The sequence below is a fragment of the Neomonachus schauinslandi genome, chromosome 9, assembly GCF_002201575.2.
Source record: "Neomonachus schauinslandi chromosome 9, ASM220157v2, whole genome shotgun sequence".
Classification (NCBI taxonomy): domain Eukaryota; kingdom Metazoa; phylum Chordata; class Mammalia; order Carnivora; family Phocidae; genus Neomonachus; species Neomonachus schauinslandi.
Window position 1 is genome coordinate 38,466,708 of NC_058411.1, and position 288,358 is coordinate 38,755,065.

A 288,358-nucleotide genomic window follows, 5' to 3' on the forward strand; every position below is an offset into this window, starting at 1 on the left:
TTTGCTTAGCAATTGTGAAGTTTGATTGCAATTTTTTGAGCTCAGGGTCAAGACTGAAATTTTTCTTAACAAGAGGAACTACTCTTAAACATTATTCTAGAACACTGAAAGGCTCTGGAAATTAGCTTTTGCTAATGACTTGATAGTAATTCTTAAAGATTTTAACCTATAATTATTAGGCAAACATAACTTCATTGTGAAACTGTGGTCATCATTTCAACAACTGACAATTGAATCGCAGTATCTTGTGTTACACATTTCTCATGCTATCGAAAATTAAGAAACAAGATTTCCCTCAAATTAGCAGTGGATACATTTTCTGTGTTCAACATTTTTGGGACCTTGGTGAAAATGCAAATAAAAGGAAATTTACATATTTCAAAATCCATTTACCTATAATTGAGCTTCTACCTGCAATTGGAAGTGATTAATGTACTATGTAATGACATGCTATAAGGCAAATACCAAGGGAAGAATCTAATAGGGTTTTACAAATGCCTTCCAAGTGATGAATATGCCCAGTTAAAATCTTACACTTCTAGACTGATGCCAGTATTCTGGCAGTATCTATCTGTGTGAAAAGACATTTTTAGAGATGAAATTTGTAAAATCTCATTATAGATAACCATTAACAGGTAATCATTTACAACTAATTTTGATGATAGGAAACACTTAGAACCCCAATTAAAGGACCAGTGTTATTCCCCAAAAAAGGAGTTACAAACAATGCAATTATATATAACCAATTATATTTTGAATTTTGTTCATTAAAAATATTGTACCAACTTATTTTACCACAAAGCCTAAAATATTTACTGTCTGGCCCTACAGAAAAAGTTTGAGGACCACTTATCTAATTCATTACAAACTCAAATGCCTTCAGAAGCAAGGCAGGTAATATAAATAGATGAAGGCAATAAATGGCAAGAAGTGTAGGGAAGTAATGAATTGGAGCCCTCATTACTTATCTAAAGGCACTTAAAAATGATTTTTGAAACTCAACCAAACTTCCTCTCTGCAAGACCTTGGGGGTTAATTCAGCCAGGGATTGCCAGTTTGGGACTTCTAATTTTCTTCTCCTCCCTCCTCCCTTCCAAGTGAGGAGTATGTAGGTGAAGGGTCGGAAAGCTTTCGGTAAAGGACCAGACAGTATTTTAGGCTTTGCAAGTCATAAGGTCTCTTTTTGCTGCTCAACTCTGTTGTAGTAGTCCCCCAGAGCAGCCATAAACAATACAGAAACACTGTATGCCAAAACAACTTTATGGGCACTGAAATTTGAATGTCTCATGCTTTTCACTTGTTAAAAAGTATATGATTTGGCTTTTTTCAACCTTAAAAAAATGTAGACATCAATCTTAGCTCATGAAGCATACAGAAACAGGCAGCAGTTGGATTTGGCCGGGGGTCTACAGTTGGCCTGATCTAGGTGAAGAGAATTTTAATTTGCAGGTAGGAGTAAGAATTTTTTCCTAGTACTGTACATTGATATGCTAGGTTATAAATATGAAATATGGGTACAAATAATGTTTTTATTCATGGAAAGTGGTAAGATTCTTGCCTCTATTTAGTCAAATATGCAGCCTCTATTAACATTTTAACTCCTCCCCCTTTTCCCTCAGAGTGGATAAGTGAATGTATGGAGTTATTTCATTATTTAAATCTAGGCCCACCCTAAAGTTTTAAACGTGATACATGGTAACTGAACTCTTGATGTCCACTATTAAATGACAGCTATAAAGCTCACTGGATACGATTTTTTAATTTTCTTAGCTTTTTGACAAGTTTTCTGTCACCTTCATTGGATTTTGAAATAATTACCACCAGTTGACAGCCTAAAGATAAGAAGCTTAGGTCAAATATTTATTGAATGAAATTAAGGAATACTAATAGTGCATTCCAACTATGATGTAAATGTATTCGATACCATTAATATCTGTTTAAAAGGAAGGTAGTTAATAGTTAAATGATGTTCTACATAATGAATTTCTCAGAACTTCTCTCAAGGATATAAATAAGGTTATTAAGTTGATGTCATTTATATGCCATAAAATAACTAGACACTTGATCTGTAAAACTTCCTGGAAATCTTAAGAAGTTTGATTACTCAGACTTGGTTCTACACAGCCTGTTGTTTATTAGCTTGACAGTTTGATATTCAACTCTGGAGCATGGATTCTGACCACTTGGGTTCAAATCCACTCTGCTACTTTTTTTTTTTTTTAAAGATTTTATTTATTTATTTTAGAGAGAGAGAATGAGAGACAGAGAGCATGAGAGGGAGAAGGGTCAGAGGGAGAAGCAGACTCCCTGCTGAGCAGGGAGCCCGATGTGGGACTCGATCCCGGGACTCCAGGATCATGACCTGAGCCGAAGGCAGTCGCTTAACCAACTGAGCCACCCAGGTGCCACCACTCTGCTACTTTTAAGTTGTATTGACCTTCTGCAAGTTAGTTAACCTCCCTATGCCTCAGCTTCTCCATCTGCTAAAATAGGGAAAATAATACTAGCATTGTAAAGATTAGGTAATAATACACAATACATGAAGCACAGTGCTTGGTGCTTAGGTAATGCTCAGTAGTTGTTAGCTATTGTTTCTGGGCTAGTATTGTACGATGTTAAAACACTTAATTGATGTATATGAAAGGCTTGTACAGCCTTTTGTCTCTGATAGAGGAAATCACTAGGGGGATGGGGATAACCTCATCAATTTAGAGTATTTCTGTTATTTAGTGAATTGTCATTAAGTTACCTTTCACCATTCCCTTCGCTCTAATAAGGTCAGTTAACAACTTCTTATTTGGCCTATTGAACAAAGTACAGCAATAGTAAGAACAAAATATTTACAAATGTATAAAGGTTTTGGAATTCAATTTATTTGCCAAATCAGATGCAGGCAATTTCTACAATAATGAGGTAGGCTCGAAAAACGTTTTGAAAGACTTTAAAGTGTTCTATTAATTTAATTAGTTCATTCATTTAAATACATTATACAAGGTACTGAGAACAAGTAATAGTATTTCTTTTGTAAAGGCTGGATACTGTACTTCAGCTGAGTACAGCAAAGTCCTAACTTTAAGTCAACGTTCTCACTATTCTTTGAACAGATTTATAGACTGTACTTAAAATCCCACTCCTCAATTGGGGAATGCTAATAGATATGAAAAATAGAAGGCAGCCTGTGAAGTACAGACAGAACTAGACTTAAATTAAAAACAAAAAGCAAACAATTTTAATTCTGACTTTTTACTAACTTGTGTATATGATCTGAGCCTACTCAATTATTTGATGCCTTGGTTTTCTTAGTTATGAAAGACTGTTCAGGGGTCAACTATACTTCTAACTAACACAGGGGTTAGGGACACTGACCACCCACCCCCAAACACACACTGGAAAATCCACATACAACTTTTGACTCCCCCAAAACATAACTACTAATAGCCTACTGTTGACCAGAAGAAGCCTTAACACAAACATAATAATCAATTATACATATTTTGTATGTCATATGATACACTGTATCCTTACAATAAAGTAAGCTAGGAAAAAGAAAATGTTAAAATAATAAAGAAGAGAAAATACATTTACGGTACTGTACAAAAAAAATCCACAGGGATGCCTGGGTGGCTCAGTCTGTTAAACGGCTGCCTTCGGCTCAGGTCATGATCCCAGGGTCCTGGGATCGAGTCCCGCATTGAGCTCCTTGCTCAGCGAGGAGCCTGCTTCTCCCTCTGCCTGCCACTCCCACTGCTTGTGCTTTCTCTCTCTCTAATAGATAAAATCTTTAAAAAAAAACAAAAACAAGGTAAATTAAAAAAAAAATCCACATACAAGTGGATTCATACAGTTTAAACTTGTGCTGTTCAAGGGTCATCTATATTGTAAAGATGAAGATGTACCTGAAATTAATACCTGCTTAAGCAAATAAGCTGGAGCTGTTACCTGTGGATATTCCACCCTAATGTAACCACAAACTTTGTTTCACATAACTTCCCTCCCATAAAATTAACATCTGTTATAATGGACATTTGATAGGAAATCCTTTAATTTCCTTGAGAAACTATGTCTCATACATGGTGGTCTATGTAACAGACTCATATAAGGTTGAGATGCTACAAATATCCATCCTCTCCACATCAACTCTAAGCAAAATCCTGGGTATACTAAAAGTCTTTGAAGTTTCAACAGAAACTATATCAGAGTCTGCAATTTACTCAGAAAAATTTTGTTTAAAATGTATCCATTCCAGTCTCCAAGGTTTCATCATAAAATGAGCTCACATTTGAAGTGAAAGGTGCCATTTAAGTATTAAATTTTATTAACTTACTTCTTTGAATTTGTCATTAAAGCAGGTTAATACTCTCGTCTGGTTTATCCTAAGTGTGGCTCACAGCTGGGAACTATAATACCTTGATCAAGGTTTGTCTCACTTTCCACTGCTCAAAACAGGCACTGAGTCCTTCATATTGAGAGAGTGGCATTATCATAGGTCAAGTTTTACTTGCCACAACCTGCTGGTAGAAGGAAATATATCCACTTGTCTGGACTAGTATTAAGAACATAGGGGAAAAAAAGGAACATTTTATGAGACGAAATAATAGACTTGGATATTAACACTAAATGTCGTGTTCAAAATGGCATTTTAAAATGTGTTCAAGTAAAACACTGTAATAAGAGAAAAACCACAAAACTTAATATAAAGTCTAGCTTTATTTTTAAAAAGATTTTACAAGTCTGTCAACCTCAAGCATACACAGGTGAATTATTCATATCTTCCATCAGATGAAGTTTACAGCTTCAATCCCTCTCAGAAAAATACAAGTAAAAAATAAATCTTTTTCACATATATTTATCCACTATATTACTCAGCTTAGTTCTGAAATTTTCTCATAAATACTTTCACACCGCTGCTAGCGGTAGTACTGTTGCCGGGCAGCTGCACAGGGCTCTACTTTTACACGTCTGCTTTACTTTTGCTAGCTCTCTGGTTCGGCTCCTAGGTCCAAATCTTATAAAGGAGAAATAAAGGTTAACTGGGCTGCCAGAAAAGCCCACTGAATGCATCCTGTAGTGCTCTGTGACAAGCAAGAGAAGAAGTATAGCCTCCAGCAAGGTCCTGTGGAGAGGCAGCTCTGACATGGTTTAAATACCTAAAACAAAACAAAAAGTGTAGCATTGATATAGAAAGCATATATAAATTGGTAACATTTTTAAAAGCAATAATAAAACTGATTCACGTTTTAAAGGGGAATTCTGAGATTGAAATGTTCAGACTTTATAAATGCATTATTACCCTTTAAAAAGAAACATACCAACTATATATAGAGTGCCTAAACCAGTTCAATTGTTAAACTAAATTATAAAGCAAATTACATTAAGATCTAAAAAGAGCTCTCAAGGAGGTTTCAAAAATAATACTTGCTATTAAAATGTTCACTGTTCCCAATTTTCAGAACTTGTTTTGTTGGCTGTTGTTTGGGTACCTAACTGCTATTGTCCTCCTGGCATACTCTTTTTTTTTTTTTAGAGATTTTCTTTTTTTATTTGACAGAGAGAGAGAGAGATAGGGAGAGCAGGAACACAAGCAGGGGGAGTGGAAGAGGGAGAAGCAGGCTTCCCACCAAGCAGGGAGCCCGATGTGGGGCTCGATCCCAGGACTCTGGGATCATGACCTGAGCTGAAGGCAGACGCTTAATGACTGAGCCACCCAGGCGCCCTGTCCTGGCATACTCTTAAATAAATAAATATACGGTATCATAATACTATTGTATTATTAATATTTTTACATAAATATTGACTATTTTACATAAATATATTCTGAAATAAATATTAAATGGAGGAGGGGAGAGGAGAGACTATACTAGTTACTTCAAATTTACTTCAGCATTACAAAAATATATTGTCTCCTTCCATGCAGGAAGTGAAACCTTAGACAATTACATGCCCAAGAAATCTCCGACAGCCTGAGTTCAACAGAATGTCCCAATTAGTAAATACAGAAGTCTTTTGAACTGATCTCAAAAGACAGTGTGACAGACACCATTTTTCTTCAATCACACATATATTATTTAGCAATTAAAACTTTCTACCTTGATAAAGGTAAACAAACAGACCTAAAATATGGGATAATCCTAGCCAAAGAATGTCAACTTGTTAGCATGACTAACAGCACTATTGGAAAACAAGTATTTCCAGCCTTGCTTTAATGTCTAGTTTAAGAAACCACATTGTTTCTTCAGGCCTCAGGAAGTAAAGGAGCTTCATCCGCCTTAGAATTACGGTTAAAGCAAATGAATAAATCAGGTACCAGAACATTTTAATAACTTGGAAACTTTTCTACTCATTCATTCAAACTTCCTGTGTGTCAAAGTCTTGATGCATGAGCAACTTATTATTTCTAACATAATAACAAGTCTGTTTTTCATTTGTATCCATGTTTAATAAGGTTGTGTGATTAAAAAATATATGGCAATATAAGAGGCCAATAGAAAAAGTGGTCAAAGTAAGACACAGGATAAGCTCCTGGAATTGGCTATAATTTATTCACACTACCACAAATCAAGGTGTTAACTCAATTCTTTGCTTCTCTGCCAACGGTGAAAGGGGAAAGTGGAAGGAGAAAGGAAATTAATATTTATTGAGCAATGATCTAAAACTTTTTTTTAAAAAGTAGGCTCTATGCCCAGCGTGAAGCCCAGTGCAGGGCTCAAACTCATGACCCTGAGATCAAGACCTGAGCTGAGGTCAAGAGTCAGACGCTTAACTAGGCCACCCAGGCACCCCTACAGACTTTTGGTACTATACTTATAGCAGTAAAAATACTTGAGCATGTATCTCTAAAATTTGTGTACTTATTTATAAATCATATACCTATTGTATTAATACATAGCTAATATAGTATATCATTATACATAATATACTAATATAGAAGCATATTATAAAATATATATAAATATTTAAAGGAGGAGATAAAGCTATTTCAACAAAAGTTCTAATATTTTCTCCCTATATCCCATCTTATAAATCTTGACGGGATGCATCCCACTTTCATTGTCAAACTCTTGATAGAACCTTAGGTCCCATGGGACTTAAACAGGGATTCACCAAATCTACCACATAGCCAGAAAAAGTATCTGCTTATTACATCCCAGGACACAATAAAATGTCCACTGTTAAGATTATGATGCATGAGAAATGATGTAAATTAAGTCATCTCACAAGTCTAAAAATCAATCTGGAACAAGATAAAATCAATTTCTCTTCCCTGAGAACTCACTATCACACAAATAAGTAATATTTAGTAATATTTTTACAAGTATCTTACAAATGAAACATTCCATTCCTAATATAAGTTTCCAAGTAAATTTTATCCATACACCAGATACCGCTATATTTTTCCTTTCCTCAGACCCTCAAAAGAAAAGCACAGTCTTAGCTCCAATGGCTGTTCATTCATGGCAAAAATCAGGTACCACAGTAGAATGTCTGTCAACCTTAAGAAGCCAACTATCATAAACAGAATTGGTTTTCATAGCTGTAATGCAAACCACTATGCAACTAGTTGTTTTGATTCATCACATTTTGGTACAACTTGCTTCTGGGAAAGTTGAGTCATACCATCTCTGGCTTGGCAATTCAAGCATAAAGTTGCAGTGTACATACAGCTTTTTATATGTTATCCTGAGAAACCTGAAACAGCTGCATGGCTGGCAGGAAAACACAGGACCACCAGTAAAATATCCAAAACAGTTGCATCTTTTAATTTATGACTGTGCACTGTTTCCATAAAGAGTATATAAAACAGTTCAACTTTTTATAGGTAAAATGTAATAAACAGTCATACTCATTGATGCCATAAATGTGTAAAAAGAGTTTATTTAAAATGATTAATTAGTGTTTGAAAATAGTAATTCTTGAACAGTCATAATCCAGAGCAATGAGCAAATACTTTAAAATTTTAGTTATTAATGCTAAGTTGGAGATTCTTACTGCCAAAATCAAGTCAATTAAAACTTCTTTGCATAGCACTGAAGAAAATACATTTCCCTTCTAGCAATCATTAAACATGTCTGTGAGTATATTCTTTAAAGACCTGCTTATTTACATTACTGTTTTTGATCTCTAGTGCTGCACAAAACAGTTACTGTTAAATATTTCATTCTATTTTCACCATGGCAACCTACATTAATTCCAATTTAAAAAAATAAAACATAGTTTATTCTTGTTACTCAACTGTAGGCTTTTATTTTCTAGGTATTTTAACGTAATGTTCTTAAACCCTTTAATTATTGTGGTACACCGAAGTATTTTAAAGGATCTGCCACATTGAAACCACACAATGAGAATTTAGCGTTTTGCCTACTTTTTCACATTAATTCACATCTGTGTTGTTTTAATTCTTTCATGACCATTACAAGTACATCACTGAATAGGATTCCTGGGGTTTCTGGCAAAGGTCAGTATCATTCATGTACACCTTTATAGAACAGAATGAGGAAGAAGTCTTAGCCAAATTTATTTCCAAAAGTCAAGCTCAGTTGGATTTTGGAGCCCGGAGGTAATTGCTCTACTTAGCCAATCCCAGGACAGTATTTCGGTTTTTCATAGGTTTATTTTAAATACCTGTAAATCTTATAAGCAGAAACCAGGAAAGAAAAAAAAAAAAGCTTTGCTTATTTTGGTATCTATACCTTATTTTTACTGAAAGCAGACTAAACTCAAAGCTTTAAGAATCATACCTTTGATTATTTTCTTAATAAGACTAAAAAAAAGTATGTTTTCAAAAGCAAGTCTAAGATAATTCCTGTACAAAGGGCATCTTGTGCCCTAATTTATACTCTGTCTAAAGTTGCCTTCCTTTGCCATTACCCATCAAAATCCCTTTCAAACAGACTGTGGAGGAGGGGGAGGAAAAGGAGGCAATGGATCCTGAGAGAGGAGTAAGAGAGGATTAAGCATTTGAAAACCACACTTGAAAGTTTGTTCCTGAACTTTGATTTCCTGCACTGTCATTTTCTTCTGTTACATTTAGCAGCTTTTGCTCCCAAAGAAGGTGGTATAATTTACACTTAGCTTCAGACAGACTTCATTTTCTCAGTTCTTTAACATAAGAGAGTTCCTCTGAGATTACTCTTTTACTATTTCCCTTCCTTTAAAAGCCCTATATCGACCATCTGGCTAAAGTCTTGGACTCAGCTCATTTTAGTGCTATTCAACAATGCTTTGAGTTCTCAGCTGGGGCAGAGGGCAGGGGTTGTCACTCAAGACCAACAGGCAGCACTCTTCCCCTCCAGTCATAACCTCCGCATGAAAACCCGTGAAACACTTTGGCTCTAGAGAATCAAAGAATCTTGGAATTCAAATTGAAATGAAAATGTGAAGTTCATATTAGTTTCCTTCACCTCAAATTACCAGGACCAATGGATGGTTAAAAAAAAAAAAGTCCAAGTTCTTAACTCCATAGTGTTTCTCTAGAGTCAACTCTAGAGATTAAGACTTTCTTTTTATAAATGGGCCCATTTTTAAGCCTGAATTTAAAGCCACCATGCATTAAACAGACCAGTTCCAAGTAGTTCTTTCTGCCTCCAGCCTACAAAATTCAAATCTAAGTGCCATTAAGAGACATGAGCCAGCTGATCTCAGCTGTCAAGACCAAGAGCTGTTGTAAGAAATTCAGCTAAGGCTATAAAATATTTACATTAACAATGTGAAGTGTATCTCAACAGATTTAAAAACAGAGCAACAGGGTGCTCAATTATCACTAAAAAGCAGAAACATTATGAAAATGGAGGTTAGTGCTCAGGTGTCCTAAACCAATCATAATGTCAGAATAACGGACAAACTGTCTACAGAGGGAAACTGATAATCATATATTCCAACATAAATGGGGAAAGCACTTCAAGTCAGAACTACTGTCCATAATTCTATGGGCAGTTTGGTTATAAAATACCAACCAAGGCTTCATGAACTCAAACCAAAATATCACAAACTTCTACAGTCATTGTATTACTCTTCACTTCATTATCTAACCAGCAAATGAAAAACTTGAATAAACTATTAAAGCTATTTTCAGATCTATACTAATATACTTGGGAATCTAGTAACCAATTTATTCCAGACATTTAGACCAACTGAACAGCAAAGCTCAGATTTGGAAATTAAAAGCCACATGCGGTGCCCAAGTGTACAGCTGAATACAGATTGCTCAGATAAGCCTTCCTGAATTACAACTGAAGTAAAGTGTGCAATTTATTGCTATCAAATAACACAGTGGGCATTTTTAGGACAGGGTAGCTGTTACTGAAAGTTAATGTAACTACATAGTGAAAGGAAAAATGATTGAACACATAAAAGAGATACTTAAGTTTAACATATTCTATGAACAATATTGTTGGTAGTTCTGGATATCTCAAATGATAGACCTCTAAGGATACACTCCATCTGTATAACACAGATAAGTACAAGAATATCTCAGGAATCAGGTGCTATCAGATAAACTTGAATACAGCCATGAAAATAGATAATACACAGTAGCAATAAATCTTAAATATATTCCTCAAAGTCAGAAGTTTATCTCAGTTATAATATGTTTGGCTAATTTCAGTATCGTTCTTATATGCTTAAATGAGATTAAGCAGAAAACTGCTATAAATAATGTTTTTACTTATTGATTCTTAAAACATTATGATACTCATGAATTTATTCAAGATAACCTGAGAGAGAAGGCAAAGTTTCATGAAAATCTAAAAATAACAAATCATATCAGAATCATAAAAATAACAAATCACATATAGATTTTGTATATCCCAGAGAGGGACAAGAGCCACCACTTCTGTGGTGGAAATATAATAGAGATCATAGAAATAAATATCCTAGTTTCTGATTTTAAGTTCCTAAAAATTCTAGTGCCTCATTCTGGCTTGTCTAATGTAATTTTTTTACTGTGAATTCCATGTTAGTAACACATGTATGCCAGAAATTCCATCATATCTATAAAGACAGGGTGGTAATTTTTCCCCAAGGGTGGGAGAGGCAAAATGCAGAAATTCATATGTATGCAGTGTATTCCTTCTTAAAAAAAAAAAAAAATACTGAGTATCTACTGGGTGTCAGGTATTGAAGCAACTCTAAGAGTAAAACAGAGAGCAGCCTCCATTTTCTAATGGACCTTGTAATTCAGCAGAGGAAAAAAGATGTTAAACAACGAATATTATGAATGAGAAAGTCAGGGCTCTATCAGTGTAGTTTAAAAGGAAGCCAACATGAACAAGTTCAGAAAAGGTCTCGCTAAGGAAATTACAGTCCCAAAGGATGGCTTAGACACAAAGGATGAGGAAGAGTTAGTTAGCAACCCAGTGGAGGGAAGAATGTAGCAGCAAGGAGTCATAGCACATATTGAGAATATGGAGGAAAGGTGGCTCAGGATGAGGCTAGAGATGTTGGAAAGTATTCAAAAGAAATGTTAAGAACTATGAATTTTATTGAAAGAGCAACGGGGGGCGGGGGCGCCTGGGTGGCTCAGTTGTTTAAGCAACTGCCTTCGGCTCAGGTCATGATCTTGGAGTCCTGGGATCGGGTCCCACATCGGTCTCCCTGCTCAGCGGGGAGTCTGCTTCTCCCTCTGACTCTCTCCCATCTCATGCTCTCTCTATCATTATCTCTCTCTCAATAAATAAATAAAAATCTTTATTAAAAAAAAAAGAAAGAAAGAAAGAAAGGGCAACGGAAAGCCACTGAAAAGTTCCTATTAGGAACCTGATAATGTAAGCTACTTTGGCTACACAATGGATGGAAGAACAGGAGTCAATTACTGAGAGACCCCTTATAGTTTCTCTATTCCAGGCTTAAGATCATGGTGCCTGGATTAGGGTGGCAGCAGAGGGAATAAAGAAAAGTACTGTTCAAAAGACATTTAAAAACCTGGGGAGAGGCACCTGGGTGGCTCAGTCAGTTAAGCATCTGCCTTCGGCTCAGGTCATGATCTCGGGGTCCTGGGATCGAGCCCCATGTCGGGCTCTCTGCTCAGTGGGGAGCCTGCTTCTCCCTCTCCCTGTCACTCTCCCTGCTTGTACTCTCTCTGTCAAATAAATAAATCTAAAAAAAACCCAAAAAACCCAACTGAGTAGATATGGGAGCAAGAGAAGGGGAGAAGACAGTAATGGCAAAGGCAACTTCCAGCTATCTAGTCATATGGAACAGGGAAAATGCCCTCACAGAGACGGTGGGAAACTGGAGGAGAAACAAATTGGGGTGGGAGAGAAGAGAACAGAAAGATCATGAGTTTAATTTTGGACTTAAGTCTGAAGTGATTATAGAAGAGAGATACAGAGTGGCAGCAGGATATATGGGCCAAGTGCTAAGAAAATTATGGAATGAAGGTAACAGTTTGGGAGTTATCAGTATTTAGATGGTATTTGAAGCCATCAGGTAGATGCTAATATTTAGGGAGAGAGGACAGAATGAGAAGAGAAAGAAGGCAAAGACCTAGAGAACAACAACATACAATGATATGACAAAAGAAACCATGGTGATTAATTTTATGTATAAACATAAAATTATGTTGAGTGAGCCACAGAATGCCCAGATTTTCTGGTAAATCATTTCTGTGTGTGTCAGTGAGGATATTTCTGGAAGAGATTAGCATTGGTGAATTGAGGAAAGCAGATGGCCCTCCCCAATGTGAGTGCGTATTATCCAATCTATTGAGGACCTGAGAGTAACAAGAAGGTGAAGAAAGGTTGAATTCACTTTGCCTGACTGAGCTGGAACATCGATCTTCTCCTGCCCTTTGGTGCTCCAGACTGACATCTACACTATTCATTCTCTCTCAGGCCTTTGCACTACACCACTGGCTCTCCTGGGTCTCCAGCCTGCAGACAGCAGATCATGGGCCTTCTCAGCCTCCATAATCACACGAGCCAATACCTAATAATAAATCTCTTTCTCTTTCTTTCTATCTATCTATCTATCTATCTTTCATCTATCATCCATCTATCTCTCTTATTGGTTCTGTTTCTCTAGACAACCCTAACTAAGGTCATGATCTTGGGGTCCTGGGATCGAGCCCCATGTCGGGCTCTCTGCTCAGTGGGGACAACCTAGACAACCCTAACTAATACAGAAGCTAAGATATTTTGAAGCGAAGGGTATGTGTTCAGGTGTGGTAAATGCAAATGCTGCCATCCCCTACCAATACCTCATGCACTCTCTTCCTGTAGACTTGCAAAGGAGGTAGAAGGAAGGTGTAAGCTGCTTGGAAAGGACTCAGAACCTGCTACTTGTGCCTGACTCCTTGAAATTTTGAAGAGATGATAACAGCAGAGACAGAGATGGGAAACCCATTGGATTTCTCCATCTAGGGGCTCCAAAGGCTCTCTTCATGATATTTATAGCAGTAATGTTTTTTATAGCAAAAGAACAAAAGAAACAATCCAAATGTCCATTGACAGGAATATGGGCAAATAAATACTGTACAGCAGTGAAAACAAAGGACATATAGCTTCATGCATGTATCAACACTGCTGACTCTCACAAACAATGCTGAGTAAAAGCAACAACAAAAAATAAGTTACAGAAAATATCTACAGCATGGTCCATTTACATAAAATTCGGAAATGCAAACTACACATGGAATATATAGATATGACCGAACTATAAAAAAAAAAAAGCAAGCATATGATAATCAGCCTGTTCAGGGTGACTGAATCTCTGATGTGAAGTGGGACCACAATGAAGAGAAGAAAAATACACACAGAGAGGGCTTCTACAGCATTGGTTATGCTCCATCTCCTAAGTTAATGAGTGGAATTCAAAATACAGGACTTGAAGGAGTAAAGGAGGGAGAAACAGTGAGAATGGAAACAATTCAACAATTGTTTTATTATTACTCTTTGTAAAATATATATCATATATTTTTTCTATGTATGAAATACTAAAAAAAAAAAGTAGTGCAAAGAGCATAGTCACAGCTTTAACTGCCATTAATCCAGTAAATAACCTGCATGTAAACACCAAACCATTCTTAGTTGGCCTTGGTTTCATAAAATATTACTACTTTGATTCCATTTATAATAATTCATGTTAATTATAATTATTCATCTTAAAATATGTTTAATACTGCAATATGTTGTGGGGCCCCAGGGTGGCTCAGTCAGTTAAGCATTAGACTCTTGATTTCAGCTCAGGTCATGAACTGAGGGTCACGAGATCAAGCCTCACCACGGGCGTGGAGCCTACTTAAGATTCTCTCTCTCTCCCCACCACAACCCCCATGAGTACAAGCTCTCTCTCTTAAAAAGAAGAAAAAAGGGGGGGCACCTGGGTGGCTCAGTCGTTAAGTGTCTGCTTCGGCTCAGGTCATGACCCCAGGGTCCTGGGATCGAGCCCCACATCGGGCTCAGCGGGAAGCCTGCTTCTCCCTCTCCCACTCCCCCTGCTTGTGTTCCCTCTCTCACTGTGTCTCTCTCTTTCTGTGTCAAATCAATAAATAAAATCTTTAAAAAAAAAAAAAAAGAAAAAGAAGAAAAACCTGCAACATGTAACATTCATACTGTTCTCTGTACTGGTTTACAAGCAAGGTCAATATATTAATTTAAGATGGGAGAAGTTAGTAAAATCAGATTTATTTGCAAAGAAACCTTTGAGGAATATACATCTAATAGCAAACCTAAGTACTGATGAGTGGTTAAAAAGCTGATCTACTAAAGCAGCAAAAATAAAGTGGCAGATGAAATCAGTTAAGTGGTCAAAGAGACTTCAGCCAAAGCCCTGATAATCAGGAATTTTCCCCCACGATAATGCTTCAGATGTCTATTTCTTTACCAGAATGAAACATAATGTGCTTTCTGTGGCTAATATTAAGGTAACAGCCTAGATGTATAAACCAAATCCAATTCCTCTCCCTGTCCAATGGTAGTTAAACACCCTCCCAAGTTTGCAGAAGAACTCTCCCCATTGGTGGTGTTTTTTTGCTGAGTGCTAACTCTCAAAATATAAACAACCTCAGTCTTCTCCCCTCTACCATTCCGTTTTCTTCCCTGTACCCAACATAAATACATAAGGACATCATGGTTTAGTAGAAAGGACAAAGATTTTGGAAACAGATACATTTGGGTTTGAATCTCTCCTTGGACAATTCCTAACATTATGATTTGGAAAGTGCTTTAATTTTTCGATCCTCATTTCCTCATCTGCAAAAGGGAGAAAATAAAACCTCATAGTAATTTTCGGAAGATTAAGAAAATGTATCTAATACATCTGGTGAAGAACAGATATTCAATAAAGTATATATCCCTGACCACCCTACTTAAATTTTCTTTGATACTCTTAATACAAAGTATACTCTCACAAGGAACAGGCCTTTCACAGCCCAAATTTTCTAAGTGTTTTACCTTCTGCTAATTAATATGTACCTCTCCTTTGCCAACTCTGTGACCTTACTGTCCATTCCCACATCTATTTCAACAATAACAGTGTTGCCTTCTCTCTTCCCCCTTTCGCTGTACCCTAAGTATAAAGATTTAAGTGGAGGTTTTTTATTTTTTAAATTAAACAAAAGGTAGGGAGTAGTCCTGCTTGTTAATCTTTTATCCCAGAGTAATAGAATAATAACCCAAGGATGCTAATACCTTCATATTAAAAGGCAAATGGGAAAAATTTACATACATACATATACATAATACCTTTATATATACATAAACATATTTGTACAGATCTGTATTTCACAAATACTATCCACACCCTAGTTTTATTTCAAAAGTGAAACTGCTACATTATTTCCACTCTCACATCCTGTATTTTGACTCTAATCACCATTAAGTGACCATTGCTCCGTCCTCAATCCTCAACATCTTCCTCTACCTCTCTAAATCTGGAGACAGCTTCCAGCTGTAAAATGGCCTTAGCCTATGACTTCTGTAACATATAAACCTATAATTTGGGTCACACTCCTACCACTTTCACACAGGATTCCTCAAATTTCTCTTTATCCACTTGCTTCCTAATTACTAGTTTTCTTCTTGGCTTTTCTCATCTTCTTGACTATCTCTGAAATGTATGGCTTCATTTATTACCTCTGTTCTACTAAACCTGCAAATCTTATCTTTTGGTCTTTTGGCCTTCTTTGTTAGTTACAGCCTAGCATTTTTATTTGCTTGGGTGGCCTTTCATACTTGGCTGTCCCACTGGCACTATAAATTTAATATTTTCATAACTGAACTCATCTTCCTTCACAAACCTAGCCCTCTGTCTGTGTTTCTTAATTTCTCTTAATAGTTTCAACATACTCCTAGGGTCATCTTGGAATCCTCTTCTCCCTGCATACAAATGAGAAATCTGCATCACAGTATCTCTCTACAAACATCTATTTACTTCTCACATCATCTTCATGGCTGCTACCTAATTTTAGCTCTTTTTTACATGGAAGAGGTAAATACTCTCTTAACTGGTCTCCCTATTTCCAGGATGTTCTCTCCATTCCAATCTATTCATGGTTATCAAACTAATCTTCCTAGGGCAAAGCTCTGCATCTCTCTCATACAAATAAACATTCATTGGCTCCCTGTTGTTATGTAGAATAAAGTCTAAGTTCCTTAGCCTACCATTCAAGGCCTACTGTACTTGATTCCAACCCACCTTTCTAAACGTATTTCCCATTAATCATCTCCATGTACCCTGAATGTAAGCCAAAACCAACCATGAGGTTTTCAGTTTTTCTCTACGAAAACCTCATAACTACTCACTTCATACCTTTGCTCAAGCTATTTCATTATCTTGGAATGCCCTCACCATTGCCTGTCTCTCAAAACCATGGTTCAAATGTCAACCCCTCAATTCTGAACAAAGACATTAAAAGCTTAACTATGCCACACAGATGTGTTATATGTGGAATAACAAAACAAAAATAATAAAATAAACTAAGCTTAAAAGCAAGAAAAGAAACTCCAGGTGCCAGAAATTATACAGGAACTCAAAATCAGAGCATAAGCAGAGCTTGAAGTTCAGGAAGATGCTGGGTACCAGTGATTCAATACCCATACAGTGACAGGAGACAGGCCTCAATCCTGTCAGATGTAGGAAGCTAGAACTGGGCTTGGCTCACTGCATATAACCTGGATCTACAAAATGTTGTCCCATCTATAAAACAACTTGTAGGAATATTCTGCTCACTGGCCTGGGATAGTCACAACAAAGTCTAGGGGCATGGACAGAAAAGAATCAAACATAAAAAATCACAATACCCGAGTCTGTTCCATTCCCAAGAAATTAAGAATAATAATATGTCACTATCCAGTGAAGCCAACAGCAGTTTGGCCAAAGCAAATAATCTCAATCCAAGGCTCATGGGAATACAACACCCACTAAAAAGAGATACACAGTTGTTTAAAAAAAAAAAAAAAAGGAAATAAGCCTCATTTATTAAGAGTCAGAAGACACAATCGATGGCAGCACAACCACACCCAGATAAGAGAAACTGAAACTTATTTCATGTTAGAAGAGATGAGTAAAGAAATAAATGCCATAAGACAAGAAATCAACAACATGAAAAGAACAAGCATTTTCTTAAAAAAAAAAAATCAAACAGCAATTGTTAGTATAAAAGTCTCAATGGACAGGTGAAGCAGTTGGTTATAGATAGATGGAGAAAAAAATTAGTGAGTGAAAGACTATGTGAGGAAAACATGAAGAATTTAGAGCTCAAAAGAAGAAAAAGGGAAATTTCAACAAGAACATTAAATCCCAAGGAGAAGAGCAGGATCTAAGGAACAAAGATGACGAGACAAACATACCACCACTACCGCTACTACTGCCACAAACTGCTACCAAGCGGGAAAGCAGAAGGGGAGGTCTCAGGTGAGGCATTCCAAGGCCTTTGTTTTGTTCAAAACAAGGGCGAGATTTAACCTTTAGAACTTGAAAGTAACAGCTGTTAAGTCTGGGTGACATAATATTTAATATATATTACATAAATAATAATATTACTCTCTGTACGTCTCTATGTTTGAAATATTTAACAGTTTCCTTAGATTCTACCTCCTCTGGATTGCCCAGGTGGAATTACTTCTTTGCTCCTCCTAATCTGCACTGCATCTTATTTTTAAGTAAGTACTGTGGCAATTTATAGTTACAAGTTTCCTGTCAGGTAAGTTTCTTGATAGCAAGATAAATACCTACTCACTAAACAGCCATTACTTTTTTAAAAATCATCCTAACTTGTAAGCAGAGAGTATATAATTTTTTTAATTAAATAAAAATTCTGGTTAGTTAAGATACAGACCTAAAGAATGGCCATGATAACAGAGGGCAAACTAAAATACAGAGGATATAAAAAGAGTTATCACCACAAATTACGAAGATGTGGAGGAAAGACAGCATAGGATTGAATGGAAGACAGACTGCACATCAGTCCCTAAGGAAGATGAGATTTCCTGGAAATCAGAAGATGCCTATAATAATAACAGAGAGATGGGATACAATGTATAGTGTAAAGTGACTTTATTTAAAACATAAATATGAGCATTTTCTTAAACAGGTATATCTGAAAATTGTTTGAGATTAAGATCCTCTGTCTCATAACCTAACATCTGTGTGTTAACCAATTTTATACTTAAAGATACATAACATGATGGAATATAGCTATGAATGCAAAGAAAAACAAGAAAATCAAACAGAACTAAACACACCCAAAGCAAGATCTTTTGTAATATATTTATTTTTCCATTCAAAGCACCTTCTCAAAAGCTCTATTTCATACACTGGAATCTGAATCATGTCAATAACTTAGATAAATCTCTAAAGCAAACAATAACAAGCAAAGACAAAGTCAAGTGGATAAAAATAACTGACGTTTTCTCTTAATTATGGAAAATTCTACTTTCTAGCAAGTAAAAACAGGTTCATAAAATATCTACTCAAGGGACAAGTGACTATGAGTAGTAAAATCTAAAAAAGCTCCATGAATCCTGGTTTAATGCATAACAATTTGAAGTTTTTAAGAAGCATTTTTAATACTTAAGCCCACAGAAAACCTGCACTTTCTTCCAAAAGCTAAATCACAGCATCGCTTTGGGAAAAAATAATTCATGCCCATTATCGTAAGTAATATGCTAATGCAATCAGTTTTACCAAAAATGAAGCTTTTCTAGAATAGAATGCTTTAAAAGACTAGTCAGTTAGTTGGTTAAATACCATTTGGCCCAAAACCTTCATGTGTATAGAAAATATTTTCCTCTTACTTAAAAAATTATAGCATTATTTTCAGTTTTCTGTTTTGCTTCCAGACTACATTTTTTGGCAATGTGTTAATAACTCTGCACATGCTGGTATAATATTTTAAGTAAAAACACATCCTAATCAGTTACATATGACTTATTTTGAAAATCAGAAGTTTTAACAGTTTAAGTGTATAGAACCTGCTTCAATATTATAAAAATTGTTACAGTAAACCTGGATTTCTTATTTTATCCCCTTAAAAGGTTAAAATAAAGAAAAGAACCCTACTGTTTCCTTGAATTCTACCTTTTGGGGGAAAAAAATGTATTTCCACCTGTCATTCCAAAGTTAATAAAATAAGGCACAGTTTTCTCATCCCTAGATTATACTTTGGGTATGTGTCAACAAAAAGTAAAAAAGAAGCAAAATCCAAACTAAGATTATTCCTGATATATTTTGTCCCTAAGCCTCCATTTGCAAAAACTAAGGTATTATGGAACTAAAGATACGAAAAATTTTAACTGAAATTATATAAATACCAAGGGGATAAAATCCCATCATTTTAAGATGGATTTAAGATTAATCAATCCTACATGTGGTTCCTGAAAATAAATTTTAAATGTTTTATAAAATAAATGAGAATAGTGAGTAAAGACAGTACAGATAGTACAGTAAGGGAAATAATGCAGAATCCTAAAACTGGAAGAGAACATTTAAAACCATCTTATCCCACTGCCTCATTAACAGATAAAGCAGCTGATACTAGATCATGGTTAAACATTTTTATCTTCTTGGAAAGAATTCACTTATTCAATGAATATGAATAAATCTTGAAAACTTACAATGTGTTAGTATTATGCTAGGTGTTAAATGAGAGAACAGTCTTTGTTCCTAAGAAGCTCAAAGTCTAGTGTGAAGAAAGACATGAAAATAAGCAATTTTTAAATGTAAACAAACCAGAAGTCTCAAGAAAGGAGTGTTTGCAGAAGATATAAGTTAATATATGAAGGGAGAATGATAATTTGCCATGTAGATCAAGCGGCAAAGAGGGTATTCTAGAAAGGAGAAGGGTATACGATGCCTAGAGGCCTGAGAGAACATGGTATATTCTGAGTGTCAAATCTGAAGGGACTTTACATGTCTTGAATATTTCTTAAAATAGATAATGGGCACCCATGAAAATGTTAGTAGCTGAGTAATGCAAACTGACCTGAATTTTAGAAATCTTCGTACAAGAGATGCCTGCGTGGCTCAGTCAGTTAAGCGTCTGCCTTCAGCTCAGGTCAGGATCCTGGGGGGAATCCTTGCTCAGCAGGGAGCCTGCTTCTCCCTCTGCCTGCCATTCCCCCTGTTTGTGCCTGCTCTCTCTCTCTGACAAATAAAATCTTTAAAAAAAAAAAGAAATCTTCGTATGGAAAGACAGATTAGAAGAGAGGGTGAAAAGGAAGCACAGTAAATGACTATGAGCACCTCTAGGGGCTATGACCCTAAGGACCTTAATTGTCTAAATATATGTGAGACTGAAGCAAGAGGATATCTTTAACAACTCCCAAGTTGGGCTGGGCTAGGAAGTTTCACCACAGCAGGATATACAACAGTTAGAAGACGTTTCACAAAGAAGCTAAGTTCCACTGGGGATATAAAAAAAAAAAAGGTACTTGTCAGACACACAAGTAGAAAGATATGTCCAGGGTCAAGTTGGAAATCTGAGTTTAAAACAAGGAAAATTAGTACAGGCTTGGAACTTAATATAAATCACTGTACTTTTTTTTTTTTTTTTAAGATTTTATTTATTTATTTGAGACAGAGAGAACGAGAGACAGAGAGCATGAGAGGGAGAAGGGTCAGAGGGAGAAGAAGACTCCCTGCTGAGCAGGGAGCCCGATGCGGGACTCGATCCCGGGACTCCAGGATCATGACCTGAGCCGAAGGCCGTCGCTTAACCAACTGAGCCACCCAGGCGCCCAATCACTGTACTTTTTTAAGAGAACTTCCCAGAGTCCTTGGGTTCTGAGTAAGTGCCTTCAGGGCGTCATCGAGGGCAGAATGGGGAGGAGAGCCAAGCTAGATCTGTCACCTCCACTGTAACAGAGTAGTTATGCTTTCATCTATTTTATATTTTGAGGTCCTAAGTAAGATTTTTTAAAAACTATTCTGTTTCTTTAAAAAGTTTGAAAACTGAGGGCTGCTGGAGGGGAGGGGGAATGGGGTGGCTGGGTGATGGACACTGGGGAGGGTATGTGTTGTGGTGAGCACTGGGTGTTCTATAAGACTGATGAATCACAGATATGTACCCCTGAAACAAATAACATATTATATGTTAATTTAAAAAAAAGTCTGAGGGCCCCTGGGTGGCTCAGTTGGTTAAGCGTCTGCCTTCGGCTCAGGTCATGATCCCAGGGTCCTGGGATCGAGCCCCGCATTGGGCTCCCTGCTCTGCGGGAAGCCTGCTTCTCCCTCTTCCACTCCCCCTGCTTGTGTTCCCTCTCTCACTGTGTCTCTCTCTGTCAAATAAATAAATAAAATCTTTAAAAATAAATAAATAAATAAAAATTAAAAAAAGTTTGAAAACTATTATAATATAGCTTTAGAATCAAACAGATTTGGTATTAAATCATGACTACCCCTTAGCAGTAGACTCTGGAAAGTTACGAGTTGTTATAAATTATCAGGAACAACGTGAAAGAAGTGCCTACAACAGAGTCTAGCACACAGTAGGTACTCAATACTGAATGAGACTAAAAGATCAATGAAGAACCTTGCACAATAACAACTTTATTAAGAAAGAAGAAGAGTTAGCCAAAAAAGATTTAAAAGAATTCAAAGAGGATGAAAGAAAACCAAAAGCCAGTCATGTCACAAAGCAAAGGAAAGACACAGTTTGAGAAATATTACAGGTAAAATAAGATAAAGAATGCAAGAACCCCACCAAATTTTGTAATTGGGAAGTCAATGGTGAATGAGCAAAATCAGATTCTAAATAAAAGTCAAGTTGTTTAAGTTTAGGGAATTAACCAGAAATAAGGAAGTGGAGATAGAGATAGCAAGCATAAAACTTCTTCCAACAGTTTGTTGTTGAATATGGTACAAAGGGCAGTAGTTAGGGGAAGATTCAGGATTGACAAAGCGATGAATATCTTTCAAGACGGAAATTTGAATATGTTCACGTGGTAAATTAAAGTTTCAGTGCAGAAGAGAGGATCTGAAAGAGCGATGGAGACCAACTTGATGGTGTGATATCCCAGAGTTGAAGGGCAAAGTAGCCACATAACATAGACAGCCGGATTAGCCTCAGATGCAGGATAGGCCCCCTTGCCTCTAAGGAGGGACAGGAGTTAACAGTGGCTGCAAACAAAGATAAGCTTATAGTTAGGGTGTGGCTTTTGAGAGAGAGACTTTCTCTGTGTACTAGGTTGAAAGATTAGCTGCTAAATGTGAAAGAGGGCAAGTGGGAGTGAGATTTGAAAGAGTGGTGATCTGGGAAAGGCACTGCAAGAAAAGAGAGAAGCCAGCAACGGATATGTAAAAATGACTGCTGAGTGGCTCCAATCTGCTCAGCTCAGTTGTATGATTTTCTTCAGCTGTACTCAGAACAAATTTAACAATTCATATATATATTTTAAATTTCCAATTACTCTGTGTATTAAATGTCATATACTGTCACAATATAATTAAAACACTAAAAATACTCATGTGATCTTGACTTATTAAGGATAATGTACATGCTTATAAAGGAATATTAGAAAGTGCCTCAATGGCCTATGCCATTCTTGTCTTATGGTTACAGAGAAGAATGACCAAAGATTCATTTAACCTTGGGTCTGGGCTCATATTGTAAAGTGTTCCTTAGAAGAAATCCATTTCGTATTCAAATGTATTCCAAATAAAAATAAGGAATATATGTATTGATAGAATTCCTTCATACAAAGATCCACTATCTTTTTCTTGGCAAAGAGCTCTAAACAGAGGTCAAAGTACCTGACTACTATCTTACATATTAAGTTTTCTGTAACACATTATAGACTCAAAAGATGGATTTTTAAAAATGAAAGTGCTATCTGTGTTTCAAAAAAAAGTTTCTGAACACAGTAGGAGGCCATAGTTTTGGGAATATCCTTACTCCTAATGAAGTTTACCTTGAAAAAGAAAAGTACACTGCTGAGACTTGATGAGTGAAAGCACTTGAGCCTACATGATGATAGTAAGTGGTACTTAGTAGCTTTGAAACTCTGATTCATGTCTTCACATTAGCTGCTTAATTACAGACTGAATTTTTCATTAGCTGACCAAATACTTATTTTATTGGCTTTGGGAAACTGTTATAATCATATTTACAGTAAGAATTTTCTAAACATTTATTCCCTCACAGTCAACAAAGACTTAATACTCTTTAATAGCTACGTATTACGTGAATATTCGGAAGTCTTATTTATTTATTTTTCTATGAATAGTTAAGACAATAAAATGGTTCTCAGTACCAGAAAACCAGAGATAATTTCTCACAGAAAATTATTAGATCTAGAAACCAAAACTGAAGTGCCTGGCTTACCAGAACTTGGACAATTTGTAGCTTTGTAATTCTTACAAAATTTTGTAATTCTTAAGGAACCAGGAGGAAATCAGCTTTTATGCTGGTATAAATGAATATATCCTGTGAACTTAAAAAATGGTTACATGTTGGCTAATTTGGGCAAACACTTCAGATACTACCTAAACAAGAAACTTTAGTTTAGCTTTAGCATTCACATTTAGTATTTTTAAAATAGCACAATATGCTCAAATCAATATAATGGACTCCCATATATATATAAGAGAGTCTACTGAAATATCTGTCAATGCATTACAGTGGATATATATAAAACTCAAACATTTAATTAGCTGTAATACATGAATGCATGAGGGGAATTCTTTAAGAGGATGGCAAATTACTTAACATACATTAGAAATATTCAGGGACTGAATACAGTAAAATATGTCTATGGAAGAGTTCTGTATTTCTACATAAAAGAACATTATATAAAACAATCAAGACCATGAAGTGTCAAACATTAAAGTACTATTATAATTATGTAATAAAGATCTTTAACACTGCTGCATTTTAAGAGACAGTACGCTAAGTAGAAAAGTAATGTAAGGACATCTTTTTTCTAAAAGGTACATCATTTTCTTAATTTGCATATAAGGAGTCTTTTAAATAACAAAAAGCAGCAATAACACTATAATCAGACAGTTCAAATATGTCTACAGTCCATCTCCTCAATCCTATTGTGTTTTCCTCTAAGAGGATAATACTTTCAAGTGATTGACAGAGTGTCTTTGGGTCTTGTGTCAAGAAAATGGAAATTTATACAAGTATAAAGACAACAGAAGATTAAGAATGATGTCTAAGATGCAGAAAACCACCCAGCATTTTAATCAATTTATGCTTTAATATTCCAGATAACTGGCAATGTTTAAACTCAGATTTGATTACAGAAGACTGAAAGAAATTTAGTGATGTGAGTTTTCCCTTAGTTTGCTTCCTGTTCTTTCTCTGCTCAAGGGCAGCATTTTGGTCTGCAGTGATCCAAAAAATATGCATGTTCTGCAGTAACCATAATTTGCTGACAAAATATGTTGAACAGAGAACAGATTCACAGAGCTCCCAGTTTAACTTATTTCTACTTGATGGTTTTTGATGATTCATATTTCAATGACAAAAGAAAATAAGCCATTGATATAGTTCCACATCAACAGATTATACAATTTAGATTAACTTTACAAAGATACTTTCATGTTCAATTTCTTCTTTGCTCTTCGTAAGAACCCAATGAGGGAGGAAAGAGGGGAGGAAAGGAGAGTATCCTCAATTCATAAAAAGCAAGTTAAGGTTCAGAGAAGTTTCAATTTGCCTAAGATAACAGATACTGCCCTACCCAGAGGGGGTAACAGAAACATGATTAAGGCTATCTAGAAAGTGATTAATAATGACAGTCAAAGACATATAAATGAATTATAAAAGTGAATCAGAAGCCAGAACATGAGGAAAATGGTGGAGAAGGCAGTTCCAAGCTTCCATCCCTCCACAGAAACACAGATCCAACTTTGTCAGAACTCTGGAAAATAGCTAAAGGTTTACAGCAACCAAGGGAATGTTGAATCAAGAAAAAGGCAACTTAAAAACAGTTGGAAAGCTTTGTGACCTGTTTACTTGCCCTGCCCCACACCCTCCCCAACTCAGCAGCCTACCTTCCCTGTGTGGAGCCATGGTTCCTGGGTCCAGAGGAAGCAGAGCAGACATTATAAGCAAATTACTGTGTTTGTCTGCTCTATCCTGAGGGCTCCTGAAGGACTAAGACAAGGCACTCATCTCTACCTGAGGGAAAAAATTACAGTTGAGACATACAATAGACCACCTAAAGCCTGGGAGGAAAAGTTAAGGAGAGACTATACATATTTTTTTAATGCACATGGAACACTCTCAAGGATAGTGCATATGCTAGGCCACAGCATATATTAGTCTCAGTAAATTTTACAAAGACTGAAATCATACAAAACATCCTGACCACAATGGAATGAAGCTAGAAATCAATAAAAGAAGGAAAGTGGAAATTAAACAATATAAACTTAAGCAATGGGTCAAAGAAGATATCCAAAGGGAAATTAGAAAATACTTAGTGATGAATGAAAATGAAAATACAACACACAAAACTTATGTGATACAGAGAATGTAGAGGCTGCTTTTAGACAACAGGCTTGAGCAATGGAAACTTCAGCAAGGCAAAAAAGGGCCCACGGTGACCACCACGGAACTAAATGCAAACACGTTCATTAAGCAACCCAATCCGAAATAGCCATAGGCCCTAACTGACCCATTACAACCAGGCACAGTTCCTAAGATTACCAAAAAAAAGGTACAATTCCATCCATCCCTATACACCCTCACTCCGCACTATTAACTGTGGCCCCTCACCACCACCTCCTCACAAAGTCTCTCCCTTGCTGTCCTGCCTGTTGGTCCCTTGCAAGGTAGTCAATAAATTTATCTCTCGTTTGGTCTGCCTTGGTGAATTCTTTCACCAACCCCCCATCTCCACCAGCCCACCAATCAACCAGAGACTACAGTGAACATAAATAAAAGAGAGAACATCAAAAAGAGAATCAATAAAAACAAACAGTACTTTGAAAAACAGCAACACTGACAAACCTTTAGCCAGACGGACAAAAAAAGAAGATGCAATTAACTAAAAACTATGAACAATTATATGCCAACAAACTGGATAACCTAGATGATATGGACAGTTCCTAGAAACACAAAAACTGTGAATGTAATGCATTTATCTGCTTTGGATAATTTTAGGTCTCTGACAGAAATATTTAGGAGTAAAAAAATAAAGTAAATGAAAACTCCTTTCCCTCCTCCCCGCCCCCAACAACCCACAGGCCGGACATATAAGTGATCCTAATGAGAGGATAGGAAAAACAAAAACAAATAGATGAAAGATCCGCCAGAAGGTGACATCCTAATTCTGCTGCCTGTAGGCCATATGGCCTAGAGCAAATGGCTTTGCAGCAGCTTCACCACCTGTAAAATGGATGTGACGGTAATTAAACTTGCCCTGATTATCTCCCAGGATTGCAGTTATGAATCAAATGAGATGATGTGCTTTGAAATTGTGAAGTGCTCTGAAATTATATCACAGTGTTAGTATTAATGAAGGCACATTTACTCAGTTAATTTTCTTTTTTTTTTTTTTTAAAGATTTTATTTATTTATTTGAGAGAGAGAATGAGAAACAGAGAGCGCGAGAGGGGGGAAGGTCAGAGGGAGAAACAGACTCCCCGCTGAGCAGGGAGCCCAATGTGGGACTCGATCCCGGGACTCCAGGATCATGACCTGAGCCGAAGGCAGTCGCTTAACCAACTGAGCCACCCAGGCGCCCTACTCAGTTAATTTTCAATTATTTTCAGTAACAATTTATAAAGTGGCTCACAGATTTATAGCAGTTAAACTCGAAAGGTTAATTATATGTTCAACATTCATCAGAAGAATCACACATATTGATTTGCAAACACACAGGGTTCTCTTCAATTAACATAAATCTATGCTAAGTCAAAAAGGGGCGCCTGACTGGCTCAGTCAGTAGAGCATGCAATGCTTTACCTCGGGTTTGTGAGTTCAGGCTCTGCACTGCGTGTGAAATCACTTTAAAATCTTAAAATAGAAAAAAAATAAAAATAATAAATAAATAAATAATAAATAAATAAAATCTTAAAATAGGGTGCCTGGGTGGCTCAGTTGGTTAAGTGTCTGCCTTCGGCTCAGGTCATGATCCCAGGGCGCTGGGATCAAGCCTGCATCAGGCTCCCTGCTCAGTGAGGAGCCTGCTTCTCATTCCCCCTCTCCCTCTGCCCCCTCTTGCGCTCTCTCTCTCTCTTTCTCGTGTGTGCGTATGCGTGTGCTCAAAAAAATAAAAAAATCTTTTTAAAAAATATAAAAATTAAAAAAAATAAAATCTTAAAATATTCATGTAAAGTCAAATGACAAAATAAGATATTCAGCAGATTAAAAACACATCTGTGAATAAATAAATCATTTAATATTATGTAACATTCACTGTAATAAAGTGTCTTACAACTTAGTTCTATTGAAAACAGCACTGTATCAATCAGGATAGGCTCAGTTCTGCAATAGTAATGAATAATACCTAAATTTCAGTGGCTTGGGGGACGGAGCAAGATGGCGGAGGTGTAGGAGACCTGGATTTCCTCTGGTCCCAGGAATTCAGCTGGATAGGGATCAAACCATTCTGAACACCTATGAACTCAACAGGAGACCGAAGAAAAGAAGAGCCACAACTCTCTCAACAGAAAAGCGACCACTTTCTGGAAGGTAGGGTGTGCGGAGAAGTGAATCCGAGGCGATATTGGGGAGGATAGACGGCGGGGGAGGGGGCCTCCGACGGCCACTTCTGGCAAGTGATAGAGCCCTGGAGCACAAAATCAGAACTTTTAGAAGTCTGCTCCACTGAGTGACGTTGCTCCAGTGGTTAAGCGGGGGATGGATCCCTCGCTGGGACAGTGTGGTCTCAGGACCCTCAGGGTCACAGAAAGACCTGGGGTGCCTGAGTGCAACAGAGCTCCCAGGTATCAGAACGGGGAAGGCGGCTGCAGAGACAGAGCCGAGGAGTGGGCTCTCAGCTCGGGGTTGCCATAAACCGTGATCCGCGGCAGTCGGGCCACTGCTCTTCTAGCAGGGACCCAACAAGCAGCAGATCCGGGGAGACTCACCTTCCTCCCCCGGGAGGAGCAGCGGGGAGGCGCACTGCAGGGATCTGCTGGGTTTGGAGACTCCACACGGGGTCATGTGCCAGAGAAAGAAACACTCCGTCACAGGCCTGGTGAGCATGGAGTGCAGCTGGAGACCAGGGAGATGGGAGTGATTGACTGCTTTTCTCTGGGGTTCACTGAGGAGTGGGGCCCCAAGTTCTCAGCTCCTCTGGGGCAGAGAGTCGGAGGACACCATTTTCACTCTCATCCTCCAAAGCTGTACAGAAAGCTTGCAGGGAACAAAAGCTCCCAAGAGCAAACCCAAACAGATTACTTAGCCCAGACGGCAAGGGCAGGGCAATTCCGCCTCCAGCAAAGACATTTGGGAACCACGGCAACAGGCCCCTCCCCCAGAAGATCAGCAAGACAGCCAGCCAAGACCAAGTTTACGGATCAATGAGAACAGCAGAACGCCAGCACTAGGGGAATACTGCACATAGAATTCATGGCTTTTTTACCATGATTCTTTAGTCTTTCAAAGTTAATTTTTTTTAACTGTCGTTTTTTTTTAATTTTTCTTTTTCCCTTTTTCAAACATCTTATCAATCCCTTTTTTAAAAAATATTTTTTATTTTTCATTTTTAGAGTCATATTCTATCCCTTCATAGGAGTTACCCTTATTTTTGGTATATACATATATGTTGTTCTCTCTTTAAAATTTTGAGATACACTTTCTTCTAACAGATCAAAATATACCCTAAATCTCTAGTGTATGGCTTTGTTCTAGTCTCCTGCCTGATAACATTCTCTCCCTTTTTCTTTTTTTTTTTTTTTTTTTTTTTTTTTTTTTTTTTAAAGACTTCACCCATTTGAGAGAGAGAGAGTGAGAGACAGAGAGCATGAGAGGGGGGAGGGTCAGAGGGAGAAGCAGACTCCCTACCGAGCAGGGAGCCAGATGCGGGACTCGATCCCGGGACTCCAGGATCACGGCCTGAGCCGAAGGCAGTCGCCCAACCAACTGAGCCACCCAGGCGCCCTCTCCCTTTTTCTTTTAAATCCTCTTCTTTCTTTTTTTCAACCAACTTCTTATCTTATCAATTCCTTTTATAAAATCTTTTATAATTTTCATCTTTACACTCATATTCCATCCCTTCATCACATTAACCCTTATTTTTGTACATATATGTTTTTCTTTAAAATTTTGGGAGGCACTTTCTTCTAACAGACCAAAATACGCCCAAAATCTAGTGTGTGGCACTGATCTATGCACTAGCCTGATCATATTTGATCATATTCTGTTTTTTTTGTTTTGTTTGTTTTTATCTTTTTCTTTTTTTTTTTCTTTTCCTTTTTTCTTTCTTTCCCTTTCTTTTCCCCCGGTTTAAGGTCTTTTCTGATTTGTTTAGTGTATATTTTCAGGGGACGTTGTTACCCTGTTAGCATTTTGTTCTCTCATTCATCTATTCTCCTCTGGACAAAGTGAAAAGATGGAAAAAATCACCTCAACAAAAAGAACAAGAGGCAGTACCGACTGCCAGGAACCTACTCAGTAAGGACATTAGTATGATGTCGGAACTAGAGTTCACAACGATGATTCTAAAGATACTAGCTGGCCTTGAAAAAAGCATGGAAGTTATTAGAGAAACCCTTTCTGGAGAAGTAAAAGAACTAAAATCTAACCAAGTCAAAATCAAAAAGGCTATTAATGAGGAGCAATCAAAAATGGGGGCTCTAACTGCTAGGATAAATGAGGCAGAAGAGAGAATTAGTGATATAGAAGACCAAATGATGGAAAATAAAGAAGCTGAGAAAAACAGAAATAAACAACTACTGGATCACGAGGGCAGAATTCAAGAGATAAGTAATACCATACGACGAAACAACATTAGAATAATTGGGATCCCAGAAGAAGAAGAAAGAGAGAGAGGGGCAGAAGGTATATTGGAGCAAATTATAGCAGAGAACTTCCCTAATTTGGGGAAGGAAACAGACATTAAAATCCAGGAGGCACAGAGAACCCCTCTCAAAAATCAATAAAAATAGGTCAACAACCCGACATCTAATAGTAAAACTTACGAGTCTCAGAGACAAAGAGAAAATCCTGAAAGCACCTAGGAGAAGAGATATGTAACCTACAATGGTAGAAACATTAGATTGGCAACAGACCTATCCACAGAGACCTGGCAGGCCAGAAAGGACTGGCATAATATATTCAGAGCACTAAATGAGAAAAATATGCAACCAAGAATACTATATCCAGCTAGGCTGTTATTGAAAATAGAAGGAGAGATAAAAAGCTTCCAGGACAAACAAAAACTAAAAGAATTTGCAAACACGAAACCAACCCTACAAGAAATCTTGAAAGGGGTCCTCTAAGCAAAGAGAGACCCTAAAAGCGACATAGACCAGAAAGGAACACAGACAATATACAGTAACGGTCACCTTACAGGCAACACAATGGCACTGAATTCATATCTTTCAATAGTTACCCTGAATGTAAATGGGCTAAATGCCCCAATCAAAAGACACAGGCTATCAGATTGGATTAAAAAACAAGACCCATTGATATGCTGTCTGCAAGAGACTCATTTCAGACCCAAAGACACACCCAGATTGAAAGTAAGGGGGTGGAAAACCATTTACCATGCTAATGGACACCAAAAGAAAGCTGGGTTGGCAATCCTTATATCAGACAAATTAGATTTTAAACCAAAGACTGTAATAAGAGATGAGGAAGGACACTATATCCTACTTAAAGGGTCTATCCAACAAGAAGATCTAACACTTGTAAATATCTATGCCCCTAACATGGGAGCAATCAATTATATAAGGCAATTAATAACAAAAGCAAAGAAACACATCGACAACAATACAATAATAGTGGGAGACTTTAACACCCCCCTCACTGAAATAGACAGATCCTTTAAGCAAGAGATCAACAAGGAAATAAAGACTTTAAATGACACACTGGACCAAATGGACTTCACAGATATATTCAGAACATTCCATTCCAAAGCAACGGAATACACATTCTTCTCTAGTGCTCATGGAACATTCTCCAGAATAGATCACATCCTACGTCACAAATCAGGTCTCAACCAGTACCAAAAGACTGGGATCATTCCCTGCCTATTTTCAGACCACAATGCTTTGAAACTAGAACTCAATCACAAGAGGAAAGTCAGAAAACTCAAACACATGGAGACTAAAGAGCAACCTACTAAAGAATGAATGGGTCAACCAGGAAATTAAAGAAGAATTAAAAAAATTCATGGAAACCAATGAAAATGAAAACACAACTGTTCAAAATCTTTGGGATGCAGCAAAGGCAGTCCTAAGAGAAAAGTATATAGCAATACAAGCCTTTCTCAAGAAACAAGAAAGGTCTCAAGTACACAACCTAAGCCTACACCTAAAGGAGCTGGAGAAAGAACAGCAAATAAAGCCTAAACCCAGCAGGAGAAGAGAAATAATAAAGATCAGAGCAGAAATCAATGAAATAGAAACCAAAAGAACAGTAGAACAGATTAACGAAACTAGGAGCTGGTTCTTTGAAGGAATTAACAAGATTGATAAACCCCTGGCCAGACTTATCAAAAAGAAAAATGACCCAAGTCAACAAAATCATGAATGAAAGAGGAGAGCTCACAACCAACACCAAAAAAATACAATGATAAGAACATATTATGAGCAACTATATGCCAGCAAATTAGATAACCTGGAAGAAATGGATGCATTCCTAGAGATGTATCAACTACCAAAACTGAACCGGGAAGAAATAGAAAACCTGAACAGACCTATAACCACTAAGGAAATTGAAGCAGTCATCAAAAATCTCCCAATAAACAAGAGTCCAGGGCCAGATGGCTTCCCAGGGGAATTCTACCAAACATTTAAAGAAGAATTAATACCCATTCTTCTGAAACTGTTCCAAAAAATAGAAATGGAAGGAAAACTTCCAAACTCGTTTTATGAGGCCACCATTACCTTGATCCCAAAACCAGACAAAGACCCCATCAAAAAGGAGAATTACAGACCAATATCCCTGATGAACATAGATGCAAAAATTCTCACCAAAATACTAGCCAGTAGGATCCAACAGTACATTAAAAGGATTATTCACCACGACCAAGTGGGGTTTATCCCTGGGCTGCAAGGCTGGTTCAACATCCGCAAATCAATCAATGTGATACAATACATTAATAAAAGAAAGAACAAGAACCATATGATCCTCTAACTAGATGCAGAAAAACCATATGACAAAGTACAGCATCCTTTCTTGATCAAAACTCTTCAGAATATAGGGATAGAGGGTACATACCTCATATCATAAAAGCCATCTATGAAAAACCCACAGTGAATATCATTCTCAATGGGGAAAAACTGAGAGCTTTCCCCCTAAGGTCAGGAACGCAGCAGGGATGTCCACTATCACCACTGCTATACAACATAGTATTAGAAGTCCTAGCCACAGCAATCAGACAACAAAAAGAAATAAAAGGCATCCACATCAGCAAAGAAGAAGTCAAACTCTCACTCTTTGCAGATGATATGATACTTTATGTGGAAAACCCAAAAGATTCCACCCCAAACTGCTAGAACTCATACAGGAATTCAGTAAAGTGGCAGGATATAAAATCAATGCACAGAAATCAGTGGCATTCCTGTACACCAACAACAAGACAGAAGAAAGAGAAATTAAAGAGTCGATCCCATTTACAATTGCACCCAAAACTATAAAATACCTAGGAATAAATCTAACCAAACAGGCAAAGGATCTGTACTCAAAAAACTATAAAATACCCGTGAAAGAAATTGAGGAAGACACAAAGAAATGGAAAAATGTTCCATATTCATGGATTGGAAGAACAAATACTGTGAAGATGTCAATGCTACCTAGAGCAATCTACACATTCAATGCAATCCCTATCAAAATACCATCCACTTTTTCCAAAGAAATGGAAAAAATAATCCTAAAATTTATATGGAACCAGAAAAGACCCCGAATAGCCAGAGGAATGTTGAAAAAGAAAAGCAAAGCTGGAGGCATCACAATTCCGGACTTCCAGCTCTATTACAAAGCTGTCATCATCAAGACAGTATGGTACTGGCACAAAAACAGACACATAGATCAATGGAACAGAATGGAGAGCCCAGAAATGGACCCTCAACTCTATGGTCAACTCATCTTTGACAAAGCAGGAAAGAATGTCCAATGGAAAAAAGACAGTCTCTTCAACAAATGGTGTTGGGAAAATTGGACAGCCACATGCAGAAGAATGAACTGGACCATTTCCTTACACCACACACAAAAATAGACTCACAATGGTTGAAAGACCTAAATGTGAGACAGGAGTCCATCAAAATCCTAAAGGAGAACACAGGCAGCAACCTCTTCAACCTTAGCCACAGCAACTTCTTCCTGGAAACATCGCTAAAGGCAAGGGAAGCAGGGCAAAAAATGAACCAGTGGGACCTCATCAAGATAAAAAGCTTTTGCACAGCAAAAGAAATAGTCAACAAAACCAAAAGACAACTGACAGAATGGGAGAAGATATTTGCAAATGACATATCAGATAAAGGGCTAGTATCCAAAATCTATAAAGAACTTCTTAAACTCAACACCCAAAGAACAAATCATCCAATCAAGAAATGGGCAGAAGACATGAATAGATATTTCTCCAAAGAAGACATACAAATGGCCAACAGACACATGAAAAAGTGCTCAACATCACGTGGCATCAGGGAAATCCAAATCAAAACCTCAATGAGATATCACCTCACACCAGTCAGAATGGCTAAAATTAACAAGTCAGGAAATGACAGATGTTGGCGGGGATGCGGAGAAAGGGAAACCCTCCTACACTGTTGGTGGGAATGCAAGCTGGTGCAGCCACTCTGGAAAACAGTATGAAGGTTCTTCAAAAAGTTGAAAATAGAGCTACCATATGATCCAGCAATTACACTACTGGGTATTTACCCCAGACACAAATGTAGGGATCCGAAGGGGTATGTGCCCCCCAATGTTTATAGCAGCAATGTCCATAATAGCCAAACTGTGGAAAGAGCGAAGATGTCCATCGACAGATGAATGGATAAAGATGTGGTATATATATATACAATGGAATATTATGCAGCCATCAAAAGGAATGAAATCTTGCCATTTGCAAAGACGTGGATAGAACTGGAGAGTGTTATGCTGAGCGAAATAAGTCAATCAGAGAAAGACATGTATCATATGACCTCAGATATGAGGAATTCTTAATCTCAGGAAACAAACTGAGGGTTGCTGGAGTGGTGGGGGGTGGGAGGGATGGGGCGGCTGGGTGATAGACATTGAGGAGGGTATGTGCTATGGTGAGCGCTGTGATTTGTGCAATACTGCTGAATCACAGATCTGTATCTCTGAAATAAATAATACATTACATGTTAAAAAAAAAAAAGAAGATAGCAGAAGGGGAAGAATGAAGGGGGGGTAATCGGAGGGGGAGATGAACCATGAGAGATGATGGACTCTGAAAAACAAACTGAGGGTTCTAGAGGGGAGGGGGATGGGAGGATGGGTTAGCCTGGTGATGGGTATTAAAGAGGGCACGTTCTGCATGGAGCACTGGGTGTTATATGCAAATAATGAATCATGGAACACTACATCAAAAACCAATGATGTAATGTATGGAGATTAATGTAACATAATAAATAAATAAATAAATAAATAAATAAATAAATAAATAAATAAATAAAAAATTTCAGTGGCTTAATCTAACAGAGGCTTATTGCTTGCTAACACTATCTGTCTAATGTAGGTCAGGAAGGGAAGTATCACTTATCATAGTCATTTAGGGACCCAGTCTGATGGAGACCCCACCTCAATTGCTTCCATGATTACTGAGCCAGGAGTAAAAGAATATAGAGAATCTTACACACAGCCATGAAAGCTTTTGCTCTGAAAAGCTCGTATTTTATTGGCAGAAGCAACCCATGTGGCCCTCTTCAAAGGGGACAGGGGAAAGAAATTCCTACGTGTCCAAAGAGAGTGTTTATAAGTTGACCTTTAGCTAGCAGATATCAAATAGTAATTCATTAAAATATATATATATAGTTCTGATATATTTTTGTATAGTAAAAGATTAAAAGAATTATATACCCTTCTAAATTATAATTTCAATTTAAAACATACACTATTTACTTGCCATTTAGTGTTTTTGTTGCCATTTTTTATCTTTTCAAAAAATGAATTATTAGTATCTCTACAAAAGGCTTAAAACATATTATTAAAATAAAATCTTTGACTTTTTTACAGATAGTACTTCAAGAGTACATTTGGTTTACTAAAATCAACAACACAAGATACAACAGGTGTTGATGAAGATGTGGAGAAAGGGGAACCCTCTTGCATTGTTGGTGGGCATGCAAACTGGTGCAGCCACTATGCAAAATAGTATGGAGTTCCCTCAAAAAGTTAAAAATAGAACTGCCCTATAATCCAGCAATTGCACTACTAGGTATTTACCCAAAGAATACAAAAATACTACTTTGATGGAATACATGCACCCCTATGTTTATAGCAGCATTATCAACAATAGCCAAATTATGGAAAGGAGCCCAAATGTCCATCAACTCATTAATGGATAAAGAAGATGTGGTATATATTACAATGGACTATTACTCAGCCATCAAAAAATGAAATCTTGACATTTGCAATGATGTAGATGGAGCTAGAGAGTATTATGCAAAGCAAAGTAAGTTAGAGAAAGACAAATAGATATGATTTCACTCATATGTGGAATTTAAGAAACAAAACCAATGAACAAAGGGGGAAAAAAAGAGTGAGGGAAGCAAACCAAGAAACAGACTCTTAACTATAGAGAACAAACTGATGGCTACCAGAAGAGAGGTGGGTAGAGGGTTGGGTTAAATAGGTGATGGGGATTGAAGAGTCCACTTGTCAGTGATGTGCACTGGGTGATGTATGGAATCACTACATTATATACCTGAAACTAACCTTACCCTGTGTGTTAACTAACTGGAATCTAAATAAAAACTTTTTTAAAAAGTACATTTGGAGAAAGCATCTCCCAATCTTAGGAAATTCTTATTTTGAGCCTTTACAATATTCAACATAGGGTGGGGAAAGAGTATATTTAAATGAAGTTCATTGTTTTTAAAAGTGTCAAACTTACCATTTGGAATAGTAGGAATCAAGAGACAACAAGCACAGTCCTTGGAATTTATGATTTTTTGAAATCATAGGCTTATCACCTAATGCATTTTGGAGTAATCAGGCTACTACATTTGCAGTTAAAAATTACTAACAAAAACTCATTCCAGGTATCTCATAACCACGTTCTATGCCTGGTATTAAAACCTTGAAAATTTAATTATCTTTAATATAAATAAAGTAGAAAGATAAATGTTGAATACTGATAATCAGGATTATAAATTTCAGGAACAAGTGAAAACTGGACTATTTGGGATTATGAAAAACTAATGAATATTCAGAGCTCTGAAAGACCAATGACAGAGTTTTAGTTGGAATTATTTTGTGGGTAAAAGCACCAATATTTACCCATGTCCCTGACTCCTATATGTACAGAAGATTTGCTAGCAAAGAAGGTAAAGAGATGCCTTGCTGCCACCATGGTCCCTGTCAACAGAAAACCTCCCCCCTCGTGCCCTGATCACAGGCTTTATGAAAAGAACTGAGTTCTTTCCTAAGTTCTCCTTTAATAATATGACAAAAACTTTCCAATATTAACATAGAAGAATAAACAGATGATAATTATTTGGTTTACTTTTCTATTTAAGGATAATGAAGGATAGCATGTACTTATTTATGTTTTATGATGTTTCGAACAGTGAAATTTTATCTGCCTCAAAACACTCATTTCAATTATGACTTTGATATATTTTCCCCTTGATTTTACATATATGTTTTTTAAAGTATGTTTTAATTTCTTTTTTGTAAGTTTTATTTATTGAAGTAATCTCTACTCCTAATGTGGGGCTCAAACTCATGACCTCAAGATTAAGAGTCACATGCTCTTCCGACTGGGCTAGCCAGGCACCCCTTAATTTCTAAAATAAATTGTAATGGGCATAAAATGGTCATTTCTGATATGCAAATTTCTGCCTACCATTTTGTTCATAAAAATGAGCTGATTTTTTAAAAATTCCATTTGATATAAATATCAATACAACAAAATAGAGAGACTCTTAAGCATCCAAAGTCAAGCAAAAAAAAAAAAATTTACTATTTTGATAGTTGTCAGATTGTCTTATGCTGTGCTGGTAGAAATGTCAGTACTGCAGGACTACTATATGAATAGCACTATTTTAAATAAGACTAAAAAGTCCAGGTTGAAAAAAAAGGCAGGGGTGAGGAGTAACACCAGGGCCCTGCTTCCCAAGACTCTGCAAATGATGAGGACAACATCTGATTTTGGTATTGATGAACAAGCTTAAACATCCTCAACAAGTTATAGCATTTTGCTTCTGGACACTGCTTGAGAACAAGACAGAAAATGTCCAGAATAACAGGTTTCCCTATACTATTACTAGTGGATTAAGAATAAGAAGCAATGGTTGAATGAAAACAGATGTACCATTTTGGCCGAACTCTTTAAGAAAGACAACTTAATAAAAATCATTTCAATCACAGAAACCACTCCACTTCTGAGTCTGTTCCCGTAAAAGCATTTTCATCAGCTTAAGAACTTTTTAGTGGCGTGTGGAAAGAAGATATGAACAACCACTCCCTACCTTTGAATATAGAAGCAGCTTTCATTTTATTGACTTTTAATAATACTATGCTTTTCTTCAAACTCAACTAAGTGAGAAATTAAATAATATACATGTTTCTATATCTTATCATAATCTATGTTTTAACAATGGAAATCTTTATAAGAAACAAAGTTTTGTTTCATCATTCTAGCTATAAAAAAGTAACTTTACATTTTAAACTATTTTATTGAGAGTATAGTCAGTTTTGTTTTGTTTTTTTTAAGATTTTAGTTATTTATTTGACAGAGAGAGAGTACAAGCAGGCAGAGAGGCAGCCAGAGGGAGAGGCAGAAGCAGGCTCTCTGCTGAGCAGGGAGGCCGATGTGGGGGCTCCATCCCAGGGCCCTGGGATCATGACCTGAGCCAAAGGCAGCCGCTCAACCGACTGAGCCACCCAGGTGCCCCGAGAGTATCCTAGTCAATTGTATTGTCAATTCATTAATACAGTTTCCCAAATCATAGGGACTAACAGATCAAGGGAAGAGGGACCAGAAGAAGTATTTTTAGATAAGATATAAAGCAGTTATACAACTGAACAAAGTTTTGACTTGCTAAATTTATCATTTATTATTTAAAAATCACATAAAATAGTCACACCAAGAACTACATACTATAAAAACTAGAAATAAAACAAAATTTCTATATACTATGAAACTAACTGGAATTCTGTAAAATTGCCAGTACTTAACAAAGCCATTTAAAGAAATAATTCAAATATTAGCACTAGGTGGCAGAAGGTTATAATATGTTCTTAATAATACACAGAGTTTAAATTATTCAATAGAAGCAATAAATTACAAGTCCAAAATTCACATTAAAATTTTTTTGGAAACTTGAGCTTCTCAATCTATTCTAATTTTGATCCTATTTCACATTTTGTAATGTTGAAGAGACGTAAGAAAGAATAAGGAAGAATTAAAGGGCTTCCTTTTAGATAACTCATCATAAGGCTATCTAGTCACCGAATTCAGATAAATAACGAAGAAAGCTTGATGGTAAAAACTTCCTCCTTTGCAGTGACTTTCAAATCTAATATTGCATCCTCTACAGTTTGAAAACAGCAGCATCTGTGAGGGCCAAAAACCTATTATATAGAAATTACTGCTTATTCATTTCTCTTCCTACTCTGATCTGTACTCTTATTCCTGGCATTTTGTCAACCTTTGTCATTTTCTCTTTTCATCCTATTCTGTTTTGATACCTATATTTTTTTTAAAGAATTTTTATTTATTTATTTGACACACAGAGAGAGAGAGCACAAGCAGGGGGAGCTGCAGGCAGAGGGAGAGGGAGAAGCAGGCTCCCTGCTGAGCAGGGAGTCCAATGTGGGGCTCAATCCCAGGACCCCGGGATCATGACCTGAGTTGAAGGCAGAGGCTTAATGACTGAGCCACCCAGGCGCCCCTTGATACTACTAATACATTTGTTGAGTTAAAAAGAGAAAATAAAAAGTAATCAAAATGGACAGAGTTGTAAACAACATAAAGAATAGCATTTAGGGTTGTTTTTTTTTTTTTTTTTTTTTTTTTTTTTTTTTCTTTTTTTCCCTTCCTTCGTGCTATAACATATGTATACAGAAGGAACTTGTGAATTGCAGGAGTGGTGATAATGGAAGACTGAAGTAAACAAATTTATGTCTTCTTCCTAGATTCCTTCCTGAAAATAATCAACGAATGAAACCTCGTATCAAAGCATATATTACTTTACAGATTAGCAAGTAAAGCAGATGATGGCATGCCCACTTTGATTAACCGCTTTCTTGAAATGATACCATTTTCTTGATCTCTCTCAGTTGTTTTTAAGACTCTCTTACCTTAATCAAAGAATTTTACCTTATTCTTCATATTTTTGTTCCTACCATGGGATACAACTCTAATTCACTGCACTATATGACTTCAACACATCATAATCCCTTGAGACTTCAATTTCTTTGTCTCTAAAATAATAATCTTGAGAGAAATTATGTCTAAAGTCCCTTTTCTCTATAAAATTCTATGATTCATTCTTTGCCTCGCCCTAGTCTCTAAACCTTCTACTAAGCAGTATGATATACAAGGATGACTCACCTCCAAATTACAACAGTACTAATCATAAGATTATAGTGAAGAATGAGAGTGAAGAAAGTTCAAATTCCTCAACCTGACACAATCTAATTCCAACCTTTTTCTACCCTCACCTTCCACTATTCCCTTTTCTTTTTTTTTTTTTTAAGATTTATTTATTTGAGAGAGAGAGAATGAAAGAGAGAGAGAGCATGAGAAGGGGGAGTGTCAGAGGGAGAAGCAGACTCCCCGCCGAGCAAGGAGCAGATGTGGGACTCGATCCCGGGACTCCAGGATCATGACCTGAGCTGAAGGCAGTCGCTTAACAAACTGAGCCACCCAGGCGCCCCACTATTCCCTTTTCTGCAACCAATTCTGCACTCAAGGTTCAATACTATTTGCCATTTATGCTGTCTTGCTTTCCCTTAACTTCATCAGTTTTACATATCAAAATCACTATTTCCAGTTGAAATTCCTGAAAAAACTTTTAAGTTTGCCTGGATTTCTTCCAAAGAATAGGAAGAATATATATACTTTGGAGTTAGTTCTATGTTTAAATCTTACTTCCAAAGCTCTATGACTTTGACAAGTTATTTAGCCTCTTTAAGCCCTGTCTCCTTATCTATAAAACAGTGACGATTGTTCATTATAGGTTGCTGCGAAATTAATGTAATATAAATGCTTAATATAGTATCTAGCAAAGAGCAGGTGTATTCAGTATTCCATGTTAGGAATTAGGGCTGTATATGCTCAAAATTAGTTCCTCTTTTTCATTCCCTCCTCTGGACCCCAAGAGTACTCTTTATTTAGTTTCTAATGGCTCACCTCACTTTTTACTTTTTCTTATAGTTACTTACTTATATGACTAGTCCGTAAGCTCTGAGAGCAGAAACCAGTTCTAATATATCTTGGAATTATTCATGATGTCAAACACATCATGTACCCACAAATGTACTCACAGTATTTATTAAATAATTAAAAATAAAGGAACACAGAAGATACTACTTTATGATTAAAGGGAATAACAGTAACACATCTGGAGGTTAATACAAAATAGTTTTCATTTCCTTCAACTAATGCAAAACAATTATCAGTAAGAACCAAAATGCCAACTTTTCATCAATGCCACATGTAAATACATTTTGTACCTTACATAAAGATTTCAATATTAATTGCAATATTAAAAAAAAAAAAGGCACCTGCCTAGAAAGTGGCTGTGGAACTGTGGAACACAAATGATCCTTCCTTTACAGGAGAATATTTCTTACTAGATATAGTGGTCCTAATTGGCTAAAAAAAGGGGGGTGGGGGTGGAGGAAAACATTTACCTAGATGATTTCTGAGATTCATTTAAAATTCACTTAAATTTACTGCAATATATATGATAAACTATAAGCCTTTAATAAACATCCAAGTGAAAACCCAGAAATACAGGGATGCCTGGGTGACTCAGTTAAGCATCCCACTCTTGATTTCAGCTCAGGTCATGATCTCAGGGTTGTGAGATCGAATCCTGCATTAGGCTGTCTAAGTGTGGAGCCTGCTTAAGATTCTCTCTCTCCCTCCTTTCTGCCCTCCACCCCTGCTTGCTCAGCACACTCTCTCTTAAAATAATTTAAAAAAAAAGATTAAAAAAAAGTACACAATTTGGTTTTTCCAAATCAGAACGACATACTCCCATTATATCATAACCTAAGATAACTTGGCACACATATTTTTTTGCTGGTATCAACAAGTAGATGCTTAAAGCACTTAGCCAGACACTTTATCTTTTAAAGAAGATGACTAATTGCAGTGGGTACAGCAGTAGCACTGCACAGCGGTGGTCGTGGTAGCGACAAACAGCAAGAGCAGTTATCATTTATTAAGATATGCCCAGAATTTTCTAAGCCCTTAACACTCTTATCTCATTTGTTCCACACAACAGCCCTACAAAGAAGATATTGTAGTTCTCATTTTAAATGTGAGGAAATTGAGACTTAGGTTAAGCCACTTGTAAAATGTTATATAACTAATACGTGATGTAGTAAGGTTTAGAGCCTACTAAGCATGGCAACTCCACTGCTTCCCCCAAACCTATGCCTTAATTTTCTTACCATCTAAAATACAAAAAAGAAAAAAATAACTAATAAACACAAATAAAAATGTATTAAGGTACAGAAAACTCTACCAGAATTCCTTTCATGGAAAACACTATCTGTATTTGTTTGTACTCTTTATTTGCTTAAAAAGAAACCCTTGATAAACTGGAGAAAAAGGTGAAACACTGCTCCTCCCAAGAGCACTTAAATGTGGAAAAAAGAGCCTTCCAAAGGTAAGGGAAGGAATTTCTGTAGGTAACAGAAAAAGAAAGCAAAAGAGAGAAGAAGCGAATCCAACAAAATGACACAAGATTCTAGTTGCAGGTAGGTGATACTATCCCTCCTTTTGTAACCCTCAAATCTCCTCAAGAAAACGTGAGGAGATTTTTTGGGGAATCCATAGAAGCAACAAACTTCTATATCCAAGGTACCACAGGCTGGGACAGAGCTTCTTAAAGGATTATTTCAGCATAGAACTAGAGCAGGGAGGTAAACAAGGGAAAGACATATTTACGAGGATGGCTATAGACTGACCATCAACAGCTACTGAATTGTTGAGATCCATGTTTTAGATGTGATTACGCTTTTTATTTAAATGACAAAGGAAGGGTGTATCATTTCCTCCTTTGACAACAAAAACTGTCATTAAATAAATAAGTGGGGAATTATCAATCATGCTCCCTACCTTTTTTTCTTCACATCGTTCCTTAAATTCTTTATTGTTTCAGGATTATCATGATTACTTTTTTCATTTGAATTCTTTTCTTAAAATTGAAGTATTATTAACATAAGGTGTTATATTATATCACAATATCACAATATAGTGATTCAACAATTCTATTCATTGCTCAGTGCTATTCAAGGTAAGTATACTCTTGATCCTCTTTTAGCTATTTCAGCCCTCCAACCTACCCTCTGGCAACTACATTTATTGTCTGTATTTAAGAGTCTGTTCTTTTGTTTATCTCTTTTTTAATTTGTTAATTCGTTTTGTTTCTTAAATTCCACATAAGAGTGAAATCGTATGGTATTTGTCTTTCTCTAAGCAACTTATTTCACTAGCATTATACTCTCTAGGTCCATTGATGTTTCAAATGGCAAGATTTCATTCTTTTTTTTATGGCTGAATAATATTCCAGTGCCTATATATATGTGTGTGTGTGTATACATATATCACATCTTCTCTGTCCATTTATCTATGGATAGGCACTTGGGTTGCTTCCATATCTTGGCTATTGTAATGCTGAAATACACACAAGGGTGCATGTGTCTTTTCAAATTAATGTTTTTGTTTTCTTTGGGTAAATACCCACTGGTGGAATTAGTGGATCAAATGGTAATTCTATGTTCCTTAAATTCTTACCTATGATTTCCCCCATTGTTTTGTTAAGAGCACAAATGAAATCATTGGGATAAAACTTCTTACCTGCTACTTTGTCTGTTTTAAAACATTAAAAACCCATAGCAGTTTTCCTCAAAAATAAACTACATATTTCAATAATTAGAAAACAAATGCTAACAATTAAACCCCAAAACTGTAAGGAAGAATGGCAATACAACCATTTATCATTGAGTTGATACCTTTAATTGATCAAATTAGGGGGAAAAAAAGAAAGGAAAAGTAGGAAAACTCAATAGATCTAAAAACAGCATACCTAATACAAACAGATTCCAAGGGACTAGACTTTTCCATATTGTATTTTCATATTCTACCAGTCAGTATTCTAGGGTCTTAGATATATTGTCTCATTTGGTCAAAACAACCTGTAAGATAGGTGCTATTATTATATCCCTCTTATAAAGGAGGAAACAAAGACACTGAATGATTAAGTAACTTGTCCAGAGTAATAAATCAGCAAAAACACAGTCAAGATTTAAACCCAGGCAATATAACTCCAAAAACCCTTCTCACAATTTCTATACTACACTGCATCTTATTATTATTTACAAAGTGATTTATGTATCTTCAAATATTTATTTTTAAGATTACTATATTTATTATATCCAATTTTCAGAAAATAGAAAACATAGTGTCTGAAATTGTGATACAAAATTACGAATATTTAGCTACTCAGAAATGAGCACAACCTTTGAACATGGCTTTAAAAATGGTAAGTGCTAGAGCACAGGATAAGAAATAGTTAAACAACTGTGGAGTGTGCTTAATTGTCTTCAGAATTAATGTCAATAGTGTAGACTAAGATTCCTAAGTAAGTGACATTAAATATAAGCATTATGTATGCATATAATTGTAAACCCCTTAAAATTAATGTTCTAAAGGGGTAAATTAAATGTAGCTAGCATTTAAAGAATGAAAAGGAAAAAAACAAATAGCTGAAATACCTGCACACTCTTCCTGTGACATTTTGAACCATATTAATCATTATTCAACCATATCTCTAAGGGCAAAAAAAAACCTTCAAATTTTCTAAAAATGGTAACTTCTTCCTAAAAATGAAATGAAATGTTATACTAAGTGGAATTACATTTCTGAGATGCAAACCAATTTACGATGAACCAACACTGAACACTTACGGCATAATTTAAGGTTGTTGTAGCTTTGCAAGGAAAAAGAAAAACTAAATATTATTCTCTTAAAAAGTGTTTTATACAAAAAAATGAAACACATTTTAAGAAATATGAATGAATAAGAAATTAATTTGTCAGTCTAATTTTAGACTGCGCTTAACATAAAAAAAGTAATAGGGCTTTAATAACACTTGTTTGAGAGAAGTCATTTCCTGTTAAGTAATAATACTTTCCTGATGTCACTGGGTGGCAAAATATGAGTACTAAAACAAAGTGTCTGCATGCTTTTCGTAAGAAAGCCTCATTTTTTCCATGTGCAACTGGAACCAATATCATGCCAATTTGAAAGTATCTGTCTTTCATAAGGCTAAAAAAGCAGGAAGCAAAATGAGTAATACAGTTGAGTCCATAAAATGAAAAGGATTCTCTATCATTTTTTTCTGTTTGGTATCATCTATCAGTTAAGTTATGGAAAATAAAACTAGAATTAAAAATGAATGGCAATTCCATTTACAACAACATGGATGGACCTAGAGGTTATCAGCTAAGTGAAATAAGTCAGAAGGAGAAAGACTAATATGATTTCACTTACATGTAGATTCTATAAAACAAACACACACAAAAAAAATCAAAGGCAGAAACAGACCCATAAATACAGAGAACAAACTGATGGTTGCCAGAGAGGAAGTAGGGGGGATGGGCCACATGGACGAAGGGAGTAGAGGTACAGGCTTCCAGTTATGGAATGAATAAGTCACAGGGATGAAAGGCATGGCATAGGTAATATAGTCAATGATACTTTAACAGCATTGTATAATGACAGATGGTAGCTACACCTGTGGTGAGCATAGCATAGCCTATAGAACTGTCCAACCACTATGTTGTACACCTGAAACTAATGTAACAGTGTGTGTCAACTATACTTTAATTACAAAAAAAAAAGTTTAAAAAATGAATGTCAAATAATCAATCCACTGATCATCAGAAAAGTAACATTAACATAATGGTAACTATACTGAGAGGGGCAACTTGTTTTAAATGAAGCTGTGATTTTTAAACATTAACTTAAACTTATACAGGTAGAAATCCATCAAATGGGGGCACTTGGGTGGCGCAGTCAGTTAAGCGGCTGCCTTCAGCTCAGGTCATGATCCCAGGATCCTGGGATGGAGTCCAGCATCGGGCTCTTTGCTCAGTGGGGAGTCTGCTTCTCCCTCTGCCTGCCACTCCCCCTGCTTGTACCCTCTCTCTCTCTCTGTCAAATAAATAAATAAAACCTTAAAAAAAAAAAAACATCAAATGATTGAAAGAGATCACTTAGCATATAAACATGATGGGGACTGGCTCTCGTCACCCAATGAAGATGGTATTATTCTCCACATATTAAGAAAACAGAAGTATAAGGGGAGAGGGCAGGTTAAGAACATTACCCTGATACGATAAAATATTTTGTGCCACTGACTGTATATTTTACAAAAATGACATAATTGTATCTTAGATTACAAACAAACATAACCAAATAGAATATTAAACCCAAAGACAGTCTTTGAAAGAGCTTTTGCTCCCCTGAGACAGATCACCAACTGCAGAATAAAGATTAGATGAACAGAAAAAGAAAAAGAAAAAATAAATAAAAAAAGATTTAGCTTTCTAGACAGGAAAGCCCAAGGGGCTTATACAAAGCAAAATTAAAGACATATACTACAAGGGGGGAAAACTTGATAATTAAATATAAAGTGGATTAAAAGTAATATCCCTGTAGTATGAAGTTTGGACTTGAGAAAAATTAGTAATAGGAAGAAGTCTGAACATTGCAAAAGAGGCAAACATTTAAGTACAAGCTATCCTATGGACAAATAGCATGCTTATTCCCAAAATCAGTGAACCAAAGATTTTTTTTTTTTTAAAGACTTTATTTATTCATCTGAGACACAGAGATACAGAGAGAGAGAGTGTATGAGCAGGGGGAGAAAGGGAGAAGCAGGCCTCCCGCCAAGCCAGGAGTCCGATGTGGGGCTCAATCCCAGGACCCCTGGATCATGACCTGAGCTGAAGGCAGACACTAAACCATCTGAGCACCCCTGAACCAAAGTTTTAAATAGCTGTGTAAATTTTAAGTTAGCTGTATATCTAAAGGAGTACATAACTAATTCATAATAAATATATGTATTTATATATGTATACATATATATGGATTTTAATGTAGGTAGCAGTATTCACCCACACTGACTAAATCATAAATATTAAGGGTTTCAGCATTATTAAATAAAAAAATTAGGTCTAAGGTTATCTACAGAAATAATTTTAAAATAAAGGACATTAAGACAAAAATTGGAGAAGTATCTTGAATACAAAATTTGAAGTTACACCCAATGCTACAACAGTCTTCGTTATGACAGAAGTTTTTACAGTCTACCTACTTTTACCCAGCCCAGCAGCTGTGGCAAGTGGTGATGGTGAATCACAAGGAAATGGCAGCTGCACATATTCTCTGGCAACAGAATAATGCAGTCCCTGTCCCTCTCTGACTTCTCTCCTTGGGCCTCCCTTGACACAGTAGGCAACAAGAGCAAGCTGTGAGAAATAAAGCCCGAAACAGCTGCCTTAACATTCTGATGCTTGTTGTAGCTCTCACACATAGAGACTTGTGTCCAAGTGTCATATTCTGTAGGCCATGCAAAACTCTGAAGGAGTCCTTCTCTCTATGAAAGTCATCACAGAGTTGGGCAGGCATCCAAGCCAAAAACTTTGGCATTTTCCTAGACTATTCCTTACTCTCCACATGAAATCAGTTGCAAAATCCTATTAACTCTATCCCTGAAGCTCTCTTGGATTCATTCTCTTAACTCTATCCTCACTATTTAGACCCCTCTATTTTGGGCTCTTTTTTTATTTCAGCCTATTCAAATACATCATTCACACTGTTGCCTTGAGAAGTACTTTTCTAAATATAAATCTGAATATGTCACCTATTAAATGTTCTTCAACAGCTCCCAATTACTAAAAGTATTTGGTCCAGGGGTGCCTGGCTGGCTCAGTTAGTAGAACTTATGTAACTCTTGATCTTGGGGGTATAAGTTCAGGCCCCACACTGAGTGTAGAGATTGCTTAAAAATAAAATCTTAAAAAAAAAAATAAAAGGAATATGGTCCAAAACCCATATAGAGAGGACAGAAAAAACACTGGTCTTTCAACCTTGATTTAAGACAGTAATTTAAGAAGCAAATGGGAAATAAATAGGGAAGTAAATAGGGAAAATGTGAATTATCTAAAATACTTAATATGCTAAATAAGACTCTTCATGCTCTGGAATCCTAACCAGTTTCTTGTCACTCTTTGTTACAAACCCGGTGCTCTAGTCAAACTGAACTACTTCTATCAAAGGCACCATGTTCTTTCAAATCTCTCTCCTTCTCCTCCAACAGAATGGTGTATGCATGCTACTGGCAGACTCAAATTTATCCTTTAAAATGGAGCTGAAATTCCACCATCTCTTGAAGCCTTCCTTGACCCTCTCCCAAATAATGATATACTTGTTTACGTGATAGTCTCCATCTCCACATGTCAGCTCTTGAGGGGGGAACCATGGATGATTGGTATTCATATAAGCACCCAGCACAATTAGACTTAATACACTTCCAAAAGAATAATAATCTTGGCACTTGGCACGATCATGCCTCTCTGTTATAGCTCTCAAATTCTCTTCAGTCTAAAAAGTCATTTCAGGGAAAGATGATTCAGATGATTTTATAGGACAGTTATGTCAAGAACATTCTTATGCTATTGAGACAGTTTCAGAACACAGAAAACAGTTTATGAAGTAGACAAAAGATTAACGTAAAAACCTTCAAAATACCATACTGCAATTGTGTTTAGGATTAAAGATTTGAAGGTCTTCAAGAAAACACTACCAATTTGAGTCTAGTGTTACACTAAAGAAGCAATAAAAAATAAATAAAAATTTAAAAATAAAGTCATTTCAGAAACAGTTGTGCCTTCAAGGCACTGTGGGAAGAGGTGAAGTGGGGTGCAAGGAGGTGAAAAAACAAAAATGAATAAGAGATATTCCCAGACTTAGAAGAACTTACAATCTAGAAGGAAAAAACTGACAAAAAGATAAAAAAGGAAGATGAATCTTTAGTAATAAGGATTTTGAAGGAAGATGTCTCAAGTAAATACTCTGGAATTAACTGATGATAGTATCTGCAACACAGCCAAAACTAAACACTGCCTCAATGACCTCTAATTTTCAACCTGGAAAAGCAATTAAGGGAGCCAGTTTTGCTTTACCAAGGCATATTATATTTTTCTGACCTCTGAATGCAAATATTTTGAGTTTGAAGACTGAAACAAAATTTAAACCTTTTGGCATTAGAAGGTTAGGTGTTTGAGGTTGAAAGAAGCTGGTTCCTGTCAAAATGTTTTCTGGCTTAGGAATCAGAGACCCTCTTGGATCTAAAACAGTAATAATAAATATTTACTTCAGGACTTAATTATAAATTGACAGCAAAGATGTGAAATGTTTCCTTACAGTTTTCACATTTAAAATTAAACATTCCTCATACTGAAAAAAAAAAAGGTGGGGGGGACGCCTGGGTGGCTCAGACATTTAAGTGGCTGCCTTCGGCTCAGATCATGATCTTAGGGTCCTGAGATCGGGTCCCACATCTGGCACCTTGCTCAGCGGGGAGCCTGCTTCTCCCTCTGCCTGCCACTCCCCCTGCTTGTGCTCACTCTCTCTCTCTCTCTGATTTAAAAATAAATAAATAAAATATTTAAAAAATAAATTAAACATGCCTCAAGCTTAATATACACCTCTGTCTAACACTCACTATTACTATTCCAGAGAGGCCCAAAGCTAAAAATGTAATTAAAAGAAAAGACAAGACAATATTCCTTAGGTCAAGAAAAAGTTCAGGACTCAACAGTCACATAGCTTTGCTTACAGTAAGAATTACTGAGGATGGTATGCAAAACACGTGGCTTTAAAGGAATTCAATGGGGAAAGGATAATTTTTCCAACAAATGGTATTGGGACAATTGGGTATCTGTGCAAAAAAATGAACTTGGACCCGTATCTCACACCATTACAAAAACACTAACTTGGCATAGATCAAAGACCTAAATGTAAAGACTAAAACTATAAAAACTTTTAGAGGAAACCATCGGAGGAAATCTTCATGGCCTTCAGGTAGGCAAAGTCGTCTTAGATATGACACCAAAAGAATGATCCGTGAAAGAAAAAAACTGATAAGCTGGACTTGATAAAAATTCAACTACATTTATGCTTCAAAAGACATCATCAACACATGAAAAAATAAACCACACTCTGGGAATGGCCAGATTTTAAAATAGGCAATAGATCTGAATAGATATCTCAACAAAAAAGATATTTGAATAGTTAATGAGCATATAAAAAGATGTTCAACATCGTTAGTCAACAGGAAAATGCATATTAAATATGCACTGGGATACTACCTTTCACCCACTAAAATGGTTAAAATCAAGTTGACAGGTAATACTAGGCGCCTGAGTGGCTTAGTCAGTTAAGCACTGGACTCTTGACGTTGGCTCAGATCATGATCTCAGGGTCATGAGATCCAGCCCTGAATCAGGCTCTGTGATCAGAAGGGAGTCTGCTTGAGATTCACTCTCTCCCTCTCCCTCTCCCTCTGCTCCCCACCCCTGCTTGTGAGCACAGATGCATGCACTCTCTCAAATAAATAAATAAAATCTTGGAGCGCTTCGGTGGCTCAGTCGTTAAGCATCTGCCTTCGGCTCAGGTCATGGTCCCAGGGTCCTGGGATCGAGCCCCGCATCGGGCTCCCTGCTCCGCGGGGAGCCTGCTTCTCTGTCTCCCTCTCCCTCCGTTCCTCCCGCTTGTGCTCTCTGTCAGATAGATAGATAGATAGATAGATATCTTTTTAAAAATGACAAGTAAGGGCGCCTGGGTGGCTCAGTTGGTTAAGCAACTGCCTTCGGCTCAGGTCATGATCCTGGAGTCCCGGGATCGAGTCCCACATCGGGCTCCCTGCTCGGCGGGGAGTCTGCTTCTCCCTCCGACCCTCCTCCCTCTCGTGCTCTCTGTCTCTCATTCTCTCTGTCTCAAATAAATAAATAAAATCTTAAAAAAAAAAAAAAAGAAAAAAAAAAGAAAAATGACAAGTAATACTACCTTTGGAGCACGCTCACACCAGGGCAAAAGGGTAACAGTTTCTCAGAAATTTATTCTGTTTTGGGGATTGGAAACATTCTGCATTTTTCAAAAGCTAAACAGAAGCCCGCTCACCTCTTCCTGACTCCTACCCTCACCCTGCGCGCGCACACACACACATTGCTGAGGATATGGAAAAACAGGAACCCTCACGCTAGGGGTAATGTTAAAACATGTTACAGCCACCTTGGACAACAGTTCCTATACATACTCCTAAGTATATACCCAAGAGAAATGAAAACATATGTCCATACAAGGACTTACATACGAATATTCATAGCAGCACTATTCATAATGCCCAAAATGCAGAAACAACCCAAAAGTCCATCAACTTATGAATGGGTAAGACAGATAATAGTTAGATAAAATGAGGTATATCCATACAATGGATTATTATTCAGCAACAAAGAAAAATGAAATATGCTACAATATGAACCCTAAACCATGAAAGAAGCCAGACACAAAGGGCCACATATTGTATGATTACATTTACATGAAATGTCTAGATAGGCAAATCTATAGAGACAAAAAGGAGGTGAAAATGGTTGCCCATGTCTATGGATGGGAAATGGAGAATAATTGTAAACTGACATCTTTTTGGGGTGATGGAAAAGTTCTAACACTGGATTGTGGTCAGGCTAAGTACAAACTAAAAATGCTCAAAAAGAATTCTCTCTTTCTTCTGTGATCTCTCTAGACCTGTCATTGTACATTTTTTTTATTTTTTATTTTTTTGCTATTTAACACTGGGCTCCTTCAGGCATGAGGATATTCACTGAGTGCAGACCCTCCCAGGCATGCAGGGCACATACATCCAGTCCTGACCTTCCCTGTGTCCACAGCCCTGCTGGTGGTGGCAGCAGCAGCAGGAACTGAGCAGGGGCAGGGAGTAAATGGCCTACAACATGTTGCAGAGAGGCAGGTAGATGCATGTGGCTCCAAGCCCACTAAGGTATGTTCCACTGTTCCATCAGACTTTACTTACAAAACACAAAATCAAAGATAAAATTATTAAGAATTTCGGGCGCCTGGGTGGCTCAGTTGGTTAAGCCACTGCCTTCAGCTCAGGTCATGATCCTGGAGTCCCGGGATCAAGTCCCGCATCAGACTCCCTGCTCAGCAGGGAGTCTGCTTCTCCCTCTGACCCTCCCCCTTCTCATGCTCTCTCTCTCTTTCTCTCTCTCAAATAAATAAATAAAATCTTTAAAAAAAAAATTATTAAGAATTTCAAGATGATGACCACAGAGCACTGAACTCCAAGTACAGGGGCCCTTTCTGAGCATGGGACTGCACTGGTCATACATACACGAATCAGGACTTATTTGTGGTGATGGCTGCATAACTTGGTAAATTTACCAAAACTCACTGAATCATACACTTAAAATGGGTGATCTCTACAGTATGTAAGTTATACGTCAACAAAGCGTTGTAGGGTTTTTTTTAGTGACTTTAAGTCTTTGGTGGCAGCATGCTAAAATTTACCAAATGGGTGAAGCATCATAAGAGAGTACATGATGTCTAGAACTTTATGTCTGGGCCTAAGTGAGTAAACCAGCCTGAGGGTCTTTCCCACAGCCAGGCAAAAAATACCCTCTGATAAAGAAACTGTATCTCAGAAAGCTCCATGTGAGGTCAGAAGATAAGGTTCTCTTTTTGAATATGTAAACTGACTACCCTGTAGAGAGAACAAGGGTGATTTCTGAGGTAGTGAGTTTATCTCATAACTGGAGAAGATCTCTTGAATGTTAGAGGTTTCTAAAGAGAGAGTAAAGCCAAAATGAACAGCACTGTGTTTAAAGTCTACAATTAAGATTGAATCTCCATCGGGGAGCCTGCGTGGCTCAGTTGGTTGAGCATCCAACTCTTGGTTTCATCAGACTCTTGGTTTTGGCTCAGGTCATGATCTCAGGGTCTTGGGATTGAGCCCCGCAACAGGCTGGGTGTTCAGCGTGGAGTCTGCTTGCCCCTCCCCCCCGCCCCTCCCCTCACTCACTTGCTCAGGCACACTCTCTAAAATAAACAAAATCTTTAAAAAAGACTCCATTAAAAGATCTCTTACACTGAGCAATTCCAAGTGCTGAATTATTTCTGACTGAGCCTACTCTGACTCAATGAACCAGAGGCCTATATCTCTATGCTGGAGTTTCTGTGATAACGTAAGTGCTCATGAAAGACCTCACGTTCTGCCAAAATGCATCCCTAAAATTACGGGTAAAACAGGACTGAGGCAGTTCACACAAAACCTATGCAAAATTCATAATCACAGCACTAACAAAAACATTAATAACGCTCCCAAAAGTATTAGCATAGTTTATTTTAAAAGGTGGGTTAAGTTCCAAATAAATGGGTAATACAGTAAATATACCTTTTAGGATAAAGAAAAAGTAAATGTAATTTGATGGGAAAGAGTTGTAAGAAAGGGGTAAGGTAAGGTAAGGTCGCCAAGTCATGAAAACAAGGGCAAAATGCACAAAAATTGGGAAGAACTCCAAAAATAGCACTTCCAAGAGAGAGTGCATGGCAAAACTAAGCCAAAAGGAAAAACATGGTTAGAATGGGCATCATGTACAGTACTCTATTCATTCTTCTGTGGCTTGCTGCATGCATTCATCTATGTTAATGTATCTGTATATCTGAGTTCAGCTGCTATTACTAGGTAACGTAACACATTATCTACTGGAGAAAATCATGTGTGAACCAAAATGACTCTCATATTTTATAGACATCATTCCCCTATTAACATTCATATACGAGTTAATTTGTGTTACAGTGTGTGTGTTCTAGAAACAGGTGATTTAACAGAACAGACTGTATTTGATCTACTACCTGCTTCAACTTTTCTCCTACTTGTTAACTCTTTCCCTTACCCATTTCCTGGTTTGCTTTACCCAATATCCACAATGTTGGACACCTTTCAGTGATCACATCTGTGGAACATCTTTCAGATAATTTTTCTCTCTATGCACTTAGCATTTTGTTTTGAGAGCTGGGGGTGGGGATGGTGTCTACCAGGATGGCTTTAAAATACAGCAAAGAGATTTAATATATATCCTTATTTCTTCATTTTAAAATTAGATGAATGAATACAGTAGTCCCCCCCAGTCCCCCAGTAGATGCCTGGAACCACAGATAATACCAAATCCTATATGTACTATGTTTTTCCTATATATACACACACATATGATAAAGTTTGTGTTTAGGCACAAACTAAGTTAGGCACACTAAGAGATTAACAACAATAACTAATAATAAAATAGAACAATTGTAATATACTATAATAAAAGTTATGCCAATGTGGTCTCTCTCTCAAAATATCTTACTGTACCATACTCACTCTTCTTCTTCTGATTACATGAGATAAAATGCCTATATGATGAGATGAAGTGAGGTAGATGACAGGAATTGTACCACAGCATTAACCTACTATTGACCCTCTGATAATAAGTCAGAAGGAAGATCAGCTACATGCAGACTTTGGATGATCTCAGGTAACTGAAACCAAAGAAAGCAAGACTGTGGATTGGGGTGAGGAGGGGTGTGGCTACTGTACTTCATTTAATTCTCATATTGAAAAACAATCTGTTAATTTTTCTTACTATAACACTAAATAGAAAAAAAGTACTTTCCCACCATAATCTATACCACAGTTTTGCTATTTTCAAGGCATGAAATATATTTTTTTTAAAAAACAGGCACCGAATTTGAACAGCTCTTTAGCGCTGGCAGAAGCTTCATAATATAATTTTTTGTGTAAATTGTAAGTTCTATGTATATGTGACATACTAATAAAGTAAAATGCTAATATCTCCCTAAATTTAAAAAAAAAAACTATTATTATTCTTAGAAATTATGGTTACAAATATTGACATAAATGTTTTTAACTTAGAAAAATCTACTGGTCAAACAAGTTTTCATCATTAAAAAGATGCAAACTATTGGGACGCCTGGGTGGCTCAGTCGGTTAAGTGTCTGCCTTCGGCTCAGGTCATGATCCCCGGATCCTGGGATCGAGTCCCGCATAGGGCTACTTGCTCAGCGGGGTGCCTGCTTCTCCCTGTGCCTGCTGCTCCCCTTCCTTGCTCTCTCTCTCTCTGAAAAATAAATAAAATCTTTAAAAAAAAAAAAAGGATGCAAACTATTGAGCCAAGGAAATGTAAAATACTTGTTTCCTGAAATAAGCTTTATTGTTTTACTTTTAATATTTCTTCTGTCTCTTTTAAAGTGGTGGTCATTATATTTATTAATCCTCACGTGCCAGATGTTAAAAGTTATTTACCCTCAGATGGGCCTTAGAAACATTTCTATCCTTCAATCCAGGGATTTTTACTAATGAAATAATAGGAATGTGACACAAAAATTGAGCAACAATCTATTTATAAAAACAACAAATGAAAAATGACCTAAATCTCCACAGTGAGATTTATCTCTATCTCCATCTAATATACAACTGCTCAAGTTATGATATGGAATACTTTAAATGATGCTATGGATAAATATGGAAAGATAGTCAAAACATAGTAACTTAAAAGAGGTAACAAAATAACATAGCAAGCCTACGTGTTTTTGTAAAATATATACTATACATGAATATAGGAAAAGGTCTACAAGACTATTTACCAACACTAAACCAGTGTGTTCTCAAAGTGTGGTTCCCCAATCAACAGCATCAGCATCACTTGGAACTTGTTAGATATGAAAATTCTGGGGGCACATGGGTGGCTCAGTTGGTTAAGCATCTGACTCTTAATTTCAGCTCAGGTCATGATCTCAGGGGCTCAGGTCAGGATCTCCAGGTCATGAGATCCAGCCCCACATCTGGCTCCATGCTCAGAGGGGTGTATGCTAGAGATTCTCTCCCTCTGACCCTCCCCCTGCTCCTGCGTGTGTGTGTGCGCGTGTGCATGCACTCGCACTCTCTTTCTCTCTAAAATAAATAATTAAAAGAAAAAAAAAAAGGTATCACAATTCTGGGGCCCCACTCCAGTCCTATTAAATCAGAAACCCTGGAGGTAGGACCCAGCAAACTGTGTTTCGGTAAACGTTCCTATTGATTCTGATGAATACCAAAGTTTGAGAACCATTATTCCAGATTCCTTATTGGGATCAGGATCCCTTTGAGACTCTGATGACAATTATGAACTTTCTCCCAGAAAAATGCACATATGGAATGTTCAATTTTACATATATCTACTGAGCATATCTACTGAGCCCTAGGGCTCTACCTACAACGAAAAACCATACATATAAGTTGCCAAAATTAAACTAAGAAAAATGAAGGAACCAGAAAACTGTAAACCAAACCCTCAAGTCTGGCACACCAGTATTTCTTCTGGTTTGTCTTCACTTACTCAAATTCCAAGGCTGACACAAAATCTCCTGGGTTTAACTTTCCAAACTTCTGAACTTTATTGAGTTTATAGGTTGAACTTGTGCCCTTTGCAATGGAGAATTCTCACATGATCACTATTCCATTTGACTATCAATCTGTAATTCCTGGCCTTAAGAGAAAAACTTTCAAAGTTTAAATATTTTTTTTCTGATTTCTGAACAATGTGAATGTTTTAAAAACAAAGAAGCATAGAACTCACATGTCCTATGATTTAAGCAGATCCCTGATTTCCTTTAACTTATAATAAGAAGTAATATCAACCTACACAGACTTCAAGTTATAGCCTCATTAGAAAACAAAGGCTACAAATTAAAAGATTTAATTAGGCAATCCATAATTATCTCCTAATTGTATTCTTCAAAATCAATTGCAGGCTTCTGTGGAAACATATGCATCTCCTATGATAATGAAGTTTAACCATAAAAAAAAATTATGTTATTCTAAGAAAAATATTCCAACTCATTTTTTTAAAACAGTATATGCACACCTGCTATTCTCCTATCAATCCAAGCAGGAAACTATTTCTCCTCTACATCATGAGCAATAGAAAAGTACTTATTAAAACATTAATCACAGTCCATTATATTCTGACCCACTGCCAAAAGTTCCCATTACATCACTGAAAATATCTATTAACCCAAACTTGCTTCTGACAAGTTACAGGAGTGCAGTGTTTAGAATTTAGTAATGTAAGTCAGTTTAAAAAGAACAGTTACACAATTGATTTTGCAGGGGCAGCAAAAATAATTTTTTCCCGACATTTATTACCAAAAGGTTGATTTAACTGGTGTTTCTACTGTAAAATTATTTTAAAATTATTTCAAATTTCACCTAGCATTATTAAACACATTTACTATGAAAGTATTAAATACAGGTGACTGGTTAAAGAATTTCAAAATGTGCTGAATACACCACTGTATGTAAAACTATATTGTCTTGTGTAAATATGGGCCTTGTTTAGAGCCATGTCTCACAGGAAATTGTAGCAAATGAAAACCATCCCTGCTTTTCCACTCCCACTCTTTAGGATTTATGTTTTTACATTTAAAACCAGTTATACAGAGAAACAACAACAACAACAACAAAAAACATGGCAACATTACCTTCGAATCGGAATAATGACTACTTTGGGCATTCTTATCATGTTAAAATAACTGAATTTTAATAGAAGCAAAGCTTAAATATATTTTGAGTCTATACCAGCAAAACCAACTATCTAGTTTTCATTTGTTGACTATTTGTCTGAAAAGTGGTGATATGGGCTTCTTCCAGACCAGGAGGAAGGAAATCAACATTTAGATGATACAATGCTAAGAAAACAGCATAGGAGATTTGAGTAATTATTTCCCAAGGATAGACACCACTGATGGATTATGATTTGCATATTGAAAAAAAAAAAAAACTCAATCACAGAAACACTGGCAATTTTTCTTCTATTTACTTACATTTTTTAAGTTTTTCTATAAAGAACATACATTGACTGTATAATGGAGAAAACTTAATGGACTTATTTATTTTAATGGAAGCTCTCAAGAAAGCTACATACGACTCCAAGATGACTGGAGAAGATTCTTAGAATACAAAAAGCTTACCTGTCTTAGCAGATCATATTGTATACATTTTCTTTCAAATTTAAATTTTTATAATCTCTATTTTTTCTGAAAACAGAATGAATGACAATTTCTAAAGCTTATATAAAATCTAATGTTTCTTATGCTTGATACTTAATTTAGTTAGAAAATTCATGGCAGAAGGATTTAGAAAAATGAAAAGCATGAATTATATCTTAGTTAATAAAAAGACAGAAAAAGAAAACAGACCTAGGTTACAATCATGGAACATGTTAACTATAAATTAGAGGGTTCTGTAACCCAAGAATCAACATGTTTTACATTGAAAAGGTTAAAAGAGTCACCAAGGTACACATGTCTAATAATTTCCTAACAACTCAATCTCCAGATTATTTTTCCTTTTCTTAAGGAAATACAATTTCTACATATCTAAAGAAAATTAAGTTATCTCTACTTGAAACTGGTTTTTAAGAAAATATGAAATCTTTCAGGGCACACCTCAAAATAGTTAAACTGAATCCTAAGCCTGTGATCCTGAGTTCCCACCCAAAAAATGAAGAATCAGTAAGTGATCACACACTTTACAGTACCTTCAATTAATGGACTAGACAACATATAATTAAAAGAGAGACTCTTTTCTTGCTGATGTTTTTAAAGACCCACACTTCATAAAGGCACAGATATATTATCCCCAATGTGAATATAAATATTTAAGTGATTAATTTTAGCTCTACATTTTATTACTGAAGTCCTTATTTTAAAAACTCAAAGCTGCCTCTAAAAACATCTAACATTTTTCATTAAGTCTTCTTTAGAACAAATACAAGCAAAAAATAAATGACAAAAACCTCCTAGCACAGTCATCTCATTTACTTCTTCCTTATCTGTTTAAGTCTTTAACAAGCATTCCCTGATTACTACCTCTGTTATACAACATTGACTAGAAAATAATTCTCACTGGTATGATATGTGTAAATTATATATTTTAATATTTACCTATAAACTTGGATAAAAACAAACTCTAAGGTATGATTATCCTTAATGGGTCTTTAAAAATCATTATACTTAATAAAGTGTAGAGATTGTAGAAATTCATACAGTACTAAGATTCAAAATAAAACTTTACTTTGAAAAAAAAATTGATACAGATCATGCAGAACAATTAAATGACCTACGCTACATAATTTGACAAGTGTTTTTATATTAAAGTATCTTTAGCCTGAAAATGCAATTAATCATAATGAGAAAGAAAAACAAAATCCATCAACAAAGTTAAGCTGAACTTAAACTTTAAAAATGAGTTTAAGTTCAATATTTACAGAGTTCACTACATACTAGCAATATGCCCAGCAACAAATGTTAACTCCAATGATAGCATTTATCATTCAAATAGCTAACATTTATATAGTACTTACCATGTGTCAGATATTATTGTAAGGATTTATCATTTACTAATTCATTTAATCCTCCCAACTCTATGACATGGGCAGTAATATTATCTTCATTTTGAAAATGAGGAAACAAAGCACAGAGAGATTAATAAACTGCCCAGGAAACTAATTAATGAAAAACCCAGTATTGAATAAACTTAGGCAGTGTAGGTCCAGAGAATGTTCTCTTAATCTCTACACTAAAAGGTTAATGTGATAATAAACCTTAAATAGTTTGGTATTACTACATCTATATTTGATAAATTACTACATCTATATTTGATAAATTAACAGAGGAACAGAAGACATTATTCCTACTAGTAATACATCATCCCAACTACTACAGGGCATTCCTTTTGCCTACGTTAACTAGCCCACAATCTTGGTAAACCAAAATTAGACTCATTTCAACAAGTGTCCACCTCCATGAACCCTCTATACCTCTCCCTTGCTCCATAAAACCTTTACTACCAAAACAACAATAACAGTTAACTTTCTTTTAATTTTTTTTTTTCTTTTTTTTTTTTTTTTTTTTAATGTAAAATATTTTTAATTGTGTTCTGTATTTGGATTGAATGAAACATGGAAATAGTGGTCTTCACTTCTGGTCACCTGTGGAACCTATTTTAATTTGCTTTAGTTGGTGAAGTCCCATTTTCTGAATAGATACAATATTGTTACAACAATGCAAACACCTTTTTTTTTTTTTTTGTACTAAAGATTGTTTTCTTGGCCTCTAAGCAGACATTTGCAATGATTTCCTCCTCATGAGCTAGGTTTCAAGAGGACTCCAATTCTGTAGTGTGGTCTAGTCATTGCCAAGTCTTGAAGACCTTTCTCATTCACAAAAAGGCATATGCAGAGTGCCTTTTACATGCCTTAAAAGCATGCCTTAAATCTTTGGATTTAAAAGTACTTGTATATATGCATGGAAATCAGTAATACTGCAGCAGCTTCCCTGCACACTATCTGTCAATGCCGACAGTTTCACTTAAAAAAAAAAAAAAAACCCCAACTTAATACTATGTAATTAGAAGAAAGGGAAATACAGTTAAATCCTAGAGGAACAGTGTTTTTTTATGTTCTCGTTATGTTTAGTCACCCTAACACCGGCTTTTATTTCCCAGATTTAGAATAAAAGGATAATGCCTGCATCTCTCATGGGATAGATACACAGCATTTAAAATGGCTGAAGTTTGAAATTCTATAGGTATGTACATGTTTTTTAAAGAGAAGTTTTAAAGAATTAATTTTATGCCCCATTATAAGCAATTGTCCTTTTTTTTTTTTTGTCCTCCCCCACCCTTAGACAGTATTGGTGATACTTAGTTTTAGTGAAGTCAGTCCAGTTCTTATAAAAACTTAGAATACCTGCTAGGGAAGGCTGTACTCTCTGAAACAAACTGCAGATCAGTTTGATGACATGGACCTGATTATCTTTTCCTGCATTCAGTACCAAGAAATAAGGATGAAATTAAGTATTTATCAGACTCCCCTCAAGGATATCAGTGCTATGTTCATAAACAATGCATTCCAAAAGATCTGAGAAAGCATTCAAAGTCATAGGATCTCAGAATCTAGTTCTTGAATTGCTGTGGGGGTAAACAGGTTTTTAAATTCCGGATGGCTTTTTTATTTTTCTTTCAAGTCGAAGTTTTTGTATTTGGTAAACCCAACTTCCCTGAAGCCAGACGGGATACAGTGCACGGACTAACAAACAGGGCAATGGCTCTAAGCGAGTGATCGGCTGTTCTGGTTACACGTATCAGAAATGGAAAGCATAGCTTAACACAGTAACCCAAGTGCGTTCAAGACCTGTGCATATTTTAAGGATTAGATTTCACTATTCTTGGAACTTGTTATGTGGTGACACAGAATGCATTCTGCTCTTCTGACTTGATTCAAGTCTCAGTATCTTTTGTGCTGGCTCTAAGGTGCAGAAGTCCTAACCCCTGGCAAAAAAGAGTCCTGGGTGCAGCGTGTCCTGGTCTGTCCAGGCTATCAATTTATTAGCAGCCCAAGAGGAGATAATGTGCCCAATGTACAATATTTTAGGTTTGACTTATAAACATTAACCCAAAGAAATCTCAAGTACAGTTCCAAAGCCCAAGAGGAAATGGATCATGAGAAATGAGGACATTCAACATGTTCAAAGCATTGTTTTCCAAATGCTAACCACAACAAAAGAATTAAGTGCTAACTGAAAATACGAATGAGATTTACAGGCACTGTGTGTAGAATGTGCAAACGTTTGCAAAGGTTTTTTCTTTTTTCATGTGTTGCTTTAAGAAACTATCAAATATATCTCATAGAAATATAAAGTTCCTGTCTCTCCCAACTGAAGGCATTTTTTAAAAATTCAAAGTTTATCAACACTCAGTACAATAACACAGATGAACCACACAAATTCATTTTCTTTCTGGGGAAAGAATAACCAATGTTTAGGATGTCAAGATTCGACAAGTAACACTGTCTAGAAGCCACCCAGAAAAATTTACTGTTGTTCAAAGTCACTCAAAAGTCCTTCAAAAGTCACCATCCACCTGCTGAAGATTTTATAGGCAGTTACCAAATAGTGTGAACTTTAACTTGTATTTTTTCCATCAGCTTTTAGCTTGGAAATTTCCTCTTTTGCCTTGGCGGACACCTTTGCTTTACCTCCATTCTTGGCTGCTTTGGTGCTGGGAGCAGTTCTCTTGACTTTGTCCTCTGCTGTGTTCTCTGAGGATCCTGTGGGTGCAGGACAGCTGTCAAAATCGCCTGACAGGGCATCGATGGGGTCTTTGTCATCTTCAGGTTTCTTTGAGTCCTTGGGTTTCTTTGCAGGTGGCTTTGCTGGTTTGCCCTCCTCATCATTATCCAAGAGGTGTCTATATTCAGGGGGGATGGTGTCATCTCTTTCTCCCAGCTTGTCTCTGTGTTCGGCTTTAGCTCTTTCCTTGACCTTATCCTCTATTGGTTTGTTGTCATCTGGATCAGGCTGCCTTTGTCCTAGACTGTCAGAAAGTTGATCCAACGCATCGTCCAGTTCTTTGTTGTCACTCTGCACAGTGTCAGGGGGTGGGCCGGCGGCGTGCGTGGTGGGAGCTGGGGTTTGGGAGACCACTTCAGAGATGACAGCAGGAAGGTTAGCGTCTTCAAATTTAAGAGATGCAGAGTTTGGGGAACCAGCGAAGTCCTTAGACAAAGCATCAAGAAGGAAGTCTTCACTCATGGGTGGAAGCGATTCCTTGGACACTTTTGTCAGGAGTGGTTTTCCATCTTTATCCTTGACCTCTTCTAGTCTATAATCAGGAGGAATGGTTTCTTCTTTTTCACCAAGTTTTTCACGATCCTCTTCTTTGGCTTTCTCCTTCACTTTATCTGCCACGGGCTTTACATCTTCTTGGTCTGCTTCTTTCTTCCCCAGGCTGCCAGCCAAGTCTTCTACCGCATCATCTGGCACCATGCCTTTTGAGGTGGGTGGCTTGGGTGGCGCCGACTGTATACTACACATGGAAGTCCGAGGCACGGCCTCACTCACGGGAGTTAGGGCAGCAGCCTGAGACTCTTCTGTTTTTTCAGATGGCTTAGATTGTTTTCCTTTACTTTTAGGCTGGTTAAAATCTTCTGAAAGTTCATCAATGAGTTCTGATTCACTCAGGGGCTTGGATTTTTCTTCATGCTCTGGCAATAGTGGTTTTCCATCTTTATCCGTGGCTGCTTTTAATCTGTACTCTGACGGGATGGTTTCCTCATCTTCACCACACTTCTTTAGTTTCTCTTCTTTGGCTTTTGCCTCGTCGACTTCCTTAACAGAGCTGAGGTCGAGCTCAGGTTCTGGCTTCCGGCTGCCCAGCGAAGCTGAAAGAGCCTCCAGTGCTTGATCGCTCATTGTGTCCTGCTCCTCCACCTTTCTTTTCTTCTCTTGGGGTGAAGCAGCACTTTTGATTACCGTGGCTGGCTGAGCTTTTAAAACCTTTTCTGTGGATTTCTCTTCCTTAGTTTTCTTTCCACCAGGGGTAGGAGAAGTGCAGGTGAAGTCAGACGACAAAGCATCTATGGCATCACTGGGCCCCATGGGTTTCGAAGAGTCTGGAGGAGGCTCTGTGATACCTTCTTGTTTTGCCAAAAGTTCCCTGTATTTTGGAGGAAGCGTGACTTCTCTTTTACCTAATTCCTCTATGTAGGTAGAAGTCATTGGATCTGAAATTTCAGGTCCAGTATACACTGTGTTATCTTCTTCAGTTTCTTCAGATCCTCCTAGGGTGTCTACTAAGTCATCCAAAGCAGAGTCCATGTCTGACTTTCCAGATGGTTTACCCGGTTTGGATTCAACTGGTACAGCCGATGTTAATGATTTCTTTTCTTTTTTCTGTTTAGCAGGGGTGGCAGATGCTGCAGCTCCCCCAGCAACGACACCCTCCCCGCCAGCAGAAACTGCATCCTGTGATTTAGTCTTTGGTTTTGTTGATTTCTCTGACGTCAGCTGCTCACTTGATCTGGACACCGCTTTTTCCTTATGAACATGCTTGCTTTCTGTATCTGATGCATGCTTGGGTAGGCTCTTCGGCTCTTTGTGTTCCTTTGGCTTTACTTCTCGGGTTTTTTTCTCATGAACCACAGATGGCTTAGTTGACTGTGACTTCTTCTCAGGTTCTGTTTTTGCAGCCTTCGCTTCCGTGGGATTCATACTGGCAGACTTGCTGGTGGAAGCAGAAGAAGCTGATGCCTTGGTGGCCGGGGCTGTTCCACCAGCAAGGGTTCTGGAAGGCTGACTGCTCTCGAGGCTTGTTGCTTTTTTCTCATCTGATCCTTTCTTTTCTCCTGACTTGGAAGGTGATCCACTGGTTTTTCCACTGACATGCGTCTTGTACCACCAGCTTGCGAATGCCATGGCGACAACTGGTGTGCTCTGAGATGCGCCGCCGAGGGCCCGGCGAGGACGCGGGGTGCGGAGCGGCAGGAACGGGGCTCCCACTTCGCCTGCCTTGGAGCTGGCGAGCTCTGAGCTCGCAAGCCCTGAAGCCGTCAGGAGGCAGGATTGAATGTTTTCTAAGTACTAAAATTACTAAGCCTTAAGTACCATAAATTAAGCTTCATAATCAAAACAATCCTGAGAGGTAGATTCTACCATCATCTCCATTTTACAATTAAGAAAAGTAAGGTTCAGAGAGGTTAAGTTCTCATAGCTAAGATACAGAGCTTGGATTCGAAGTCAGGTATATTTAACACTAAATCTACGCTGCTTAACCCTGTGTCAGGCACAGTGACACTATGAGAGCACGTATCTCACATAATGCATTGTATCCTATTCATTCACATACCATCATATCCCTCGATTCTGTATCAAGAGTTCTTTGATGACCAAAACCATGTCTTATATGCTTTTATTTCCTAAAAATAAATTGGGCTTAATGAACATCTGATGAACAAATGAATGAACAAGCAGATGATTACAACAAAAGTTGCTTATCTGATGAAAAAAATGTAACAGATCAGCAATTCTCAAACTTTTTCACCTTAGGACCTCTAAATTACTGAGGACCCCTAAAGAGGTTCTGTTTAGGCAGGTTATACATACCTATATTCTCTACATTAAAAGTTAAAATGGAGCACCTGGGTGGTGCAGTTGGTCAAACATCTGACTCTGGGTTTCAGCTCAGGTCACGATCTCAAGTTTGTGAGACGGAGCCCCGTGTCAGGCTCTGCACTCAGTGCACAGCATGGTTGGGAATCTCTCCCCCTCCCTTTCTGCCTCCTCCACTCCTATCTCAAATAAATAAATCTTTTTAAAAAGTTAAAACTAAAAAATTAGAAAATATTTATTCATTTTAAAATAACAATTAAAGCCTATTACATGTTAACACACCATGTAACACTAGTCAAAAGGAAGCTGTAATGGCTATTTTAATATCAAATTAATTAGATTTCACAGCAAAGAATATTACCAGAAATAAAGAGAATAATTTCATAATGATAAAGAGGCAATAAATGAAGAGGTTATAACAATCCTAAATGTTATATTCCTAATGAAAGCGAATTTTCAGAGGACATGATTATTTACACACAAAAAAATCCAGTGGATTCCACAAGAAACTACTAGAACTAAGTGAGTTCTGCAAGGTTGCAAGCTTTAAGATCAACACAGAAAATTTAATTATACCTTCATTCCAGAAGAAAGCAATTATAAATTGAAAAAAAAAAATTTACATACCATTTACAATAACATTAAAATAATATATGCCACATCTTCTTTATCCATTCATCAGTTGATGGGGATTAAGTAGTTCACTTAATGTGATGAGCACTGGGTGTTCTTTGTAAGTGTTGAATCACTATACTGTACACCTGAAACTAGTATTACACTATATGTTAACTAACTGGAATTTAAACAAAAACTTAAAAAAATATATAAAATAGAGACAAATCTTACAAAATATATGCAAGACATGTACACTAAAACTGATGGGAGAAATTAAAGAAGACCAAAATAAATGGGAAAATAAGCCTTGTGCCTGAATCAGAAGTCTCTATTATTAAAATAGAGCCAACTCACTCCAGATTGATCTATTGATTGAATAGACCAGTCAATAAATCCCAGTCAAACTTCTAGTAGAATTTAGAAGCAATGATACCCCAGTAACACAAGCATACTTACAGCACAGACAATTAGTTTCTAATACTACTCTCCAATGAAAGAGACCAGGGCTTCTTGGAGAATGTTTGATTCTAGAACTGAGTCAGGAAATACACGTGATGAGCCTGAGGCATCTTGTAGTACCAGAAAGTAAAGAAGTACTTAAAAAAAGGGGGGGGAGGGGGCAACACAATGATGTGGGAATGACAAATGGGCACTCGAGCCAACTAAAACACCTCAAGTTGGGGCGCCTGGGTGGCTCAGTCGTTACGTGTCTGCCTTCGGCTCAGGTCATGATCCCAGGGTCCTGGGATCGAGCCCCACATCGGGCTCCCAGCTCAGTGGGAAGCCTGCTTCTCCCTCTCCCACTCCCACTCCCCCTGCTTGTGTTCCTGCTCTCGCTCTCTCTCTGTCAAATAAATAAATAAAATCTTTAAAATTAAAAAAAAAAAAACACCTCAAGTGGCCAAAACTGGATTATAATCCAAAGTATAAAATAAACATTCATAAGTACTTAGTGATAGAAAAAAAGAAAAGATTGAATAAAAAAGATGGGAGAAAAGAGTCAAATCTCCCATGCAGAAGAATTCCAAAAAATTTATGTAGATACAATACCCTCAAGAAAGTTAAGCATAACTCCCCACATTTTAAGTATGGTCAGTGCATAGTAACTTTCTTCCAAGGAGTACAAGAAAGGGGGAATAAGAGTAACTTTACAGAGGAGAAACCTGACAACACTACCTCAGCCATGTTATCATGGTTAACACCAACACTAATAAGACATATTGATAGCATGTACCCTTCACTTGAAGTCATGAAAATGGCATTTTACCTCTATAGTCTTCCTCGAAAGAACATATAACACTAGTCTAATCATGAGAAAAACATTAAACATATTACAATAGAAGGACATTCTACAAAATACCTGACCACTACTCAAAACTGTTAAGGTCCTCAGAAACAGGAAGGTCTGAGAAACTGTCACAGCTAAGAGGAGCCTAAAGAGACATGACTACTAAGTGTAATGTGGTATCCAAATGAGATCCTAGAACACAGAAACGACAGTAGGTAAAAACTAAGGAAATCACAATGAAGTACAGACATTAATTAATAAAAATTATCAATATTGGTTCATTAATTATAACAAATATATCATGCTAATGTTAAGTGTATTTAATAGTAGGAAAATCATATGGGGTATAAACTCTCTATATTATCTTTGCAATATTTCTATAAATCCAAAGCTGTTCTAAAACAAAAAGTTTATTTAAAAAAAACACAAAAACCCAGCAGTCTTTTTTTGTAGAAATGGGACAAACTAAAGCCTAAAATTTACATGGAAAATGCAAAGAACCTAGAACAGTCAAAACAACTTTGTAAAAAAAAATAATAAACTGGAGGACTGATGTTCAGACTTATTATAAAGCTATAGCAATCAAGACAATATAGTTTTGGCATCAGGATCAACAAACCACTGGAATAGAATGGAGTTAAGAAATAAATCTACACATATATGGACAACTGATTTTTGACAAAGGTGAAAAGTCAATTCAATGGAGAAGTAACAGTCTTTTCAACAGTGTGGAAACAATTCAATATTCATATGCAAAAAAAAATCCTTCAAATCATATATACCATATACAAAAATGAACTATAAATAGGTCACACATCTAAATAATGTTAACCCCTTGGGGCGCCTGGGTGGCTCAGTCGTTAAGCGTCTGCCTTCGGCTCAGGCCATGATCCCAGGGTACTGGGATCGAGCCCCGCATCGGGCTCCCTGCTCTGCGGGGAGCCTGCCTCTCCCTCTCCCCTTTCCCCTGCTTGTGTTCCCTCTCTCGCTGGTCTCTGTCAAATAAATAAAAATAAATAAATAAATAATGTTAACCCCTCAAAATACAAAACTTATAGAAAAAAAGGCAGGAAAATTTATTTTGAACTTGGATTAGGCAAAAATTTCTTAGATATAACACCAAAAGCATAATCCATACAAGAAAAAAAATTGGTAAACTAGACTTCATCAAAACTAAAGCTTCTGTTTTAAAGACACTTAAGAGATTAAAAAAAAAAACAAGCCACAGACTAGGAAAATTTGCAAATCATATATCTGATAGGTAGAATATATAAAAATTTGAATACAGCATATATACAAAACTCTCAAAACTCAGTAAGAAAACAAATCCAATAAAGAAATGGGCAAAATCAAAAGCCAAATGCAAAAGAATGAAAACTGAACCATTACCTTACGCCATACCCAAAAATTAACTCGAAATAGATTAAAGACTTGACTGTAAGACCAGAAACCATAAAATTCCTACAAGAGGACATAAGGTGGTAGGTAAGCTCTGTGACGCTGGTCTTAGCAATATCTTTTTGGACCTGACTCCAGAAGCAATGGCAACAAAAGCAAAAATAACAAATGGGACTATGTCAACTAGAAAGCGTCTCCACAGTAAAGGAAATCATCAACAAAACAAAAAGGCCACCTACTAAACAGAAGATATTTGTAAATCATATATCCAATAAGGGGTAGATATCCAAAATATAGAAGGAACTCATACAGCTCAGTAAAGTGTATGACTACTTCCTTGGTGGTTGCCTGAGAGGTGTGAAGGAGAAATTACAAACTGACACCAGCAATCTTTTGAGAATGACAGGTATCTTGATTGTACACATATGTCAAAGCTTGTCAAACTGTTTATTTTAAATACCTTATTTTTACTATATATAGAAGTATGTTATTGTTTTATCATCCTAGGGATTATTTCAATTATTCCCACAACTCTAAAAAAAAAAGGAAAAAAAAACCCTAAAATAATGAATGAAAGAATGATGGAATCAACTGGAGAATGACAGTTAAATAAATCACAACTATAAGATCAATCTTCAGTTTTGTACTGCATTGTTCAAATTATTACATCTTTTTTTTTTTGCATCATGTCTTAAGAGGATTATGAAAATATTCTAGGTAATTTTCTCAAACCCAAAAATCAGTGAGTTACCAATACAGTCTTAACTGTACAATTCAATCATTTTTAGCAAATTACAGAGTTGTAAAGTCATCAACACAATCCAGTTTTAGAGCACTTTCATCATCCCAAAACAGATTCCTAATGCTCATCTGCAGTCACCCAAGGGTATGTTTTTAAGGACAAAAAGGAAATATTATATTCTCTCTCTTTATAAAAAAAGATTCATTTATTTATTTTAGAGAGAGAGAGTATGAGCAGGAGGGGCAGAGGGAAAGGGAGAATCTCAAGCAGACTGCACTGAGTGCAGAGCCCAATACGGGGCTGGATCTCACAACCCTGAGATCACAACCTGAGCCAAAACCAAGAGTCAGACGCTTAACCGACTGTGCCACCCAGGTGCCCCAGGAAATATTATATCCCCATCCATTCAGTCATTAAACGGGATGGATTTCATTCCATAATAAGTAACACAGGACAAAAACTCTGTCATTTTGCTGAAAGAATGTGTGTCAACATTTCTTTATTTTTGATATTCGTGTACCATAATTTACTTGCTACAGTTTTTAAGTGTATAAATGTTATAGGCTGGTGCATATCCTAAGGTATTTGGAAGGAAGGATATGATATAAAAATGAACAATTAATTGAATTGAACCTAAAGGTTGACCGAATTTTCTCTAAATCTAAAGACAGCTCATCACTCCTTGGCAGAATCTTTTTTAAAGACTTAGAAAGCAGCAATCCCACAAACCCAGATGTTACTCATCATGAATTAGCAAAGCAGATAGATTGCATGCCTGTACCACAGGCAAACGAGGGCAGGAAAGACTAAGTTGTTAACAAAAACAGCACTGAAGAGCCATCTACACTGAGTAAGGAGGTTAAAAGAAAGTGATGAATGGTTATTCTATTGTTTCCATATTTATTAGCCACAGAAAGGGTAAGATGGTTTTAGGGCTTGCTGAGGTAGGAAAGATGCTGACAAATGGTGATATTCTATTTTGTTCTCATATCCATTGGCCCCAGAAAAGTTAAGATGATTTTAGGGTTTGATGAGGCAAGATGCTGATTAAGTCCAAAGAAAAAAACTAAAGACAAAAAACTGAGGACAGGCAACATCATGAGAAATCTAAAGAAACAAAATCATTGTATTATATGTGGCTCAACTGAAAATAGTATTTACATACTCACCATGGAAATAGTGAATACTGATTCAATTTAAAAAGCATGATATAACTCTATTGAGACAAAACGGGGGAATTGAAATAAGGATAGGGAAGGAGTTTTAGAGGGCTAAATCTTTCTCACATTAGGATGTTAAGAGACTGCAGCAAAATTGTGTTATTTAGAAATATACAGATAAATATAACAACCAAAAGCTAAGATTTAGAAGCTGGGCAGAGTCAAAATAGTTATATTGAGGTATACAGAATCTAAGAATGACAATTCATTGGCTTTGAAAAATTACCTAAAATAGCATCTTGTTCTCAGTAAGTAAACAGCAAAGCTACAGAAAACCAATCAGCATTTTTCCCCACACTGAAATATTTCAGCATGAAGAGCCCAATCCTGCCTGGTCATCTGATCCACATTTTACCATCTTATTGTCAATTTTCCTTTCAAAAACAGTATTCCTTAAAAAATTCTTTCATAAGCTAAAAAATGATTAATCAGCCATGTTCATTCTGCTCCCCAAAAGCATAGCCATTTGTTTTCCAGATTCAACAATCACAAGTTTTTAACCTAAATAAGATCTAATTCCTGACCATTACTTTTTTTTTTTTCCAAATCTGTTGTACATTGGTTTGTTATGATTTCAAATCCACTTGTTTATGACTTAAGTTGTTTTGATCTAAGGGTGAATTTGTTTACACTGAAGAAGCTGTGTTGGGATGTTGTCATTGACACCTGTTGTGGTTGGTTAAGTACTCAATAGTTCAACTGTTGACAGGCACTGCTGGAGACTTACTGATAGTAACATATGGAAGAGCAGCTATGATGTAATGAACGTTTAAATACCAAGAGTTTGTGAGGTCTTACTGAGGAATGATCAGTCTGGACAAGGCTACTCATTGTTGATCTAAATAACTCTTCAAAGATCTTGAGGCACTTGCTCCTGCCATGACCAGGCTTCTCTTGGTTGGCAATGGCGTTAAACCATGCAGCACTCCCAGGAAGGGAAGGGACATCTGTTCCTGCCTTGGCAAGGCTACTCCTTGTAGGCAGTGGTGCAAACTGTGTAAATGGTCCCTAGAGTAATAACCTTCACAGCAGCCCACCTTGCCTGCCAACACCAGTGCCGTTGCCCATTCGCTACATGTCCCAGCAGCAAGGGACCTAAGCCAGCAGCTGATACCCAGATTTTATTTATCTATTTTTTTTAAGATTTTTATTTATTTGACAGAGAGAGACACAGTGAGAGAGGGAACACAAGCAGGGGGAGTGGGAGAGGGAGAGAAGCAGGCTTCCTGTTGAGCAGGGAGCCCAATGACATGGGGCTCGATTCCAGGACCCTGGGATCATGACCTGAGCCGAAGGCAGACCCTTAACTGACTGAGCCACCCAGGCGCCCTTGATACCCAGATTTTAGTTGGAAAGACTGACTCTTCTGTGAACCAACTCACAGAAAGGTACACCTCAACTAAATTTGGACCTTATTTCTTTCACTGCTCCTTTGCCTGAAACAATAGTGTAATTAATCTATCATTGATTTGGAATATTTCTTTATTGGCTTATTAAGAGACTTGTGAAATACTATCAATTATAATTTCCACAATAAACCTGTTTTAAATAAATTATTGGCAAAGACAATCTCAGTCTGAGTAATATTTGCCTCAAATAAAGCAAAATCTAAGTCATCACATTCTCCTCAAAGCAATAAGACCAAATATGGACAATACATTTTTACGACTAAACTGACAAAATGCTTTGGTTCTAGAAACCTGTGACACAGGATCCTGTTCTCAGGGCCTACTCTTAACAGTCAGTTACACACCTAGAATATTGAATAACCAGAGCAGATCATTTTTTACCACACCTACTCCTCTATACAACAAAATTATTTTCTGTGATAATCATGAAAGGAGAATAACAACAGGCCATATAGTCAATAATATTGTAATAACTTTGTAGGGAAAGAGATGGTAACTAGACTTATCATGGGGATCATTTTGTAATGTATAAAAATACTGAATCACTATGATGTACACCTGAAACTAATAAGATACTGTATGTTAATTATACTTCAATTAAAAAGTTTCTTTGCTCATAATCAATGAAGAATATGTTTAGTTAATTTTAATTTCCAGTTTCTTTCCTGAAGCAACACATATCCAAATAGCTAGGAAATACCTTAATGATAGGGATGACTTCAACAGAGTTTCATAAAGGATTTCACAATAAATTCCAGAAACTGTAATGTCTTTGTTTCTTTAGGATTGATTCTAGTAACACCTTTCAGATGTACCCCAATTGAAAGCTTTTAAACACAAATAAATGCTCCAAGAACTTAAGTTTTATTTCTTCATATTTACAATCACTGAGCTATATATCTATCTATTTGACGTTTACTCCAAATCTGATACTTAAATTTTGGAACTTATAGTACAACAGGAGAGTTGGAAATAAAAATTTTGCCAGAAAGAAGGATTCTAAAACCTTACAAACTCACTCTTGAATGAGGCTAAATATAGCTGAGTGCATAGGTACTGGAGATAGTGGGAGGTGGAGTGTAGGGCTAACTATAAAACTGGGAGTTCTCTGAATTAACTCCTGTGTGCAATACAGCATTATTAAAAAAACAAAAAATAAAGATGTACTAATTGAAAGTTTACATATATACTGTGAAGTTCAAAAGTAACAACAATACTGTGAAGTTCAAAAGTAACAACATTAATTGTTTAGAACTTGGACCAACAAAAGATGTTTTTAAGGAAGGAGTATTTGAAAACGGACATTGTTTAGAACTGCTAGTACATGGCTATAAAAAACAGACTGACTTTCAACTGGTTTTATTATATTTTTAAGTTCTCTACAGACAATTCAATTCCTTATTGTTCGCACCTGGGACAGACTATTCCTGATGCCCCACCTCCACTATCAGGTCACCTTTACCTATGCTCCAACCCAAAAGCTTGTGAGTCACTTTGCCCAACCCAATCCTATTTTCCTCACACACACATGCACAAAAAACACTGAATGAAAACTGAGAACTTGGCTTATACTTAGAATAATTTTTTTAGAATATAAATAAAATTGCTATGTAACTTGAACTCACTGCCCTTAAAATACTATCTAAAATTATAATAATCTAAAAGCAAAATAAGACTAAAGCTCATTCAGATTTTGAAAGCTCTGTATATGGCAAAGGCATGTGGTACAACAGAGAAAAAGTAGCCTAAGAGACTAAAAATCTAGTCCTAGCTTTGCATGAACCAGAGATGTGACTATAAGCAAAGAGTTTTCTTCTCTGGATGCTTATCTGTAATGGACTCAAGACAGTTCATTTTCCTACAAAAGAGGAGAGTTGCACAGAGCATCTCTAAGGTTTTTCTCCAACTCCAGCACTCTCTTTAGAAACATTTTTTAGAAATGGTTTTTAATAATGATATTTGATAAATAACTTAAGGCAATTGGCACGATTATGCTGCCTCAAAGAACACCTCCCCCTGATCTCCCTTATCACAGTAAATGGCAGCTCTGTTGCTCAGATAAAAAACTTTGGGAAAAACTTTTTTATATCTCCCTACATCTAATCCATCAAAAATTCTCTGGTCTCTATATCAAAATTATATCCATACTCTGACCATTCTCTCAGCAACTACACTGCTACCGTCTTAGTGTAAGTCACTACCATCTTAACCAGGACAGCTGCAAGTTTTCTTGTTTTCACTCTAACAATTCTCCTATAATTGACCTTTCTAAATGTAAGTCATACGACACACTGTTCAAAATTCTCTTATGACTTCCCATCTCCTTCAAAGTAAAAGCCCAAGTCTTGGCCATTACCTAAAAAATCTTACATGACCTAACTGGGGAGAGCCTGTCTCCTTACCTAAAAACCTGCTACCACTCTGATCTCATCGCCTACCATTCCCCAATTCACTCTGCTCTAGACACTGGCCTACTTTCTCCTCCTCATATACACTCCTACCTCAGGATCTTTGCACTTACACTTCATGCTGACTCTCCCCATGATATCACATGATTGGCTTCTTTGCTTAATTCATGTCTGTTCAAATATCTTCCTATAAAAGATCCTATCAGTACCTATGTAAAAATAGCACTCTCCTCCAATCACTACATATCCCTTTATCCTTCTGTATTTGTCTTCAAAGTACTAATTACCACCTAACAGATTCATTAGTGTATTTTAATTGTTGGCTTCACCCCAGTGGAATGCCAGTAGATGTTCTCTCTGTTTTGCTCACTGATGTTTCCTCAGTACCTAGAAAAGTTAAGTGGTGTACAGAAGGTGCTCCATAATTGAATAACAAAAGTAAAGGAATTGTTAAATAACCATTTTCTCTATTAGCATGAGCTAAATACTGTAAGATTTCATTTCCCAATGGAGAATACACACACACACACACACACACACATACACACACACAGTCTACTGTATTTTATAATGATTTGGGAAAAATTGACCAAATTCCAATAGTAAACTGAACTTACTTTTTTTAGGGTCCTGCAAAAATCTGAATTAAAACTATATTTCATTGGAATAATTTAGTTATAATTTTATTATTTAAACTAAATAATTTGGCTTATTTAGTACTGCTTTTCTAAGATTAATTTTTGAATATATATATTTTTAATTAATATTATGATTTAATAGTCTTAAAGTTCTTACTACAAAAAACCATTCTGGAATCAACTGCATAATTACATTTCCTCAGTGACCTTGTAATCTCGTGAGCATTTACTCTAGACTAAACAGCTTCATTCAGCTGCCCTGTGTCTGACTGCCGATGAAAGAAGCTTGTTTGACAACTGCTTCAAGCAGAAACATATTTTTTCCATGATTGCATAAAAAAGATTTAAAACTTACCAGACTAGAGCCAGACTAGAACTTTAAGCACAAAGGTTCATGTTAGATGTGTGAGCTGATTTCTAATTCAAATGCCAAGAAAAACAGATACTAAAGACATTTTGCTGTCACGGCCAGTGAAAAAAAGTTAATTTAGTAATATGTTCATAATTACAACAAAATATAACATATGTCATATATTATATACACATACATATTGCAGTCTTTTTTGTGACTTTTCAATTTTTCCATATTCTTTTATTTTCTAGTATCCCTAAGACTTTTCATAAAACTAACATATAAACTTAGATGGAGAGCATCAAAAACAAAGATAAAACAAACACCTTTTCTCCATTCTTAGACAATCCATGTATAAGTCAACAGGTAAAGACCCTGATCAAAAACCAGAAATTTCTTCAATGTGACTTAAAAAAAATGCTTCTCCAAAATGGTAAGAAAAATCACTGATGAAACACTTGAAGCATCAGAAACAAGAAACTGCAGTTATCAGAATTAGATAACACCAGGTCAAGAAGTTCTAGCCAAATTCAACAAAATATAAAACTGAAGTCAGACATAGAATATTTAAAAGAAGAACTTCATTTTTTTTCAGATGATTCACTTCCAAATAAAACCCAGATATTCACCTAATAGAAGAAAATTATTAGAGTTCAGTAAAGCAGCTAGATGCAAAATAAAAATAAATTTAAGAATCAGAAAGCATAATGAAAATAATTTTATAACAGTATCACAACTATAACAAAAAATTAATTTCTAAGTGAGATATATGAAAACTCAGTAAATTTTAAATACCCATTCTTCTCACTCCTTAGATAATAACCAAGCACGACTCCTTTTGGAATTTTATTTGGAATTGCTTTAAACTTATAAACTGATTGGAAAAGAATGGGTATATCTTAGGTAAGTAGTTGGTGGGCTTTGGTTTTTTTTTATTACCTGTTTCACAACACTTTTATTATGAAATTTTTCAAATGGACAGAAAGCTTGAAAGAACTGTACAGTGATTTGCTGCTTTGGCCAACAAAGTTTACTTGGAAGAATAAATGTATAAAAATGCTAAAACTACTTTGAAAAAGATAAATAGTAAAGGAAGACTTGTCCCACCTGTGGTAGGCAGAATTCTGAGGTGGCCCCCAAGATTCCCTTATGTGCATCCTTGCAAAATCCCTTCCCCATGGGGCAATATGATAGATTTCACTCCTGAGATTATATGGCAAAGGGGATTTTGCAGATGTAATTAAGATCTCAAATTGGTTGACTGTGAGTTAATAAAAAGGGAAATTATCTAGGTGGGCGAAACTTAATCAGGTAAGTAACCTTTAAAAGTAAGAGATTCAAAGTGGTTTTCTCTTGCTGGCATTGAAGATGGAAGCTACCATAAGTTCTACATCTGCAAAAAATCTAATTCTGCCAGGGGCGCCTGGGTGGCTCAGTTGGTTAAGCGACTGCCTTCGGCTCAGGTCATGATCCCAGGGTCCTGGGATCGAGTCCCACATCGGGCTCCCAGCTCAGCGGGGAGCCTGCTTCTCCCTCTGACCCTCTCCTCTCTCATGCTGTTTCTCTCTCGCTCGCTCTCCAATAAATAAATAAATAAAACCTTTAAAAAAAAATTAAAAAAAAAAAACCTAATTCTGCCAATAATATAAAAGCTTGGAAGACAACTCCCCCCACCCCACCACCAAGCCTCATTTACATGGAACCATAGCACCTGCTGACATTTTGATTACGACCACGTGACACCTGAGTTACAAGGATCTGGGTAACCCATGCCCTGACTGCTGACTCACAAACACTGAAAATGAATGAGATAAAAATGGATGTTGTTTTAAGCCACTTAAATTTGTGGTAATTTGATACACAACAATAGAAAATAAATGCAGATTAATATTAAAACATATAAATTTAAATTAATAATTATGTGATACTGTTAAAAAATTGAAACATAGATTAATGGAAAAGAAAGGGCAGTCGAGAAAAAGTCTTATATTAATAAAACACATGAGTAGAAAAAATAAGTATTACTGGATATACTGGTCTGGGCCAATTGATTCACCATCTTGAAAAAATAGATTCTTTCATAGCTCCTTATAAAAAAAATAAATTCCAGGTGGATTAAGTGCCATATTAGATATAAAAATTGAAGCTACACAAAATTTAGAATATAAATGTATATAAAGTTCTGTGTTGGTTTAGGACTTCCCTAGTAGAAGAACAATGGAAAATTAAAACGACATCATCAATACATCCACTGCTCAGAATTAAAACTACTGCATATCATAAACAATGTAAGAATAAAAAACTAAGGGGCGCCTGGGTGGGCACAATCAGTTAAGCACCCAACTCTTGGTTTCAGCTTAAGTCATGGTTTTGGGGTCATGAGATGGAGTCCTGCTCGTCTGGCTCTGTGCTCAGTGCGGAGTCGGCTTGAGATTCTCTCTCCCTCTCCCTCTGCCCCTCCCACTCATGCACTCCCTCTCTCCTTCTCATAATTAAGTAAATCTTTTTTAAAAAGAATAAAAAAAAATAAGGAGCACCTGGGTGGCACAGTCGGTTAGCATCTGACTCTTGGTTTTGGCTCAGGTCATGATCTCAGGGTTATAGAATAGAGCCCTGCGTTGGGCTCCGTGCTCAGTACAGAGTCGGCTTGGGATTCTCTCTCTCCCTCTCCTTCTGCCTCTCCCCAATCCCCACTCTCTAAAATAAATAAATAAATCTTTAAAAAAAAAAAGAATAAAATAAAATTTAAAATCTTAAGGATTAATAGACTTACTACACAGCTGACTCATTTAAATAAATAAGGAAAACAATACTATCCCAATAAAAAAGGAGACAAGGGGAATAAACAGACAACTCATGCATAGGGAGGAAAAGAAATTACCAGGTGGACTGTGCCACAAATATAAGACAACAGGAAAATGCTAAGGAAAGGAAACAGCATAAGCAACAACACAAAAATATGTGAGACACTATAAGGTTCTTAAGAAACACCAAGTATAAGGGGGTAGGCTATATGACTATAAAGATAGGGGTCAGATTGTGCAGGTGATGATGAGCCATTGAAAGATATTAATAAGAAAGAGACACGACCAGAATGATATATTAGTCTTCTATGGCAACAATGAGGAAGTCCTTAAGAAGGGAGACAGAGTGTTATAACAAAAAATTTGATAGACTAGGTTCAGTGTCTTATCTCAAATTCTTGATATATAAAATTCTAATTTATCAATTGAAAAAAGAAAAACAGTTCTTAAGAGCAAAAGAAAGGTCATGAAAGCATCTCCAAGGTTACTGTGAAGGTGGATCTTCTATTTTGGGGACTATAACCTGTACGATTCCCTCAAGAATGAACACTTCTAATTGCTTTGCTAACAGTAATGGATTTGTTCACAGGTTGGTTAACTTTTGGTTGGTTGGTTTTATCAAGGTAGTCTATGGCTACACAAGAAAACAAAACTGATAGGTGCTGACAGAGATCAAACAAAAAACTATCTTCTAATTATTCTTAGAGTTAACTAAGTCAATTCAATACTATTACTGTCACAAATTTTTTCACTATTGATTATGTAATAATAGCTAACTAATCTTAGCATCTGGTAAGGAAGGAACTCAAGATATTAAACCATCAAACTTTACATCTGTTTTTGAAAGCTCTCATAACTTGGGGCACCTGGTTCGCTCAGTCAGTAGAGCATGCAACCCTTGATCTCGGGATTGTAAATTCAAGCCCCACACTGGGTGTAGAGATTACTTTAAAAATCTTTAGGGGTGCCTGGGTGGTTCAGTCAGTTAAGCATCCAGCTCTTGATTTCAGCTCAGGTCATGATCTCATGGGTAGTGAGATCAAGCCCCACATGGGACTCCACATTCAGCATGGAGTCTGCTTGGGATTCTCTCTCTCCCTCTCCCTCTATCCCTCTCAAATAAATAAAATCTTTTAATAAAATAAAATAAAAATAAAATCTTTAAAAAGTAAAAAATAAAGCTATCATAACTGATAGCATACACTCCTATCAGTTACGTTAACAGAAGAGATCTTAAAGATCATATTTTATCTTATAAAACAACAGGCTTTCCTTATTTTTGTAATAAGCTCACAAATGAAAAGCTCATATTAAATAAATCACTTCCATCTACCTAAAACAGTAGAGATATCTGATTAAATAATTTGAAATTGATGAACAAAATTGATAAGCACTCATAATTTATATCATTTAAGGGAATAACTCGTCTTTGGGTGGAAGGTAGTAAAACATTAACTAGAAATCCAGTTGATTACTAAAAAGATAGTCTCAGAGTGCCAATCAATGAGACTACTAGACTAACCACGAAAGCCATTGTTTACGGAATTTCAATTAGCAGTTAAGTTTTCCCAATGCTTTCTCCCACTGGCACAGAATTAATAAACATGTTTACATATTGCCTTGAGCAAACCAGAAGAGTACTACCAGTGCAATGTGAACTATAATTATCCATTCATAATACCCTCCTGAATGAAAAATTTTCATTTATTCTTCTTCTGCTTCTCAAGTTTAAGTAACTTTAGAAAATATCTTAGTAAAAAACACCAAAAATTTCATGACAATGTACTTTTGATTTCATCCTTTTTCAAAGTTATATATAAGGACAAAAACGTAGTTCTTTGGAGACACAATGCCACCTAAGACCTTATATCACCTACTCCCCAAAATATATAATTAATATTATTCTGAAAGTGCTTGCACATACTTTTGCACTAGCTAAAGTGAAAGTGCAAAGTGTACCATTCTTAACTTCACCAAGTCACACAGATTACAAAGAAGATATAAGAAAACAGAAACAAGGTAGTTAATTTATTCTCTGTTTGCCTCTAGAAAAATTGAATTTGTTCCCTCTGTAGGATAACATAATATAAAACAGAAATTTTGTTGTAATAGGAAAAGAGAGAGGAATAGAAGCTAGAGGACTGGGGAAAGGGGGAGATCCCACCATAAAGAGATAAATGGAGCTTATTTAGATGCAAGACATGGACAAATTTTAGGACAGATGTGTAATTATTATACCTTTAGTCAACTTAAATTTATATTCCTTTTACCCTAAGAGCAGCACCTTTGAGGATATAAATCATTCTTTGAAAAGTCACTTCAGAGAACAAATTCTTCAGTTTCTCTCTAAATGTTTCTGAAAGTTAGATTAGGTAAAAATATATCCTTAGATTTATAAAGTTTTCTTTAATAAGAAAAAAATAAGATAGCATATAGCTATCTTCAAATAATAATTCCAGAAGAGAAAATGAACTAATAGTATAAGAAATCAATTTAGAATTTATTTTAGCAAATGTTTCAGTATGAGGCTATAACTCACCAAAAAGACTGCTTGAGCTGATCCCAGCTACAAATACTAAAGCTGTCTGTATAGAATTCAATCCCTTTCTCAAGGTAGAAGACTGAAGAGATGTGGGATGAATTCTATGTTTGTAGATAAATAGTTCTTTATCAGGAAAAAGTCACTGTTCCTTTAGCAGTTCTGATATCACTGTTGATGATCTAGAAATTCCTATACTACTTAGCCACAGATGGCTAAAAGAAACTGTTACAGTCAAGGTCTATTGACTTAAACATACATATTTATTTGAAATCAGAACAATTTGCCCTTGTAACTATTGTGGATATAAAATATATGTATAGTCTTTGTTAAGAGAAGCAAAAGTCTACTTCAAAAAATTCTGGGGGCACCTAGGTGGCTCAGTCAGTTATGTGTCTGCCTTTGGCTCAGGTCATGATCTCCAGGTCCTGGGATGGAGCCCTGCCACTCAGCGGGGAGTCTGCTTCGCCCTCCCTCTGCCGGGGAGTCCCCACCCCCACCCCGGCCAGGTGTGTGTGCACACACGTGTGTTCTCTCAAATAAATAAATAAAATCTTAGAAAAAGAAAAAAGAAATTCTGGAACTAACTGTATTCTAAATACTCAATGGTTAATGAAAGTCCCCCACCCAACAACACCGGAAAAAAAAAAAAAAGTAATCCAGCCTCCTTTACTTAGCTTCAAGTAAGATTTCAGGTATGAAAAACTTGGGAAAAGTACAAATGCTATGGTTATATCTTATCTAAAGGACACTTACCCTACATTTCAAAATCTAAATCATAATGGTAAAGGCAAAAGGAAACCAAAAAGGGGTCCAACATTCAGAAGAGGTGCCAAAGTTTATTAAATTTAACAATTTACTCAAAATTGTTGGGCAAAAAAGCAGTCAATCAAGCTACATCTATTTTATACAGATTTCTAATAGAGTTAGTTAAATATACACACACATATATATAGCAGCAGCACAATCATAGCAGATTAAAAGAGGAAGATAAGGGGGATATTCCATTGAAAAGACCCAATAAAAATTGGCAATATAGAACACTAAATACAAGAGGAAATGAACTTAAAAAAAAAAAAAAACCAGCCAGGATTCAGCTGCTGGGAAAGGCAAAGGTTGGCTGCCACTGGGCGAGAAGTAGAAAACCTACTGCCACCCTCCTCAACTCTATACTGACAAGAGCCTTCAACCACTGAGGAAAGGCATGAAACCAATTCTTACCTGTGCTAACATAATGATGCAAAGCAGTGATGGGGGGCAGGAAGAACAGAAAACTGTCTTATAGCCAACACTTCCCGTGCTATCAACATAAGACAGTTCAGTTGTAGGGCTGGGAGAGGACTAGCAAACCCACCTGCACTCTGAAATAAGAGACAAAAATTGTTTGCCTCCAAGAAAGAGATAGATACACCAAGAAAACACTACCCTGAGGTTCTAGCACACAAGATCTCATAAGGCTAAAGTTGAGAACTAAGGAGAATTTAGAAATCCCCTTGTTCCCACCACAAAACTTATTCCAAGTAAAGAGGAAAAAGCACTCTATTGCTGGGGAGGAGCACCAAGAGAGAACCCTACTGTGGCTCAGGCGGCCAGAGCCTGCTGCTGAAAGCTGAGAGTGGAGCAAGACTGAAAAGATCCCTCCAGCACTCCAAGCCTCATACTAGGCACAAAGCAGCAATAGACTATCTGGAAGAAGTTGAAGCCTTTGAGCAACAACTGGAGCAACAACAAAACCCAAACTAAAATCAAACTATAGACTTAATACTCAATTCCCTATCTAATGCCCTGACAGAAGAAAAGGACATAAATATTTTGGGGCATAAATCTCAGTCTCTGCTTTCTGTGACACAGAATATCCCATACTCAAACAATAATTATAATGAACACAAGAAAGCAGGAAAAATAAATCTATCATCATGACATAAAATAATCAACAGAACCAGACCCAGAGATGTTGGATATCAAAAAGGCACTTTAAAATAACATGATTAATAAGTTAAAAGATCTAGGGAAAAAGGTAGAGAACATATCTAAACAGGGAATTTCAGAAAAGAGATGAAAATTATAAAAAGAAGTGATATGGAAATGCTAGATATAAAAATAGCAAATCAGAAACACTTTGATGAAAAAGAAATCTGTGAAGAAATAATGGTTGAGATATTTACAAAATAAAAACAACAAATTATAGATCCAAGAAGTACAGAGAAACTTGGAAAGCTCAGAGAAACTATATTTTTTTTATACAATGCCAGTTCCTTATAGAAAACATATAGTAAATCTTGTTTTTAATTCAATCTGGCAATCTCTGCTTATTATTTAGAATATTTAGACCTGTGCTACCCAGTATGGGAGCCACTCACCATACATGGTTATTTAAACTAAACTGAATAAAATTTAAAACTGAGTTTTTCAATTGCATTAGACACATTCAAGTGCTCAGCAGAAACATGAAACTGAGGGCTACTGTACCAGACAGCATAGACGTAAAATATTTCTATCATTTCAGAAAGTTGTATTGGATAGTGCTGGTTTAGAACATTTATATGCAATGAAATTACAGACAGAGTTAAGACTAAATCTACTACCATTTTGTTTCTTAATTGTTTCATTTCTTTATTTTTGTAACCCTCTCTTCCTGTTCTCCTTTTCATTAAGGAAGTATTTTTTTATGATTTCATTATTTTTCTCTGCTATTGACTGTCCCTTTTTTCACATTTTTAGTAGTTGCTAGAGGGCTTATATTAAATATCTTTAACTTACCACAATCTATTTCCAGACACTACTATACCACTTCATGCATACTGTAAGAACATTACAACAACAGTTATTTCCTCTTCCTATCCTTTGCACTGTTTGTCACACATTTCACTTGTGCATTGTTATTATGCATGCCCACTTCTATAATCTTTCAAATGTAATTTTGATGAAAAAACTATTAGAAAATGCAAAACCCTGTAACAAAGGAATACTATTTTAAATACTTTGTCTTCACTAACACTAAAAGTAAAGATTTTAAGAAAACTTATTTTACAGATCTAGAATTCTGGCTCTTGCTAACCCAATAAGAGATAAGAAACCAACATCTTTATCACTAATAACTTTTTACATCATGAAACCCTATATTGTCTATCTCAAGCTTCAATTTTAGCACTTAGGCAAATTATTTGATAAATTTGTTATCTCAAACTCAAAAGGAGTTTTAGGTTTTGTTTCACATCTCCTTAGCTTCATGTTTGGAAGATGCAGGACCTTAAGAGAATACAGAACTAAAGAAAATAATAAGATCTACTAAACAGCAGCTTAGTAAATTATCTATCACTTTAATAGTCATTTGAACTTAGAGCCTCCAGTTTCATATGTATAATACTATGAGTCATGTTCAAGATTTTGGTTTTGAAGATGCATATAGGTTTTTTGTTGTTTTTTGTTTTGTTATTTTTGTATGTAGGTTTATTATCTATTTTATCTATCTTATTTTTGCTGTTGGGGTCTTTTTCTAAATTACTTTTTAATCACTTGTTTCATTGTACCCATTATTTTCTTTTCACATTATATTCTTTACACTATTTTATTTTGTTAACAAGCAATGGTTTCTAGATCTTTTCATTCAAAACTTTAGCTTGAGACACCAGACCAAGAAATGACTTGTCTCATTCAACAAAGTCTGTGCCTGAACTTCTCAAGGACACTATAGATACCCACCTGCTTCCTTGAGACAGACTGTGATCATCTCCATCACCCACAAGAGTCACCATCCCAAGGTTCATTTCCAAAACAGATGCACAGAATATGGCTTTTGAGCCACTGGGCCAGCCCTACATTATACCTTAAATCTAAATAAGCCTTTGTGGCTTATTTCTCATAAATATAGTTACACTGTTATCAGCAGACAATGAGTAAATCTACTCCTTTTCATGGCAAGGTCACAACTCTCATATCTTTACTGGCTTACTAATGACTAAATTAAGCTCCTATTTCTAAAAAATTACACAGTAAGCTGAAAATGAACAGCTACTTCAGTATGGCTGCCAACAACATCATTAAAAAGAACTAATATAATCCAATCTTAATCTCAAAAGACCTAACAAAAACATTCAAAAAAATGTGTACACTTAGTATTAAGCATTCATTTTTCACAAAAGAGTAAAGTTCTAAAATTCAAAATCTAAGAATTTTTTAAAGTGTAAGTTAAAAATAGTACTAACCGATAAGGCCTAAACATCAGTTACTCAATGAGAAGTTCTTAGAGACTTACCCAAGTCTTCCCAGCATCTCAAGCTCAGGAACTTGTGGTCCACATGTCTCTATCTGCAGTGGTTGGTATTCATACAGAGCTTCTTCAAGCTTTTGAATAGGTGCTAATGAAATATGCTGACCCTGTTAGAAAAATGAAGGAAAGCAATACCTTTTAATAATATTTTCATATTACTACTATTTGTAAACTAAATTCCTTCCTCACTTTAAAAATATTACCCTGGGGCACCTGGGTGGCACAGTCGGTTAAGCATTAGACTCTTGGTTTCGGCTCAGGTTGTGATCTCAAGGTCATGGGATTGAGCCCTAAGTCAGGCTCCATGCTCAGTGCGGAGTCTGCTTAGAACTCTTTCCCTCTCCCTCTGCCCTCCCCCCTACTCTAAAATAAATAAATCTTTTTAAAAAATAAATTAAAAATAAAAATATCCATTGGGGAAGTCTTGCTGGCTTAGCCGGTGGAGCATACAATTATTGATCTCAGGGTACTGAGTTCGAGCCCCACATTGGGTGTAAAGATTACTTAAATGAATAATTTTAAAAGGAAATAAAATTTAAAAATATTATCCATGAAGCCTGCTAATTCATGGGTACAATTCATTATATTACTGAAACCCACATTTTATAATTTATAGTAATTGACACATGATTTAAAAGAAGAAAACTGGGGGGCCTGGGGGACTCAGTTGGTTAAGCGGCTGCCTTCAGCTCAGGTCATGATCTCAGGGTCCTGGGATGGTGCCCCGCATCAGGCTCCCTGCTCAGTGGGGAGTCTGCTTCTCTCTCTCCACCTGCCTCTCCCCAGGCTTGTGTGCTCTCTCCCTCTCACTCACTCTCTCTCTCAAATAAATAAAATCTTAAAAATAAATAAAAATAGAAGAAGAAAACCAAATCCATCATTAAATTCAAATTTAGCCTTAAAGAGTAAAGTTATTCAACATCAATGGTAGAATTCAGCAAATATAAAAGCGTAGTCCATCCTCACATTTTCCTATTTATTATCCAGCTCTGAGAGTTTTGGTAAAATCAGTGTTTTATTGAAAGCTCTAATTAGGGAAGAATACTAATGAAATTATTCTCCACAAAATTTTGCCATATAAACATCTACTCTCTTAAGTCTTTACAATGAAATCAAACTTACTTACCAAATGTGTGTATATGATGTCTACTTACATACACACACAGGGAATTTTGTGCTAAAAACTAAGTTGAATGAAACATCTAGGATTTTTCTGAAAACAAATAATTACTGAATAACCAAAATAAAAGGACTGTATTTGATTACAAGCATACAAAATAAAATACCATTCAGCCATATAACATCATTACACTGAGATTTATGATACATTTGAGCATAGATTCTAATTTTTAAAAATCCCTATTTTTTATATAGTCCCTGTTTTCAGATTCTAACTCTAGTTCTGTTATTTTTCTTTGTATAGTGCTCATCAAGTTCTTTATTTCCTAACTTTTTAATAAAAACCAGCTCTTATAGTTACTAATTCTACCATTTTCTAGTTTATAGTTTATTTCTGTTGTTACCTCCCTTAGTTTCCTTTACTTTTCCCCTAAATTACTAAGTTGAATATACAGTACATTTTTCTATTTTATTTAAAAAAATAAATAAAAACCATGACTTATAAGTGATAAAGTGCAACTGAGGCAGTGAGGAACAACCACTGACAATGTCTGCATCTGACTTGTGGTTTTTCTCTTCAACAAGTTTTAATCCCATGTAGCATCACCCTAGCTAGTTCACTGTCATGTATTAATAGCTTCTCTGACAATGTCACCTCAAAAGTCCTTCATCAAACACTGACAAAGGACACGAATAGACATTTCTCCAAGTAAGAGATGCATCAGTAAGAAAATGCAAATCACCATAAGAGACTCTTAATCTCAGGAAACAAACTGAGGGTTGCTGGAGTGGAGGGGGGTGGGAGGGATAGGGTGGCTGGGTGATGGACATTGGGGAGGGTACGGGCTATGGTAAGCACTGTGAATTGTGTTAAGACTGATGAATCACAGACCTGTACCCCTGAAACAAATAATACATTATATGTTAATTTAAAAAAAAAGAAAATGCAAATCAAAACCACAATGATATACCACTTAACACTCATGACTATTTAGGATGGCTATTATCCAAAACAAACAAACAAAACCACAGAAAATAAGTTTTGGCAAGAATGTATAGAAATTGGAACTCTTGGGGCGCCTGCGTGGCTCAGTCGTTAAGCATCTGCCTTCAGCTCAGGTCATGATCCCAGGGTCCTGGGATCAAGCCCCGCACCAGGCTCCCTGCTCTGCGGGAAGCCTGCTTCTCCCTCTCCCACTCCCCCTGCTTGTGTTCCCTCTCTTGCTGTGTCTCTCTCTATCAAATTTATAAATTGGAACTCTTGTGCATTGCTGGTGGGAATGTAAAATGGCACAGCCACTATGGAACACAGGAGGGTGATTCCTCAAAATATTAAATATAGAATTACCATATGAACCAATAATTCCATTCCTGGGTATATACATAAAAGTAGTAAAAGCAGGAACTTGGAACATATATTTGTACACCCATGTTCATAGCATCATTACTCACAGTAGCCACAGGAGCAACCCATGTGTCCATGGATGGATGAATGAATAAACCAAATGTGGCATATACACACAATGGAATATTATTTAGCCTTAAAAAGGAAGAAATTTTGACACATGTCAAAATTCACATGGGTGAATCTTAAAAACATGCTAAGTGAAAGAAGCCAGTTATAAAAGGAAAAACATATGATTCCAATTACCTGAGATTGCTAGAGTAGTCAAACTCATAGAAACAGAAAGTAGAATGGTGGTTATTAGAAGCTAGGGTGAGGCAAGAAGGAGATGGGGTGTTAGTATTTAATAGGTACAGAGTTGTAGCTGGAGAAGATTGAAAAAGTCTGGAAATGGATGTGATACAATGTGAATGTACTTGATATCGAGAACCATATACTTGGGGCACCAGGATGGTGGAGTTGGTTAAGTGTCCGACTCTTGGTTTCAGCTCAGGTCATGATCTCATGGTCCTGAGATGGAGCCCTACGTCGGGCTCCAGCTAAGCATGGAGTCTGCTTAAGATTCTCTCTCCCTCTTCCCCTCCTGCTCATGCTGTCTCTTTCTCTCTCTTTCTCAAATAAATCTTAAAAAAAAAAAAAAAAAAGAATTAATAATGGTAAAGCTTACGTTATTCATATTTTACCACAATTTTAAAAAATGGGTTTTAGATATTCTTATTTACTCATTTACCTGGCTAGAGTAATACACAGGAAAAAAAAGAAGTAAAATACCTAGAAAACTTTGTTAACATTATTTTAAGCCTTAACCTCCATATGTTTCACAACTTTTCTAAATAAACATCAAACTGTCAAGCTAAATCTTATACTATCTCAGAGAAATCCAATCTCTGAACAATGGATCTGAGTACAGGGAGTTACAGAGGTTAAGAAGAGGACTGCCTAAGTGGGATATTTTGAGTGACATTTTGATATTCCTGTTTCGAAGTGTCTTCTTCATAAGCTGCCAAGTACTAAATTCTCCTGCCATGATACAAAAAGTACAGTATTAATGTCACATTGTTAGGTTGGGGGGGGGGCAAGAAAAATGAAAAAGAAAAATTGTAAGAATTAAAGAAGGAAACTTTATAGTCCTACTAACATAGTAATGCAGATTATTACTCCATTTTCATTTTATAAATCATGCAAGGTCCAGAAAAGATGATACAGAATGGCTATTTTCAAGAGCTAGAATACTTTCCAGGGAAAATAATGTTCAAAAAAGACAGGCTCTCTTAAGTCATTACAGTGGGAAACATACTAAAAGTGATCATTCACTAAACACCAACTATAAAGCCGAAGTTACTAAAGTTATGAAATCATATAATCCAAAATCTTTTCTGCAAGTTTGTGGGCACATAAAACATCACCTAGTATAATCACAGTTAACATTATTTACTCAGTGCCAGGCACTGGTCTAAGGACTTTTTTTTTTTTTTTAAAGATTTTATTTATTTATTTGACAGAGACAGAGACAGCGAGAGCAGGAACACAAGCAGGGGGAGTGGGAGAGGGAGAAGCAGGCTTCCTGCTGAGCCGGGAGCCCGATGTGGGACTCGATCCCAGGACCCCGGGATCATGACCTGAGCCGAAGGCAGTCGCTTAACCAACTGAGCCACCCAGGCGCCCCGGTCTAAGGACTTTTTATGCATTATTTCATTAGTATTCACAATAGTTTTATGAGATAAATACTGTTATTCCTACTTTACAGATAGGGAACAGGGGTTTAGATATGTGACTTGGCAAGGTCACTCTGTATTAATGGCAGGTTGAAGATTAGAAGCCAATTCTTTTAGATTCTAAAACCTGCTTTCTTTTCCCCTAACTTCTTTATTTTATGAATAAAGAAGCATTTAAAATACAAATTTTCCAAAAGTCATGTAGTAGTAAGAGTCAAATCTCCTAATTCCTGTCCAGTATGGGTTCTACCATATACCACTACCTTTTAATATCTTATTTTTAGATAATATAATCATGGTCACTCAATTTAAAAGTTTGATCTTAATAAGTAAATCCTAGATAGTTTAAGATAAATTTTTATACAAATTCTAATAAAGATTGAAAATTATATTTATATTTGGTCAAAACAACACAGGCTCAAAAAGGATTTTTTTTAATTATGGCATTTAGAGAACAGTAAACATCACTCAGTGGTAATTCTGTTTACCATGAGGATGATAAAACAAAGTTCATAAATGATGCACAACTTAGCCTTGTAATGTTCAACTGATCTTTCCCCAAATAAACTTGGTGTGAGATAGATGCCAAATTTCTCAGATCTAAAGCTGGGGAAGAACTTACAGGACAATCATTGACATAATTAAAATTAAATCGCCAATATACAAAAATGTCTTAGCAAGTCCTATGAGGAAAGTGATGGGGTTTTTTTTTTAAGATTTATTTATTTGAGAGAGAGAGAGCATATATGCAGGGGGAGGGGCAGAGGGAGAAGCAAACTCCCCACTGAGCAGGGAGCCCTACATGGGGCTCAATCCCAGGACCCTGGGATCACGACCTGAGCTGAAGGCAGACTCCCAATCAACTGAGCCACCCAGGCGCCCCAGTGTTGGTAGTTTTAAGTGACTGGAGGCAAAAGGGTATCTAAAAAGTTTCTGGATGCCATATGGTAACTGAATGTGATATTTCCACCAAGAGAATAAGTATTATATTATCCAAATTATCAGATTAAGGAAATCAAACAACATAATGCACTAGAGATCTATCACATCTGAATTAATGAACATTTCATCAAAGAAGATACACGAATGGCTAATAAGTACATGAAAAGATGCTCAACATCTTTAAGAAAAATGCAAATTACAACCACAATGAAATACTACTTCACACCCACAAGATTGGATATAATCAAAAGGACAGACGATAAAAAGTTTTACTGAGGATGTGGAGAAACTCTAACCTTTATACATTCTGATGAGAGTGTACAATGGTGCCACCACTTTGGAAATCAGTTCAGCAGTTTTTCTTAAGTGTACAAATAATGTACTATGACTTAGTACTTCATAAGTGTCTAACCAAGAGAAATGAAAACCTATGACCACACAAAGACTTGTATGAGATATTCCTAGTAGCATTATCCATAGTAGCCAAGTATCCATAGTAGCCAACCTGCCATTAATACAAGAGTGACAGGAAACAGTCTACATGTCCATCAACTGGCGGATGAATTAGAAAATGAGGTATATGCAACACAGTATGAATATTAACTCATTATTTAATATTAATAAAATATGCTGAATACTATTCAGCAACAAAAAGGAATAAAATATTTATATGTGCGGCAACACAGATGAACTTCAAAAACATTATGCTAAGTGAAAGAAACCAGGCAAAGGACTACCTATTGTAAGATTCCATTTACATGAAATGTCAACCAAGGTTGGTAAAATTACATGGCTGTAATTTTAAGTATAATTTGAAATATATTCTTTAACTTTTCTTACTTAGCAAATTTCAAGTCTACTATAAAAAATAGTTTACTATTTACTAAAACTTAACTGTTAGAGCATCTTATACATCATTATTGTTTCTCCTCAAATAAAGGAAAAGCACAGACTACCTTTTGTGCTGACTCTACACTCAGGATTTAATTCCAAATGAAAAATTATATGATCTAGATTTCTGGAATCCACTCAATAAGAAATGAAATTAACTCTGAAATTTGCTTTAAAAAACCTCTGGTCATTATGTTAAAAGACACACACACACACACACTTTTGGAATGCAGAAACCATTTAGAATAACATTACTAAAGAAAATATATTATTTTCTAATAAAAATAACAGCAACAGAAATAGTTCATTAGTAATCATTAGTGCATAGGTTGTTGAAATAAGCAATAATAAAAATACTAAAAATGAAGGAGTGAACTTGTCGTGATGAGCACCAGGTGATACAAGGAATTGTTGAATCACTATATTGTACACCTAAAAGAAATATATTACTGGATGTTAACTAACTGAAATTAAAATAGAAACTTGAAAAAAATATTAAAATGAAAATATCCTTTCATATAAATCAGTATACAATTTTTTGCTAAGTACCATGTAAGTTCTGAGGCTGTAATTTATGAAGTATTAGCAATTTAGGGTGATAGGCTGAATGATTCTGAAAATCCTTTAACACAATTTTAAGGACTCTCTTAATTTTTCTGTCTTACTTAAATGACTTACTTGCCAGGCTAGTCTCATCTTTAGTATATTTGCTAATAAGCCCTGTAAGTTTGTTAAACTGTGTAGAGTTATCTGTTTAACATCTGTCTCTCCCATTAGACTAAAAGGCCTTATGTTCACTGCCATGTCTACAGCACAGTGCCTGGCAACAAAGAGCTACTCGATGTTTTGTTAAATGAATGAATAATATAAAAGGGCATGTGAATGGTCATATGGTATAGCAATATGAACACTAGGAAAACTCTAAGAGTCAGGTTTCCATATTCAATAAATTTAAGAACACTCTTACTAAGCATAAACAATTGAAATTTTGTTAATCACATGTACTATAAGGGCACATAAGGAATACAACTCCACCTTCTCCACACTTAACTATTGTTTTCTTTCACTTATTCATTACAGAAAGTCTGTGGATGCTTTTTTCCCCTAGGCTGGAAATGTGTCTTTTAGCCACTTAAGAACTCATTTTAACAAAATTTCAGATGATACTGTGGTATTCTGTGGCTATCATCACCTATTCACATAACAAATACTGAATACTGGGGCGCCTGGGTGGCTCAGTCGCTGAGCGTCTGCCTTTGGCTCAAGTCATGATCCCAGGGTCCTGGAATCGAGCCCCGCATCAGGCTCCCTGCTCTGTGGGAAGCCTGCTTCTCCCTCTCCCACTCCCCCTGCTTGTGTTCCCTCTCTTGCTGTGTTTCTCTCTGTCAAATAAATAAAATCTTAAAAAAAAAAATACTGAATACTAACTATATGTCCAAAACTAAAAACTCCAGCAGTGATCAAAACAGATACAAGCCTTGCACTCAGGGAGCTTACATTCTAATAACTTTTTTTTTTTTTTAGATTTTATTTATTTATTTGATAGAGAGAGATAGCGAGAGCAGGAACACAAGCAGGGGGAGTGGGAGAGGGAGAAGCAGGCTTCCTGCCAAGCAGGGAACCCGATGTGGGGCTCGATCCCAGGACCCTGGGATCATGACCCGAGCCAAAGACAGACGCTTAACGACTGAGCCACCCAGGCGCCCAGCATTCTAATAACTTTTCAATGAGACCGTGCCTTCTACTTTTAAGTCTCTGAATCATCTAAATGCAAAATAAAAACAAAAAACAAAAAATTAAAAAAAAAGAAAACAATGATAGTGGTAGTTGTTTTCATAAACTGAGTCCTCTCACATCTTAAATTTATCAAATCCTACAGAATGTGTCACACTGCCAAAGGGAATTAAAAAACTGAATATTTCAGTGTTCTCGAAACATTAAACCACTATAACCCTGGTTACTATTTCCAGAGAAAGTATCTATAGGAGACCTTTTAGAAAATCAACTCTTTTTTTCTGAAATACTGTTTCTATGTTGGTTAGTGTCCTATGTGCACATATGTACATATGATTCTATGTGCACATATGTACATATGATTTTCATTTGTGCATATATATGTATGCATCCGTATATGGATATAGATATATTTTTTAATTGTGTGGTATGTGTGTGTGTTCTCACACAATTTTGTAACAGCATAGAGAATACTTATATATCTGGCACTGCCTTCAACCTGCTCATTCTAAATAATATTTTTTTGGTAACTCAGTTGTTTTTAATTTTTTGGGTAGCAAGCACAGCAATTTTTATACTATGCGGTTCTGTATATTCTGAGTGATATCAGCTTGTCATCACTGCAACAGCTGCATGGTAATAACTTTCTGGTAGCACAGAATTTTATGGTAAGTACAATTCATTTTCCCTCATAGAAATGGCTTTCTCTAATTTCTTTCAAAATTTATAGTAAACAACTTTAAGGTCAATGAGGGATAAGACCCTGCATGTTAAGAGGTAACTCTGTATTTATGCTGGCACTGCCTCTAAACTAAAATGAACTGAGGGAGGGACGCCTGGCTGGCTCAGTTGGTGGAGCGTGTGATTACTGGTCTCAGGGTTATAAGTTTGAGCCCCACATTGGGTGAAGAGATTACTTAAAAATAAAATCTTATTTTTAAAAAATAAAATAAAATGAACTGAGGTGATAAAACTCTCAGCTTCGTTTTCATAATCTAAAATGGGGAGGTGGAGAGTGAATTGGGGGTTGGACTAGATGTTCTTCCAGGTCTAACCTGCTATGATTTCATGACCACTAAGCAAAAATAAGCCACTACCTCATAATGTATCATAAAAATAAAAAGAATTTTCCCCAATTTAAATGATAGAAGAATGAGAATTGAGGAAGCAGAAACACTGAGCAAACGTGATTATTATTTTCATCAAATTAGAAGATAAATAGAGAGATATGGCAGTAGCTTAAAGAAAAAGTAGGGTCCAAGGAAGAGATTTTATTTTGTTTCATTTTTGTGGTCCTAGGTTTTATTTTTCCTTAAGCACTGATAAATTAGGCAGTGTTGAAAAGCATTATTTTTACATTCTTTCTCTGATGCTTGTCTTGCTACTGAACTACGATTTGTTGCCAAGAGGACAGAGCGTCCAGCAAATCATATGTTTCTATAAAAAGATCAGAAAAGAAAAACATCAAGGAGACTATTCGGTGAGACAAAACCTGCCTTCTTAAAAGAGTCTACATTAATTTTAAGAAAAACAGCATTTGCCAGAAATTTTTAAAACTTTAGACATATAGCATTTTAGTTAATTTACTTATAGTAATTACAAAAACAGTTTCCAGAAAGAAGTCTTATCTTGGCACTTTAGGTGAACTTTTAGTTACCCAACGACAACTTATCTACATTTCTGAATGTAATAAAATAAGAAAACTGCTTTATATAGTTCTCTACAAATACTGTATTAGCAAAACAAAAAATATCATATGGTAAGATTATTAGTCTTCTGAAGCAGAAATATTTTTTAGTGAAAAGGTAGCAGAAAGCTTCTTTATACCATAATAAAGACGAGTAATTCAAGGGATGATATTTTATTTAGAACTAAACTTTCTGCGCCTAGTACAGTGCTTGGTACATATCAGGAATGTTTGCTTCATGAATGAACAAATGTTTTGTAATGACCCACAGTATCCCACTTACTCCAATCCCCTACTCCAAAGTTTTCTCCCCAGAAACTATATAACAAATCTGATTCTATTTGAGATCACTGAACTACGGAATGAGCGGTTAGTGTGCCATTCGCATTGCAGAAAATAAGTAAAAACCTAAGCCAAGCTGGAACTGACTTTATCCTTCTTCTGTCCTAAAAGGAAACACCAAATAGTATGAATACCCTAACCATCCCAAACTGCTTTCTTCAAACACACATAACCACTACCACCATCACCACCACCACCACCACATTCACAAAAACCACTATGCAATTAGATCTACATTCTTTTTTTCCCAAGATTTTTTTTATGCAATTGCCACACCCAACGTGGGACTTGAACCCACAACCCCCAGATCAAAAGTCACATGCTCCACAAACTGAGCCAGCCAGGTGTCCCTAGCTCTACATTCTAAATGCATAATAGAATAGAATGTTTAGGATTCTGATTCCCTTTTCACTTGCAGTTTTGCCTAAACTGTCTTTTACTTTAGTAAAAGTCATGCATATATAGAATGTGATTATTAAAGTGGGGTTCCATGCAAAGGACACAAAATATTTATTGAACATCTACTATGCCATGCACTGTACTAGGCACTACACGTACATTTGAAATAATAATTATTTTGCCTATTTTACAGGAAAAGAAACTGATGTTTCCCAAGGCCAAGTAACCTACCCATATTTTAAAGCCTATACTGCCAGAATCCACCAAGCACTCTTCTATTACAGGACTAGAGTATGAAAATTCAGTTATTTGTCCAAACACTTAGTGGATGTTAGGCACTGTGAAGGTATGACAGAAAGGATACACCACCAGAACTGATTCTACTGTCAAGTATTTAACAACGTATCTTTATATTTATGAAACATAAAAAACTCACTCTGTCTCAAATAAATGAATAAAATATTTAAAAAATATATATTAGTATATAGGTAGTTTTTAAATGAAAGTTACCCTAGTTCAATAAAACATATAACTTTACTTTCAGAAAATATTCACATTCAACTTTTCCATAATACATTGAGAATGATGCAAATTTCACCTGTACTGAGATATGTGCTTCATCCTTTTTATTTTTTTCTTAATCCTTTTTAAATACTCTCTTAGTAGTACAGTCTCCTTTTCATAACAAGCAAAAATACTACCTTCCTCAAACAATAATACAAATTGGTGCCTTGTTTATAAATCCATGTAATTAGAATGTAATTTGAAATATGAACCAGAAAGACTATTTCAACTAGAAAGAAGACTTCCTAACAATGCAGAAATAAACTACCTTCCTAGAAAGTTGACTATAATATCCCATCCTTTAAATCATATTTTACTATACTTTAACAGATCATTTTTCATAATTTACAGATATATTTTATATTTATGATATGAATTACAAAAGCAATGCACAGGAATCACAATACTGGTAAATTTTTCATCTGGGAACATTATGTGTTCACTAAACATAAATGATGGTTCCACAAATACAACAGTACACAGACTATCACATAATTTTAGTTTTTAAAATTAAAAAAATTAACTTTATTTTTATAATCTTCATAAATAAATACATAAATACCTACATAAATAAATAAAAATAGAGAGGTACGTTTAGCAAAACAGTGCCCCAGAGGACAAAGAAAGTAATTAGTATGGGAGGCTTTAATGAACACAGCTTTGAAGCCCTTCTGGAAATTACAGGCTTGATGAAAGCACTAACATTCTACCAGTTGCTGAGACAGGTGCTACTGCCAATCAGCTGCATTTGCTGAAGCATATTCTAACAGATTACTAATTAATCTCTATACTGAAAACAATGGCTGCCTGCCATTTTCATCACCATTAAAAAGAAAAAGGAAAAAAGTAAAAGAAACAGTCACTCTACGACCAGATACAACTCCAGGTAAAACATAACTCTAGGTAAGCTTTGCATCTACTTAATTACTTAGTTCTATCATTTTCTGGTGTTCATTATACTAAACTCAAAACTTGCATTGGCTGGAGTCATGGGTCTTATAGTCTCCACCTGCTATTTCTGAGTTATTTCTACTTAACACAAAGGTATGAAAGTACATATCTGAAGGAAAAGATTCATGTAAGATAGCATTTTCTTTGTTGTTAAAGTCTTTCAATAATAACCTCAGGAGAAATATGACCCCTGGAGGCCTTCTCCTTTAGATCACATCTGCGTTTTCATTAGAATTTACCCACACTCCTTTGGGCCCACCCCCCAACACACACACACACACACACACATTTTACCATGGTCATATACCCACACTCCTTTGGGCCCACCCCCCCAACACACACACACACACACACACACTTCATTTTACCATGGTCATATCCTACCTTTATTATACGAACTCTGTTCAGAACACTCCTCAGAATTTTACAAACATTAAAGTAGTCAGTGTTTCCAAGTCTGGGCAATTATTATGAAAGTGATTATGGGGGCACCTGGGTGGCTCAGTCAGTTGAGCATCCAACTCCTGGTTTCAGCTTAGGTCATGAACTCAGGGCCGTGGGATCAAGAGGCCCGTCCACCAGGCTCCACATTCAGCAGAGTCTGCTTCTCTCCCTCTCTCTCTGACCCTCCCCCAGCTCTCTCTAAAATAAACGAATCTTAAAAAAAAAAGTGATTATGAAGTTATTTTAAAATATGCTGAGTAAGTTGACAAAGAAATTGTTTTAAATCCATTTGAAAACATAAAGTGAAAAATGTATGTGAGGGTTCTTTTTATGATTTTCTATCCTTTTAATGTTTTACGTTAACATCTATTCTTGAATCTTAAATAACACTATCTGTTTTACCATGTTTTTAAAGTTGCTTTCATTCAACTGTACATGCCTGTGACCTCTACAATGACCTCTACAAAAGCAGTTGTGCACTTTACTGTGGTGCAAATCCTCACAGACAAGTTGAACCTGTTCTTTTTGGCACGGAGCCCTTGTGCTGAACACACAGCTGAGATTTATTATAAAAGGGGAACTAAGGGGCATTATTGCACAACATTTATCCTTCACATATAGCCAAGTATAATCTTTTACAACCTTTGAGAACTCTTAAATAAACAGATCTTCTCTTAATTGCACAAAGACTTTCTTATTTGTCACCAGTCATATGGCATATTGAGATTCATTTTACATTAGGAAAAAGCTAACACCACACAAAGCATATGTACTAAGATGTTAAATTTAATCTCTTAATATTTATTCAAAAATAATAATACTTCTAATACTCAGACCTAGATAATTACCTGCCTTGCTGTTTTTAGCAAGGTCAATGTAATTAAGTAATAAATATGTCCTCAAGGATCTATACTTTAACAAGTTAAAAACAGTACGGTACTCTTATATAGATCTTTAAAAACATTTGAGAGAAAACACTAACCTTTGCTTCTACACTGTTTTGCGTTTTCTTTTTTTCAAAGTTCAATTTTAATTAGCTTTCCCATAGTGTTTTTTTAAAAACACTTCCCATTCTAAACAATTCCAAACTCAGCTCAGATACACAAGACTGCTGCCAGGCTACTTCCTCGATTCAACAGCAGATCTGATACCCTGGGGGAAGGAGTTCATGAGTTCTAAGAAGTATCTCTTATAACAGGAATTACCCACACCATTTACATCAATTCTTCAGGATTTGCTAATTGATATATCATCAAGATTTGCCTTATTGAAGACAAACTAATATAACTTCAAAAGTATTCTATCCTGGAAGTCAGGTTCAAACTAGCTTATCGGCTAATTGCTCAACATAAAGGAAACTAAAATATGTTGATTCAGGTGAATATTTCCTTGTTCTAAATTCTTTTCATTTTTTCATTACTAGTAAGTATATAAACAATTGAAAAAAAAGGTCTGTAGACCTATGGAGGGGGTGGGAGTACTGTTTAATGGGCATAAAGTTTCAGTTTTACAAGAGGAAGAGTTATGGAGATTGATGGTGGTGATTGTTGCACAATATTAATGTATTTAATACCACTGAACTGTACACTTAAAAATGGTTAAAATGGAAAACTTTGTTATGTGTACTTGATTGGAATAAAAAATTTTATTTTATTTTTATTTTTTTTAAAGATTTTTATTTATTTATTTTACAGAGAGAGACACAGCAAGAGAGGGAACACAAGTAGGGGAAGTAGAAGAGGGAGAAGCAGGCTTCCCGCCGAGCAGGGAGCCCTATGCGGGGCTCGATCCCAGGACACTGGGATCATGACCTGAGCCGAAGGCAGACACTTAATGACTGAGCCACCCAGGCACCCCTGGAATAAAAAATTTTAATTAAAAAAAATATTTTTTAAAAATTGACCACTGAACTGATTTTTTAATGGTGAAAAAAATCTGACACATTTTAGGAATCAGGTTCCACAGTGAGAGAAACAGACATGTTCAGCGATGGCACCAAATATATTTCATAAAGACAAAATAACTGAAGAGTTAAATAAGAAATTTCTTTCATTAATGTTTAACATTTTAAGCAACATATTCATGTTGTTTCACTTCTAAGAAAGGATGTTTTAAACAGTTTATATCCCTAATACTTTCTCTATCTAGAGCATACAAGTAGAAGTTTATGAATTTGGACATATTTTTTATTCATTGCTGAAACACTTTTTCTCAAAATATATGATCTTTCAGAAAAAACTGAATTATATTAAATTTTAAGTGTTTCTGCAGGCATTACATCTTTAGATATAATTAACATGCAAGAAAATTACTAACCAGTTTTACTCATTGTATTAATCTATACCACATGAGACAATATAAAAATCGATGAGAATAACTATAAAATATGAATCAAATATGTAAAAAATGTCTCAAGACCTGATTTTACACTATGCTCTAATACTATGTCAACACGGGTGGTATTTTTTAAATGCCTAAGCTCTCTAACTCATTTTGAAATGCATGTGCTTCATGATTTCCAAAATATCCAAAACTACTCTTAAGTGTAACTGTAATTAAAAATAACATCCAAAGAACCCATAGTGACAGTGTCAAGCAGGTTAACCCAGGTTAACCTCCAAATAACTTAAAGCAGCTGTAAGAACAATCCCAGTCTCCACTTATTGTGGTTCATCACACTACAACAGCTTTCCCATCTATAGCTCATCTGGCCAGCAAGAATGCAAGCATACACATTACATGCCTATAATACCCTATTCTTTTAAATTCCCCATATTGTGTGTCCCCTTATAAGAAACAATGCTAAATACACAGGCTTTGGAGTCTAAAGAGTCAAATCCTAGCTCTACCTTAAGCAACTTTTTTTTTAGCAAGCCTCAGTTTCACTTGTAAAATTATTTTACAAGGATCAAATAAAATGTATTTAAAGGACATAGCAGAGTCAAGTGTCTACAAAAATGCTAGCAATTATTACTACTACTACTACTGTATCATCACCTTCATGAAGATGAGGAATATCTCACACCATCTTCATAGACCATCTCTTAGTCACTTTCACCAGACAGTCACCACAGGCAATCAATATATGAATGGTAACCTATCAAAAGTCTGCTTATAAGTTAGAACTCACTCAAAGCATCTTTCTACAGAAACAAAGTTGTAAATGATGGTACAATCCTAGGCCAACAATATATAAAACAAATTAATTATCTTAAATTTAGTCTTGAGCCTTGGGAGCAATACACGAGAGAAAACTTCCTTGTTTACTTCACCTTTCCTGGGTGCAACCCTGGCCTTAGGCAAAAATTCTGAATTTCCAAAATTTTAGCTTCTCTCGTTTTGCCTTTTGCATTCCTATCCAGCACCCAGCGCCTTTCCCAGGCATTATTATGTGCCCACAACACTGTTAATACTAAGATCCTAATTGGAAACACTCCACTCAAACTTACTGACTTGACTCCTAATGTGTTACCCCTGATCTGAAGTCACCAACCTGTATCTCACTGCAATCAAAACTTCCTGATATCACTAAGGTGTTAGGAAGAAAGAAATTGTATTGCATGATTTTGCTTGGTGGACATCTGGTTTTTATTAGATTATTATTGCTTTTAAAAAGAACATTTGTAAAACTTTTTTCTCCAGAACAAAATACAAACCAGCAGTTGCTTTTTAAAGTCATGGGCTAAGAAATATTCACTGATCATTTTGTATCTTGCTTAATGTTTTTGTATTTTTAGTAAGTGTCAACAAATTATCTGGGCCAATTTTTTTCATCTTCATATTTTCTTATATAAAAAAAGACTCTCAAAAAGCATTAACATTTTTCACAAAGACTCAACTGAAGTACCATGATAAAGACTGGGAAGGTAGAAGTCCTGGCTAAAATCTAAGTGTCTAAAAATGAAATTCAGACAATCTCAGAGGTAGGTAGACAGGATGTTAAAGATCACCTCCAGTCTTAGCAGACACTGGATTTTTTAACCCCTTCTTCAATATCCCTGTCTATGGCTAAATACCTCACACTTACCAAGATAGGCCAAAGCACCAAAATAGTCTTTAAATATGCCTCTGTACCCAAACAAATGCATAAACATACACACCTAACTAAATGGAGATGAAATGCAGAGGACAGAGATAAAACTCTACATATCTGTTAATACACACAAACCACAATATCTCTTATAAAAGTTGAATTAGAACTTCTCTTCAGTTTCTTTGTTTCATAAGACTTCCTAGGATATATGATTCTTATTGAAGAAAGGTATGTTCTGACTGAGAAAAATGGATTGACATATATCACCATAGTAATACAAAATATAAATTCATACTTAGGAAGCTTCTTAATCTACAGTTATTTTAGTAAAGAAAGCACCAGATTGTTTCTTAACTATGAGCTGATTTAAGGCTTTGACTTGCTCTGAATTCTTGATTTCTGCTTCCAATAATTCGAATTGATGGCCAGATCAAAGGGTTTTTTGTATATATATTCACCAGACAATATCTGCTCAATAGAAATTCTTATAAAATGTGAACCCGGGGCACCTGGGTGGCTCAGTCATTAAGCGTCTGCCTTCGGCTCAGGTCATGATCCCAGGGTCCTGGGATTGAGCCCCACAAAGGGCTCCCTGCTCCGCGGGAAGCCTGCTTCTCCCTCTCCCACTCCCCCTGCTTGTGTTCCCTCTCTCGCTGTGTCTCTCTCTGTCAAATAAATAAATAAATAAAAATCTTAAAAAAAAAAAATGTGAACCCAATAAAGAATGGAGTTACTTTTGGGGTTCCTACTATCTGCAAAATGAAATTATCCTTAAGTCATCCTTCAACAACTTAAAGAGTCATTAATACCTTTTAATGAAATATACCACTATTTCCTATTGCATATTTATAACTTAGAATAGATGATTCTCCCTTTGTCTTTAGACCACTTAAAATTTGGGCAATTCTATATCTAATTCTAAGATCTATCTTATATTTGGAATTAGTCACTTAATCACTCTCCCCCTTTTACTTTGTTGTTGTCAGTTTCTTTAAAACAATTATTCATCTACTGTGCTATCAATGGAAGAACTACTATGTTACATCTGGAAAAGAGTTTGTTTTTATAATTGATAATATCTAAGAAAATCATTCAAAATATCTTCTCTGAGGGACGCTTGGGTGGCTCAGTCAGTCAAGGGTCTGCCTTTGGCTCAGGTCATGGTCCCAGGATCCAGGGATCGAGTCCCACGTTCAGGATCCTTGCCTAGCTGGGAGTCTGCTTCTCCCTTTACCTCTGCCCTTCCCCCCTGCTCTTTTTCTCTCTCTCGCAAATAAATAAATAAAACCTTAAAAAAAAAACAAACCTGCCACACTGCAAGGTACATTCCAATGAATAAGGTTTATATTATTCCAAATGAATAAAGTTATTTACCTATGTCCCATAAGCATTAACTCACAGAGCCAGAATTTTAACCCACTCAGTCTGACATTAAAATCCTTATCTATTCCTAATCACACTGCTATCCTACCTACCTTCTGTAAAAAGGCAAAAAAATAAACATAAAAATAAGAGGCACATTCTATAATATTGAACAGAGTGACAGGAGCCTACAATTACTTCCCATTACTTTCTCAAGTCAAATGCTCCTACTGGAAAAGTGCAAGTTGCCACTATAGAGAACAGAGGGGAAAGTTTGATAGCCTTTGATAAAACATAATGGAACTTTGCTAGAACTGGTGACAGCAGTGAAAAAGTATGCAACATTCTTTCACCATTTCAAAGATAAGAGGCCTTGCACCAGAAATACGCAATTACACGTATGGCTCTAACTTCTAAAACTAAAATCAGTAATACAGAAATAAAAAGACTATTTCACAGAGCCATATCATTATCAATAATCCTCATTCAAGAGCCTAAGCATACACAAGGGCAATGTACCACTGATAATATGGTTGGTTCAGGTCTAACGTTACTTTTTTTTTTTTTTTTAACATTACTTCTTATAACAAATTCTTTTTCTTCTTTCATTTCTGCCTTTACCCATCTCTCTCCTACTTTTCATTCTAACTCAAGAGACACTATGAAAATGAAAAAAGAATTGAGCTATGAATCTAAAAGCTCTCTGCAAGAATCTAAATACTCTCACTCTGACTCCTAGTTTCCTACTGGGCTGAGAGAACCTATCAGCTAAAAAAGGAGAAGTTAGGACTAGTAATATTTATGCTTCACATTTACATGCAAGTATATTAAATGATATACTCTTCAATCACAAGATCTTTTAATATGATTACAAATATAGAAATCTAAAACCAAAGACATTTCAAAATTCACTATAATGACTTAAAATGTACCCTAAAAAGTCCATTCCCACTAATAACATTCATTTGTAGAGCAGAATATAACTCAAGAAGGCTATACCCAGAAAGTTATGAATGAATGCCTAGCATATACTTGCATTAGCACCATCCAATTTAAATTTATGTTTATGATCCTCCAAATATATTGTCATAATAGGATTTGAAAGAAATCACTGTTACTTATCTTTTGAAAAAGTAAACCCCAGAGGGGCGCCTGGGTGGCTCAGTTGGTTAAGCGACTGCCTTCGGCTCAGGTCATGATCCTGGAGTCCCTGGATCGAGTCCCGCATCGGGCTCCCTGCTCGGCAGGGAGCCTGCTTCTCCCTCTGACCCTCCCCCCTCTCATGTGCTCTCTCTCTCTCTCTCATTCTCTCTGTCTCAAATAAATAAATAAATAAAATCTTTAAAAAAAAAAGTAAACCCCAGAAATGAAAAATTCCAGCAAAATAATCATAACTGTGTTTATATTACATGAATGATTTGCTGTTTCTCAAAAATAGCATATAGGAAGTCAGTAATTCTCAAATGTGCAAAGTATTTCCATGTGCTTAACAAGAAAACTATCCAAAACAAACAATATTAAGAAATTTTTAAATTATTTTTATTTCCCTGCCATCTGTTTTAGTCTTTCTTTTTTTTTCTTTGTCCCACTCACCTTCTTTCCTTTTGTTGCCTGCCTATAGCTCATAGTAACACTTCTAAAAGAATAAGGCAGCAAATTAAGGTACCCAGCTGGGAACCCTAGTCCTAGATGTTCCTTGACAATGACACAATCCAGACTAAATATTTATGGACATAAATTCCTAAAGAGACTAATACATGCCTCAATACAAATACTAAATATGCTATGGTATCTTCTATGTAGTCTTAAAGATTATCATTCAATATTCATCAAAAGGAAAACATATTAAGATCATATATGCCTTAAGAAAAATGAATACATTTTATTCCTATAAGCTTTATTTTTTTATATGGATTTTCAGCTGTCAAATATATGGAAAATAGGTGTACATGGATCTATGTGTATAAAATCTCATGAGGCAGGAGAAAAATCTGAAAGCAACAATATATAATGCCACAACATGAAATAAAACAAAAAAACTAAAACAGTACTACCATTTCTTGCTAGCAAAGATGCTTAAGTAGCCCCTCCACAAACAAGTATTACTGAATTACAAAGCTGTGAAAACTTGAGGAAAAAGCAAACATACAAAAAATAAGTTTAGGCTATAAGTATTTTTTTTTTAATTTTATTTTATTTATTTGACAGAGAGAGAGAGAGACAGCTAGAGAGGGAACACAAGCAGGGGGAGTGGGAGAGGGAGAAGCAGGCTCCCGGTCGAGCAGAGAGCCCGATGCGGGGCTCAATCCCAGGACCCTGGGATCATGACCTGAGCCGAAGGCAGACACTTAACGACTGAGCCACCCAGGTGCCCCTAGGCTATAAGTATTTTTTTTTTTAATATTTTATTTATTTGACACAGAGAGAGAGACAGCGAGAGAGGGGATACAAGCAGGGCGAGTGGGAGAGAGAGAAGCAGGCTTCCCGCCGAGCAGGGAGCCCGATGTGGGGCTTGATCCCAGAACCCTGGGATCATGACCCGAGCCGAAGGCAGACGCTTAACGGACTGAGCCACCCAGGTGCCCCAGGCTATAAGTATTTTTAAAACACAATGAAAATCTATGGAATTTTTCTTTTAAAGCTTAATTCTAAAGTCAATAAAAGCTGATAAAGTTAGGGAAGTTGAAGCCCTAGTGGGGCCTACAAATGCAGAAAGACAAAGAGAAAATCTTGAAAGTAGCAAAAGAAAAATGGCTCCTCACAAAAAAGGAAACCCCAAAAAGATTACCAACTGACTTCTCATTAGAAACCCTGAAATCAGAATATAGTGGAATGAATATATTCAAAGCGCTGAAAGAAAAATTCTGTCAACCAAGACTTGTTTTCTCCAATTAAACTATCCAACAAAACAGAGGCAAAATCAAAGATATTTCCAAATAAACAAAAACTGTTGCTAGTAGCCATGCATTTAGAAAAAAGAAAAAGAAGCCCCAAAACCTAAAGAAGACCTTCCGGCTACAAAGAAATGACAGCAGGCAGTAACTTAAATTCTCACAAAGAAATAAGGAACACTTCTAAGGAACTACATAGGTAAATATAAAAGATTCAATGAAAATATTTCTTCCTCTTTTCTTCTCTTAACTGATTTTAAAAATAACTGCAAAAAAAAATGTAAGACTATATGTATGGTTGGGCTTATAACAAAACACACCACATATGACAGTAACAGTATACAAGATGAAAAAGAAATAGAGCTGGGCGCCTGGGTGGCTCAGTCATTAAGCGTCTGCCTTCGGCTCAGGTCATGATCCCAGGGTCCTGGGATCGAGTCCCACATCGGGCTCCCTGCTCGGCGGGAAGCCTGCTTCTCCCTCTCCCATTCCCCCTGCTTGTGTTAACTGCTCTCGCTATCTCTCTCTCTGTCAAATAAATAAATAAAATCTTTAAAAAAAAAAAAGAAAGAAAAAGAAATAGAGCTAATTTGGATCAAAGATTCTATATTACTGGTACTGAATCAGTATAATATGAAGTAGTAAGATACATATTGTAACTACGAAAACATAACAAAAAATATACATAGTAAAAAAAATTACAATGTGCAACAGAAAAATGTCTACTTAACACAAAAGGAAGCAATAAACAAGGAAGAGGGGACCAAAAAGGACTATGAGATATACAGAAAACAAACACCAAAATCGTGATGTAAATCAAACCATATTGATAATTATATTAAGTGTAAACTGATTAAGCACACCAATCAGAATGCAAAGATTGTCAAACTGGAAAAGTAAGATCCAACTATATGCTGCCTACAGGAAATACACCTTAGAATCAAAGACATAAAATAGACTGAAAGAAAAAGTGTGGAACAAGATAAGCTATAGAAACAATAACCATGAGAGAGCTGAAGGGGATACCCTAATGACAAAATAGTCCTTTTTTTTTTTTTTAAGATTTTATTTATTTAAACGACTGAGCCACCCAGGCACCCCACGACAAAATAGTCTTAAAGGCAAAAACTTACAAGAGACAAAAATATTCTCAACTGTATAAAAATGAAAACACAACATATTAGTGCAGCTAAAGCAATGTATAACAGAGAGATTTATATCTTTAAATGCCCATATTAGAAAAGAAAGATCTCAAATAAATAACCCAAGTTCCCACCTTAAGAAACTAGGAAAAAAAGAGCAAAGTAAATCCAAAGTAGAAGGAAGGATATAATATTAAAATAGAAATCAATAAAATAGACATCAGAAAAAACAATGAGAAAGAACTCAATAAAACCAAGGTTTGTTCTTTGAAAAAAATCAACAAAATTGCCACACTGTTAGCTTGACTGACCAAAGGAAAAAAAAAAGAGACAAACTACCACAAGAAGAAATGAAAAGGGGAGATCCCTCCTGACCATATAAAAATTCTACTTAGATGAAATTGATCAATTCCTAGGAAGACTGAAATTACTAAAAGAAGGGAGGGAGGGAGAGGAAGGGAGGGAGAGAGAGAGAAAGAAAAAAGAAAAGAAAATGTCTGAATAGACCTATACCAAGTAAAGAAATTAAAATAGTACTTAGAATCCTCCCATTAAGAAAAGCCAAAGTCAGACGGCTTCACTGGTGAAATCCATCAAACATTTAATGAAGAAATAACACCAATCCTTTTCAAATTCTTCCAGAAAACAGAGAATATTTTCCAACTCATTCTATGAGGTCAATATTGCCATGATACTAAAGCCAGACAAAGCCATGCTGTAACGTGGATTAAGCATAAAAACATTATGCTAAGTTAAGGAAGCTAGACTCAAAGAACCACATACTGTATAATTTCCATTTACAGAAAATGTACAAAAAGGACAACTTTAAGGAGACAGAAAGCAGATGAGTGGTTTCCTGGGGCTGGGAGTGGGAATAAAAATTAAGTGCAAACAGGGAAATACTTCTGGGCGATGAAATACTCTAAAACTAGATTGTGGCTGCACATCTCTTTAATATACCTAAAAGTCATTAAAATTTACATTTAATACATGTGAATTTTATGGTATATAAATTGTACTTCAATAATCCTGTTTAATGGCTTACTGACTAAATCAACAACCTCTAGCTAGACTGATCAAAATAAAAGTGAGAGTACTAGGAATTTTTATTTTTTTTTAGATTTTATTCATTTATTTGTCAGAGAGAGAGAGAGCACAAGCAGGGGGAGCAGCAGGCAGAAAGAGAAGCAGGCTCCACACTGAGCAAGGAGCCAGATGCAGGACTCGATCCGAGGACCCTGGGATCATAACCTGAGCTGAAGGCAGACACTTAACCAACTAAGCCACCCAGGCGAGAATACTAGGAATTTTTAAAGGATCATCACTATAACTTACAGGCATTAAAAGAATTTTGAGGAAATATTATAAACAACTTTATGTCAATACATATAACTCATGCTCAAATTCCTTGAAAAATGCAATTTACAAAAAAATACAGAAAATCCAAATAGCTTATATCTATTTTAAAAATTAAATTTATGGGACACCTGGGTGGCTCAGTCAGTTAGGTATCTGCCTTCAGATCAGGTCGTGATCCCAGGGACCTGGGATTGAGTCCCGCATCGGGCTCCTCGTTCAGTGGGGAGGCTACTTCTCCCTCTGCCTGCAACTCACCCTGCTTGTGCGCTCACTCTCGCTCTCTCTGAAAAATATTTTTTAAAAATCTTAAAAATTAAATTTACCATTATACTCCGGTTTCTCTTCACATTAAATTTACCAAAAATCTATATATTAACAAAATTAAGAGTTCCAGATGATTTCAATAGTGAACTCTAAACATTTCAGAAGAGGGACACCTGGGTGGCTCAGTCAGATAAGCATCTGCCTTTGGCTCAGGTCATGATCCCAGGGTCCTGGGATCGAGCCCCACATCGGACTCTCTGCTCAGCAGGAGGCCTGCTTCTCCCTCTCCCTGCCGCTCCACCTGCTTGCGCTCTCTGTCAAATAAATAAACTCTTTTTTTTTTTTTAAAGATTTTATTTATTTATTTATTAGAGAGCGAGCGAGAGAGAAACAGCATGAGAGGGGGGAGGGTCAGAGGGAGAAGCAGGCTCCCCGCCGAGCCGGGAGCCCGATGTGGGGCTCGATCCCAGGACTCCGGGATCATGACCTGAGCCGAAGGCAGTCGCTCAACCGACTGAGCCACCCAGGTGCCCTAAATAAATAAACTCTTAAAAAAAAAAAAGTTTAAACATTTCAGGAAGAAATAATGCCAATTTCATATAAACTCTTCTCAAAATGAGGCCAAATATCCTGACAAAAACCACTGTGGACATTACTGGTAAAAACATTATCAGTATTACCCTGATACCAAAGACAAAGACATCTAAAGGCAAAGAAAATGGTCAGCCAATACCCTCCTGAATACAGACACAAAAATCCTTACTAAAAATAAGAGCAAACTGCATACACACTCTTCATGACCATACAGAATTTATCACAAATATGCAGTTAATTTAACTTTGAAAAGGAATCAATTTAACTCACATTAACAATGCAAAGAAGAAAAATCATCTTTAATAGATGTAGTAAAAAGCATTTTACAAAATTCAGCACCTACTCATAATTTTTTAAATTTCAGTACACTACAAATAGAAGGAATTTTCCTCAGTCCAACTGAAGGCATCCATGAAAATTCTCAGCTAATACAATATATAACATTAAAAGACTAAATATTTTCCCTTGTAGGTGTGGAATAAGGCACTGCAATATGGCAAGAAAAGAAAGTAAAAGACAGAAAGGAAGAAGTAAAACAGTCTCTACATGCAGATGACATGACTGCCTAAAAAAAAAAAACTAAAAGCACATACTAAAAATAATAAATAAAATGTTTAAGTACACAAGATACAAGGCCAGTATAGAAAATACATATTAGGAGTAAGCAATAGGAAAATGAAATCTGAAATAATTATTTCCTTGAAAACAGTATCCAAAAACATAAAATGCTTAGGAGCAAATTTGACAGTTCAACGTCAACCACTAAAAACCAAAAAACACTGCTGAGAAAAATTAATGAGGCCCTAAATATATAAAGAGATATACCAAGTTCACAGACTGCATGGCTCAATATTATTAAGATCTCAATTCTCCCCAAATTGATCTACAGATCCAACAGAATCCCAATCATAATTTCACCAAGACTTTTTGTAATAATTAACAAATTGATTCTCAAATTTTGAATCTACAGAAAAAATAAAATAAAATAAAATTTTGAGTCTATGGAAAGCAATCTTGAAAAAAAACAAAGTTGGGAGATTTTTTTTTTTTTAAAGATTTTATTTATTTATTTGAGAGCGAGAGAGAGAGAGAATGAGAGAGAGAACACGAGAGGGGGTAAGGTCAGAGGGAGAAGCAGACTCCCCGCCGAGCAGGGAGCCCAATGCGGGACTCGATCCCGGGACTCCAGGATCATGACCTGAGCCGAAGGCAGTCGCCTAACCAACTGAGCCACCCAGGCGCCCCAAAGTTGGGAGATTTAACACTACCTGACTTCAAGAACTGTAGGGGCACCTGGGTGGCTCAGTTGGTTAGGCGACTGCCTTTGGCTCAGGTCATGATGCTGGAGTCCAGGGATCAAGTCCCGCATCGGGCTCCCTGCTCAGTGGGGAGTCTGCTTCTCCCTCTGACCCTCCCCCCTCTCATGTACTCTCTCTCTCATTCTCGCTCTCTCAAATAAATAAATCTTAAAAAAAAAAATTGCTATTAAGCTACAGTAACCAAGATGGAGTTATAAGAACTGAATAGAGAGAACAGAAATAGACCCACATTTACATACAGACAATTGATTATAAACAAAGGCACCAAACATATGTAAGCAATCCAATGGAGAAAAGAAAGTCTTTTAAGCAAATAGTGTTAGAATAAATGGATATCCATGTGCAAAAAAAATGAACCTCAACGAGTACCTTACACCGTACACAAAAATTAATCCAAGATGGACCAGGGACCTATCTGTAAAAGCAAAATTTCTAAAGCTTTTAAACAAAAGAATATCTTTGTGACTTTAAGGCAGTAAAGGTTCCTTATAGAAGATACAAAAAGAAGTAACCTTAAAAGAAAAAAATATCATAAATTAGACTTCATTAAAAATAAAAACTTCAGGGGCCCCTGGGTGGCTCATTCGTTAAGCGTCTGCCTTCGGCTCAGGTCATGGTCCCAGGGTCCTGGAATTGAGCCCCGCATAGGACTCCCTGCTCTGCGGGAAGCCTGCTTCTCCCTCTCCCACTCCCCCTGCTTGTGTTCCCCCTCTCTCTCTGTGTCTCTCTCTGTCAAATAAATAAATAAAATCTTTAAAAAGAAAAACTTCAGCTCATCAAAAGATAATGATTAAGAAAACGAAAAAGTGAGCTATATACAGACTAGGAGAAATCTGTTAAACAGGTATCTGACAAAAAACTTGTATACCATGTATTTTAAAACCTTTTATAAATCAATAATAAAAGGACACCAATCCAATTACTTAAATGGACAAAAGATATGAAGAGACATCATAAAGGGAGATATAAAAAAGCCAAACAAATGAAAAAATCCTCAAAATCATTAGTTCAAAAGGAAATGCAAATTAAAATTACAACAAGATGCCATTAAACACCCACCAAAATAGCTAAAATTAAAAACGCTCTTAGCACTAATTGATGACAAAAAGTGGAACAATCAAAACTCTCATATTATTGGTGGCAGTATAAAACTAGGTAACGACTACTGGGAAAAAGATTGAGATTTTCTTCTAAAATAAACAAGTAACTACCCTACAAATAGCAATTTCACTTGTATATTGACCCAAGAGAAATTAATAAAAGATGGATTCACAAAATCTTGGGTAAGTTTACCCAAGAAAGTTCATAGCAGCTTTGTTAAGAAGAAAAAAAAAAAAAAAAAGAACAGCTCAGATATTCATCAGTAAGAGAATCGCTAAACTGCATATTCAAACAAATAAAATACTACAAAGCAATGAAAAGTAACTAATTCCTGATACACAAAACAATATGAATGAATCTCAAAATATTATTCTGTTTTTCTTGCATATGACCATTTTACAATAACCAGGACTGGATGGCCCATTCCCCAACTTAAGCAACTAGAAAAAAAAAAAAAAAACACAAGAATCAATGGTTTTACAAATTGACTATCAGCCAGTACAGGACTATGATGTCCAAAGGAAGGGAAGCAAATGAAGTAAGTCCTATATTGTCTCAACTTACTACATGGAGGCAATTTCCAGGCCAGGATATGTGGAAAGGAACCCAAAAAAAGCTAGGGAGTCAAAAAGACTGGGATCAGACATCATGGCTGTCAAGGTGGCAATAATTTCCAGGGCAGATTACTAGAGAGGAAAATGCTGCACAGAGAGAAAACTCTAAAGCAGGAGTCAGCAAATGTTTTCTGTAAAGGGCACATAAATATTTTAGGTTTTGCATGCCATACAATCTCTGTCATAGCTACTCAACTCATTAAAACATGAAAGCAAACAAAGACAATATGTAAATGAATGAGTATGGCTATATTCCAATAATACTTGAGTTAGAATAACAGGTGGTAGGTGGGATTGGCCTGGGTGCTATAATTTGTCCACTTCTGCTCTATAAATCTACAAAGCGATGTCCTTAATTTATGCCTAGGTATTGATATGAATGTGACAAAGAGTAAACTTCTCAAGGCCAAGAAAATAACCTGGGACCCAATAGGTAAAACAATTTCCAAAGCTCACACAGTTATCAGAATAGTTCATATTCTCAATAAACAAGGTAAAAAGGTCTCAATACATGGGGCATCAGGTACGGTCCTCTAAATGTATCACCTTGAAAGTGGAGCTAAGGGCGCCTGGGTGGCTCAGTTGGTTAAGCGACTGCCTTCGGCTCAGGTCATGATCCTGGAGTCCCTGGATCGAGTCCCGCATCGGGCTTCCTGCTCGGCAGGGAGTCTGCTTCGTCCTCTGACCCTATCCCCTCTCAGGTGTTCTCTCTCTCTCATTCTCTCTCTCTCAAAAAAAAAAAAAAAAACTTTAAAAAAAAAAAAAAAAAAAAAAAAAGAAAGTGGAGCTAAATTAGCCTAACATTAAAGTCTTCTCCTATATACCCTAATGATGCTTATAAACAATCCTTGCAAGGATCTAACAGATTATAAGTAACTTAACTACAACCCCAAACAAAGTCTGAAAATATTTACTGGAATACCATAAACTACCAGGGTATTCAAAACCAAGGCAAAAACAGATGACCCATACAAGGAGAAAAAAATCAGTCAAAAGAAGACACAGAAATAACAAATGATTAAATTAGCAGACAAGGACATTAAAAGAGCTGTTATAAATATGCTCTACATGCTTAAGAAGGTAGAGAAAAAACATGAACATGATGAGAGAAATGGAGATTAAAAAAAAGACTCTCGGGGCGCCTGGGTGGCTCAGTTGGTTAAGCGACTGCCTTCGGCTCAGGTCATGATCCTGGAGTCCCGGATGGAGTCCCACATCAGGCTCCCTGCTCAGCGGGGGGTCTGCTTCTCCCTCTGATCCTCCCCCTCTCATGCTGTCTCCCATTCTCTCTCTCAGATAAATAAATAAAATCTTTAAAAAAAAAAAAAAGACTCTCAGGGGCACCTGAGTGGCCCAGTCAGTTAAGTGTCCAACTCTTGGTTTTGGCTCAGTTCGTGATCTCAGGGTCGTGAGATCGAGTCCCACGTGGGGCTTACACTCAGTAGGGAGTTGGCTTAGGACTCTCACTCCCTCTCCCCCTACCCCTCCCCCTCCACTCCTCAAGCATACTCTTTCTTTCTCTCTAAAATAAATAAATAAATCTTTTATTTAAAAAAAAAGTTTCAGGGGAGCCTGGGCAGCTCAGTCAGTTAAGTGTCTGCCTTCAGCTCAGGTCATGATCTCAGGGTCCTGGGATCAAGCCCCACATCGGGCTCCCCGCTCAGCAGGGAGTCGTCTTGTCCCTCTCCCTCTGCCCCTCCCCCTTACTCATGCACACACGTTCTCTCTCTTTCCTCTCTCTCAAATAAATAAAATCTTTAAAAAAAAAAAGGTTCAAATGGAATATATAGAAATTTAAAATGCATACTACCCGCAATGAAAAATATAACAAGAAGGATAAACAGCAGATGAGGCACTAAGCAAAGTAAAAATCAGTGACCTTGAAAGCATAGCAACAGTAGTTAACTAAAGCACAAAGAAATAAGACTAGAAAAATAATCAGCAAAGCACTGATGAACTATGTAACAATATCAATTATATGTAATTGAATTCAGGGTGGGAGGAGAATAGAAAAATATGTGAAGAAATAATCACCAAAATTTTTCCAAATTTGATGAAGGTAAATTTAAACCAAACCATATCAATAATTACCTTAAAACAATAAGCAAAGGGAGATTGTCAGATTTAATTAAAAACCAAGATCCAACTGTACACATTAAGAAAGCAACTCATACCATGAAAACACCAATCAAAAAGCTAGAGTGGCTATATTAACATCAAAAAAAGTAGTAGTTAGGGGCACCTAGGTGGCTCAGGTCATGATCTCAGGGTCCTGGGATCAAGCCCCACCTCGGGCTCCCTGCTCAGCGGGGAGTCTGCTTTTCCCTCTGCCACTCCCCCTGCTTGTGCTCGCTGTCTCTCCCTCTCTCTCTCAAATAAATAAAATCTTAAAAAAGAAAAAAAAAGAAATAGTAGTTAGAACAAAGAATACTATCAGGAATAAAGAGGAATATTTCATAATAAAGATGTGAAAGTATGAAAAGGATGTAACTATCCTACATGTCTATGCAACTAAAAACAGAGCTTGAAAATATATAATGCAAAATTGATTTTTTTTAAATCCACAATCATACTAGAATATTTCAACACTGCTCCCTCAGTTAGAAAAGAAAAAAAATCAATGAGGAAACAAGACTTAAATCAGTTTACTTCACCTAATTCACATTTAAAGAATACTCTGCCCAAGATCATAATACAAATCATTCCAAATTCACAAAAAACTTCACCAAGATAGACCATACTCTGGGCTACAGAGCAAGTCTCAATATGTCAAAGATGTCTAAAATCATACAAAGCACATTCTCTCACTACAAGCAAATTAAACTACAAATCAAGCAAAAAAGTATTTAGAAAATCTGGAAACATTTGGAAATTAAACAACACATTTCTAAATAACCCATGGGTCAAGCATGAAATCGAAACCAAAATTACACAATTATTTTAACTAAATGAAAATGAAAACACAACTATGATGGCTACATGAATGCACCTCTCATCTCCCAAGTGCAGGAGCATAATGGAGTAAGAGTCCCAGCAGCTACACTATGAAATCCAGTTCCACATTTGCACTAAGGCCATCTTCTAGCCAGTGACTGAGTGAGGGAGGAATACGAAGGCAGTTCTGTAGTTAGGACAACTTGTGACAGAAATGTCTGTCACAAGAACTCCCCAGTCGCCTTGCCAAACTTTCCTTAGAAATACACTATAGTGTAACAAAAAAAACAAAAAAAGAGAGAGAGAAAAGGGAAAAATACACTGCAGTCTGAGACATTTCTACCCAACCTTTTTTTTTAAAATGTTTCCTTTTTTTAAGATTTTTTTTTTTAAGATTTTATTTATTTATTTGAGAGAGACAGACATAGTGAGAGAGAGCACAAGTGGGGAGGAGAGGGAGAAGCAGACTCCCCGCTGAGCAGGGAGCCCGACATGGGGCTCCATCCCAGGACCCCGGGATCACGACCTAAGCCAAAGGCAGATGCTTAACTGACTGAGCCATCCAGGTGCCCCTACCCAACCTTGTTTCTTTCTCCACTTGGGATCAAACCCCCTTCACCATCCAATGATTTTCTCCATCTCCTACAGCTGCCTCCTCATTTTCTCTCACAGGTATTTTCCCTAACACATTTCTTGCACATTTAAACCCATCTTGGTAACTGCCTCTCAGAGGACTCAAACCGTCAAAATAGCATGTCAAATGTGTGAGATGCAACTAAATAAATGGCTAAAAGAACATTTATAATAACATTAAGTGTCAGTAATAAAAAAAAAATCAGAAAGTCCCAAATCAATCATCTAAGCTTATATCTTTAGAAATTAGAAAGGTAGAATTAAGGAGAATGAAAGAAATAATAAAGAGTAAATATCACTGGTATGGAAAATAAATAACAACGTAAGAAACTGGTTCTTTGACGGGATCAAGAAAATCGATAAACCTCTAGTCAGAATGACTAGAGAAAAGAAGTAAGAAGATATAAATTACCAGTATCAGGAATGAAAGAGGAACAGTACTAGAAATCCTACAGGAATTTCCCAACTTAGAAAGAGTCCAAATAGTAATGTTGCTACAAATATTATTAGACGAATAGTAACAAGAACACTACAATTAGTTCAAGACAATACTGTTCGTGCGCTGATAAAATTACAGAGAAAAAATAAATTTGCTTAACTAAAAAATTAAAGTACCACATTGACAAGCACTTCAGAAATTATTTGGTCATGCACATGTGCAGATGCAGCCTTGTAAGACTGCCAAATATTTGTGGCAACCAGACTTCTCAGAAAAATACTGTATGTATCATAGTCCTAAGCAAACACCAAAAAATGGATTTATTTCAGCATTTCCAAATATCAATTTTAGTAACCTTTAACTTATTCAACTGATTACTACTAAAAAGCTCTTACTGACATGTGAAAATAATTCTAGGTATTTGAATTTCATAGCATGACCTCAGGAGCCAAAGAAAGGATGAGCATTTTGAAATTACTGTGCAAGTTCATCAGAAGAAAACTCCTGGCTGGGAACCATAGAATGAACTTTGCTAAATTCACTCCTTCCATTCTTTTGCTCAGAATGCTCCTACATATCCATTTTAAATATGAAATGGCTTCTTTCTTCCCTTCCATCTTTCTTAAAGTTTACATTTCTCGAGGCTTAATTCTAGTTCACCATATTCCACAAGGATTTATTGAATTTGGGTCCCTTGGTAGAAAGCCTCACTGTATTTAGAAACAATACTATTCAGTTCATTTTTACATGTTAGTTTTCACTTCCCACTTAGACAACTTTTGGAAGACAAAGACCATTCAGGTAAAGTAGCAGAAAACACTTGAAATCTGTCAGACTTGCCTGAGCCTAAATCCTAGCTCTCCCACTTAGCAGAATTATGAGTTTGAGAGACTTATTTTATCTGAGTCATCATGTTTCCTCATAAACAGTAATATCACTATCAACCTTGTAGGATATGTGTGAGGATTAAATGAAATAATATTAAGGGACTGCTTTAATCACATCTTCCTTCTTTTCCCCCACTTAATAAAATTATCATATCTTCAAACACCAGCAGCTAACACCGCCCTGCAAATATAATAGGTACTTGATAAAACCCTATTGTGAGGGGGTGCCTAGGTGGCTCAGTCATTAAGCGTCTGTCTTCGGCTCAGGTCATGATCCCAGGGTCTTGGGATCGAGTCCCACATCGGGCTCCCTGCTCAGCGGGAAGCCTGTTTCTCCCTCTCCCACTCCCCCTGCTTGTGTTCCTACTCTCGCTATCTCTGTCTCTGTCAAATAAATAAATAAAATCTTAAAAAAAAAAAAAAAAACCCTATTGTGATAGGCTGATTGGTACCTAATAAAAATATCTGTAAGACTGAAAAATCTGTCTCATTACATTAAGCAATACAAAATGAAGTGTATAAAACACTGTAGAAAATGCTTGTTGAATATATTAATTCAATCAGGAAACCATTATTTCTGCATTCCAGACTGAGTATTTCCACATTTTCACATATCTAGAAAGTCCTCCAGACTGCGACTAAAGGATCAAGGCTTCCCACTATTCATATCTTACTGATTTTAACTTGTTCCTATTACAATTAAAATAACTGATATAATTCACAACTCCCTGATTCATTATTTCTGCTTATGCTCATGTCCAGATCATCAGACAAGTTTCCTGGAATAAATTCAACCACTGCAATAACTCCTATAGCCAATAGTTTGATCAGTAACTGCTTTTTTCCCTTCACCATAGTAAGGTATGGGAAAGAATATAAAGCTCACAGTATATAATTAGTTATTTCTAAGTTTCCCCAACTATGGACACTAAATATTTCAGTTTCTTATATGTCCATAGTATAACTGAAATGTTATCTAGAAATATGGAATATAAAAAAAGGTTTCTTTTTTTTTTAAGAGTTTATTTATTTATTTGACACAGAGAGAGAGAGAGCACAAGCAGGCAGAGCAGCATAGGCAGAGGGAGAAGCAGGCTCCCCAACAAGCAAGGAGCCCGACTTGGGACCTGAACCCAGGACCCCGGGATCATGACCCGAGCCAAAGGCAGACATTTAACCAACTGAGCCACCCAGGCGTCCCTTAAAAAAAGGTTTCTAAAGGCATTTGGGGGCCTATAAGGAATATCTAGTCAAAAAGGTATGGTATAAATTTAAAAAGTCACAAACTCTACCTGCAATCAAAATTCACTGGTCTATTATACTTTTTACCTATATCTATACCCATTTATACTTACAATGGGCCAGGCACTTTGAGTTTTATGTAATTATTTCAAAAAATAGTCAACAACCCTATACTAATTCAAAGGGATACATGTACCCCAATGTTTATAGCGGCATTATTTATAATAGCCAAATTATGGAAACAGCCCAAGTGTCCATCAACTGATACATGGATAGAAAAGATGTGGGATATATATACACACACACACATATACATATATATAATAGACTATTACTCAGCCATAAAAAAAGATTCTTACCATTTGCAATGACATGGAGGGAACTAAAGATTTTATGCTAAGCCAAATAAGTGAGTGAGAGAAAGACAAATACTATATGACTCCACTCATATGTGGAATTTAAGAAACAAAACAAATAAACAAAGGGAGGAAAAAAGAGAGAGGAAAATCAAGAAACACACTCTTAACTATGGAGAACAAACTGATAGTTACCAGAGGGGAGGTAGATGGGGGTGGGTAAAATAGGTGATGGGGATTAAGGACACTTAAGTACACTGGCTGAGATGAGCCCCGGGTGTTGTAGGGAAGTGCTGAATCACTATATTGTATAAATGAAACTATTATTGCACTGTATGTTAACTGGAATTTGATTTAAAACTTTTTAAAAATTTTTTAATTAAAAAAAAAAAGAACTTAGTAACTTAAGGCTTTATCGGGTTAAGTGATTTGTCCAAGGTCATACAGCTAGTCTGTATGTAGCAGAGGAGCCACAATTTGAACCCCTTACAATAATATTATATGACAACCCATTTTAAATAACTCTAAAAATAATAAAATTCAAATTTACAATTTTAATCATGAGCAACTATTCATTTTATAAAAGGTTTACGTATTAAAGTACTCAAGATTATCCTAATTTATAAGAACCTCCATTTCCTTCCAAATATGACTGAACTAACAAAACTTCTATATACTTACATATAAACTCTTCAAAGATATCTATGGTGAAAATTAGAATAAACTACAATTTTATCGAAATAACAAAATAGCTAGAGACATTTATTTATTTATTTTAGCTAGAGACATTTGTTAAGAGAAATAAATAGCTCAATCATTTATGTATTAATGGATTTCATAATGCATAACAACTGATAAGGCTATTTTTAATGTTAATTTTACTAATTGAAAACACATTTAAAGATAGAAACACACAAACAGAATTCAAATACTACTTGCATCTTCACAAGACTTGATAAAGGACACATGACTTCTTTGGTTGCTACACTCTGATTTGCTACGTAAATGCAAACTGTCTATTAAAAACAGAATTAGGGGCGCCTGGGTGGCTCAGTCTGGTAAGCGTCTGCCTTCGGCTCAGGTCATGATCCCAGGGTCCTGGGATCAGGCCCACATCGGGCTCCCTGCTCAGCTGGGAGTCTGCTTCTCCCTCTCCCTCTGCCCCTCTGCCTGCTCATGTTCTCTCTCTCTCTGAAATAAATAAAATTCTTAAAAAACAAAACAAAACAAAAAACAGAATTAATGGAGCACCTGGGTGGCTCAGTGGGTTAGGCGTCTGACTCTTAATCTTGGCTCAGGTCATGATCTCAAGGTCATGCAATGGAGCCCTGCATTGGGCTCCGTGCTCAGCAGGGAGTCTGCTTGAGGATTTCTCTCCCTCTCCCTCTGTCCCTCCCTCTACTCATGCTCTCTCTCTCTCTCTGACTGGTTCTGTCTCTAAAATAAATAAATCTTAAAAAAAAAAACAGGATTAATAATATTTGGTCAAGTTTTATTTTCAATTTTTAGACAAAATGGTCTTAAAGCACTTAAACTGTTTGGCTCAAATTTATGGTTTTATAGGACAAAACTGACTATTCAATATAATTTTTATTTTATTTCAGATACAACTGGACATTAATTTTCTGTAACATTTTAACAAAGAGTTTAATCTTCAAATGAGATCAGAAGAATAAACAATGCTTGATATAAATAGCTAAATACTATTTGTTGCAGTCACAAAAGCCAATGTATATCATAAATGAGCTCTGTTCTGGCTTACCCATAGATAATATAAAATTTTTTAAACATTAGGGTTAAAATACTCAAACAGCTTTCCCCTTTGGCAATGAATGGCACATTCCCCTAAACTACTCCCCAGTAATCACCCACAAAGGACCAAAAGTTATACTTAAAAATAATTCTTAGGGAACCTCTGTTGACTCTGTTTCCAGTTTGCATACAAAAGCACAGTGAAGTTTAGAACACCATCTTATCTGAAAAAGCACCAGATTCCCAGCCTTAGATTCTGGCTCCTAATTTTATGACCTGACCAATGTGGCTTTTCTCCCTCCCAAAAGACTAAGACCTATGGGGCGCTTGGGTGGCTCAGCCAGTTAAGTGTCCAACTCTTGATTTCAGCTCAGGGCATGATCTCAGGGTTGTGAAATAGAGCCCTGTGACCGGCTCCATGCTGGACGTGGAGCCTGCTTAAGATTCTCTCTCTACCTCTAAGCCTGCCCCCCAATAAAGACAAGACTAAGACTTAGTTACTTAAATCTGTAGATTTGCTGTATGGAAAATTTAATAATTTAACTACACAAATTATCAACAAATGGGGGTAAAAACCTGGTTTACTGAAGTCTATTCATAGGCTCACCTGAGAATGATGTAATCAGGAATGGTAGCCATATCTATTCTTTTGGGAAAAAGATTAGAATTACTTATGATATGAAGAAGAAACAGAAGACCCTAAAATTATATTGCTGGGACTTGAAACAATGAAATTAAAATAACAAATGCCTGACTGAGAAACAACATTGGAACTCTTATTTTAAAAGTTCAGGAGCACCTGCTGGCTCAGTTGGTAAAGCATGCAACTCGGTCTCAGGGTTGTAAGTTTGAGCCCCACACTGGGTATAGACATTAGTTAAAAAAATAAAATCTTAAGGAAAAAAAAAAGGCTCAAAACTATCACTACAGTAAAGACAATATATATATATAATGAAGTTTCTTCTGGGGCACCTAGTTGGGTGGCTTAGATGGTTAAGCGTCTGCCTTCAGCTCAGGTCATGATCCCCAGGTCCTGGAATCAAGCCCCACGTTGGGCTCCCAGCTCAGCAGGGAGTCTGCTTCTCCCTCTTCCTCTGCCTTCCCTTGCTGTGCTCTCTCTGTCTCTCAAATGAATAAATAAAATCTTTAAAAAAAAAAATGAAGTTTCTCCTATTCATGCATAATACAGTGATTAAATGGAAATCTCTAAAGAAGTCAAGTCACAAATTATACAAATAATTTTTCTAAGATCCTACCCCTAACATGTCCCCACCCACTGAGAGTTTAATTCCTAGGAAATATAATTCAAAGAATTCATCAGGCACAATATATGTGAACATCCCTAACCAAAATCTGTTCACTGATGACTGTCTCAACTCTACATATCTCAATACATAATAATTAAATCCTCATTTCTTACTCATTATATCATGCCAATTTTTAACCCTTTATCTTTCTCTGGGTTTAGTAAATAAATTTTGTCTTCTCAGTCACATCTCAAAGGATCTATTTCTAAAACCCTTTATCTGGGCGCCTGGGTGGCTCAGTTGGTTAAGCGACTGCCTTCGGCTCAGGTCATGATCCTGGAGTCCCGGGATCGAGTCCCGCATCGGGCTCCCTGCTCGGCAGGGAGTCTGCTTCTCCCTCTGACCCTCCTCCCTCTCATGCTCTCTGTATCTCATTCTCTCTGTCTCAAATAAATAAATAAAATCTTTAAAAAAATAAATAAATAAATAAATAAATAAATAATAAAACCCTTTATCACATTTGTATGTCTTCCTTGAACCTTCTCCAAGTTCAGTATATCTGACTTAATTTGTTGTGTTGGACTTTCTTTAAGTAGAGCAGATCAGGAAAAGAAAAGGTCATTGTGCTGGCTCCTGTCCCTTACATTACCCAGTCCATACAATCAGCCCACTATTAGAAGCAATAACTCAAATCCTAGCTCTCTTCAAATCAGAAAGATACCTGAAGGAGAATTTATAAATTCTGTTTTTTAATATTCTCATTAATTAAATAATGAGGTATAATAGAAAGAGAATGAGTCTCGGTGTCACCTTTTATATGTGATCTAACTTCTCTGAGACTCAGTTTTCACATCTGCAAAAATAAGAATACCATTTCATGGAGTTATAAAAACAAAAGATAAGAACTTTTATTAAAAAGAATTGTCAAAGGTCACAAAGTCCTAAGCAATGTTGGCATCCTTACCAACATTTGCTCAATGAAATCAACCCCTGGGATATAGATGCTCAATAAATGTTACTTTTTATTCTGCATTTTAGGATTGATTTTTCCAAAGAGTATAAAAACATTCAACTACATAAACATTGGATTTTCACCTACATTACGTTCGGCCTCCCCATTCAGTGGTATTAATAAATTCACATAAAAACTGTCATTTAAAAATTTCACCTTGCCGTTGAACCAAAAGCTGAATTGTTATAGGACACAATAATAATAGGTATTCTATCATACACTTAAGTTACATGAATCTCAACAAGCATTAAAGTAATTAGATCACCTACCTTACATCATATCAAAAAAAAATCAATTCTAGGTGGATAATAAAAAAGTAAAACAATAGGGCGCCTGGGTGGCTCAGATGGTTAAGCGTCTGCCTTTGGCTCAGGTCATGATCTCAGGGTCCTGGGATCGAGTCCCGCATCGGGTTCCCTGCTCAGTGCAGAGCCTGCTTCTCCCTCTCCCTCTGCCACTCCCTCTGCTTGTGCCTTCTGTCTATCTCTCTGTCAAATAAATAAATAAAATCTTTAAAAAAAAAAAAAAGTAAAACAATAAAGGTATCAAAAGATACCCTCAAGAAACTGAAAAGAAACAAGCCAGGAGTGAATTGCTTGTGGGTTTTTTGTGGGGGGAAGGGGTAGGTAAAAGAAAACACTTTTATTTCTCAGAGCAAGTTGGAACAGAAGTATGAAGGTGTGCAACAGATCACAAATGCCACTACTGAAATCACACAGCCAAAAATCCCTATATCCCTTGAGAGACAGCAAATGATTTTTTTTAAGATTTTATTTTGAGGTAATCTCTACACCAAACATGGGGCTTGAACTCACAACCCCAAGATCAAGAGTCATATGTTCCACTGACTGAGCCAACCAGGTGACCCAGCAAATAATTTAAATTCCTACAACACATATGATTAATAAAAGACTTAGATCCAGAACATATAAAAAACGCCTACACATTAGCAAGTCTTGAGCAGGCATTTCAGAAAATAGGATAGCCAATGCTCAATGTCATTAGTGATCAGCAAAATAAAATGCAGATTAGAATCACAAAACACTACTAAATGCCCACCAGAATGGTAAAACTGGAAAAGACAGAAAATCACAAGTGTTGACAAAAATGTGGAATAACAAGAACACTGCTGGTAGAAGTACAATTGGCAAAAACCACTTTGGGAAATGATTTGGCAATACTGCCTAAAAATCACTATGACCTGATAACTCTATTCTTAGGTAAACAGCCACCAAAACAATATGTGTACATGTGCACCAAGAAACATATATTAACACGTTAGCATAATTCATAATACCCAAAACTCAAAGGGATCCAATCATCCACCAACAGTAGAATGGATAAATAGTAGTATGTTCCTCCAATGGAACATTATCCAACAATGAAAAAGAAAAAAAAAGCGCTATATGCAAAAAACATGAATGAATCTCACAAATATAATATGAACAGGCCCAACATTAATCAGGTTAAGACATATATGCTTAGATGTTAAAGTTATTTATAAGAGCAAGAAAGGGACTGCCATAAAAGAAGAATGACAACTTTGGGATGCGTGGGTGACTCAGTCAGTTAGGCGTCTGCCTTCAGCTCAGGTCATGGTCCTGGGGTCCTGGGATCAAGTCTGGCATCAGTGAGGAGTCTGCTCAGTGAGGAGTCTGCTCAGTGAGGAGTCTACTTCTCCCTTTCTCTGTCCTTCCCCCGATTTGTGCTCTCTCTCTCAAAATAAATAAATAAATAAATAAATAAATAAAATTTTAAAAAGAAGAAGAAGAAGAAGAAAAGTGACTACTTTGAGGAAAAAGAATGGGGAACTGACCAAGTCTAAGGGGTCATAAGGCAGGCTTCTAAAGCATTGACAATACTTATTTTTCTTTTACCTCTGTGATGATTACACAGATGTTCACTCTGTGATAATTGGTTCTGTGTACTTTTGTGTATATACACTACATTTCACAAAACAAAAAGTTGTAAGAGAGGAAAGAATAAAGAAAATAAATAATAAGGTCACAACCTTTTCTAAAAAGATACCTAAGTATTAAAGTAAATGCTAAGAGCAAATGAAAAACTGATAGCAAATAAGCACATGAAAAAATGCTCAACGTCACTAGTCATCAGGGACATGCAAATTAGAACCATAATGAAATAACATTACACACCTATTTTGAATGCCTAAAATATTTTTAAAACTCAAAATACCAAGCACTGGCAAAGATACAGAGCAATTGGAACACTCATAAAAGGTTGGTGGGAATGCAAACTGGTACAGCCACTTTGAAAAACAATTTAGCAGTTTATTACAAAACTAAACATAGCCTTACCATATAATTCACCAATTTCATTCTTAGTATTTAGCCAACAGAAATGAAAACTCACGGACACACAAAACTGTATACAAATGTTCATAGCAGCTTCACTCATAATCATTAAAAAACAAAACACAAATCCAAATGTCCTTCAACTGTTGAATGGATAAAAAAACTGGTATATCCATAAAACGGTAATATTACTCAATAAAAAGGAACAACAACAACATGCATGATCTCAAATACATCTTGCTAAGTTAACAAACCTTGACTTAGAAGGCCTGTATGCATGATTCCTTTTATATGACATTCTACAAAACCCAAAACAATAGAGACACAGAACAAACCACTAGTTGCTTAGGGGGGTTGGAGGTACAGGCTATGAAATGGTAGAACAAAGGAATTTTGAGGAGGGATGGAACTGTTCTATATTATGACTAGGTGGTAGATATACAACTATGCATTTGTCAAGACCCTGTATACCACAAAGAATGACCTTTACTATATATGAATTAAAAAATAAATTTTAAAAAATTTTAAAACACTATGGTCACAGCACTACCATAGATTTATAGAAGTATCAAAATGACAGATTTATCATAAAATTCCCTCAAATTCAAGAACCTTGGAAATATTTTATTACCTAATTACACAATGTAAAAAAATCATTATGTAATTCACTTAGATATTTAACTATAATAATAACAATAAACATTACTGATGGGGCACCTGGGTGGTGAAGTTGGTTAAGCAGCTGACTCTTGGTTTTGGCTCGTCATGATCTCAGAGTCATGAGATCAAGCTCGGCATCAGACTCTGCACTGGGCATGGAGCCTGCTTAAGATTCTTTATCTCCCTCTGCCCCACCCCCTCCCTCTCTTAAAAAATTACTGATAACATTAAAGATGCACGTCGTTAACATTTTATATATATATTTTTAATCCTCCAAACAATCATATAAAGTGAAAATTATCTCAACTTTACCAATGAGGAAACAAACCCAGCAAGAATAAAGAAGTATCTTACGCATGCATAGACATCTGGTAAGTGGTGAAGCTGAAGTTTAATCCCCTTGTACCTGAGTCTTTCCATGACTATTTTCTTTTCTCTATACTGTCTCTTAATTCAAAAGCTTTTGTAATTCCTTAATAATTTTTTTCTTTACATTATATGAAAATGTGTTAATACTTCCTAAATTTGTAAATTTAAAATTGATCGGGAATATTTTATATTATTCAGGTACCCACATACTCATAATTATATAAAACAAAAAAATATGCAGCCTCTGCCCTCAAGATGTTATAATCTAATAGGCGGCACACGTATGACTAACAAGGTAGGCAATTTTAAAAATCAAAAAACAGTAGCTGGGCGCGTGGGTGGCTCAGTCGGTTAAGCGTCTGCTTTCGGCTCAGGTCACGATCCCAGGGTCCTGGGATTGAGTCTGCTTCTCCCTCTGCCCCTCCCCCCTGCTCGTGTGCCTGCGTGCACTTTCTCTCTCTCTCTCTCCCTCTCTCTCCTGCAAAAATAAATAAAATCTTTAAAAAAAAAAAACAGTAGCTGAATGGGCAGTTGGGGAGAAAAACATTGGTAGTGTGAGTACCTCATAATAATAAGACAGTTCTGCTTCCTCCTGTATCTTACATCATCACTGTCATTCACTTTACTTATATAAGTGAGTGTGTGTGTATACACATACACATAAGCAAACATATTCAAATACAGTATTCTTATTAAACTGTTATCTGTTAGATTAAGAATAAAAAAGTAAGTTTTTATTTTACCTTCATTCTTTTCTTCTCTGATGCTCTTCCTTTTTTTAGATTTGAGTTTCTGCCTATATCATTTCCTTAGCTCTAAAAGAACTTCTTTTAACATTTCTTGCAAAGAAGGTCTACTGGCAAAAAACTCGTTTGTCTGATAGTCTTTATTTCTCCTTCACTTTTTAATTTTAGAAAGAGAAAGAGACAGCGTGCATGCACAAGGTGAGGGAGGGGCAGGAGACAGAGAATCCTTGAGCAGAGGAGACTCCCCCATGAGCTTGGAGCCCAACATGGGGCTCAATCCCAGGACCCTGAGATCATGACCCAAGCCAAATCAACATTAGGCCACTTTACCAACTGAGCCACCCAGGCATCCCAATTTCTCCTTCACTTTTAAAAGATAATTCTGCATGGGACATTATTCTAGGTTGGTGATTTTTTTCTCTCATCACCTTAAATATTTCACTCCACTCTCTTCTTGTGGTTTCTGAGGAGAAGCCAGATATAATTCGTACCTTTGCTCTTCTATAGGCAAGGTATTTTTCCCCCTCTGGCTGCTTCAGGAATTTTTATCTTCAATTTTCTGATATTTGAAAATGATGTACCTAAGTGTAGTTCTTTTGGCACTTATCCTACTTAATGTTCTCTGAGCTTTCTGGATCTTTGGTTTGGTATCCGACGTTAATTTGGGGGAAATTCTCACTTGTTATTGTTTCAAATATTCTGTGACTTTCTCTCATTCTCCTTCTGGCATTCCCATTACACATGTGTTATACCTTTTATAGTCACCCCACAGTCCTTGCATATTCTGTTCTGGTTTTTTTTTATCCCCTCCGGGCTTTTTCTCTTTGGTTTTCAGTTTTCAAGGAGTGTACTGATGTATCCTCAAAGATTTTTTTGTCAGGGTGTCTAGTCTACTAATGAGCCCATCAAAGCTATTCCTCATTTCTGTTAGTGTTCTTTTCTCTAGCATCTCTTTTTGGTTAAATTTCCATCCTTCTCCTTACCATTGCCCACTTTTCTTACATGTCATCTACATTATCCATTAGCACCCTTAGCATATTAATCACAATTGTTTTATATTCCCAGTCTGATCATTCCAACACCGCTGCCATATCTAAGCCTGGTTCTGATGCTTGGTCTGTCTCTTCCAACTTTGTTTTCTGCCTTTTAATATGTTTTATTATTTTTTTCTTGACAACCAAGGCATAATGGACTGGGGAAAAGGCACTGCTATAAATAGGCCTTTAGCAATGTGGTGGTGAGGTGTGGGGGATGGCAGAGCATTTTATAGTTCTATGATCAGGTCCCAGTCCTTTAGAGCGCCTGTGCTTCTAGACTGTGAACTTCACAAGAGCTTCTCAATCCATCCCACTGCCCCTTAGGCAGGGCAGAATGGTTAGAGTACGCTGAAGCTATTTGTTTCCCTTCTCCCATACAGAAGGCTTGAACAGCTGGAATTGGGTATTTCCCTTCCCCTACATCAGATAGGTTCTCATAAACTCCAGTAGGTTAGACTCTGACGAAATAGTTTATCCTGATGGTAGGCCTTATTAAGAAGAACGAAATGCTCTTGTATATTTCAAAATTGTTCCTTTTCCTTTTTCTCTGCTAAAAGCAAGAGGGGATTTTTCTCTAATATTCACTGAGAGAACGTGATAGAGATGCAAGAGGTAAAACTCACAAAAGTGCAAGGGCCCTCAATAACTGGTTCCCCCCCCAGAGTTCTGAACTCTCAGAGTTGTCACACTGAGCCTCCAGCAATTTGTCAATTACAATCAGATTTACCTATACGAGCACTAGTTCCTGGCGAGGTTGCTACTCTAGTTAAGTTGTGATTCCCTGTATTCTCTACTGATCTCTCCAATTTTGAGGGCAGTGGTTTGCCTTATGACCTCTTTTCATTCATGGATCTAAGAAAAGTTGTTGGATTTTTCAGTATGCTCAGCTTTTTACTTGTTGTTAGAATGGGATGACAATATCCAAGCTTCTTACATGCCATACAAGAAATCAGGAAGTCTGCATTTTCTTTAAGAATGTTTTTCTACACTACAAGCTTCAAAATTTATGTAAAATAAGAAAAAAAACATACAAACCCAATTTCACGTACAACAAAATTGTTACATACTTTGAAAATTATTTATTACTTTTCACTTTCCCCTTTCACTGTGTGTATTTATGTTTCTATAGGTCTAGCCTAGATCAGATACTGTTCTAAAAGCATCTGAACCTTCCAATTTAACTGTAGAAATCAATATAAAGTTATAAAGTGCAATCCTTGAAATACATTCTTCAAACAAGCCATTAAAATACAGCTTACCATTTTGATGCCTGTGGAGAATGTCACTGGTTTTATAGGTTTAGGTTTCTCAAGTTGCATTTCCAACTGGGTAGATCGATCTTTATGCTGAGCCAACAGGAGAGCAACAGGGAGATCAGAACTCTCCTGTAAGAAAAGTAAAAGTGCAATATGAAAGTTAAAAAGGAAAAACTAATGAGCAACAAGTCTTTTATTTTAAATTATGCCTTTTCATAAGCATTTGATGTCAACCTAAATATTCACTTTATGGAGAACACTTCGCAAAAAAATTTAACATTCCATAATAAGAAAAGGCTGTTTGAGATTCATAAATCAAAATAACCTGCAAAAAAAGTACTTTTATAAAATCCACATTAAAGACAATATAATAGAGTCTTATTTCATCTAGCAAAGCCAACCATATTTATTAAACTAAAAAAATTTAAAAGCTGATCACAAAAAGAGTAATACAAAGTACTATAACTTAGATCAGATGTTTATCTAAGACACATTCTTCTACCAGTGAATTCAGACCAGTCTGCAATTGTTTCCCATTAGATTTCACCTGAGGCCGTTTGGAAATGATCCTTGTTCTGTTTTGCACAATGGAACAATTGTTAAGTACAACCAAAAATATATTTATTCTCCTTTATGGACTTATTTTCAGAAATTAAGTCTAGATTTTCTTAATTAACACAATGATAGTAAATATTTCTAGTATCTTATACTGATACTAAACCAGGGCTACTATTTACACAAATCTGCACACATACATATTAATAACAAGCAAATTACTAATTCTTATACATAGGCTTATTTATCCTGTTTAACATGAAGTTCTCTTATATTTTTAAAGTGCTGTGGAACTAAGGTCTAAACTAAATGTATCCAGACCTCTTCCTTTCTGAGTTTTCAGTTAAATAAGAACACAGAAACACATGCAGAAGGAAGCCAAGAAGGAAGGAGATCATATATACAAACACAGTACTTTATATGTGCAAACAAAAATGAAGTTACAAACAAATTTCTATCTCCTATACCAAGGCTACCTACAAAAACACACATATTCTTCAAATGGCCTACAGATTTTTAAAATAATAACTACCTAGAATTTAATCCTTAAAAAAACTATATTGTTAAACATTTCATAGTATGAAAGTAAAAGTATAGCAGAATCTAATTTTCTTTCCAAATCAACAACTTAAGAATATTTTTAAGGCACAAATGTAGTTAATTAACATACTTAAAGGAATTGTTTTAAGGCTACAGTACAGAAGTAATTCAAATAACAACCAATTTATTTCAACAGAATTGCCCTAGAATAAATTTGTACCTAAAGAGTTGGTAACAGAAGTGCTTTGCAACAGCAATTTACAAAGATTAAATTTTTTTTAATGAAAGAACACAAGTTTTATTTATAAAATAGAGCCTTGGGACCTTTAGCAATAATAAAGGAGAATGAATGAAATATACTATGAGAATATACTTGAATACCTTTCATATTCTACAATAAAGCATTAGTTCTGCATTAGTAACAGTATTATTGTGAATTTCTGCAGCTATTCTAGATTTCCATTAAGAATTTTATAAAAAAGGGGTGCCTGGGTGGCTCAGTTGGTCAGGTGTCCAACTCCTGATTTCAGCCCTGGTCAAAATCTCGGGATCATGAGACTGAGCCCCACATCAGGCTCCATGCTCAGTGAGGAGTCTGCTTGTCCCTTTACCTCTGCTCCTCCCCCCCACCCCTACTCCCCACCCCTGCTCGTTCACTTTCTCAAATATTTTTTTTAAAAAAGAACTTTAAATAAAATGTAAAAAAATTTATAATAAAATGTAAAATTAAGAGAGATTTTAAATGGGCTGTGGCCCAAAATAACTTTTGAAACCCATTACTATCTTTTCATATGTAAAAACTAACAGAAGAAAAATAAATTTCTTTGGCATTCCTTCTCAACTTATACTCTAAGTGAATTCAAATGCTCTTCCATACCTGGTATTTACTCTAATAAGTGAACGTCCTTGTGTAAAAGCAAGACAATGTGTTCACTTCAAAAAGTTGCTAATCAATACTTCGGCCCATTTTAATCCTGGTTTTGCTTTCACATAAAAGGACCTGAATATTAAAATGTCTTGGTAATACAGCTGAAATTTAATAAAAAATAAACGTTCTAGGAGTCTAAAACTAATTTTGACATTAAGGCATACAATTTACTTCAATCTGCTTTATTCCATTTTAGCATTCAAAACTCTGAAAGCTGAAAATCTTTGTGAATGTTAAATTAGAATGAAGCAGGAGCTCTAACAACAACAAAAATCTACAGAGTAAAATAAACTATGGGAACATACATGCTCTCAGGAATACATAAAATGCAGATTCAGCCTTGCAAGTTATTTAATTTTTCTTAGCTTTCCAGTCTATCTTGAAAGGTTCTCTAAACTACATTAATTGCCTGAAGGTATACTGTTTAATATTTAAAGAAATTTTAATAAGACTGCCTGTAATACTCATTAAAAGCTTTATAATGACCATTTTTTAAAGATTATTTTAACTGACTTTAAGCAAGCCATCTGGCAAACAATATTTCTAATAAAAATCAGTTACTACATTTGACAACAATATTAGCCCTTAACAAAATTTAAGACATAACTGAAGAGAATTTTCAAATAGGAATATAAAAAGATTTAATAAGTCAGGACCTGTTTAAAAATCTTTTCCCAAACTGTTAAAAAAAATTGAATTTACAGTTAGGATTAAATAAATGGACTTTTTAGGCAACATTATGGTAAATGCTAAGCCATAAACATTAAGACCATAACATTAAAATCCTGTCACATACAGTATAACGTAATGCGTTTTAAAGGTTAAAAAGTGACCATTAGCACAAAAACCAAACCCAAACACAGGAAAAAAAAATTCTAATAAGTAGTACTTGTTGCCTAAATTAGATCCAGAGAATAATTCTAAGATTTAAGCTTCTAGACATATTTACAAATGCCAAATTATCTATTTTATAGAATCTAATACATGAACAAACATAGAGAAAGAAATAGAATGTGTTTTTTTACTTACTAGGGATCCAGGAAGATAAAAAGAAATTTAATAAATACTTTCAATTAGTCAATAAGAACTAAAACATATGGTTACATTTTAACAAAAAATTTAATGATTATTAAAAAATTAAAGTAACAGAATTTTTAAAAATAAAATTACGAAACCAGAAATTCAAAACGTACTGATATTCTAAAACAATCTATTGTAATTCATTGTTCTAATGAATTGCTAAGGATTATTTAACTACCATGTTACATGATCTAAATGGTGAAGAAAGTATGTGCAGTAATGACTTGCAGGTGAAGAAAACAGGAAGTTGCGGGGGGGGGCGGGTCTCACAAAAACCAATATTAACTCCAGATTATACACAATGTACAACATTGGCAGTTTCACATCTTGCTTCATGCCCCACTGATTTAAAGGGGAGCTTCATGCCAATAGCAGCTCAATGAGGCAGCAAAACTTATTACTTTGAGGGCTAAAAAAATATGCAAGAGTAATTGCTATGCAAAGCTAGCTAACCTCAAAATTAAATCTAAAAACTATTTAGATGCAGTATTTTTAAATGTTAAACTGTACCTTCATTTCATATCTAAGTACTATATTTTGAATTAATTCAATTAATTGAACAAAGGAGAAGGGTTACCAAGGAAAGTGTGTTGTTCTTTGTATAAAATGATGGGGGAAAGAAACTTTAAATAAAATAATTTTAACACTACACCAAAAACTAATGATGTAATGTATGGTGATTAACATAACCTAATAAAATAAAATTTAAAAAAAATAATTTTACTAATTACAATACAATATTTACAATATTTACTAATTCATTCTTTAAAGTTTTCAATTTCTCACAAGATAATATCAACAAAAAATGTGAAATACATGTGTCATTTCAACTGTTAAAAGCCACAACTGGGCGCCTGGGTGGCTCAGTCGGTTAAGCGGCTGCCTTCGGCTCAAGTCATGATCCTGGAGTCCCAGGATCGAGTCCCGCATCGGGCTCCCTGCTCGGCGGGGAGTCTGCTTCTCCCTCTGACCCTCCCCCCTCTCACGTGCTCTCTCTCTCTCAAATAAATAAATAAATAAAATCTTTAAAAAAAAAAAAAAAGCCACAACTGACACTTAATAGTTTCAAGAAAAATTAATGGAAATTGCTAAGGAAAATACCATATTCTATTTTATATGCTACTGTCTTCATTTTTAGAAACCAATTCATATTCCACTTATACAAAGTAGATAGGGTTTATGATAAGCATTTTCTATCTAAGCCTCATTAATGCCCTTACTCTTTCCTTTACTTTCTCACCTACTTCTAATTTAATTATCTTGCTTTCTCTTTTTATTCCTGGTTAGCTAACTTTTGGCCAAAAGAACAGTAGAAAAATATATACATACACATTTACCCAATCATACAGTAACAAACACCATATCAACTAGACCAAAGAATTAAAGTATGTTAACACCACACAGAAATTAATTAGAGGGGAGGGAGATGGGGGGATGGGTTAGCCTGGTGATGGGTATTAAAGAGGGCACGTTCTGCATGGAGCACTGGGTGTTATACGCAAACAATGAATCATGGAACACTACATCAAAAACTAATGATGTAATATATGGTGATTAGCATAATTTAAAAAAGGTTCAAAAAAAAAAGAAATTAATTATGTGGACAGAAAAGGAAAGAGAAGAATGCAAATAGATTTTCTGGAGAGGATCATTTCTACTGTGATTTTATCAGTATGACTCCAGCTTATAAGCATCAAATAATATATTGTCAAATCTATGAAACACTTCATAAACCTTAGTTATTATTACTGCTGTTATCTAACAATGGTGAATACTTGGGGAGCTAACTATTCGGAAACACAAATAACTCACAAAACACTGCCATTTCTTTGGAAATGGCATTTGCATTTTCTCATGCAAAAATATGAAACACAGTTCTCACAGAGTAACTAGAATCACTATAAATTTCACCATGAAGCCCAAACACTTAAAAAGGAGCTAGTTAAGCAATGTCCACAACAGCCAAACTGTGGAAAGAGCCAAGATGTCCATCGACAGATGAATGGATAAAGAAGATGTGGTATATATATACAATGGAATATGCAGCCATCAAAAGGAATGAGATCTTGCCATTTGCAACGGCATGGATGGAACTGGAGGGTATTATGCTGAGCGAAATAAAAGTCAAACAGAGAAAGACATGTATCATATGACCTCACTGATATGAGGAATTCTTAATCTCAGGAAACAAACTGAGGGTTGCTGGAGTGGGGGCTGGGGTGACTGGGTGATAGACACTGGGGAGAGTATGTGCTCTGGTAAGCGCTGTGAATTGTGCAAGACTGTTGAATCTCAGATCTGTACCTCTGAAACAAATAATGCAATATATGTTAAGAAAAAAAAGAAGAAGAAGATAGCAGGAGGGGAAGAATGAAGGGGAAATCGGAGGAGGAGACGAACCATGAGAGATGATGGACTCTGAAAAACAAACTGAGGGTTCTAGAGGGGAGGGGGTATTAAAGAGGGCACGTTCTGCATGGAGCACTGGGTGTTGTGTACAAACAATGAATCACAGAACACTACATCTAAAACTAATGATGTAATGTATGGTGATTAACATAACAATAAAAATTTAAAGAAAAAAAGGAGCTAGTTATAAGAGAGCCAGTACTATTCAGGAGAAAATTGCTCTGAAAACAATGAGTTTTAGTCAGTAAGTTTAAAAACACATAAATAACCTATAAATAGTACACTGTCTAACATCAGTTATATTCCTCTCTCATCTGAAAATAAAACGGACATTGACAAACTGTTTTTTTTATGAAGGAACAGAAGTTGAATACACCAGCATTGAATATACCAGTAGAAATGCCATTTAAATGCCATTATCCAGCATAATAAATAGGAATGCACTATTTATTAATACATACCAGTTCATCTAAAAAAGCCTGCTTATTCTTCCTTTTTAGAATCTGCTGCAGTTGTTCTTCTTTTTGTATAAACAGTCTTCTTTGTTCATTTTCCTGTCTTTCTACCTCTAACGCCTCTTCCAATTCCTCCTGTTCCCGAGTCTAAAACAGAAATATTTATATACAGCATGGAATAAATTTAGTAACCAAAATCAATCCTAACTACACTCTGACAACACTTTCTTTTTTGGAAAAAGCATGAAACACACTAGTCACAGTTTAATAGAGCAGCATTTCTACTCTGAGGGAACTAGAGTTCATTTAATTTCATGTGGACATGGTACTATCAAAGAGAATGACACCTACCATTAAACAAACAAACAAGTACACTGCGCCCATCTGCAGGAAATGTGTTTAGTAGTGGATTTATTTATAATTATTACAGATAGTTTCAAGTCATTCAAAACCAAAAACCCAACAAAAACAACAAAGAGACAGTCCATATACAGAATACTAACTGAAAGACTCCATTGAAAAGACTGGCTTATTTAACAGAAACAATTTCCAGAACATTCCAGATAATGAAAAGTTATCACTGTACTGAACTGCTTTTTCCCAAGCTGAAATAAGTCTTCATGATGCTAGAGTTCCAAATAGCATTCACTTAAGGGAAGTTGTAAAAAACTGAAGTTATTTTTTAACATAAGCACATAAATTTGTGCACTGAAAAATTCAAAATTCAAAGTTAATATGTAAACAGAATGAACCATAGTTCTACTCATTCTCCTTTAATGGAATTCCTCAGAAATAATTCCAGGCTCTGAAATTTATTACAATTCTAAGTCACACTTCAAAGCAATCATATACCTAGTCTTTGCTCTTTAATTCTTATGAATGAAAAATACAGTAAAATCTAAATGGCTTTATTTTAAAGCTCTTTTTTTTTTAATTTGACAAAACACTGAGAAATTATGGCACTTCAAGTAAATACAGAATAGAGGAAGAGAGCATAATAGGTTTGAGCATCATGAATATAATATATGAATAACAAAGACCTCAGAGAAAAATATATATTTTACATAAATATTTAAAACCCTCTATTAGATTTTTTTTCAATTCACACATTAGATAAAGTTCTCAAACAAAAAGATGTTTCACCTACAATTCAAACTCACTACTAGACCCAAAATTAAGTTTAGCATCTGATCTCCCAAAGCTGATCATACTCCTATATTCCTTATGTCCACTAAGTGCACACCTACATCTCAGTCAACTCCATTTGAAACCATAAATTCATCCCTGTTTACTCCCTCTCTGCCCCCCCACCCCCGTTCCCCTTAAATCAGTTGCTACATCCTACTAGCATCTCTCCCTATAATTTTACAAACTCTTCCTTCTCTGTTGGCAAGGTTGCTACTCTAACTCAGGCCCCCAGTGGAGAAGAGAATTCAAACGTGAGCTAGAAGAATTAGTAGGAATAAATGTAGAAAGTTAGGGGCTGAGATATGAAAGCTGGAAAAGTAAACTACTTGATTAGAGGCATATAAGCAGAAAAAGATGAGCCTTACAGTAAAATAGTGACATGTAATCAATTAAGTGTAACAAATGTTAAAGAGGGTACAGTGAAAACAGAATCGATAGACTGGTAAACTCTCCTTGCAGTGATAAAGGACACACAGAGAAAGAAAAGATTTCATATAGAGTGTTGTGGGTTAAATGTATCCCCCAAAATATATGTTGAAAGTCTTAATTAACCCCTGGTACCTGTAAATGTGACCTTATTTGAAAACAGGGTCTTTGCAGATGTAATCAAGTTAAGATGGAGTCATACTAGAAATGCAGACACAGAGGAGAAAGCCATGTGAAGACAAAGGTACAGATCAGAGTAACACTGAAGGTTGCTGACAACCACCAGACGCTAGAAGAGGCAAGGAAGGATTCTTCCCTAGAGCATTTAGAGAAAGCATGACCTTGATAACACCTTAATTTCAGAATTCTAGACTCTAGAACGATAATAAATTCCTGTTATAAGTCACCCAGTTTTTAATAATTTGTTACAGCAACCCTAGGAAACCTAAGAGGTTGAGCTAAGACCTCAAACAGTAGGTATTTGCCCCCATTAGAGAGTAGAACAGCTATTCAGGCAGACAAAACAAAGATGCAAAGACATGAATAAAGCTGGAATGAGTGGTATGGCCAAGTCATGAAGTATGGGGGTGGGGAAAAGTTCTAGATAAAACTGAAAAGGCAAGCAGAGGGCAGATCATGGAGGGTCCTCATACCACACTACGGCAATGTGAGCCATACTAAGACAATCAGAAAAAAATTAGGGAAATTTGAGGGATAACTTTAGAAAGACAACTAGAAGCAGTAAAGTATACAGATCAATCGGGCCATCACTGAAAACAGGAAAACCAGATAAGAAATGATGAGAGTCCTAAATAAGGTAATAATAATAATAGAAATGGAGGGGGAACCAGAGTTGAAAAATGATGAGCAGAGACTATCAACAGTATAGTAAGACAGCCAGATACGGCTTGAACACTTGGATAAAGAACATAATAGTAGAAACAAGTGGTAAAGATTTAAAAACTCAGCTCTGGAATGCTGAATTAAAAGTGCCTATAATACATCAAGAAATAAATATCTATTAACTATTTATAGATATATGTATATATTACATAGTATAATTCTAGGAGCTCAGGAGAAAAAACAATGTGCTACAGAAACATTTGAAAGTAATTAGTATAAAGGGGTAACTCATAAAGAGAAGCACTGAAAGGAACCATGTTTTAGGAGTCAGGAAGGAAAGCTAAGCCTCTTAAGAAGATGAAAGGGGAAGGTGAGAGCAGCAGGATGAGGAATGGAGTGGCCCCACAGAAGTTAAAGAATAGGGTTTCAGTATCAAGGGAGGAGGCTACACCAAACACTGCCAACAGGCCAAATGAGATTCAGACCTAATAGTCTATCGTTTTTAACAATAAGAAACTGGTAGCCTCAATTTTCTCACTGAAATAGAATATGCGAGTATCTTGGACATAGTAGGCCTCAGTAAATATTGATTAGCTAGCTAGCTGACTGAATAAATGGAAAAACAGCCATCATTAAAAATCAAACACTGGGGACAATGAAGAAGGTATTGGACTGAGAGAAGGGAAGCAGGTTGAAAACTAAAGGTCTCTGTGTTCTTCCTGATACTACCTTACCCAATCAACCTCCCTTGCCTTCACCTCCCACTCCTAATCCATCAGTAGGACCTGCTATTTTAAACTCAAACTATCTCTCCAATTCATCCCCACCTTTCCATTTCTTGTTTAAGTCACCTCTAAATTCACCAACATAACTGCAATAACTTCCCATTGGCTTCCCAAACTTCAAGCTTGATTCTCTCAAATTCAACCTCCACCAAACCACTACATTTATTCTAACACAGACAATACCTTATTACCACTTGGTTTAAAACCCTTCAATGAAAATCATCCACAGCCACGTTTTTATAACATTACTCCAAGGAATCTTGGAACTCTCTAATAAGATGCCTAAGGTACACTACAGAAGAGATTAAATAAATGGAAATTCAGCCTATCCCTCCTCCCACTATCACTTTAACAACAAAAGTATTCCAAGCAAGCTTTCATTTGAAGAAAAGGTTCACCTATTAAAACATAAAAACAACTGGGACACCTAGGTGACTCAGTCAGTTAAGCGTCCAACTCTTGATTTCAGTCATGATCTCGGGCTTGCGGGATCAAATCCCAGTCAGGCTGTGCACTGCGCGTGGAGCCTGCTTAGGATTCTCTCTCTCCCTCTGCTCCTCCTGCCACTTTCTCTCTCTCCCTCTAAACACACACACACACACACACACACACACACAGCTGGTCTATTTAAGCCCAAATTACTTTTCATAATAAATTTCCTTATGTGACCTACGCCCTTTCTACTTCTCCAACTTCAGCTCTCTCTCTCTCTCTCTGTTGAACTTTGGCAATATAAAACTACTAAAACCTCTCAGAACTTCTTGCCTTTGCTTATGATTTCTTTCTGCCTGGAATGTCCTTGTTCAGTGTCCCTATTTCCACCCTTGTCCCATCTTCTTCACCTTAAGTTCTGCTTGTCCTTTAAGGCTCCCATTCAGGCATCATCTCACCTGGAATGCCTTTCCCAATATTATCAGAATGGATTAGTTACCCCTCCTCTATACTCCTATAAAAACAAGCACACAGCACTTTCCACATGCTTATGACATTGTATTGAAATTACCTGGCTTCTTATTCATCTTTCTGTACAATATGCTTAGCAGATGTTCAACAAATGTTATGAACTGATTTTTTTTATTTTGCTAAACTGACATTCTACACAGCAATCTCTGCTGCTCATGAGAATCTAGAAAATTGAAAATAAAAATTAAGCTAATTTTAAATAACAAGTGTTGGCCAGATGTGGAGAAAAGGAACTCTTGTGCACTACTGGTGGAAATGTAATGGGTATAGTCACTGTGGAAAACAATATGGAAGTTCCTCAAAAAATTAAAAATAGAAATACCATATGGTCCAGTAATTCCACTGCTCGATATTTACCCAAATAAAATGAAACAATGATTCAAAAAGATATGTGCACCCCTATATTTATTGCAGCATTATTTAGAACAGCCAAGATATGGGAGGAACCCAAGTGTCCAATGACAACTGAATGGATAAAAAAGATGTAATGTACATACACACCCTGCCCACCCACACACACACACAAACACACACACAGGGATATTACTCAGCCATAAAGATAGGATGAGATCTTGCCATTTGCAACAACACAGATGGACCTAGAGGGTATTATGCTAAATGAAATAAGTCAGAAGTCAAAGAAAGACAAATACCATATGATTTCACTTATATGTGAAATCTAAAAAAAATAAAACAAATGAATAAACAAACAAACAAAAAGCAGAAACAGACGAATAAATGCAGAGAACAAACTGGTGGTTGCCCGTGGGGAAAGGGGTCGGGGGAAGGCAAAATGGGTGAAGGGGAGAAGGAGATACAAGCTTCCAGTTATGGAATGAATAAACTAAGAGATAAAAGGTACAGCATAGAGAATATAGTCAGTGGTATTATAATAATGCTGTATGGTGACAGAAGATAGCTACACTTGCGATGAGAATAGCATATTGTATATGCTTGTTGAATCACTATATTACACACCTGAAACTACTGTTAACAATGTAGTTACAACTGTAGTTCAATGAAATAATAAATAAGTAGAATAGAATAGAATAAATATTTAAAGCTAATCTTCACTAAGACTCTACTTCAAGATTAGATCACAAAACTAATGATGTAATGTATGGTGATTAACATAACATAATAAAAAAAAAAAGTCAGAAGATTAGATCACATTCAGTTTCTCCATGTTCACACTGATTGATGATAGGTACCAGCTCCATGAAACAAATAAGATCTCCTTAGCAGACAGCTCAATAATAGTTTCTCTATGTCAGAAGTGGGTTGCTTTAGATGACTAATCATGCAGAAGACTTTTTTTCTTTTCTTCTTTGATACAACTTTGATGTTTTTGGAACAGTGAGACTTCAACATTCACAGAAACATGAAAAGCAAGTTGCTGTCTTAGGTTAGTAAAAAGACATCAGCCATGTAAGTTAGTCCATACTTCACTAGCCACAAGAGAGCTGGGCTCTACTCAATGATACCAAGTTACTGGTAAAGGTCAACTAGCATCGTCTTAAAAAATGTGGTCCTATCTCTGTATGTTTATGCAATACCAAATACCCAGGTCAGTATCACTAGTAGTTATAACATTCTGCACAGAATGATTAGTTAATAAATGTTAATGAATTACTGACCAAATCACTTAGTTAAAACATAGCTAGGTATTAAACATTAATAGAATAAAAAGAATAAAAGCAATTCAAATATTCCCATTGAAAGAATTTGTTTTATTCAATAACCTATCATTATAAAGTTTTCAGATAATTAGAAATTTCTGCCTTAAAATAAATAACCAGCTTGAAATTAGATTATTCTTTTACAGCAACTGTCAATATTTCCTAGCTTAAAATGCTGAATGAAAAAAAGTATTCACTTGAAAGGAACATCCTTCTATTAATGAGTTAAATGGGGCTAATGCAACAAGTTACCTAGGCATACCTATTTTGCATGTATTTTCTAATGTACCCAGAGAAGGCTACTGGGCAAAGAGAGTCATTTTTATGGCACACTGATCCTCTTAGAAATGAAACACCTTTCTAAGGAAGTCAGGCTGGGTATGAATGGAATGAGAATGTAGTGTCAATTCCTTGAGAGCTTTATGGCAAGAAAGAAGTACCTAAATGAAACAGTCCTAAGACTATAAGGAGAAAGTCCTTCTAAACACAAAATGAAAACACAAGCTATGTGATCCAGATATGACTAGTATCATTTTGACCAACAATCACAAATTCCTGATAAATTACCTCAAAAATAAGTACTTCTGCTTTCCTCCAAAACTAGAAAGGCAAGGGTTAAAGAAATAACAGCTAAATTGTGTAAGTTTGTATAAGTACAAATCTCTGCATGCCCACAATTCTTCCTTTACAGAATATATTTTAATAATGCTATCAAAGTTGTTATAGCTACAGTGTGCCTCCTATCTACGTGCCTATATACATATACAGTATTTCTGCTCTGGACTTCAGCTAAATTCTTTGTAAATTTAATTCGTTTTAGAGGAAGATAGCTTTTCAGGGATCATATGTAAGCATTCATTTCTAATACAAAAGAAGAAAATACTCAGCAACCAACCAGCTTTAACTTATTTTTCTGAATGACATCTTTGTTTTCCTTTTGATACATCTCCATTTTCTTTTTGGTGTTATCCAAATCCACATTGTTGGTCAAGTTGAAAACTGCATCAGAAAGGAAACAATGACAGGAAATATAGCTTTAATATAAATCTTGAGTAGATAATAAATAAATTCATCACAGTGACTTAATTCATCAGGTTATTACTTACAGCTCCTTTTATGTCCTTTTACCTACTGGCTATTTTAGAGGCTAATCCTAGTTCAGCAACTATGCTTTCAAAGCCAACTATACAACTATCTGACTATCACAAAGAATATCTAAATCTCTGAATCACCCCAGAAAACCTAAGATATATGTTTGCCATAATATTAGATTTGATTTTTATAGGCCCCAGTCTAACTTTAAAAGCATATAAAAGATTACTTAAATTTTTTAAGTAAAAAGAGTAAGTCTGGGATCTACTACACTGGTCAGAATCAATACTGAAAAGAATCTGTTAGGGCGCCTGGGTAGCTCAGTCGTTAAGCATCTGCCTTCAGCTCAAGTCATGATCCCAGGGTCTTGGGACTGAGCCCCGCATCGGACTCCCTGCTCAGCAGGAAGCCTGCTTCTCCCCACTCCCCCTGCTTGTGTTCCCTCTCTCGCTATACCTCTCTCTGTCAAATAAATAAATAAAATCTTAAAAAAAAAAAAAAAAACTGTGCTACACAAACAGAAAAATTATCCAAAAGAATAAAAAATATTATATATTTGTATAATTTACAGCAAACAAAAACAAGGTTTTTTTTAAAGATTTTATTTATTTATTTGAGAGAGAGAAAGAGAGAGCACAAGCAGGGGGGAGGGGCAGAGGGAGAAGCAGACTCCCCACTGAGCAGGGAGCCTGACACAGGGCTCAATCCCAGGACCCTGGGATCATGACCTGACCCGAAGGCAGACACTTAACCAACTGAGCCACCCAGGCGTCTCCACAAAAACAAGTTTTATTCACATTCCAATGGTCTCCAACATGGCTGGACACAAGCCTGAATTATTTCCATATAGTCTAGATTTAAAAGAGTATGAAATAGAGCATAGATTAACTAGGACGGTAAAGGATAAACTGGCATCCAGACCGAAGACTGAAATAATTTCATAAGAGAAGCCACTGAGGTATGTTCAAAAAAGTGATAAATTTTCAATGAGTTAGAATATTTTATAATTTTTAATTTTTTATTAATTTTATAATTTTTATATAATTCCAACTCAAAAGAATGCCTTACTCCCTTCTAAGTTTACATATATAAATCAGTCACTATGGTACTCTGAATACCAACCAAAAGCACCTCTTTTGGTATATACAAATTCATATTATAAAGTACCAACCCACTATCCTACCCCTTACAGCGTTTGCACCAACCTGTCTAGAGAAAAATCCGTATCATTAAGATTCTCCTAATCCATAATTCAATTCAGACCTCGCTTGGCTTCTCTGTAATCTTTCTCCATCCATTATTAGCCGTTCTATCCCTTCTCCAATTACTTATCCTTACTTCCTGCTTGTCCTATAAACAGGTTTGATCTACCCTAAATAACTATGCTCTAAGCCATGTTTTTACAGATTTCTTCCTCATCTCACTCCTTCCTTTAACAAACATCTCAAATAGTTCCTAGATTTTTTCTTTTACTTTTCTCCTTTCTTTTTTTTCTTATTTGAGCATAGTTGCCACACACTGTTACATTAGTTTCAGGTGTACAACACAGTGAGTCAACAACTATAGGTTATGCTGTGCTCACAAGTGTAGTTACCATCTGTTAAATACAACCCTATTACACACTATTGACTATATTCCCTATGCTGTACCTTATATCCCTGTGACTTATTCATTCCATAACTCAAAGCCTGTATCCCCTACTCCCCTTCACCCATGTCGTGCATCCCCTCACCCCCTCCCCACTGGCAATATCAGTTTGTTCTCTATATTAATAGGTCTGATTCTACTTTGTTTGTTTTATTCATTTGTTTGTTTTTTAGATTTCACATATAAGTGAAATCATATGGTGTGTCTCCTAAGGCAAGGGAAACAAAAGCCAAAATATACCACTGGGACTATATAAAAATAAAAAGTTTTTTGCACAGGGAACAAAACCATTAACAAAACAAAATGGCAACCTGCTGAATGAGAGAAGATATTTGCAAATGATATATATGATAAGGGGTTAATATATATAATTTATAAAGAACTGATACAACTCAACACCAAAAACACAAATAATCCGATTAAAAAGCAGAGGACCTGATTAAACACTTTTCCAAAGAAGACATACAAATGGCCAACAGATACATGAAAAGATGCTCAAAATCACTGGGCGCCTGGGTGGCTCAGTTGGTTGGGCGACTGCCTTCGGCTCAGGTCATGATCCTGGAGTCCTGGGATCGGGTCCCGCATCGGGCTCCCTGCTCAGCAGGGAGTCTGCTTCTCCCTCTCCCGCTCCCCCCTCTTGTGCTCTTTCTCTCTCTCACTCTCTCTCTCAAATAAATAAATAAAATCTTTAAAAAAAAAAAAAAAAGATGCTCAAAATCACTAATCATCAGGAAAATGCAAATCAAAACCACAATAAGATATCATCTTACACTTGTAAGAATGGCTAAAATCAAAAAAGAAAGAGATAACAAGTGTTGGCAAAGATGCAGAGAAAAAGGAACCCTCGTCCACTCTTGGTGGGAATGTAAATTAATATAGTATCTGTGGAAGACAATATGGAGGTTCTTCAAAAAAGTAAAGGTGGAAATACCATATGATCCAGTAATTCCACTACTGGGTATTTACCAAAGAAAACAAAAACACTAATTCAAAATATATATGCACCCCTATGTTTACTGCAGCATCATTTACAATAGCCAAGATACGGAAGCAACTCACATGCCCGTCAATAAAGGAATGAATAGAGAAGATGTGGTGTATACACACACACACACACACACACACACAATGGAATATTAGACAGAAAAAAAGGTGAGATCTTGGCATTTACAACAACATGGACGGACCTGGAAGGTATTACACTAAGTAAAATAAGCCAGAGAGAAAAAGTCAAATAGCTCCTAGACTTTTGGATTATAGAAGCTTATAAGAATTGAAAAGTAATATTGGGAGACCAACATAGGGTTACCTATTTTGTTGAGTAAGGCATCAAACATACTCTAAAGACCAATCTGATCCATTATTTCATTTTTATCTCCTCAAAAGGCCAAAGGATTTCAGAACATCAACTTATCATAATCACTGTTAAAAACCCAGGCTCACCTACATATGTAGAAAAAACAAAAGCAATCATCAATGCTATTATATGCAATTTTAAAACTCTAGGAGAAATGAGAGAAACTGAGAAACAATAGTCCTCTAGCTACTTCTCCAGCTTTTTTACCACAAAGTAGAAAAGAAAATAGTAATGGTGGTAAACCAGGGAATCTGGCTAACATGCAATGGAAGGCATTCCCCATAAATCCCACTCTGGCCCCAACACAAAACAAAGAAGGAGGCTCAAAACTAGCAACTGCCCTTAGAAAGTCAACTGTGATCCATTTGTTAATGGAGTGTGATTCTGCTATCTTTGCCAATCACTCACAATTTACTCCTTATATTTAACAGGTCATCTACTGAGCCACCAAACCCAGTAATCTTTTACAACCTCTACCATCCTCAGTATCTATGCCCACTTAACAATACTGATCACTTATTTTTCCTTAGGCACTTTCTTCTCTTGACTAATTTAATACATTCTCCTGATCTGTCTCCTACTACTCCAACTACTCCTTCCTGTTTCCATCTCTGGCTCTTCTTAGTCTCTAAGTAATCTGTATGATTCTGGCTTTTGCCCTCTTTCCTTCCCTCTCTATTCCTTGGGCAATTTCATCACTTCCCATAGTTTCAACCAAATAAATGCCAGGAAAAGCTGACACTATCTCAAAGTACATTTCAGAAAGCCAAACACATAATTATCTCCAAACCTGTTCCTCCTTGTAAAACCTTTATCTGTTACGATTCTCATGCTAAGACACCAAGATTTAACACCTGATTCATCTGACCCACTCTCCTTTGCATTCTACAAGCAGCAGTAACCAAATCCTACAGGTTGTACCATCAAAATCTCTTTAAAGCTGTCCTTATTCTCTAAGTGCCCTGACAATATACCATGCCAGATCGTATTTCTCCCCAGATCATTTATAATAATCTCTGATTTAACTTCCTATCTCCAGAATCTTTGCATCTGACCCTACACTCTAACGCAATCCATAATACACAATGCTGTCACACTAATATTTCTGAAGCACACCTCTAATGACCTTGCACCTCTACCATCCTATAGTCCTCTCATCCCTTCTGCCTTTCCTCTTTTTACTAGAAAAAAAAAAATCAAACACTTTTAGAATTCAGAACCCTTCACAATCCGGCTATAACTATTTTTCTCTCTCCTTTTTCTCTCTTGGAAGTAGACGGTCTGCATTTCCCAACTGTCCCGTACATTTCCTGTTCCAGTTCCTTTGATCACACCATTCTGCCTAGAATGCCTGATCCCCATTCTTACTACTGAAATTATACCCAATCTTTAAATGTCTACCCAAAAACTACCTTTTCTATGAAGTTCTCCCTGACTTCCCTAACTGGAAAGAATTTCCTTCTCTTATGTTGAAAACATTATTTACAGCTCATATAAAAATCTCTTTCTACTTCATATAATATGTATACACATACACAGTGTTCTTTACTTACACTTTATCTTGTACTCAAAGACCATATTTTATATAATCTCTGTATCATCCAGACATAAGGAAAGGAAAAAAGAAATTCAATGATTATCTATTCGGTTCCCAACACTATGGGGCTATAAGCATACAAAGAATTTCCTATTTTCAAAGACTAAAGATCTCTCATTAAGGAGATCACCCCTAAACACATAAACTCAAGTAATAATACAGGACACTATAAGATCAAGTGACAACAAGGAAGAACTAAAAGTATCCTTGCTTCATGCATTAAATAATATCTAGCACTGTGCTAGCTGTTGAAGAAGTATTTATTAAAGGAATAAACTGTCCTTTTAATGGAATCAGCTACCAATTAACCCTACTAAAACAAAGTTCTGATTATGTCATTCAGTCCCTCAGTTCACTCATTGCTCCTGCATCCACAATGCCTTGAAAAGGGAAAATCCAATCTTATCTCTTACAATGCTTTTCCCCTCTCTACTCTGTGAGTTCTGCAGATTCCTCAGAGCCTCTTCAAGAACCAATGGAAAGACTAAGCAATTCCAACCAGAGAGGCTTTGCTTCATTTGCTTGCTTGAAGTGATCCCTTCAAAATTTTGCTTGAAGAATACACTCTACATACACTGTGTGTGTATCAAGTATCTACGAAGTACATATGACAGGCACTATGTCCAGCATCTGGTCTAATGATATCACTTAATCCTCCCAATAACCTTCTGAGATAGGTACTTCTATTACTCACTTTAAAGATAAGGATTAAAGACATTAAATAACTACATCCAAGTTATACAACCAGTAAATGTTGTAACTAGCATTTTAACATAGGCTATCTGATTCCAAAGCCTGAACTTTTATCTACAACACTAGTTGTATTGTTTCTCTCAATGCCTGAAAAACACTGATAGCACAGTTCAGCTCTTCCTCTGCACCTGTACAGGCTCCGCACTTTCCTACCATACTTGTGATCATACTGCTCCCAGAGAACCCATATCTTAGTACCAACCTCATCCCAGAACTGTGGATGTCCATATCTGGCCCACCTTTCTATATGCAGCTTAATCACCAGCTCTTCTTTATAACTCACTTTGCAGGTACAATCTCTCCATCCCTGAATGCCCACAATACATTGCTAATAACATACTGGTGGCACTTATCCACTTTCTGCCCTATAAAATTATTTTCAATGTACATATCTATTTGACCTAATAGAGTGTTCACTGAGGACAGATTGTAGGTCTGATTCATCTTTATCACTTCCAACACTTCAATAAAATATTTCCAGTACATACCCATTAAAATGACCAAAATCCAATACACTGACAACACCAAATGCTGACATGGATGTGGAGGAACAAGAACTCTCGTTCATTGCAGCAGCAATGCAAAATGACACAATACTTTGGGAGACAGTTTATTTCTTACAAAATTAAACATACTCTCACCATTTTATCCAACAGTCACACTGCTTCGTATTAATCCAAAGGAACTGAAAACTATGTCCACACAAAAACCTGTACACAAATGTTTACAGCAGCTTTGTTCATAATTGCCAAAGCATGGAAGCAACCAAGATGTCCTTCAATAGGTTAATGGATAAATTGTGGTACATCCAGACAGTGAAATATTATTCAGCACTAAAACAAAATGAGCTATCAAATCATGAAAAGACAAGGAGGAACCATAAATGCATATTATTGCTAAGTCAAAGAAGCCAATTTGAGAAGGCTAATACTATATGATTCCAACTACATTACAATCTTAAAAAGGTAAATCTACAAAGACAGAAAAAGATCAATGGTTGCCAGAAGTTAGGGGAGGAAGAAGGGACAAATAGGCAGAACACAGATGAATTTTAGGGCAGTGAAACTATTCTGTAAAATATCATAATGGTGGATACATGTCATTATATATTTGTCCAAACCCATAAAATGCACAACATGAAGAGTGAGCTCTCATATAAACTATGGTCTTTGAGCAATAATGATATGTCAATGTAGGCTCATCGATTATAACAAATTTACCACTCTGGTGGGGGGATGTTGATAGCAGGGAAGTCTGTGCATGAGTGGGGCAGGTGGTATATGGGAACTCTGTACTTTCCACTTAATTTTGCTATGACTCTAAAACTGCTATAAAAAATAGTCTATTAAAAAAAAAAAGGAATTTCCCATCTGGTAAGAGCTCAAGAAATACTTGGGAATTACCATAAGAGAGGAAAAAATAAATAAACCAATGCTAATGTTTATTATTACCTTTATAATTACAGATTTAATTAAAATGATCTTTATAATTACAGAACTGAATTCTACAGAATGGCAAAGCAAGCAGATATAAAGTACATGAAAAAAATTATCTTGGTTTCTTTTGGTTATAAATCTGAGAAGTAAAGGTAATCAAATTGATATCCTATATTGAACTCTAACAGAATATTTAGAGCAGTTAAGGAAAACAAAAAGTTTATCAGCAAGCTAGACAGGGTACTACTGATTCAAATTTTCTATTAAGTAGAACCCAGAAATAGGTAAAGTTGAATCCTAAGTGAAATTTATCTGTATACAACTTTCTTTTATGCTTATTAAAAACTTTGTAATCAATTCCAATAAACCTAAAATAACCAATTTATTTCATTTTTTCATTTAGAAAGCCAAGGTAATAGCAATATAATAGATACAAATTTATAATCATAAATAATACAAATTGCTTCCTTTAAAAAGAAAAAAAATAGTTTTTTTAAAAAGTAAAGTACTATTTTAAAAACTTTTCAGATGAAGCAAGTCTCATTCATGCCATATGATCAGGTTGGTATAATAGTCTTGAAGAAAAAAGAATACAAGATAATTTTCTATAACAATCATTTGCCCCTTTATCTGGCTGCCGGTTTAGCTCAGATGTTGACCTGCCTTTAGTCAAGTATTAAAAGGCAACAAAAAACCTATTGTATTTTCTGAAAGATTTAATGTTACTTAAGTACAATTTTGAAGTCTTTTTGACATCCAGAATTTATAATTAAAGCCCTTAGGACTTTCTCACCCTTTCAAAATAAGCATACCCTGAACCAAAAGAATAATCTATTTATTATGAAACTAAGAACAAACCTTTGAGATAATCCCTGTGGCCAAAAGGAACAAGAATTTTTATGTTTAGATTGTCATAACCACAGAAAGGAGCCTATTGTTTATGCTATAAGAAAGTTCATCTTCATGTGTGCCCCTTCTATTGTAATTTTATGCCATTATTATGCCAGTATCTTAAAATTTTTATATTTGTGATGTTGAAAGGATTCAAAATGAAATTTATTTAACCAAATGACCAATCCCCAATTTATAAATCCTCAAACATTGACTCCTTAGCCACCCTACCAACTCTATTCCTCTCACTCTAAGCCTAAACATCTTCAATAGCACCCTTCGACCTTTATTACTGAGTTCAATCTTCTTTTTCTTTTTTTTTAAAGATTTTATTTATTTATTTGACAGAGAGAGACACAGTGAGAGAGGGAACACAAGCAGGGGGAGCAGGAGAGGGAGAAGCAGGCTTCCCGCCAAATAGGGAGCCTGATGCAGGGCTCCATCCCAGGACCCCAGGATCATGACCCAAGCAAGCTGAAGGCAGAAGCCCAATGACTGAGCCACCCAGGCGCCCCAAGTTTGATCTTCTTTAAGGTCCTTCAAAATATGGCCCCAGTCTACTTCTTCTTTCATCTCCTATTTCCCTAATTAGCACCCCATGTTCTAGACTCAGACTAGTAACTACTCTGAGACTTGCTAGCAAGCACTTTCATGGATCTAAGAGTCAGAAAAACCTATGTTCAAAATTTGGCTCCATTATTTACCAGCAATGTAATCCTGAGTACAATACTTAAGCTCCCTTTACCTCTTCTCAATATGCAAAATAAGGAATAAAAGTGCCTCTCTCAGAGCTGTGAAAATTATTCGAGATAATGTGAATACAGCATAGTCTGGCACTTAACATGTGCCCATTAAATTAACATTTTATACTTTTGATTAACACAGAGATCCAATACAGATATCATATTGAATTAATCATCTTTGAAAGCATGAATAAAACACAAAGTAGATAGCTACTGAAACAAGATTTTAAAAGAAAGTTTTATTTATACCATAACAATTAAAACAATGACACACAACTAAGAGGTGGAGCCACACCCTAACAAAACTTCAAAGAGCTAAAACTAGTCGTTCTCTCATTGCTTCACTCTCCACCCAACAAAACAATAAAAAATACTGCCTGTCCTCCAGCTTTTATTTTCTTGATGAATACTATCCTACTGCTTAAGGTCATCAATTTTAACTCATCCCTGCCTGCTCCTTCTACCTCACCACCTATATCAAATTAGTCCTTGAATATGTGTCTAAAACATCCCCTTTATCTATTCCACTCCCCTACTACCTGCTCGAAACTCTCATTATTTCTCATCCAAATTGCTTTAACAACCCCTTAAAAATGTGCCCAGACTCAAGGATCTCCTGTCAATATTCCACATCGCTACCACACTATCCTGCTGGCTCACTATTGACCATAGAATAAAATCTTACCCTGAAAGCCTAGCTTGCAAAGTTCTCATTAACCCAGGTCTAGTCTGTTTCTCAAGCCTCATTTCTAGTAATTCCCCATGTTCTACTTACCTATAACATTACTTGCTCATTCTCCAACATATTCAATACCCTTATATCTCTGTTAATTTTGTCTTTTGCTAGAAATGTTCTTCCATCCTCTTCCCACCTGGTAAACTCCTATTCCATCTTTTAAGGTCAAATTCAAATATGACCTCTTCTCTGATCAAACTATACTTCTATTTCCCAATGTTGAATTAATTGTTTGTTACCTGTATTCCCATAACACTTTACAAGTAAATGCCTATACTACTTTGGCATTATATTATAGTTATTAGTTTTTATAATTATTTCCCCCTTTAGAGTCTGAACTTACTGAAGGCAAAGATCACATATGCCCCGCAAGTAAAGTAGTTCACATAGAACAATTAATATCTGCTAAACTGAAGTTCAGAAAATAAACTCTAAGTCGAAGAGGCTAGACCCCAAATTTCATCAATATTTTCAAATACAATCAGAACTGCTCTTTATGCAGCATGATCAAGATTAGTAGCTGATTACTTACAAAAGTCTGTTAAGGGAGGGAAACACACATACACACTCCTTAAATATTTTAACTTAAAACATATATAGTGGGCGCCTGGGTGGCTCAGTTGGTTAAGCGACTGCCTTCAGCTCAGGTCATGATCCCAGGGTCCTGGGATCGAGTCCCACATCGGGCTCCCGGCTCAGCGGGGAGCCTGCTTCTCCCTCTGACCCTCTCCCCTCTCATGCTATTTCTCTCCTGCTCACTCTCTAATAAATAAATAAATAATCTTAAAAAAAAAAAAAAAAACATATATAGTAAGTACACAGTCATTCTCTAACTTAATGACCTATAGCCAATATCTAGTCTTTAATTAGTTTCTTTCATTGCTTCTTTCTTATATAAACCATACTTGTCATCTATATTGTTCAGTTTCCATTTTCTAAAGTGGAGTAAGAACTTGAGAAGCAGAATCCTTCAGAAGGTGTGCACTTTTTTTCCCAACCATATAAACTACTTAATTAAATTACATAATTACAAGTATAAATAAATAAGAAGGCCTGGTTACCAATGCAAACAACTCTCAGTATATAAATGAACTGGTGAGAGAAGTACAGAGATGTACTTGTCATCTTCTAATGAACAAGGTTCATCATGTATTCATTATGCTTTGGGCTTCAATCAGTATATTTTATGGAAGGACTGAGAAATGTCAGTTACCCCAATGGATCAATTAAGTGGAGGTAAGTTAAGAAATCTTCGACATAACTGCAACTGAAGACAGTCCTTCATGAATATACATGATAGCAGAATCACTTTCAAATTAAATGCTCCAAGCCACCATTTTCTTATCTGTTAAGTAAAGGACTACATATGGTATAGCTGTAATAGCCAGACTTGCTCTTACCTGTCAATCCTGGCTCCTCCTTCTGGACATAAACATGGTCTTACCTATGGGCCCCCAGTTGTTTATATCTTCCAACTAATTCATCCCATAGAAAAAATATGTATGTTTAAAAATAATGGCTCAACCAGAATCTTATTCTAGAATCAAGATCCCCGCCTTCCTTCCCCACCTTCTCCGTCCATCGGTTTCTTTAGATTATCTATCCTACCTGCCTGCTTGGACTTGTAACCATGTATTACACCTTGCTCTCCGACATCTATAATCTCCTTTCTCTTTATTACCTGACCAGACTCTTACCTAATCACATTGCCTTTAGAATAAACATGAGCTGGATTTATTCCTGCTACTATCCAACTGTCTGTCCTATACTTAATATGTATATTCTATAGATCTAATCAGAGTTCTACACTTGCCCAGTTCTTACAGATTTCTTTCAGTTTATCTTCTCAGTCAATATCATAACTTTTCTACTTTGACTTGGCACTCCCAATTCTACCACTTTTTCAACTAAAATCCAAGCCACTGATGGTTGCTAAGATTACACATAAAGTGCAATGAATACCATCAGAATGAAAAAACTATGGCCCCAAGGCACTAAATGATCCCAGAAAAAGCTTAAGTTATATTCTGTACACGCTATTTGCTATGACATAATAAATGAACTTAGATATTTTGGAAAAGTTTCCATAACAGTTGAAATAAAAAGATTCTCTGGGTTTTTCTCGGTTAATAAAGAAGTTAAAGGCATTAGAATACTCCATTCCTCAAGAGTTTAAATTTTCTAAAAATTTTCCATATATAAACCTTCCTCTAAAGAATGATCAGTCTGTGGGCGCCTGTGTGGCTCAGTCGGTTAAGCAACTGCCTTCGGCTCAGGTCATGATCCTGGAGTCCCTGGATCGAGTCCCGCATCGGGCTCCCTGCTCGGCGAGGAGCCTGCTTCTCCCTCTAACCCTCCCCCCTCTCATGTACTCTCTCTCTCTCTCTCATTCTCGCTCTCTCAAATAAATAAATAAATCTTTAAAAAAAAAAAAAAAGAATGATCAGTCTGTTATATTCATACTTTAAATATGAAATAACATAAGCACAGCTTGGCTATCAAGTTTGAGAGAAGAATAAAAAAGATGATTTAATTCTCTAAGTCTCATTCTTATTTCAGTCTGTAATTTTTGTCTCATTTCCAAACCTGTATTGAGGAATAATAATTATGGCAGCTATAAAAAAACATTAATTTTTTTAATTGATGTGTAACAACTTCCAGGCTTTTTAACATCTCTGAAATCTTATTTAAGAAAGCAAAAATAATTCTTTCTAGGCTCCTGGGTGGCTCAGTTGGTTAAGTGACTGCCTTCAGCTCAGGTCATGATCCCAGGGTCCTGGGATCGAGTCCCACATCGGTCTCCCTGCTTGGCGGGGAGCCTGCTTCTCTCTCTGCCTCTGCCTGCCACTCCCCCTGTTTGTGCTCTTTCTCTCTGTCAAATAAAGAAATAAAAAAATCTTAAAAAAAAAATTAATAATTCTTTCTTTTGATGAACATTTCCTTTTGACTAATCACAAAAGAAAGAAAAGGAGCTAAGATTACCCTAACCTCTGAGTCTAGAATAATACTAAATAAAAGAATGCCACTTCAATAGTCAACTGCTTCAAACTATTTTCAAACTACTATATGCACAGAGACATAAATGATAAACAACATATGGCTTTAGTCACCATAGGCAGATAATAGAAATCCTATTTTTAAAAAATCTGTGTACCTTTTCCTTGTGTTGACTCTAATACCTCCTCAACATATAGATGATATATACAGATACAGCCTTTCTTCCCAGCTATAAACTGATACTACTGCGGCGGCTGGGTGGCTCAGTTGGTTAAGTGTCTGCCTTTGGTTCCAGTCATGATCTCGGGGTCCTGGGATCAAGCTCTGTGTCAGGCTCTCTGCTCAGCAGGGAGCCTGCTTCTCCTCTGTCTCTGCCACTCCCCTGCTTGTGTGCTCTCTCTCTCTCTCTCTCTCTCAAATAAATAAATAAAATCTTGGGGGAAAAAAAACAGTGATACCATTTTCCCTGAGACAAAATGTTTATTAGCTAAGTATGTCCTTTACTTAAGTATGGCTTCAATTTAACAAACATGATTCCAGTACAACAGAAAGTAAATAGATAAAACATCAGCTATCACAATAAAACTTGTTAGAGATTTTATATGAGATGTTTATCTTTTAGGCATCTAAAAGATAAAAGCATACAGGGTAGCACACCAAAAGTACAAGCATCAAAAAACATACCAATTTCTTCCACTTCTTCCAGGAAATCATTATATTCTCTTAGACTAGGAAAGTCTTCTTCTCTTTTATTGTATCTTTAATAGAAGAAAAAATTCAACATATTACATATCTGTTGCTTCCAATATTATCTAAGTGGTTTGTTTCTTCTTATATATTTTATTCATGATACATAGAAAAGCACTGCTTATTACTTACTGTGTAAAACACTGTTTTCTTGACACCATGTTTATAACTAGACCAAGAATGTTGTTCTTAAATTCTTATGATTACAGAGAAGGAATAGAATTAAGAGAGAATGATAAAATATGTTAAATCCTTCTAAAACTTAAGGAAAAGAAAGAAATTAGGAGCCTGATTTACTTCTTATAAATAGATTTGCTAATTTTCAGAAAGCTAAAAATTAATTCAAAAAACACCTTCCAATTTTTCATGACAATTATAGTCTAAAGAATACCAGATCAGGAAATTCTATAAATATTGTAATGTCCCTGTGAAGAATTAGAAAACTACAAGGGATCAATTTAAAAAAAATTAATATAAAAGAGACTATCTAGGGCGCCTGGGTGGCTCAGTCGGTTAAGTGCCTGACTTTGGCTCAAGTCATGATCCCAGGACCCTGAGATTGAGCCCCACATCAAGCTCCCTGCTGGGTGGGGAGTCTGCTTCTCCCTCTACCTCACCGCCTGCTTGTGCTCTCTTTCTCTCTCTCAGCTCTCTCTCATGCTCTTGCTCTCTCTCAAATAAATAAATAAAATCTTTTAAAAAAAATAAAAGAGACTATCTCCCAGAAGCAATACAAGTAATAAAAGAGCAGCCTGGGACATTGATAAAGTAACACAGGTTAAGTACCTAGAAAGATGCTGCTAAAACACTGGTGACCTAGGGGGCACCTGGGTGCATAGTCAGTTGAGGGTCCAACTCTTGCTTTCAGCGCAGGTCATAATCTCAGGGTTATGAGATCAAGCCCCACATCAGGCTCTGTGCTGAGCATGCAGTCTGCTTCAGAGTCTTTCTTCCTCTCCCTGCCCCTCCCACTTCTGCATTCACTCTTTCTCTCTCTCTCTCTCTCTAAAATAAATAAACAAATCTTTAAAACACTAGTGACCTAGGTTGAAACATGTACCACCAAAAAATATAATAATAATACATTAAGTTTTATATTAATTTGTTAAACTTAAAAACAATAAGGTCACTTTTAATAAAAGGACAGATAAAATAAAACCCAAAACTATTCACAAACAGTAAAAACTAGGGGCACCTAGGTGGCTCAGTCAGTTAAGCATCTGCCTTTGGCTCAGGTCATGATCCTGGGATCCTGGGATCCTGAGATAAAGCCCGCATCGGGCTCCCTGCTCAGCGAGGAGTCTGCTTCTCCCTTTCCCTCTGCCCCTCTCCCTGCTTGTGTGCTCTCTCTCTCATTCTCTCAAATAAATAATCTTAAAAAAAAAGAGAGAGTAAAAATGAAATTATAAATGAAAAAGATAATATTAAAAATATATTATGTACACACACAGATATATATGAAAATAAATTATAGCTAACACATTATTTTCTCTAGCACACTTCAAATCTCAACTTAAATGATACCTTTACAGGCCCCACCTGATATCAGTGATCCACACCAACACTCAGTCACTAACTTCGTAATATTCTTCTCAATTTATAACCATACAGTTGTTTAGTTTGCCTGTTTTATTATCTATCTCCATGCTATTCTATACTACTATACTGTAAGCCTTATAAGGGCAAGGTTCATAGCTATTTCACTCATTTCATACCTAATGCCTAATATGAATAACACAGCATTCACACACAGTAGGTACTCAATATGTATTTAACTAAATTATAAAATAAATAGTAAATAAATTGTAAAGCTATCAAACAAAATGATCTACTCTTCTCTAACAAAGGCTAGATAACTGTTCTTCAAGTACTTAATTTCTGTTGAACAAATGCATAGACGAATTTGTGCATTTATTCACTTGCCAAACTATCCATATTTCCATCAGTAAATAATTATAGCAATTATTGAAATAATACTTAAAGTCCTCTTTGTATACTGAATCATTCAAACAATAATAGTTACATTTTTAAGACTTTTTTCCGAATCTCAACCTCCTTGTCCACAGTAGGATCTTCAAAGAGTTGTACCCTGAAGTTGCTCTTTCTAAGTGGAGTGCCACACTCAGGACAGTTTCCAGCTCCTCTCATAAACAGTAAATCCACACAACTTTCACACCTGTAAGGAGAAAATACAAGGTAAACTTAAGCCAATACTCAAATCCACAACAATTTGTATATAGTTTACCCTTTTTTTGTTGTTTTGGTGGTTTTTTGTTTGGGTGCGTTTTTCTGGCAGGGGAGCAGAGATAGGAAAATTAATCACTGCTACTTGAAAATCTCACACACACCATAAAACTTTTAGATATTTATTTTCATTTGGAGCTTACATTTTAGACATAGGTACCCCAAGGGATACCAGTTTCATTTTACAAACTAAACAAATTTACAAATTAAAAGAAATTGTGTTGGGGGCTAGGCAGATTCAGAGGTAGCAGGATAGGGAAAAGTCAAAGAGGCATGTAAAAGATGATCTATGGTCACCTCCATTCTCAGTCTAGTAACACTCTTAGATCTAGGCAAGAGAAGCCTCCTCCAAAGGCCTACACTTTAAAGCACTCTGCAAGAAGATGTGGTTCATATATACAATGAATATTACTCAGCCATCAGAAAAGATGAATACCCAACTTTTACATCAACATGGATGGGACTGGAGGAGATTATGCTAAGTGAAATAAGTCAAGCAGAGAAAGTCAATTATCATATGGTTTCACTTATTTGTGGAACATAAGGAATAACATGGAGGACATTAGGAGAAGGAAGGGAAAAATGGGGGGGCAATTGGAGGGAGAGATGAACCATGAGAGACTCTGGACTCTGAGAAACAAACAGGGTTTTAGAGGGGAGGGGGGAGGGGCGATTGGTTAGCCCGGTGATGGGTATTAAGGAGGGCACGTACTGCATGGAGCACAGGGTGTTATACGAGAACAATGGATCGTGGATCACCACATCAAAAACCAATGATATATTGTATGGTGACAAACATAATAAAATTAAAATAATAATAATAATAAAGCACTCTGCAAATCACAATCACTAAAACAAAGACTTTTTTTCTCTTTCAGCCTTATAAGATAGAAGTTGTTTTTTTTTTTGTTGTTGTTTTTGGGGGTTTTTTTTTGAAAGTTCAGTAAGCAATTGAACAAATAGAAATTACAAGTGATAGTTGAAAGAGGTCTTCTCCACCCCTGCCCCACCCCAGGCCAAAGGAGAAGGAACTGATGGTACCCCAGTATCTATGGAGAAAGCAGAAAAATCACCACAGCTTCTGCCCTGAGAAATCACAGAAGGAATGGTTCCTCATAAAAGCTTTAATCAGTTAAAGTTGGCTGCCCCAAATCCACCAGGACTGCCTAGGAAAGCCATATTTCCCAGATACCTGCATTCCCTCCTTTCTTCTTGGGAAGTACAATTTGGGGAAGAGTCTAGAATCTCCTGGAAGTCTGGAGTTGGAAAAACAAGGACCTAAAGAGGTCAACCTCTCTATACTGGATTCCTAGGAACCTGAGAGGATCAGTTCACACTGTTTTTGATGGGTCCAGGCACCACTCAACCATCCTTGCCCTGTCCCAAGATATCCATGCTACTAATCACACTAATAAGTAGAAAGGCTGGCTATAAGAAAACAACAGTTCCTTTAGCCTCTGGGTCTTGAGGATGCAGCCCTGGGAAGTAAGTGGACAGCATGGGAACTCAAGACTGTGCCAAGGGTGTAGCTTGGTTCTTAACCAATATTTAAACATTTTGATACACAGTCCTCTAGTTGCAATCTTGCCCAACTCCACATACATTAGGGCTATACCAGCCCTAATCACTTCTTTCTTAGCATTATCTGAAACTATTTTTTTAAAGATTTTATTTATTTATTTATTCATGAGAAACAGAGAGAGGCAGAGGGAGAAGCAGGCTTCCCGCAGAGCAGGGAGTCCAACAGGGGACTTGATCCCAGGACCCCAAGATCATGACCTGAGCCAAAGGCAGATGCTTACCCAACTGAGACACCCAGGTGCCCTGAAATTATTTACACGTTGATTTTCTGTAACCTCTATGAGGATGGAGGATGTATTTACACTTCATGAGAGCAGGAATCTGGCCTACCTGTTCTCTATCCCCAGTGCCTCACAGATAATAAGTACTCAAAAAAACTATACATAATAAAAAAAAAAATGAATATAAAAGGGGAAAAGAGAAAATTTAATGAGTAAGGGGAACATTTATTTCTTCCAGGTATGTAGCTGACATGGTGCCCTGAAATTATTTACGCGTTGATTTTCTGTAACCTCTATGAGGATGGAGGATGTATTTACACTTCATGAGAGCAGGAATCTGGCCTACCTGTTCTCTATCCCCAGTGCCTCAGAGATAATAAGTACTCAAAAAACTATACATAATAAGAAAATGAATATAAAAGGGGAAAAGAGAAAATTTAATGAGTAAGGGGAACATTTATTTCTTCCATGTATGTAGCTGACATGTGGAATAAGCTAAATGAGAAGAATGACATAGGGAAATAAGAATTTTTAAGGTTGGTTATTAATAAAATAATAACATTGACCTTTGCAATTTCTATCTTAACAGTGCCATCAAATATTAGAGGGGAAAAAAAGTTCCTAAGAGAACACAGATCACAGCTGTCATTATCATGATCAACAAAACCCCAGAAAATTCACTTTAGGATTCGCAAGATTGGGAGTGGTACATTTCCCCTAATCTTTGTGGTTAGAGAAAATGAAATCTAACTACAGAAGTTGAAAATGAGCACACTTTAAAACTATACTAACTAGGGGTGCCTGGGTGGCTCAGTCAGTTGAGCCTCTGACTCTTGGTTTCGGGTCAGGTCACGATATCAGGGTCGTGGGATTGAGCCCCGGGCTGGGCTCTGCGCTGAGCCAGAGTCAGCTTAGGATTCACTCTCTCCTCTCCCTCTGTCACTCCCGCTTGTGCTCTCTCTCTAAAATAAATAAATAAATCTTTTAAAAAATAAATAAATAAAACTACACTGACTAAAGATATTTATAAGCAAGGAGCCATCTAAAATACTCAAAAAAAAATCAAACCACAAATAATATTCTATATTTCAAGGCCCTGGAGAGTAGACTCAGTTGATAATTCATTTAACAAGGTAATACAGGGGCGCCTGGGTGGCTCAGTCAGTTAAGCTGAGGTCATGACCTCCAGGTCCTGGGATGGAGCCCCGCATAGGGCTTCCTGCTCAGCAGGGAATCTGCTTCTCTCTCTCTCTCTCTGTCTCTCTCTCCCTGCCCTCCCCACCACTCATTCTCTCTCTCTAATAAAATCTTTTAAAAAAATGTTAAAAAACTGGGGCACCTGGGTGGCTCAGTCGGTTAAGCATCTGCCTTCGGCTCAGGTCATGATCCCAGAGTCTTGGGATCGAGCCCCGCGTCGGGCTCCTTGGTCAGTGGGAGCCTGCTTCTCCCTCTCCCTTGCCTGCCACTCGCCTTGCTCGTGCTCTCTCTCTGTCAAATAAATAAATAAAATCTTAAAAAAAAAAATGTTAAAAAACAAGGTAATACAGAACACTTAAATATTTCTAAAAGTTATATACTAGATATATTATTTGTTTCCACAATCAGTTCTGTATCTCTACTTTTTTTTTTTTTTTTTAAGATTTTATTTATTTATTTGAGAGAGAGAGAATGAGATAGAGAGCATGAGAGGGGGGAGGGTCAGAGAGAGAGGCAGACTCCCTGCTGAGCAGGGAGCCCGACGTGGGACTCGATCCCGGGACTCCAGGATCACGACCTGAGCCGAAGGCAGTCGTTTAACCAACTGAGCCACCCAGGCGCCCTGTATCTCTACTTTTTAAAAATCTGCTTTAAATCATAAGGATTAACAGTATTTAAGAATTTTTAGAATAATTTATTTTCCTATACAACTTTTTCCCTTTCTGATTTTAACTGCTATAAGAACAAATAACTCTTTCCTTAGAGCTCAAATATATAAACACACAGAGAAAAAAACTTAAAGCTCCGCTTCATTCTATTCTCTCTCACTTCCCACAAGTAACATACTACTTTTAGAGTTTATGTGACCAATCTTTTTCTACATATTTATGAAATACATATTTACAAAGTATTTACATGAAAATTAGTTATATAAAAAAGAACAAAAGAAAAAGTTAATTGCTAGTTCACTGCATCTGGCAACAGAGCAACCGAAACAGCAGTATATGGATAATCTTTGGCCTCCAAGAGTGCAAGAAAGTTTTTCATACAAAATCTTGTATTTTCCAGAGCACAGGAAAATTTGTGGAAAAGCCCAAATCCTTAGTCATTACCCACTCCCAAAGATATCACTATGGTTTTCTCTTGTTTTTAAAAACCAGAATGGTGCCTACCTTCTTCTCACTCTAAACAAGTTATTTTTAGATTTTGTTTTCTTATATCAATATTTAACTGCTTATATTCCTTTGTCAAGATTTTTTTTTTTTTTAAGATTTTATTTATTTGCGAGAGAGAGAATGGGAGACAGAGAGCATGAGAGGGAGGAGGGTCAGAGGGAGAAGCAGACTCCCTGCCGAGCAGGGAGCCCGATGCGGGACTCGATCCCGGGACTCCAGGATCATGACCTGAGCCGAAGGCAGTCGCCTAACCAACTGAGCCACCCAGGCGCCCTGTCAAGATTTTTTAATTGACTTAGTTGCTTTACTTTTTCAAAAGGAATTATATTTCATGCAGAATTTCAATACCTATTAAAATAGATTAACTGACTTAGAAAAGGTAAATAATCACAAATTTTGTGTTTAAAGACTTTCTTTGAAGTAATCTAGTTTTATCAGGACTTTCTATTCTTCTTCAGCTCACCAGCTCTCTAACAGAATCTGTGGTCTTGGGGTGCTCAGTTTAGAGTCTGCCTTCAGCTCAGGTCATGATCCCAGGGTCCTGGGATAGAGCCCCGCAGGGGGCTCCCTGCTCAGCAGGGAGTCTGCTTCTCCCTCTCCTTCTGCCAGCCACATTACTCCCGCCCCCTCATGTACACACACACTCTCTCAAATAAATAAATTAAATTAAATTAAGAGAAGTCTATGGTCTTGAAAGATAAGCAAGTAATAACTTTTATTAAAGAAAAAATTTTCCCTATAATAAATTATTCCTTAAACCCATGTGCACTGAACTCTATAGGGTAGGAGCTAGGTATTATTAAGGCAATTTTTTCTCTCAAAATATGCTGCCTAACTTTTCTAAGACCTGCAAATAACTTTTCTGTAACCTAAGGTTACATTGGTATGTATCACTTTATACCTAAAAGGGAATTCATTATCTACGCCAAAGCTTGAGGAAAAAAACTACTGCAACACAGTGTTTTGAGATATCAAGCAAAGAATAAAATTTACTCTCAAAATTAAAAAGAAAGAAATTATGTAAACCCATTTTTTCCAGTCTTAGAACTCAAAATTAATAACTATTCAATTTTCTGTTGGCTATTACCATTTAGCATGGCAACTTACAACTAACAAGCAAGTAATATAACGCACAAATTCAAATATTATGTTTAAGCCCATTTTGAGCCAGAAAAATAGAGCTAAATATGGGGGGAAAGGAAAGAGCTAGTAATTTAGTATAGCTGTGCCAAGAAAACATGAGCCCGAGCCCCCGCCCCCTGCAGCAAAAAGTGGATTTGTACCCTCCTTACAAACAGCAAGGACCATGGAATATATCTAATTTCCCTTTTTGCCCTCTTGCCAGTAAACTCCTAAGCCAAATTTAAATGCTCTGTTAAATAACACTGTATATATTTTCTAGAAAAAGGCTGGAAAAGTATGAAGGAAGTTAGAAGGATAACATGTATTAGGGATCTTATGACATAGATAGGACTTTATGATTTTCCTTACTATACAGATGAGGTCACTGAGCACTAGGGAGTCAAATAACTGGCTTAAACTCATTTAACTAGTAAGAATTGACCATGGTCTGCTTCACATTCCACATTTTCTCTTTCAATCTTATTCTTACTCAAAACTTTTACAATAACCTAAGTAACAATCCCTAGTGTCTACCTCTAGCCCAAATATCTCTCCTGAGTTCCTATTAGACACTGCCTATTGCACAATTCCTCTTTGATAACCCACGGGTACATTTTTTTATTTAGAAAAAAGTTACCTCAAACTCGATATATCCAAATCCAATATCCTTCACTCTATTAAGGATACAAGGAGAATAACACAAACTTTGTGCATAAGGGCTCATAATATAGTGGTCAAAATAGAAAAAAAAAATAAAACTCTATGATAAAGGTATATTCTGAATACTATCATAAGCTCTCAGCCAATAAGCAATAGCTCAGCAAATTATACTGCACGCTCTTGGCCAGTAAGCATTAACACATCACACTCCAAATGCTCCAAGCCAATGACAGTTCCAAATGCACTATCCTGAGTGAAGTATTTCCTAAAATACATGGACTCTACTCTTCTGAACCCATTCTTGTTGTCACTGATGAATAGTTTTGACCTAGAATAGCCAAAAAGTGTGTGGAGGTTATAGTATTAGATGCTGAGATCCAAGTTTTACAGAGGCTCAATGCCGCTTCAAATATATGGTTGAAGAAACAGAGTGAGAGTCAATTAGAAATTGAAAGTCCTCTAGCTAACTTTACGAAGAGCTTCAGAAATAATACTACACACTGGGAGACCTGATAAACAATTATATGAATGGTAAAGGAACACAACATGACCACCAGGAACATTCAGAGCTTTGGAGAATTTAAAGAAATCAAGTTGCCAGTATACCAAGCCAGGAACGTATCTTTATAGGGACCATTACTGTAAGTCTACCTTGGGAAAGCTAAGGGCAAATTCAATTAGTACTACAATATCCAGAAATGCAGGTCATACACTAAATAAGACATCCCCTTTACTTTCACAATGATTCAAATATATATTTACCTAAGCAGGACAAAGAATATTTACATTATCTGAAAAAGCTATCAACACGTTCCTCCATTTTCCAACTACATATCTATGGAGGCCATATCATCTTCATACATTTCAATGGAAATAACATGTAACAATATAGATTCACTACAGAAGCAAATATCACAATCTAGCTGTCTTCTCTTAACCCTTACATCAAAAGAATTTGCAAAAATGTAAAACAATACTACCCCCAAATTTTTGTTTTGGAAAATATATTTTATAAAATATTTATATTAATAGGTAAAATGTTTATGATTTTTAATGAATCAATATTTTCAAATTTTCTCAATTTTAATGTTCAATATGGTAAATATTAACAGATACGATCTTTATAAATAAAAGCTCTTGGGGAGTCCTTAGTAATTAAGGTACTGAGACCAAAATGACTGAGAACAAAGTTATATGTGATCAATAAAGATTTATTTATCAAGAAATACAATCATAACTTGAATGTGAAAGGGGAGGTGTAGAAAGGAACCACTTTGAAATACACCAGTGCACTCTAGCCTTCTCAATAAGGCCTGCTCTCAGGTGAAACTACTTAACCAAAGCCTAATCAGCTGGGGTATTATCAGAGCCTAACTAAACTGGGAGAGGTAAATAACGAACTGCAGCCAAGTCTAGCCATCCAGTCCATCTAACTAGGAGGGAGAAAAAACAACTTTGAAACACTTGTGAACTTCACAGTCCAGAAGCATAGGCTCACTAAAATCCTGAGACCTAATCACAAGAATAGAGACCACTTCCCTTCCCCCCAATACCTCTTCACAACACCACTAAAGGCCTACTTAGAACAATTCCTTTTATACAATACATCACATCTAGCTATCAAGAAAAACTTACAAGCCACACCAAAACACAAAAGTACATAACTGGAAGACACAGAGCAAGTTCAGAACCAGACATGACAGGGATGTTAGAATTACCAAACTAGGAATATAAAAAAACTATAATTAATATGTTAAGCGTTCTAACAAATGAAGTAGACAAGATGCAAGAACAGGTGAGCAATGTAAACAGAGATGAAGAATGCCTTTGATGGTCTTATTAGTAGACTGGACACAGCTGAGGAAACAATCTTTGAGCAAAAAAATATACCAACAGAATCCTCGAAAACTAAAAACGAAAAAGACTAAACAAAGAGAATATGCAAGGACTGTAGAACTACAAAAAGTGTAAGATATGTGCAACTGGAACACCAGAAAGAGAAGAATGAAAGGCAGAGAAGAAATGTTTGAAACAACAACTGAAAATTTCCCCTGTATTAACATCAGAGACCAAACTGAGGATCCAAAAAGTTCAGAGAACACCAAGGAAGACAAATGCCAAAAAAAACCCAAACCCAAACCAAACCAAAACAAACAAACAAACAAAAACCCTAGGCAGATCATTACCAAATTACAGAAAATTAGAGACAAAGAAAAAAATGATGAAAGAAGCCAGAGGGTGTAAAACACCTCACTTATACAGGAACAATGATAAGAATTACATTCAACTTCTCCCCAAAACATGCAAGAGAAATAAGTGAAATATTTAAGGTGTTTACAGAAAACCACCTCCAACCTAGAATTCACTACACTGCAAAATTACCCTTTAAAAGTGAAGAAAAAAATGAATACTTTATCAAACACTGAAAAAATTTATTGCCAAGAGACCTGTCTAGTAGGAAGTGTTAAAAAATATTCTTTAGAGAAAGAAAAATAATGGGCCAGAAACTCTGATCTCTACATAAGTAAAAGAAGAGCACTCGAGAAGAAATAGATGAAGGTAAAATAATAATTTTGTTATTCTTAATTGATCGCTTCTCAGCCTTTTGGCTAAGATCAAGTGTATTATTCTAAACAGCAATAACATCTGATTATGTAAACTTATGTATATATATTATGTGCATATATATGTGCCTATGTATGATTATATATAAGTGTAATGAACAATAGCAATAATACAAGAAATAGGAGGAAGGAACTGGAATTATTTTGTTATTATAAGACTCACACTACTGCTCAGTTGTATAGTGTTATGTGACAGTGGATTTGGATTAGTTGTAAATGTATTATTGTAAACTCTAGGGCAGCTACTATCAAAAGTAAAAAAAAGAAGTATAAGACTGATATGCTAAGGAAGAGAAAATGGAATCACATAAAATGCTCATTTAAAACCACAACAGACAGAGGCTGGGAAGATGGTGGAGTAAGAGGACCCTAAGCTCACCTCGTCCCATGAATACAACTAAAAAACACTCACATCAGCATAAATAACACAGAAAACAACCCTAAGACTGGCAGGAAAAACTCCACAACTAAAGGTAGAGGCCACATCAAAGAGGATAGGAAGGGCAGAGACATGAAGGGGAGCCAAAAGGACTGCTACATCTGGGGGTTGGAGGGAGCTGCCCACAGAAAGAGAAGTGAGAAAGAGACTATCACACCAGGGAGCCTGGACCAGGAAGACAAAGTCCCATAATATTTGACTTTATAAACAAGAGGAACCAACTTTCATATGTTCTTCTTTATTTTTAAGTTTTATTTATTTTTTTAGTAGTCTGTACATCCAACATGGGACTTGAACTTAAGACCCCCAGATCAGGAGTCTCATGTTCTTCCAACTGAGGCAGCCAGGGACCCCTCCTGAGTTCTTATAACCACAGGGACCTAAAACCTGAAATTTCAAAAATCAGCAAGCTTGGTTCAGGGAGAGACCAAAGGGCATAGCAAGTGAGTCCTCACACTGAAAGAGATAGCACAACAAACAGCTCATGGAGATACAGTGTACAATCAGCAGTTTGAAAAATGCCTGTGGCATATAGGACAGAGAGCTATTTACTCATCTCAGAGGGTATTCTGAAGGGGCAGGGATCACAGGAAGACCCCGCCAGGAACAAAGGAGCTATCAGGCACCTTCTCCCTCCCCTGCCCCTAAGCATAAACACACAGCCACCTACAGGAACAAGTGTGCCAACACTCACTACCTAACTTGCTTACACCAAGACCCACCCTCTCATGCTTCAGCAGATGGCCCTTTCCAGTCATGCTTCCATCAGTCCAGGCGCTCTGGGTTCCTCCCCAGAAGACCTGGGCAAACCTTGACACCACAACATCACCCAACCACCTTGATGGGTCCTCAGTTCTGGCAGCCATAGTGGCGCACCAGTCCCTATGGAAACCTGAGTTGTAGCTTGTTCAAATTGCACACCCCGCCCACACAGCCCCTAGTGCCTATGACAGCATCTGCAGGTCTCATTTCACAGGCACATCTGCATACATCTTGTTAAAACTATTGCCCCAGGATATAAAATCAATGCACAGAAATCAGCTGCATTTCTATACACTAACAATGAGACAGAAGAAAGAGAAATTAAGGAGTCGATCCCATTTACAATTACACACAAAACCATAAGATACCTAGGAACAAACCTAACCAAAGAGGCAAAGGATCTGTACTCAGAAAACTATAGAATACTCATGAATGAAACTGAGGAAGACACAAAGAAATGGAAAAACGTTCCATGTTCATGGATTGGAAGAACAAATACTGTTAAAATGTCTATGCTACCTAGAGCAATCTACACATTCAGTGCAATCCCTATCAAAATACCATCAACTTTTTTCACAGAGCTGGAACAAATAATCTTAAAATGTGTACGGAAGACCCTGAATAGCCAAAGGAATGTTAAAAAAGAAAACCAAAACTGGTGGCACCACAATTCCGGACTTCAAGCTCTATTACAAAGCTGTGATCATCACAACAGTGTGGTAATGGCACAAAAACAGACACATAAATCAATGGAACAGAATAGAGAACCCAGAAAGGGACTCTCGACTCTATGGTCAACTAGACTTAGACAAAGCAGGAAAGAATACCCAATGGAAAAAAGACAGTCTCTTCAACAAATGGTGTTGGGAAAACTGGACAGCCACATGCAGAAGAATGAAACTGGACCATTTCCTTACACCACACATAAAAATAGACTCAAAATGGAAGAAGGACCTAAATGTGAGACAGGAATCTGTCAAAATCCTAGAGAACACAACAGCAACCTCTGTGACCTCAACCACAGCAACTTCTTGCTAGACACATCACCAAAGACAAGGGAAACAAAGGCAAAAATGAACTACTGGGACTTCATCAAGATAAAAAGCTTTCGCACACCAAAGGAAACAGTCGACAAAACCAAAAGACAACTGACAGAATGGGAGAAGATATTTGCAAATGATATATCAGATAAAGGGCTAGTATCCAAGATCTATAAAGAACTTCTCAAACTCAAAACCCAAAAAACAAAGAATCCAGTCAAGAAATGGGCAGAAGACATGAACAGACATTTCTCCAAAGAAGACATACAAATGGCCATCAGATACATGAAAAGATGCTCAACATCACACGGCATCAGGGAAATACAAATCAAAACCATAATGAGATACCACCTCACACCGGTCAGAACGGCTAAAATTAACAAGTCAGGAAATGACAGATGTTGGTGAGGATACAGAGAAAGGGGAACCCTCTGACACTGTTGGTGGGAATGCAAGCTGGTGCAGCCACTCTGGAAAACAGTATGGAGGTTCCTCAAAAAGTTGAAAATAGAGCTACCCTACGGCCCAGCAATTGCTCTACTGGGTATTTACCCCAAAGATACAAATGTAGTGATCCAAAGGTGCACCTGCACCCAATGTTTATAGTAGCAATGTCCACAATAGCCAAACTATGGAAATAGCCCAGATGTCCATCGACAGATGGATAAAGAACTGTATATATACAAAGGAATACTACTCAGCCATCAAAAAAATGAAATCTTGCCATTTGCAGCGACATGGATGGAACTAAAGGGTATTATGCTAAGCAAAATAAGTCAATCAGAGAAAGACTATCATATATCACCCATATGTGAATTTTAAGAAACAAAACAGAGGATCATAGGGGAAGAAAGGAAAAAATAAAACAAGACGAAATCAGAGAGGGAAACAAACCATAAGAGACTCTTAATCATAGGAAACAAACCCAAGGTGGCTGGAGGGGAGGGGGTAGGGGGATGCGGTAACTGGGTAATGGACATTAAGAAGGGCACGTGATGTAATGGGCACTGGGTATTTATATAAGCTTAATGAATCACTGAACTCTACCTCTGAAACCAAGAATACGTTATTTGTTAATTAATTGAATTTAAATTAAAAGAAATACCATGACCTATAAAAAAAATTTTTTTAATTAAAAAAGAGATTGTCAGAGTATATCAAAACACAAGGCCCAACTATATGCTATCTACAAGAAACTCACTTTAAATACAAAGACACTTTAAAAGTAAATAAATGGTGAAAAATATACTGTGCTAACACTAATCAAAAGAAAGCAGGAGTAATTTCAAAACTTGGAAGCAACCCAGATATCCTTCAGTAGGTGAATGGATGCATAAACTGTGGTATATCCAGATGATAAAATATTATTCAGTACTAAAAAGAAAAGAGCTATCAAGCCATGAAAAGACTTAAATGCATGTTACTAACTGAAAAAAAGTCAATCTGAAAAGCCTACCCAGTATGATTAAAACTATATGACATTCTAAAATAAGCAAAATTCAAGACAATAAGAACAGAGGTTGTGGTTGGCAGAGGGAAGAAGATTTTTATAGCAGTGAAAAAACTCTATATGGTATTATAATGATGGATATATGTCATTACAGTTTTGTCCAAACCCACAGAATGTACAACATCAAGAGTATACCCTAAAGAAAACTATGGACTCTGGATGATAATGATGTATCAATGTACGTTCATCCTTGGTAAAAAAAAAAAAAAATGTACCATTTCTGATGAACGATGCTGATAACAGGTATGAGAAATCTCTGCACCTTCTTCCCAATTCTTGTTATAAATATAAAACTGCTCTAAAAAAATTAAGTCTATAAAGCAATAATAATGTTAACATTTTTGTTTCTAGAAAGCAAAGTATACCAATGTTTGCTCAACATTTATTAACATTTTCAATTAATCATTTTAAATATCCAATAAATACTAGAGAAACTCAATAAAATAACAGACAAGCTCGAGACCTATTCCTCAGATTGTTTTAAAACCCATGTCATACTTTAAATTTGTAAGTAATTTTTACTTTTTGAATAGTAGAGACTATTTTTTTTTAATTTCAGTAATAAAAAGAAAACTCAAGCCTTTTAAAAACCAAATGGCCATCCAATAATCAACTTAATGAAATGAGTTATTATATATAAAAGAACTTAAACCAGTCTCTGGCACATAGTAAATGCTCAACAATTGTTAGTTGTATCTCTACATTTATCAAGTCCTTTCCATCTGACCAAACAATTCCTAAACTGTCCAGACACAATATTTTCCACTTACCTTTTTTTTTTGAGAGAGAGAGAAAGTGCATGCACATGCGCATGTGAGCAGTAAAGGGGCGGGTACAGAGGGAGAGGGAGAGAGAATCTTAGCAGGCTCCATGCCCAGGGCAGAGCCCAAAATGGGTCTCAATCTCACAACCCTGAGATCATGACCTGAGCTGAAATCAAGAGTCAGACAGTTAACCAACTGAACCACCCAGGTACCCCTCCACTTATTTAAATTTTCAGCAACTTTCAACATCCTGAATTCTGGTATTTCTATAAAATTGGTGCATGTTTCTTCCATTTTCAGTGACACCACGAGCATATTCTATGACAGGTATTTATGGGAAAAGTATTTCTCAAAAACCATTTAAAGTTAAATTAAAACAATTACCTCTAGAAAAAAAATTTTTAATATTGAATACAAATAAGCATTACTTTTGATAAGTATTCTTGAGTTTTTAGAATATGAGAGGGTAAGTTTACTAACTCCATTAGTAAAAGCTAGCTTAGTGATTTGCCCAATTATTCAAATATATGTAGCCAACAGAATTTAAGACTTTTTTTTCATAAAAGGCCTAGACTAAGGATGGAAATATCTAAGTATTTAGAACTCAGCATGAAGAAGGAAACCTCAGTAAGGTTACAGCTGATGCCTGCGTTTACATTATCAAAACTTTGAAGATTTGTTTCTTTCAAAGATACAATAGCTAGGCAAAAAAAAAAACAAAAAAAACCAACAACTTTATTTTCAAGAATTTAAGATAAAATCACCTATTTCTTTTTTTTTTTTTTTTTTAAGATTTTATTTATTTGACAGAGAGTGACACAGCGAGAGAGGGAACACAAGCAGGGGGAGTGGGAGAGGGAGAAGCAGGCTTCCCGCCAAGCAGGGAGCCCGATGCGGGGCTCGATCCCAGGACCCTGAGACCACACGACCTGAGAAGAAGGCAAACGCCCAACCGACTGAGCCACCCAGGTGCCCCAAAATCACCTATTTCTTCACACTTGCTCATTGCTGTTTTGAAATTAATTCTAAAGATAATCTATATTAACATTGGCCCTTTTATCTTCAAATATGAAGTATTATTTTTTTTTTAAAGATTTTTTATTTATTTATTTGAGACAGAGAGAATGAGAGACAGAGAGCAGGAGAGGGAGGAGGGTCAGAGGGAGAAGCAGACTCCCCGCCAAGCAGGGAGCCCGATGCGGGACTCGATCCCGGGACTCCAGGATCATGACCTGAGCCGAAGGCAGTCGCTTAACCAACTGAGCCACCCAGGCGCCCTGAAGTATTATTTTTTTAAGATTTTATTTATTTATTAGAGAGAGAGAAACAGCGAGAGAAGGAACACAAGCAGGGGGAGTGGGAGAGGGAGAAGCAGGCTTCCCGCCGAGCAGGGAGCCCGATGTGGGGCTCGATCCCAGGATCCTGGGATCATGACCTAAGCCAAAGGCAGACGCTTAATGACTGAGCCACCCAGGTGCCCCTGAAGTATTATTTTTATGACAAAATACAAAATAGCTTTCTGAAACGTTCTTAAAGTGAAGAAACTTTACTACTCATTCTACATAAAACACCAGTGAATAATAAGCTATCTTATGCAATATTCTTACCTATTACATCTAATTATACAGATAAAAAATTATAAATTTTATAAATTGTAATTGTACACTTACAAATAATATAGCAGAAATGTTTGTAAAAAATTTACCTTAAAAATATTAATTTATTATTTTAAAAATCAAAGTTATATCCACATGCAAAAGAATGAAATTGGACTCCTACTTCACACTATATACAAAAATTAACTCAAAGTGGACCAATGACCGGGCGCCTGGGTGGCTCAGTTGGTTAAGTGACTGCCTTCGGCTCAGGTCATGATCCCAGGGTCCTGGAATCGAGTCCCACATCGGGCTCCCAGCTCGGCGGGGAGCCTGCTTCTCCCTCTGACCCTCTCCTCTCTCATGCTGTTTCTCTCTCGCTCGCTCTCCAATAAATAAATAAATAAAATCTTTAAAAAAAAAAAAGTGGACCAATGACCTAAATATAACAGATAAACTCCTGGAAGAAAGACTCTTAGAAGAAAACCTAAGAGAAAATCTTCATGACTTCGGATTTGGCAACGGATTCTTAGATAACGACACCAAAAGCACGAACAACAAAAGAAAAAAAAATAAGCTATACTGGACTTCATTAAAATTTAAAAATTTAGTGCATCAAAGGACATTATCAAAAAAGTGAAAAGACAACCTACAGAATGGGAAAAATATCTGCATATCATATATCTGGTATGTGTGTAGTATCCAGAACATATAAAGAACTATTACAGCTCAACAACCAAAAGGCAAACCACCTAATTAAAAAATGGACAAAGATGTGAACAGAAATTTCTCCAAAACAGATATACAAATGCCCAACAAAAACATGAAAACATTTTAGGCATCATTAGACATTAGGGAAATGCAATGTCACTTCACATCCACTAGGATGGCTATTTAAAAAAAAGAAAGAAAAAGAAAAGAACAATAACAAGTGTTGCTGAGGATATGGAAAAACTGGAACCCTCATACATTGCTGGTAGGAATGAAAAATAGTTCAGATGCTGTGGAAAACTTTTTGATCGTTCCTCAAAAAGTTAAATATAGAATTACCATATTCCCTAGCAATTCCACTCCTAGGTGTATACTCAGAAGGACTGAAAATAGGTACTCAAACAAATGCATATACAAACATGTTTATGGCAGTTCTACTGACAATAACCAAAAGGAGGACAGAACCCAGATGTCCACCAACATATGAACAGAGAAACAAACTGTGGTGTATATACATATACATACACACACACACACAATGGAATTATTCAACCATAAAAAAGTGAAGTATTGATACATGCTACAATTTGGATGAACCTTGAAAACATTATGCTACATGAAGAGGCAGACACATAAAATATCTAGAATAGGTTAAGTCCATAGAGACAGAAAACAGATTAGTGGTTACCAGGTACTGGAGGATGCAGAAACAGGGAGTAACTGCTTAATGGGTATAGGGTTTTCTTTTATAGTGATGAAAATGTTTCAGAAGTAGATAGAGGTAGTGGTTGCACAACATTTTAAATGTACAAAATGCTGCTGAACTGCTCACTTTAGAATGGTTAATGTTACATAATATGAATTTCACATCGATAAAAAAACTTAGAAACTGAAGTTATATATTCTTACTATAAGATCAAGTTTATGTATTCATTTACCATTTTCAACAAAGAATGAAAAACCTGGATTCTTACTCTAATATTAGCTTGCTGCGGGAATGGGGGGGGGGCATCTTTTGTTTGCCTCTCCAGATATCAAGGCAAACCTTCTCCTTTTATAAACTACTAAGACTATGAATTTCCCAATCACACAATTTGGATGAGTTTGATCTCACTCCTAAATCAAGAGGTGATCACTGACTGGCTTAATCCAATCAGTGAATGCCATCCTCTTTAACAGTATGGTTGGTTGAAGATAAGCAAGCAACCCAATATGCCCCAGTGAAATATTAGGAGAGAAAATAGCAGGGAAAAAAGCTTCCCATCATACCTTTTATTTTTCTTTTTAATTTTAATTCCAATATAGTTAATACACAGTGTTATATTAGTTTCAGGTGTACAATATAGTGATTCAACAATTCTATATATTACCCAGTGCTCATCAAGATAAGTGTACTCTTAATCCCCTTCACCAAACCATCTGTTTGTTCTCTATAATTAAGAGTCTGTTTTTTGGTTTCTCTCTCTCTCTTTCCTTTGTTCATTTGGTTCTTAAATTCCACATATGAGTGAAATCATACAGTATTTGTCTTTCTCTGACTGACTTTGCTTAGCATTATGCTCTCCAGCTCCACCCGCGTTGTTGCAAATGCCAAGATTCATTTTTTTATCTGAGTAACATTCGTGTGTGTGTGTGCACGCACATGCTCGCAACATCTTCTTTATCCATTCAGCTATCAACGGGCACTTGGGCTGCTTCCACAATTTGGCTATTATAAATAATGCTGCAATAAACATAGGGGTGCATGTATCTTTTCAAATTAGTGTTTTCTTATTCTTTGGGTTCCTGTCATTCCCTCTAAGCCTGTAAGAGAAAGCAACTATTTTGTTTATCTAGATGCAAACTTAGAAAGATGGCACTGTGGGGGCGCCTGGGTGGTTCAGTCGTTAAGCATCTGCCTTTGGCTCAGGTCATGATCCCGGGGTCCTGGGATCGAGCCCCACATCGGGCTCCCTGCTCAGCGGGAAGCCTGCTTCTCACTCTCCCACTCCCCCTGCTTGTGTTCCCTCTCTCGCTGTGTCTCTCTCTGTCAAATAAATAAAATCTTTAAAGAAAAAAAAAAAAAGAAGAGAAATAGAAGCCAAGATATAGAATGAACAAAATAATGGTTACATTATTTAGCTACTGGATTAAGCCTTATCTACGGCTGTACTTTTCAGTAACAGGTCAATAAATTCTTTAAGATAGTTTGAGTTGAGTTTCCTATTATTTACAAACAAAAGCATCTAAAATTATATACTACCTAAATGACCTTTCAAAAACAGTCTTCAATTACCTTACCCATAAAAGCAATAATCCCTAAATTAACTCTCTCCCAGAAATGTTATTCAAATGAAAGACATATGTGAAAGCACTGAGAACTACCTACATGCCCTAAGATCAAGCCACTGATGTTTTTTTATTCTAGAATGCATTTCCTTAAATAATAAATCCAGCATTTACCACATGAAAGTTAGTTTTCTTACAAAGATAATTCTTTTACTCTAGAATCCATTTCTTTAAAAAGATAAAGCTATGACTGACCACATAAAAGTCACTTATTAAAGACACGATGATATAATTAGATCTGCACTGGCAATCAGAAAACCTAGGCTGCCGTTCCAGCTGTCTCTTATCATACGGGGAACTTTGAGGAAGTCAAATACTCATTTATAAAATATTTAAGGTTTCTTCCAAGTTTGATAATTTTAGATACCTTGAGTTGTTACAAAGGTTGTTAATTTTTCTTTTTCTAAATAGGAATAAATACATTTTCTTTTTCTAAATAGGAATAAATACATTTTTTCAATATAACTGATGATTATCAGTTTAACTTTTCCATATCACCTATAATTACAAACTTTATATACTATACAGACTTTTCCTTAACACTTAAATTCCATCAAGTGTAACATATGGTATTGTATTATAGGGAAGTGATATTGAAGATGCTATGACAGATGGAGTTAGCAATACAAATAATAATAAGACACAGTCCCCCAGAATCTCTTCAAAAGTTTATATAATAATTTTTGCCCAGTAAAAATATATTATATTCAGCATTTTTAAAAATTGTTTTTAAAAACATTTAAAAACATATATTTCAGCATATATACATAGCAACACACATATGTACACACACACATATATATGGGCATATAGAGAAGAGGTTCCTTCAGAAGAAAAAGTTATTTTACTAAAAACTTTTTTTTTAAGAACTTCGTTTCTTAATCTTAAATTTCTCATACTAAAAATAAAAGTAAAGCTATGCTAATAATACATTCTTTTGAATTTGTACCAACATAACATCATATAAGTTATTATAACAAAGTATAAGAATATGATACTACTTTGAATGCATACAACTTTTCTTCCAGAAAGCTTAAAAGTCTATACAAAATAAAGGCTAAGCTAGATTTTCCCATTTCTACAGGTGGTAAAACAAAATGACTTGTCGAAGGTCATAAGCTGGGGCACCTGGGTGGCTCAGTTGGTTAAGCACTGACTCTTGATTTCGGCTCAGGTCATGATCTCAGGGTCTTGGGACCCAGCCCTGTGTCAGGCTCCTCGGTCAGTGCAGTCTGCTTGAGGATTCTCTCCCTCTGCCTCTCACCCTCTCACTCGCTCACGCAGCTCTCTCGCTCTCTCTCAAATAAATAAATAAATATTTTTTTAAAAGATCGTAATTTAAGTGCAGGCCAGAAATACGTCTCACCTAATTTCTAAGCATATCTTTCTACCAATGAAATGTTCCAAATCTAGCCAAGCCCCACCACCCCCGAACCAGGGTATCTCACAGTGCTATCTTTGGTGATAGAACAGCCAAACCATCAGGTAACTACTTAACATGAAAAGACTTAGATCCACTTGACAATGAATTATAAGGTTTATTTTACTCTATGGCAAGTCTAAGGGTCAAACTGAATTCACTACCAGACCCTTATCTACAAACACCTACTGGGCACTTATTATATGCAGTGGTTCTACCTAAAGTTTAAAGTAAAATTATAAAGAAGTATAAGATTTGATCACTATCTTCAGGTATATACTACGTAGTTAAGCAAGAGGACACACCCATAAAACAATAGGATAAGTTTGTGTCTAAGTGTAAAAATAGTAGATTCACTCCTTGAACAATTGATTAATTATTGCACAACTGAGAAGGAAGGAAAGCATGGTTAAGTACACAGATTGTGGGAGCCATTTTGCCTCCTTTAGTCATTTGCTAGGCCTGCAACCCTAGACAAATTATTAACCCTCACTGTGCCTCAATTTCCTTGTGAAAAAGAAAAATAATACCTTCCAGGGATTGGGATTGATGGGGAAGGGGATGTATGATCTGGATTCACAGACTTGGTAACATTTATACCCATTAATGCAGATAAAAATGTTAGAAATATATCAGGCATAGTACACTCTCAATAAATATCAGCTATTAAAACTAGTATTTACTGCAAGGAATGACCAATAAGGACCAAAAACCAGTATCAAGGATTACCAATGGGAAAGGACTCAGGAAACAGGCTGAAAAGAGATGGAACTTGAAAAATCTGATGGCTGTGAAGTACAAAAGAAGGATGATATTCCAGGCAGAAATCACAGCAAGAACAAAGGTATCAGTACTCACAATTTATACACAGATCAATAAATATAACACTCTTAAGGGGAAAAAACAAGAATTCATGTAAGCGTGCAAGGCAGTCTCTTACCCTTTGCCACCAAAGTACTCTCAAATGGCAGAGAAAAATATATCTCCTGGAAGACTGCGGACACAGGCTCAAATGGTCTCCCACAAAGTCAACATTTCTTCGAATTATATATTTTATCTTAAAAATTTATAAATGTTCAATTTGTCTCCACAATATAATCCTATTTATTTTCACTGAAGAAACACCTTAGGTAATTATTAATAATTCAATTACTCAAAATTTTTTTCATATTCTTTAGGTAAATTTGACATCCCAGAAAGATGTCCATAGATTCATGTACCACTAATGGACCAGCACACTTCAAGAATCAAATATACTTTAGTTAAAGAAACAAGATAAAAAAAAGAAATTCCATGTATACCTGGGAATCTAGCATATGAAAGAAATAGTATTACAAATCAATGATCTGTAAAGGAATGACGACTCAATAAATGGTCGGGACACCACTGACTTGCTAGATGAAAGGGGTGGGAGACTAGATCCCTATCTCTTAGACTGTACACAAAAAGAAATTCTGTTTGAATAAATGATCTAAACATGAAAGTGAAAGCTTTAAATTTAAGAAATTATAAGAGAATATAATTAGGACATCAGAGCAGAATTTCCTAAAAGTGACTAAAAAACTTTAACAAATATAGGAGACCAATAAATTTCATTTTATCAAAATTAAAAACTTCTATATGGGGAGAGGGACACAATACTACTAAAAAACTCACCACAGCTGAGGAAGTTACTTTTTCATCACACATAAAAGATAATATTCAAACTATATTTAGAGGTTCTATAAATGAGTAACACAAACAAGGCTACAGAAAAATGGGTGGACTATATGAACAGGTAAATTATACCATGCAAATCTACTTGCTTCTTAAATAAGTTCCCTAGCTGGGAACAGCTCTTAAGGATTCTACTTACTTTATTTCCATGGGAAACTTCCTAGAGAAAGGGACAAACTACAGCCCCAATGCTGCCATTGATTTCCTGGCCAAAACTTATCCTCATCATTCCACTCTAAATTCTCCTCACCCTCCACTAGCACCTCTGCTGATCTAGGCAGCCTGCTACCAAGCTGACCCAGACCCTTACTCTTAAGGGATCTGAACCCCTGTTTACCATTCTCTGTTTATGCTGTGCCTGCTGTACTTACACATTTGCTATAATAACAGAATTGGGAGCACCAAGAGACACTCCAATGAATCCCTTGAATGCCAGACAAATTCTACCCTGTCCTCATTGTGATGATGATCAGAATCAATTACTCTTGCCAGAAAGATGACTCCTTTTCTTCCCTGGTGTCCTCTGAACCCAAGGATCCAAAATAACCAGACAATAGGTATGGTATAAAGACTAATGGAGGGGAGCCTGGGTGGCTCAGCTGGTTAAGTGTCTGCCTTCGGCTCAGGTCATGATCTCAGGGTCGTGAGACTGAGCACCCACATCAGGCTCTGTGCTCAGCAAGGAGTCTACTTGAGATTTTCTCTCTCTCCCTCCTCCTCTGCCCCTCCCCCTCTACGTGCTGGCTCATGCATGCTCTCTCTCTCTCTCTCTCAAATAAATAAATCTTAAAAAAAAAAAAAAAAAAGATTTGCAGCCAAAACTAAATCACTGAAAGTGTCTGGGCAGAATGAGCATAACGCAGAAACTGGGCTGAAAAATTAATAAGGATCTTATAAAGAATCAAAACAAACCCAGTATCATCAGTTTAGGTTCAGCAAAGACCTTGAGACCTGTGTGCAATCCTTGGGCTACTGCCAAAAAATGAACTCAGATTTCTTTAGTGTAGTCCTAAACCCAGCCCATTAAACTCAGCAGACTAGGCACAACTATCTAACCATTTGTATGGACATTAAACTTACTAAGTCTACTTTCTCAGCCTAATCTTTCCACTAGAATATGCTTCCATAGATAATATGCATTCTTAATGCAACTTTTTATTTTCAGTTGGGCACTTTGATGGCATAATAACAGACCATAAAATCAACTAGCTATAAACATAAAAGCTATTGGCATAGAAATAACCATAAACTTCCCAATATTTACTATGGAATGAGAAGGGGGGGGGAAAAAAGAGGACTTTACCAGATGAACCGCACGAATATTAAAAAAGTCCTTCATAAAAGGTAAAGAATAACAGTGGTAAGTAAGTTTTAAAAGTATGCAGAAGGGGCGCCTGAGTGGCTCAGTCTGTTAAGTGTCTGCCTTCGGCTCAGGTCATGATCCCAGGGTCCTGGGATCGAGCCCCACATCGGGCTCCCTGCTCAGTGGGGAGCCTGCTTCTCCCCCTCCCTCTGCTACTCCCCTTACTTGTGCTCTCTCTCTCAAATAAATAAAATCTTTTAAAAATAAATAAATAATAAAAGTATGCAGAAAATACATTATTAAATCAAATACTTTCATTTGGATCATTTGGACTCCACCCAAAAACTATATAAACAAAAAGTATCTCCAACCAATTGGCATACCTACCACCAAAAACATAATTTTACGTGCATTAGTGTCAAAATGGGATTATATAGAGAATGAACACATATCTTAGAGAGCTAATTCCCTAAAGCTAAATAAGCACACTCCCACTTCCTCAATTACCCAAATTAATTTTTTAAACACTATGCAATCCCTTAAACTATCTCAAATGCAGTATACCTTTTTTTCCTGTCATGATCACACTCAATTCTCATGTCCTCCACAGAATGATGAATATGATCCACAGTAGTCCCAATATCTATTCACATGGTCCACATGCTTCAACCAGTGCCATACTGTTGTGAATCTCACCATCTTTACCCGCACTTATGGACTCCCTTAACAGTATCCACTCTTCTTTTTCCCTAATACAGTTTTCTATATCTGGCTTACAATCTTCCTGTTAACCACTATTCCTATCATCATTTTTGGCAACTTGAATATCCTCATAAATGAGCCAGCCATTATTCCAGGCACCTAATTCCTTGACTTCCTTAACCCCAATGATCTCTTGTCCCATCCCACTTAAGTCACCCACCCTCATACCTTTAACCCTATTATCAATAGACACATCTCTGATTTCTTTATTTCTAGCATCCTATTCTCACAACACTTCTTCTTTCAGATGACTTGTATTAAGTACCACCACTCTATCCTTTGACCCCAAGGGTCCCATCCACTGACCCTACTACTCTTCCCCATTCATCGCCCCCTTCAAGGTCCGATCCTACACAAGCTTACATTCCAGCATCTAGTATTATAACCTATCCCTTGCAAATACACTAAACTCACATGTCACTCTCTCTACTCTCTGTGATTGAACCCAACCATCCACTAGTCCATGCCTGTATCTGAGCTTCTAAATTTTGCTGAAGAAAACATCTCATAACCCTATGGACTGAATTCACTCTAAAATTATCACCACAGATCTCAAATGAGCATTCAATATCGCCAGACATTCCTTCTATAATTTCCAAGTATATTCATTTTCCCAATCTCTGAGAAAACGATTTCATACTTTCTCTTCTCTCCTCAGACTTCCAACATTTCCTATTCTCACCTTAATCATAGCTAGTGACCTAGCCTCATACTATATTAATATGGGATGTAATCAGACAAAACTCACCTCATTTCTGAACACCAATTCTATCAGTCTGCTTCTTTAACCATATTAACTGTATTATTTTATGTTAAAATGAAAAAAAGCATCCCTGCTCTTATCTAGAGCCAACCTCTCCTCTCCACTTGCACTCCGCATCTCATTTTTTAATCTCTACTCAAATACTTTAGTTCTGCCACTTTCTCCTCTTTCTCCCTCATTACGACTTTCTTCCTCTCCTGAATCAACCCAACCCTCACTTGCCTCCTTCCCCAAAATTTATTCTCTATAGAACAGCCACATTAATCTCTTTAAATTGGAAATTGGCTCATTTCATTCCCTGTTCATGATCCAATGGCATCTCATGTTAAATAGCACAAAATTCAATTCCAAGAACCTTGAAGACCCTACGTGACCTGACCCCTACCTAACTTTCCAGCTTCATGTCCTATCAATCTACTTTTGTCTTCTTTCTGCCCTTCCAACATGCCAAGGTCATTCAAGTTTTAGGACAACTGCACTTGTCTTCTCTACCAAAAACTCTCTTCTTCCCAATCTTCCTATGGCTGTCTCTTCTCATTACTCAACTCTCAAACCAAAAGTATCTGTTCAGAACGGCTCTTATTGAGGGGCACATGGGTGGCTCAGTCATTAAACGTCTGCCTTCAGCTCGGGTCATGATCCCAGAGTCCTGGGATCGAGCCCCGTGCCGGGTTCCCTGCTCAGCAAGAAGCCTGCTTCTCCCTCTCCCACTCCCCATGCTTGTGTTCTCTCTCTCACTGTCTCTCTCTCTCTGTCAAATAAATAAATAAAATCTTAAAAAAAAAAGGGCTCTTATTGAAAAACTGTCCCTGTTCCTATCTAAGGCTAAGTCCTCTACTTGTGCCATAAAATAGCCACAATTCTTGTTAGAAACTGATCTCTCCATATTTTAAAAGATCTTATCTACCAGATATGTCTCCTCTTTACAGACACATTCTTTACCTCCCAATCTAACGTTGGTACCCTGTTATTTTCTCTCATAGTTAACTATGGTAGATTATCTTATGGCAACTCAACACCATTTTCATCATTCAGTGCTCTTTCCGGAGACTAAAAATCTGGGAACTACATTTTCTAAAATCTCTGGCAGCAAGTCTACTTTTGACGCTAACTCTTGAGAAGCATATGCAAAAGATTTGGAAGGCAAAAGGACAGTGGAAGCACTATTGCTCCTTCAGCAGCAATAATGGACAGGGATATGGCTGTCCGCAGATTACACGTGAAGTTTCACTAACAGCTTTCAGGTGTTCTCCTATGAATCACACATTTCACTGATACAAAACTAGGACAAGCAGCAGCAGTTTTTCTACAACTCCAGCTCTTCCTGACATCTGAATGTAGCAGTTTCCCTTCTCTTATTGTTCCAGTCCTTTTAGTGGGTTTCTAAGCTTGTAATTGCCTGTATTAAATTCCTAATGGCTTAAAATATCTAAGGTGGTTTTTGTTTTCCTAACTAAACCCCAAATGATATACATCCTGCTCTCTAGAGCCCACTTATCAAAATCAGTAATTTTATATTTGTTAATTTTTGTGTTTAATATCTTTCCCTCCTACTAGATTATTCCACAAGCACAGAGATCACATTTGTTATGCTAATTATTAATACCCCAAGCCTTGTATTTCAGGACAAATATTGGTTGAATGAATATAATACCTTGGTAAAATATAGTTCCACTCACTGTAACAAACATAACAACTCCAGCTTTCAAAGTTTCTCTATCATCTACCACAATTTCAACTCGTTAAAAACAATAGCTCCTGGACTTTGCCTTCCTCTCTTCATTTGTTTATTCAGCCACCCAGAGCCTTGGAATTACTCTTCATTTCTCCCCAGCACTCTGGCACTCCACATCCTGCACTAGAATACAACCAAGAACTCCCAAGTTGGCTTTTTACTTTTAGACCCATTAGATTGTCTCATTTGTGATTAACATGAAATGAGCTTATCTCTGTGATGAAACCAATAATGCCATCAGAGTTTCTGATCTAAATACCTAGCTCTGATCTTAAAAGTACCTATTGATCTACCTTTTATAAAATACATATAAACAAAAGTTATATTATATCCCTTAAAACTGTGCTCTCTAATTCATCTAAACAAGTGTTCAACAAGGAAAAATGAAACCTTTCAGTATATAACTAAAACCAAGTATAAAATTACTCCCCATTATTACAGTTTTATAGAAAATTCCTATTCAGAGAACTAAAATATTTCTGAGGAAAATCTACACACCACAGAAAGTGGGCATTTATTTAGTTGTCTGATTCAACTTTATTCAATAAATATTCATTAATGTGACAGGCACTGTTGGAGGCACTGGGTATGCCTCAGGGAGCAAAACAAAGATCCCTGCCCTCAGGAAGCCTATCAGAGAGGCTGGAGAAATATCATGTAAGACAGAAGAGACACTGTGAGGACTCTGGCTTTTACTGTATGTGAAATGAGAAGTTACTGCAGTTTAGAGCAGAGAAATGATGTGATATAAATTACTTATTTAAAGGATCACTCTAGGGGTGCCTGGGTGGCTCAGTTAGTTAAGTGTCGACTCTTGATTTCAGCTCAGGTCATGATCTCAGAGTCCTGAGATCAAACCCTGCAGCAGGCTCCATGCTGAATGTGGAGCCTGCTTAAGATTCTCTCTCTCGGGGCTCCTGGGTGGCTCAGTCATTAAGTGTCTGCCTTCAGCTCAGGTCATGGTCCCAAGGTCCTGGGATCAAGCCCCACATCGGGCTCCCTGCTCAGCAGGAAGCCTGCTTCTCCCTCCCCTGCTCCCTCTGCTTGTGTTCCCGCTCTTGCTGTGTCTATCTCTGTCAAATAAATAAATAAAATCTTAAAAAAAAAAAAAAAAGATTCTTTCTTGGCGAGCTGGGTGGCTCAGTCAGTTAAGCATCTGTCTTCAACTCAGGTCATGATCTCGGTCCTGGGATTGAGCCCCACGTCAGGCTCCCTGCTCAACGGGGAGCCTGCTTCTCTCCCTCTGTTCCTCGCCCTGCTTGTGCTCTCTCTAATATAAATAAAAAAAAAATCTTTAAAAAAAAATATATTCTCTCTCTCTCTCTCTGCACTTGCCCCCCACCCTCCCACCTCCGGTCCCTGCTTGCATGTGCTTGTGCTCGCTCGCTTGCTCTCTCTCAAAAATAAAAAAAAAAAAAGATCACTCTGGCCGGTATGGACAAAAGCAGATAAAGTCATAGGCTATTACTGTAACCTAAGAAAAAGATGAAGTACTCCAAACAAGGCAACAGCAATGAAGATGGACTGAGAAGTGCTCAAATTCTCACATTATACATTAACAGAAAAGGAACCAGAAACTACCAAAAGCATGAGAAGATGATTAGGGAAATACATTTTATAACTGTAGTGAAAAACCGTTTCACATCTGAAAATTTTTAAAAATTTTAAAGTCTGACAATACCAAACGTTGGCAAATATATAATAAAAACCAGATTTTCAAACTACTGATAAAAGGGAAGACTGTATAACTTCTTTGGATAACTGATAGGCATTTCCTAGTAAAATTAAACATGCACCTGCCTTATGACCTAACAATTCTAATCTAGGTATATCCTAGAGAAATCCTAACCATGTGCACACGGGAGACAGGTACAGAAATGTTATGCAAGTATTTCCTATAGCAAAAATAAATTTAGAAACAACCCATATGTCCATTAACAGAATGGGATAAATAAAATGCAATATAGCATAGTCATGCAGTGGAATGCTACACAGCAGTGAAAAGGAACAAATTACAACAATATATATCAACACGGATGACTCTCAAAAGTACAACTCAAAAACAATGCTAAACAAACAAACTTGAAAAAGAACAATATATAAACTATAACCCTTGTACACTGCTAGTAGGGATGTAAAATGGTACAGTCACTATGGAAAATAGTATGGAGGTTCCTCAAAAAATTAAAAATTAACATATAATCCAGCAATCCCACTTCTGGGTATATATATCCAAAGGAACTAAAATCAGAATCTCAAAGAGATATCCACACTACCATGTTATTTGTAGTATGATTCACAATAACCAAAATATGGAAATAACCTAAATGTCCACCAATGGTTGAATGAATAAACAAAATATGGTATATACATACAATGGAACTGAGCCTTAAAAACAGGTGACCTTGAGGACATTATGCTAAGTGAAATAAGCTAGTCATAAAAGGACAAATACTGTTGGATTCCACTTATATAAAGTATCAAAAGTAGTCGAAATCAGAGAAACAGAAAATAGAAAGGTGTCTGTAAAGGCTGGGGGGTGGGAAAAGTGAGAATGAGTGTCAATAAGAGTTCCAGTTTTGCAAGATGAAAAAATTATGGAAATCTCAGGTACACCAATGTAAACATACTTACCACTACTAAACTAGACACTTAACAATGATAAAGATGGCAAATTTAATGTTATTTTTTGCCACAAAAAAAATCTTTAAAAAAAAGAACCCATATATATATAATACATACACTTACATAAAATTCAAAACTAAATAATATACTGCTTAGAGATCCAGCAATATGCAGCAAATCTATAAAGAAAAGAAAAAAAAGGAAGAATGATTAACACAAAATTCAGGGTAGCAATCATCTCTATGGGAGAAGAAGGAAATATGACAAAGAAAGGACATGGTTAACAGAGGGCAGACAGTGGGAGGGATGGGTCAAATAGGTGATGGTGATTAAAGAGTACACTCATCATGATGAGCACTGAGTAATGTACAGAACTGCTGATCACAATACTGTACACTGGAAACTAATATAACACTGTATGTTAATTATAACCAGAATTAAAATTAAAAACTTGGCACTCCTGGCTGGCTCAGTCCATACAGCAAGTAACTCTTGACCTCAGAGTCTTGGGTTCAGCCCCACCTGAGGCATAAAAATTAATTTTTAATTATTATTTTATTTTTATTTTTAAAAAATAATAAAATAAAAATTAAATACTTAATTAAAAATTAATTTAAAATTTTTAAAATTAAAAATTAATTTAAAATTTTTTAAATTAAAAATTAATTTAAAAATTTTTTAAATAAAATAACAATAAAAAAAGGACAAAGTCTTCAATGTGATCAACAATATCCTACTTCTCGGGGCACCTGGGTGGCTCAGTCGTTAAGCGTCTGCCTTTGGCTCAGGTCATGATCCCAGAGTCCTGGGATTGAGCCCCGCATCGGGCTCCCTGCTCAGCAGGAAGCCTGCTTCTCCCTCTCCCACTCCCCCCTGCTTGTGTTCCCTCTCTTGCTGTGTCTCTCTCTGTCAAATAAATAAAATCTTCAAAAAAAAAAAAATCCTACTTCTCTTTTTTTATAATATCCTATTTCTTACTCTAGGTGGTAAGTACACAGGCGTTTATTATTTATTAAGCTAAACATGTTATACACATACTTTTGTATGCAAAAAAAAAATTTTTTAATGTAAACTCAACATTATAGCCTTGGGGACTGGGGTAACTTTTTGAAAATGTATGGCCTTGCCGTTGACCCCCATTCTGATATAGAAGAGAAAGACAAAAGGGGTTTGTGGGAAGTAAATTTCAGCATGGTGATTTAGAAGCAGATTTGTCACCAATTAGACCTAGATGAATCCACGCTGAGCCATTTACTAGTTTTGTTACCTCAGGCAAGTAACTTAAAGTCTCTAAGCCTCAATTCCCACATCCATAAAAAGAAGATATTAACAGTACCTACCAATTAGACTTATTATAAAGATTAAATGAGATAATGAATAAAGAGCATTCAGTACTATGCCTAGGACACAGTAAGCATTTCTGTAGGAGTGATAGTACTCTTTAAAAACTTCCTAGGTTATTCTAATCCTTCTCTTGCCCCACCTTCATTTGAAAGACTTTGTTGTTATCCTGAAAGAAAGATTAGAAAAATCCTGTTAAAAGATATAACTCTAAAACCCATTAGAATTTTTCCTTGTGTTTCTATGGATCACATCACTTACAAAGATCATAACAAATTTTTTTTAAAGGTCAACAAAGACTTTTAAAAGTCAACCAAGAAGAAAATTATTAAAATGCAACTCTTCAAAATTACAAATACCATTAAGGACAACCATTCTATTTTTAAGTGGATATATTTTAGAGCTCTTAATAAACAGGTAATAATACTATATACTCAACCTCAAGCAGGATAAAGTTTGTCATAATTCAAAAACTTAACTGTTCTTGCCTCCAAGATCATTAGAAGTCCCAGAAGGGTCTGACAGATGAATTAACCCTTGGATTTTTGTTTTGTTTTGTTTTGTTTTGCTTCCCCTAACCATCCTCATTGTTTTATGTATCTTATGTCCCTGAGATCAGGCCCCAAAACTGGCATCAATTCTCTCAAAAGTTAAGTGTATCCAAGAAAGATTCCAAAGGGATGAACCGTAGTAAAAGAAAATACTGGGCCAGACTAAGGCTGTAAGTTGGCCAGACAGAGTAAGGTGTATTAGACTCCAGTTTTGTGGGGGAGTAATTTCTGTGTACCAGAAACTCACAAAACCCTAAGTCACAAATCCACAAAGCACGAGGGTTTCTTGTACGTATTACCATCGAAATGCTCCTCCACTCACCTTCCAGAATGTAGTTTAGGTTTATATTGCATTCCCAATCCAAAAGTGCATTGTTAACACCTCAAGAAGCATATGGAAACCATTTCCCTGATCTGCTCCTATATTAAAAATGTTTACTATAAGAGAAACAGATCTCTGAAACTGAACCTTAACAACTTATTAAAACAGAAACTCTCAAACTTGATTTACCTACAAACATTAGTTTTTATTATTGAACTGTAATTCCCTACACTCTCTCCATATTATCTGAAAACATTTCCTATTTCTTAAAAAACGTTTATTCTTTTTTGTTTCAAGTATCAACTGTAATATATTTTAAGTTCTAACAAGAATCTACACAATACATTTGTTTTTAATAATTAATTTCTTAAACTATGTTAATAAACCTCCCAAAAATGAAATCCAAATAGTCATATAATGAATGGTATTAACTGTCCAGTAAATTTATTGTTTGTCCTATATCTGAAAGTTTCTCAAAAAAATTTTGAAAAACAAGATGGGTGCCCAGAAAGGGCGGGAGGAGTAGTTTGTATTATTTAACACATGGAATTCCTTTACATTAACTGAATCATCATCTTAGAACATCACTAAAAATATGGAAAGTTAAGAGACTCATTTAAAAATATTTTTTTCAAATTATATTTCTACTTTTGTATGTCAAGATTTTATATATAATATGTATGTATCATAAAATATATATACTTCTAAGATTGCAGGTTTAAATTGTATAGATGCAGAAAAGTATTTACACTTAAAAGAAAGTTACATCCAACCTCTGCTAAAACCAGTCATATGATTAAGTTCAAAAATTTTTAACACAGCACAGTATGTGTTAGGTGGGCTAGAGGGCAAGATTTTTATGTTCAGTTTAACTGTAAATATAAGCCATCAGTAATAAACCACTCTGGCTATGCCTCCGATTTCCAAAGTCACCTTAATTTTAAGAAGCTCTGTTTTTTTTACTCTCTTAAACTTTTTTTGTCCGGTGTTTAGCTTTCTTGTCACTAGTTCTCCAGCAATATCCGCCTGTTTAGTTATATTCTAAACTCTGGTGGCTCAGTCAGTTAAGTGTCTGCCTTCAGTTCAGGTCATGATCCCGGGGTCCTGAGACAGAGCCAGGAGTAGGGCTCCCTATTCAGCGGGAAGCCTGCTTCTTCCTCTCCTTCTGCCTACGCTCCCCCCTGCTTGTGTGAGTGCACACTCTGTCAGATAAATAAATAAAATCATAAATAAATAAGTAAATAAAATAAAATAAAAATATTCTAAACTCTGGCCACAAGCTGAATTATCAGCTTTCAATCCCTCATTACCTACACTGCTCTCCTTGATCTCACCCAGACCTCCAATACTTCGATACTTCCTTTTTCTCCTAATTTCAGGTAACTCCTAGTTACACTACCTTTCATAACCAACCTAGATTCCAAAACCCACTATTTCAGCTATTACCATTTGTTAATTTATTTGCCTATTTATTTACTGATATATTCCCTGCCTTGTTCCAGAAAGAAAGGCACTGAATCTTCAAAATCCCATTCTTCACCTAATCATCAATATCCCAAATGTGAGAATTATCCCAGATTACTTTTTTTTTTTTAAGATTTTATTTATTTATTTGAGACAGGGAGTGAGAGAGCACAAGCAGGGGGAGTGGCAGAGGGAGAGGGAGAGACACACGGGCTCGGCTCCGCTCGATTCCAGGACCCCAGGATCATGACCTGAGCCAAAGGCAGATGCTTAGCCAACTGAGCCACCCAGGCACCCCTAGACTACTCCTTCTTAGCCTCATAGCCAACAGATCACCAAATCCTTTCAATCTACCTCCTAAATCTGTCTCAAATCTTCCCTACTTTGAATTCAACTCTAATGCCTTAGTTAAGGTACTCTTCACATTCATTAATTCAACATAAAACAAGTGGCTAAAATATAGGTTCTAAAACCAAATAACCAATTAACTTGTAACTGTTTATGGTAAGTTTTATCTATTTATGAGACTTTGACAGTAAGCAGTATAATATCAAAAGACAATCAGCTTCACTATCTAATAGAGAGGAGAGGCTTCCTTAGCAATTGGTCACTGTTATTGCAGACATAAAATCATAAACAAGGAAAAAGGAAGAATGTACTGACACAAACAGACCTTCCAGAAAAAGAGGGTTATAACAGTATTGTACAATTTAAGTGTATAAATGTATAAATCTGATGTTTATTTTCTATTTCTGAACTTTATAACTTTATACTGCAATAAATACCATGTACATATAAACTTTTCATTTTACATATATACAGTAGTTGAACAGGTAGATCACAACACTACCATAACACTTTCATAACACTATAAAGAGAGAATAATTAAGTCAGATTTAACTGCATTAAAAAGTGAACATTAAAAGACAGTACTGTGTATAGCCAACAAAACCAATCATTTTCCATGCTGGGCAATGAGTCAAGAATCTCAAACTGTCACCAGCACCTGCATTAAACATAAACCCAGACAGTAAACAACTGTCATTGAAAGATAAATCCATGTGACTACATCTCTGAAGCTTAAGCAAAACTAGTTTACATGAAGCAAAACAGCTTATTAAATGACCATATCTAAAGCAGTTCTTTGTTTTGACAATAAGCAATTTAATCATTTTTTTCCATCACTGTGGATCTAAAAGGTATGTTAAAATGTTATATTCTGCCAGGTGGATTAATACGGATGTATTAAACTATGCTTATACTAACACTGCTTCCTGGTCATTGTAATTCTAAATTACAGATAATGATAGGTTTACAGAAATGATTTTGCTCAATTACTACTCACCATGCATTCTGAATTTTCACTGCTTGATAACTGACACTAAATAGGAAAGCAGATGATATAACACATTCATAAACTGGAATTTAACCAAATGAAAGTTGGAGTCAGTTAGCATTAAGGTCTCTAACTTTACTAAAACACAGTAGAGGAAAGCATACAAAATACTTTATGGTCATGGAAGATTAGACAAATAATTCCACCACTTTGTACCTTAGTTTATTAATCTATAAGATAGGAACATGGACTAGATACTCTCTAAGATCTCTTCCAACATAAACAGTCTATGATTCTAAGAAATTAACATATATGCACATTTTAGAAAAGTATAAGCCATTCCTCTTTATTCATTTAAAATGACACAGGCTGTAGCTGTTGCGTTCGTAGTAACCAGCAATGCAGCAATAGCCATTTCATTCATAAATTAACAATTAAAGATGAGTGATAAAGATAATAGTAAGAACTTCATTTGAACCTCAGTAAGAAACTTCATTAGCACTAATGAGAACTGTATAAATCAACTCTTTAGATATTATTTTTTTCAACTTCACTAACTTATTAGTTTAACTGAGAAAGAGGCCAATCTGAATTTGCAAAGTTTCGGTGCCAGAAAAGCTTTAAAAGAAAAATCTATTCTCTCATCCATTAAAAGGAAGAAATTGTACTAGATGATTTATAGGTTATTTTGGGCTTTAAAAAGTGTATACATGAGAATAAGCTATCTCTATGCAGCAGTTGATAAACCAAACTGCAAACTGGGCTAGAGGAAACATGTTTCATTTTCTTTTTTTATTTTGCTTATATACAATACCAGTGCTCAGTATAAATTTCTAGCCAAATGATAGTCACATTTTTTGGTGAAACATACATAAAACTCATAGAAAAACCACTTAAAGAACCCATAACATAGAACTATTTTACCAGAGAATGTACTAAAATATCTTCCACATTCACTTTCTTGATAACCTATTTGAAACCAACTATAATCCATTACCAAGTATTGGAGTAAAGAACTAAAAATTTTCTCATCAAGATGAGACTTACCCAGAAAGTATAGTAATTATATCAAAGAATTCTATAGGATTTTTTCTCCTGAGAATTAAGCATGAGATTTCCAAAAGAAAGAGGAGATTATGGTCTTCAGTTGATGCACTACAAACTTAAAGCCACTGACTCAAACTGAAGCAGCAATTTGCTATGTGAGAAGCAAGAAGATGATTTACATAAAGGGAAAAACTGAAGAAAAATAGAATCAATAAAACATAGGAAAAAAGGAAAATATGAATATCTGATTTGAAAAAAAATGCTACAAAATATAAAGTACCAGAATTAGAATTTATCAACTCACAGATCTAGATGGTTTGATCCCACAATTAGCCACTAGGCCATTTATTTATATATACTAAAAATAGTCAACCCACACAAGTAAAGGTTAAATAACACATTTAAACTAAGCTATTATTTACAAAGCAAGATGTAAGAAAGGAAAAGCAACCCATAAAACCTTTAGTTATATTCAATAACTGAAGAAACCTAATAACCAGGACAAAAGATAGTATCATTCTGTAACTATGAGTATGCTTGCCACATAGTAGTACTCAGTATTTTTTTAACGAAAGCAATGAAACTTTAAAAGGAAAATATAACCCTAAAAAGAAATGTACTCCCCACAAAGAAATATAACCTAAATAACATTTCATTACAACTCTTTGAAATATTTACTAAACATGGACATAAAATAAGCTCTTTGGGGTATGACAGTTTAAGTTCATACCTTAGTGCTAACAATTGAAAAATAAACAACTTGCAAACCTGAAAAAATGATGACCCCAAACTTTAAAGTAGCAAGTACTTTCTTTTCCTCAAGTATTAAGGACTCTCAGGTAGATTATAGTTTTCACTCAGAAATCTGTTCAAAGAGTTCCTACATTAAGATTACTCTGAAATGTTTTCCTTAGCTAAAATCCAAAATGTATTTTAGTACTGTGATTTGAGAGCCAAGTGAATATCAAATGATGGGTAACCTCAGACGACTATCTAAACTTGCCTATTCCTAGAATCTGGGACATGGATTACCTTCTGTAACAGGGGATCCTTTCCACTCTAACTTAACCCAGTTTATGGGCAAGAAAAGAACTTCTAAGTCAACATACTTTGCTTCATGTTCTAAATTAAATAAATAGATCATAACACAGAGTCCATGCAGAAAGAAAGAAAGAAAAAAAGAAAGAAAGAACTACATATATTACATACATTTTTCAAAGGAGTCACAGTTCATAAACATCTAGCAAGAAAAAGTATAATAGCCAAAAGTTTAGGAAATTCATTTCTTGTACTCAAAATGAGAATCTGTTTTTTTCTTTGTGCTCTTTTGCAGAATTTGCTAAAACCGTTGCTGAATGAGAACACCTAGACTGCCATCATGAAAACCAATAATGCACCTGGTAAGAACATAAAAGACTGACTCACCTGTGTGGAATCTATTATCCTCTGAAAAAAAAACCAAGTCTGGTACCAGAGGGCACAATGTACTTTCTACCGGACAAGAGGAGAATGATTTTTCCTTGTCCTGCTTTCCAGCTGCCCAAAGAATAGATCCCATACTAATTGTAATATGACTCTTTTACAAAAATAAGAGGTGGATAAATTGCTTACAAACAATAGCCATTTCATGCAACTGTATTTCTAAATGTTCTTTCAGACTTATATTACTCATCAAGTCAAATGATTTTAAACTATAACTTGACCCTGTGCATTTGCTTAAAGCACAAACATCAAGGAAAAAATACTTTATTTCTGTATTCATACAATCATATTGGAGGCCTGCTGCTCAATACAAATATGAAATGCAAAAGGTGTTAAGTGTGACTGCAGTAGATTAAAACCAATTTAGCCTTTACAAAATTCTCAGTGTTGCAAAAGTGTATGGGGAAACAGGCACCTTTATATACTGTTGTAGGGAATTAACTGGTACACTTTATTAAAAAAAAATTTAGAAAGCTATCAAAATTTCATATTTCTAAATACTCATCAATAGGAGAAACATCCATACAATGAAATATTAAGTGCTAAAAAGGAGGTAAAGTAGTACCTGCTAATACTCAAGATCTACCACTAATTGAAAAAAGCAAGGTTAAAGTGTACTATGATGCCAATTGTGCAAATTTCAAATTAATATGACCATATGATTTCATTAAGGTATAAATCTGTATTACCTACTTGGAATACACATATTACCTAACCGCACAAAAGTTGTGTGCAACTTTAATTTTTCACATTTCAGTTTCATTTATCTTCTCCCTATCCCAACTGGTTGCAATTTTCTATTATTTAAACAAAATCTAATTAGAGGACTTACATCCCCATGAGAGTATATTCCCCTAACAGAACAAAATATCTACGTAAGTAGAAATTGCTCTTTTTAAGTAAACAAAAAAAATCTTTTAAAATCATAGAATGATTATAAAGCCTGTGATCTGAAAGTTATTTAGGGACAGTATGGGCAAGACTTGGGGACACTAGGATATAAACCATGAACATAAATTGAGAATGACTTCCACATTTCTGACTTGGACCCTCTGGTATACTTGTTGGTGCCACTATACTCCTTATACCCCACCATCTGAATTATGCTCCTCAGATGACTCCAACAATTTATCATAACAATTACTACACTGTATTGTAAGATTTTATTTGTCTACCTTCCATACATAGCTGTAAGACCTCTGGGCAAAGATTACCTCATATTCAACTTAGTATCATCAACTATACTAGGAGTAAGTGCTAAAAGAAAGTTTGAAATAAGAACCAAACTTAGAGCACTGCCTGGAAGAGGGAGAAAAAAAAAAAATCTAAAACCCAGGGAATGCATGAACAGCTTCTCCTATTTCATATTCTCTGTTCCTAACTTTTTGCTCAATATATTCTAGGATTAAGGATAGAAAGAGAAGCTCTATGACTAATAACCAAATTTTCTAAGATAACTAGGGTGTAAATACTTTACAAGTATGAAATGAAATCAAACTGCAGTTTGTCTCCTATATTTTTCTGACATAATTTAAGAATAACACGAGTGATATTCTAGGAAATAAAACCTTGCCCTAAAACCCCAAACTCATCCAATGATTGAAAAGTGAATTTTTTTAAAAACAACATATATAGAACCAAGGAATAAAAATTACCTAGGAATAAATACAATAAAAGTTGTCTAAAACCTCTACTTTAAAACTATAAAACACTGCTGAGTGAAATTAAAGTCTTATATAAATGAAAAGATACATCAAATTCATTGATTTGAATACTCAATATTGTCAAGACGGCAATTCTCTCCCAATTTAAAGCAATCCCAATCAATATTCTAGCAGGCATTTTTACCAAAAGTTGACAAACTGATACTAAAATTTATATAGAAATGCAAATGACCTAAAATAACCATGCAATTTTTAAAATAAAAAACAAAGTGGGAGAACTTACACTTCCTAGTTTCAAGACTTACCATGAAGTTGCAGTAATTAAAACAGTTTGGTTGTACTAGCAAAGATAGGTATAAATCAATGGAACAGAACAGAGGGTTCAGAAACAGACCCATAGTTAGTCAACTGTTGACAAAAATGCTAAAGCAATCCAATGAAAAAGGAGAGGCATTTCAACAAATAGTGCTAGATACCCTAGATATCCCTGTAGGAAAAAAAAAAAAAGAACACTCTTACCTCACACCATGTACAAAAGTTAACTTCAAATGGATCACAGATCTAAATGTAAAATCTAGGGGCGCCTGGGTGGCTCAGTCATTAAGCATCTGCCTTCGGCTCAGGTGATGATCCCAGAGTCCTGGGATCAAACCCCGCTTTGGGCTCCCTGCTCCCGCAGGAAGCCTGCTTCTCCCTCTCCTACTCCCCCTGCTTGTGTTCCATCTCTCACTGTCTCTCTCTGTCAAATAAATAAATAAAATCTTTAAATAAATAATTAAATAAAATAAATAAATAAATGTAAAATCTAAAACTAGAAAACTTAAAAAGTTAAACATACACCTACCATGCAAGCCAGATATGCCACTCCTAGGTATTTACCCAAGAGAAACAAAAGCACATGTCCATATAAAAACTTTTACATGAAAGTTCATAGCAGCTCTTTTGTAATACTAGTAACCAGAAACAAGCCAACTGTCCATTAACTAGTAAATGGATGAACAAACTAGTATATCTATACAAGAATGCTATTCAGTAATAAAGAGGAATGAACCACTGATACACACAATAAAAGAGATGAATCTCAGAATAATGGTGTTAAAGAAGCCAAGCCAAAGAAACAGAAAATAAAACAAACTATATAATTTTATGTAAAATAATAGCAAACGCAAACTACTCTATGATAAGAAAAAGCAAATCAGTTGCTGCTTGGGGGTGGGAGTAGAGAGAAGTAAGATTACAAAAAAACATAAGCAAATCTGGGGGATGACAGAAATAGTTGTTATCTTAAGTGACCACTTCATGGGTCTATTAATATGTCAAAACTGATTAAATTATACACTTCAAATATGTGCAGTTTAATGAACATCAATTCCACCTCAGGAAAGTTGAAATAAGTAAAACAAATAAAAAGAAAAAAAATTAGTAATGTCTAACAAAATTTTAAATACACATTTTGCTGTTAGAAATTTACCCTATTGCTGTCCTTCACAACAAGCCTGTAAAACAGGTAGCATTATTTTTAGCACCATTTTAAAGATTTAGGAATCGAGGGGTCAGTCAAAAAAGCCTTCGCTGCAGGTCACTAGTAAGTGGTAGCACAAGGATTTAACTCAAGTTTCTTTGATTTCAAAGTCGATGCTTTTAACCACTGCACCAAAATGTCTTTCTATAAGCAAAATCTAGAAACCAAAAACCCATAAATGAACACAATAATTGGGAACAGTGCTAGTAAAAAGAATATAGTCAAAAAGCATAAGTTTATTTCTGGCTCTTCCTTTTGAAAGGAAACAAAACAAAACACCTGGTAGTATTTACATTAAATAATTGTCTTCTGTGAGGTATTCTATTAATCCATTTGGCCTATATGATTTCAGTAATTTCTAGCTTGTTACATTCTAACTCCTACATATAACATGTTCATTTCTATTCTAATTCCAAATAACATAAACCCAAAATACATAAAGCAAATAGGAGGCACAAAAAATATATTCCCCAAGGGGGAATTACAAGCACTAAACTTATACTAGCTGTAGCAATTTATTATTACTGACACCATTCCTACTTTAAATCGTATGTTTTTGCATTTAGCTGCAACACATTATAGATTGCTTTTTGCAATTAACCTCCATAAGGAATTAATTATTAATGAATATGCCAAATACAATTAGGAGAAATAAGACATTCATAATCCAAATAATGCAGAGACATCTACTGTAACGTATTACAGTTTAGATCTTAGAAATATAAACTACCTTAAAAGTAAGAATTTTTTGTCTTTAAAATTTTGCTTATTAACCTCAACTTTCTAGAGAAACTCACTCCTTTTACTATGATCTGATTAGGCATAGACAAAATATAGATAAAGAATCTTCATCTGCTAACACAATATTTTATTAAATTATCAGATATCAATTATGTATTCATTTGACTGGCAATATGAGCACTTCTAAAAAATAAAGTAATATGTAGCTCAGCAAATTCCAGCTCCATAAAAACCACACATTATATAAAACTGATTTCTAAGTAGAATCACTCACAAGAATCAGAAGGTAAAAATTAAAATAAATGCTCTGTAAAAATATTATATGCTATTTTTCTGTTGTCAGAAATGTTTTATTTTTTTAGAAATGTTTTTAATAGTATCTTTTCAATAAACTAACACAATACACATTTTAAAATAAAAACATTTTAAAATAAGACCTTTGAAAATAAATACAAATATTGAAAGTTATATTCCTAATGTCAAAGAACATAGAAATAGATGCTTAAAATGTTCCTCATGTATCCTCCAATAGATCTCAAAACTATAACATCTGCCATGTCACACCACAATCCTATAACTTTTTAAAAATTTTTCCCCCATGTTTTCTATTCCAAGTCCACAGATCAGTAACAAGAAATAAGATCAAATGACATGTTTTGGTAACATTATCTAAAACAGTCCTAAAAAATGATGCTCTCTTTAGAAACAACTTAGTTATATCCTGGAAGTAAACACTGTAGAATTATTTATGAAGAAATTATACTTAATATTGGTAGATTTCAAGGCATTTATATTTTAATGGAATGAATTGTTTGTAAGTAAATCAGAGTTAGTGCTAGATGCAGTTTGCTTCAGTTACCTGAAATTAGAATAGCAAACTCATTAAATATATATAAATCAGTGATGCAGAGGCACTGCACCATATTGATGGAGCCTTCATTAATTTTCAATGATATAGCCACTATCATATTTGTGTTCTAAAGAAAACTGAATGAGGTATACAACCATTTTTCTTCATCTCAAAATTCTGGTTTTTTTATATATTCTAACAGTGAATGAAAGAAAACCTAATACTTCAAAACAGTTCTAACAAAGTCCATAAATATTACATTTTCTTGTCTTTTTGTGGGGAATACACTTATTTGTTTGTGTGTATATATCCTTGATACAAATCAAAAATGAAATATGCATATAATTAGTTACCCTCTAAATCATTTCATCGTATAAACAATACACTTAGGCTTCCCAATTTGCATGTTTATACCTCAAAAGCCAAATACTATGACACTGTTTATATATTATCAATCAAATAAAATGATATGGCAAAATACAGGATTGGTGGAGAAGTCATTATTGAACATTTAAAGTTTTTTTTTTAATGCTAGCATCCTGGAAACTAAAATATAAAAAGAAAATTATTCTAAGTGTATCAAAGTGATTTTGATAATATTGTAGTATTTTCATTTTTTAAAAAGGTTTGAGGAGCGCCTGGGTGGCTCAGTCGGTTAAGCATCTGCCTTCAGCTAAGGTGATGATCCCAGGGTTCTGGGATGGAGCCCCACGTCGGGCTCCCTGCTCAGGGGGGAGTCTGCTTCTCCCTCTCCCTCTGCCCCTCTCCTTGCTTGGGTGCTTGCGTGCTCTCTCTCTCTCAAATAAATAATGCTTTAAAAATAAATAAATAAATAAATGTTTGAGTTGCAATCTAGTTGCGTTATATCAATAAGAGTTTTATTTAGCAAACATGGTTAAAATTTAATTGAATAATTCTTAACTGGGATTTACATAGAAAGAAAAAAGTACAGCTGACCATGTGGGCAATGCAACCATTTAACCTTAAATAGGCTTTGGTTTTCCCATCTGTTAAAAAAAAAAAAAAGGCGGGGGGAGGACAGGTGTAAAATAGAACTAAAAAGATGACTGCTAGACTCCTTCCAATCTTAAATTAACTGAGTTTGCCAACTTCCTATCAATCCTTTTGACAAAACAAATAACACTTTGAGGGATGTACTTTTACACAGGCTTCCATGTTCAGCATGACAGCCAAATTAGACATCACATTCCACCTTCCTAATGGGGCTAATATTTAGATCTTTCCTCTTCAGTGTTTACTTCACAAAAACATTTATGCATTTTTAACCACCTAAACTTTTTGTTCCCTTGATGCTAATCTTACAAAAATTCATAACTTTAGGATATACCCACAAAAAATATGTGCTTCCCCTAAATCAGCAGAATGGTGACAATTAAGTTTCAGGATTTCAGGTTTCTGTTTCTTTTTTTTTTTTAAGATTTTATTTATTTATTTGAGAGATAGAGAAAGCACAAGCAGGTGGGGTTGAAGAAGGAGAGAGAATCTCAAGCAGACTCCACGCAGAGCAGAACACAGGGCTCCATCTCACAACCCTGAGATCACAACCTGAGCTAAAACCAGGAGTACCACGCTCAAAAGACTGCACCATCCAGCGCCCCTGGTTTCTGTTTCTTTAATAGCACTTTTTCAACAACTTTCACACCTTAATTACAAAGAATATTTTTATAACTCTAAACTTCCTTTTCTTCCTTGTAAAGAGAGAAAAACTAATTCCCTTTTAATGACTCAAAAGAGCTCAAACACTATAAAACTAATGCAGGCAGTAACCATGTCTGCCACACTCACTGTTGTATACTCACACCTTGTCTTCCAACACTGCTTGAACACAAGACTCTCCTAGATTGATAGTATAAAATAGAAGGTCTCTCCCCCAGAGATCTATGTTGGAGCCCAGAAATTTGTAATTTAATTAGGCACCCAAGATGATTCTTAGGATGAAGCAAGTTTGGGTATCAGTAATCTGGAGATTTTATTGAGTGTACACAAGAGAGACTGAAAACTTATATTTAATAGTAAGCAACAACTAATGAATTACTATTGACTCTTTTTTCTCTTTGAAAATAGACTTAACACATTTGATGCTTGAATAAAACCATTAAAATCCCGAGTTAAATTTTCTTTCAATTATTCTCATTCTATTTACTATCTCAGGGACTAACTGCTAAGTAAACAAGAAGTAAATTGCCAAAAAGATTGACACTTAACCTAAAAACTATGTTGTTACATTTAGAATACTAAAAACAACTCTTTATAGTTGATTACAGATTAAGTTTACTCTTAAATTTACCTGAATTCTTAAACTTACTTGAACTGTGCCTAATCTAATCCTCACAGTAATCTTGTGAGATATAGGCTACTGGTAAACTCACTGTACAGGTGAGCAATCAAAGGCTTAAAAAATATGACTAATTTTCCCTCAATCACACAGCTAATAAGTAGCAAACCTACGATTCAAACTCAAGCAGACTATCATTACATATTCATTAGACATAACATTTTATGTCCAAAGCAGAAAAAAGGCAATGAGAAAATAAATTAGAGGTGCCTGGGTGGTTCAGTCGGTTGAGCATCTGCCTTCAGCTCAGGTCATGATCCCAGGGTCCTGGAATCAAGCCCTGCATCGGGCTCCTTGCTCAGCAAGGAGCCTCCTTCTCCCTCTCCCTCTGCCTGCCACTCCTCCTGCTTGTGCTCTCTCTCTCTCTGTCAAATAAATAAAATATTTTTTAAAAAAAGAACTTAAAAAAAAAGAAATCCTCTCTGTTTATACTTGTATTCCTAAAGGAAAGTAATATGCTACTGTTTCAGGTTCTTGCAGAAAAAAATAATTTGTATTTTAACAAATAAGTGTGAACATCTCATAAACAGCTTCATATTACCTGTTTGAATCTTAGAACACGAATTTGGTAATACAACTTCTAGGGAAAGAAATCCTAAAGAACGTTCATTCATGAAGCCAAAGTTCCTAAGCAACTTTCTGATACCTACAGGCAAAATCACACAAAAGTTTTCCTCCAAAACAGGAAAAAAGAAAAAAAATAGAGAGAGAGAGAGAGAGAGAGAGAAAGCCATACAGCAGATAAAATGAATCTTTAAAAAGGATTGCCAGTAAGAAGAAAAGAATTAGAAAGGAGCAGCAGTATGGAGATAAGATACAAAGAGACACATTACAAATAACATAATTACTATTAGTAACTATAGTTTTAAAGAACTAGAACATTAAGTTACACTAGATAAGAAAAGGAACTGAAATAAGTATATTAGCACACATGGCATCTTAAAGACTATCACTTCCAGTCAAAGCCAAAAATATATATCACAGCCATAACATAATCAATCCATAGTGAAGTACTCATATTCTGTAAATAGAATGTTCAGCACTCTCCCCCATATTGGAAAAGAACAATTACAACTAACAAAAATGACTAAATTTTTTGTATCTTATGAGTTTTATTAATGATGTGAAGTCAAAGACCAAAACTACTGACCACAATACTGAAACAAATAATACATTACATGTTAAAAAAAAAAAAAGAAGAAGATAGCAGGAAGGGAAAAATGAAGGGGGGGAATCAGAGGGGGAGACGAACCATAAGACACTATGGACTCTGAGAAACAAACTGAGGGTTCTAGAGGGGAGGGGGGTGGGGGATGGGTTAGCCTGGTGATGGGTATTAAAGAGGGCACGTATTAAATGGAGAACTGGGTGTTATGCACAAACAATGAATCATGGAACACTATATCAAAAACCAATGACGTAATCTATGGTGATTAACATAACATAATAAAATAAAATTTAAAAAAAAAACTACTGACCACAATAATCTTATTAACTATTTTTTTTTTTTTTTAAAGATTTTATTTATTTATTTTAGAGAGAGAGAATGAGAGACAGCGAGCATGAGAGGGAGGAGGGTCAGAGGGAGAAGCAGACTCCCTGCTGAGCAGGGAGCCCGATGCGGGACTCGATCCCGGGACTCCAGGATCATGACCTGAGCCGAAGGCAGTCGCTTAACCAACTGAGCCACCCAGGCGCCCAATCTTATTAACTATTAACTAAATTACCAAATTTTAAGAGATTAAAGGCAGATAAAAATTATTCCAAACAAATGATCAATTCAAAGTTAAATGGCTGGCATAAAACTGGCCAGTTATGTCAAAACATGAACATAGATATTCTTTCTCTTTTTTTTTTTTTTAAGATTTTATTTATTTATTTGAGAGAGAGAATGAGATAGAGCATGAGAGGGGGGAGGGTCAGAGGGAGAAGCAGACTCCCCACTGAGCAGGGAGCCCGATGCGGGACTCGATCCTAGGACTCCAGGATCATGACCTGAGCCGAAGGCAGTTGCTTAACCAACTGAGCCACCCAGGCGCCCTCTCTTTTCTTTTTTTTTAAGATTTATTTATTTAGGGGAGCCTGGGTGGCTCAGTCGTTAAGCATCTGCCTTCGGTTCAGGTCATGATCCCAGCACCGGGCTTCCTGCTCCACAGGAAGCCTGCTTCTCCCTCCCCTACCCCACCTGCTTGTGTTCCCTCTCTCGCTGTGTCTCTGTCAAATAAATAAATAAATAAAATCTTTAAAAAAAAAAAGATTTGAGAGAGAGTATGCACACAAGTGGGAGGGGCAAAAGGAGAGGGAGAGAGAATTTCCAGCTCGATCTCACAACCCTAAGATCATGACCTGAGCTGAAACCAAGAGTCAGACACTTAACAGACTTCGCCACCCAGGCACCCTGAGAACCTAGATTTTCTAACTTGTGATTCGGTGTTCTTTCTGCTACTCAGTAGATTTGGATTATGAAAATATACAGGACACCAACTCACATACGTAGTGAAAGCAAAAAGCATCTCCTTTAGGAAAATGATCTTGAGATGTTCAATGCAATTGCCATTCAGAAGACATGAGACATGAATTTTCTAGAGCTGTCCTGCAACATTATATTCTAATCAACTTTCACTCCATTGAAAAGAAAAAAGGAATTGGGGTGCCTGGGTGGCTCAGTCAGTTAAGTGTCTGCCTTGGGCTCAGGTCATCATCCCAGAGTCCTGGGATCGAGCCCCACATCGGGCTCCCTGCTCAACAGGGAGCCTGCTTCTCCCTCTGCCTCTGCCCGCTGCTCCCCCTGCTTGTGCTCGCTCTCTCTCTCTCACTAGCTCTCTCTCTGTGTCAGATAAATAAAATCTTAAAAAAGAAAGAAAGAAAGAAGAATGCTTACAAAAGTATTAGGGAAAAAACTAAGGTGGTGAAAAAATTAGAAACTACAAAAGGAAAGAAATGTTAATATGTTAAAAGCAATTGCCAATTTGAGGTAAGAAAATGAACATGTACACACAGAACTAAGACTATAGGAAGCAAATGACTCAACAACAGCAAGACCAGCTTTTCCTTAAAAACATGATGGAATAACTGATGCCAGACTAGTATTCCCCCCCATAAGCAACCATAAAACAAACAAATGTATGAGACGTGGGTTTAGAGGCATTGGACAACAGACAACACAAACACTATAATCCCTCAGAGATGGGAAACTAACAAAGTGAGCCCTACAGTTGCCTCAGTTTTCTACCTGGCACAATTTCCATGACCATGCCAGCAAGTAAGAGTTTGAGAAGGGCACAGCGGTTGTGCTAAACTGAAGAGTCAGAGATCAGAGTTCAGTGCAGTTGATATGGCTGAAAACTGCAAAGCAGAAGGTCCAGAAGTCTGTATAGGAAACCGCCCATAAGTCCTTGGTCAAAAAACAGGCTACACATGTGCAGGGGAAAACCAATCAAGGCTTAAAGAACAGTGGATGAAAGAGGAATAAAGGGTAGTTAAGAGTGGTGGATATATGAGGGGGCCCCTGGGTGGCTCAGTTGGTTAAGCATCCAACTCTTGATTTGTCATGCTCAGGTCATGATCTTGTGGTCCTGGTATTAAGCCCTGCATCAGGCCCCCTGCTCAGCAGGGAGTCTGCTTATCCCTCTCCCTTTGCCCCTTCCCCAGCTCATTCTCTCTCTCCCTCTCTCAAATAAATAAATAAAATCTTTATTAAAAAAAAAAGAGTGGTGGACATACTGTGAAGTTCCCACCCAGTCAGAGTAGACACCACATTATACCTTAACACTTAACACATCCAGCTGAAATACCAAAAAGGCACCAACTAAGAGTAAGGACCACATCCTAAAAGAAGACTTATTCCAGACTCCCCTAACAAAGCTTAAAATCAGTACCCAACAAATTTTGAAGGGAATTAAAAGTTTGGACGTTAAGTTGCACTAAAGTAAGGAAACACACTGGGATCTCTGCAGATCTATCCTAGCAAAGATTAAAACCAAGCTTACAAAGTTCAAGGTGATCAGCCAGTAAAATGAACTACCTACAAAATTAAAACACACACAAACACACGCACAGAAAAATAAAATCCAAGATCTCTAAAATGTAGCAACTACAGGATCCAGTTTACATTTAAAGAAGTACAAAACATTCAAAAAAGGAAAAAGAAAAACATGACCCATAGTCAAAAAGAACAGTCAATAGAAACCAACCCTGCAATAGCCAAGATGTTCAATCTAGCAAACAGAAACTTTAAAATCAGCTATTATAAATATTTTAAAAGAATTAACACAAAACATGTTCAAAGAATTAAAGGAAAATACATTCAAAGAACTAAAAGAAAAATATGGTCTTAATGAATGCACGAATAGAAAATCTAATAAAAGAGGGGCGCCTGGGTGGCTCAGTCGTTAAGCGTCTGCCTTCGGCTCAGGTCATGGTCCCAGGGTCCTGGGATCGAGCCCCGCATTGGGCTCCCTGCTCCGCGGGGAGCCTGTTTCTCCCTCTCCCACTCCTCCTGCTTGTGTTGTGTCTCTCTCTGTCAAATAAATAAATAAAATCTTTAAAAAAAAAAAATCTAATAAAAGAAATGAAAATTATAAAAAAGAATAAAATGAAAACCCTAGAGCAAAAAGCATAAAAATAAAAATATACTGAATGAGCTTAACAGAAGATTAGAAATAGCATACGGGAGTCAGTGAACTTGAAGACAGATCAACAGAAAGTAACTAAAGAACAGAGAGAAAAAAGACTGAAGAAAAATAAATCATACCACCGGGACTTACAGAATATCAAAGAGTCCAAAATACATGTAACTGGAGCTCCAAAATAAGAAGAAAGTGCAAATAGTTCAGAATCACTGAAATTTTCCAATAAGATGAAAAATACTGACTTACCAATCTAAGCGCAGCAAACCTCAACTAGGATGAATATAAACAAACAAAAACAAACACACCCAGAACATACTCAAACTGCCAGAAACAAAAATTAAAGAGAAAAATCTTATAAGCAGCCCCAAAAGGTTTCTATGTAAAGGGAACCAAAGACGTGAGTAACAGCTAGCTTCCCATGACAAACAACGGAGATCAGAAAACAGTACCTTTCAAGTGGTGAAATGCCAAACTGTAATTTCATATTCAGCAAAAATATCCTTCACACAGTAAAGCGAAATAAAAACACTTTCGGATAAACAAAATCTAGGAGAATCCTTCACCAACAGACCTACAAGAAATGCTAAGGAAAATTCTTCAGGCAAAAGAAAATCAAGACAACTGTAAAATCAGATCCAAAGGAAAGAAGGAGGACACCAAAGATAGTAAATAAGTAAGTGAATATAAAAGACTACATTTCACAACTTTACACCCACCAGGATGGCTATAAGCCAAAAAAGTTAAATAACAGGTGCTGGCAAAAGATGTAGAGAAACTGAACCTTCATACACCGCTAGTGGGAATATAAAATGCTGCAGCCACTCTGGAAAACAGTCTTACAGTTCCTCAAATAGTAAAACTTAGTTATCATATGATCCAAAAATTATACTCGTAAGTACACAACTGAGAGAAACAAAATCATCTGTCCATACAAAAATTTGCACATGAATGTTCATAACAGCATTATTCATAATAGCCAAAAAGTGAAAACAACCCACATGTCCATCAATTAATGAATGGATAAATAAAATGTGATATAGCCATACAATGGAATACTACTCAGTAACAAAAAGAAATGAAGTCCTGATTTGCTACAATATGGATGAACCATAAAAATATTATTCTAAGTAAAAGCCAATCACAGAGCGCTCCTGGGTGGCTCAGTTGGTTAAGCGACTATCTTCGGCTCAGGTCCTGATCCCAGGGTTCTGGGATTGAGTCCCACATAGAGCTCCCCGCTCAGCAGGAAGCCTGCTTCTCCCTCTGCCTCTGCCTGCCACTCTGCCTACTTGTGCTCTCTCTCTCTGTCAAATAACAATAAAATCTTTAAAAAATAAAATATTTTTAAAAAAAGCCAATCACAGAGGACCATATATTGAATGATCCCATTTATGTGAAATGCCCAAAATAGGCAATCTATAGAGACAGAAAGTAAGATTAGTGGTTGCCTCGGGCTAGGGGAGGGCAATGGGGGAAAGGGAGTGTTTGGAGGGTGCTGGCTAAGTGATGAGGAGTTTCTTTATGAAGTGGCAAAAATGTTCTGAAGTTGATTATGGTAATGGAAGCACATCTCTGAGAATATACTTAAAGCCACAAACTCTACACGTAAAATGGATTAATTTTATGGTATGTGAAAAATTATATGTCAAAAAAATGTTTTTATAAAGATTATTTTTCAGTTGTCTACTTTTCCTTAAAGACAACTGACGGTTTAAAGCAAAAATAACAGGGACGCCTGGGTGGCTCAGTTGGTTAAGCAGCTGCCTTCAGCTCAGGTCATGATCCCAGAGTCCTGGGATCAACTCCCTCTGCCTGCCACTCCTCCTGCTTGTGATCTTTCTCTCTCTCTGACAAATAAATAAATAAAATCTTTAAAAATAAATAAATAAATAAATAAAAATAATAAAGCAAAAATAACAATACTGAATCATATATAGAAGTAAAAGATACATCATCAGCATAAAAGATGAGATGGGTGAGTAAACAGAACTATATTGTTCACATTTGCGAAGTTATTAAATGGGAAGTTAAAAATGGGGAGTGTCAGATGATGACTCTAAATAGACTTTGAGAAAGATACACACTGTTATACATAGAGAAACAACTCAAAAAATATTGAAAATATTAAAATAACAACAAAGAACTATTGCTAATAGGCCAATACTTTAAAATATGCAATTAATCAAAATAAGGCAAGAAAGGAACAAGAACAAAAACCAAAAGGAACAAAGAGAAAACAAGTAGACTTAAACCCAATGAGTTCAACAATTACATTAAATATAAAGGGACAAATACACCAATTAAAAGGCAGAAATTTTGGGGCCAGGTAAAAAAGCAAGATGTTAACTATCTCCTAATATAAATTGGTTGAAGGTAAAAGTATGGAAAAAGATATACCATCAAACAGTAAGCGTAAGAAAGCTGACATGACTATTTAATTCAGACAAAAACTTCAGGACAAAGAGTACTACAAGAGACAAAAAGAGACATTTTTCACAATGACAAAAGGTGATAGTCATCAGGAAGACAGAGCAATCCTAAATATCTATGTACCTGATCAGAAAACTTCAAAATACATGAAACATAACAGAACTAAAAGGAGAAACTGACAGATCCACAATCTAGTTGGAGTAATTGATAAAATGAGTAGACAAATTAAATTTGTAAAATATAGAAGATCTGATGGGGTGGCTGGGTGACAGACATTGGGGAGGGTATGTGCTATGGTGAGCGCTGTGAATTGTGTAAGACTGTTGAATCACAGACCTGTACCTCTGAAACAAATAATATATTATATGTTAAAAAAAAAGAAGAAGAAGATAGCAGGAAGGGAAAAATGAAGGGGGGGAATTGGAGGGAGAGACAAACCACGAGAGACTATGGACTCTGAGAAACAAACTGAGGGTTCTAGAGGGGAGGGGAGTGGGGGGATGGGTTAGCCTGGTGATGGGTATTAAAGAGGACACATACTGAATGGAGCACTGGGTGTTATATGCAAACAATGAATCATGGAACACTACATCAAAAACTAATGATGTAATGTATGGTGATTAACATAACATAATTAAAAAAATATACAGAAGATCTGAGTAACACTATCAACCAAGTTGACCGAATTGACATTCATAATACACTATACCCAGCAGTTGCAGAACATTCTTTTCAAATGTACATTGACTGCTCACCAACACAGACCATTTGCTGGACCATAAATAAGTTCTCAGAAAATTTCAAAAGACTGAAATTTAATAGAGTATCTTCTCTTACCACAACAGAAAATTAGAAATTAACAACAATATACTGAGAAAGTCCCCTTTTTCAAATTATTTTACCAGAATGAGTGCCTTTTCCTACTTTGCCTGCCCAAAGGAGACACTGTTTCCTAATTTGCATATAGGTACTATATAAGTCCAAAATATCAGTCAGAACAAATAAATGCCACTTATGAATCATTCTTTCCAACAATAAATAAATTGAACCTTAACCTGATAGAGCTTCTAAATATAACTAATAATTTAGAGAAAATACAAAGGAACATATTAAACAATACCACAGAGATGCAATCAGCAAAATTCATAGTAGAAACTCTCAGTAATTCATCAGTAGGTGAGAGAGAAACAGGAACAGAGAAAGGGAAGAGACAGAGCGAGAAAGATCTTAAGTAAATATGGCAAAATACTGACTTTTATATATCAGGACATATTTGCTTTTTCTACTATTTTGTGTCTTATGCATGTTTAAAATGAAAAAAGTAGATTCAGTAAAATCAAATACATGTAAAGTTTCCAGAGATGAGTTTTGCCAAAAATGGCTGGGATTAAAATTAAATTATTAAAGACCTGGTTAAATGAGAATTAGATATAACTGACTCCATCTAATTCAGTATGCTTCCAGAATTCTATGAAAGATTTCTATGAAAGGCCTGTTTCTTAAAACAGGTGGTTCTGAAAAAGAAAAAAAATCACCCTTTTCTGTAATTAAGACAATTCAAGCTCATCCTTGAATTGAAAAACAAACATGGAATCCAAACTTCTTTCATGTACATGTAATCAATTCATTTGGGTGTTTGCTGGATTGAACTGACACAAAAGGGAATATGCTTCCTCAACTACTAGCAGGTAAGGGAGGAAAGTATTTTTATAATGTTTCACCTCTTCTCCCCTTTTTGCTCCTGCATTTTCTCCCATAAACAGTACACCCTCCTAATTAATCTTTCCATAATCCTGTACTTCTTATCTTTTATGAATCACTACTCCTACTCACTCTATCATTTATAGGGTCATTATAATTAAAACTAAAACTATCATTTTAACATCTTACAGTCTCTTGAATTCATTTAAAGAAAATCATTATTGTGGATAGTATGTGTGCTAAGCAGAAATGAAATTAAAACAGGAGTCATTTGGGCTACTATGAAAGACTTGCACAATAATGATAATAAGATAGCCAATATATATTAAACAAATACTATGTTTGACAGTAGAGACAGAAACTCTACAAAACACCTCCAAATATTTTACATATATTATTTGATCCTCAAACACTGTAATATAAGTAGTGCTGCTACCTCTATTGTACAAATAAGAAAAATGAGCACAAGAAGTTAGTAATTTGTCCAAAGCCAAACACTATAGGGACTGTGCAAAGAATTCAAAATCAGAAGTTTATTCTCTTAGCCAATACTCTATATTCTTTTATTCATTTTGTTCATATTTCAAATCAAAAAAACTATAAAATGCAGTCTGTATCTAACAAGTTAGCAAATAAACCAAAATAAATGAAAGAATAACTGACAATTTTTTTTAAGATTTTATTTTTTTAAGTAATCTCTACATCCAATGTGAGGTTCAAACTCACAACCCCAAGATCAAGAGTCACATGCCCTACCAAGTGAGCCAGCCAGGCCCCCAATATCTTAGACAATTCTTAACTCGTATGAGAAAACAAAAAGGACTAAGGAAAACAACAAAAGCAATCTCTAATTAAAAATAAATTATTTCATAATTGCCTAATAAAAATGCCATTTATTTTGCTGAAATCACAATCTTCTCCAATTAGCTAATTTCTACTAGGCAGAAATGTCTGGCAGAAAACTACATTTAGTATCCTTCAAAAAAAGCAAATTCACTTTCCTTGAGCACCAACAAACCTGATACAGGAAAATGAAGAGAAATTGAACAAAATCTTTCTAAAAACCAAACAGTCTTTATACACTCTTTGTCTCACTTCCCTTTTCCATGCATTCTACTTGATTACTTTCACCTTCTTTCTAATCTTAAACCATTCAATCACAGTTCCACTGCATTTCCTTTGCTGGATAAAGCAAAGGAAAATAAAAATAAGAAAAAAGTACCAATTAAGCAAGTTAATAAACCTTATTATAATAACTACAACTGATCATGCAAGTTTTGCTTACCCAAAGACCTAGTCTATCACACTGTAGATTATCCATCATTTTTTATTTCTAAGAAACCTCAAAGAAGCTACAGGAATATATGCTCACCATAATATATCACCTTTAATCCCGAAATGCTTTATGAAACCACCTTTACTGAACTATATGTGACCATAAAAATGTGGTGAGAAGGGGCGCCTGGGTGGCTCAGTCGGTTAAGCCTTTGTCTTAGGCTCAGGTCATGTCCCCGGAGTCTGGGAATCGGAGTCCGGAAAGCGAGCTCCACAGCGGGCTCCTTGCTCAGCCGGGAATCTGCTTCCCCCCCCCTCACCCCCATGCCTCGGCTCCTCACTCCCCCCATCGTGCTGGCGCGCTTTCTCTCTTTCTCTCTCTCTCAAATAAATAAAATCTTTTTTAAAAATGTGGCAAGAAATATGTTAACCAATTCCTGCACTTATTCTTCAAAATACACAAACTCAACCTCCCTCTTTCCTGTCCCTTTCCCAAAAATGAGCGTTCTAGAGTCAGACACGGTGTGTTCCAATTCTAGTAGGGCCCACTTAATAAGGGACCTTAAGCAGTCTCAGCCTCCTTCTCTGTGAAATGGTAATAATACTAGTACTTACTTCATGGGGCTGTTGTGGGAACGAAGTGAGACAATTCATGATAAAGGCTTAGAACAGTGCCTGGCACGTAATGTGCCCTCGTTAAATGCCAGCCATCATTCTATCTCCAAAATTAACTGCCGAGACTTTCTCCCTTTCAGGGATGAGAAATCTAACCAAACTCCATCAAGACAAATTGCTTTACAGACGGGGTTTTCAAATTAGCCTACATAATAAACAGAACTATATACTCACAGTAATTTTGTTTTCATAGCAATTTGGCCCTTGTCAATAAAAACATTTCGCGCGAAATTAAACATTCCAATCCCCCACGCTTTTACCAGCGACATGTCTGGACCCCAGTTGTCACCAGAATGTGGAAATACATGGGCTATGAAGGGAGGAACCTGACAAACTGCTGGGTACTACCTCTGGGTACCAGCAGTTCAAAGCAGGCCAGCGCGGCTCAGGGGCTAGTGGCTCGAGTCCGTTTACAGAAACAACGCTCCCTTTGCCCATTTTCCGCCCCGGTGTCGAAACTAACGACGCCCTTTTCTCCCCTGAGCCGAGGCCAAGCATCTCCCAGCTCCCGCCTCCCACCCGGCGCGTCTCACCCCCACGGAACCCACTGTCTCCCGACTCACAGAGTGTGTCCGCACACATTCACCATCAGCTTCAAGGAGGGGTTCCGGTATTTCGTGGTCTTACACCGGGGGCAGCCCTGATCGTCCATGGTGCCTTCTTTCCTATGGACTCTCCCCGACGCCTGCTTCAGCTACAGCCAGAGCACCCCCAAACCTCCACAGACCCGACGCCAAGCGGGCTCCTGCCAACAGGCACTCGGCGGAGACGGTCCCTTTGCGAATGAGCACCGGCCGGAGGCGAGACACTGCAGCACAAACGTTCCGGCAGCAAGTTTTCCAGTCCTGCGGCTGCGGCTCAGTCTTAGCTTCCGTAGGCCGGTGCACTACCTTAGATTTCGGGTAGGGGTTATTAAAATGGTAAATTGCACACAAAACTCCATCTCCGTGCATCTAGCAGTATTTTTCAGGGAAAGGCTAAGAACATAGATTCCATCTTGTACTGTCTGGAAACATTACCATGATTTCAAAGATTTATGCCCTCGGTACATAATCAATAATTCAGACTGGCATTTTCTTTTTAACAATTTGATAGCCTGTGCTTTATACTCTCCTTTATACTTGCACAGTCATGCAAGCACAGAAAATACGATGCATTTGCCGATAAAAGTTTGGAAAAATGATCTAGAACAAAAGTCTCTACGCTGGCCCTAAATATTACAGATTCTCACTAAATGTCAGATACTTCTATAAATAATATCTGGCATCTGCAGAGAGCCACTTACTTCAAGACTGTCAAGCATACGTAACGGCATCACCTGGTTCTTATACCCAACACCCCCAAGAATATACACTTTATTTCAGCAATTGTAAGATCTGAGAGTCTGAGCCTCTTCAGCAACTGTAAGCCACATCCACTGCATTTATCAAGATCGCAAAACAAAGTCTGTAAACAGCTCTATTGGATAAACTTCTCCCTCCGTAAGGGACACATGTTCAACGCCATAATAAGGATTTGTTGATATTTATTGAATAAGTAGAGTGAAGAATGAATGAATGAGCATCAAATACTAGTTTACTGTGAAAAAATTTTTAAGCCAAGCATTAGCTTATAATCTAACCCGAATTCCAACAGAAGTAGGAATGCAAAGTTTTTCAACTTAACCCATACAATGAATATCAGCTATATACACACATAGTAATTTTACCTTTTCATAGCACTTTTGCTCTTTTCAATAAAAACATAAAAAAGGAACATTCCAACTCCCACTTTTTTAAACAGTGAACTCAGTAGGAAACCCATGGTGTGGTAATACAGTTGAGGTTTCCATGGATTACAGAGGAGGAACCTGACAAACAGCTGGATACCACATCTGGGAACCAGCAGACCAAAGCAAGCTACAGCAGCACAGGGCTTATATTAGTATGTAGACATCAGGGATTCACCTGTTTTTTTTAAGCCAATACTACATTGAGAAGTCATTCATTAAGTTGGCATTATTGTTTATTACCACCAGGACACCTTTAATCATGTCCTTGAACAGGAGACCCCAACCACTTTGTGAATTGTTCTACCTTTAGCCCAAACCTTGACACCAAGGCAAAGAAAGCGCTGAAGACTGTGGGAAGAAACACTGCTACCAGCTTTATCGTTTTCCCAGGTTGTAAATTACTATCAGAGAAGGATGGTAGCAGCAGCTGACTTGGAACTCTTACTGGACGAGCATTATTCATGCAACTAGAGACAGCAGAAAGTAGTGCTTTTGGATTTGGCCCCTCACTCCAAGAGAGCTGGATTCAAGTACTGGCTTCATCACTTTCTAGTTGCAGGACCTCAGGCCTCAGTTTTCCCAACTATAAATCGAGGACAATATTTGTAAAGATGAAGTGAGTTATTTCATTGAAAGTGCTTAGCACAGAGTAAGAGCTCAGTAACTGTTAGCCACTATTAACAGTACTGTAAGTATTATTGTCAGTAGTAGTATCTAAAATAGGCAATGTAATGGGGAGAACCTGGACTCCTCTTAAATCAGACAGACCTGTTTTTGAGCCAAATTTCTTATCCTCCCTTACCTCAGTTACTTTCCTCCACGTAATACACTTCACGGGGTTGCTGCAATTATTAAATTATGTGACATGTAGCCCTACCACAAAGCTTTGTACATAATAGAAACTCTGAAATGCATACCATTATTACTCGTGGGGTTCACTAAGATAGAATGATCAGAAAGCTTTGAAGAGGAAAGCCCTCACAGCACCTGACTTCTGATTCAAACGGAACCTCAGCCTTTGTAAAAAAAACCACCAAACTATCAGGTTTCCTACATTTCTTAAGACAGCAGCATCCCAACTGGCCCATTATTTCTCTTCCCAGATCTGCTCATCTTCTAGCATTCCCATGTCTGTAGATTCTATCTCCCTGGGGCAATGTTTCTCCAATGCAGACCCTCATTTCCTAGCCCCCAGGCTATGGACCCAGACTGGGCTTTCCTCATCTTTAGGGGACATTTATTGTTTTGTTCCTTGTCTAAAGATAGCATCCTCCCCCTTCTTATGGAAAACAACTCCTCCCCCCCAGGCTTCTGTGGTTCTAATGGGCTTGCCAAACACAATCCTGGCCCTCTGGCCTAGAGGTTGATATACAACCCTTACTGGACCAATCAGAGATCTTCCCTAGAATTTTTCAAATTGGCAGTAAAAGAAAAGCAGCAGAACCCCTTTAATGAAGCTAGGAAATGTGAGTTGAGAACTACTGGGAGCCCTAGTTCCAACTTCCTGGGGAAAGCCCTTTGAAAGACAAAAACTAACTTGACTAGAGACAAGAGGCAAGTGACATGGGACAACAGGTCTTTTAAATTCCCACCAGTTGCATTCCAGCTTTTCACCTTGTTTGGTATCAGATTCTGATAAATTCACATTTTTGCTGAGTCCAGTTCAAGGGGGGTTTCTGGCTCCTAGGGAAATCCATATCACCACAAAAAGGCAAGAGTGCTGCTACACCCGGGAGATGATTAGAACCTGGCACTCAGTCTCTGCCAGGATCTTCTCCCTCCACTGTCACTCATGAGACTCCCTAGGTCACCTTCCCTCCTACCTACTGCTCATCCGCATTCTCCACAGGCAGATAGCTTGGTTACTGAGAACTCCCAAGCATTACATCCAAGGCTCCTTCTACCAGTCTTAAATTTTTTCTTCATTAAAATTTGAAAAACCCCCGACAAGGATTCTGAATGTTTTGGTTTGGGGAAAGTGTCCATCCCTGTACCAATCAACTGTGGCTATGATATTACACACAGACTACTGTGGACACAGACCATTACCGTGCCCCACACCACAGCAAGCTGAGCATTCCATCAAAGACCTTCGTAATCTGTCCCCAAGATGCCTACTCCCATCCCCTCTACTGTATTTCCTAATGGATGCGTTTTATCTCTCCCACCAGATTTTAAGCTCCTCAGGGTCAGAGACCCCAAAATATTCATCTTGCTATCATCCGGTACCTAGTGTAATACCTTGTACTTAATCAGGACTCAATAAATATTTGGCAAATGAATGATCCTTCAGAAATGTTGACTACATATCATCAACCGTTGGTCACTAAATAACAGTAGAACACCCCCTCTACCTGGGAGATTACTTTACAACCTAACTTCTTAACAGTACCAGTACATGAGCTTCTGAAATGGAAAGAACCCACCAACATACAGTAATATAGGCCTTCCCTCTACTTCCCTATCAAGGCAGCCAAAGTCAGCCTTGAAAAAGGACATCTCTACTCTTGGTGGTCAACACCATTAAATACATTCAAGCAAAGAGTAAAAATGTGTGCCGAGCCGGATTTTCTCCAATACACTAAAATGGCAAAAGATTTCCATATCCGCTCATCACTATCTTCAGGCAGGAAGGAAAAGATCCAGAAACTAGCAGGTTGTTTTTCATCCTCACACAATCCCAGTCTCAACTCTGTTTTCCCAAATCATAACACCACTTTAGACTACATATCAGGACAGCAGACTCAAGTGTTTACAGCATGGCAGATGTAGGAAGTAGAAGTATTCAACAATTTTACAAATCATTTGTAAACCAGTGCTCTGAGATTAACTCCACGGACCCTCAAGTCTGGCGTTCCATTCCAAAGGAGCTGACCCAGTTTAAGTGGAGGACTTTCGGTCCCACTTTGAATTGCTGCCAGAATGAGCCTGAGGCTCAGCCTGCTAAAGGAATCCAGAGCTGGGTGTTGCATTTCACTTCTGGTTCTACAGGAATCTCCTCCTGGAGCTATATACAACACCACTGTAGCTACAGGGGGGAAATTCATAAAAGGCCACTGCTGCTTCTATATGATTTGTTGAACTTGGTGCTCTGGAGACAAAAGACATGCTCAGAAGACATGCAGAAACCCAATACATGGTCTTCCAAATAAACGCACTATATTTAATTGATAATAAGCCTGAAGAAGAGTCCTATGACCTGAACTTGATTGCCCTATAATATAGCCAAATGAGTTTTCATTAGATATATGCAATTGAAAAGTTTCCTACTTTGCACTATCAGGAGGAAGATAACAAACATTTAACAAAGATTAATTACCTGCCAGGCCCTTTTTGGCACACCTTATCTCATTTAATCCTCACAACCATCTTTTCCACCTTTTATGGTCAAGTGGCTAATAAATGGCAGAGCTAGGATTAAAACTACGTCTAGCTAGCTGATCCCCAAGTCCACATTTTTTCCACTAAACCATACTACCTCCTATCTACTTTGCTCTGATAAATACGCTTTAAAAATTCAATGAATGAAATGCAATGTCATATTCTGGAATGGATTATGAAATAGAAGACAGACATTAATGGAAAAACTGGTGAATCCAAATAAAGTCAACAGTTTAGTTAATAATATTGCAGCAATGTTAACTTGTTTGGACAAATGTATCATTGTAATGTAAAATGTCAACATTAGGGAAAACTAGGTAAACAGTAGGTGGGAACTCTCTCTACTCTTTCTGTGACTTTTCTGTAAGTCAAAATTATTCTAAAATAAAGAGTATATTTTTTTAGAATTCAAGGAAGTTATGAATCTCAGATATTGTCCTAAAGCTGGATACCTAGCTGCATATTTCCAATGGGGTGTAGGCCTGTGGTCTTTTCTATGACTATGAATTTTAAATCTGCCAGAGATTTCAGTGCTGGCTTCATTAGGCCAGTACAAAAGCAAGTCCAAAATCAAATGACATTTTGGTTGGCCAGCAATGAAATGAGCCTGTCCACCAAAAAGAAAATCTCACCAAGTTGATCATGACAGCAGGTAACCTAAACAGCTGCTTTATAATATGCTGCAATAGGGAGTTACGGGTAACTGGGAAGCAGAAACAACACAAAGCCACCTTGAAGGATGACGTTAGGATGATGTCATTAAAGTGTTGGATTTTGAGAAAGAATACCAGCAGGTGGACCTAACTGACCCACAGAAATCAGAGAAGCAGACATGGGTTCATCCTTTTTGGAGTTAAGACCTCATGCAAACCATGAAAGAGACATGACTGCAAACAGCAGCGGACTCCACCCCCAGGCATTTCACCTCAAACCAGAGGGCAGTCTTCCATCTGTCTATGCTGCTGAAAGGGCTGCTGATGCCACATTGATCTCATGGAAGACACCTGCACTTGGAAATGGTGTTTCTACCAAGAATATCACCTCCAGAGAACTAGTCATACACTTACATAAAAAATGTCCATACAGAACACTTGAATTTTCATACTTTATTATAATCTAAAGCTTAGATCTCTTCCACCCTATTCACTGAGATAAACACATTGATTAAAGAGTCTGTATGCTTAGTTGCACCCTGTTCAACTTTATTGTGTTGCCAGACCTCCAGGTGAGTGAAGGTTAAATGCCTTTTAGAGGTTTCTTGTTTTTGTCTTTTCAGTGGGCTCTTCTGTAGGTTTATTATTTTAAGATATTCAAGTATTTTCCCCTTTTTGATTTACCATAAATGTTTTCCTCTCGGAACATTCCCTAGTGACATTCTATTCTGAACCCTTTTGAGTACAAAATCCTTGATGAAGACATCTTGGAAAGGGAGGTAAAGGGGAATAGGAAAATGGAGAAGCTTCTGAATCATCTTCGAAATTTTGGAATCTGGATGCTTGACGGTGGTCTCTTTGTTAAGAGTTTAGCATCCGGACCTTAAGGCCACACAATTAATATTCCCGCTGGCATCCTAAGGACTCTCTTTGAAAGAGCCTGTTGTCCAGTTTTCAGGCCCCATTAGGTAATTTCCCGCCCAGGAGCCTGGCCTAAAAAGAATGTCGGTGTTTCCCTTCAGGTATAGGTGCCTGGGGGTCAGGGGGAGAGGGAAAGGCAAGGGGTGGAGTGGGAGGCGGGTGATCGACAGGGATAGAAACCGTGTCTCCTCCTCCCTCTGAATGTGAAATAGCCAATGAGGTGGCGCGGCCGGCCCGGCCCGGCCGCCAGTGCCATATAGTATGCAGCAACCCGAGGAGTCACGTTGGGGGAACGGCAGAAAGCAGCTATCCTTTTACACTACTTTGCTCTAGCAGCTATCTTAATGGTGACTGCGTGGCCGGGGGGAAACCTGATCGGCCAGATCCAGCCGAAACCGGGAGGGAGGGAGTGGGCTTTCCGGAGGGGGGGAGGAGGGAGGGAGACGAAGAAGGAGGAGTAAGAGAGGGGGAAAGAAAGAGGAAAAGAGTGCGAGGGAGTGAGGGAGGGAGGAAAATAAACAACAAAAAATGTCCTCTTCCTCCCCCACCGGGCAGATTGCAAGTGCGGCGGACATCAAGCAGGAGAATGGGATGGAAAGCGCCTCGGAAGGGCAGGAGGCGCCCCGAGAAGTGGCGGGGGGCGCGGCGGCGGGGCTGAGCCCCCCGGCTCCAGCCCCTTTCCCCCTGGAGCCGGGGGACGCCACGGCCGCCGCCGCAGGGGTGAGCGGAGAGGAAGGGGCAGTGGCGGCAGCGGCGGCGGATCAGGTACAACTCCACTCGGAACTTCTGGGCAGGCACCACCACGCCGCGGCCGCCGCCGCCGCCGCCGCCGCCGCCGCCGCGCAGACCCCACTGGCCTTCTCGCCCGACCATGTCGCCTGCGTGTGCGAGGCGCTGCAGCAGGGGGGCAACCTGGACCGCCTGGCCCGGTTCCTGTGGTCGCTGCCCCAGAGCGACCTGCTACGTGGCAACGAGAGCCTGCTGAAGGCGCGGGCGCTGGTGGCCTTCCACCAGGGCATCTACCCCGAGCTCTACAGCATCCTCGAGAGCCACAGCTTCGAGTCGGCCAACCACCCGCTGCTGCAGCAGCTCTGGTACAAGGCGCGCTACACCGAGGCCGAGCGAGCCCGCGGCCGGCCACTGGGCGCCGTGGACAAGTACCGGCTGCGCAGGAAATTCCCCCTGCCCCGCACCATCTGGGACGGCGAGGAGACGGTGTATTGTTTCAAGGAGAAGTCGCGCAACGCGCTCAAGGAGCTCTACAAGCAGAATCGCTACCCTTCGCCCGCCGAGAAGCGGCACCTGGCCAAGATCACCGGCCTCTCCCTCACCCAGGTCAGCAACTGGTTCAAGAACCGCCGGCAGCGCGATCGGAACCCCTCCGAGACCCAGTCCAAAAGGTGAGCGCCAACTTTCCTCCTCCTCCCCCTTCCTCTCCCCCACCCCCTTCCCAGCTTTCTTTTCCTCCAAGTGCTCGCAAACATGGCGCTTACCTTCCCCACCAGCCTGGTCCGGCTGCCCACCTCTCCCCGCCCCCCACCTCTCCCCGACCAGAGGATCGGGGGGGGCGGCGGTGGTGAGAGGCGGGGGAACCTCCCTCCTTACCCTCCCCCTCCTCCCCCCAGAAGTTTCTCGTCGCCCGCCTAGGTCTCAGTCCCCGCCCCCACCTCGGCTGGTCACCGCCGCCCAGTTTCCCACCCCCATCACGCTGGCTTTGAAGTTGCCACTCTCTCTCGGGTTCTGGCGGGGCGCAGGAGCGTGTGTAGGCGCCGGAAAGGGAGCTCTGGTTGCCGCCCGAGGCCCACGAAGGTTGCCAGCGCGGGCCGGGGTCTGCACCTCCAGCGGGTCACACCGGCCGGGCGCGTGCGCGCGCTCCTAGACACTCCCCCCCCCCCCCCGCCGGATTCGGCTGCCCTCCCCTCCCGCCCCAACCTGCGCTGGAGGTCGCCTTGGCCGCTCTGGAAGGATGAGGGTGTTGGTGGGGGCTAGCGTTTCAGAAGGGGGGCTGGGGACGTCGAGGTTTTATGTGACAGAGTTAATCATTCACCCTGCGCGCTGTGGTTCCCTTCGCGGCCGCGGCAACGTGGGGTGTTGGTGCGGCTGGCTCTGCCGTGTTTTGAAACCTGATTCTGAGCTCCTTCGGATCGGGTTTCAGCGCCGCCGGGGCAGTGGGGCTGCGGGGCTTGCTTCCTCGGCCTCCGAACCCTGCCTGGCTCCCTCCCGGGACAGCATTTGGGGGTGGGGGCGCTATCAGCTCCACACCTCCCAAAGTGCCCACCCTGGCGGGTTTGAACTTTTTGACTGGCAGAGTTTTGGGCCCCAACTGGTAGAAAATGGGTTTTCCACCTCTTTTGTGCGGTCCTTTCGAGTCAGACACCTGGAGGGTGTATTTGGTGTATTGTTGAGCGAACTGTGGAGAAGGTCGCCTAAAGAGATGGTGTCTCCGGCCACGCGGGCATAGGACAGAAAGAACCCAAAGCAGCTCGAAGGTTCTGCCCAGAGAAGGAACTTGGGCGCCAGGGAGCCCGTCCGGGCCGAGCGAAAGCGATCGCCCGGCGCATTCCAGAGTCCGCCGCGGTCCGCCCTTGACGCTCCTGCCCCTGCGCCCCCACCGGGGCCCGACGGCTCCGGCGCTCCTCGCCCAAGGCAGGGAGGGAGGCGCTGTGTCCGACCGGGCCTCGCGATTATCAAAACAAAACGCGCACTGCGACCTGCGTGCATCCTTCCGCAGACCTGCGGGGAGACCCAGAGGAGGCCCGTCGGTCACCCCGCGCCAGCTTGTGGCAGCGGATCCCGTCGCTCGGAGCTCCGTCGGAATCCTCAGGGCCCGAGGCAGGGGGTGGGGAGCGGGCGTGGCGCGCAGGCCAACTGCCCTGCAGCCTCCACTCCCCGGCTGGGCGCGTTCCCCGTCTCCCCAGCCACACTCTGCCGGCTTTGCGTACCCCCCCCCACCCCCCCCCCCCCCCCCCCCGGCCCAGTTGCCTGGTTTAGGCCCCTCTCCGGATCTACCTCCCACCCGCACCCCCGGTGAGTCACCCTCGCAGACGGCGACGGCGGCTCAGCCTCAGCTCGTAAATCAAAGCGCTTTCTGCGCTCCTGGCCCCGCAGCCCAAAGCCCGGGTAATCCCCTCCCCTCCGCATGAAAGCGAACCGACCGCCGGGCACTGCAAGGGACGTGGATCTTCTACCGGGGCCAAGTCACACCACGCTTCCAAACTGCCAACTAACTGCCCCTTTCTCCCCCGCCCAGCCTCAGACCAAATGGGAAATCCCACCACTACCCCTCCCCGGATTTGGTATTTCCCCCAAAGTCGGGTAGCTGAGGAACATAGTCCCCGTCTGGAGCAGAAGGAATGAGGGTGCTGGGGAAGGGGTCTGATGGTTACAAGGCTGCTGAGTGACCCACACCCTTTCCCTCCCACCTCACCAGGGCACTGGATGGTGTATGTTAAATAGGCCCCTATGGCTTCTTTTGGATTCAAAGGCGACTGCACATAACAGTTCTTGGGTTGAAAGTGCCTTTCCTACATCAAGGACAGCCACTTTGTTGAATGAGAGTTGTCAGTCTGGTGGAGTAGAAGTTTGGGAGCAGGTGAGAAAATGATCTCTTGTTAACTAACTGGCAAACAAAACTGAACACTTCCCACCTCCTGCTCCTTTGGCAGTTTCATTTACCTCCAAGATCACACTAATCTGAATTGGTTTTGAGGGGAGGGGAAGGAGTTCCTAAACAGGAAAGACTGACCACCTCATCTAGGGAGTTTTTTTCTGCAGCATAGGTAGCAGCGTATATAACAGGAAGGAATAACTTCAATGCTATAAAAATGTGTATACAATTCTCATAGTAAATCCTATTAGTTGAATTTACATCTTCCAGATCTCTGGACTTTGCCTGCATTTATTATTGGTAAAATGATTGGGATAGGAGAGTTTATCTTCCCACATTCTCTGGATGGTCAGAATCTGCTGAAAGTTCTCATAGCTTAAACAGGACTAAAAACTTCCTGCTCTGCTTTCCTTAAATACTGACTTTAATGGGGTTAGAGCCTGGACTTCTAAACAAATGGCACTATGTAGAATGTCGTCCCTCTGACCTTCTGAATGTCTTGGTTTTCCCCCTCTCTGCAGTGAGTCAGATGGCAATCCCAGCACTGAAGATGAATCCAGCAAGGGCCATGAGGACTTGTCTCCTCATCCACTCTCCGGTTCATCGGATAGTGTCACTAACCTCAGCCTTTCCAGTCACATGGAGCCCATATATATGCAACAAATTGGAAATGCTAAGATCTCATTAAGCTCTTCTGGAGTTTTGTTGAATGGAAGCTTGGTGCCTGCAAGTACTTCACCTGTCTTTCTTAATGGTAATTCTTTCATTCAGGGACCCAACGGAGTCATCCTTAATGGATTAAATGTGGGAAACACACAGACAGTGTCGTTGAACCCACCAAAAATGGCATCAAACATTGTGAGCAATGGTATATCCATGAGTGACATACTGGGGTCTACCTCCCACGATGTGAAGGAATTCAAAGTCCTCCAGAGTTCTTCAGCTAACCCAGCAGCCACCACTTCTTACAACTCCAGTGTCCCCGTGTCATTCCCAGGGCTGATACCCAGCACTGAGGTAAAAAGAGAAGGCATTCAAACGGTGGCTTCCCAGGATGGAGGCTCTGTGGTGACTTTTACTACACCAGTGCAAATTAACCAGTATGGCATTGTCCAGATCCCCAATTCAGGAACAAACAGCCAGTTCCTTAATGGGAGCATTGGATTCTCTCCACTGCAGCTGCCTTCTGTTTCCGTAGCAGCTTCACAAGGTAAAAGTCTCATTCGGCACCGTCACGCACCAGTGAATGTTTTAGCCAGCCGCTGTAAATGACGCATTTGGTGAGAGCTATAGATTGATGTTACCGTTCAGGTACCTCGTTGGCTGGCACAACTGCAGAATAGCCTTGATTTGTCTCTCCTCCTTCACAACACCCGTGTAAGATCCAGCTTGTTTGGTTCCCTGGCATCATGGACATGGGCTCGTATTTTCCTAACGACTGAATGGAAAAATACAGGTCATAGCAGATCTTGCCAGTTCTACAATTATAGAAATATGATAAGTCAATTGGTGCTTACAAAATAACCCATTGCTTGACATTTTAAGATTAAAAATTAATAAGATTGCTAAGAACACAAAATTAGTCAAGGCAGTTGGTACGAATGTGTACACTTTACCTAAGCATTTTCTGTTTGACCAAGAAGTATTTTAGAAGGGCAGGCTAAAAAGACTGGATCAGTTGTGTTTGATTCATGTTCCTCCTGTAATTAAAACTAACAGACCTAAAGGAAAACCAGAGGAATACGTGACTGGGTGTCTGTGGTTCTGCATGTGTACTAGCCCCCTAAATGTGTGGGTTTGTTTAGGAAGGCAACCGTAAGCCTTATTATATATGTTTGTGGCTTTACTAAAGGCAATATGCTAAAGCAGACACTGATCTGAAGTTTGGGAAGCCTGAGGCTGATATGCCACGTCTTCACTGACTTGAAGCAAGTCTGATGGCTCAGTGTCATTTTTTGTATATAGAAACAGGAATAGTCAGAATGGCAGTGGAGGTGGTATGGCCCCTTAAAATTAGGAGTGGGGGATGTCACTGACTGTTTGCCTTCCTGCAAGCAAATCTGAATGTCCAGATTTCTACGAAGCCAAAATTAAGTCATTGTTTGCCTTAAAGATCAGCTTCCTGTAAAATGGCTTTATCAAAAAAATAGCCATTTATGCACAACTTTTTTTTGCTTCCACAACTATGATCTACTTCAGTTTATAGGAGGCATTAATGGAAAAAATGTTGTTGAGTACATTTCATTCTATAAAATCAATTCTCAGGTAAAAGGGTAGTAAAACACAAAACTCCGGCAGCACACCATGTATTTCTTCATTGTTCCAAGTTCTGGAAAGGATTAAGTTAAGTCTTTATCCAACCTAAGGCAAAAATATGGAAACCACAAGGAAAGTCAAAGTGCTTCATTTTATAATAATTTAATGTGGATCTAACCCCTTTTCTCTCTTTAGGAAATTTCCAAACAGTAGATAACATTTTAAAGACAACAGATTTGAGCAAAAAGTCTGGTATGTACACTGGGGGAGAAGAAAAGCAGAAATAGTTTTCACATGTAATCTAGAAATATGCTACTAGAAAAGTATTATAAACTAAAGCTAATTTTTTTTTAAGATTTTGTTATTTGAGAGAGAGAGCGAGAGAGAGAGCACGAGAGCAGGGAGGGTCCAAGGGAGAAGCAGACTCCCTGCTGAGCAGGGAGCCCGATGCGGGACTCGATGCGGGACTCGATCCCGGGACTCCAGGATCATGACCTGAGCTGAAGGCAGTCGCTTAACCAACTGAGCCACCCAGGTGCCCCATAGCTAATTTTTAAAATGGGACATTTAATATGAATAAGAATAGCATTTTCGGTTAAAATAGCTAAGATCAAATAACAGCTGTCAATCCTTAGACTGGGTGCATTAAAGGCGTAAGTTTAACCAGATGGGTCCAGGAAGCAATGTTCCTTTATAGTAATTATGGACTGCTGTTCTCAATAAAGCATTTGGGGATTCAGGCTTTCTCAAAAACAGATACTGAAACTTGCCTTAAAATGTGTAGACAAGGTAGATTATCTTTCAATAGTTAGTATTTGTATGCGGAGTTTCTACATCTTTTACTCACTTCATAATCTGAGAAAATAAGGGTTTTTTTTCCTTACTGTCATTACAAAGTTAGGCTTTTCACCTATGTCCTTTTTCGTTTGGATTTTTTTAACTGATTTTGAAATTATTGTCCAATTTATAATTCAAGTGCAGTTATACTTAAATATCAAGTTTTGGATCACATCTGCTTTTCCTCCTTCATTCATATATGTTATAATTTCTACACATTCAAAAATATTTTATTTATATTCAATAGCAGTTGGGGAAAATGTCCTGTCATATTATTTATGGTTCCCTGAAAAAAATAACTAATCGTTTTGTTCGCATATACACAGGCAAATAGTTTCACGAATACATAACACATAGCAAAATAAATATTTCAGATGATTTTGCTACAGTTTAGCAGCCAACAAGAATTCTAAAGCACACTTAAGTTGAAGTCAAGTAAAAGCCTTTTCATTTGTTTGGCCTGGAACAAACATTTGTGTTAGGGAAGAATCCAAACATATGTAGAGATGTTTTTATTAACACCAGTATTTCCATGAAGAATACTTTCTGGTGGTTAAATTTTTTTTAAAGCTTAAATACAGTGTTTTCTTTCTTTCTTTCTTTCTTTTTTTTTTTCATTTAAAGACATTCCTTTGCATTTAAGGTGCTTAAAAAGTGTTTGGGAGACATAAACAGCCCTATTTATTTATCAATATACGTGGTACTATAATCACAGTTATTCTAATTCAAGAAGGGAAATGTTTTAGGTGAATTACCTTTAATATTGAGCTGTTTTCTCAAAATAATAGTTTACTGAACATCTAATTCAAGATCAGGGTAAACAACCCATCTGATTAATTCTGTCACAAAATTCCCTCAGGTCCACCTTTCAGTGGCAAGATAATTACCATCATTTTACTGTGCCTATGTAAAGACTCAAAAAGAAAAGGGTTTTACTTGATAATAGGAGTGAGGGGAAGGGTCTAATTCATCTCCATTGTCTGAGTTACCTGATTTTGAACATCTTCTCAGCTTTCCACTTAGGTTTCTTTTTCTACTTCTGGTCTCTGTAGACCATTATAGTGAGAGCCTCAAAATACAAACCTTTTAAAGAAGCATTAGCTCTAGTTATTTACATTAATCTATAATTTTAGAAGTACATTTTATTATTATCATTAATTCTTCCTATCACTGCAACCCTGAAAATTCAGAACTGGCACAACAAAAGAAAAAACTATTGAATATTTTGTTGATTTGACATTACTTTATGGTTAGTTTGGTGAAAGTTTGAAACTTGTCTGTACAGGTTTATATGGTTAACTTCAGGCCCCAGGGCAACTCATTTTATGGGGATTTTCTACATATCCATTTATGTCGATTACTGAACTTGTCCTGAACAAAGGCATTTTGTTTTGCATTTGTGTTTTCTAGTTCTAACTGGCAGAGCTAGCTACAACTATCAACTGACTGAGAGAAATCGAGTTGGTAATAGTGAACCAGAAACTTGACGGAAATTAGAACCTGGAAAAAAAGGTTTTCTCACACTTGGTTTCTAAACCAGTAGTTCTCACTTCCCACTGTGTCATCAGACTTACTTGGGAGTTTAAAATACACCTGTTCTAGGACTTACTGAGTCAGATTCTCAGGAGGAGAGCCTGGGAATCTGTAGTTTTAAGTGCTGATGGTGATTCTACTGAACCTGAGAAAAATCATGTGTGTAAAAAAGTATCTTTTTTTCTTTCCTTATCAGTTCTATCAATGATAATCTGTACTTTATTTTTTTTAGGTAATATTTCAGTAAATTCAAGCACTTCAGATGGGAGCACATTTACAAGTGAGTCCACCACAGTCCAGCAAGGAAAGGTTTTCTTGAGCTCTCTTGCTCCCAGTGCAGTGGTATACACGGTTCCTAATTCAGGCCAGACTATAGGATCTGTTAAACAGGAGGGCTTGGAGAGGAGCCTGGTATTTTCTCAGTTGATGCCTGTCAATCAGAATGCACAAATAAATGCAAACCTGTCTTCTGAAAATATCTCGGGGAGTGGCCTCCATCCACTGGCCTCCTCATTAGTTAATGTATCCCCAACTCACCATTTTTCCCTGACTCCCCCTACCTTACTAAATCCCACCGAGCTAAACCCTGACATTGCTGATAGCCAGCCAATGTCTGCACCTGTGGCAAGCAAATCTACTGTGACATCTGTCAGCAACACCAACTATGCAACTCTTCAGAACTGTTCCCTTATTACTGGTCAAGATCTGTTGTCAGTCCCCATGACCCAGGCTGCCCTTGGGGAAATTGTTCCTACAGCTGAAGACCAGGTGGGTCACCCTTCCCCAGCAGTACACCAGGATTTTGTCAGAGAACATCGTTTGGTTCTGCAATCAGTAGCTAACATAAAAGAGAATTTCTTAACAAATTCTGAGGGCAAAGCCACAAGCAACTTAATGATGCTGGACTCAAAATCCAAGTATGTCCTAGAGGGCATGGTCGAGACTGTCTGTGAAGACCTGGAAACAGACAAAAAAGAGCTTGCCAAGCTCCAAACTGTCCAATTGGATGAAGATATGCAAGACTTATAAACTTGAGTTCCCTCTCTCTCTCTTTTTTCTGGCATCAGCAGGCAGATCTTTTCACGGAGCCCTGAGGACATAAAGCATTTTCCCATTTCCAGGGAAACACTAGTTTTGTGAGTAAATGAATTCAGGAGACTGGATTGATCTGCATGAAGATCACAGTTAAATATACAGGAATAGAACTGCATCGCTGCAGCTTTTTCGTTCACATATGTTCTCTTTTAAATAGATGGAGACAAAGGAACAAGGTGAAATATATCAAGTCAAAGTGTATCATTTGGTTGACTTAATATAATTCTAAGGTCAAATCGAACTCTATCGTTCTTTAAATTTAAACTGTATACACCTGACATCGGCATTAGAAACAATACAGTTATTTTTGTTTACTCTTACTCCATGGGCATTGATGAGGTTAAGAAGCATAAATGGTACTCCGCACTATTCTAAGGGTTTATTTTTGAATATATGCATTTCTGTTTTTCAACATTTTTGTGAAAGTCTTGGTTTGTCTCTACACATTTCCAAATGTGCTTGCTAATAGTCCAGTGGGGCTGAGAAAGTTTGCAACTCCACTAAAAACTCTGAAATAAACTTCAGTATGAGTGTAAATATATTAGTCTTATAAGCCAGGATTTGAGGAATTACAGTGAATTTTATTTATGCTGTATATGTTTCTCTTATACTTCAGACACTATGAACTGAAAAGAAAAATGTTTTCTTACTGTTTAATTTATTTTTATTGCTTGAACAGGAAGTGAACATAGTTATTTCCAACAAAGTTTTACTTTTTGTAGGATTTTAAAAGTAATGATTTTTATCAGCAGTCTGTTATGGTCAATATTAATAACACTGAAACAGGCAATCTAACTCCCAATATTGGAATTTTGGTACTTCTTTTCACATCCTTGTTCTTTATTTAGCAACTCTCTGATTCATTTAAATATGTTTTCTATAGAATTCTACGTGCCTTTATGCCTTGTGGCCTTTTAATTATTCTTACTAAGGTACAGAAGTGTCAGCAAAAGCACTGATGGCTCTTTTCTATCTAACAGGGTTATTTTCACCACAAAATTGCTTTAAGTCTAAAGAACGTAAGTTTCACTTATATAATTATGTTTATGATGTAAATGGATGAACAACTGATTATATTTGATGCTCTTCATTACAATGAAAATAACAATCATAGATTACCATGTAAAATTAATTCTGTAGACTATGAAAACAACCATTTTAAACTAAGGAAAGAATATATAAATTCTCTTGAGCAAAACTCTGCCCTGATGAAACTTAGTTCTAAGTGTTTTGGATCAGTTGTTACGTTATGACATACAACTGTTATTTGCACTATATTATCATGTCTTGTTTAAAAGTAAATCTTTTGGGGTTTCTTTGAGAAGCTTGCTTGATAATGTTGTGAGCTGTGGTTACAGTTTTTATCAGGACTGAACACAAAATGGAATAATACAAATACATTTATGTAGTGAGTAAAGTCTCTGGTGTCTGCAAAGCAAGAAATGTGAGAAAATGATCTCTTCGGAGATGACTTAAAGTCGTTGAACATAAAGATGTTACCAATGTTGCTCTCTTCGAGATCAGAACAAAGAGTGTACTCTTGATCCCAACAGGGCCATCAGCTGAGCATGTTGAATAACAGCCATAGAGGACTTATCTTTTCTTGTTATTGCAAATGGAACTCGCAGACATAGGTAAAGAGCCCTATCAAGACTTCTTCCCATCGTTTTGCTAAAGAACTTAGATCCCATCTTTTTTATGGAATTAGTCAATGTTCTTAAACTGCTGAAACTACAGTTTTTCATCTTTTTTTTTTTTTAACAAAGTCAGGTGTTTTAGAGTTCTCTTCTCCTCCACCACTACTTACTCAGCTTATTGTTGTTGTTGTTTTTTCCTGTAGGTGTGTGCTGATCATGTTACTGAGATTAATTATATGGTTCTCTAGTGTAGTTTACATGAAAATGATGGCTTTTCACTTGATGGCTGCAGATAGCAAGAATTTTTGTTCGTTATTTTAAAATACCGATCTAATAAGGGAGATGGGAACGTTTAAAAAGTTATATATATCATATATATAACTGGAAAAGTTTCATATGTCTTCCAAAAACATAATAAGCCTCTCTTTTATTCACAGTTCTTCCTCTTTTTTTTTCTCTTAAGAAAAAGAAAAGATAGCACAAAACTTAAAACTTACCTAGGAAACCCATTCATACTCCCAACATGATGTAATTATACCCGTACAATTACTCCAGGTAGCTACACAATATACCGGGTAAGAATCAATGCACATTATAGAGAACTTATTGTTCTTTTCTATTCTTTCAGTAAAATAAGGGCCAGTTGGTTTATAGCCCATACATATGTGAATGAAATAAGATAAACCCCATGATCTCCTTGCACAGAATTGCAAATGTTTTTTGCAATACCAAGGGCCAGACTCAGGACCCTTGGAGTTCATGTGGCAGAATTTCTCTTACATAAACCAATGCTTGAAGATGCTGCAAATGACCCTCAAATGATCCCCGAAGAGGAATCAGAATAGGGGTAAAAACTCTCCCTGCAAAGCCCAACCCCTGCTGCTGGCTGTGGGATTTTTGGTGTGAGGCTCTCTATGCACTCTGCCAGAATTTGGCATTTAGCTCTTAGTTACAGCTGGTAAAGAACAGTTTTATCATTTAAAGAGAAGGTGCATTTGTTCCTCAATCAAGCAAGAACACCTGCGTTGTAGTGCTTCATAGCTCATATTTATAGTAACAAAAAGACTGAATCGTACACGTTTCAGTGCCTTTCTTGTGTCATGAAAGGCAAGTAGACGTTATAGCCATAGGTAAAAAATGTGTAGTTAAATTGCACACTGACCTTAAATCTCCTTGTATATGCCCTTGCATCTTGCATGTCAAAAGTTGGATTATTGGGCATGTGTTGCAGCCTGCCCTGCTACGTTAGGCAAGTGTGTGTTAGTACATCACCAGAAGTTCTTCATTCTTTTACAATGTTTTCGACAGATCATCTCATCATAAAAATATAAATAATTCAGGACATTTGTGGGGAAAAGAATTACATTTTACAAAAGATGTTTCGAAGTCTTCCTAGAACTTAGATGATAGAGCCTAAAAAGAGTTATTTTGTATCTAGTTGAGACATTTCATGTTAATTTAATATTACTGCCGTACATTTTATTAATCAATTATGTAGCATGTGACTCTTGGCTTTCAGGGTTCTCAATTTTTGTTCTTTTGTTGCATGTACTGTATGTTTAGAGGAGACCAGTTATATACTCAATATGGTTTTACTGTGCCTTACACAAAGAGAAAATCTATACAGAATGTATATCCTGGGGTGGGGTAACAGAGTCTCTACTGCACTGTTAGGTGATGGCACACAGAGCATGTCCCAGAACATTTCTGTGCTTAATTACCCAACCAAAGAGATCTAAAGTATGTATGTTGTACTGTAATAGGGGTTTATGCCTGGACAATTAAGTGTTTTATTTGTTTTCTGAAATGATGTGAACTTATTTTTCTAAACACTATGCTAAATAAACTTTATATTTATACATACGTTGTGCTTAAAAAGTTATTTATCGCTGGGAAAAAAAAAAGGGAAGAGTAGGGAAAAAGAAAAACAAAAACCCACACAAACATTCCATAGGCTGGCAGGTACAACAACAAAAGGAGTCATTTTAGAACAATCTCTGTGGTCTTTGTACAAGCTTATGCAATTCACTTAATTGTATTGCATACCCAAAGCTAAATGATTAGATTTCATCCTCAGTGTAAAGAAATGTTTCCTATGCATCTGGGTATTCTAAAATCTGACTCTCATACTCTAAAAGGTTTATTGGAATTAAATTCAATGATCCAAAGACGTTTCCATTCCCAACCCTACTGGATGAGCTCAATATAATGCATCTTTCAAGCATTCCCATTAACCAAAGTCTGGTTACACCGCAGTTGGGTCCACCAGTGATTTGACTTGAAGATACGGACACAACTGCACCACTGAAGACTCAGCCCTGCTACAGTTTGACCCTACCTTTAAAATTACATGACCTCTGGGGGCGCCTGGGTGGCTCAGTCGTTAAGTGTCTGCCTTCGGCTCAGGTCATGATCTCAGGGTCCTGGGATCGAGCCGCGCATGGTGCTCCCTGCTCCGCGGGAAGCCTGCTTCTCCCTCTCCCACTCCCCTTGCTTGTGTTCCCTCTCTCGCTGTGTCTCTCTCTGTCAAATAAATAAAAATAAAAAAATAAATTTAAAAAAAATTACATGACCTCTGATGAGGTATGCCTCCCTCACTGAAATGAAGAGGAACTTGGATAAGGGAGATTGGCACCACCTATACAATTGTATTACAAAACCAGTTAAAGGCATCAAATTAATTTCAGGCATTTCTCGACTTTTTTATATTCTTGTTGTTTGTTTCATTTGTTTAGCAATTTTCTATGTAGCTAAACCAGTTAAAGTGGATAGTGTCTCAGTGAGTCTAGGGTCAGAGTATTGTGGAGTGATTACATTTTATAACATCTTAACCAAACAAATATTTTAAAACATTTGACAGGTCATTGACCTACTTCAAACATTTGTGACTCTAGCAAACTAAATAAAAACCCTCAAGGGGAATTCAAGAGTTTCAGCTATAGGATTCCATACCACTTTTTCTGCTTCCTTAAGAAATAATATATGTGGGGTGCTGGGCTGGCTCAGTAGGCATGTGACTCTTGATCTTGGGGTCATGAATTCAAGTCCCATGTTGGGCATAGAGCTTACTTAGAAAAAAATAATAAACGTGGAAATTTGCCTTTATACATCACCATTTTCAATAAAGTAGATAGTAAATACATAAAGATACATTCAGATAATGGCCAGTACTATAAAGTCTATAACAAGGTAATGAGATTGAGCATGGGGAATGGTAGAAGTGGGGACACACATTACATTGGTCAAGGAAAGTCTCAAGGAAGTAAACTTAGAACAAAGAGGCGTGAATGAAGAGAGAGAACCAACCCACAAGACTTAGAAATAATAACATTCCAGACCTAGGGAACAGCAGGTACAAAGACCCTAAGGGAGGAGCAGAGTGGCTGTTAACTCCTAGTGTTAACCCTAGTAGTCATTTAGTAGGAGATGCAATCAGAGAGAGAGGCAGGTAGGTGCCAGATCACAGGTAGAACTTTATTGGTCTGTGCTGAATTGTTTGGATTTGAGTCAGAGAAGCAAGGATTGACATAACATGATTTACACGTTTTTTTAAAGATTTTGTTTATTTGACACAGAGAAAGAGAGCGAGAGAGGAGAACACAAGGGGAGCGGGAGAGGGAGAAGCAGGCTTCCCGCCGAGCAGGGAGCCCGATGCGGGGCTCGATCCCAGGATCCTGGGATCATGACCCGAGCCGAAGGCAGACACTTAACGACTGAGCCACCCAGGCGCCCCACGATTTACTCTTTAAAATATCACTCTGCCTATTCTTTGGAGAATGGTGTTGTAGGAAGCCATTCTTGTGCGGGAAGGGATTAGGAAATTATGTCATATTGTCCTAAGCTGTTGGACAGGAAATACCTCAGGAGCTGTTGAAGCATGTATGGCCGTTTTTTCCTAAATGTCACCAGAATTTCTGCTCCCCAAGCCTTCTGTCTACTCTGCCTCTTGCTGTTAGCCAAAGCCGCCAGCTTCCTGCTATGATTGTCCCAGTCTGAACTTGTGCCCTGAACTCCAGTCTGTAGATCAGTTCCCTAATGGATATTTTCAGAATGTCCCAGTCACCTATGACTCTACATATGAAAATTTTAAACTATTATGTTTGCCTTAAGTCTGTTTCTCACTCAGTGCTCCTCATTATATAGTAGCACTCATTTATCCACCAGCCAAATAAAAAATCTGGGACTCACTCTGGAGTCTTCTCTCCCTTTCTTCCCACCTCCTTCACCAGATCACTACATCTCTCCATGGCTGCCATTTTTCTGTCTCTTGAATCAATTCCTTCCCCTCCATTTCTAAAGTTACTGCCATAGCTTAGGCACTTATCGTTTTGGTTTTTGTGGGGGTTTTTTTTATATATTTTATTTTTAAGCAATCGCTACACCCAACATGGGGCTTAAACTCATAACCCCGATATCAAGAGTCTCATGCTCCACTGACTGAGCCAGCCAGGCACCCCAGCATTTACCATTTCTTGACTGAATTATTACAATCACCTCCTACCTGGTATCTCAGTGTCTGGTCCTCATTCCAGGCTACATTACAATTATATTTAGATGCAACTTTCAGAATTCACGACTTATTTCAGCCTCGCTTTCCAGTTTGGAACCTTCCATGGTCTCCACTGTCTATGAAATACCATTCAAACCCCTTAACAGAGGCGCCTGGGTGGCCCAGTTGGATAAGTTCTGATTCTTGGCTTTGCACTCAGGTCGTGATCTGAAGATCATGAGACTGAGCTGTGTGTCGGGCTCTGTGCTCAGGACAGAGTCGGCTTGGGATTCTTTCTCGCTTTTGCTCTCGCTTGCTCTCTAAAATAAATAAATCCTTAAAAAATAAAAACAATAAGCCCCTTAACATACAAAGCCCCCAAGACCCAGGCCCTACTTCTTTGTCTAGTCACATCTGTTCCCCAAAGGGACCGGGTTCTTTCTCACCTACCCAATCACCAAGACTCACTAGATGTCACTAGTGAATCTAGTGCTCTGGGAATCTCTGTCTCACCCTCATACAGAATAGTGCATGGCCCATTCTGGGACTTGACAGGGATTTATGCCTTCCCTTAGTGTAGCACTTATCACATCATTATGTGTTTGCTTCTCTGCACTTTCATCTCTGCTTCTCTGGCATTCAGTGTAATGGAGCATAGTAGGCACTTAAAAAATATTTGTTGAATGCACAGTGACTCTGTTATCCTTTCCTTTAAATCATTTCACTTGCTCTGGATTAAGGAACTTCATTGCTAGGGCACCTGCCCGGCTCAGTCAGTAGAGCATGTGACCCTTGATCTTGGGGGTGTAAGTTTGAGCCCCACACTGGGTGTAGAGATTACTTAGAAAATAATAAAATCTTCTTTTAAAAAGAAAGAAACTTATTTGCTAAACTAGTTAAAGCATTATCTCTATTTAGAGCTCAAAAAATAAATCAATACATTTGAGGGTAGAACCTTAAAGTGGCTCTTTGAATCTTCTAGCATTAGTGGATGGTCTTCATGGTAATTATTTTCCTTACTGCTCCAAGGTTTTTTCCACTTACTTCCAAATAGAGGCTGGGTTTCAGAAGATAGAGGTTGGCTAAAGTTTGACAGACAAGTGGGGCATTAGCACAAAATATAGTCACTAAGCTTTTTTAGATCAATGTTTCAAAATAGCAGTGATGTACAGAAAAGCTATTTATACTTATGTATAGATATACTTTCTAAAAATATTCTCTCTGTGGATGTATTCCTATTACTTGTATGTGAACTGAGCAGATGTCTAAAGAGTCTATGAGGAATAGTAAATGGAACGTAGAGTTTAGGCATTAGGAAATCTGGATTCTAATTAGCTTTTAGATTTGGGAAATATCAATTCACCTCTCTGGAACCTATTTTTTTCCATTGAAATGGATATGTTGGGTATCCTTATATTTGAGATTCATGTAGCTATAAGAAATGAAAAAGGTTAATAAAATGCATGCCCTCCCCCCCACCACATAGGTTAAGAAGACCAAATCAATTACAGAATGAAAATACACTGTGAACTGCAGAGCACTACAAATGTAAAATAAAATAATGGATACTGAGTCAACAACCTGCGACCCTCTAGGATTATTTAGAGGTGTAGAGTGAGGTGAGGCAGGTCTGGGTCTACACTCTTCCACCTTCTTCACCTGTCTCTACTTTGCTCCCTAACGGTTCTGCCCTTCTCTCAGGTACCGCCCTACCTCCCCAAGTGCCTTAAGTGATAACCCTGGTGTGGGTGCTTAACAGTTTAAGATATGATGAGCCCAACCCGCACCCCCATGGTTTTGCTTTTTTTTAAAACTCCTCCCCTCTTCTTGGGAATTTGCATTTTAAGGAAGGCTTTTAAAGACACAAAAGAACCAAACTGTAATCATAATGATAAATTTCAGATTAATAAAACTGAGCAAGGTGTTCCCTTTTCCTAAGAGCAGCAGACGTGTGTGTGTGTGTGTGAAGCTGGGTATAGGGAGAGAAGGATAGATGAGCAGAGGAAAAGAGAGATTACCTCCATTTCTCTTCTTTGTGTGCTCTACTTCCCCCCTGGATATCCAGGACCAGACAGTGGAATTTGAGCTGTTGGATCCTCTGAAAACAATTAACAGTATAGTTTTCCCCACCCCATCTCATCCAGAGCTTGGGATATTTCCTTCAAGAGAATTCCTGTGTTGAAAAGTCATTAGCTAGAATAAAACCATAAAAATTAGCTACAGAAAAACAAAGGTTGTTCCAGGTTTTTCTGGGTTTTTTTGCTTTTAAAGATGTGAGCTATAGGGGTGCTTGGGTGGCTCAGTCAGTTAAGCGTCCAACTCTTGATTTCAGTTCAGGTTATGGTCTCAGGGTCTTGAGATCAAGCCCAGGGTTGGGCTCCAGACTCAGCGTGGAGTCTTGAGATTCTCTCTCTCCCTCTGCCCCTCCTCCCTTGCACCCCACCCTGCCTTGCTCACACATTCTCTCTCTCAAATAAATAAATGAAACCTTTGGGGAAAAAAAAAAGGTGGCTCTGTCAGTTGGGTGACTGACTCCTGGTTTTGGCTCAGGTCGTGATCTCAGGGTCCTGGGATGGAGCCCCATGACTGACTCCATGCTCCCTGGGGAGTCTGCTTCAGGATTCTCTCTCTCGCTCTGCCTCCCCACTGCACATTCTCTCTCTTTCTCTCTCTAAAATAAAGAAATAAATCTTTTTTTAAAAAAAAGATGTGAGCTATATAGGAGATGTGCCAAAGAAAACCCAAAATACACATTTGGTTGAAATTAGGGAATTTAATACAAGTTTGTGTTCATTTTTATTTTTTTAATAAGTACATTCTTACTGTGTTCTTTAAAAGATGGATGACCTTGAATATCTTAGTACAAATGTATTACTCATTCCTTGGCAAATTTATTTTATTAGCATTTAATGGGGGGGGAGAAAAGATGATTGAAATCCTGCCCCTGCATGAATAACCATTAGTGCTTTTAATTCTAAAGTGACTTAAGTATCCTCTCCAAATCGTCCCAGGTAGAATTTCCAAAATCTCTCCAATGAACACATAATAGTTCTAAGAATACATACAGTCTCCAAGAGTCCCTTACTTCTAGTCTCACTATACAGTCATACTCCAATATCTTAACAAACACGCATCGGTCTTCCCAAGAACAAGCACAGATTTTCCCATTAGGTAGCAAGTTGATAGTGCTGTAATACTGAGCTCCTAGTAAGAGCAAAGCTATATCGATATAGGATTTGTGGGGGTTTTTTCTTTTTGTTTGTTTTAAGATTTTATTTATTTGAGAGAGAGAGTGAGTGAGAGAGAGAGCACAGGGAGAGGGAGAAGCAGGCTCCCCACTGAGCAGGGAGCCCAATGCGGGGCTCCATCCCAGGACCCTGGGATCATGACCCAAGCAGAAGGCAGACGCCCACCCAGCTGAACCCTCCAGGAGCCCCTAGGATTTGTGTTTTTCAAGGAGGAATAAATTATGCTAAAATTTGCCTTTATTTTATTTTAAATGGTGCATATTAACAATGTAAATTAAATGTATGAACAAGATTGGGTCTCTATGTAAAGTATCTAAGGTGAAAGATTATCAAATGCTTTAAATTCCTTAGAAGCACTCTAAAATATATTAGCTATTGAATGTTAAATACAAAGCATTTCTCTGATTATCACAGTAGATCCCCATATGGAGCCTACAAGAAAATATTTTCTAAGTTATTATAAATAAAACTGCCTTTTAATTTTTTTCCTAGAATCCAAAATTTTCATTAATTGCACACTAATAGACCTCTTTTCAAGGTTGTCCTTAGTTAGGTTTCTCCATGAAAACTGTTAGATGTGTCTGTAAACCAAGGTAATTTTTATAAAGAAAAGGAACCTTTGATATAATATCCTAAATACTACTACCTAAATGCCCAATGATCATGTTACCTTAGTGCATACTCCCCAGAGGTCTGGGTAAACCGAAGTCATAGATGCCCACCATTCCTTTTCATTGCTGTAAAGAATATGGCAACATTCAGCGGAGATTCGTGTTTCCCAGTGCCAATTCGATGAAGCCAAAATCTTGGCAATGACAATGCACTTGTATATAAACATAAGACCAGGTTTGTGATTTGGGCCCAAGTTCCTATACCAGAGGCAAAAACTGTTCTAAAGGACCACTTTCAGCCTCTGGAAACATCAGGAACCCTGAAAAGCTCCCAAAGCTCTGCTAGAATCAGTTTACTTAATTTTTTTTTAAGATTTATTTATTTGAGAGAGAGAGAGAGAGCACACAAGCAGAGGGAGGGGCAGAGGGAGAGAGAAAGGGAGAGAAAGAATCCTCAAGCAGACTCCTCCCTGCTGAGCACAGAACCCGACATGGGGCTCGATCCCAGGACCCTGAGATCGTGACCTGAGCTGAAATCCAGTCAGATACTTAACTGACTAAGCCACCCAGGTGCTCCCAGTTTACTTAATTTATAGCAAACCCCAGCATACATAGGTCAAGTGCCAGGCTCATTACTGGGGCTTCAAGGTTGGAGCAGTCAGTCTAACATCTAAGAACTAAGTTAAGTGGATTGATAGGGAAATACAAACTATCCATGCTAAAGTACTAAAAAGAGGTATGTAGAACATGTCCAGAAGAGTTGTACGAGGCCCAGAGGGCAGGGTGATATTGTTTTTTAAAAATGTATTTTAAGAGTATTCTGGCAGGGCACAGAGAAAGAATGTTCTAGGTGGGTGATACAGCTTTTCTAATAAGGATTTTAAACTTTAGAGGCAATGGGTCATCATGAAAAGCATTATTTTTTTAAACTTCCACTCTTTTTATTATTGCAAAAAAGATTATTTCCTATAGAGAACACAGGACACAAAAATCTTACACATAATTCCATCACCTGGAGATAATAATAGCTAACATTAAGTATATATTTACTATTTGCTAAGTACTCTTCAAAGTGCTCTTACACGTGTTGCATCCTTTATTCATTAAAACAACCCTGCGAAGTAGGTATAATTACAGACCCAGTTTTGCAGGATACCGAAGCACAGAGGACACAAGTAATTGTCCTAAATGTTCATAGCAAGTAGCTGAGCTGGCTCCAAAGCATGACCCTCCCTTTTTCTAATTAAAAAAATTATTAATTTCTTAAAAAAATTTTTAATTGTAATAAAGAATATATAAAATTTACCAATTTCAATCTTTTGAGGAAAGGTCATATTTTTTCCATAGTGGCTGCATCATTTCACCATCCCACCAACAGTGTGCAAGGGTTCCAATTTTTCCACGTCCTTGCTAAACCTATTTTCTGGTTGTTTTTTTTTTTAAGATTTTATTTATTTGACAGAGAGAGAGCAGGAGAGCACAGGCAGGGGGAGGGGCAGAGGGAGAGGGCGAGCAAGAAGCAGGCTCCCTGCTGAGCAGGGAGCCCAATGTGGGGCTCGATCCCAGAACCCTGGGACCACGATGAAAGCCTAAGGCAGTTGCTTAACCAACTGAGCCACCCAGGCACCCCATTATGCTTTTTTGATAGTAGCATCTCAGTGGGTGTAAGGTGCTCACTGTGGTTTTGATATGCATTTCTCAGATTAATGATGATAAGTATCTTTTCATATTCTTGTTGGTCATTGGTATATCATTTTTGGAGAAGTGTTTATTTAAATCTTTTGCCCTTTTTTAATCTAATTATTTGATTATTTTATTATTGAATTGTACGAATTCTTTTCATTTTTCTTAAAGATTTTATTTTTAAGTAATCTCTACACCTAATGTGGGACTTGAACTCATAACCCCGAAATCAAGAGTTGCATGCTCTATTGACGGAGCTAGCCAGGCACCCCTTGAATTGTAGGAATTCTTTATATATTCTGGATATTAATCTCTTTTCACATATATGATTCGCAAACATTTTCTCCCATTCCGCATAGACTGCCTTTTCATTCTGTTGATTATGTCCTTTCATGAACAAAAGGTTTTTTCCTTCTTTTTTTTTTAAAGATTTTATTTATTTATTTGAGAGAGAGAATGAGAGACAGCACAAGAGGGAAGAGGGTCAGAGGGAGAAGCAGACCCCCCACTGAGCAGGGAGCCTGATGCGGGACTCGATCCCAGGACTCCAGGATCATGACCTGAGCCGAAGGCAGTCGCTTAACCAACTGAGCCACCCAGGTGCCCCTTTCCTTCTTTTTATTAGAGCTGACACACAATGTTACATTAGTTTCAGGTGTACAACATAGTGATTCAAAAACTCTGTGCACTATGCTACGCTCATCACAAGTGTGGCTACCACCTGCCCCCATACAGCGCTATTACAATATCATTAACCATATTCCCTCTGCTGGGCCTTTCAGATGAACAAAAGTTTTTAAGCATGATGTTGCATTTGTCTATTTTTGCCTTCATTGGCCTGTGCTTTTGGCAGCATATCCAAGAAATCATTGCCATGCAATATCATGAAGCTCCTCTCCTGCTCTCTTTTAGGAGTTTTGTAGTTTGGGGTCTTATATTTAGGTCTTTAGTATATTGGATTGATTTTTGTATAAGAGTTATATAAGAGTCTACTTTTTTTTTTTTTTTGGAAGGGGACAGTTTTCCCAGCACTATATGATAAAGAGACTGCCTTTTCCCCATTGAGCAAAGTTTGACCTTTTAATATATATATAAAGTGATGCATTATAAGGAATCGACTCACTTGATTATAGAGATCAGCAAGTCCCAAGACTTGGGTAGGGTGACTCGGCAAGCTGAAGAGCCAGGGGAACCAGTGGTTTAGTTTTAGTCCACGTCCCAAGGCCTGAGAACCAGAAGAGTTGACGGTGTAGTTTCAGTCTGAAGGCCAGCAGATTTAGGTCCCAGGAAGGGCCAGTATTTCAGTGTAAGTACAGAAGCAGGAGAAAATGGGGCACCTGGATTGCTCAGTGGTTAAGCATCTGCCTTCAGCTCAGGTCATGATCCTAGGGTCCTGGGATCGAGTCCCACATCAAGCCCTGCATCTGGCTCCCTGCTCAGTGGAGAACCTGCTTCTCCCTCTCCTGTTCCCCCTGCTCGTGCTCTCTCTCTTTCTCTCTCTGTCAAATAAATAAATAAAATAAAATAAAAAGAAGCAAGAGAAAAGCCAATGTCTTAGTTCAAAGACCATCAGGCAAGAGTTCTCTCTCTCTCTCTTTTTTTAAAGATTTATTTACTTATTTGGGGGGGTGGGGAGGGCAGAAGGAGAGGGAGAGAATCCCAAGCAGACTCCCCGCTGAGCTCGGAGACCAGACTGACATGAGGCTCTATCTCACGACTTTGAGATCATGACCCTGAGATCATGATCTGAGCTGAAATCAAGAGTCAGACATTTAATGGACTGAGCCACCCAGGTGCCCCAGGCAGAAGCTCTTTCCTACTGAGAGGAAAAGTCAGCCTTTTTCTTCTTTTCAGGCTTTCAACTGATTGCATGAAGCCCACACACATTATGGAGGGCAATCTGCTTTACTCAGTCTACTGATTTAAATGTTAATGTCGGAGTGCCTGGGTGGCTCAGTCAGTTAAGTGTCTGCCTTCTGTTCAGGGTCCTGGGATGGAGCCCCACATCGGGGTCCCTGCTCAGCAGGAAGCCTGCTTCTCCCTCTCCCACTCCCCCTGCTTGTGTTCCTGCTCTTATTATCGCTCTCTCTGTCAAATAAATAAATAAAATATTAAAAAAATAAATAAATGTTAATGTCATCCAAAAACACCCTCATAGACACACACAGAATGATGTTTCACCTGGGCATCCCATGACCCAATCAAGTTGACATGTAAAATTAACCATCATAGGGGCATCTGGCTGAGACTTTCTTGATTTCAGGGTCATGAGTTCAAGCCCCACACTGGGCATAGAGCCTACTTAAAAAAAAAAATCATCATCACACATTGCCACTTAGGAGTTGAGTGACCCTGGGCAGATTACTTCCAATTCCCTGTGCATCTGTTTCCTCATCCATAAACTGGGAATAATTATACTACCTACCTCATAGACTTTTTTTTTAAAGATTTTATTTATTTGACAGAGACAGAGAGACAGTGAGAGAGGTAATACAAGCAGGGGGAGAGGGAGAAGCAGGCTTCCCGCTGAGCAGGAAGCCCGACGCGGGCTCGATCCCAGACCTTGGGATCATGACCTGAGCCGAAGGCAGATGCTTAACAACTGAAACACCCAGCGCCCTCATAGACTTTTTTCTTTTTATAAGGATTATACAATATGATGTAAGCAAAGCACATAATAATTGCTAGTTACTACTAATAATTTTTTAATTTACTGCATAGGATTCCATTGTTTGAATGGGTTAAATTTTTTTCAACTGATTCTCTACTATTAAATTTTGTTTCTAGTTGTTTTTTTTTTTTAATATGAGAAATGCTTTCAAGAATATCTTTGTAGTTATATCTTTGGGTGTATCCATGATTGTTTAATTAAAATTAACCCTGGGTTGCCTGGCTGGCTTAGTCAGAAGAGCGTACAACTCTTGATCTCAGGGTCGTGGGTTCAAGCCTCACTTTGGGTGTAGAGATTACTAAAAAAAAAATTAACTTTTTAAAAGATTAAAATAGGGGCGCCTGGGTGGCTCAGTCGTTAAGTGTCTGCCTTCGGCTCAGGTCATGATCCCAGGGTCCTGGGATCGAGCCCTACATCAGGCTCCCTGCGCCGCTGGAGGCCTGCTTCTCCCTCTCCCACTCCCCCCTGCTTGTGTTTCCTCTCTCGCTGTGTCTCTCTCTGTCAAATAAATAAATAAAATCTTTAAAAAAAAAGATAAAAATAAAAATAAAATTAATCCTTATAAGTGAAATCTCATAGGTAAGCAGATAACCAAAGCCACATATACCCACATCCTTTGCCATTTGACTTCGCAACATCTTGTCCTTGAGGTGATTGTATTTCTTTCTGCTTCACTGATATTGGGTTAGGGTATGTGACTTCCTTTGGCCAATATCGAATGTGACCAGTTATAATAACCAACCAAAACTTTAAATGTGTCTATTGTGGTTTGACTTGTTGCCTTGGAGATTCTACCCTCTTATACTTTTGCCATGAGAATAACATGCCCTTGGTACCTGTTGGAATGAAGAACATGTGGATCAGATCTAAACCCAACTCACAGTCCAAAGCAGAACCATCCTAGCCAACCTTCAGATCTGGGTATCAGGAAAAAATGTTTGTTATGTAAGTCATTAAGATACTATGGTTTATTTGTTATGCAGCATTATTGTAGCCATAACTGACGAGTATAAAGGGAGATGAGATAATCAGATTTATTGGGCATATTCCAGTAACCTAATCTGTTTACAATAATCCCAAAGTACCAAGCCTGTTACCATCCCTCCTCCAAACCTTCAAATCCATATATAAGCTCACTCCATTTTTGGGGTTACTGCCAAATTCAAAACTTCCAAAATCTATTACAGAAAATGTTCATGCTTGGCACCTGGATGGCTCAGTACGTTAAGTGTCTGTCTTTGGCTCAGATCATGATCCTAGGGTCCTGGGATCGAGCCCCGCATCAAGCCCCACATCAGGCTCCCTGCTCAGGAGGCAGCCTGCTTCTTCCTCTCCCTCTGTCACTCCCTCCACTTACGGTCTCTCACTCTCTCTCTGTCAAATAAATAAATAAAATCTTAAAGAAAAAAAAAAAAAGAAAGAAAAAGAAAATGTTCATGCCTGGGAACGATGTTACTTTTTTAACCACACCTTAAGAACCCTTAAAAAGGATTCTTGGAATCTCACGTGTTAATTAGCTTTTCCCAGGATGTGTTTCAAAGAACATCAGCCCTTTGAAAGGCTCACAAAATCCACAAAAATGGATTAAATTTTTGCCGCTTATTATGACGACTTAAGTTTTGGAAATGCTTTTTCTGGAAATGTATTTTTCAAAGATGTACTTTATGTCACTCTTGAATGTTCATAATGCACACAAGCATAGGAAATTCTTTGAGGAAGCTTGAGGTAAAGAAATGTGATATGACCTTCCCTGTCCCCCATCCTGATTCAACACTAGCCCTTTTATTCTAGCAATATCCCAACATCTCTTATTATCTGAGAAGCTATTTTGTGAAACCTTAACTCAGAAAGAGGGTTTTTTAATGAGGAAATTTCAGGCATTGTGGAGACCACCAAGAACAGGTATTTCAGGCCTCCGTAGCACCTGTCATACTATATTCCATCAACTAAGTGCATCAGTTAGCATACAGGCCAGTCTGCTGGTCCAGAGACCCAAAATTACTGTGACTTCAATAAGATAGAAGTTTATTTCTCTCAGGTAACAATCCAGAGGTGCGTAGTCTAGGTTGACAAGGCACTTCTGCCTCATCAGGTCATTCAGAATCCCCAGTTGGCAACTGGCCTCTGTGACCCTCAACATTGATTTCCAATCCCTGTCATTTCCTAGCCCACAGGAAAAAAAAGAAGTGTGGAGTAGCAGCTTCCTCTTTAAGAAACAATCAAGATATTGTTTGTATCACTTCTTACATGTAACTGGCCCAATCCTCATCACATGCCCAATACCTTTCTCCAAGGGAAACATAGTCTCTAGGTGAGTGGCCATATGTCCTACTAAAAAGTGAGAGAATCCTATTCCTTAAAGGAAGAAGGGGACAATAGACACTGGCAGTCAGTTAGTGGTACTTGCCACTATATTTAGTCCACTTTCTTGAAGCCTATGGACTTTCTCTTCTAGATAATAGAATGGAAGTAATCATATAAATGAGTCAGGAAATGCCACTTTCCACTACAGATCCATAGATCCCACTTCCAATCAGAATGATAAGCATCAGCAGGGCACCTGGCTGGCTCAATCAGTAAGCATGCAACTCTTGATCTCAGGGTGGTGAGTTCAAGCCCCACACTGAGTGCAGAGCCTATTTGAAAAAAAAAGAGAGAGAGAGAGAGAGAGAGAGAGAAAGAAAAAAGAATGATAAACATCATTTCTTTTTTTTTTAAGTAGACTACCAACAGGGGGTTTGAACTCACCACCCTGAGATCAAAACCTGAGCAGAGATCAAGACCTGAGCCCAGATCAAGAGTCAGACACTTAACTGACTGAGCCACCCAGAAGCCCCAATAAACATCATATTTATTTATTTACTTACTTCTTTTGAGAGGGAATAGGGGGAGGGGCCAAGGGAGAGAGAGAGAGAATATTAAGCAGGCTCCAAGCCCAGTGCAGAGCCTGACTTGGGACTCAATCTCACAATCATGAGATCATGACCTGAGCCAAAATCAAGAGTTGGATGGGTAACCAACTGAGCCACCCAGGTGCCCCAACATCATCTTTAAATTACCATTGTCTCCTGTCTCCTTAAAAAGTTTGAGACAGTGCTAAATAAATAAATAAATAAATAAATAAGGGGCCTCTAGCTGGCTCAGTCAGTAGAGCATACAACTCTTCATCTTAGGGTCATGAGTTCAAACCCCACATTCCTTATGGAGCCTACTTAAATAAATAAGTAAATAAATAAAGTTTGAGACAACGCACAATTCCTAGTTTAAAATATAACTTGAAACTGCTCCTGTTTTAGTGTTCAGATTCACTAGTAATCAAAGAAATGAAAGCTCCTTGAGGGCAAGGAGAGTGTCTTACCATTGTTGTCAGAGGAATGTCTGCACACTCTAAGTGCTTGGATAACAAATGTTGCGTGAATGGATAAGATGAAAGCTTTTAATATGAGATACTATTATCTCCTATTAAATTAGTGAAGATTGATTTTAAGAGGGGGTGGAGGGGCAGAGGGAGAGAGAGAAAGAGAGAGAATCCCAAGCAGGCTCCACACCAGCATGGAGCTTGATGCGGGGCTCAATCTCACAGCCCTGAGGTCATGACCTGAGCCAAAATCAAGAGTTGGATGTGTAACCAATTGAGCCACGCAGGTGCTCTTAAATTAGTAAAGATTTAAAATAATGATGATGCATGGAGCACTGGGTGTTATGCACAAACAATGAATCATGGAACACTACATCAAAAACTAATGATGTAACGTATGGTGATTAACATAACATAAAAAAAACTGGAAAAAAAAAATAATGATGACGTTGGGGCCTTAGTCTGGTTCAGTTGATGGAGCAAGTGACTCTTGATCCCAGGGTGGTGAGTTCAAACCCCACGTTGGGTGTAGAGATTACTTAAAAATAAGATCTTGGGGCACCTGGATGACTCAGTCGGTTGGGTGTCTGATTCAGTTTTAGCTCAGGTCACCATCTCAGGGTTGTGAGATTGAGCCCCACATCGGGCTCCATGGTCAGTGGGAAGTCTGCTTAAGACTCTCTCTCTCCCCTTCTGCCTCCCTGCTCAAATACATAAATAAATACTTAAAAAATAAATAAAATATTTAAGAAATAAATAAAATAATGATGATGCTTAATGCTGACAAAGATGCAATAAGACAAATAGTTTCACATATGACAGGTGGAAGTATAAATTAGTACAACCTTTCCAAAGGGCAATTTGTCAAATTATAACTACAAAAAGAAACCAATTTTTGTTGATCACATGGGGTGAGACAAATAAAAACAAAAACAAAGACAAATAACAAATAAAAATTTGTTAATGCATTATCTTGATGAGGGTATCAGGAAGTATGCAATTTCATATATTACTAGTGGGAGTCCATCTGGAATAACCATAGTGAAGACATTTTGGGAATGCCTAGCACAATAGTATTGACTCAGTACTTTCTTCTCTAGAGATTTGTCTTAGAGATATATTTGTACATTTTGATACTCCTATATATAAGGGGACTAGATACAGACTTGTTTGTAGTGTCAAAAAACTAGAAAAAGCTTAGACGTTCATCATTGCTCTCTTGCTCTCTCACAAATAAATAAATAAAATTTAAAAAAACAGGAAAAAAAGTACATTTGATAGAACATTATCGATTGTTGCCACTGGGGAGTAGCACTATGGATGTGTATTATTCTGCTTCTTTATACTTTTTTGTTTGATATCAATCAGGGCTCTTCTGATTGCAAGTGACAGAAACCCAAATCAAACCAGCTTAATTAAAAGAATACTTATTGTCTCATTGAACCAGTTACAAGCTGAGTGGAACCAGGGACTACTCTCCATCTCTGCTTTCTGCTCCTCTCTGCGCATTGCGGTCAAAGACCTGCCTTCTCCATAAGCCTTATGACTCGACTGCCAGTAGCTCCTGGATTCACATTTTCTAGTTTTGCTACTAGAAAATGTTCCCCCAATTTTTTGCATGTGTGTGTGTGTGTGTGTGTGTGTGTGCTGGGGGCGGGGAGGGGGGGTGGGTAGGGTGCATTGGGAGGGGACAGATCCAGCAAAAACAATCCCAATGAAAAATTCTCATTGATCATTTTAGATCACATGTCCAACAATTGCCCTATCACAGTGGCCAGGGTGAGGGTAACCAGAGAATGGGATTGGCCAACTTGGGTCAGTTATCTACTCTTAAACCAATCACTGTAGACAGAGAGGCAGGCATATGAAAGAAGACAGCTCCACAGGGAGGTGACAGAGTCTGTTCTGCTTGAGTTTGGGGCAAGTAAGCCTACAGTCCCCATGCTGTAGCAGAATTCTTTTTAAAAAAGACAGCAGTACCCACTAGGGCCAGATGATTCGTGTGATGTACCCAGAAATGAAGAAAGCTGCTGGGCCATCAAAATAACAACTGTCCATTGAGCTGTATTTTCTTTTCTTTTCTTTTTTAAAGATTTTATTTATTTATTTGACAGAGAGAGACACAGCGAGAGAGGGAACACAAACAGGGGGAATGGGAGAGGGAGAAGCAGGCTTCCCGCTGAGCAGGGAGCCCCATGCGGGGCTCGATCCCAGGGTCCTGGGATTGAGTCCCCCATCGGGCTCCTTGCTCAGCGGGGAGCCTGCCGCTCCCCCTGCTTGTGCTCTCTCCCTCACTATCTCTTTCTCTCTGTCAAATAAATAAAATAAAATTTAAAAAAAAGAAAACAAACAAACAAATAGCATTTCCTTTTTATTTTTTTCCCTTCTTGCTCTGAAGTTTACTGGTGCCTCTGGAATACTTCCTTACAGACTTTCTGGTCATTTGAAAAAACAATGGTCTCCATCTTCTGATCACAACTTGAAATCAAACTTGCTCTCCCTCAAATGGCCTGGTAAAATAGTTTTCTGAAACCCAGCACCTGGCTGGGTGTTTTTTTTTCCCAAGACACCTTCCAGTCAACAGAAACACAAATTACATCTGAGTCCTATTCTGTGGTTTGAATTTTGGGGTGAGGCTCAGTTCTAAAGGCCCTGGTTTCTACATCTCTCTGCCTCTCCTAAATGGGCCAAGTCTGAATTTATTGACCTTACAGCACAATACGAAATACCCTTGTTTGCTTTGGCCTGTCCTGATGAGTAAGGAGTCCAAACTCCTGTTTGATTTGCTAATTCTATTGTATGTCTTAGTCACTTTCTGTACACATCACTAGGCACCTTTCTTAATGACTCATTATTTCAATGTTTAGAAAAAAAGAGATTACACAATGTACTCTACTTTCTTATGACTTAATTTACTTCTTTCTGTAAAATTATGAGACTAGGTGCCAACCCATAGTTGGAATACTTATTAAAAATTTATTTCTAAGTCCAGCAGAAGCAGCTACTATTATATTAGATATAAGATATATATTAGAGGAACGCCTGGGTGGCTCAGTGAACTGGGCGGCTGCCTTCGGCTCAGGTCATGATCTCAGGGTCCTGGGATCGAGTCCCGCATCGGGCTCCCTGCTCAATGGGGAGCCTGCTTCTCCCGCTGCCTTTCCCCATGCTTATGCTCTCTCTCTCTCTCAAATAAATAAACAAAATCTTTTTTAAAAAGATATATATTAGATACATTAGGATATATATATATTAGATATAGGATAAAAATTACATAGAATTATAAAAAGTTGAAGACAAAACTTTTATTTTTAATTGTGGTAAAAGACACATAGTATAAAATCTACTGTTGTAACCATTTTTAAGTTTCCTGCTCAGTAGCATTAAGTACGTTCACATTGTTGTGGGACCATTTCCACAATTTTTTTCATCTCGCTAAACTGAAACTCTGTATCCATTAAACAATAACTTTCCATTCCATGGCTCCTGGTAACTACCCTTTTCTTTTCTGACTCTATGAATTTGACTACTCCAGGTACTTTATACTAGTGAAATCATGCACTGTTAATAGGCCCTTTCGTGTCTGACTTATTTCACCTAGCATAATGTCCTCAAGCTTCATCCATGTTATAACGTGTCAGAATTTCATTCTCTCTAAGCTGAGTAATATTCCATTATATGTATATGCCACATTTTCCTCATCCACTCATTCAACAATGAACACTTGGGTTGCTTCCATCTTTTGGCTATTGTAAACAATGCTGTTAGAAGAATGGGTATACAAATAAATAGCTCCTCAAGACCCTGCTTTTAATTCTTTGGGGTATATACATAGAAGTGGAATGCTGTTTATATAGTAATACTTTTTTTTTTAAGTAGGCTCCATGCCCAATGTGGGGCTCGAACTCACAACCCTGAGATCAAGTGTAACATGCTCTCCTGACTGTGCCAGCCAGGCACCCTTATGGTAATTCTATTTTTAATTTTTTGGGGAATTACTATACTGTTTTACATAGAGGCTGTACCATTTTATATTCCTACCAATGGTGCATGAGGGTTCTAATTTCTCCACATCATTACCAATATTTGATTTTTTGGTTTTTGGTCATGTCCATCCTAATGGGTGTGAGGTGGAAAATTTATCTGTCTTTAGATTCTCATATTGTGCATGAGGAACTGAGACCCAGCCATTAAAAAAAAAAATTGTCAGGGCGCCTGGGTGGATCAGTCAGTTAAGTGTCTGCCTTCAGTTTAGGTCATAATCCCAGGATCCTGGGCTCCCTGCTCAGCGGGGAATCTGCTTCTCCCTGCCCCTCCCCCCATCTCCAACCCCCTACTCTCTCTCTCTCTTTCTCTCTCTCTTGTGCTCTCTCTCGCTCTCTTTCACATAAATAAATAAATCTTTAACAAACAAACAAAAGCAAACCAAAAAAAACCCCATTGGATTCTGGAGCTAGATTACCACTTTTTAATCCTGGCTCTCCCACTGAACTGACTATGTAACCTTGGGCAAGTTACTTAACTTCTCTGTGTCAGTTTCCTTGTCTGTAAAATGAGTATAATTTAAGGGTACCTACCTCATAGAGTTATTATTGTAAGGACTAAATAAGATAATACAGTTAAAGTGCATCTTGAAGATGGCCATGGATTTTCTGACATTCCCCCCATGGGAAGGTAGAATCTAATTCCCTTCCCCTTGAACCCGCACTGGCCATAGGCACTCACCTGTCCCTCATGAAATGCAGCTGGAGTGATGCTGCTTGCCTTCCAACTCTGGGTCAGAAGCCTTTCAGATTCTGCCTTGGGCTCCAGAAACACTCTCTTCTGAGCAAAGCCACCTGCCTTGTAAGAAGTACGACTATCCTGCTGCAAAGGCCCCATGGAGAGACCCAGACAGGACACAGAGTGAAGAGGGGTTCCATGGAGTTCTGCTCTCCCACCATCCTGGCATGGTGTCAGGCATCTGAGTGAGCCTGTTTGGACCCTTCAGACTAAACTAGTTGTCAGCTGAAGAGGAACGAGTGAACCCATTCAATACCACGTGAAACAAAAGAATTGAGAGCCAAGTGTTCCCCAAGTATTATTTTTTCATAATTAATTTTGACATTAAATTACACAACAATTGATCACTGGAACAAATGCTTGGTATATTATAAGTGCCACTAGAATGTAAGCTCTCTAAGGACAGATTTTTGCCTTTTTTTTTTATTGCTATTTCCCTAAGGCTTAGTGCCCTAAGTATATAATACCTGGCATATAATAGATGTTCAATAAATATTTTTTCAATGAATGCATGGAAGTTAAGCCCTTGTTTTTATTAGGGGTAGACAGTACTTAGAACTAGTCTACTGATTGGAATTCTTCGTATCACCCCATGCTAATCTAAAAACTGCTGAAGTCCTTTGTGTACGCACAAAAATTTAGTGGCAAAATATATTCTAACTGGCACAGATTAGAGACCATCAAGAGAGATCGCATGGTGTTTCTTATACTAACACTACAGTACCAGGCCCTTGAAACTTAAAGCTCAGTAATCCTAACAGCCGTGCAAAATTTGTAGTACCGTTTATCCCCCCCTTCTACGCATGAGGACACCAAGGCTCACGGAAGTTAGGTACTTTGCCCAACCAAAGATGAGAAGTGGAAACTTCAAGATTTGAACCCAGATCTGCCTCCACCTGGAAGAGCACATTTCAGTCTAGAAAACTATTTATAAGGATCACCAGCACATAACAGTGGGTAGGAAGGACCTGCTGCTCTAAAAGTCAGGAAGAGCCATTCGCGTTCCCATGCTCGTTCTGTCCAGCTGTGAGATCTTTAACTCACACTCATCTCACTTTCCTCAGCCAGAAAATGGGACGAGTGATCCCTGTCCTACCTATCTCACCAGGTGATTTCGGTGATTCTTACAAGCCAAACGCTTCTGCACACATGCTTCTGCAGAAGGACCTTTCCATGGCAGCAAAGGTAGAAAGAGATGGGCAGAGGTTTTTGAGGTTCTGAATAGACCCAACACAAATATTTTTGACAAAATGGTGGGAATTAGCGATTCCAAAGTTGAAATAATCTTTGACAAAGCAAATTGAGTTCAAAAGAAATAAATGTTAAGACTGTTCAGATATTTCCAAGTAAAGTATATATTCATCTAAAAGTGAAAATTTTACTCAAAATATAATTGTCAATGCAGTCAAAACCTGAATATCTGAAGCTGAATACCAAGTTTGGGAAAGTTGGAGTGTGTGTTAAAATATTGCTGCTAGGGGCGCCTGCGTGGCTCAGTCATTAAGTGTCTGCCTTCAGCTCTGGTCATGATCCCAGGGTCCTGGGATTGAGCCCCACGAAGGGCTCCCTGCTCCGCGGGAAGCCTGCTTCTCCCTCTCCCACTTCCCCTGCTTGTGTTCCCTCTCTTGCTGTGTCTCTCTCTGTCAAATAAATAAAATCTTTAAAAAGTAAAAATAAAAATAAAAAAATAAAATATTGCTGCTATTTACACTCCAGTAGCTTGGGGTACAAATCTAGTTTTAAAATCATTGGATGGGGACGCCTGAGTGGCTCAGTCAGTTAAGCAACTGCCTTCGGCTCAGGTCATGATCCCAGGGTCCTAGGATCGAGTCCCACTTTGGGCTCCTTGCTCAGTGAGGAGTCTTGCTTCTCCCTCTGCTTGTGTTCTCTCCCTCCCTCTCTCTCTCTCACTGACAAATAAGTACAATCTTTAAAAAAATAAAATAAAATAAAATAATTGGATGAAGAAAGGATGAACCACTCCTTCCAATGCTGTGTTCAGCCCAGAACATCACAGGTTTAGGGTACCAACCGTGTTGTTTTACCCTCACATACTCAGTCATTTGCTACTAAACACATCCTCTGTGTTGAGGTGACAATGTCAACCTCACCAACACACTGTACCAAGACCACCCAGGCCCTCTGAGTGTGGCTGCTGAACAAAGCCACCAGGTCAGACTTTCTTGCCTGGGATAACTTACAGTGGGAGGCTGTTGGTGTCTTCTCCTATCAATTGGCCTTGGTTGGGGTTATCTCCGCCATACAGAGATGTTCTAATAATATTGACCCAGAGAAAAGATGTTAGCTCTTGGGAATTTCTGAAAATATACTCATTTTAACTCCATCTTCACTCTCCAGGGTCCAACTGGACAAACTCGAAGGCTCCTGGATAGGATTAGCCCTTGTCAAGCAACAAAAGATCCTGTTATACACTTTCCCCAGGGGCCCAGGAGGCCTACTTGACATACATTTGCATAACTATGTTTGACTTTACAAGTGATACTTGAGAATAAAAAAGAACAAAGAGAATCTGCACCAAAGGGTCTTGCTGTTTTTAAACACAGACACTGTTTAAACCCAATTTATTTGGCCAAAGTTCCATCTAACCAGGCAACCTCACTGTCAGGCTCACATGTGGGTGTTTACACACACACACACACATGCACACACACACACATACACAACACACACACATACACTCTCTTCCATGCACACACAAGCACACATACTGAGCTAGGTTTAGTACCTCCAACTCAGATCCATAAATGTTTCTATGGCCTATGATTGTAGATACATTCTCATAGTTCTCAGAGAACTTTCAAGAGTCTAAAGATTTGAACATGTTAAAAAATTTTGTGAATTTCACTATTTCAATTGTAGAATCCAACAAACAAAATTTAGGGTTATGGGGGTATCAAATTTAACAAGAGAGTTTTGAAAGAGCAAGTCATTGGCAAATTCCAAAATCTTTCTGAATATATCATTCTTTTGGATTTTCCACACTTTAAACCTCCATCAAGATTCCATTTGTTTAGAATATCTAGAATCACAATTGCTAAAATGTAGCATACAGGTTAAGGGATCTGGATCTTCAGTCAGCAGACCTGAGCTTCAACCCTACTGTAATAAATTTCCAGGCCCAAGATGGAGTCACTCTTGTCCAGGATGCCACATGGGGAAACAGAAACTTGGATAACTCTCGTGTCCTTGTAAATGCTCTGCTTGACGGAAACAAAGTATATCCAATCAGCCAATCCCCAAACACCATGCCAGCTTGGGGCTGTATACTTATATCCTTGTTTCTTGTTTGTTTTTCATTTTCCCCTTTCTTGTTCTTTATTCTTTATCCTAATAAAAAGCTCCTTGCTTTCTACCCCATTTTGCAGTTCTCTGGACTCTTGGTAATGGAGACTATGGCTTCATGAAGGGTTAAATAAAGTTTGTGTTACCTAAATTGTCTTCTTTAACCATTTTTTTCTTTTTTTTTAAAAGATTTTATTTATTTATTTGACAGAGAGAGACACAGCGCGAGAGGGAACACAAGCAGGGGGTGTGGGAGAGGGAGAAGCAGGCTTCCTGCTGAGCAGGGAGCCCGATGTGGGGCTCGAACCCAGGAACCTGGGATCGAGCCCCACATTGGGCTCTATGCTTATCGGGGAGCCTGCTCCTCCCTCTCCCTTTCCCTCTGCCCCTCCCCTCCATTCATGCTCTCTCTCTCTCTCTCAAATAAATAAAATCTTAAAAAAAAAAGAAAGAAGATGTGGTCCATATATACAATGGAATATTACTCAGCCATCAGAAAAGATGAATACCCAACTTTTACATCAACATGGATGGGACTGGAGGAGATTATGCTAAATGAAATAAGTCAAGCAGAGAAAGTCAATTATCATATGGTTTCACTTATTTGTGGAACATAAGGAATAACATGGAGGACATTAGGAGAAGGAAGGGAAAAATGAGCGGGGGGAGTTGGAGGGAGAGATGAACCATGAGAGACTATGGACCTGAGAAACAAACTGAGGGTTCTAGAGGGGAGGGGGAGGGGGGATTGGTTAGCCCAGTGATGGGTATTAAGGAGGGCACGTACTGCATGGAGCACTGGGTGTTATACGAAAACAATGGATCGTGGATCACCACATCAAAAAGTAATGATGTATTGTATGGTGACTAACATAACATAATAAAATTAAAAAAAAAAAGAAAAAGAAAAATAACAGTGTTGAGCATCCAGTAAGTTCTTAAATATATCAGCAATTGTAATTACTATAATCTTTTGCTAAATTTAATGCTAAGATTTTTACTTTTTTACACTTACTCCTTACTCCTCCCACTGAAATAAGACTTCGTCTGCCTCCAATTTGACCTCAGACTTTCTAGTTGGGTTCTTTTTTCCAGCTTGTGTCTCAGCTCAGGCGAAAGGCCCTGAGGGCAAAGTATCTCCTGATGGTAACAGAAACTACCTGCTCAAGCCATAAGGACTGCCCTAAGCCAGTATGACCCTATTTGCGATTGACTCCAAGACAAATATCAATTTGAACTTCATTGTGTACCTGCAGGTACCCACCCACCTTTGCCCCACATTTTCCTTATATTAACCTGGAAGTATTTGCAGCACTTTGGAGACAGTCTCTTTTTTTTTTTTTTTTTTAAAGATTTTATTTATTTATTTGACAGAGAGAGACACAGCGAGATAGGGAACACAAGCAGGGGGTGTGGGAGAGGGAGAAGCAGGCTTCCTGCTGAGCAGGGAGCCCGATGCAGGGCTCGATCCCAGGACCCTGGTATCATGACCTGAGCCGAAGGCAGACGCTTAACGACTGAGCCACCCAGGTGCCCCTGGAGACAGTCTTGAAGATGCTAGTCCGCTGTCTTCCCAGGCGTAGGCCTCATTGAAGTAAATCCCTTTCTTATTTCACCACCACTCATTTCTCTGCCTTTGGATTTTATCAGTGATGAGTGGCTGAACCTGGTCTCTTTGGGATCTTGGGAGCCAGGTGTTTTGCACCCTGTGCCCCGGCTACACCCACCTGTGCCACCACCTTCATTTCTATGACCACAGAAAGTTATTTACATTGTCCGTTACAACAGTCAGTATTTTTCATCTCTCTTCCGATAAACTCATTGTTCCAAAATACAGATGGGGCGCCTAGGTGGCTCAATCAGTTAAGCATCTGACTTTTGATCTCAGCTCAGTTGTTGATCTTAGGGTTGTAAGTTCAAGCCCCACATTGGGCCCCACACTGGGCGTGGAGCCTACTTAAAAAAAAAAATGCAGAAAGCAAAGAATAATTCAATGAGGAAGACAGTCTCTACTTAGCATCGTGGTATTTAAACATTTAGCTTATGTATTGATTCCTTTTGCATTTAAATCAATTTTAGATGTTAACAATAGTTAATCTAATTCTAGGATCCTACAATTAACACAAGAACACAAATCATGGCCATCAAATACATATTAAACTCAAATAACAGGTAATTTTTTTCTTTTAGTTCTTTGAGGTTATTGATTAAGCCCAGTGTAATTTCTCTTTCCAAATGGAATTCCGGCTCTTATGTAAGAATGAGGAAGTAACAACATCCCCTGGAAAGGGCTATCAGACCTCCCCGGCTGGGTTAGGATGTCAGTGGAAAGGAGGAAATGAAAATTAAACATCACAGCTGAAGCGCAGATGGGAAACTGGATAAGCCATCACTCTCTATTTTGATTACTACATTTGTGAGGGCTAAATGCCTGATCTCTGTTTGGGAATGACAGTTACTCTGCCAAGAAGAAAGGAAATGAACAATCCCATCAACATTGTGATGTGGTTGAGATTTATCTGCATCAAATCTAACCATGTTTGGAATATGCTGAAAATCTTGATCTATTTAAAAGCTTCCAATTTGGCAGAACTTTCTTCCCTGTCAGCACTGAGAATAGCCTTTGAAATGCATAGGAACTATACAAATGAAGGGAGAATCCAAATGGACTGAATAACATTTTGTAAGATTCTAAATATCTTTTCCACAGCCACATTCTCCTCCCATGATTACTCTATGCTCATTTTAAGGGAAAGATATTCGGTGAATCAGAAACTGGAAGATGGTCTCAAGCAGAGCCTATAGCATCTTTGCTATGATGTTAATGATTTACAGAGCCTCTTCCTCTTCAGTGTCTTCCTTTCCACCCCCAACTGGTGTGGGCCATTAAGTGGATGGAAATACTTAACCATTCTCTCTAGCTTTTCCCTCAATGACCAGCACAACCAACGATCAGCGATGCTGTTGATTACATTAGGTTAATTTACTGTATCATGCTGCTCCTCATTCCTAACCTCCATGATTCATTCACCAAATGCACTCATTGTCTATTACAGTGGACAGTTATTGCTTTTGTCCTAATCTTCGGATAAAAGCACTTGAATCTCCTCTGAGGAATACAACTTCCCTCCTCAGTCCACGGTGTTATGAGCGCTGGTGCCCACACCTCCACCTCAAAAGATGGGTACATGTATCAGGACTGATGCAGCCAGAGTATGGAGTCCTGCTGCCTTTGGTCTTCGGTCCCCTTCTCTTATCTTTCTATGCAGCAATGGCTTCTGCCCCCAGGTCAAGTTGGAAACACCATCTCTGAAGAAATTTAGTGTATGTAAGGGTATTCATGCACTAGCAACTCAAGAGTAGTGGTTGGAGCACCAGAAAGAACTCACTTTCTTTGGCATTTGGGGAGAAGCCCAGCCCGACCACATGTCCCCAGCACCCTAAAGTGAATCATCATTCACGTTCCTACTCACAAACACAAAACCTAGCTCTAATTCAGGGGCAGGACACAGGAAAAACCCATCCCAAGCCACCTATATTAATCAAACTTGTCCTTGATTCACAAAAAGATAAATAAAAGATCATGGATGGTTGGAAAATTCTGTAGCTCAAGTGAGACCAATGAAAACAAACATCAAAAGACCTGACCCAGATGGTGGAAATACAGATAATTCATAAAATATAATAAACTACAAGAAATTCTGATCAGTGTCCCAAAAAAGAAGGTATTGTATTCATTCATTCATTCATTCATTTTTATTCAACTATAATTAGCATATAGTGTTATATTAGTTCCAGGTGTACAATATAAAGATTTAACAATTCTATACATTTCTTGGGCACCTGGGTGGCTCAGTCGTTAAGCATCTGCCTTCCGCTCAAGTCCTGGGGTCGAGCCCCACATCGGGCTCCCCTGCTCTGCGGGAAGCCTGCTTCTCCCTCTCCCGCTCCCCCTGCTTGTGTTCCCTCTCTCACTGTGTCTCTCTCTGTCAAATAAATAAATAAAATCTTTAAAAAAAATTCTATACATTTCTTAGTGCTCACCACAATAAATGTACTCTTATCCCCATCACTTATTTCACCCATTCCCCTGCCCACCTCCCCTCTGGCAACCACGAGTTTGTTCTCTGTATTCAAGAATCTGGGTTTTTTGTTTGTTTGTTTGTCTCTTTTTTTATTTTGTTCATTTGTTTTCTTTCTCAAATTCCACATAGGAGTGAAATCATATGGTATTTGTCTTTCTCTGACTGACTGATCTCACTTAGCATTATACTCTCATGGATATTGTATCCATTTAAACCAGAAGAAACTACTATGAAAAAGGAGCACTTGGAGAACAATGAAGAGTTCATGGAGATTAAAAATACAATCCCCAAAGTAAAAAATAAATCTAAGGAATGCAAGAAAAAGTTAAGAAACATAGAGCAAAAAGACCAAACACAGATCACACAAGGGAAAAAAATTGTGAAGAGAGATAGAGTAACCAAGAGAACCAAAATCTGTCCAGCAGGAGTTCCAGAAATAAAGAACAGAGGGAAAATCATAAAAATCATAGAAGAATATCCCCCAGAGTTGACATGAGATGTGAAACTTCAGAGTGAAAGGGCTTATTAGGTACACAATAGGATGAGTAAAAAAGAGAAAAAAAGATTCATACCTGGACACATTCTGAGATTTCACAACATCATGGATAAAGAGACACACGAAAAGCATTTGGGGCTGGGTTGAGGAAACAGGTTATTACTAAACAATAATGATTTCAGGGATCCTACGGCCAACTGGTTTGGGCCATTAAGTGGATGGAAGTACTTAACCATTATTTCCAGAGATGGAGTGGCGTGAGGCAGTCACGGGGGACACCCGACTTTCCCACTGGAGGAGTGGCTGTGGGGCGGCAGAGCAGGGCCAACGACCACTTTCTCCTGAGACGGACTACAGAGCAGCACCCACAAGACATAACGGTCCAAGTCACACATTGAAGGACAGCCTCACTGAGCCACCGAGAGTGTCAGTTGTACCCAAGGCAATCTAGCAGCCAAAAGTACCTGTGATGGATTTCCAGATGGAACTGAAACCGGCATTCTTAGCCGAGACACCAAGAGGTGGTTAAAGCAGTACTGAACACGGAGATAGTGGATTCCAAGTGAAAACCAGACAATGTAGCAAAGATATTATCCATGAAAAAAAACCTAAAAAACAAATAAAAAAAACACAGAAAAGCAAGCCAGCAAGCAATGGAGTAATGTTTTCAAATGGCTAGAGAAAAAATATTTTGAATATAGAATTCTATATGCAGCCATACTATCAACCATGAAAATGAAATGAAGACATTTCTTAGATATGGCAGGGTTGTTGGAATTATCGAGCCGAGTATTTTATTTATTATTTATTTATTTTTATTTAAATTCAATTAGCCAACATATTGTACATCATTAGTTTCAGATGTAATGTTCAATAATTAATCAGTGGCATATATCACTCAGTGCTCATCACATCACGTGCAGCTGAGTATCTTAAATAGCTATGATTAATATGCTAAGAACTGTAATGGATAAAACAGACAGCATGCAAGAACAGATAGGTAAGAAGAGAGATGGAAATTCTAAAAAAAGAATAAAAAAGAAAGCTAGAGATCAAAAACACTGTAACTAGAAATGAAGAGTTTGATGATTTCTGATGGGTTTTGAGGGGCACATTAGTAGACTGGACATGGCTGAGGAAAGAAGTCTGAGGATATGCCAGTGAAAACCTCCAAAACTGAAAGCAAAGAGAAAAAAGACTGAAAAAAAGAAAAAGAATACCCAAGATCCGTGGGCCAACAAAAGGTATAGCATAGGTATAATGGGAATACCAGAAGGAGAATTTCCTGAAATTAATGTAACATACCAAACCACACATCCAGGAAGCTCAAAGAACAGTAAGCTGGATAAATGCTCCCCAGATTACACATAGAGGTATCATATTCAAACTGCAGAAAATCAAAGATAAAGAAAAAAATTTTGAAAGAAGCTAGAGGGGGGAAAAATACCTATAAGGAACAAAAATAAGAATTACATCTGATTCCTCTTCAGAAACCATGCAGGCAAGAAGGTGGAGTGAAATATTTAAAGTGTTAAGAGAAAAAACCACCAGCCTAGAAAACCTGTATCCCGAGAAACTGTCCTTCAACAGTGAAAGAAAAACAAATACTCCCAGACAGGGGCACCTGGCTGGCTCAGTCAAAAGAGTGTGTGACTCTTGATCTCAGGGTGGTGAGTTTGGCCCCACATTGATGTAGAGATTACTTAAATAAATAAAACTTAAAAAAATATTCTCAAACAAAACTTGAGAGAATTTGCTACCAGTAGACCTGTTTTTAAGAAATATTAAAAGAAGTTCTTCAGAGGGAAGGAAAATGATATGTCAGAAATGCAGATTTATGTAAAGAAAAGAAAAGCATTTGAGAAAGAATAAGTGAAGGTAAATTAAAAACATTTTTCATCTTAGTTGATTTACTTTTACTAAATAGTTGATGGATAAAGAAAAGAGAAATTTAAGTATAAGTTCTATAGTAATTTATAAAATGATCAAAGTTGCATGAAAGGGTGGGGAACTGAGGGGTGTTAAATGGTCTACACTCCAACTCTTTTTTATTTTTTTGGCATTTCAGATTTATTTATTTATAAAAAGATTTTATTTATTTATTTATTTATCTATCTATCTGAGAGAGAGACAGTGAGAGAAAGAGCGAGAGCATGAACGGGGGAGAAGCAGTGGGAGAGGGACAAGCAGACTACTCACTGAGCACAGAGCCCCAAGCAGGGCTCAAACCCATGACCCTGAGGTCAAGACCCCAGCCAAGATCAAGAGTCAGACGCTTAACAGACTGAGCCACCCAGGCACCCCTGCACTCCATATCTTTCACTGAAGGGAGTCAAGAGCACTCCTGACAGTTGATAAACCAAATAATAGAGACAGAGCATATTCTTTAGAGTTCTAGGTAGATACATAAGAAGGATCAAACCCAAAAATGGTCCCAAGTAGTTAAATCCAAGGCACAGAACTAATGGTTGTAGGCTGGAAGGAGGAGAGCAGGAGAGACTTAGATTGTCAGTTTACACACTCCTAAATCTGGAGGTTGAGTTTTTATTTCCATGTCCATGTTTTTTTTATATATATAAACAAAAAGTAGAATTCTACGTAGGAAAACCTATAGGATAAAATTTCAGAGGAGGGGCGCCTGGGTGGCTCAGTCGTTAAGCGTCTGCCTTCGGCTCAGGTCATGATCCCAGGGTCCTGGGATCGAGCCCCACATCGGGCTCCCTGCTCAGTGGAAAGCCTGCTTCCCCCTCTCCCACTCCCCTGCTTGTGTTCCCTCTGTCGCTGTGTCTTTCTCTGTCAAATAAATAAATAAAATCTTTTAAAAAAAATTTTCAGAGGAAAATCCATGGCAATAATTATATAATTATTAGACAAGAAAGATTGATAATAGGTGGCCAATATTTCAACTCAAGAAGCCAGAAAAAGAATAACAAAATAATTCCAAAGAAAGTAGGCAGAATTAATAAAGATGAGAGTAAAAACCAATAAGGGAGAAAAAAATAACAGAAATTATAAATAAATAAAATGATAAAGCAATAGCTGGTTTTTCAAGACAGAGACATTTTAAGACATTAAGAGAGATGTTTGTAACTTGAATCAAAGACAAATTTTCTAATTTCAAAAGTGAAAGAAAAGTACATTTCCCCCCCTTCTGAATATGTGAGACTTCACACACCCTTAAGACTATGAGTAAAACAAAAACAATTTTTAATGCTACTTCTTATTCTCCTCAGCTATGTTGGAAAACAAAGGGGAGGATCCTTAGCTAGAGAGCAGATAAAAGTTTCAGTTTCTCCCCCATTTCATTCAGGATTTGGAGTCCATCAGAGAGAAAGAAGTTTGTCACTAGTTGAGCAGAAATTCCTGAGGAAAATGAGTCTGTCCTCATCCAGTTCAACATAAATTGTTGTTCTTTCACAGTTGAAATGCCCTGAGAACTCTGGGTCCTGTTGCCTCAAATTGCCCTGGGGAGACAGTCCTCAAAATCTCTCTATTGGTCATCCAGACATTCAGGTCCAGGCTACGCAGGCCCAAGAAATCACAATAGATGAACGGATGGCTAAATAGATGATAGATAAAAAATCAACAGCACTGCTTTATTTTAGCCTAAGTCTTTTTTTTTTTTTTAAGATTTTATTTTTGAGAGAGAGAGAGAGAGAGTGAGAGCATGAGCATGAGAGGTGGGGGATGGGCAGAGGGAGAAGCAGACTCCCCACTGAGCCAAATGCAGGACTAAATCCTAGGACTCTGGGATCATGACTTGAGCTGAAGGCAGACACTTAACTGACTGAGCCACCCAGGTGTCCATTTCAGCCTAAGTCTTAACCTAAATCAAAACTGCTCAATTATAACCAAGTTTAGTCAACTGTTTTTTAAGATCTATAGACTTCGGGGCGCCTGGGTGGCTCAGTCGTTAAGCATCTGCCTTCCGCTCAGGTCGTGATCCCGGGGTCCTGGGATTGAGCCCCGCATCGGGCTCCCTGCTCAGCGGGAAGCCTGCTTCTCCCTCTCCCACTCCCCCTGCTTGTGTTCCCTCTCTCGCTGTGTCTCTCTCTGTCAAATAAATAAATAAAATCTTAAAAAAAAAAAAAGATCTATAGACTTCAACTAATTTGGGAGACAGTGAGATTACTTTTAAAAAGTCTCAGAATAGGGGCGTCTGGGTAGCACAGTTGGTTAAAGCATCTAGCTCTTGGTTCTGGCTCAGGGTCGTGATCTTAGTGTCATAAGACTGAGCCCCAGCCCTGCCTGGGGTTCCATGCTCAGCGCGAAGTCTGCTTGAGTTTCTCTCTCCCTTTCCCTCTGCCCCTCCGTCCCCCTCTAAAATAAATAAATAAATCTTTAAAATTAATTAAGTCTCATTATAAAATGCATTGATTAAAAATATAATAAAGTGCTTTGATTTAAAGACTCATATTCCAAAAGGAAATTGTCCTCAATATAGATTTAATAACCCATATAGATAGAAGAAATAGAAGTTAATATTCTAGGTAAAATAGACATTTTCTAGGAAAACAAATGACTGAAATTGATTTAAAAAGAAAGCCTGGGGGCACCTGGGTGGCTCAGTCATTAAGCGTCTGCCTTCAGCTCAGGTCATGATCCCAGGGTCCCCCGATCGAGCCCCACATCGGGCTCCAGCCCCACATCGGGCTCCCTGCTCCGCGGGAAGCCTGCTTCTCCCTCTCCCCCTCCCCCTACTTGTGTTCCCTCTCTCGCTGTGTCTCTCTCTGTCAAATAAATAAGTAAAATCTTTTTTTAAAATTTTATTATGTTATGTTAGTCACCATACAATACATCATTGGTTTTTGATGTGGTGATCCACGATCCATTGTTTTCGTATAACACCCAGTGCTCCATGCAGTATGTGCCCTCCTTAATACCCATCACCAGGCTAACCAATCCCCCCTCCCCCCTCCCCTCTAAAACCCTGTTTGTTTCTCAGAGTCCATAGTCTCTCATGGTTCATCTCCCCCTGCTTGTGTTCCCTTTCTCTCTGTGTCTCTCTCTGTCAAATAAATAAATAAAATCTTTAAAAAAAAGAAAAAGAAAAAGAAAGAGCCTGCATAGTGTAATAACAATTTAAAAAGTAAAAGATTGTCAAAGGCCCAGAGGACTTTAGACACAAATCCTTTCAAATCTTCAAAGGAAATGAGAGAAAAGGTTGGCTCAGTTGGTTAAGCATCTGCCTTCAGCTCAGGACTCTGGGATCAAGCCCCGCATCAGGCTCCCTGCTCAGCAGGGAGTCTGCTTCTCCTTCCTTTCCCTCTGTGTTTTCTCTCCCTCTCTCGTTCTCTCTCAAATAAATAAATAAATAAAATTTTTAAAAATTTTTTAAAAATTAGAATAAATAAATGAAAGAAAAGAAAGGCAAAGGAGAAAAAGAAACAAACGGGAGCTTCCAATTTAAGCACAATTCTTACACCAATCAATACCTGGCAAAGCAAGCATTCTAAAAGAAAATCAGACCATAGTTCTTAACCTGGAGTCTCTAGACACTGGAATATTAATGACAGAACTTCAAGAAGGTCCATAAATCCCTGAAGCTGAATGGATAATTGGGTGTATATGTTACACAAATGCACACACATGCACACACATATATATAGTTCTGAAGAAAGGGTACAAGGCTTTCATCAGATTTTCAAACATGTCCATGACCTACAAAAAGAACCATGACAGTAGAGCAATTTCACCAATGAGAATAAATACGTTATAAATAAACTATTAATGAAATGAATCCAGTAATGTATTAAAAACTATTATATCATGACCTAGGAGGTTTTGCACAGGAATTTGAGATGGTCAGCACAAAGAAATCTACTTATGTTAACACTGGTGATCTCTGGGTAGTAGGAATATAACATTTTATTTTCTTATACTTGCTTTGGTTTATTTTCTAATTTTACTACATGAATATGCACTACTTCTGTAACAATAAAAGGTTAAAAAGTAAATCTGGTAGCACATTTTTTTTTTAAGATTTTATTTATTTATTTGACAGAGACACAGTGAGAGAGGGAACACAAGCAGGGGGAGTGGGAGAGGGAGAAGCAGGCTTCCCGCTGAGCAGGGAGCCCGATGCGGGGCTGGATCCCAGGACCCTGGGACCATGACCTGAGCCAAAGTCAGACGCTTAACGACTGAGCCACCCAGGCGCCCCTAGTAGCACATTTTTAAAACTATTATAAATAAAGTTTTAAAAAAGCAACCTACAAGGGCACTTGGGTGGCTCAGTTGGTTAAGCGTCTGCCTTCGGCACAGGTCATGATTCCAGGTCCTAGGATCGAATCCAGTATCAGGCTCCGTACTCAGTGGGAGCCTGCTTCTCCCTCTCCCTCTGCTGCTCCCTCTGCTTGTGCTCTCTCACTCTCTCTGTAAAATAAATAAATAAAAAATCTTTAAAAAAAAGTCACTTATGGCTTGTTTCCCTCTCTCCTTTTTTTCTTTTCCCCCTTCCCATATGTTCATGGTTATTTTTCTTAAATTCCACATATGAGTGAGATCATATTTATTTCACTTAGCAAAATACACTCTAGCTTCATCCACGCTGTTGCAAATGACAAGATTTCATTCTTTTCTGTTGGTTAAGTAATATTCCATTGTATATATATACATATATATATATGTATATATATATATATATACACACCACATCTTCTTTATCCATTAATCAGTTGATGGACATTTGGGCTATCTCTGTAGTTTGGCTATTGTTGATAATGCTGCTATGAACATCGAGGGGTGGGGGCATGGATCCCTTTGAATCTGTGTTTTTGTATCCTTTGGGTAAATACCTAGTAGTGCAACTGCTAGATCATAGGGTAGCTCTATTTTTAACTTTTTGAGGAACCTCTAAACTGTTCTCTAGAGTGGCTGCACCAGTTTGCATTCCCACCAACAAGGAGCATGTGACTCTTGATGTCAGGATTGTGAGTTTGAGCCCCAAGTTGGGTGTAGAGATTACTTAAATAGAAAAAAATTTTTATGGCACCTGGGTGCTCAGTTAAGCATCTGCCTTCGGCTCAGGTCATGATCCCAGGGTCCTGGGATCAAGTCCCGCACTGGGCTCCCTGCTTAGCAGGGAGTCTCTTTCTCCCTCTCCCTCTGTCCTTCCATACACTTGTGCTCTCTCTCAAATAAATAAATAAAATCTTAAAAACATTTTTATATAAAAACATAAATATTTTAAAACATAAAATTTTAAAAATTTTATAAATAATATAAATGTTTAATATAAGTAAGTACAGACTCCAATAACCCAGGAATAGATGTATTAAGAATTTGACAATATCTATCTTAATAAACTCTTAAACTTTCTTGAAGAGCTTTGTATTCGTTTCCTGGGGCTGCTGTAATAAATCACCACAAACTGGATGGCTTAAAACAATAGAAATGTATTCTCTCACAGTTCAGAATGCTAGAAGTCCTAAATGATGGTGTTAACAGTGTTGGTTCCTCATGGAGGCTCTGAGGGAGATATTGTCCCCTCTCTCCCTCCTAGCTTCTGGTGGTTGTTTGGCAATTTTTGTCATGCTTTGGCTTGAAAATGCCTCATTCCAATCTCTACCTCTATCTTGACATCATTTTCTTTGTATCTGTGCGGTCCTTTCCTGTCTCTTCTGAGGACTCTCATTGGATTTAGGGACCACCCCATTCCAATGTGATCTCATCTTAATCTTTACCTTAATTACATCTGCGAAGACCCTATTTCCAAATAAGATTATATTTGTGGGTTTTGAATAGACAGGAATTTTAGGGGGACATTGTTCAACTCATTATAAGCTTAAACAACCTGAATAAATACATATACTATATTCTTAAATTGGAGGACTTAATATTTTAAATATACCATTTGGTGAAACATTAAAAAAATTAAATAAGGGGTGCCTGAGTGGCTCAGTTGGTTAAGTGTCAGACTCTTGATTTCAGCTCAGGTCATGAGCTCAGGGTCATGTGATTGAGCCCCACATCAGGCTCTGCGATCAGCAGGGAGTCTACTTGAGATTCTCTCTCTCCCTCTGCCCCTCCCACCCTGCTCATGCACATGCTCTCTCTCTCAAAAAAAGAAAATAAATAAATAAAAATTTAAATAAAAAAGACATATATACCATTTGGTAATTCTTAAAAAAGGATACTAAATAACAAAAATTAAATGGGGATAAAATAAAATACAAACTGGGGCACCTGGGTGGCTCAGTCAGTTAAGTGTCTGCCTTTGGCCCAGGTCATGATCCCAGGATCAAGCCCCAGGTTGGGCTCCTTGCTCAGCGGGGAGTCCGCTTATCCTTCTCCCTCCCTTTGTCCCTCCTCCTGTTCCTTCTCTCTCTCTCTCTTTCTCTCTCTCTCAAATAAATAAATAAAATCTTAAAAAAATAGAGACTTACATTGTGTAAGACTGATGAATCACAGACCTGTACCTCTGAAACAAATAATACATTATATGTTAAAAAAAAATAAAGAAGATAGTAGGAAGGGAAAAATGAAGGGGGGGATGTCAGAGGGGGAGACGAACCATGAGAGACTATGGACTCTGAGGAACAAACTGAGGGTTCTAAAGGGGGGGGGGGTAGGGGGATGTGTTAGCCTGGTGATGGGTATTAAAAAGGGCACATATTGAATGGAGCACTGGGTGTTATATGCAAACAATGAATCATGGAACACTACATCAAAAACTAATGATGTACTGTATGGTGATTAACATAACATAATAAAAAAGATAGAGACTTACTATAAAAGGAAACAGGAAGGAAGAATAAAGACAATAAAACCAATAGAAAACAAATAGAAGATGGTAGACTTAAGCCCCATTATATCAATAACCTCATTAAAAGTTAAGTGGATGATGGGGCGCCTGGGTGGCTCAGTCGTTAAGCGTCTGCCTTCGGCTCGGGTCATGATCCTGGGGCTCTGGGATCGAGCCCCACATCGGGCTCCCTGCTCCGCGGGAGGCCTGCTTCTCCCTCTCCCACTCCCCCTGCTTGTGTTCCTTCTCTCGCTGTGTCTCTCTGTCAAATAAATAAATAAAATCTTTAAAAAAAAAAAAAGTTAAGTGGATGTCAATTTTCAGAAAAAACTAAATTATATGCTGTTCATTAGAAACACATTTAAACATAAAGATACAGATAACTTAAAAATATAAGGATGGGGGGCGCCTGGGTGGCTCAGTTGGTTGAGCGACTGCCTTCGGCTCAGGTCATGATCCTGGAGTCCTGGGATCGAGTCCCACATTGGGCTCCCTGCTCAGCAGGGAGTCTGCTTCTCCCTCTGACCCTCCCTCTTCTCATGTGCTCTCTCTCATTCTCTCTCTCTCAAATAAATAAATAAAGAAAGAAAGAAAGAAAGAAAGAAAGAAAGAAAGAAAGAAAATATAAGGATGGAAAAAAGACATAGCATGAAAACACTAATCAAAAGAAAGATGGAATGACTGTATTTATGAGACAAAATGTACTTTCAGGCAAGAAGTGTTACCAGAGATAAGAAAGAACATTTCATAAAAGCCAAAAATCCTGTTTGTATGGACATAATAACATAGCTCTAACACATTTGAAGCAAAAATTGGGTGGCACTTGGCTGGCTCAGTCAGTGGAGCATGCAACTCTTGATCTTGGAGTTGTAGGTTCGAGTCCCATGTTGGGTGTAGAGATTACCTAAAAATAAAATCTTTTAAAAAAATAAATAAAAGAGAGAGAAAACACAAATGACCAATACCAGGAGTTTCAAAATGTGACATTACTACACATTCTACAGATACTAAGAGAACACAATGAACAACTTTATGCCAATAAATTTGACAATGTAGACAAATTCTTTGAAAAATGCAATTACCAAAACAGATCCAAAAAGAAGTAAATGATGGGACCTGAGTGGCTCAGTCTGTTAAGCATCTGCCTTCGGCTCAGGTCATGATCCCAGGGTCCTGGGATCGAGCCCCGCATCGGGCTCCCTGCTCAGCGGGAAGCATGCTTCTCCCTCTCCCTCTGCCCCTGCTTGTGTTCCCTCTCTCGCTGTGTCTCTCTCTCTAAGTAAATAAAATCTTTAAAAATTAATTAATTAATTAATTAATTAATAATTTCATAAAGATAATCCAGGCCCAGGTGACTTTCAAGAGAAATTGTGCCAGATATTTAAGAGGAAATAATGATAATCTCTCTCAAGCCCTTTCAGAGTTTAGACAAAAAGGAAAACCTATCTACTTGTTTTATGAGGCTAACATAAGTCTGATGCCAAGATCAAAATCCTTTCTGCATATGGATGTAAAAATTCTAAATAAAAATATCAGCAAATTGAAGACAGAGATTCAAAAAAATGCAATAACCAAATATGTTCATCCTAGGAATACAAGGTTGGTTTAACATTGTAAAATAATCAATGTAATTCACCACTTAACAGAAAAAAAGAGAAAAACCATATAATTATCTCAATAGATACAGAAAAATTCATTGATAAAATAAACATGCACTCAGGGGAAAAAATCTCAGCAAATTAAGAAGTGAACTTTATTAATCTGACGAAAGCTATCTACAAAAAACCCAAAAAGCCACATCTAACATATTTAGTGGTAAAATATTGAATATTTTCTCTCTAAGATGCTAATGTAATTCTGCAGAAGAAAAGCTGTTTGTTTGTTTATTTATTTTAACATGTGATGCTGGACCTATTATGTATCCATATGGGGATAAAAAAAACCTCACAAACTTAACTCTAACCTTAGACCATAGACAAAAATTAAAGATGGCTCATAAGTATGTGTCAAAATTAAAAGCACAAAAGTGTTAAAATATTCAAGCTTTTACAAGAAAACATAGGAGAATATTCTTCTGACCTTGGGGTAGCCAAAGATTTTTTTTAAAGATTTTATTTATTTATTTGAGAGAGAGAGTGAGAGAGAGTGAGAGCACGAGCAGGGGGAGAGGCAGAGGGAGAAGGAGAAGCAGGCTCCCCACTTAGCAGGGAGCCTGATGAAGGGCTCCATCCCAGGACTCCAGGATCATGACCTGGGCCGAAGGCAGACGCTTAACACACTGAGCCACCCAGGTGCCCCCAAGATTTTTTTTTAATAAACTCTACCTTCCACATGGGGCTCGAACTCATGACCCTGAGATCAAGAATTGCAGACTCTCCCAACTGAGCCAGCCAGGCACCCCAAAGATTTCTTATATAAGATACAAAAGATGATAAAAGAATAAAAACATAATTGGACTTAATTGAAATTAAGATATTTTGTTTGTTAAAATTATCAATGTGAGAGTAAAGGGGCAAGTCACAAACTAAAATAATACTTTATCTAGCTAGCTAGCTAGCTGGCTAGCTATCCATCCATCTGACAAAAGGGTTATTTCCAGAATGTATAAAGAACTCATACAAATCAAAAAAGACTGAAAAAAAAAAAAACCCACCCACAAACAATTAAAAGAACGGGCAAAGATTTGAACAAATGCCACACAAAAGAGAATATCCGAGTAGCCAATCAGCATACGAAAACATGGTCAACATTATTATTCATCAGAAGAATGCAAATTAAAAACACAAGTTATTATTATACATCCATCAGGAAGTCTGAGATATAAAAGCATAAAAACAATGAGAATTGAGAAGGATATGGAGAAGGTGGAACTCTCATACAATTGCTGGTGGAAGTGTAACTAGAAATCTATTAAGCAGTATCTATTAAAGCTACTCTATGACTCAGCAATTCTACTTTAGGTATACGACCAAGAGAAATGAGTATATATATCGAATGAAGGACATGTTCAAGAATGTTCATAAGCAGCTGTATTTATTGCAGTAAAAAACTAGAAACAACTCAAACGTCCATCAGCAGGAGAATGGATTACTAATCTATAGTATATTCATATAATGGAATATAAAACAATAACAAAAGGGGTGTCTGGGTGGCTCAGTCAGTTGAGTGTCTGACTCTTGGTTTCAGCTCATGTCATGATCTCAGAGTCATGAAATAGAGCCCTAAGTTGGTCTCAGAGCTCAGCAGGGAGTCTGCTTGTCCCTCTCCCTCCCTTTCTGTCCCCCACCAAACTGTGTGCACACAAGCTCTCTCTCTCTCTCAAATAAATAAATTTTTTAATTAAAAAAATAAAACAATAACAAAAAAGAATAAACTACTGATACATACAACAAGGATGAATCCCACAAATATACTGAGCAAAGGAAGACATCAAAAAACTGTTTGATTTCATTTATATTCAATTCAAGAACAGGCAGGGAAAATGAATTGGGGTGTTGATGGAAGTCAGAAGAGTCATTATCCCTGGGATGGGTAGGTGAAGTGGTAAGAAAGAACTTTCTGAGGGTGGTTACTCAGATGTATACCTATGTAAAAAAGTTACTGAGCTGTACACTTCAGATTTGTACATTTTCCTATCTAATTATATATATATTAGACATAATTTAAAATATGCTATACTTTAATAACAAGATGAAAATTTAAAAATTAGTCACATTTTCCCAATCAGATTGGCAAAGATTAAATAGTATTGATAGCCATCTGAGGAAAAATAGACTATTGTATCCTGTCAAGGGGAGTGCAAAATGGTATACATTTTGAAGGACAATTTAGCAATATACATCTAAATTTTATAGTTCATACCCTTGGGACGCCTGGGTGGCTCAGTCAGTTGAGCATCTGCCTTCTGCTCAGGTCGTGATCCCGGAGTCCTGGGATCGGGTCCTACGTCGGGCTCCTTGCTCGGCAGGGAGTCTGCTTCTGCCTCTGCTTCTGCTGCTCCCCCTGCTTGTGCTCTCTCTCTTGCTCTGAAAAATAAATAAATAAAATCTTTAAATAATAATAATAAATAAATAAATAAATAAATAAATAAATAAAATTTATACCCTTTAACTCAGCAATTTCACTTTTAGCCATTTACCCTAGTGAAATATTCACACAAATACTCAAAGGTATATGTGTGAAGATAGTCACAGAGTCATTATTTATGAAATAAAAAGGTTGGAGAAAAAAAAAACCCTGTCCATTCATAAGAGAACAATTAGATAAATTTTTTAAGTTCATGAAATGTCTTATATCCATTAAAAAGTATGAGGAATATCTACATATTTTCACCTGCTAGAAACGAGACTACAAAGTGGGTAAACAGAATGGGAAAACTCAGGTGTCTAGCCTCCATTCTACCACATATCCAGTCACTTATACACTCATTATCTGAGTTTCTTTATTTGTAAAATGGAGTTAACAATATTGCACTTCCTTGTCCATCTCACAGGTGAGGATCAGATGTAAGAAGCCCTTTGAAAAACAGAAAGCATTATAAATGTGCAAAGTATTTTTCTTGAAAAACATTCTGTCATTAACCAAAACTTTGTGTTTATCTTAAATCACCACTCAGTCCACATTTCTTTTCCCTATCATGCTCTTAAACCAGTGTTCTCAAAGTGTGGGCAGCAGACAAATCTCTATCAAAGTGGATGTGGAGAAGTTATCAAAATAATTGAGCTCAGACCCAAATCTACCAAAATTTTGGAACTACTGAGTTAGATGGATATAGGCATTAAGTCAACCTTTCCCCGTTCCTTAAGAAGAGTCTGGGCTAAATCCCATTAATGGTAGCAGGTCATCAGGTTTAGCTTTGATCTGTCTTGGCTTATGCTTTGCTCTCATGGCAGGCATCAAATGGGCTGGTAAAATAGTACAAATAGTGCCCCCATTTACTCAATCGCAACAGGAGCCAAAGAACATTCAATGACAAGAACGATGTGATTGCCACTTTGTAGACAAACATGAACCCAGTTTAGCTTGAAGGACTGTAGCTGTTGGGAAACACCATCTCCTGGGCAGCTGCTTTGGCTACTGTCCCCAATTAACTTAGCAGAGTCTCAAAAATAGAAGGCAGCTTCTGTTCTGTTATATAATAAACAGTTCTTTATTTGAAATGACAATATTTACTTTTCCTATAGTGAACTCCGGCAGTCTACTAGGCAGTGGGCAAACAGCAGAAATGCCTGAAATGGAAACTGGAGAAAGCAGTTTAGCTAGTACAGTTTACTCTTTCTACTTGGCCAACGAGTAATGAGAAGATCCCCTTCATGTTTCTCTCACATTTTATCTACTTTGTACAGGACCATGGATTCCAAGTGACTTTGTTACCACCATTTGTATCTTTCCTGTTTTGGCAACTCTCGAAACACCCAAAACAAATGTCAGGTAGTGAGTTCTCCATTACTCAAGTGTTTAAGCAGAGTTGGGGTCGTCCCATCAAAAACGTTTTTTGAGGGATTCTACGTCAAGTGTCAGGTTCAACTGATGAACAAAGGGTCTGGTGTCTATGTTTCCATGATCTCATTTTCAAATGATCTTTAAAGGAGAAAAGGAATAAATTATGATTGTTAACTTTTTCCAATAGTTAATCCCCCTCTTATAAGCAAGAAGCCATGATTTATGTGGTTGTGTTATTTATTATAAAACTCTTCTATACCTTCATAAGCAACAAATGACCACTATTTGAAGTGTAGACAACCACTTTTCGTTTCCTCCTAAATTTTATTTTCCATTCCTTGTATTATAGTGTGCCAACTCTCCAGAACATCTTCATTTCTTGCAGATCTTAAGGGATTGGAGCCCATTTACACTATTACACTATTCTAAAGGGGTCATGCACACTGAGAGATGTTTAAAAAAGCCTTTTGGTTTTTCAAGTGGCATTTGGGAGACAATAGTGACTCCTTGTTCTCTGTCACACTCCTAGGCACTGTTCTTTGGCCAATGAGATTTGCTTTATTTTTGTGACTGGTGCTTAGGTTTTCCTCAAAAATTTTTCCTTCCTGTCTCATTCTCCTGGTCTGTTGTCACTTCTCTGCTAACACATTCAGCAGAAGCAATCTCTTAAAGAGGACAATTTCTATCTAATTACTAGCTAGAAATTACTAGCTAAAATAGATAGAAATTTCTACCTGATTACCAGTGGATTTTATTTTTTAATTTTTTTAATTAAAAAAATTTTTTTTAAGATTTTATTTATTTATTTGACAGAGAGAGATAGCGAGAGCAGGAACACAAGCAGGGAGAGTGGGAGAGGGAGAAGCAGGCTTATTGCGTAGCAGGGAGCCCAATGTGGGGCTCCATCCCAGGACCCTGGGATCATGACCTGAGCCGAAGGCAGACGCTTAATGGCTGAGCCACCCAAGCGCCCCTAATTTTTAAAAATTCTTTAAAAAATTCCTTTATTTATTTGACAGAGAGAGAGATGGTGTAAGAGCAGGGGGAGCTGGCAGAGTGAGAGGGAGAAGCAGGCTTCCCGAGGAGCAGGGAGCCTGATATGGGGCTCAATCCCAGGACCCTGGGATCATGACCCGAGCCAAAGGCAGCCGCTTAACCGACTGAGCCACCCAGGCACCCCACATTTTAATGCCGACGAAATTCTTCAGAAACCCAAAGATCCTCTCCACCAGCAAAAACCTAAAGTTCCTCTTTTGAAATTATACAGAGAAGAGTAAATTCTGGTTAGATCAAAATTTGGAGTTTAAACTTTATTCCTGCTGATAAAACCTTCATTTTTTAAATACTCCTATCTCAGGCAGAGTGAATGTTTATCCTCAAAGAATAGCCCATTAATCAGTTGCATTAAAATCACCCAGGGTGCTTGTTAAAATGCAGATTCCAGGGTTTCACTTTAAACCTAAGGAATCAGAAGCTCTGGGGGTAGGGTTCAGTAAGCTGAATTTTTACAAGTGCATCAGGTAATTTGCTTGCCCACTAAGTTTGTGAAACACTGCCCTTAAGATTAACTAAATCCGGGGTGCCTGGGTGGCTCAGTTGGTTAAGCGACTGCCTTCGGCTCAGGTCATGATCCTGGAGTCCCGGGATCGAGTCCCGCATCGGGCTCCCTGCTCAGCAGGGAGTCTGCTTCTCCCTCTGACCCTCCTTCCTCTCATGCTCTCTGTCTCTCATTGTCTCTCTCGCAAATAAATAAAATCTTAAAAAAAAAAAAGATTAACTAAATCCTTAATTTTCTGGAATTTCTAATATTCTCCTAAATAAGCCAAAGAAAACAATGCTAAGCATTGAAAGTACAACCCAATCTTGTCACAGAATATGTATTCTATTGTAACCCTGTTTATGAACACTTAATAGTTTCTCTGTGGGACAGTTAAGCTGTAGTAATTACCTCATGGTTCTGTAATCTGTATGTCTCCTCCCACATGACATTTGTACCAACTAAGACTATTGCATATTTCCAGACAGGATGGAAGAACTACCTGGCCCATGTGGACTGATGCCACTTCATGTTACATTTTCTTTTTCTTGATAACTTAAAGACATTTATGAAATTTCTCACAAGTCTGGAATCTGAATTTTAGAGTCTAACTTAAGGAGAATAATATTTTATAAGGACTCACTAAATCTAAATCACTTTAATCATTGAGCTGTTTCTGGAAAATTGCTTTTTAAATAAACTGGGAAGGAACTGAGATTCATAGCTCTCACCCTCACACTGCCTCTAAATTATAATTCCATGGGCAAATTATACAACCTCTCTGCTGTATTTTTATAATAGGGATAATTACTCTTTGTAATAAGGATATTATCTCCCAAAGTTCTGAGAACATGAGTGAGATCAGTCTTGTAAAATGTTAAAGTTTCTTGAGTGAGGGATCCCATAAAAAGTGTAAATTATTAGTATTCCTTTTATAGGCCTTTAATGAGTTATCGACCTGTCAGCGATGAACCTGCCTCTTGAAATATTTCACTTCTTTTTTTTTCAGGCTAACTGGGTGACATAATCAGCTCTTAAATTTTCCTGGAGTACTACTTTTAGAAGCTTTAAAATTTAGTCAAAAAACCCCCAAACAAACAGAAAAAGCAACATTACCTCCCTCCCAAACACACATGCATTCCCTAAGACTATCTAGTGTTTACATCTTTATCTTGACTTTCTATCGACTAGATTGATTGAACTTAATAAACCATTTGGGCCATCAAAGCCTCAAGTGCTTTGGGTTAGCTGAAGTATTACAAAGTCCACTAGCTTATTAGCAGTAAACCCTAATGTAGGAAAGTGATTAGAAATAAATTATTTACTTGTTGTCATCTTGGTTATGAAATCATTCTACTCATCTATAGTTTCAGTTGCTAGTTTGTGGATTGTTCTTTTAAATTTTTGCTCATCCAAAATTAAAGATTTTTGAGACTCTAACTAGAAACAAAGCAAAACTAACACTTATCTGCATATCACAATCATTAAATTCTTTAGTAATGTTCTGGAACCTTATTTGGCTCAAGAGGATGTTTGAAGATAGTTCCAATGTTTTCAATTTGCAGAGTGGGAGAAGAAATTTCTAAAAATTGAGTCTACTATCTGATCCTGATTACCATACATAGTTGTCTTATATTTTAAAGTTTATTTTATGAAGACAAGGGGTTCCGGGCTGGCTCAGTCAGTTAGAGCATGTGACTCTTGATCTTGGGGGTCCTGAGTTTGAGCCCCACCTTGGGTGTAGAGTTTACTTTTTTAAAAAGTTTATTTTATAAGGATAAAATATATAAGTTTTATGCAAAGGAAGAAAAAAACTGAAAAACTGAAAAACAACCCAAATCTGGGATCTATGATAAACAGACTAAATGGATTGACAGATATAAAGAAAAGTAAGTGAGGAATGCATGTGATGGTGTGGTAAGGTTGCTCCTCTTGGACAGTGGGCCCATGTGGAGAAAAAGTTTCTGGAACTGAGTCACTATTGAGAAGTTCCTTGCAGAGTTACATGAAAGAAAAATATTTATATCCATCTTGACAGTGGCACAAAGAGATCTGGGTATAGTTCAGTGGCTTGGGTTTGGTTGACTTCACCTCTTGAACAAATCTGAGGATTAAACATTCACAAATGTTCCTAATATTTTCTGAACAAGGAAGTAAGATATTAACACTTTTTTTTTCAGTGCTGTATCTACCATTATAGCATCTGTCAGTTAGCCTTAACTTTAAGCCTTATGGAAGAACCAATACATTCTGATTTGAGAGTTTCCCCCACATGGTAAAAATAAAATGTGGAATTTCAGTAACTGGCATGAAAAATTTTGGTAGTACCCAGGAAGTTTTCAGAAACTAGAGCTTTTACATAATATGGAAGTTTTAATGTTTTGAAGGTTCAGTAAATTATGTAGTGCATAAGAGTGAAGTCTAAATTACCCACTCGGAAGAGTAACCCTATAGCACACATGTCTGGATCCATGTATGCAGATGGACAGATACACTTCATTTCTCCTGGGAAGTTGAGTTCTAAAAGCTATCACTCAGAACAGACGGTTTTATGATTACATAAAAAGAAAAGGAAAGATGACAGAGTCATTCTAAAAATGAAAGTCCTTTTGGAGTATTAACAGCTGAAAACATTACAACTTGAAGACGTGAAAAAAAATCAGCTTAAAACTACAAATTAAAACAACAACAACAACAAAACTTGTGCAGAAGGTTTGAAGCATATGGACACCCACCCAGTTTGTGAGGAGGGCAATGGGAGCCCCAGACTTTAGCTTATTAAAGATGACCTTTCCCCTCTCTAAAATTTCAAAGCTGACGTTTCAAGTGCAGAGCAGACTGTGTGCCATATGTAACATGACCTCAGCTCCACTCTGCCCGAGCACTGATGCCATCACTAATGAGAGGTGAAAGGTCCTTTTCTTGCAGCTTTTTCAGAAACCCACCAACTCTTGCCTGTGAAGTAAGACCCCTCCCTCCCTCCCTCACCATCCCCTTGATTTCAAGCGAACTGCATTTAATACACAGCCTCAAAACACTTTTATTACAGGTCGATTTGCTTATAGCCACAGCCAAATGGCAGGATGTACAATCATATGCAGAAGAAAATATTTATTTTGACTCAGAAGGCAAAGGGATTAAGAGAACATTGTATTAACCTTGCCTTTCATCTATGTTTTAAAGGGAAATTCTCCAGAGGCGTCTATTGAAGTTCTATTTTTTTTATGAAGACTATCAAAGACTTTTAGGAGGCCAGGTGTGTGTTTATCTGAGGGGAGGGGAGAAAGGGAAGAAACTGTATTGAGGGAAAAGGCAGCTTCACAAGGCTGCTTCAGACTGCAAAGATGTTTGTGCAGAAATCTGTTATAGGCATTCCTAACCAGCCAGCTCCCCCCACCCCCACCTTTTTTTCTGCTGCTTGGAAACAAAATAGCCTTTTTTCCAAGCAGGTTGTTATCATATTCATGGCATGGTCAATTTCCGTTTGCCAAGAAAATATTTAAGCTGATCAAAGAAATTAGAAAATCGGATGAATAGAAACAGACGTTCCCGCAAGAGAAGTGTTTCTCAATGTGAAGAGGCAGGCGGATTGCAGCCAGGCCACCCAGTTACTCCTAGGAAATTGCTCTCTTGCCAAAGGCGGAACTACAGGGCCACCTAAATTCTACTGGAAGGGCTATGGAAGAGTCTCTACTCCCCAAGAAATTCACATGGAGACTGGAGCTTGAGACTCTCTGCTGACAGACGTGTAAGGAGAGGTTCGGTTCTGGTCATCTATGTAAAAACCAGGAGGGTCTTTTACTACATCCGTTAATACAGAGGGACCTTTCAAGACAGAAGATGAGGGACTTTGGGATCCTTTTGCTTTGCTTCGCCTTCTTTATTACGAGCACGGAAAGACAAGAACACATTTTCCTTTGTAGGTGGCAGAGGAGAAGTATGTACTTTTGGAATGGAGGGATAGCAGTTTCTCCTGAATTCATATAAATTCAGTTTTTAGATTTGTGGGTTTGGGTGGGGAATGGTTGACAGCAGTTGTCTTCGGGACCCTCTGGTCTCTGAGTGTGCGCCCCGGCTAACTGGTGACGGTAAATAAGAGGGTCTTCTCTTTGTTGTTCCTGGGCAAGGCGCGGCCAAACCAGGTGAGGCCACTTGCTGCGAGGCTTCGATTTGAAGATTGGTCGGCGTCCGGGTTTCCTTCTGGAGAATTCACGAAACCGAAAAGCCGGCCCCGCGCCGGGCAAGGGAATCCGGAATCGCTCCGCTCCCTGCTCGCCTCGGGGAAACTGAGACACCTCAATCGTCAGTGAAGCGAGACCGACCCTACCCAACACCTCCAGTTCTCTGAGGAAGAAAGCGAGGGGAGGATGGCCCTGAAAGAAGGCAACTGTGGGGAAAGCTAAAGGAACCCAGGGAAGATCCCTTTCCTGCGAGTCCGGCTCGGGGCTACTCGGCGCTGGCAAGGCCACCACAGGCCAGGCGGTTCCCGGGCGGTGGGCCGAGAATCCGCTGGGCCAACTAGCCCCTCCCCCCGCGCGCCCCTCACCCCCGGGACTCAGCCGGCAGATTTTCTTTTCTTTTTTGTTTCAGTTCCTGCCGGCCAGCCCGGGGATCCTTTGCCAGGAAGACAGCGCCCTCTCTCTCCTGCGGCCGCGCCCGCCGCGCCTGGACCCCCTCCCTGCTCCGCTGACCTCCGCGCGCCTGCTTTTTGCCCCTGCCCTCCTCAGCCCGGTCCCCTCCTTCACGCCCCCGCGAATAATCGCCTCGGGGAACAACCCACGACAGCGGCGGGGTCCGAGGCCTGCGCTTGGCGGGGCAGGAGCGCCCGACCTCTGGCTGCAGCTCTGGGCGGAGCTGTCCCCGGCAGAGACGCGGCGCCCGAGAGCTCTCGCGTGGCCCCAGGGAGGGGTTCCGGGCGCAGGCGGTGGGACCGGAGCGAGGCCTGGCTCCCCGGCCTAGGCACTGCCCGCGGGCGGGCGGGGCTGCGAGCTCTTTTCCGCGCGCGCGCGCGCGCGCACGCGGCGACTTGGACGCGCGCGCGCACCTGGCAGAGCGGCTTATCCGGGTCCGCAAGATCCGCCGGCCAAAAGTGGACCTGGATCTGCAAGCCGGGTGATGGGAGGGTGGCGAGTGAACTTGAGTGGAGGCAAGGAAAGTTCTTATAGCCTTGTTCCAAGCCCTAAACGCGTCCCTCGCGGTCTGCCAGCTCTGGAAGCCTCACCCTGCGGGCTTGCAGAAGGGCACAGCCGCGGTGTTAGAAATTTGTTGCAAAATCCAAACCCAGGCGGGTGGGCGAGACGCGCGGAGGGGCATGAGTGGGCATCTTCCCAGAACGCTCCACCCAGTATTTCTTTCCACACAGCTCAGAGGACTAGCGCTTCAGACAAATGCTGCTCGGCCCATTCAGAGCGGAGGCTGTCAAGTTTCTGTCCGCAAACATCTGGATCCTTTAGAACCCAATGTATTCGTGTGGGACTGCAAAAACATTTCCTATGGCGTGGATTTGCACCGACACAGGTACAGGCCTGAAGTACTTTCACACACCTCCCCCCAAACTCTCCTTGCGCCTGGGAGCCACAGGGGTAGTTCCCCTCGAGCTGACCCGGCTCCAGTGCGCAAGCAGCTTTCAGAAATGCACTAATTGAGTCGCAAACCACCGGCCGCCCTAACAAAGCGATCCATCTCGGCAGCTCAGCGCCCAATTTGTCCACAGCACTTTCTTCCGCAATTCAGAAGCATTATCTTGTTTTTAGAAGTATCGCGGCAGAAACGTGGCAATTATCCGAGGCTCGGGTTACGCTAAATGGCTTTAGGCTGAGAAATGGAAGAATACAAATGCCGAGAACGTGCTGATCGCCTCGCTGCGGGGCCTGGACCAGGGTAGGGTAAGCTAGGGAGATTTCGTAGGGGTGGGGAGAAGGAGGTCTAGCGCAAGTTCTAACTCTTGGTTGTCTCTCCCAATGGCATCAGCCAAAAAGAAGTGTCGGGCCTTTGTCCCTAGTGATTAAAGATTCTGAGCGATGGACCCTCGGAGGTTGAAAGAGAAGAGGGTCATATCCTGGCATGACCGAGCCTCGGCAGAGTTTCAGGCACTACTGGAGTAAAGAAGGGAAGAGACGTCGAGGGTCAGCGAGAAAAGATGGATAAAACTCCTGTTCCTCTTAGGTACAAGTACGCTAAAATTGGGGAGGAGGGAATTGCACTGGGAGAAAATAACTACGAGCAAAGAGAGTCGGCTCTGACGAATGGGGAGAGGCTTTCACTGCTGAACGAGGGTCAGGCCTGGCCTGGGAGCCCAGGCAGACGCTGCATTTTGGGAAGCCGCGGGAACTGCAGAGGCCCAGAGACCACGAAGCATCGCCATTATCAGGAGAGGGAAAAAGAAGAAGAAGAAAAAAAAGCTTTTAAGAATCTTCATCTCTGTCCGCCAGGGTGAGTTTGGGCCTGGAAAATGGGAAGAAAAGAAAAAAGAGAGTAGCAAAAGGCGTTCGGGTGCGGCGCCGGGTGTGCAGACGCCTTTGCTAGCCCCAGCCGCCCAGCCCACAGTGGTAGCCACGCTGTGCGCGTGTCTCTTTCTCATTCTGCTCAAACCAGCCCCCACATCTTGAAGTAATCAGCAGCCGAGAAGGGACTCGTCCCCCTGGCATCTCAGGTTAAAGGAGGAGGTCCAGGAAAATGTGGTAGAGCCATTACAAGAAACCCGAGCCGCAGTCATCAGGGACTCCAATTGCCATCGCATTAGGATTGATTAGAGACCAGCAGTACCGTAATGACCCGGAAAGAGGGGCAGCCAGGGATTATTAATATCAGAATGTGCCGGGGAAGTGCGGTGGGAGGAGGCTGAGGGGAGGGAGGGAAGAGTAAAGTGGGGAGGGAGAAGTTTTAAGTTACTAGGATTTATATATAAGTGCAGGCTTACCTGAAGAAACTGGATAGTCACTGAATCACGCAAACAATAAATCTAATTGCATCTTAAATTTCAAGAAGCCTGATTTTGGGGGGGTGGGGGAGGAGTAAAACCATCGTGAAAACCAGGCCAACATCTTAGTTTTTATGAACATGTAGTTATATAAAATTGTAAGAATCTAAGGGAAAAGATGGGGTGGGGGTGCTGGATGTACACTTTCCTTACCAGGGGGCCTCTTAAAAAAGGATTTGGGGAGTACAGTTTTGGGTCACTTTGGGTCTTCTCTCCAGGGCTAGGGGGTAGTGGAATAGACATTTTCTGCAGAGTCTGTAGAGGTGTAATAACCCAAATTTTAATTGAAATAGTGATACCTAAGTAGTGGCTTTTGTTTTTTGTTTTGTTTGAGACACCAGTGATCAGGATCCCTAAGAGATGTAGAGAAGAGAGTGGTTTGTCTCCTTCCTTGGACTGTGAGCCAAAACAAATCAGCCCCTGATGGTCTGGGCTGAAACGCAGCTCACTGGATAATTAACTCCATCTTTCCAGTCCACCCTAACTGTTTATTTAGTGTCACCCTGCATTACCGTCACTAGCACTTTCCTCTGAACAGGAGGAGCTGCAGGCTTTCACCTCCCAAAAGGAAATTCTTCTTAGCTTAGACAGATGCGGTATTCAGGATGTACATTAGTTGAGAAAAAAGTTGATTGGAAATTCAGTGGAAGATAAGGACTCTTGAAGATTTTTTTTTTTTGTAAATTTGCCCTAAGATGATATTAATAAAGGTGACAAGAGTGTCTTCAGTTCTTAAGAATGGATTCTTATAACACTCCCCTTCATTTTCTAGAAAGGTGCTTGGCATCTGGTGTCAAGTGGCATCTTCTGGCTCAAATATGGTCATTGGCGAGTCCCTCAGCCACAGCCTTCTCAGAACGCAGCTAAAGGCGGCCCTTTCCGTCCAGGTGGCCAGCCCACCTTCTTCCTCCGCCCTACCCACGGGCTCCCCCACGTTTTGTCGACGCCACCGCTTAACTTAGCTGGTCTCCAGGCTGAGCGCGATGCCCCTGCCCAGACTTCAGCGTTGACTTGCCCCGCGCCAGCACCCTCTGTCTGTGAAACCTCAGGTCCGCGGCAGAAAGATGCAGGCGCCCGGAGCCTGGCGGAAGGGAGGGGACCCGGCCAGAGAGAAATAAAGAGATCCCGAGGGGGGGGTGTGTGTGTGAGAGAGAGACAGAGACAGAGACAGAGACAGAAGGACAGAGAGAAACAGAACAATGAGATTGAGACAGTGAGGGAGAGAGGGTGAGAGAGATAAGAGAATAAATGAGAAATGAGAAACGAGGTTCGCACACAAAATAAACGAGTTTCCTCTTTCAGAATGAAAAGAGAGAAGTTAGAGGGACACACAGAGAGAGACCAGACGTGGGAGGACACACACAAGGGAGGATAAGCTCTCCAAACCCACAGCCCAGCCCTGTCCTCCAATCTGAGTTCCCTCGCAGCGCTGTCTCTCAGTGCTGGTCTTCGTCTCCTTTCCCCGCCCCTGGGACAATGCGGAGCCTGTATTTTCAGGAGCCGCGCGGGGCGGCAGGGTTTTTAGCAGCAAGCCGGACTAGCAGCCCGCTCTGTTTGTCCAGGTGTGGGCGGGGGGCGCCGGTCTCCTGGCGTCTTGGGCTGGCGCTGGATTTTCTCACCAAGGAAGTGGGAGGCTCTCCTCGCAGCTTCCCGCTTCCAGGAGAAAACTGCCTCTTTCCATACATACATAAATATATTAGGGGAACAGACAAATCTTCATTGTTCAGAAATAAGCTGCGGAGGCCTGCCGGCTCCCCTTGGCCCTGCCGAACGAGGTTGGAAAGGAGGGAGGGAGAGAGGCGGGGGCCGCGCGGATCCGGTGTCACGTTGCAGATTCCCACTAAAGATAACGAAACGTGATCTATTTTTCAGAACAGCAAGTGGATGGGAAAGAGCCTTGACAACACAAAACTCATTTACTAATGGACTGGTTTTGAGTTTCTCTTCTCGGGGTCCGCAAATCTCCCTGCCTGAGTCCTCGGCCTATTCAGACCTCGCCGGGAGCACAGTCCCCCAGGAGGCAGGTGGGCGGCTGCTCCGGCGCCGTGCTGGCCATCGCAGCCCGGGATCCCAAGGGTCGAGGGCACCCGGCGTTTCCAACCAAGCAGAGGAAAAAGGTGAATGTTGTCACTGCAGCCAGGATTTGGGGAGTCTCCGCACTGCCCCAGAACGACGACGCTAATTTATTGAAGGAACACCTCCCGATGCTCTTCCCTTCCAAATATCTGTAGGTAGAGTAGGATCCCCGCTGTAGTTCTTGATGGCGAAGGAATGCCAAGAAAGCGGGCCGGGAGCCCCAAAGCATCTCTCTCCAAGCCAGAAGGGAAGCAAGTGGGTTCCACACAGAGGTTTTTAAACCAAGGCCTTATATATCGACCCAGCCGAGAAACCCCACCAGCAGCTAGTGCATTGGCCTTTTCCAGAAACCGGTTGTGCGCAACCGGCGGTTACCTGCACTGAGGAGGCACAGAAGAGCCGAAACCAGGCGTCGGGCGACGGTCGCCAGCCGCGTTACCCTCGGGAGCCGCGGAGAAGCAGCAAGGGCAGCAGCTATAGTTGCTCGTTCCCTTTAAATCTCCGACGCATCTCTGTTTTTCGTGTGATTTGCATTGACAGCAAAGGTTTTAAGTTACTAGAACAACTCAAACCTTTCTGTGTGCGATTTAAAATGGATCATTTGGTTTATGTGGTTTGTAAATTCATGTCATTTTACCTCTTTTAGTGGTTTTCACTGAAAGGCTCCATTTTGGGAAACCTTATATATCCGAGCCAACAATTAACATTTATAACAATTGGTTTCCCTAACCAAGGGATCGAAATAGTAGGTAGGCTCATTGGTACAATGCGAATAGCACCTCTCCTTTCTAGTCCCTCGATCTATTGGATTAAACGCAAGGAGAAAGGCTGGTGGGCCCGGGCACGGCCTCTGAGGACTAGCACCACAGCTCATCATCGCGGTGCCGCAATCGCGGCACCCACGCGGTCATCTCCCCAGTTGTCGCCAACGTCTCTCACGTCCTTGTTCCTTTTGAAGAAAGATGAAAAGAAGTGGGCAGAGAGGTCTGAGGAAGCAGAAAAAAAGGTGGTCATATTGGTGTCTAATTGCCATCTTTCTGCTCCTCGTCATCCCCTGTAAATTTATACCTGCCCTTATTTGTCCAAGCTACGCCTCATTTCCTTATACAAAATTGTTAATTATAAAGTACACCCCATACTCAACTTACCGTTTGTCTTTTAAGAGACGTGGCTGGACTTACAGACCCTCCACCCCCTTCACACACATTTTAATTCTGCGCACTTGCTCCAGACTTGAGGGTATTAACTGATTTTTAGAGCGGAGTTTAAGCTTCCGTTCTGGTCCTCATACAGCTGCCATGTCAATAAGGACTATTCCAAGCAGAGACGTTCCTTCTGGCAGGACACTGCAGCTCCTTAAGACTTCATCTGAAACATCATGAGCACTAAAATAAGACGGTGAGGGAAAATTACCAGACACATGGGCTTGGGCTCAGCCGTGCCAGCCTTCCAGTTTAGAAAGTAAGTCATTGGGCACACCATATGGTAGGGGCTCTTTTGAAATAATATGCACCAAGAAGAAGAAGAAGAAGAAGGAAGAAAAAAGAAAAGAAAAAGAAAGAGAAAAGAAAAATAAGAAAGAAAAGAAATATTATGCACCCATTACATGGATTTTTTAAAAAAATAACTCTAAAGGTAATGAAATATCAGCATCTATTTCCAAGGTCTAATTGCATGGGATACTGCAGAATTTTAAGGATGCAAAAATGCATTGTGTGGGAGTTCAGGGGAGAAGCAGCTTCTCTCTACTTGGTACCTCTGGAGAGACAGCCAGGACAGAAGGGTGAAACCCTTCATGAGTTTAAAATGTACATTGCAGGGTGCACTGAACTGGGCACATTATTTTGAAACCATATAAATAATACCAGGGGAAACTTATGCAGTGCTCCTTCTCCCACTTATGTCTTAATACATAAATGGTTCTGTGGAGCTGGGCTCTGGCTAATGTAATCAAAACATTTTTGAAGAAGACAAGCAAGTTTAAAGAGCCTAGAGTTTGTTCTTCACATTCACTAAGAGGGTGCATTTAAATCAAAAGCATTTTTGAAGTGTACTTAAAATTCTGTTTTGAACTTATCTAATCAGAGATAAGTATAGTTATAAAGTCACTCTCCTTCTACCATTCTGCTCCCCTTATCTTCCCGCATTGTTCTTATCTGCTGCCAGTCTCAGCTACTGACAATAGATTATCTTTGTTTAGAGACACTAATTGTTTTCAAAATCTTTTTAATAATTGCTTTGGAACAAGGTGTGCAAATGAGGCTTAAGATAATTACAGCTTCATTTGTTTGTACAGTTTTACTAAACATTCTCCACATATACACAAAATAACAGATGATGGGACTGAAATTGCAGGACATCTCTCATTCCCTGGCTGTAAAATAGGCCTGCGTTGCAACCTACAAACACACACACACACACACACACACACACACACACCCCTCTTTATTTAATCTTCTTGGAGCCGCTGTCGTCCTGGCTTTGAGGGCAGTGTCCCTCTCAGAGCAGGGCAAGGATTAGGTTACAATCAGATGGCTATTGGAGCCGGACACAGTTTTATTTAATTTACACCCCATCCAGCGCCTTTCGTTCGAGGTTCCCAAAGCATTTTTGCTAATAGCAAGTAAAGCTTCTCGGCATTCCTCAGTAGCAGAGGAATGGAAAACGCAAACGCGCCAATGGGGAAACTGAGTCCAGAAAGCTGCCCGCTTAAACCACAGAACGTTAAGATACCAAATCACAATTGAACCCTCAGAATCTTTATTTGCTCAGCAACAATGCTCTAAACAGCTCTTCGCATGGTCCCAAATAGTCGTGGCCTCTTGAAAATGAGGGAAGCGCTATCCAGCTGGGAATACTTGTGCCCTATGGAGGGCGGTAGGGGCGAAGGAAGAACGGCGGAGGAAATTAGGCTCCTAGAGTTGAAGTCAGCCGGGGAGAAGCCACTCTTCCAGAGGCTGCAGCCCGGAGCCCAGTTCTGATCTTGTATCATTTATCGCGTTCCCTAAGCTATTCATCAATCCATTATTTATTCATTCCAACATTAAGGTAATTAAATATGAGCTCACCGGCAAAGGGCAAGTCTGCAAGGGACAGGGACAGGGGTACGGAGGAAGAGGAGAGGAATTATAAGGTCTGGAGTCATTGATTTGTGCAGAGATGTGCACGGCTGCCCTTAGGTGACACTGGAGAGGGGGCTCACGTTGCAGGGTCCTGACGCGCTCACCCACTCACACCCCCCGCCCCTGGGCAGCGCGGCTCCCTCCTCCCCCCTCTCACCCTTCTTCCCACCTCTCCGGGTCCTTCTCCTCCCACCACTCCCTATCCCGGGCTCCACTGCCGCGCCCTCCCCGCGCGGGGCGGCGCGGCCTCGCTGCCTGGCCCGGCGGCGCGCGGGCTGGCCAGCCCCGGATAGGCGCCGCCCGCAGCCAATCAGCGCGCCGGGGGACGCTGCGCGCTTTAAGGCCGCTGCGGGGAGAACAGAAACCAAGTTCCCCGGCAACGAGCAGCATCAACCCGGCGGGAGGCGGGAGGCCGGAGCCAGAGAGGCCCAAAAGGCTGCGGAGTGAGCCGGCCGCTCGGGGTCCAGCGCCCCCCCCCCCCCGTCCTTCTTCCTCGGCCGTCCAGCCCTAAATTTCGACCAGCTTTTTCGCCTACGGAAATCCTAGGGAGGGGGTTAGGAGCAGCTGCGCCCCCCTCCCTGCGGCTGCCGCCCCCTGCTTTTTCGGCGCTGCTCCCTGCCGCGTGCGCCCGGGCAGTGCACCTCGGCAGGCCCCAGCCATGTCGATGCTGCCGTCGTTCGGCTTCACGCAGGAGCAAGTGGCGTGCGTGTGCGAAGTTCTGCAGCAAGGCGGGAACCTGGAGCGTCTGGGCAGGTTCCTGTGGTCGCTCCCCGCCTGCGACCACCTGCACAAGAACGAAAGCGTGCTCAAGGCCAAGGCCGTGGTTGCCTTCCACCGCGGGAACTTCCGCGAGCTCTACAAGATCCTGGAGAGCCACCAGTTCTCGCCTCACAACCATCCCAAGCTGCAGCAACTGTGGCTGAAGGCGCACTACGTGGAGGCCGAGAAGCTGCGCGGCCGGCCGCTGGGCGCGGTGGGCAAATATCGAGTGCGCCGAAAATTCCCGCTGCCGCGCACCATCTGGGACGGCGAGGAGACCAGCTACTGCTTCAAGGAGAAGTCACGGGGCGTGCTGCGCGAGTGGTACGCGCACAACCCATACCCCTCGCCTCGTGAGAAGCGGGAGCTGGCCGAGGCCACTGGGCTCACCACCACCCAGGTCAGCAACTGGTTTAAGAACCGGAGGCAAAGAGACCGGGCCGCGGAGGCCAAGGAAAGGTACGCGGCGTGCTTCCCGCTGCTCGGGCGACCCCGGGAAGCCTTCCTTTCCCCTCCGCCCCTTCTCGCCCCTGCTGGCACCCGCCACCGCGTCCTCCCGGCCGGCTGGAGCCCGTCCGCGGGGCGGCGCCCAGGCCTCCGCGGTACTGCAGCGAAAGTTCATGAACTCTGAGATCGCTGGGTAGGGATGGGGAGTCATTTGATTTGAGCGCCCGCGCGTGGGCTTCTTGGGGGTGTGAGTGTCAGGAAATATTGGCGCTAGGTTTGCTTTTCATGCCTCCCTGGTTGGCTGGGGCGACGAGTGGGGGTGGGGGGTGCGGAGTGAGTTTCGAGATCCACTACAGGGGAAGTGTTGATTGGTGTCTCCAGGAAAGGGGTTCGGTGGGGGCTGAGGGTAGCGAACCTCTCTGCTCTTGCTCCCCAGAGGGGTGGAGCTGGCCTGAGACATCTGCTCTGTCCCCACTCCCGCCGCGTTCCGTACTCGCTCTCTCCTGGTAGGCTTTTTGGGCGAGAGGTCGCCGCTTCATTCCGTACTAGCTGTATAAAGGGAGGAGACTTTAAAAAGAAATCCACAGAAAAGAGGGCTTTGGAAGAGTTGGCGCTTCATTATCTGGCGCCTGCTCCTCTCGGGGCTGCCTCGCGCGTGTCCCGCTGCCTCGGCGGGTCCATCTGGCGGTCCGCGCCGCCGGCCCGGATGAGGAAGGGGTCCCCAGTCGCAGACTTCTCTCTGGAGCTCAGAAGGCAATCTTATTTTAACCTGTCTCTGCCTCCGCCCTCCTCGCGCGAACACCCCGGTCCACCTGGCCCCGCTCCATCCGTTTGCTGTGCAGTTTCCGGACGAGGTTCGGAAGAGCGCAGGGAGGCGGCGGCGGCGGCGACGACGAGGGCGCTCCGGGAAGCCGAGGAGTTTTGGGGAAACCTAAGCGCCCGGGAGGGCTGGGTTTCCTTTGTTCGCTTCCGAGCCTGGGGGCCGCACATGTCGCCTCTGCGTTCCCCTCTGGGTGGAAAAGCATGGAGCCTGGATCCTCTCAGCTGCAGTGGCTTTTCTGGGCGAGAGACTGGGAGGGCCGGGGAGAGAAAGAGGGAGCCAGGCAGGCGCTGGGGCCGAGGAGGATGGGCCTGAAGGCGGAAGCGGTCAGGGCTTCGAAATGCTGAAGTTTACCAGCACCGAGCATCCGGACCGACGCCCGGGCATGCCGCACCGGCTCTCGGGCTGAGCGGGGTCTCGAAGTTTCCTCTGCGGGGAAACGGTGCGCTGTTGTGGGTGTCCCGACAGGGGGTTTGAGAGGGGGGCTGTGAGGGACTCAGGACTGAGCGACTAACACGGGGACAGGGACAATTCGGTTCCAGTTAGATTTTAGTTACAAAACGGTCGTTCTGTAAGCCAGGCCCGAGGGCCCACCACTCCCTGCTGAAATCGGCTTCGCTCCCTGTGTTTACTCAGGTCACTGGGCTGCTCCGACACCACTTCCCATGACCTGTCCTGTGCTTCTGAAACCGCAACCTCCGGGCAGGGCCAGGGAAACTCGACGTTTAATTGTTTCCTCAGATGGGAACAGGGCAATTGACTTGATTCACCCTAGACATCTGCGCGTGGGGCTCTGTTTGTCCTCTGATCATTTTCTTTATCACCAACAACTATTTGTTGGAAGACTTTCAAACTTAATTACTTCTAAATGTGGTGCTGGTTGAGAGGTATTTAAAAATAACTGCTTGAACAAAATTTTTAAAGTAATTTCTGTGTTTCAAATAAGTCCTACTGATCTGGCTTTCTAAAATCTGGAAGAGGAAAGGACCTGGCTCCCCACAAGCTCTGTCCGTAGTTCCCCATTTCTCCAGACTCCTCTGCCTCCTTACTTCCCCCAGGACCCTTGGGAATGGGTGGGAGGGCACAGCTCCTCCATTCGGGTATATGACTGATTGCACAATGGCCCTTTCCTTCTTCCAGCTCCCCTCCTTCCACTCACACTTTTTTTAACCTACTTTTTTTTTTTTTTTTTTAACCATATGGTGTTGTCCTCTATTTCTTAGGGAGAACACCGAAAACAATAACTCCTCCTCCAACAAGCAGAATCAACTCTCTCCTCTGGAAGGGGGCAAGCCGCTCATGTCCAGCTCAGAAGAAGAATTCTCACCTCCCCAAAGTCCAGACCAGAACTCGGTACTTCTGCTGCAGGGCAATATGGCCCACGCCAGGAGCTCAAACTATTCTCTCCCTGGCTTAACCTCCTCGCAGCCCAGCCACAGCCTGCAAGCCCACCAACATCAGCTCCAGGACTCCCTGCTGGGCCCCCTCACCTCCAGTCTGGTGGACTTGGGGTCTTAAGTGGGGAGGGGCTGGGCCTGGAAGCAGTGACTAGGGACACCTGTAAATAGAAATCAGGAACATTTTTGCAGCTTGTTTCTGGGGTTCTCTGCATATAAAGGAATGGTGAACTTTCACAAATATCTTTTTAAAACTCAAAACCAACAGCAATCTCAAGCTTAGTTGCCTTCTTCTCTCCGACTCTTGCATTTCCCATCCCAGTGCAGAGATCAGGAAAAAAAAAAAAACCCAAACAAACAAAAGCACCCAGTCACCCAGTCTTGGTTCTGGGCAATCCATGTGCCAGCTTCAGTAGCCTTTCTTTTTTTTTTCAGTGAATGGGAATTACAAATCAACTGGATTTTAAATATTTCCTTTTAATTTATTTATGGAAAAGTCTTTTTGGGAAGAGGAAAAGGAAATGAAGAAAGAGAGAGAGAAGTCAAAATTGTGAAAATAAGAGCCTCCAGCCAGGAGGAAC

The 288,358-nt window shown here is 37.9% G+C and overlaps 4 protein-coding genes and 1 pseudogene across 8 annotated transcripts; 3 read left to right on the plus strand and 2 right to left on the minus strand.

The window, feature by feature from the left end:
• Positions 1-4,697: 4,697 nt before the first annotated feature.
• MNAT1 (MNAT1 component of CDK activating kinase) lies at positions 4,698-210,802 on the minus strand. Of its 2 annotated transcripts, XM_021701441.1 has the most exons (8): positions 210,599-210,802; positions 156,374-156,526; positions 154,288-154,361; positions 141,247-141,350; positions 134,474-134,614; positions 128,504-128,629; positions 84,729-84,850; positions 4,698-5,147 (listed from the first exon to the last, which is right to left on the minus strand). In XM_021701441.1, the coding sequence occupies exons 1-8, from the start codon at positions 210,685-210,687 to the stop codon at positions 5,027-5,029; spliced, it is 930 nt and encodes a 309-aa protein (XP_021557116.1). In that variant the 5' UTR covers positions 210,688-210,802; the 3' UTR covers positions 4,698-5,026. The 2 variants fall into 2 exon arrangements, with proteins under 2 accessions (XP_021557116.1, XP_044774015.1); XM_044918080.1 differs by lacking the exon at positions 128,504-128,629 and having other exon boundaries at positions 210,599-210,750.
• Positions 60,032-64,473, minus strand: LOC110590626 (calpastatin-like). Of its 4 annotated transcripts, none has more exons than XM_044918078.1 (2): positions 64,095-64,413; positions 60,032-64,037 (listed from the first exon to the last, which is right to left on the minus strand). In XM_044918078.1, the coding sequence occupies exons 1-2, from the start codon at positions 64,365-64,367 to the stop codon at positions 62,076-62,078; spliced, it is 2,235 nt and encodes a 744-aa protein (XP_044774013.1). In that variant the 5' UTR covers positions 64,368-64,413; the 3' UTR covers positions 60,032-62,075. The 4 variants fall into 4 exon arrangements, with proteins under 4 accessions (XP_044774013.1, XP_044774014.1, XP_021557112.1 ...); XM_044918079.1 differs by having other exon boundaries at positions 60,032-63,776; positions 63,912-64,413; XM_021701437.2 differs by having other exon boundaries at positions 60,032-64,204; positions 64,277-64,412.
• Positions 165,140-165,247, plus strand: LOC123325967 (annotated as a pseudogene).
• A 6,487-nt stretch (positions 210,803-217,289) lies between the features above and the next one.
• On the plus strand, positions 217,290-226,045 carry SIX4 (SIX homeobox 4). The gene is made up of 3 exons (XM_021701520.1): positions 217,290-218,161; positions 220,890-221,578; positions 225,227-226,045. The coding sequence occupies exons 1-3, from the start codon at positions 217,290-217,292 to the stop codon at positions 226,021-226,023; spliced, it is 2,358 nt and encodes a 785-aa protein (XP_021557195.1). The 3' UTR covers positions 226,024-226,045.
• Positions 226,046-284,965: 58,920 nt separating this feature from the next.
• Positions 284,966-288,202, plus strand: SIX1 (SIX homeobox 1). Its single transcript, XM_021701493.2, has 2 exons — positions 284,966-285,572; positions 287,604-288,202. The coding sequence occupies exons 1-2, from the start codon at positions 285,013-285,015 to the stop codon at positions 287,896-287,898; spliced, it is 855 nt and encodes a 284-aa protein (XP_021557168.1). The 5' UTR covers positions 284,966-285,012; the 3' UTR covers positions 287,899-288,202.
• Positions 288,203-288,358: the final 156 nt, after the last annotated feature.

What these genes read in the sequence shown, in the direction of transcription:
- LOC110590626 (XM_021701436.2), bottom strand. Translation starts at nt 64,367, where the DNA reads ATGGCATTCGCAAGCTGGTGGTACAAGACGCATGTCAGTGGAAAAACC.
- MNAT1 (XM_021701441.1), bottom strand. Translation starts at nt 210,687, where the DNA reads ATGGACGATCAGGGCTGCCCCCGGTGTAAGACCACGAAATACCGGAAC. An exon ending in CGGAAAAAAGTCTTAAAAAT is followed by an intron (nt 154,362 to 156,373) that starts GTAACTATTATT and finishes CTTCTATTAAAG; the next exon opens with ATACAATAAAAGAGAAGAAG. An exon ending in GAGATGCTGGGAAGACTTGG is followed by an intron (nt 5,148 to 84,728) that starts GTAAGTCTCTAA and finishes GTTTTGTTTTAG; the next exon opens with GTATTTAAACCATGTCAGAG.
- SIX1 (XM_021701493.2), top strand. Translation starts at nt 285,013, where the DNA reads ATGTCGATGCTGCCGTCGTTCGGCTTCACGCAGGAGCAAGTGGCGTGC. An exon ending in GCCGCGGAGGCCAAGGAAAG is followed by an intron (nt 285,573 to 287,603) that starts GTACGCGGCGTG and finishes TCTATTTCTTAG; the next exon opens with GGAGAACACCGAAAACAATA.
- SIX4 (XM_021701520.1), top strand. Translation starts at nt 217,290, where the DNA reads ATGTCCTCTTCCTCCCCCACCGGGCAGATTGCAAGTGCGGCGGACATC. An exon ending in TCCGAGACCCAGTCCAAAAG is followed by an intron (nt 218,162 to 220,889) that starts GTGAGCGCCAAC and finishes CCCTCTCTGCAG; the next exon opens with TGAGTCAGATGGCAATCCCA. An exon ending in TTCCGTAGCAGCTTCACAAG is followed by an intron (nt 221,579 to 225,226) that starts GTAAAAGTCTCA and finishes TATTTTTTTTAG; the next exon opens with GTAATATTTCAGTAAATTCA.